We start from the raw sequence: 288,358 nt of genomic DNA on the forward strand, positions 1-288,358 counted from the left end.
GGAGTGGGCATTCATTGTTGCTTGACCCAACACCCTTTCTCCCTCCCAAATATCATTTTCCTTTGGTAAGAACACTTTTGAAAAACTCTCCTCCCCTACTCCAATCATGCAGTTTGGGTGAGAGGCTGTCAATCATAGGCTATGGGTGGGCACACGACCCAAGACAGATGGATCAGGGCATCTGATCCCTTGACCACAGTAATGACTGACCCTGCTTTGATCGTATGTCCATCTTTTGCAAGTGTCATTCCTTCTTGTTGTTGAACTGCATCTTGGTTAAGAAGAACTTTTTCCTGTCTAGTAGTGAAGTTGGCAAGAGGTGAGCATAAAGCAGTTAGGGTCCATGTCCTCCACCAGCCCAGCAGGAGAAAGTCAATCTTCCATAGGAGAGACTGAATTTGACACTTGAAGCAAGAGAGAAAATCAGCAAGAATGTTCCAAAGAAGCATGTAATCCCTGCTTCCAATCCTCCCCAGCTGCACCTGCACCCTTCCTGCAGTCAATAACATTTCCTTTAGGTCTAGGGTAGACTTAATTGGATTTCTGTCACAACAAGAGTCTTGATTGATTTAGTAGAGGATTGGTAGGGGAGAATGTGTGGGCATTTCTGTAGAGACTGGAGGAAAAGTAAGAAGATTGTGCAGCACGAGAATGTCTTACAAGCCATGCTATAGCATTGGAACTTTATCCCTCAGGCCATGGGGAGCTACAGAGTAGCTGCCATCCGAGACCCCGACCTTGCTATTCGAACCAAAGCAACTGATCTGCCTCAAGTGGGCACTTCTTGTTGTAGGTGGTGGATAAAGAGGGGAGATTAAATGTTAAAAAAGATCTTCGAGAGTTCTGGAAGCAGAACCTGAGATAATTGTTCCTAGATGTCCGAGGCAAGGAGAATGGGACAGTGCTAGTCATTGGTGGTGTTGAACCAAGTTGTCCTTCCTCCCTGGTCCTCCATCTCCCCATCTGTGAAATGACATTTCCCATTCAGCCCATGCTCTGGTCTCTGAGAACCGTTTGCAGATTCATGTGCTGAGTGACACCGCCATCTAGTGGGAACCCTTGGAAATCATCTCGTAGAATCACCCCCTGCTGCCTCGGAGCCCCATCAACCTAGGAGGCAGGGACACTCCATCCTCTCTGCCTGGTCCCTCAGTGATTGTCTCTTCTAAATTCGGTCTCGTTGCCCCTTCTCTTCTCATCGCCATGCATATGAACACGATTCCTTTCATGGGAGTAGGGCTCTGCAACCTGCAAGCTATGCTCACTTACCAGCCTCTGTGGCCCTCATTGGAAACAGCAGCCATAAACTTAGGATGGTAACACTATCAGAATATGGCATCTCCCTGGATCCCCTCATCATCTATTTTGAATGCCCTTCAGCACCCTCACATTTCTACTTAATGATTTTGAGAATTGTCAATGCCAATTGACAACTCCAGTCATCTTGATGACTGTAATATCTGCCATGTTTGTTTAAAAAAAAAAGCTATGCTAGTTCACTGGGCTGTTTTGTCGTTTTGCAGTTCAATCCTGAATTTCACAGCCCCACCCCCCCCCCCCCCCCCCCCCTGCTTGATGAGATACCAAAGCTCATGTGAGATATTAGGGGCACCGGTATCTATGCTGACTGGACCACCATCACCAGATGCCCTCTAATGTCTGAGCTACTGTTGCCATTGTCACGGATACTGGCTATGCCAGAGCTGCTATTCTCTTCACCACCAGCAGTTGTAATCAAGTTGTAATGAAGACATCAGAAGACAAGGATTCTGCTCGACCATCCAAATTTCAGCAGAATATTCCTAATGGAGGAAATTACCCCTACTTCCAATTCTACTTGTTTATCTCTATACCCCAACTTCTACTCACTTCTTTTCAACCCTGGGGCTAGAATAGCAATACCTCTAGAAACAACCCTGAGCCCAGTTCCACCAAAGCAAGCTGTGATTCTTCCGTTCCCCAAAGCATAAATCCAGAGCCTGGCCAGGTCGGAGGCTGGGGAGGAGAAGAGCACTGGAAGCCGTGCCTCAGCGGTCTGGTCCTCACTGGTCTGGACTCCTGGCATCACTCTTGATGGATTTCTAGAACCAGGAAATTCCTTGAACATCATCCACTTCAGCCTGGACCCCAAGTGAAGGAGGAGGGGAGAGAACAGTTGGCAGAAGGGAGAAAGAGATAAGGACAAAAAGGGTACAGACAAAATTCTGTGAAAAAAAAAAGTCCGCATTTTCAGGTCATTTGGTGGTCTCTTCTTTCACATCAGGTGGAATGGAAATCATTGAAATTGACTGACTTGGTGTCTTCAATTCTGCCCATGGTGAAACTGAGAGAAGGAATGTTTCTGTTTTGCTTTGTTTTGTGTATACTTTTGATCCTGCATTTTGCAAGGTTGCTGTTGTCAGCATAAATCCCAAGGATTATGTTTACTCTCTCCTGCCAGCTCAAGACTCCACCCTGCTCTTCTGAGAAGCTGGGCTCCCACCCACCACCTGGGAAAGAACACGGAGTGGGGAGGGTGGAAAGCCTTTCCAGAGATAGAACTTGAACTGGCCTGAAAGACAGCCAACCGCCCAGGTACACGAAGCAGAAGGCCTGGCTTTTAGCTTTTCTCTTGCATCACTGTGCCTGTGTTGAACACTATTCAATTCCATTCAGCGAGCTCTTGTTGCTTGGCTACTGTGTGCCAGGGCCTGTGTTGGGTGCAAGAAATCTACAACTTAGCAGAGTGTGTCATGGTTATGGGAAAATAACTAGAAGATTAATCTAGATGCCATATGCAAGGCCGTAGGGGCAATGAAGGAGGAAGCTTTTCAGTAGTTGAGGGGAGAGGCAGACTGGGACAGCAGAAATTGGAAGGACAAATTCAAACAGAGGAAGTCCTGCAGAGGCATTTAGAACTACTGTGAGTCTGAAATTTTACGGTGTCAGAAATTGAGAATTGGGGGAACATCTAGTGGAATCCAGTCATTGTGCCAATGAGGTGGTTGAGTTTTGATTCCGCCACCAATTTCTGGGCAACATCAGGCAAGTTTTTCTACCTCCAACTCCAGTGGCCAATTTCCATTTCCTCGAGTTCCCATAAGAAGAAGCAATGAATGGAAGGAATCATTGCTTATAAGAAATGAATTCAGCATAAGAATAATATATTCTTATTGTAGCATTTGGAAAATATAAGGAGCCAGAATAAAAGTGTGCACCTGAGGAGCCTGGAACTTGGGTCTCCTCATTCACCATTGGTTTGAATGGCTGCTATTTGCTAAACTCTATACTGAGCCCAGAAGATAAAGGTGGGTAAAATGGAGGACCTGTTCTAAGAAAATTCATAATTACGCAGTGTACACACAGTTCCTTTTCTGCTGAGTATCCAACTCCAGCATTCCTTTTGTGAGTAGAGCTCCTTTTGTGAGTAGAGCACTCTTCCTACTGCACCCACTTGCTGATCCCTCGACCATGCCCACCACCCATCTCTCAGTTGATCCAGCCTCCTGACTTCTCTCCTCCATATCTTCCTTGGAATCCATTCTCACCAACTCCCTCAAATCCCCAATGCCCTTAAACTTTGATCTCTCTGCCCTGCCAGTTTCTAGTTTTGACCCAAACCATGCTTTCTTCCATTCTTTGAATAAATATTCATTAAGTACCTATCTTGGACCAGACACTTTCCTAGATGCTGAGGATACATCAGTGAGGAACAGAATTCCTCCGTTCCTACTGGAGCTTATGTTCTAATGGTAGTAGACAATTTTCATATAAGGAATCAATGTATAGTAAAAAATAAACCTGTAATATGTCATGTAATGACAAGGTAATAATAAGGTAATAAGTGCTTAGGGAAAGGCTCTTCGATCTGAATGAAGAATGAGTGAGCCAGGAGAGCATTCCAGGAAGAAGCCCTGAGGTGGGAAACGCAGTTGGTTGTTCTAGGAGCAGCAGGACCAGTGTGGCTGGGTGAGCTAGTTGAGAGGAACAGAGATAAGGAATGGAAGCCATGGGCCAGCTCAGATAGGTCCTTCAAGGTGAGAAAAGTTGTCAATTTATGAGATGGGTAATTATGGGGGAAGGAGTAGGTTGGCAGAGGGTGAAGAGGGATCCAAAGTTGTTCCTCTTACGTGTTTGAGATGTCTGTTAGCTATCCACGTAGAGCTACTAAGTAGGCAGTTTGACAGACAACAAAAATATGAGATCATCAGATTACCAATGATGTTTAAAGCCAAGATGCTGGGTGAGATCATCTCCGGAGTGGGAGTAAATGAAGAAGAGGTCCAAGCACTGAGCCCTGGGGATACCCTGACATTTGGAGGACTAGAAGATGGAAGAACCAACTAAGGAGCTTGAGACCAGAGGGGCAGTCAGAGGGGTAGAAGGAAAACCAGATGAACATAATGTCCTAGAAGCGAAAGAGACATACGTCAGAAAGGAGGCCTGTGATTTTCTCCACACCCCCTGACAACAACTAAGATCGCAGGCCACCCACGGAGCCGGGGAGCTAGCTCATCCCAGATGTTCGTGTTTTCCTGCCCCAAGTGGGCTGTAAGCCTCCTGGGTTCTCCTCTCAGTCTTCACTGGGTAGTTTTCTTGTCCAGGTCCCATAGTATTTCTTCCATGTTCTCCATCCTTGATCCCTTTACACCCCACAAACAGCCTCCTTTTCATTAGAAAAGAGGAAGATAACCTACTTTCTTCCACTTCTTTCTCTCTCTGTCAGAGGAGCAGAGTGGTGGTTTCCTTCTCTGGGCCTCCCACATTTGCCACCTTGATTCTCAGTATCTCAGTCCTCCAGTTACTAAAATCCTGGACAGATCACCAACTGTTCACCCTGCCCTCAACCAGCTGCCCAGTCCCAGCCTTGGAAACAGAAATGCTGGCTTACCCCCAAGGTGGACAGGCTCCCATCTCCCTCATTCTAAATTTACCTTCCACCAGCAGCATCCTTATTAAACTCAGATCTGGCAGTCATAGTGTTCCTCTGGTCAAAAACTTTCAGAGGTGCCTTTAGAAGAAAGTCCACATTTAACACATGGCGTTCAAGTAAGGTCCCACTGCAATCTGACTCCCCAGTCCTCTCTCCCAGCCTCATCCCCTGCCGTACACGCATGCCCCATTACATAAGAACATAACCCTCCCCAAACTACCATGTACTTTCTTGACCACACGCCAAGTTAATCCTTATGCCTATATTTTACCATGAAGGTTTCAAGATGCCAGCTCACTTATCATCACCTTTGATGTTTTCTAGGCCACCTCCTCCCCCAAAAGCTCAGACTCACTAGGTCCTGCAAAGGGGTGGGTGTGGTAGCTTTCAAATACAGTGAATTTTCCCCATTACACAATTATATATTCTCATCTCTGAGAATTTAGAAAAGAAAGACAATTGGTACTGAAACAAATTACTCATAGCCACAAAGGATTTTAGCATGCTTTTCAGCTCACAGCCTTACCTGGTGAGAATCCAAAGCCACCCACACCTGGCCTGGTGTCTGCTTTCCTGCGGTTCTCTCAGGGCTTCTCCCCCAGGCAAATCCCATTCTGGTTCTACAACCTGCCCTGGACTTCTCATATTCCCACAACCAACCACCACAAAACTAAAACCCAGCTCTTTCCTCAAAACACACAGTTCTCAGGAGTTTAAAACTGAAGTGGGGGTTTTAATAGAAGTCTCAGAAGAAGGGAACGGAAAAACTAAGGGTGGGGTAAAAGGGAAGGAAATAATTACGAAAACAATAGCTAAGAATATGTCTTTAAATTGAAAGAGCCCATCAAGTAGTAAGCAGAAAAAATCCTAAAAATACACACACCTAGGAATATACTAGTGATGTTTCTGTATCTCAAGGATAAAGACGAAATTTCAAAAGTTTTCAGGAATGAAATATATATATACATGTATATATATTTTTACAAAGGAACGAGAATAAAAAGACATGAGACCTCGTCAGCAATTCTGGATGCTAAAGGACAATGGAGCAATGCCCTGAAAAATGGGAGAGAAAATGGCTGAGTATAGAATTCTAGGGGAAAAATACCAAAATGAATGTGAGGAAAAATAAAGATGTTGTGCAAGTCTAGGTCCCATGAGAAACATGCCAAGATGGGATTATGTGTGCCAGAAATGTATTAGGGCAAACATCTGTAAGAGACAAGGGAGCCCCAGGGGTTGGGTGAGCTCTCAGACCGCGATGCTTATCAGATTCTGGGCAAAGAAGAGAGGGAAGAAAGAAGGGGTGGGTGGAGTGTCTTAGACTGCAGTGCAATTTTAGGAGAGTTTTAATAGGCTTTCAGGAAGTCCTCAAGCAGAAGCAGAGTCCTGGTCTCCCTGCTCATCACCGGCTGGAGGAACCCTATGAAAAGACTCAGCATGAAATCGCCAATGCATCTCAGAGGCAGCAGCACAGGCTGTGGGTCAATTACACTCTGCAGTGGGAGATCGGAGGGGTGCATGCTCATGGCAGCCTCAGATGTGTTCTGATGTGCAAGGATTCAGAAAGTTTGCCACCCACTAATTCTGTGTTAAAAGTGAAGGATCTACTTTACAAAAAGGAGTCCAAAGAGAAGATGAAGGGAAACAAGAGAAATGGCAGGAGCTGAGTACATCCCAGAACCAGCAAAGAAAACGGAATAATCATGAAAAGAAAGCCCATGTAACCTCAGCACCTGGCACAGATGATAAAGCATTGCGCTCCCTTCTACTAAGGGTTCAATCATACTGCCTGGGATTCTGCCACAAATGAAAGCTAAAGAATTGTTATCTTATAAATAAATTGATTGGCTTTCAGTTTTCAGAATCAATCTGTACAAAGACCACAGAAGAAGTAATTTTAGTTAAAGGACAGAACAAAAATGTTGTAAACCTTGACAAAGTGAAAAGGATAATACAGTAAGTCAGAAGCGGGAAGGGAGGTGGGAAGAAAAGTGAGCTCCTTGATTTTTCCACCTTTCATAACATAGGTATGTCTAAGTGTGAGCAGTCAAGCACACTTTGTTCTTTAAAACGATGTGTAGATAACTACCAGAAGTAATGTCAGAAATGCAAGGTATTCTCCTTGGGAAATAAAGCTGGAGAGGGAGATTTTAATTTGTTTTAGGCTATTCTACCTTGCTTGGGCTATATAGATGGGTTAATTTTTATTATTTTAATATTTTAAGTATTTATAAGGCCCTATAGAGATTTTAAAAAACTATCTTGTTTTAGAAAGTGTAAAACTAGAATCCAGTTACTCAAACATGAAATAAGGACCCATCTATCATTCTTAGAAAAAAAATTTGAAGTCATTCAACCTGAGTACAGACATTTTAGGCTGAGTCAGACAGAGATGGTAAGCAGTCTTTTCGGTATTGCTAGTTGGGTTTAACTTTAACTAGTCTATGTCCTTAGTGCAATTTAAATAGATGCTTATGAATAAGTGTATCTGCCTCTGAATTGTTTGCTCTTGAAAGGCTTGCTTATGATATCCTGTGGGTAATTCCTGGAATATGCACACAGAAGACAGCACAAAGGATCAGAAGGCATATCTTTATCTATCGCAGGTAGCAAATCCTAAAATAAATCACAAGTGAAAGCCAAAGATTATCCCCAGACTGAGGCTCCAAGTCCAATGTTACTCCAGGAAAAAAAAAAAAGTTAGAGGAAGTTTCCAATATTTTAATGGCTTTGTCTGTGGGATAGGGACATGACCAAACCATGGAGTGGATATTGCTATCAGTTATCTAAGGGCATAAAAGATGGAGAGGAATAGAGAAAGGAAAGGCCCTCTTTCTGTTTACTATTGACACCTTTACTTCCAGTCCATGAACATGGTATATCTCTCCAATTTTTTTAGACCATCTTTGATTTCTTTCATCAGTGTTTTGTAGTTTTCAGCATACAAATCCTGTACATGGTTTGTTAGAATAATAGCTAACTATTTCACTTTTGGGGCCAATTGTAAATGGCACTATAATTTTTGTGTTCACATGTTCATTGCTGTTACATAGTAATATGATGCAATTTTGTATGTTTATCTTATATCCTAAGACATTGCTAAACTCACTTATTCTAGTTTTGTTTTAGATTCCTTGGAATTTTCTACATAGACCATCTTGTCATCTGCAAATAGGGACAGTTTTATTTCTTCCTTTTCTGTATGCGTTCTGTTTCCTTTTCTTGCTTTCTTGCAATGACTAGCACTTTCAGCACTTTGTTGAATAGGAGTGGTGAGAGAGGACTTTCTTGCCTTGGTTTTGGTCTCAAGGAGCAAGCGCTCAATTTTTCACCACTAAATATAATCTTAGCTTTGGGTTTTTGGTAGATAATCTTTGTCAAGTTTGGGAAGTTCTTTCAATTCCTACTTTTCTGAGAGATTTTGTCATGTAGTATAAAAATTTTAGCTTCCTTTGTGAAGTCAGAGAAGTTCTTTCAATTCCTATTTTTCTGAGAGATTTTGTCATGTAGTATAAAAATTTTAGCTTCCTTTATATTCCTTCACCTTCCCCATTTATAATAGTCTTAAATATTTCTTCTACATACATTTAGAACCCAATCAGACATTATTTTACTTCAAATAACTTAGAAAACTCAAGAGAAATGTATTATATTTACCCATATTTTTATTCTTACCGTTGTTCTTTCTTCCTTCCTGATGTTTCAAGATTCCTTCTTTCGTCATTTCTTTTCTGTTTTTAGGACTTCCTTTAGCCATTCTTTTAGGGTAGATCTGTTGATGACAAATTCTTAGTTTTCCTTCATCTAAGAATGTCTTGATTTCTCCTACATTCCTGAAGAATATTTTTACTGAATGTAGAATTGCTTGACAGTTCCCTTCTTTCATATTTGAAAAATATTTTGCCACTTCCTGCTGGCCGCCATGATTTCTGATGAGAAATCACTATCATTCAAATTGTTCTTCCCCCATAGGTAAGATATCATTTCTCTCTTGCTGCTTTCAAGGGTTTTTTCTTTGTCTTTGGTTTTCAAAAGCTTGACTATACATGGCTTGGTGTGGGTTTCTTTGGATTTATCCTCTTTATAGATTGCTTAGCTTCTTGAATCTTCAGTTTTATGTCTCGTGCCAAATTTGGGAAGTTTTTAGCCATTATTTTTTCAAATATATGTTCAGTCTCGCTCTCCTTCTCTTTAGGACATCAATGACATAAATGTTAGATCTTTTTTCATGGTCCCACAAGTCCCTGAGTCTCTGTTCCTTATTTTCAATATATTTTTGGCCTATTGTTCAGATTGCATAATTTCTAATATTCTATCTTAAAGTTCACTATTTTTTTCTTTGTCGCCTCTATTTTTCTATTGAGCCCATTCCTTTTTTTTATTCTAAAGTTTTCATTTGAGTTTTCTTTGCATCTTCTATTTCTTTGAGACTTTCTATTTGTTTCAGACATGTTCATAATTCTGCATCAGTTCTTTTTTTTTTTTTTGGCTTTTTGTATTTTATTGTGGTAATACACATAAAAGATAACATTTACTATCTCAAGCCTTTTTAAGTGTACAGTTCAGTAATATTAAGTACATTTATATTGTTGTGCAACCATCACTCCCATTCATCTTCACAATTCTTTTCATCTTACAAAATTGAAACTCCATACCCATTAAATAACAACTCCCCAGCCCTTGACAATCACCATTCTACTTTCTGTCTGTATGATTTTTGACAATTTTAGATATCACATATAAGTGGAATCATACAATATTTGTTTTGTTTTTATTTGTGACTGGCTTATTTCATATAGCATAATGTCCTTAAGGTTCATCCATGTTATAGCATGTCAGAATTGCTTTCCTTTTTAAGGCTGAATAATATTCCATTGTGTGTATATACCACATTTTGCTTACCCATTCATCTCTCAATAGACACTTGAGTTGCTTCCACTTCTTGGCTGTTGTGAATAACGCTGCTATGAACATTTGTATACAAATATCTCTTTGAGACCCTGCTTTCAATTCTTTGGGGTATATACCCAGAAGTGGAATTGCTGGATCATACAGTAATTCTTTAATCTTTTGAAGAACCACCATAATGTTTTCCACAGTCACTGTACAACTTTATGTTCCCACCAGTAGCGCGCAAGGATTCTAACTGTTCCACACTCTCACCAACATTTATCATTTTCTGGGGTTTTTGATAGTAGCCATCCTACTGGATGTGATGTGGTATCTCATTGAAGTTTTGATTTGTATTTACTTAATGATTAGTGATGTTGAGCATCTTTTCATTTGCTTATTGGCCATTCATGTATCTTCTTTGGAGAAATGTCTATTCAAGTCCTTTGCCCATTTTTGAATTGGGTCATGGTTTTTTTTTTATTCTGTTTTATGATACCTAATTTAAACTCGTTGTCAAATAATTCTAACATCTCTGTCATATTGGTATCATATCTATTGATTGCCTTTTCATTCAGTTTGAGATTTTCATGTGATTTTGATTGAAACTTGGACATTTTGGGTATTATGTCATGATAATCTGGATCTTATTTAAACTTTCTATTCTAGCTGGCTTCCTCTGACACTGCTCTGGAAGGGGAATGGGGAAGCCACCTTGTTACTGCCAGGTGGGGATAAAAGTCCAAGTTTCTCATTGGTCCTCCATTAATGCCTGAGAAGGAGGGCTCCTTGTTACTGCTGGGCAGGGGTGGGAGTTCTGGCTCCCCTCTAGACCTCCCTGGTTGGGAGGGGGTAGGAGTGCCTCATGAGTGTTCCCCAAGTGTTGTCCACTGACACTGTGGTAGTCAAAGTACCAACTAGGCTTCCTCTAACACCAGCATGGGAGAAGGGGAATTTTGGTGCCTCCTTATAGCCTGGCAATGCTGTCCACACAGCTTCTGCTGGCATGGGTGGAGTGGGGCTACAATTTTTTTCTGTGGTACTTGGCTGAGATATAGTAGTTATTGTCTAAAACTTTTCCTTCTTGCTAGGCTGCCCCTTTTCTGGTCCTGTGGCTAGAGAAGTCATGGTACTGTGGGACTTTTTTTTTTGTCTGTACCCATTGGCTGTTTGGTTTTTGGGATCTTAAGCTTCAAATCTGAGATCTATGAGGCAAAAAGAAAACCCAGGAAACACTACCTTGTCCTTCCTTGGGTCCTGTCGTCCCTAGCTGGTCTATCTTCTCTCCGCCTTTCATAGTCTTCTTATGTTTGTTTTCTATTTAATATTCAGGGTTTTCAGTTATACTTTGAGTAAGGAATAGGGAAAAGTATATTTACTCCCTCATCTACTCCATCTATTCCATCAAAAGTCTAAATTACTGATTCATTTGAAAAACAGTTATAAGCATATTCAGATTTTCTGTTTTTTCTTTCCATAAAATTGATTTCAATAAATTGTTTTTCTAGGACATTGTCTACTTTAAGTCATCAAATTTCTTGGCATAAAGTTGTTCACAACATTCTTTCATTTTAAAGTTCTCTGATATATTTATAGTTGAATTTCCTTCTCTATTCATCATTTTGGTCATTTGTTTCTCCCGTTCTTCTTCCCTCCCTTTCCCTCCCTCCCTCTTCCTCCCTCCCTCACTCTCCCCTCCCCTCTCTCTCCCCTCCCCTCCTTCACTCTCCCCTTACCTTCCACTCTCCCTCCCTCACCTCTTCCCCCACTCCCTCCTTCACCTCTTCCTCCCTCCCTCTCCTCCCAACCCTCCAATATGCTTGGCAAAGTTTTGTGATAGCTATCTTTTCAGAAAATCAGATATTAGGTTTGGTGACGCTCTCCTATATTTTTTCTGTTGCATGAATGTATTGGCTATTGCCATGATAGCAGTGCATAACAAACCAAAATTCAGCATTTAGACAAGCATTTATTTCTTACTAAAGTTGTGTGAGTCAACTGCACTTACCTGGGCTAGGCTGAAATCCAGGCTCCAGACTCCAATTTGCAGATTGTGTTCAGGTTTTATCCTCCTTGGACCAGCAGCTGTCTGAGGCATGTTCTCTCATGGTGAATGGCAGGCATGCAAGAAACCAAACTAAATTACACACCAAACGTATTTAAACCCTCTGCTTATATCAAATTTACTAACATTCTATTGGCTATATCAAGTTGATGGTGAAGCCCCTTTTCAATGGGTCAAGGAAGTATATTCTGCCTGATAACCTTGCGATATCCTCCTGTTGTGTGTCAAGGGTGTGAATGTATAATCCTATTATAAGAGAGTGAAGAACTGAGGCCAATAATCTGATCTACCACAATCAGTTACTGATCTTATCTTTACTATCCTCCATTTAGTTACTTTGGATTCTATTCTCTTTCTGATTTCTGGAGTTGGATGATTAACTCATAAATTTTCAGACTTCTTTGAGCATATGAGGCTGTAAATTTCTCTAAAGGTACTGTTTTAGCTGCACCCCATTAGTTTTGATATGTAGATTTTCATTATTGTTCAGTTGAAATATTTCCTAATGTCCCTTACAGTATCACCTTTAACCCAAAAACTACTCAAGTTTCCAAATATATTTTTGTATTATCTTTTTGTTAATGCTTTCTAACTTAATTGTACTGTAGTCAGACAATATATTCTATATATTCTGTTAATGTTTGTGGAGATTTGTGGCCCAATATGTAGCTAATTTTCATAAATGTTTCATTTATGTTTGAGTAAAATTTGTTTCTTAATTTGGGGTATAGGGTTCAATATATGCTCATTACATCACAATTGTTATGTTATTAACATCTTCTAAACATTCGTGTTTCATTTGCTTGATCTGTCAGAACAAAGATTTGTTAAAAAATTCCCCTTCTATTGTAGACTTGACATTTTTCCTTGTAGTTCTTTCCATTTTTTGCATTGTATATTTTGAGGCTAAATTTTAGGTGTATAATGTCTAGAAACATCATATCTTCTCTGTGAACTGAAGTTTTATCATTATGTAATGACCCCTCCTTAAAGCAAAAGCATTTTTGGAGATAGTCTTTGTCTCTCATTTTGAGATAGCTGTATCAGCTTTGTTTTGGTTTGTATTTGCCTGGTGTTTCCTTTTTCCATTCTTTTATGTGTGACTTTCCTATTCTTTTATGTTTGAAGTATGTTTCTTATGAACAGGCTACAGCTAATTTTTAAAATATAATCTAATTAGACAACTGATCTTTTAAATGATTTTACCCCCCTTATATTAACTGTTATTGAATAGTTTACTTCTGTTCTTACTTTGTGTCACCAAATTTCATCAATTATAAGGCATACATTTTTTTCTGCCCATGTTAACATCTTTGAAATTAGAATACTTCTTATGATTGTTGTAATTAGCAGCTTTTCTCTTTCTTAGTAACATGTAAAATTTAGGTGTATTTTACAAGGAACGTCACCTTAGTTTCCATGAAATATAATATTTACTCTTCTTTCTTAAGTTTCTCTCCCCTCCCATCCCTTTATCTTTATTGACTTAAGGTGTTAATTTTTTTATTTTCTTTTTTTGCCTGTACTTGTTTAGAAGTCACACATTCTATCTGTATCATTTTAGTGATTACTCCTAAAATTGTAACAAGCATACTTGAATTAAATTCTAAAACTAATCAGTGTGTTAGGTTGGATTCGTCCAAAAGGTGCCCTTGAAACCAGAACTTGGGTACAGGCATTTGGGAAGTGACATCAGGAAGCAGAAACGAAGGAATAGGAAAGTGAGATAGGAGAAGAGAAAGGCCAGTATAGGGAACACTCAAGAGCAGATTACTGTTGTATAGGTAACAGGGGCTCAAGCCCTCTGAACAACCAAGTGGAACTTGCCTCAGAATTGTCCCACCAGGTGACGAGGAGTTTGGAGCATTTATCTACTGACCCCCACATTGGTCAAAAGTGACCCCTGGAATTGTTAACTCACTTGCACTTCCAGATTACATCTGCTTAAGTCAGAAAGTTCTGTGGTGCAGGAGAAAGACAGGAGGTGCAGAAGAGAGACATATGTGCTTGAGCAGCAGCTGGCAGTCTGTTGGAAACCGTCTACCACAGCTGTAAGAGAACTTCAGTGGGCAGAGAGGATGTGGGTGGCATATCAGCACTGTCTACTATGATCAGTATTCCTAAACGCCTCCCGCTCTTTGCCAAAACCTTGAACTTTCATTCCATCACCTATCCTACTTTACATTCTATTAGTAGATATTTTATTCACATCTTTTTTTGTATACCTCCAAAAATAGTGATTATTTTTTATTACTTTAAACAGTCAATGATCACTTAGATTTACCAATATGTTTGTCAGTTTCCCTGCTCATCATTCCTTCTTGAGTCTCACTTCTTTCTTTGTGGATTAATTTCTTTCTTCCTTTAGTATAAGTTTTCTTCACCATCTGAATTTTTTGGTTCCTAGGTTCAGGTGATGAGTTTGGATATTGAGATTGAAAAGGACACCGGTATACAAATCTATTTCATTTCTGAGTTTCAGATAACAAATAGCAAGAGGTTTCACAGAGAAGGATCTATGCAGTTCAGCAGTTTTTTTCAGTAAGTGTCTGTTAGTGAATTTAGTCTTTGTCTTTCTGAAAATAACTTTTGTATGCTCGTTCTTGAATGATAGCTTGACAGGGTACAAAATTGTACGTTCACTTTTACTTTCAAAGATATTTTTCAAGTATTGTTGATTAGAAGTCTATCTGTCTATTTATCATTCTACCTTGGTAACATGTCATTTTCCTGTCTTTTTAAACATAACCTCAAGAATTTATTATCTTTGTAACAAAGCAAAAGATGAGCTTAGGACTGAATCCCCTGCCCCTTTTTCTTCTTAAATCCTCCCAGTTCAAAATGTTTGCATCTCTTCATAGCCTGAAGTCTCTTAGCTCTGCAGTTGGGCTCAATTCATTCAAATCTCAGTACAACCTTCTTTGTAGTTTTAGCTTTTCTCTGGAAATCAGCTTAGTCTGTCCACTGTAGCCAGCCTGCTTCCAGTCATAGCACCGCTTTCCCTGGGTGTACAGAGAATCCTTGCCCTTCTTGTACTGTGTCACTGTGTGGGGTTGCTGTTTGCCACACTTCTGACAGAAAGTCTGGTGAGTTTTAGGAACATTCACCACGTTTGCAGGAGTTCTGTTGGCACAGAAAGCTCTGGTTGTTTTAAGATGTTCTCTTTGTCTTTGTTTTTCTGCACTTCAATGAGTCTAAATGTGTATCTATTTTTACTTATGCCATTCTGGACTGTTGTGATCACAGAGCCAGTCAAAGAAAGTAGGTAAGCAGAGTCTGCCTGGATTCTGCCAAAACCTTGTGGCCCAAAGTCATAGGAAAAAAGTGAAAATACAAAGTTCAGTCAGGCAGTAATGAGATTAGTGAACAAAATCGGCTAAGGTCTTGTTGGAGGTTGTAGAATCCAGATGATAAAATCAGGTAAAAGAAAAAAGAAAGAAGTTACAAAAAGCACTGTAGCATGGTACAAGTGAAACAGGAGATATTAACCCCACCTGAAGGGTGTAGACTTGGGGTCTCCTCTAATGTTGAGACTCCTAAAACTGGACGCAGTATGTCAATCTGTGATGCGGGAAGAATTACACTGGACATAGGCAGCTCCAGGTCTGGCATCCTTGTACCAAATGTGTTTGTGCAATAAGCGACTCCAACTTGCCTCAGGTGACAATCATATTGTCATTATGAATTATTGGCTCAGTAATCTAAAGTCACAGTAATTCTAAGTGAGTTGTGTCTCTTTGCCCCAGAAACATAAAAATTATGAAATGTATCAAGCCTATGGCATTAATCATTTTGTTACATTCAAAATAATTTCTGCATGTTTGGCATTTAAAATAGTTCACTATGTCAAATTCAATTATAAATTACAAGTATATGACAAATTAGCCTTTGATTCCAAATTAAATGCTTGATTTGAGGAGAATGGTATAAGAGGAAGTGACTTAGTTTATAAACAGTGTCAGAGTGGTTAAGAGAAACTGTGTTAAAGAGTTGCTTAATGTGGAAAGGATTAGCTTATTGGGCCATAAGTTTGTTGAGTTTAGACATTTTAAATTCTTAAAGTAAATTGAATACATTCAATTTATAAACATTTAAAGTATTTAAAGGTAATTAGTCTGTTCAACTCAAGTTTACTTAACATTAATCAAAATCCAATTCCCTTATGTAAACAGTTCAATTTATATTAAAGATTCCCCCAAAATTATTTCTACTTTATATAGTATTCACTGGATTTAAAATAGTATAGTAAAATTTATAAAATTATTTTAGGGGTTTAAGAAAAACTAGGCTTTTAAGTTTATAATTTCAATAAGTAAAATTTTAAAAATCAAACCCAAATAAATGAAAATAAAAATAATCTGTGTGCACAAAAGCTGCCCTTGGACATCAAAAATCTCATGCAGATTCACAACTCAATCTAAGAATTCATGTCCTTTATCAAGGTAATCTCTTGCTCATTCTCTCTCATCTCACCTTCTGAAATTTCTATTGGGTGTCAATTGGACCTTGTCACTCTCTTTCATGACACTCATATATTTTTTTCCTTCAAGTTATCTCCTCCAATCCACAATTTTGTCTTCATCTGGATCTAACATGCTGTTGACTCTATCCACTGGAAGGCGTTTCCTCATTTCAATGACTCTATTTCTCATTTCACATCAGACACAAACCTGCTCGCTTCCTCAGAGTCAAACTGCCTCCCTCGTTCTCAAAATTCTTCCAGCTCCCAGTGACTCACTGAAGAGTGTGGACGCTCTGCTGCCTTTACTGAGCACCTGGGCTGGCTGGAGGTCTGGGATTGCCTGGCTTCACATCCCACATGCCAGAGCTGTCTGCACCATGTTGCTCCTCTACTTCTGGACACAGGATCTTGTTTCCTGAGTGGCATCAGAGGATGAATAAACCAGCACTTATGGGTTAGCTCTCCATGGAGTGGAATTTGAGCAATAAGAAACAGGAGGGAGGTGAGCTGATAAATTCTCCTTCTCTTCTCCCTTTCAATCGGGGGTCATGTTTCTTTTTGAAATCTTTCCTATATGCTAAGCAAAATGCCTGCTAAGTGACCAGTTATCTCTTCATGGCTTCTCAAGAAAGAATGACCAGAGCTGTAATGCATCATATCGCATTGCTTTACATCTCTCCTTGCCCTACTTCCCCTTTTCTCCCTTGCCTTCATCTCAATGGGCTTCATCTCCTGAATAAAGGATCAGTATCCTAATCCTTGCCTCAGGCTCTGCCTTCTAGAGAACCTCAGCTAAGAGACTCTTTAAAATTTTTGTTTGGTTCTTTTTGAGAATCTCAATCTTTCCTCCTGTTTTTAAAAATTCTATTCTTTGATGATATTAATGTATCTACCAGCCAGAGACTATAAAATATGTTTAAAATAGTACCTTCATTGTTGGAAATTTAATACTGCCCTTCATATTGTAACTCTCACTCATGGTGGATTATTTCCTTGTTCTGTGATTTTGGATTGTGAGTTCACCTTCAGCAGGTTATGTTGAAGTGAACCCTGAGAATCCTTAGCTGAGAGTTTGTCCTTCTAGAGAGGACTTGTATTGACTCTGTCACAGATATTATCAGTTTGGGAATTCTCGACCACAAGAGTGGTATAAATGCCAAACTCTGCCTTCATGGAGGACAAGTGTCTTGGGAGATCTTTTCCCTTTATCTAGATATAAGTGAAGATGGACAAGCTCCCTTGATATCCCTCTTTGCTGATGTTTGATTTTGCTTTTAGTTCTCGTCCTTTTCCTAAAGGTATAGGAGGGCCGGCCCCGTGGCCAAGTGGTTAAGTTCGCGCGCTCCACTGTGGCGGCCCAGGGTTCAGATCCTGAGCGCGGACATGGCACTGCTCTTCAGGCCACGTTGAGGCAGCGTCCCATATGCCACAGCTGGAAGGACCTGCAACTAAGATATACAACCATGTACCAGGGGGGATTTGGGGAGATAAAGCAGAAAAAAAAAATAGATTGGCCACAGTTGTTAGCTCAGGTGCCAATCTTTAAAAAGAAAAAAGAAAAAAATAAAGGTAAAGGAGCCTTTTGACAGTTCTTTGCTTTACGTGCAAAAGCTCCCTCAAGTTCCCTAGGAACAGCTGCAGTGTGAACTCAAGACTACTACTCTGGTTTGTAGGTCCCTCTCCATTTTTGCCCCTAGGGTTTGTATTATTTTCTTATAAGCTCAGCTATGCATTTCAAAGACAATTTTTTTTATATTTCATGATTCTTTTATGGTATTTTACAATGGAAGTTTTTTTGGATTATTTAATCTGCTATAGTGCTAGAAATGTAAGATGTAGCCTGTCTTTAATAACTAAAATGGATCGAATCATTACTAAGCACCATTGTAAGCACATTAAATGAATTAAGTCCTTTATCCTCTCAACAACTCTGTCAGTTAGGCACTATTATTACCCCCACTGTGTTAGTCTGGGTCCGCTGAGAAGCAGATTCCAAGAATAGAATAAATATGAAGGATTTTATGAAGGAAAATGCCTGTGAAAAAGGAAATGGCCGGTGGGGGAGTTGGTAAAGGCTGGGTGAATCATTAGACGATAACTCAGATGTAACCTTGAGTAAAGAAAAAAAGAAGGAAGATCGGGTTAAAGTATCTTACACTGCAGAGCCATCTCACTAAAGTTCAGTAAAGCTGTTGGGGGGTCTTTGAACAAAAGCTGGCTGACGGGAGTCCCATATCTCCCAGGAATGGGCCTGTCTTAGTCTCCCTGCCACATTCAGTCATCGGTGGGAGAAACCCATGAGCGATGGGGCCCTGTCACAAACGCCGTGTTGGATTTGAAAGTGCAGCAGCTGGGGCCTCAGCCAGTGGTGCTCCTGAACTAGAAGGTCTGCCAAGTGCGTCCTCACGGCCAACACATCCATTTTATGGAGGAGGAAACAGACACAAAGAGGCGAGCTAACTTGCTCAAGGACACGCAGCTGGTGCATAGCGGAACCAGGATTCAAACGTAGGGAGTTAAGCTCCAGTACACAACTTCTTAACGACTCTATGCTGCTTTTTTTTTAAATTAAGATTTTATTGGATCTTTGTGTAGAAAGAATATAAAGTTAAACAACTGTGATATAATTCATGTGTATTTTTCAGGTTGAAAGTTCTATTTTTACTCAGATTCTACAAGAGGCTCTCTAAGAAGGACAAACACATACATACACACACTTAAAAAGACCTTCATGGCTGGCCCCGTGGCCGAGTGGTTCAGTTTGCACGCTCCGCTCCACGGTTTCGCTGGTTCGGATCCTGGGCGCAGACATGGCACTGCTCATCAGGCCATGCTGGGGCGGCGTCCCACATGCCACAACTGGAAGGACCCACAACTAAAAATATACAACTATGTACCAGGGGGATTTGGGGAGAAAAAGGAAAAATAAAATATTTTTGAAAAAAAAGACCTTCAAAGTTGAGGACCTTTAAGGGCAGGGGCCCATGAAATTGACAGCAACCTTTAAAATGTGACTGTGTTACTGGAAATTCAGTGACTGTTGATGCATTGTGTCTCTCTCCTTACTCTGGTCAGTCACAAATTAATATTGCTTCTCATGGGACGTTTATTTTTCCTTCTATTCCTTCCTGTGATAGAGACACCTAGGTGCCTGCTTAGTATCCAATCTTCCTTCATTACTAATTACTAATCCCGAAAAAACCAACAACGATAAGCCATCTGTATATCTCTACCTCCCTTTGTCAGGAAGCCCATCTCATTTCTAGCTATAAGTAAAAATTGTTGGGTGAGCCTTTCGGGAAATCTTCATAAAAGAGGCTGACTTGGCTGGCCTGTAACTTCTATCATTCAGGGTCCCAGCAAGAAAACAGACGGCACACTGAAGTTAGAATAACTTGGGTAGGCTTTATACATAAAGGGCCTATAGATAAAGGTGTGGGCCAAATGTGTGGTAATCATGAAGAATAGCATAGGAGTGCAAGATTAGAATCAGCTGAGCTGTTACCGTCTCTATATCTGAACTGGAAAGAAAAGAGTCAGGTAGAGCGGACTGCCTGGAGGACAGTGACCTTCAAGGGGAGAGATGCAGCCAGCCAGATGTGACTTTGCAGGAAGGGAGTCAGGGGAAAAAAGATCCTGAGCTCATTCTCTTCTCACACTCTAATCTCTTGTTATGGATCCGTTTGGCTGAACCCATCAGAAAGCCCAGGGCAAGAAGGCCACTGATGTAGCCCACCCAGGCCAGCCTACCGAGACGAAGGAGAAGGAGAAGGGCAGAGAGTTGATATCAGGATATACTATACAGGATATAGTAAGTACATGCACTTTTGCCTTCCCTTCTGTCTTTTCCCTTCTCCTTTGGTACGTGGATGTGATGGCTGGAGCAGCACTGACCATTTTGCAACTTTGAGGCAACCTTGAAGATGAAAGCAAATTTCCAAGGATGATAGACTAAGAAGAGGAACAAGCATTACTGACATACTAGAACAACTACATCAGCCCTGAAATGCCCACCACAGACTTCTTTTAAATGAGAATAATATGAATCTTTGCCTTAAGTCGTTGTTTTCCAGATTGCTTATATTTGGAGCTAAATGCAATTCTCAATGATATATATCCCCAATCTCTGAATTTGTCTTCATTCTTCCTCCCCTGGACTATTGTCATTTCTTCTTAGCTGACAAATGACACTTTGTTCCTCCTGCTTCTTCAGTCTCTGCCTTGTTACCAGAATCTTCTTTCTCACATAGTTCTGACATAAGGGGCCCCCAACAGTGGTTCTCTCTCCAAGCAGGAACTTGGTGTCTGAGGGGCAGGGGTGGGAGTGAGATTTGCTTTTCACTGTATTCTGTTTCACATTTTAGATTTTGTACCATGTATACATATTACCTAAAATAACTGAAAATGTAGTTCTCTGAAAAAATTAAAAATATTCCATGTCACTTTCTTCCATAGGATTTTCAAAAGGGCATTTGGAGTCCAGCGTCTCCATGTGGACTTCACCCAGTAACAAAATATCTTATCAATTTGAAGATGAACGTTTTTCACGTTTTAACACCTCTGAAGTTGACAGAATCTTACGGTTGCTGTTCTCCAGGTGGCAGCCAGGACGTAGCTGCTGTTGCCTGCCCTTGCACAAACCTAGATGTTAGTCCTCATTCAGGTTGTCTTTAAATGATTCGTTGACTGTGTATGTAGAAGAGTTACAGTTGTCCGATATGCCTTTGGTGGACCTTTTGTGGACATCCTTCAGTAAGAACAATAAAGTGCCAGCATCAAAACTTATAGAATGAGCATCAGCACCTTGGAAGCAAATCCCAGAGACAATATTGCAGCAGTCTTAAGAATATTACCAAAGCTCCTGATAGCCCAGCTGACAAAGCGTGAAAAAAACTCTGATCTCAACTCTCCGTTGAAAGTGATTCAGAGGACCTGGGAATGTTTCTATGGGAAACATTTTAATGATACCTCAACCAATTTTTAAAAATTTAAGTCAGATTTATTGAGGTATAATTTACATATGGTAAAACTAACCCTTTTTAGATATACAGTTCTGTGAATTGGTAAAAATATATATAATGTTGTGTATCCACCACCGAAATCAAGAGAGTACATTTTGAGTTTCCTCATGCCTCTTTGTAGTTGATCCCCAACCCATACTCCCGGCCCTCAGGAACCACTGATCTTTCTTTCTCTGCTGTTTCGGCTTTCCTGTAATGTTGTGTAGCATTTTGATTCTGGTTTATTTCACTTAGCATAATGTTCTTGCATTTATCAGTAGTTCCTTCCTTTTTACTGTTGAGTAGTATTCCATGGTGTGATTATACCATAATGTTTATGCATTCACAATAGAACATCTGGATTGCTTCTAGTTTATGGCAATTACGGATAAAGCTATAAAAGTGCAGGGTTTTGTATGGATATACAGTTCCACTTCTCATGGGGAAACACTCAGGCGTAGGATTGCTGGGTCATATGGTAATTGTATATTTAACTTTATAACACACTGCTGAACTGCTTTTCACAGTGTCTGCAGGGTTTGACATTCCCACGCACCATGAAAACTTGGAGCTACTCTGCAACCTCACCAGCGCTTGGCATGATCAGCTTTTTAAAATTATAGTCATTGTATCCATTATTAGTCATAGCTCACCGTGGTGTCAATGTGCATTTCCTTAATGATGCGCATCTTCTCATGGGCTTATTTCCTATCTATATATCTCCTTTGATGAAATGTCTGTTCAAATCATTTGTAATTTGATTATGTTCTTCTTACGGAGCTATGAATCCTTTATGTATTCTAGGTGTCCTTTATCAGATATGTGTTTTGTAAATATTATCTCAGTCTATGGACTGTCTTTTCATTTTCTTGACAGTGTGTTTCAAAGAGCAGATATTTAATTTTAAGAAGTCCAATTTGTCAAATTTTTTTTCCTTTATGGCTCATGCTTTCTGTGTTCTAGCTAAGAAATCTTTGCCACATCCAAGTTCACAAAGATTTTCTCCTTTTTTCCTGTAGAAGTTTTATGGTTTTAGTTTTTTTTTTTTTTTGATTCATAGATTGTTATAGTTTTATTCCATAAAAATGGTCATGTGTTCATTTCACCAAAATTACTAATTTGTATTCTAGTAACAGGAGTGAGTAATCTAAAAAGACTCAAGAAATAAAATATGGTTTTCATCAAAAAGATAAACTATAGTAAATGTAAGCTTTTAAAAGTATTTTTCAGGGGCCCACCCAGTGGTGTAGTGGTTGAGTTCATGCTTTCCGCTTCAGCAGCCCGGGGTTCACAGATTGGGATCCTGGGCACAGACCTAGCCCCGCTTGTTAAGCCATGCTGTGGCAGCGTCCCACATAAAATAGAGGAAGATTGGCAACAGATGTTAGCTCAGGACCAATCATCCTCACAAAGGAAAAAAAATTTCAAAAAAGTATATTTCTAAAATATTCAAATTATTCTTTGAAATTAAAAGGCAAAATACAAATTATGACTAATAGAACATTTTAAATCAAATTTGAATTTATTAATTTTTTGAAATTTTTATTAAATGTTATTAAACATTTTTGAAAGAATAACACGATTAGCGATTCTAGTGTTCAATGCCCATCTAGCTGTAATGAGAAGGATCCATGTGTGTTATATCTAAACTTATATATACAAATTTAAGAGTAATATGAGTTGCTCATACAGTGCAAGATAAACGTTCCTCAGCTGCCGTGGGCATCACGTTGCAGATATTCCATTAATTCATGAGAACCACTAAAACCAAGAGTTAGTAAGTGGGAAAAAAAAAGTCCCAGAAAATGGACCCTTGACCCCTCATCTGAGGGTGGGACTGAGATAAATTGCAGACCTTCCCTGGGGCACCCATTCTCATGACTGTTTCCACGTGGCTGGTGCCCTCTTTGCACAGCTTTTTTTTGTTTTTTCACTTTTGTAGTTCAGTTTTATTTTAGTTGTAGCTTTTTACAGCTTAAGTTTTGCCTTTCTTGTAATTACCTTTTTTTAGTTTTTTTTTATTTGAGTTCATAATAGTTTACATCATTGTGGAATTTCAGTTGTACATTATTTCTTTTCTGTCACCACATAAGTGCTCCCTTCCACCCCCTGTGCCCCACCCCCCACACCCCTTCCCCTGGTAACCGCTGAACTGTTTTCTTTGTCCACGTGCTTGTTTATATTCCACAAATGAGTGACACCATCTTGTGTTTGTCTTTCTCAGTCTGGCTTATTTCACTAAGCATGAGTCCTTCCAGGTCTTTCTATGTTGTTGCAAATAGGATGAATTTGTCTTATTTTCTGGCTGAGTAGTATTCCATTGTATATATATATATATACACCACATCTTCTTTATCCAATCATCAGTCGATGGGCACTTGGATTGCCTCCACGTCTTGGCTATTGTGAATAGTGCTGCAATGAACATATGGGTGCATATGTTACTTTGGATTGTTGATTTCAAGTTTTTTGGGTAGATATCCAGCAGTGGGATAGCTGGGTCATATGGTATTTCTATTTTTAGTTTTTTGAGGAATTTCCATACCGTTTTCCATAGTGGCTGCACCAGTTTGCATTCCCACCAGCAGTGTGTGAGGGTTCCCTTTTCTCCACACCCTCTCCAACATTTGTTATTTTTAGTCTTAGTGATTATAGCCATTTTAACAGGCATAAGGTAGTATCTTAGTGTAGTTTTGATTTGCATTTCCCTGATGATTAGTGATGTTGAACATCTTTTCATACGTTCATTGGCCATCTTGTATATCTTCTTTGGAAAAATATCTGTTCATATCTTCTGCCCATTTTTAAATTGGGCTGTTTTTTTGTTGGTCATTTGTGTGAGTTCTGTATATATTATGGAGATTAACTCCTTGTCAGATATATGATTTGCAAAAAATTTCTCCCAACTGGTGGCTTGTCTTTTGGTTTTGATCCTAGTTTCCTTTGCCTTGTAGAAGCTCTTTAGTCTGATGAACTCCCACTTGTTTGGTTTTTTTTGTTTCCCTTGTCTGAGAAGACACGGTATTTGAAAAGAACCTTTTAGGTTCACTGTCAAAGGGTGTACTACCTATATTATCTTCCAGAAGTGTTATCATCTCAGGAGTTATCTTCAAGTCTTTGATTCATTTTGAATTTATTTTTGTGTATGGTGTGAGATAATGGTCGACTTTCATTCTTTAGCACGTGGCTGTCCAGTTTTCCCAACACTATTTATTGAAGAGACTGTCTTTTCTCCATTGTATGTTGTTGGCACCTTTGTCAAAGATTAGCTGTCCATAGATGTGCAGTTTTATTTCTGGGTTTTCACTTCCGTTCCATTGATCTGTGTATCTGTTTGTGTACCAGTACCATGCTGTTTTGATCACTATGGCTTTGTAGTACATTCTGAAGTCAGGGATTGTGATGCCTTCAGCTTTGTTCTTTTTTTCTCAGGATTGCTTTAGCAATTCGGGGTCTTTGGTTGCCCCATATGAATTTTAGGGTTCTTTACTCTATTTCCATGAAGAATGTCATTGGAATTCTGATTGGGATTGCACTGAGTCTGTAGACTGCTTTGGGTAGCATGGGCATTTTAACTATGTTTAATTCTTCTAATCCCTGTGCATGGAAACTCTTTCCATCTCTTTATGTCATTATCTATTTCTTTCAATAATGTCTTATAGTTTTCTTTGTATAAGTCCTTTGCCTCCTTAGTTAAAATTATTCCTGGGTATTTTATTCTTTTTTTTTGCAATTGTAAATGGAATTGTATTCTTGAGTTCTCTTTCTGTAAGTTCATTATTAGAGTACAGAAATGCAACTGATTTTTGTAAGTTGCTTTTGTACCCTGCAACTTTACTGTAGCTGTTAATTATTTCTAATAGTTTTCTTATGGATTCTTTAGAGTTTTCTATATTTAAGATCATGTTGTCTGCAAACAGTGAGAGTTTCACTTCTTCACTCCCTATTTGGATTCCTTTTATTTCTTTCTCTTATCTAATTGCTCTGGCCAAAACCTCCAGGACTATCTTGAATAAGAGTGGTGATAGTGGGCATCCTTGTCTTATGCCTGTTCTCAGAAGGATGGCATTCAGTTTTTCCCCACTGAGTATGATGTCAGCTGTGGGTTTGTCATATATGGCCTTTATTAATGTTGAAGTAGTTTCCTTCTATCCTCATTTTATTAAGAGTTTTTGTCATAAATGGCTGTTGGATCTTGTCAAATGCTTTTTCTGCATCTATTGAGATGATCATGTGGTTTTTATTCCTCATTTTGTTAATGTGATGTATCATTTGCGGATGTTGAACCATCCTTGTGTCCCTGGTATGAATGCCACTTGATCATGATGTATGATCTTTTTGATGTATTGCTGTATTTGGGTTGCCAATGTTTTGTTGAGGATTTTTGCATCTATGTTCATCAACAGTATTGGCCTGTAGTTTTCCTGTTTTGTATTGTCCTTATCAGGCTTTGATATCAGAGTGATGTTGGCCTCATAGAATGCATTAGGAAGTGTTCTATCTTCCCTGATTTTTTTGGAATAGCTTGAGAAGGATAGGTATTAGATCCTTTCTGAAAGTTTGGTAGAATTCCCCAGGGAAGCCATCTGGTCCTGGGGTTTTATTCTTTGGGATGATTTTGATTACTCTTTCAATCTCTTTACTTGTGATTGGTCTGTTCAGATTCTCTATTTCTTTTTGATTCAGCTTTGTGAGGCTGTAAGAGTCTAATAATTTATCCGTTTCCTCTAGATTGTCCATTTTGTTGGCATATTGTTTTTCATAGTATTCTCTTATAATCCGTTGTATTCCTGTGGTATCCATTATTATTTCTCCTCTTTCATTTCTAACTTTATTTATCTGAGCCTTCTCTCTTTTTTTCTTTGTAAGTCTGACCAGGGGTTTGTCAATTTTATCTTCTCAAAGAACCAGTTCTTTGATCCTTTCCACTGCCTTTTTTGTTTCAATACCATTAATTTCTGCTCTGATTTTTATTATTTTTGTCCTTCTGCTGACTTTGGGCTTTGCTTATTCTTCTTTTTCTAATTCAATTAGGTGTAGTTTGAGGTTGTTTATTTGGGTTTTTTCTTGTTTGTTAAGGTGAACGTGTATTGCAACAAATTTCCCTCTTAATACAGCTTTTGCTGCATCCCATATGAGTTGATATGGCATGTTTTCATTTTCATTTGTCTCCAGATCTTTTTTTGACTCCTGTTTTAATTTCTTCAGTGATCCATTGGTAATTCAATAGCATGTTGTTTAGTCTCCACATCTTTGTCCTTTTCTCAGTTTTTTTTATTGTAATTAATTTCTAGCTTTATAGCATTGTGATCGGAAAAGATGTTTGTTATTATTTCAATCTTCTTAAATTTGTTGAGGCTTGTGTTGTTTCCCATCATATGGTCTATTCTTAAGAATGTTCTGTGTGCACTTGAGAAGAATGTGTATTCTGTTTTTGGATGGAGTGTTCTGTATATGTCTATTAAGTTTGTCTGGTGTAGCTTTTCATTTAATTCCACTGTTTCCTTGTTGATATTCTGTCTGGATGATGTGTCGTCCATTGATGTGAATGGAATGTTGAGGTCCCCTACTATTATTGTGTTATCATTAATGTCATCTTTCAGGTTTGTTAATAGTTGCTTTATGTACTTTGGTGCTCCTGTGTTGGGTGCATAGATATTTATTTCTTCTTGATGGGATGTCCCTTTGATCATTATATACTGCCCCTCTTTGTCTTTCTTTATCTGTCTTATCAAGAAGTCTACTTTGTCTGATATAAGTATCGCAACACTTGCTTTCTTTTGTTTACCATTAGCTTGGAGTATTGTCTTCCATCCCTTCACTCTGACCCTGTGTTTGTCATTGGAGCTGAGATGTGTTTCCTGGAGGCAGCATATTGTTGGGTCTTGTTCTTTAATCCATCTCACCACTCTGTGTCTTTTTATTGGAGAATTCAATCCATTTATGTTTAGGGTGATTATTAGTATATGAACGATTAATGCTGCCATTTTATTACTTGTTTTCCAGTTCACCTTCATTTCTTTAGTTTCTCATCCTATGTATTTTGGTCTACCAATCGAGTTGTATAGATTTTTATGTTATGTTTCTCTGTTTTCTCCTTATTTATTATTTGTGTCTCTGTTCTGCTTTTTTGTTTAGTGGTTACCCTGAGGTATATATTCAAGATCTCATGGATAAGATAGTCCCTTTTCTGATGGCCTCTAATTTCCTTAGACTAAACCAATTCAGTCCCTTTTCTCTTCCTCCTAACTTGTTTTTCTCACATCTTATTCCATCTTGTCTTATGAGTTTGTGGTTAAAATGACAAGATTATCTTTGTTTTTGGTGTTTTCCTTCCCTTTGCCTTTAATGCTATACTTGAGTATTTGCTATCCTGCACTGATTCTGTCTACCTGTTTAACTCCTTACCCTACGCTTTGTAACCCCTTTCTTCCCCCCTTTTTCAGGTATGAGGGCTTTCTTGAGGACTTCTTGTAAGGGGGGTATTGTGGCTACAAACTCCCTTAGCTTATGTTTGTCTGGGAAACTTTTTATTTCTCCCTCATATCTGAAGGATATTTTCACTGGATAGAGTATTCTTAGCTGAAAGTTTTTGTCCTTCAATGATTTGAATATGTCATTCCAGTCTCTCCTAGCCTGTAAGGTTTCTGCAGAGAAATCTGCTGAAAGTCTGAGGGGGTTCCTTTGTAGGTTATTTTCTTCTGCCTTGCTGCCCTGAGTATTCTTTCTTTGTCATTCAGTTTTGCCAGTTTCACTACTATATGCCTTGCTGTAGGTCTTTTTATGTTGACATGTTTAGAGGATCTGGTAGCCTCTTCTACGTGGATTTCCATCTCCTTCTCTAGGTTTGGAGAGTTCTCTGCTATTATTTCTTTGAACACACTTTCTGCTCCATTCTTCTCTTCTCCTTCTTGAATACCTATAATTCTTATGTTGCATTTCCTAGTTGAGTCGGATATTTCTCAGAGACTTTCTTCATTTCTTTGTAGCCTTAGTTCTCTCTCCTCCTCTGTCTGGAGCATTTCAACATGTCTATCTTCAATTATGCTGATACACTCCCCTATGGTGTCTGCTCGAGCATTCAGGGAACTCATAGTTTGTTTTATTTCTTCCATCCGGTCTTTCATCTCTAATATTTCTGATTGATTCTTCTTTATAGTTTCAATCTCTTTTGTGAAGTAGCTCCTGAACTTGTTGAATTGTTTCTCTACATTCTCTTTTACCTCGTTGAGCTTTTTGCTGATAGCTGTTTTGAAGTCTTTGTCATTTAGACTACATACTTCTGTGTCCTCAGGACTGATTTCTGGGTACTTGTCTTTTCTCTCTGGTCTGAAGATCTAATATAGTGTTTGCTATTACTATAGGCGGTGGCTTGGTTCTTATGCATCCTGATTTACTTGGTTGCAGTTACTGCCTATTGCCATTGGGTAAGGGTCAAGAGCCACATATTTCTGAGCCCTCTGTCTTCAGCCAAAACCCCAGGAGCTGGAACCAGGATTGGGCAGGTGGGAGGAGGGGCGCTTTCTCCTCCATGCTCTCAGGGCTTTCTTGATCTGTTCTCCTGGCATGTTAGCTTGATAAGGTCACCACCCCCCGTAAAAGCTTTCACCCCAGTAGAGGGCTTCCCTCTAGGCTGCAAGGGACCTTGGGAGTCCTTGAAGTTCCCACAAATGAACGTCACCTCCCCCATTCCTTCCCTCTAGGAGACCTCTCACAGTCCCAATCTCAATCTTTAGGGTAGGGAGCAAAGGGTTCTCTTACCCTTTCCACCTCCCCTGAGGGGGTCTCCAGCCTCTCTGCCCTCTATCAGATGGCGGTGTTGGTCTCTTTGACGTTTTTTGTGTTGTGTTTGGATGTCGTCTGTCGTAGTATGGATTTTTTTTCATTGTATGTTGGAGGGGAAAGATTTCTGAGAGACCTCACTCCTCCATCATGCTGACGTCACTCCTCAGTTTTGTGTTTTTACAATTAGTTCTATAATCCATTTCAAGTTAACTTTTGTGTATGGTGCAAGGTATGGGTTAACATTCAATAGTTTTGTCGCCATTTGTTGAAAAACTCTCGTTTCTCCATTTAATTGCCTTTCAACCTTTATTGAAAATCTATTGAACATATAAGTGTGAGTCTCTTTTCTGTCCTGTTCTACTGATCTCTTTGTCTATGCTTTTGCTAATTCCACACTATCTTGCTTGCTGTAGCTTTATAGTAGATCTTAAAATCAAGTGCTGTTAAGTCCTCAAACTCTGTTCTTATTTTCAAAATTGTTTTGGTTATTCTTTAGTCACTTTGCTTTTCCTTATAAACTTTAGAACCAGCTTTTCCATTTCTATTAAAAATAAAACCCTAGAATTCTGGGATTTGAGGATTGTGTTGAACTTATAGGTCAATTTAGGGAGAAATGATAATTTAACAATATTGAGTCTTCCAATCCACGGATACTGTATCTCTCTCCATTTATTTAGGTCTTATCTTATTTCTCTCAGCAATGTTTTGTAGTTTTCAGCATAAACCTTGCATATGTTTGATTTATCTAAATATGTCATGGTCTATTTTGGTGCTATTGTGAATGGCATTTCTTTTTAAATTTATAATTGTTCATTGGTAATATAAAGAAATAAAATTGATTTTTGTATATTCACTTATCCCCCAACCAGGATAAACTCAGTAATAGATTTTATTTTAGAATTCTTGGGATTTTCTATGTAGACAATCATTGTCTACAAATAGAGACCGTTTTTATTTCTTTCTTTCCAATTTGTTTGACTTTTCTTTTTTCTTATTGCACTGCTAGACCCTCCAGTAGAAGGTTGAATAAGAATAGTTATTTTCCTCCTTGTGTATACACAAGGTTGATACACAATAAATCTGTCCCAATAAGTATAAAAGAGCTCTTTCAAGAAATATACAGTAAAAAATCAAGATAATAGAGTATTTTTAATGGTCATAGTTTAACTGGCAGCTTTTTTTTTTTCTTTAGCAGTGGCACCAGAAATAATGGTGTTTTACCCCAGATAGTGTTAGCTACAATGAAACATTGCAATAGTTAGAGTAGCCACCTTGCACATTCACAGATGGTGATGTAAATAGTGACCTCTACAATGTGGGGGTCCTGATATTAAGTTGCATGTGCCCAGGGCTTCAGGGTTTGTGCTGTTATCACTGATATTATTTCACTTAAGTGAAGCATGGGGGTTCAGCTTAAGTCTGAGCCAAGTCTGCTACTTGGGGTCTCATAAGGCTAGAGAGCGTTGAGGAGTCAGAGGCACCTACTAGATATTGATCATGATAAATTTGATCAGGTAACTCTCAATCTGAACAGTCTGAGATTTTACCTTATTTGAAAGCTAACAAGTTAGGCTGGTGCAAATTTTTGATGCTTTCAGAAGATATGGAATGCTGGGTAGAGACAAAGGACTTTATTACTCAAAGCACAGCAGGCAGCATGCACCTCAGGTTTGCGTCAGTTCTCCTTGCCCACCAAGTGCCACGGGGCAATGCAGGGCTGGGCCCTGGTGGATGCTGAGCCCATAACAGATTTGTATCACATCTGAGAAACCCCAAACTTAGGAAACCTCAATCTTTAAGGGGTTGCAAGCAAATCTGTCTACCTTTGCTCCACAGGGAGGCATTATTATCCTGGACATCAAATAAATGTGCCCTCTGCTCTAGAGAAAGACACTATTTCCATCTTCCAAGGATGTTTGTAGGACATCCATGAAAAGATATCCCAGAGTGCTGTCAGTGCCTCTGCCCAGAACATGAGACCCATAGAGAATTGTATCCCAATAGAAAAAGTCTCAACTGTCAACTGGGAAAACAAATTGAGTAGAGAGTAATGTCTGTCACTCAGTTTGTCCCCAGCTATCATAGTCTGCCTATTTGCACAATAAACGTTTCTTCTTTGTCTAGACCCATAGTTTGACTACACTTCCCAACCTCTTTTGCAGTTAAGTATGGCCATATGAAAGAGTTGGCCACTGAAACTAGATGGAAGTGATGTTGCCATCTCCAGGCATGGTCCATAAAATCTCCCCCCACAATTCTCTATGCTCCCTCTTTTCCCACCCTATTTTAACTCTGGGTGAATGCAGAGGAAGGCAAATTCCTAGAAGATGGTGAAGTTACGTATTGGAAGGTGACTGGATCCTTGAATGATTGCATGGAGCAGAAATTCTCTCCTTCCCGCCTCAGTCTGTGTCAAACTGTTATGCAAATTAAAAAATCCAATTTTTAGTGGCTTGATAATGTTTGTGTATTGCTAGTTACTATAATTGATACTCAATTACATCAGCCTTCCCCTTATGCCACCCCCAACTTAAACCTCTCTCCACATTACATCAGGCCTACATGGACACAAGTTTGTTTTTTAATAGCCCTCTATGAGATGTTAAAACATAAGAAAATAGAGAAGTTTTCAACTCTATTTGCTACAAACACAGTGTAATTTTTATAATTTTGGGCAGCACATGGTGCCACCATCCAGTGGTGCAGGGTTGTACTGGCTGGATGGGGGTGGGGAGCTGGGGGAAGACCATCTAAACTAGCTTTACAGGGCAAAAAGCAGAGCTGAGGGTCTTTCACGTGGCAGAGCAGGCTTTGGTTACTAACATCAAGTGAAGATGGGAGCTGGGGAGATGAACAGGGGAAAAATTGTCTTTTTCATTAGCATCTTTGAGACATCCACTGGGCCTCCCAGAAATATCTGAGAGGTTGGTTTAGCACACAAGGTGATAAGTCCCCATTAGTGGCCAAAGCTGGGTCAAAGGGACTCAAGGAACACAGGTAACACGCTCCTCCCCACCCTTTTAATGCCTCAGGGGGTCAAATTTTGCCTGCTTCCTCTTTTGTTCTATTAAGACTTTATTTTTTAGAATAGTTTTAGATTCACAGAAAAATTAAGGGGAAGGTAAAGAGATTTTCCATATACCCCCTGCTCCCACATATACACAGCCTCCCCTATTATCAACATCCCTCACCAGAGTGTACATTTCTTACAAGTGATGAACCTACCTTGACACATCATAGTCACCCAAACTCCATAGTTTACATTATGGTTAACTCTTGGTGTTGTACATTCTATGAATTTGGACAAATGTATAATGACATGTATCCATCTTTATGGTATCATACAAGGAATTTTCACTGCTCTAAAGGTCTTCCATGCTCTGCCTATTCCTCCCTCCCCGCACCCCCAACCCTCTGGCAACCACTGACTTTGTTTTTACTATCTCCATAATTTCTCCTTTTCCAGAATGTCATATAGTTGGACTCATACAGTATGTAGCTTCTTCAGATTGGCTTCATTCACTTAGTAATATGCATTTAAGTTTTCCCCATGTCTATTCATGGCCTGATAGCTCATTTCTTTTTAGTGCTGAATAATATTCCACCATATGAATATACTATAGTTTATTCATTCATTTACCTACTAAAAGACATTGATTGTTTCCAAGTTTTGGCAATTATGAATAAAACTGCTATAAACATTCATGTGCAGTTTTTGTGTGGACCTAAGTTTTCAACTCCTTTGGGTAAATATCAAGGAAAGTGATTGCTGGATCCTACAATAAGAGTATTTTTAGTTTTGTAAGAAACGGCCAAACTGTCTTCCAAACTGGCTGTACCATTTTGCATTCCCACCAGCAATGAATCAGACTTCCTGTTGCTCCACATCCTCGCCAGCTTCTGGTGTCGTCACTGTTTTGGATTTTAGCCACTCTGGTAGATGTGTAGTGGTATCTTACTATTTTTAATTCGCATTTCTCGGATGACATGTGACTTAGAGCTTCTTTCATATGCTCATTTGCCATCTGTGTATCTTCTTTGTGAAGTGTCTGTTAAGGTCTTTTGCTCATTTTTTACTCAGGTTATTTGATTGCTTATTTTGGGGGTTTTAAGGGTTCTTTGTATATTTTGGATAACAGTCCTTTATTAGATGTCTTTTGCAAATATTTTCTCCCAGTCCGTGGCTTGTCTTCTCACTCTCTTGACATTGTTTTTAACAGAGAAGTTTTTAATTTTAATGAAGTCCAGCTTATCAATTCCTTCTTTCACAGATCGTGGCTTTGGTGTTGTGTCTAAGAAGTCATTGCCATACCCAAAATCGAGGTTTTCTCCTATGCTATCTGCTAGAGTTCTGTAGTTTTGCATCTTACATTTAGGTCTGTGACTATCTTTTCTCGCCAATAACGATGTATTGGAACGCAGTCACACTCATTCTTTGGCATATGGTCTATGGCCTTCCTGCCACAGCAGCAGAGTTAGTAGTTGCAACAGAGATTGAGCCACCAAACCTAAAATATTTCCTCTCCGGCCCTTTACAGAAAAAGTTGGCTGATCCTTGGTATAAGGCCCATAATTACTCATTGTATACATGTAGAAACTGAGGATTTGTATTTAAATCACTGGATTTATTTCAAAGAGCATGTCAGTGGTCAAGTCAGTCAACTACGACTTTAGATTCCGTTTGTCTCCTTCTGCTTGCTCACGTTATAGAAATTCCATTGTGCACATCTCCTTAGCCCAGAGTGAGTTTGATCTTTTAAAAAAATTAGAACAGTGTATCCTATTCCTAGCATCCTTCCTTTCCATTCTTTTCTGTCCCAAGAACCAAGGTGGCCTGACCCATCCTTTGAAGAAAAAGACAAAATAACAATTTTCATTTCTCCTGGCTGAAGGAAAACTGTGAGGTGGTCTCAGAGTTATAGACTCACTTTTGAAGGCAAAGGGATGGCCAGAGGTCCCCAGTGGCCCTTCTGCCCGAAGAGCCCAGCTGGACTGACATTTGGGGGATATGACACCCAGGCAGATGAAACTCTGGGGACATGTCTCAGATTTCTGAAGCTGGTTTGGGCTTTTAGTTGTTTATTGTGTTGCTGTCAGGTCCACTATAACTTGTCACACATGTATCATGTCTTCATTTAGAAAATAGAACCCAGGAAGCCCCTTGCCCTCACTGTCTCCCTCTGAATGTTAAATACCAATATCTTACCCTCATCCTTTCTTGTTAGCTTTCTTTCTCTAGCTCACTAAACTCACTTGTTGTCTCCTGTGTGCACTCACACTGCCCTGCTCCCTCCAAGCCAACCTTCTCTGAGTTCAACTGAACATTCAGTCCCTGAACCGCTCCATTTTATCCCAATCTATCAGCTGCCTTCCAAATTCCCTTCTTCCTCCATCCATCACTTCAAGCACCCTATTACCCTCAACTGGAACCTTGCCTGGTTGTCCTTATATGTACCTGGCAAACTTCCAGCTTTGGATCAATCCCGTCATTCACTCTCTCCCCTCCACCACCAGCCTACTCTGGACTGCTGTGACAATCATAAAACCATGAGGCATGAAGCTGCTACACATTTCTCTGCTCCACACCCATGAGAACCCCGCCTCAGCACAAGCATACCTTAATCAATCTGTCAACAGTTGCTTCTCATGTATGGCTCAGAAACAAACTGTGGCGGACATTGTTGGTTGATGTCCCAGCATCCACGCCCCCTTTTCCTCCCAAAGGCACTCAGATTTCCCTTTGAGGAAGTGCCGCACCCACATGCTCATTGATGCTGTTTGGGTGAGTTTGACCTCATTCTCATCCCCAGGGGTGGGCCCGGATGGGCTTAAGGTAGGCAGCTCTTGGGGTTCTCTGGCCGCGGTGACTGGTTCCTCACAGATAAGCCAGTGGTAGGGGCTTCTGGGAAATAAGCTTCCTCTCCCTTCTCCCTCTGGGTGTTGCAGTGTGGATGTGGTGTCTGTAACTGCTGAAACACAAGGGGCAGGACAGGGATGAGAGAATTGCAGGAGCCAGATGGAATCCTAACCTTCTGGGTCACACTATGCCTGCATCCAGGTCCACCTTTAGACCATCAAGATACATCAGTCACTGAATCTCCTAGTTTTTCAAAACCCAGTTGGTGTTGAGCTTTCCACTGCTTGCATTCTAACTCATGCCCTATTCCCAAACTTTACGCCTGCCCTCCAATCCCCCATTTTACTCCACCTCCAGCAAATGATCTTGCCTCCTGGTTCAAGGAGGAAACAGAGGCCAGCCAGCAGGAACACCATCAACTCGTTTTCCTGGCAACCACGAGTTTTTATGACTCTGAACCTATCTTCCTCCTTCCTTCTAGTCTTTTCCCTCCATCTTCACAGAAACTCAACTTCTCATGTCTCTTTGCCTTCTTTCCATCCTCTAGTTTTTTCCATTCACAGTCCATTCTGGTTGGAGTGCTTCCCAATGTAAAACCACTCATAACCTTTCTCCACTTCACCTCCTCATGTTCCTGTCTCTCTCTTATCTTCCTCTATCAAATTTTTTTGGGGAAAAAATGTCCTGCCACAAATATGTCGGTTGGGGGCATGCTTAGATGAGGATTAATGGAACATTCAAGGGTTTCCACCCAGTATGCATGTTTGCATAAGAGAGGGATGCAGCACAGAGGCCTAGGTGGGAGACATTGCTTGGGACATCACTGGCATTTGTTATGATGGAAGCCACAGAGGCTGGTGGGACCTCCCAGTGAGTGAGTGTGAGCAGTGAGAATAGAAGAGGGCTAACGTGGAGCTTTGGGGGATGTAGATGCTTAAGAGAGAATTGCAAAAAAAAGGGCCACTTTGAATGAGTCCGTGACAGAAAGCTCAATGATAAGAGGAAAAGAGAAGAGAGAAGGCTGTTCCACAAGCCAAGAGAGGAGTGTGCTCCAAGGAGGAAAACATCAGTCAACTGCTCCCAAGAGGTCAAGTACGAGAGGACAGAATCACTGGATTTGGCAGTATCTGAAGTTTCAGAGTGGCAGGGCCAGAAGCCAGTTTTCAGTGGGGTGGGAGAATAACTGAGAGGTAAGAGGAGGAAAGAGCAACTAGAGATGATTTTTGTTCCCTTCCAGCTGTCTTAGTTTAGATTTCTACAAGAGCATACCCTGAACGAGTACTGGGTCCAGGCAGTCTATTTGGGGGGTGAACCCTGGAAGCACACGTGAAGGAGGGTGAGGGAGGCTGGGAAGGGAGCAAGGGCAGTGCAGGGAGCGCTAAGGGCAAGACTGCCATGCACACTGGGGCACTGTGAGAACCAGGCCTCAGAATGGCCCCCCTGGACATGTACCCACTGACTTCCATGCCCTGTTGGTTGAGGGTTGCCTCTGGAGGCATCCTGCCCACCAACACTCACCCCCTTGCACTTGCCAAGCAAGTTCCTGTGGCATCTGAGAAAACCCTCAGGCTCCATGTGGGAAGAACTCACTGTGCTGGAGCTGAAAACCACAGCTCCATGAATACTGGAGGGCCCAGGGAGTGTGGGGTGGGGCATCAGCCCGGCGTCTGCCACACCAACCGCACCCACAGCCCCTTCACTCCTTCACAAAGTCACATGGCTAAGGGAATCAAAGGAGGCCTTTTGAGATGTAACTCAAGGCAGACATGAGACAGAGACTTCTAGCATAATAGAGTAAATGAGAAATGCAGTGTGCCAGCAGGAGATTCATTCTTGCAGAGGTTGGAGAGGTCAGGTTGAATTGTAGATAAAATCTTTACTCATCCCCGCATTCTCTTCTTGAAATGGGGGCCAGAATTAAGGGCAGGAGTAGGGAGCGGTGCAGATGTTATCACAGGAGTCCATCCTTTGACCCTTTGCTGCAGAAGCTAGGGAGATGCATGGCCAACTCCTTGGTAGGTCATCTTACTACACTTTTCCTCTCTCTGACTGAACTCTATATACTCTATATTAAAATAGAGAGCACAAGGACTTGACCTTTCTTCTCTTGCATGCACCCGTAACACCACTGTTTTTCAACATTGATTGATCGTGCCCCATGTGCTAGGAGCTGGAGAAAAAGTTTGCCCTAAATGTGAGCAATGACCCTTAGACCCAGACAAGATGTGGCTGGCTATGAAACTGTGACAGCACTGTGCTGAAGTGAGCGTGGAAGGAAGATGGACCAGCAGCAATAACCACTCTTCCCTCCCTCCCCTCTCACCCCTTTCCCCAAAGGTCAATAGTGGAAGAAAAACAAGGTGTGACTAGGGAAAGAATAAAACAGAGGGCTGGAAGAGGCTGGCAGTGCTTAAAGCTGAGCTAAAGCTTGGTAGAGTTGTGAGTCCCATGCACAATCTCCAGTTGCACAGAGATAAGTCTTGCTTCTATTGTATTGGAGAGGCCGCATTGTGAGGGCTCACCATGCCTTCTGAATACACACTCTGGGGGAAGGGGAAACAACCAAAGAATGGCAGAGCCAGGCCACCTAGGGGTAGACTCTTGGGAAGAGTGATCCCTGTGGTGGTCACAGGAAGGGAGCTGAACAATTGGACGCCCATGATTTTGGGTCTGCCCTGGATGACCTCACCTTTGATGTCTTGATCACCAGCCCCCTCACACATTTCTGGGAGTGAGCCCTTCCTGTGTCTGAAAAGAAGCTCACATGGATAACAACACACAGGGAAGAAGCATGCATATTTGCAAAGTTTCAAATGCTGGAACATGGGAAAGGGGAGACATCCTTGTGGACTTGTTTTAGAAGTGGAGGGGAAGATTATGCCAGGCCCAAGGTCTGTGGTTACAATTGGAGATGAATATTTTTTTCTTTTTTTAAAAATTATTTTATTTCGGTCACATTGGCTTATAACATTGTGTAAATTTCAGGTGTACATTATTATATTTCAGCTTCTGTATAGACTGAGTGTTCACCACCCAAAGTCTAGTTTCCATCTGTCACCACACATATGTGCCCTTAACCCCTTTCACCCTTCCCTTACCCCCTTCGCCTCTGGTAACCACCAATCTGTTCTCCTTATCTATGTGTTTGTTTATCTTCAACATATAAGTGAAATCACGTGGTATTTGTCTTTCTCTGTCTGACTTATTTTGCTTAGCTTAATATCCTCAAGGTCTATCCATGCTGTCGCAAATGGCATGATTTTGTCTTTTTTTCTGGCCGAGTAGTATTCCACTGTGTATATAAACCACATCTTCTTTATCCATTCATCCATTGATGGGCACTTGGGTTGCCTCCAAGTCTCCCATTCTTATTGTCATGCTCTCACCCCACGACTAAGATGGTAGTGCTCACTGCTCAAGGGCACACGCCTCTCCTTCCTCACCCCTCCAGTGGAAGCCCCCTTCCTTTCTCCAAGGAGCAGCTCTGCCCCGTTTGCTCAGGTGTTGCCTTTGTAGCTCCTTCTAGGCTCACTCTCTGCTTACACTGTCTGCTCCTTCTAACTTTCCAAGCTCTGTGCTTGCCTTCGTGAAGAAACTCAAACCACAGCTCTATGAAGTTTGCCTTGATTAGCTAGCAAAATGAGACAGGGATGAGGAAAATGTGTGTTTGAAAAAGAGCAAACTGACTGTCACTTCTCCCCACTCATCGACCCCTCAGACTTACAGAACAGCGTTTACCCTCCCTATGGGTTCAATTGAGGCCTCTGTATTATTTTTTTGTATTCTCTCTGGTTTGTGCATCTCACATTTTTATAACTACAAGAGTGAAATTGCTGGGCTCTCCCCCTAGAAGCTGACTAGCCCTGCCCAGTTTCCAGCTGCATGTTGTGCAGATGTCATGGGGGCTCTGGTGGTTCGTGACAGGGATATGATGAAGCTCCAAAAGATAGACAGCAGATAGACAGATGGATGTCAGAGGCAGGTTGGAGTGGCTGAAAGGCCACACCTGGAGACACTTAGAGAATATAGATGTCAGCAACTGAGACACACCACAGAGTGGTCAGCAACCAACGCCATAAAGGTAGGTAACAGTCCTGTGTAGTCCAAAGTGCTAGGCACAGCTCTAAGTCCAAGCACTCTAGACTGACTCGTCTGACCTTCACACTCCCCTAAGAAGTCCATACTATTGTCCCCTTCTAATCATGAAGAAACGGAGGCATAGAGAGACTACTAACTTGCTCAAGGTCACACAGCTGGTCCATGATGGGAACAGGATCTGACCCTGGGCATCCCGGCTTCAGAGCCCATGCTCATAACCACTGTACTATTCTGCCTTTCCACCTTGGAAGGGTGTAAGCTTCCTGGCCTGCAAAACCTTGCCAGGAGTAAGGGCCCCTCAGATCTTCTGGAAGAATAACTTGTTCCCTTCCAAGGCCCAGCCTTATACACACCAGGCCAGCTTAGCCCTTACACACGTGTAACCTGTACATGTGCTGGAGACCTTCTCCACTGGGCCAAGTGTACCTTATCTTTTTGGGGTGATAAAGTGTACAATGTGATTGTTGAGGATGATGCACAGATGGGGCGCCATCCTCAGGCTCTGTGGGTTAGTACAGTCCTGTCCATGTACGACTTTCCTGCACCCAGAACTGTTGAAGCAGGACAAGGGTCAGTTTCCCGGATGCCTCCTGGGCCATCCCAACAAGCCCTTAGACCACCACAGGGCCTATCGCCCACCATGCCTGAGTCCTACCTTGTTCCGGAAAGGATTTGAAACAGACCACGCACAGAGTCAGTTTATTCTCACTGAGAAAGTTGTTTATAATGAATTTTCTATAAAATTATTATTCTTTAATAAATGTTTTTAAAATGGTACTAGTTCTATAATAGCTGTCTATTAAATTACCATTTGAAAGCAATATTTGAATAAATTTAACTCAGGTACAGATTGGTTGAATCGTTTTCACTTTTTAATTGATCTTGGCCTTTGTACCAGTCAACGTTCTGTCAAGACCCAGAGGATACACTCAAATTGGGAGGGTTTAATAAAGTGATGTGTATAAAGGTGTGGACTGGGTGTAGGGAAACCCCAAGGGAAATCCTGGAGCTAGTAACTGTGTGTGGGGTGGGGGAGTGCGTGGTAACCACTCCTAGGCCTGATTGAGCAGGAGCGGGGAACAGATAACAGACCTCAGGAAAGAGGGAGAGCCGCATGGGGAAGGACCATCTTGACAGAAGCTGTGACTGCAATTGAAGGACATGGCCATCCCAGGATGGCCCCTCAGGGAAGGAGCCAAGGGACTAGCACCCAGACATGGCTCTTCTGCCCCCTCTGATCTCCTACCAGGTCGCCCCACTGGACAAGCCCAGGAGGAGCCAGAGCACAAGGGTACCCCCTACAGATCAGCCCTCTGAGGCCCAGAGCAAGGTGGAGAAGTTGGAAAGGAAGTCTGGAGGTGCGAACAGAAGATATCCCCACCCCGAAGAGCAAAAACTCTGATTCCTTTCCTAGGGTCAGTGTTTCACAGCATCAGGACTGCCCCAGTCCACCAAACTTCAAGGCAAAAATAAGAATCTCCATGATCTTGACCTGGGGAGGGAACAGAGCTGAAGAACTCCATCCTCCTTTTTGAGGAGATAGCTAGAACTAGGAGGAGGAAGTGTGTACTCCTCTCTCTGCTGAAAGTTGATTAAGTTTCTCTTGATGACCCTTGGCCCAATTCTATATTACCTTATGTCCATGATCTTTTATTTCTAATTCCCAAAACCAAACTACTTCTGAAAACTGAAAGTTTTCCATACTTCATTTGTCAGCAAAACATGACTGACTGACATGAATTATTTATAACCATTATCTACCCCACTTAGTATGAATATGTCTGTTTTCTTACAAAAAAAAAAATTGATTTCTGAAGGCTTCCTTGGCCCCTGTGTTACGTAATATATTCATACACTTTTATATCTACGTACACGGTGTATAAGATACAGTACATGACTTTCCAAAACTCCAAAACATTTCCAAATTCCAAAATATATCTGGTCCCTAGGCTTTCAGATCAGAGATTTTGGACTTGTGTTCTCATTCACTTTAGCTCCATAATATTCTTTAGGAAAGAGAAAGGGAATGTTATGTTTTTCATTTATAATTGATAGATGTTTTTTTACATAGAATTTGACTTTGATATAAAATGTAAAGTTCTTTTAATTCTAACTTAGTTTTTTAAGTAGTTCTCTGCCTCTTTTGACTGTTATGTAAAATTATGAAAGGCAACAGACTCTCATACAGAATTACAGCAGGACAGAGAAGAGAGGTCTAGAGAGAGATTCAAAGAGAATTTACTGAAGGGACTATCTGAGGGGTGGGCTCAGAGTCAAGGGCCCCAACAAAGGACAGCGCTTAAGGGCTCGGATTCTAGACCCGGGGCTTCCTGGGCTCCAATCCCAGCTTCCCCACTTACTAGTTATGTGTTCTTGGGATAGTTACTTAACCTCTTTGTGCCTCATATTTGAAAAATATAGCAAAATCCTATTTAAATTTTTCACAACCACCATCCTGTGAAGTAGATGAGACGGGCAAGTTTCCCTCTGACATATGAGGAAACCGGAGAAGTTGAGTAATTTGCCCAAGGTTAGGCAGTGTGCTTGCGAGGACTGGCAGCCAGGTCTCCCCGCTGCCAAGCCGGGCCTCTTTCCAGTTCCTCACCCGCCTTATTGACAGAGGCTTGCCCCTTCTCGACTGCTCTAGGAGGGGAATGTCACATGATGTTCTTGGCCAAGACAAGCTGGGCCCTCTCCTAATCAAACAAGTGAGAAGAGCTTCTGAGGTGTTTCCAGAAATGTCAGCCTTCAATAGTCCTTGTTTCATATCTCCACCCCGATAATTATTCCAACTTGCTTTAAGAAACAGCAATCACTTAATCCACGCAGTGCAACTTGATTATGCTTGCAAAAGAATCAGGCCTGAGTAAGTGGATTTGATCGTCTAAGGAAGATTGGAGGCTATTTTCAAGTTCAGAGGAAGAACAAGATGAGTTGCTTCTCTTCTAAACGCATGGGCCTTAACGTGGTGAGCTCCAGCTCTGAGGGTGAGTAAAATAATGTCACATGTAATAGCATCTCTTGCCTCCCTAGGCCTGGTGAGAAGGAAAGCAGAGTCACAGGGTAGATGTCCAGACTTCTCTCTTGTCCTGCCTTCTGCTCCCCTGTCGGTGCTTTCCATGGATGGAAACCAAAAGGAAGCCTGAGGGCAAGGGAGTCTGTGGAATTGACCTCCAAGAGCAGGGCAAAGAGAGGTGTCAAATGGATTGCAGGTAAGGGTGGGGCAAGTGGAGAACAACAACCCAGAATTCCACCAATACAGACATCAAAGGGCATTCCTTTCCTGTAATGCGGACAGACAATCTCTCTAAAGAAATAGTAACTCACAGGACGAACTCACACACTGGATTAATTAATCATTGCTATGTAACAAGTTACCCCAAATGTAGTGGCTTAAAACAACAAACATTATCTTATACAGTTTCTGAATGTCAGGAATCTGGCAGTGGTCAGCTGGTATTTCTGGCTTGTGTATCCTGTGATATTGCAGTCAAGATATCCACAGGGGCTGCAGTCATTTGAAGTTTTGACTGGGATTGGAAGATGTGGATCCAAGATGACTCACTCCCGTGGCTGCCGGCTGGAGGCCTCAGTTCCTCACTGGCTGTCAGCAGGAGGTTTCAGTTCCTGGATTGTGGGCCTCCGAAGAGCTGCTCACAGCATGGCAACTGGCTTCTGCCAGAGTGAGTGATTCGAGAGAGAGAGCAGGGAGAAAACCATCGTGTGTTTCATTAACTACCCTCGGAAACCTAATACCATCACTTATGCCCTATTCTATTTGTTAGAGTTCCTTAGATCAGCCCACATTCAAGGGGAGGGGAACTAGGCTCTGCCTTTTGAAGCCAGGAGAACTTAAGAATTTATGGGCCTACTTAAAACCACCATATACTCAGAAGGAGATTAGGAGGAGAAATAGTTCAGGGTGATTTCATAATAGGGACAAAGAGCCAGTCTGCAAGAGGTCTAGCAAGGCCTCAGAAAAGGTTCTTAATGACTCCCCACGCCCTCCTCTTATCTCATGCACCAAGGGTCTCAGGACTCCCTCGTGTTTGGGACCCATCCTTCTTGGCAATCTCTGTTTCTTCTCAGTCTTCCCAACTCATTATTATACCTACCCCATTTCCCTTTATTGCTCTTGGCTACCTATTCTTGGAAAACAGTTAAACTAATTTGAACTAAGGTATTCAAGGGTTATGACGGACCCACAAATCCCTAATGGGGGTAGCCTAATTCTAATAAAGGCTCTCCTGGAGGCTTAATAGACCCAAAGGAATCCATCTGTATCATCTCTTTCATGTGGGAAAAGGATGGTTTCAGTGACACTAGTAAGGTGCTCCTTGCTCTGAAACAATATCATAAAAAAGAAACAGTACTTGCTTATGCATTATGTGTTTTAATTATCCCCAAAAAACTGAAGACAAGTTTATAATTTCTAAGTGATGAGGCATCTAAACCAGTAGAAAGAAAATGACTAAGTGATAGAGTTAGACATGAAGCACAGGCTTGATTCCCAGTGTGGGGCTCCTGCCTTGAACTAGGTCTGCTAGAGAGGACCCCTGAAGCCAGCAGCCCACCACAAGCCCCTTAGCAAAACAGGCAGCGCACTCCAGGAGTCCAGGGAAAGAAGGGAGTTGGCACGAGTTTATTTAATTTTCAATGGTTTGGGGAGGACGTTGTGCACACAGAGTACTTTTGAAGCACTGTAAGGATGCCTCTGGGTCTGCAGAAGATGAGGGAGTATATATTAAGGCAGCAAGTCACACTTTTTGTCAGGAACCCTTTCTACTCTTAAAAAGCATCAAAGACTCCAAACAATGTTTGCTTGTCTGTGTTATATCTATTCAATATCTATTTACTATATCAATTTATTTATATATGTCATATTAGACATTAAAACAGACGTTTTAAAAAATACTTAACTCATTTAAAAATTACAAAGTCAGAATATTGTTGATAGAGACAGTGTCAAGGCGGTGAGTAGGCAGACTCTGAACTTGCCTCCTCCTATGGACACAACAAATTTACAACCACTCTTGGAACAACTAACCCTGAGAGATAACTGAAAACTGGATAAAAAGAACCCCTGCAACAAGGGACAGTGCTGACTAAGGTGGAAGAGGCACAAATTCTGGACAGAAAAGTACCACCTTCTAGCCGTTGCACTTCACAGTTGGCTGGGACCAATGCTAAGGTGTGAAGGTATGCAGCCTTCCCTGGAGGAGCAGGAGATCTGAGCAGGAGAGCATTACTACAACAAGCAGCTTTTGGACTCAGCACCACTGAGACAAGTGTCATAATATCTACCTTTGCTGGCTATTAACAAAATTTGGGAATACCCCTAGAAAAGCTATCAGACATAAGGGGAAAAAAAGTCTGTTCTTAAAGGGCCCATGCAAAAATTCATCCATTTTGTAAAGCAACCTAAAATCGCCAGAAAGAAAAGCACGCAGTCCTTTGGTGAAAAGAGACTCACTTGATAGTCCCTGGGGTGGTCTCACCTCTCACTGAGATGAATGCAGAGCCTGAGACATTGGTGGCAGCCATTATTTTGACCTAGTACAGGCATGCTCACACAGGCACTGGAAGACATCATGGCCTGTTAGACCAGAGGTCTGCCCCACCAACTAGAGCACCGAATTAATCCAGCTCAGCCAGGGCAGGCAGCACACCCTAGGGACTGGCCCCACCCAACAGCAAGCCCTTGGGCAATTTGTGGGCCCAGGTAGGACAGGTGTGTGGGGCCTGTGCAGGGAGGCAAGTGTGTCTACTACCTCTTTGGGGCAGAGCATGCACGAGGAGTCAGGGGAGTATGCGGGGCATTGGTGGAGTGTGTGGGGCCTCTGCAGTGGGGTGACTGGGTTTGCTTCAGTGGGTTGTGTTGTATACATGGGGCAGGACTGTGTTGACGGGGTGTGTGGCCCTGTGGGCAGTGGGGCTTGTCAGCTACAGCAGACTCATGCTTCTCAAACAGCCACATAGGGAATCAGCTCCACCTTCCAAAGCCTGAAAAAATTGGGTGCTCCCATGTCTGGGGCTGGCCCCACTCAGCTACCATCCTGAGAGCTGAAAACAGCCTTGCAGGCCAGAGGCCTACAGCAATTGTAAGCCCTTTAGCCTAGCAACCAGCCACCATGGGAGCCTTCTTGCTTAACAGAAAAGCTACAACAGGAGTGTGCTATTAGACCATGCAGCCAACTGTCCCGAGGATCCCCATGCCCAGTAAAGTAACTGAAGCCACATGCAGCTCAGCATTACAACCAGCTGGCCAGGGGGACAGCTTAGCTTCCCTGAGCACCTACAGCAGAAGCAACCCTGCCCCAAGAGAAGGACACATGTACCCCACACAGGGATCACTCCCAGAACATTTGGAACTGGTGGTGAGAGGGAAGCATACTACTGGGCCTCATAAGGGGTCTCTTACACAAAGCCACCTCTCCAAGATCTGGAGACATGGCTGACCTACTGGATACATGGATATGAGCACAGAGAAAGAGGCAAAATGAGGAGACAAATGAATATGTTCCAAGTAAGGGAACAGGACAAAATCCCAGAAAAAGAACTAAACGAAACAGAGATAAACAACCTACCTGACAAAGAGTTCAAACTAAGAGTCATAAGTATGCTCACTGATCTTAGGAGAAGAATGGACGAACTCAGTGAGAACTTCAACAAAGAATTGTAAAATATAAAACACCAATCAGAAATGAAGAATACAATCCTGGAAAGGAAAAAATTCACTAGAGGAACTCAATAGCAGAGAAGATGATACAGTAGAATGGATCAGCGAGCTGGATGAAAAACTAGAGGAAATAACACAAGCTAAACAGATTTTAAAAAGAAGAACTAAAAAGAATGAGGACTGTCTAAGGGACTACCGAGACAACATCAAGCACACCAACATCTGTATCATAAGTGTCCCAGAAGGAGAATAGAAAGAAAAAGGGGCAGAGAATCTATTTGAAGAAATAATAGCTGAAAACTTTCATAACCTAAGGAAAGAAACAGACATCCAGGTACAGGAAGCACATAGAGCATCAAACAAGATAAACTCAAAGAGGCCCAAACCAAGACACATTATAATTAAAATGTCAAGAATTAAAGATAAAGAGAGAATCCTAGGGGCCGGCCCAATGGTGTAGTGATTAAGTTCATGCGTTCCGCTTCCATGGCTGGGGGGCGGTTCACAGGTTCAGATCCCGGGCACAGTCATATACACCGCTCATCAAGCCATGCTATGGTGCCATCGCACATACAAAACAGAGGAAGATTGGCAACGGATGTTAGCTCAGGGTCAATCTTCCTTCCAAAAAAAAAAAAAAGAATCCTGAAAACTTCAAGAAAGGCAACAAGTTTCACACAAAAGAAACTCCATAAGGCTATCAGCTGACTTCTCAGCAGAAAATTTACAGGCTAGAAGAGAGTGGCATGATATACTAAAAGTGCTGAAAGGAAAAAACCTACAGCCAAGAACACTTTACCTGGCAAGGTTATCAGTCAGAATGGATGGAGAGACAGTTTCCCAGAAAAAAATAAAGGAGTTTATGGGGCTGGCCCCGTGGCCGAGTGGTTAAGTTTGCGCGTTCCGCTGCAGGCGGCCCAGTGTTTCGTTGGTTCGAATCCTGGGCGTGGACATGGCACTGCTCATCAAACCACGCTGAGGGAGCGTCCCACATGCCACAACTAGAAGGACCCACAACAAAGAATATACAAGTATGTACTGGGGGGCTTTGGGGAGAAAAAGGAAAAATAAAATCTTTAAAAAAAAAAAAACTAAAGGAGTTTATCACCAAGAATCCAGCCTTACAAGAAATCCTAAAGGGACTTACTTAAGAGGAAAAGAGAAGACCACAAATAGGAATAAGAAAGTTATTTTTTAAAAAAGCAATAAAATCACTAGTAAAGGCAAGTGTACAGTAAAGGTAGCAGATCAACCACCTATGAAGCTAAGATGAAGCTCACAAGATAAAAGTACTAAAATTATCCATTTCCATGATAAGATGGTAACAGATACACATGCACAAAAAAAAGTTAGATATGATATCAAAAATATAAAATGTGGAGAGAAATAAGAACTTTTAGCAAGAAATCCAACTAAAGAGACCATCAACTTAATATAGATTGCTATATGTGTAGGTTATTATACATGAACTTCATGGTAATCACAAAACAGAAACCTGCAATACACAAAAAATTAAAAGAAAGGAACCCAAACATAATACTACGAAAAGCCATCAAAACACAAGGGAAGAGAGCAAGAGAAGACAAAAGGAACAGAGAAGAACTACTAAAACACCCAGAAAAAAAGAGTAACAAAATGGCAATAAGTACACACCTACTAATAGCTACTTTAAATGTCAATGGACTAAATGCTCCAATCAAAAGGCACAGGGTAGATAAGTGCATAAAAAAACAAATCCATATATATGCTGCATACAAGAGATGCACTTCAGACCTAAAGACATTCACAAACTGAAAAGTGAAGGGATGGAAAAAGATACTCCATGCAAAGGGGAATGAAAAGAAAGCTGGGGTAGCAATACATATCTTAGACAAAATAGACTTTAAAACCAAAACTGTAACAAGAGACAAAGAAAGACACTACATAGTGATAATGGGAACAACCAGTAAGAGAACATAACACTTGTAAATATCTATGCACCTAACATAGGAGCACCTAAATATATAAAACAATTGTTAACAGACATAAAAAAGGAGACATGAGAAAGGAGAAATAGACAGTAACACAATAACAGGAGGGGACTTGAACACTCCACTTACACCAATGGAGAGATCATCCAAACAGAAGACCAACAAGGAAACATTGGCCTAAAATGACACATTAGACCAGATGGACTTAGTAGATATATACACAACATTCCATCCAAACAAAAAAGAATACACATTCTTTTCAAATGCACGTGGAACAGTCTCCAGGATTGATCACATATTAGGCCACAAAACAAGTCTCATTAAATTTAAGAAGATTGAAATAATACCAAGCATCTTTTCTGATCACAACAGTATGGAACTAGAAATTAACTACAGGAAGAAAACCAGAAAAGCCACAAATATGTGGAGATTAAACAAAACGCTACTGAACAACAATTGGGTCAATGAAGAAATCAAAGGAGAAATCAAAAAATACCTGGAGACAAATGAAAATGAAAATACGACACACTGAAATTTATGGGATAAGGTAAAAGGGGCTCTAAGAGGGAAGTGTATAGCAATATAGGCCTACCTCAACAAACAAAAATCTCCAACAATCTTAACAGTGCACTTAAGGGAACGGGAAGAACAAACAAAGCCCAAAATCACTAAAGGAAGGAAATAACAAAAACCAGAGCATAAATAAATGAAATAGAACCTAAAAGAATATCAATGAAACTAAGAGCTGGTTCTTTGAAAAGATGATTAAAATTGACAAACCTTTAGCTAGACTCACCAAGAAAAAAAGAGAGAAGGCTTAAATAAATAAAATCAGAAATGAAAGAGGAGAAATTACAGGTGACACCTCAGAAATACAAAAGATGGGCTGGCCTAGTGGTGTCGCGGTTAAGTTCATGGGATTCACTTTGGCAGCCTGGGGTTCGCTGGTTTGGATGCCAGGAGTGGACCATCAGGGCATGCTGTGGCAGGCATCCCACATACGAATTAGAGGAAGATGGGCATAGATATTAGCTCAGGGCCAATCTTCCTCAACAAAAAGAGGAGGATTGGCAACAGATGTTAGCTGAGCGCTAATCTTCCTTACAAAAAAAAAAAAGAAGAGGAAAAAGCAAGAAATAGAAAAGATTATAAAAGAATACTGCAAAAAAACATACGTCAAGAATTGGATAATCTAGAAGAAATGGATAAATTCTTAGAATCATACAACCTTCCAAAACTGAATCAAGAAGAAATACAGAATTTGAATAGACCAAACACCAGTAAGGAGATCAAAACAGTAATCAAAAACTTCCCCCAAATTAAGAGTCCAGGACCAGACAGCTTCCCTGGAGAATTCTACCAAACATTCAAAGAAGACTTAATACTTATCCTTCTCAAATTCCCAAAAACTTGAAGAGAAGGGGAAGCTTCCTAACTCATTCTACGAAGCCAACATTATGCTGATACCAAAACCAGACAAGGACAACACAGAAAAGAAAATCACAGGCCAAACTGCTGATGAACATCGATGCAAAAATCCTCAACAAAATGCTAGCAAATCAACACAACAATACGTTAAAAAGATCATATGACATAATCAAGTGGGATTTATTCCGGGGATGTAGGGATGGTTCAACATCTGCAAATCAATCAATGTGATACACCACATTAGCAAAATGAAGAATAAAAATCACATCATCTCAATAGATGCAGAGAAAGCATTTGACAAGATACAGCATCCATTTATGATAAAAACTCTGAATAAAATGGGTATAGAAGGAATGCACCTCAATATAATAAAGGCCGTAAATGACAAACCCACAGGTAATATCATTCTCAATGGAGAAAAACTGAAAGCTATCCCTCTAAAAACAGGAACCAGACAAGGATGCCCAGTTTCACTACACTTATTTAACATAGTATTGGAAGTCCCAGCCAGAGCAATCAGGCAAGAAAAAGAAATAAAAGGGATCCAAATTGGAAAGGAAGATGTGAAACTCTTACTATTTGCAGATGACATGATTTTATATATAGAAAACCCTAAAGAAATCACCAAAAAACTTCTAGAAATAATAAATGAATCTGGTAAAGTTGCAGGATACAAAATCAACATATAAAAATAAGTTGCATTTCTATACACTAAAAACAAAGCAGCAGGAAGAGAAATTAAGAACACAATCCCATTTACAATTTCAACAAAAAGAATAAAATACCTAGGAATAAACTTAACCAAAGAGGTGAAATATCTGTACACTGAAAACTATAAAACATTGTTGAAAGAAATTGAAGAAGACACAAAAAAATGAAAAGATATTCTGCACTCCTGGATTGGAAGAATTAACATAGTTAAAATGTCTGTACTTCCTAAAGCAATCTATAGATTCAATGCAATCTGTATCAAAGTTCCAACAACATTTTTCACAGAACAAAGAATCCTAAAATTTTTATGGAACAACAAAAGACCCTGAATAGCCAAAGCAATTCTGAGAAAAAAGAACCAAGCTGGAGATATCACACTCCCTGATTCTAAAATATACCTACAAAGCTATGGTAACCAAAGCAGTATAGTACTGGCACAAAAACAGACACACAGATCAATGGAACAGAATCGAGAGCCCAGAAATAAACCCATACATCTATGGACATCTAGTTTTTGACAAGGGAGCCAAGAGCACACAATGGAGAAGAAAAATCTCTTCAATAAACAGTGTTGGGAAAACTGGGTAGCCACATGCAAAAGAACAGAATTAGACCATTATCTCACACCACACACAAAAATTAATTCAAAATGGATTAAAGAGTTGAACAGAAGACCTGAAACCATGAAACTCTAGAAGAAAAGATAGGCAGTATGCTCTTCAACATTGGTCTTAGCAGTGTATTTTCAAGTACCATGTATGACCAGGCAAGGGAAACAATAGGAAAAATAAAGAAATGGGACTACGTCAAATGAAAAAGCTTCTGTACAGCAAAGGAAACCATCAACAAAATGAAAAGATAACAATTGGGAGAAGCTATTTACAAACCATATACCTCATCAGGGATTAATACCAAAAATATGTAAAGAACTTATACATCTCAACAACAAAAAAACTAACAACCCAATTAAAAAATGGGCAAAAGATCTGAACAGACATTTCTCCAAAGATGATACACAGATGTCCAACAGCCACATGAAATGATGTTCAATATCATTAACTATCAGGGAAATGCAAATCAAAAGTACAATGAGATATCACCTCACTCCCATGAGAATGATTATAATTAACAAGACAGGAAGCAACAAGTGTTGGAGAGGATGTGGAGAAAAGGGAACTGTCATACACTGCTGGTGGGAGTGCAAACTGGTGCAGCCACTAAGGAAAACAGTATGGAGATCCCTCAAAAAATTAAGAATAGAACTACCATATGATCCAGCTATCCCACTGCTGGGTATTTATCCAAAGAACATGAAAACACGAATGTATAAAGACATGTACCCTTATGTTCACTTTTTTTTTTTTGCAGCATTATTCACTACAGTCAAGGCTTGGAAGCATTGTAGGTGCCCATCAAAGGACAAATGGATAAAGAATATGTGGTATATACTCAAGGGAATACTTCTCAGCCATAAAAAAGGATGAAATCTGGCCATTTGTGACAACGTGGACCTTGGATGGACCTTGAGGATATTATGCTAAGTGAAATAAGTCAGAGGGAGAAAGTCAAATACCATATGACCTCACGGATAAATAGAAGATAATAACAAAAACAAACAAACACATAGAGACAGAGATTGGATTGATGATTACCAGAGTGAAGGGGGGAGGGAGCAGGGTGAAAGGGGTGATTAGGCACTTGTGTGTGGTGATGGATTATAATTAGTCTTTGGGAGGTGAACATGATATAATCTACACAGAAATCGAAATATGATGATGTACACCGGAAATTTATATAATGTTATAAACCAATGTTACCACAATAAAAACAAATAACAGCAAAGTCAATAATAGCTATTACATATTAACATTTGTATTAAAATAACTATAATTTCAAAAACAATTAGGGAGAAAATTGTATTGTGTTGCATTTTTGCCACTCTCTTTAATGTTGGGCTTAGTAGAAGACAGCTGGATTCTCATTTTTACGTTTGCATTCAATCTGTTGTGAAGTCACAACCAGATAGCCAGTGGAAGATTCCTCTGTACAGTCACAGAGCATGCGAGTGGAAAAGACAGATAATCTCTTAGCAGTAGTATGACAACAGTTGACTGTGGAAACCCACACTCTGAGAACCACCGAATTAAAGAGGTATTACAAACTCTCTTCCTCTTCGTTTTGCTGATGACAGAGTCTAAACAAGAGAGTGCTGGAGTCAGTACTTCCTGGCTCTGGAACTATGGCTGACAGGTGCAGACACATAAGGCCACCATGGCTGTTTCAGTATGCAATGAAAGTGACAGGGACGAATAAAGGGAAGAGCTGTCCAAAGGAGTGGAAAAACCTGGTGATACATTAGAGTACAAGGGGAATTTTGTTCCTATGCTAAGACTTATTGTTTACCAATATCTGCTTCCCGTCTGAGGCAGGGCTAAGTTTCTCTTCCCTTTGAAATGAGATATGGCCACATGACTTGCTTGGAGCAGAGTGATGTGTGCATTTCCAGGAAGAAGCTCTAAGAGTCAGTTTGTTCTTCACACTCTCTCTGGGTAATCACCACTGTTCTATGTGGATATTAGCTACCCCATCAGCATAGGGCCAAGAGTGAGGACAAAATTGATGGGAAACAATCCCCAGCTAACTCTTGCTGGACATGTGGCACAAATGACAAAGAAACATTTGTGGTTTTCAGCCATTGAGATGTTGGGGTTGTTTGTTATGACAGAATGATCTAGCGCATCCTGATACGGTCACCTCACTGGAAAGGCAAGTTAGAGATACGGAATGCACCATTTAATGCACATTTATTGGGAGCTTACTGTACATTAAACGTCATGCTAGATGCCATGATTACAGATAATTTAGATTTGGCCCTAGCCCTCAAAGGGCTTATAGTGCAGAAGGCATGTAAATAAATAAACTATGTCACTCTGTTGTAATTGCCACTATTAACAAAGGTGCATCTGGGGCACTATTGGAGGGAGAAATCCTTGAATTCCGCATCTGTCATGGGACCAGCAAGAGACAGACAGCATACTTAGCTGGGACTTTTGAAGGAATGTTTTACTGAAGGGATCATTTTTGAGGTGCGGGCAGGGTTAAAGTAACCAACAGGGATGTTGAAGCATCTGTGACCATCAACGGAGAAACGCCAACCCCGCCCCAGCCTGAAGGGATAAGTGTTAGAAATGGTTTACTGGACCTGGTGAGAGCTGGACTCACGGCAGAAGGGCCACATAACATGAGCTATAGTTGTAGAAGGGCAGTCATTGCCAGAATCACAGCGAAACAGGGAGCAGGAAGAATAAATACTCTGACTTCTCTCTCTTCCTGCTATCTGATTGCCTGCCCATGCCTCCTACTGGCCAGATACATCTGGAAACCAGAGACAAGAGTACCTGGGTGATGCCATCAAAGTGGTTGGTAGAGGTCAACCTCCTAGTCCTCAGAACAGGGTGAGGAGAGTCAGGGACGGGGTCTGGAGAAGCAAACGGAGAACATTCTGAACAAGGTCCCAAAACGGAGAAATTATAGGAATTGAAACATTTTCTAAAACTTTTTATTTCATTGCTTGATTAAAATGCCTGAATTTTCAAAGAGAGTCCAGAACTACCAATGGAATAGGGGAGGGGTCCGAATGAGCATAGAAAGCTGGATAGTTGAGGTTCCTATTGCGAGAGAGAGAGGGGAAATGGGCATGTGGCTGGAAATCCCATCTGGGATTTCTTTTTCTTTTTAATTAAGACTTTACTTTTTTAGAGCAGTTTTAGGTTCACAGAAAAATTAAGGGGAAAATACAGAGATTTCCCATGCACTCTGCCTCCACTCATGCACAGCTGTCTCCACTATCAACATCCTCCACCAGAGTGATACATGTTTTACAACTGAACCTACATTGACACATCAATATCACCCACAGTCCATAGTTTACAATAGGGTTCATTCTGGGTGTTGTACATTCCATAGATTCGGATAAATATATAATAACATGTACCCATCACAATGGTATCATACAGAAAATTTCACTGCCCTAAAAAGCTCTATGCCCCACCTATTCTTCCCTCCCTCCTAAGCCCTGGCAATCACTGATCTTTGTACTGTCTCCATAGTCTTGCCTTTTCCAGAATGTCATGTAGTTGGAATCAACTATAGTACGTTGCCTTTTCAGGTTGGCTTCTTTCACTTAGTAATACGCATTTGAGATTCTGCCATGTCTTTTCATGGCTCAGTTAGCTCATTTCTTTTAAGCACTGAAATAATATTCCATTGTCTAGATGTACCACAGTTTATTAATCCATTTTCCTACTGAAGGACATCTTGGTTGCTTCCAAATTTTGTCCTGGATCTTTTTTGGGGGTTGGAGAATGGAAGACAGGTGGGGAGAGAAGGGGAGGGGGATAAGGATGGAAGTATCTTCCAGCCAGCCAGAGACCAGATCATGAGAGGTAAATTGTAAGGTTGGAAATTGCATCATATTCTTATCTAGCCTCAGACATCATGCAGCATCTCTTCTGCCATAGTCTATTAGTTACAAGCCAGTTATGAACCCACCTAGATGCAAGCAGAGGAGAATTAATTCCACTTCCTGATGGGGAAAACACGGTTCTAGAACAATGCTGAGCAATACCGTAGCCACTAGCCACACATGGCTGTTTACTCTTAAGTTAATTCAAATTTCATAAAATTAGAAATTCAGTTGCTCAGTCACACTAGCCACATTTCAAGTGCTCAATAGTCACATGAGGACTTAGAATATTTCCATCATTGCAGAAGGTTCTATTGGACAGCACTGCTCTAGAAGAACATGAGACAGGAGATATTGTTTCAGCCGTCTTTTAAAAATACAATCTTATTTGTGGGACTTATTGGGACTTAGACAAACCAAAGTGTATTTGGGAAGATAGACTAAAATGGCACAGTGACTCACGTGACATTGTATACGAGGGTTGACAATGATTGCTGCTGTTTACCTTGAAGAGGTGAGAACTTGTGTTAAGGTTCTCGAATGAATGGGAGGGCAGATGCAATAGCCCAGGGGCTGAAAATAGGCTCAGTAGGAGGATATCACAGAAGAGTGATTTCTAAGACCAGTATTCTCTTCCTTGGTCATGGCCTCTTTAAGCATGTGATAAAAGCCACCTCTCCCCCACAAAAATGCACATATTATACATCCACTTTCAGGGGTCTATGGGTCCCCCCAAATCCATCCATGGACTCTCCAGATCAGAGCCCTACTCTAGGCTGTGAGCTTCTGAAGGTATTTCCTTATTCACAGCCATTAGGAGAGTGTGAGGCCTGGATGACACTTAATCACCACATGTTGAAAGAAAGAGCCACATTTCTGCTCAATACAAGTAAGAATTTTAATAGGCAAAGAGGCATTTATGTGGAACAGTCAATGTCAGGAAATCAAAGTTGCCCGGCACTAGATGTGCCCATGTAGATGCACAATCACATAGAGATTTCAGCTTCCAAGCTAAACTGAATAAGCCGTAAGGTCTTGCTCAGCCCTGGAGTTCCAAGGTTCTATAAAAAGTGACAATGAGGCCCAAGCGCAGGAACGATCACATACAATTTTGATGAAAAGGGTGAAATCTAGAAAGGCTTCATGCATCTGGGGGCATTTTAGATGGGCTCAAAGAATGGGGCTACGAAGTGAGGATCCAAGATCGTCTTGAGGGGCTCATTGAAAAGATTTAATACCCTACAAGTTAATTCCCTCTAGTGATCCGGTTTCTGGCCAACTGGTAGATACTTCTCTCCCTATCCTACCACCCTCCTCTCTCCATCTGTCTTCTGTCCCTCACTCCACAAGAAGGATCCACATTGAAACACTCATCTGGATCATCCAAATGGTCCCTAAATGCAATGACAAGTTTTGTTAGAAGGAGGCAGAGGGAGATTTAAGACAGAAGAGAAGCAGGCCATGGGATGGAAGGAGAGTCACAGAAGATGCTACACTGATGGCAAGGAATGCAGCTGTGGATGCTGGAAAATGCAAAGGAAACAGATTCTCTGCTAGAGCCTCTGGAGAGAACATGCCTGTCAACATCTTGATTTTAGCTCCTTACAACTCATTTCAGACTTGGGCCTCTTGAACTGTAGGAGAACGAATTTTGTTTTAAGCCACCAAGTTTGTAGCAATTTGTTACAGCAGTCATAAGAAACTAATATAGCTGGGGACGGAGATGCCTAAGAACCAACACGCAGACTCAGAATCTCTGCTTCCCCCACATTCTAAGGACTTGCTACTGGATCGAGCTCTTTACGTCCAATGACTGCTTCCTCGAGTCTGAGTCCTCTCCTAGAAGCTCTTCAGGCCTCATGCCTGCAAAAAAAAATGCTTTTTGTTCTCTTCATCCCCATACCCTGTTCCCCTGACAAATCTAGACAACAAATTTAGCAGTGGAGAAAGCTTGAACAGTCCTCAGAAGGTCCTCAGGCCCTTTGCAAATAGATGTCCATCAGGCCTGTCTCACCAGTTTCAGGCATACCCAGACACACCCTCGCCCCCTGCAGTGTATTGTCTGAACTTTGAATAACATGATAGGAAACTCACCTTGCGTCTAAGGCTGAAATCATCCCAGCTTTTCTGACAGTCTTGCTGCATTTGTACAAATCAGCTATGTCAGTGATCATTTCCTCTCCTTTAGTCTGTCAATTCTTCAAGACGAGGACCTGTATCCCTGTTTCCTAACAGACGCTTGGCAGCTAGTATTTTCCGGTCAATGTTTGATTCTTGCAATCCCATGGCAATAGTTTTGGATACAACAGATAGGCCGGTTTGAGCATAATGATTCTTAGTACATAGGTTCATTACTGGGTGTGCATTAGCATCTGCAATCTTTGAAGGCTAGAGCTTTTTGTTTTTGAGAGAGGAACAGACCCCACTCCCCCATTCCTGATATGTACTTAACCTTGACTTTAGGAATCAGATTGTCCTGAGTTTAAAGCCCAGTTTTGCCACCTATCAACTGTGTGTCTTTGGGAAAATTACCTAACCTTTCTAAGCTTCAGTTTCCTCAGTTGCAAAACTAACATTTTATTAATTTCAACATTATCGTATTAAATGACACCTAGCATGGTACTTGGTGTGTAGGAAGCATTCCAGAAATGATATCCACTCATTCTATGACTTCTTCTCATATACTCCTTTTTTAAACAGAGAAGCCAAGATTGTTAATGTCCTTTTGGGGCACAGTTGGAGGAAAGAGGGAGCTGACCATCCTATAAGCAGGGCCTAGACTACCATGAACGACATGAAATGAGTCCTAAACACGCAGAGTCGGATCTTGTTTTTATGTAAAATGTTGACGTTTTGTTCATCATGGGATATTTTTTGCATTGATTCTTTTAAAAATACTGCTTTAAAATATTATTTATCTGGATAACCTACTTTTTTGGCACCCCCTTAAATTTTGCACCCAAGGCAATGTGCCATTCACCTGCCTACAGTACTTGGTGCCAGTCACACCACGACCTGAGTCTGGCATCAGAGCAGCCAGACAAGTCTGGAAGAAAAGACCTGGGCTCTCCTGGCGAGTTTTGGTTTCTGCTTTCCAAGCCCTACGGTTACCGGTCCAGGAAAGGAGCGGAGAGCGTGGACTACAGCCCCCAGAAGGCCGCGCGGCGCCCTCGCCGATTGGCTGCGTGGGTCCCGCCCCGGCCCCGCCCCTGCCGCGGTGACCCAGGGCAGCGAGTCCCGGCTAGCGCGTTTCAAGCCGGCTACCCCGTGGAGTCTCGCCGGGCAGGCAGGCTTCATGGCGGCGGCGGCGGCGCGGCCCGTGTCCCGGATGCTGCGGAGAGTCCTGAGGTCCAGTGTCCGGAGCTGCAGCTCGGGGGCTCCGGTGACACTGCCTCGCCCCGGAGAGCCCTCCCAGCCAGCCACAGAGGTGAGCCTGCCCGCGTCCCCACCTTCCCCAGGAGGGGGTGGCCTTGTAAACTGCCCCTTATTCCGGAAGCGCCCGGGCCCATCCGGTGCCTCTGGGACGGAGCTCTGGGTGCTTAATTGGGGGTGGCTAGAGGAGTGGAATGATGTGCTCTAGACAGACTGCCCTGTCTCACCAGATACCCCAACGCGGGGGTGGGGGGGAGCGCTCCTTGGGGTCTCGCTTAAAAACCTTCCTGCCCGCCCAGCCGTGACACCCCTTTCCAAGTCTGAGTGACCACCAGAGATGGGGGAGCAGGTGGGTAGGACTTTGGGGTCCAATAAAATACTAGTACCCCTCCCAGCCCTGCCTCCCACCCAGCCTCTTCCTTAAACATTTTGCTCCCCCATCCCCCGAGGGGAGGTTGTCTGTGTGTGATCAGGTGTTCTTGTGACGCCCTGCTTCATACAGTGACACCCGCCTAAAAATGTCACCTTAGTGCCACCAATAGTTGTCACTTCTGTAGTCACAGGGCTCTGTGACTTGTCCGTTGATTTTGTGTTTCCTCTTTATTTCCCTTAGGAGCGTTTAGCCTCATTTTAGAGCAGAACAGAGCAGGACCTGGACTTTTCCAGGTTAGGGATTCCACTATCTCTTTAGGGTTGGGGTAGCCCCTCAGTCCTTGACAACACCCCTCAGAGTGATTCCTATCATAACAAGTTTTAAGTTCTTTTGCCCATGTAGTCAGGGAATAATTTTGGGAGAAGCATCTCTCTTAATTTGGCGAAACCTCTTTTTTTTCTTTTTCTTTCTTTTTTTTTTTGTGAGGAAGATTGGCCCTGAGATAACATCTGTTGCCAATCTTCCTCTTTTTGCTTGAGGAAGATTGTTGCTGAGCTAACATCTGTGCCCATCTTCCTCTGTTTTATGTGGGACACTACCACAGCATGGCTTGACAAGTGGTTCTAGGTCTGCGCCCGGGATCCAAACCTGCAAACCCCCGTCCACCAAAGCTGAGTGCACTAGGCCACCACTGGGCAAGCCTCCAAAACCTCTTTTCTAGACCAATCTGCTCATTCTTTTCCCATCTCTTACCACAGGCTTCATGTCCTGGGATTCATCAGATCATGCTCCCTCCCCCACGTACCTCACCGTTGCTCAACGAGGGGGTGGGCCTCAGCCTAACTTGCTTGTCCCAAATCTGACCCCCTCTGGGATCCTCAGCTAAGCAGACCCCACTGCTAGAAAGTGGAGTAGTTTTCCAGTATCCTTGAACTCTGAACTTCGTAGAGGGAAGAATAGGAAAGCAAAGACTGCTGAGATCTTGAAAGCGTTCAGGAAGAGGGAAGTTTCTTCTCCCTCCCGCCCTAGTTTATTTTGTACCTTTCGAGTGTGGACCTGTGCTAAGTGCTTTAGTCCTGACAGGAAACCGTGTGCAGTCAGAGGAGTCTGTATTTCAGGGCGGGCGAGGGGTGGGGGGGGGGGGGGGGGGGGGGCGGCTCGTCGAAGTTAACCTCCCTGGAGTCCCAGAGCTGTAAAGAAAGGGAGCAGAAACTCTAGCACCTTCCCTCCTGCTGCTTCCCTGTGGGGAGATCAAGGGGAGGGGCCACCGCTCTCTCTCCTTTCTGTGGTGGTGCGGGGAGGGACAATTAGCAGCTGAGAACATGGACTCTGCAGCAGAAGGCCTGGATTTGAATGCACCCTGCCACTTCTTCGCTGTGTGAACTTCAAGTCCCTTCACCTCTCCGTGCCGCAGTCTTCTCATCTGTGAAATGGGAATAATAGTGTCTACTTCATAGGGGGCTTACAGGGATCAAGAGTTAACGTATGTTAATGTGTGTGCTTAGAACAAAGCCTGGCACACGTAAGTGCTGTGTTGTGTATACGTTTGTTGTAATTTGCATTATCCTTGCCACCATTGGCACATGCTGTGTCCCATTAGTCCCTTCTCACCTGGACGCTCAGGTTAGTCATTCTGTCATCTCTCTGGTCACAGACCTCCCATCCTGGATGTTCCCCACTAGGGTTATCCTCAGCAGACAGGTTGCTCCTTGAGTGTTGGGTGCTCCCCACCTTCTAGGTATTTCTCCCACGGTCCTTAACATGGTGCTCTGCAGGCAATGGAGTCAGCAGATATTTTTGACTGTTGAACCCCAGCTAGTGAGGGGGCATGTGGAATGGTAGAGCGCTGGCCTGGGAGCCCCAAGTTTCCACCCTTGCTCTGCCTCCGGTTTCACCTGGCTCCTGGGGCTGTTGCTTCCCCTCTCTTCATGTCATCGAAACCAGAGGGTGGACCAGCCCTTCTTTACGCTGTGGAGGAGGGCACAGCATGTCTTTAAGAGAATCTCAGAGGTGAAACAAGTGTGGACATATGTACGTTCAGCCTTCCACGGAGCTTGCAGTTGGCAGGAGCAGGGGTGGGGGCATGTGGAACCTCTGTCCCCCCTTCCCTTCCTGCAGGGTACCTATCCCCACACACCCCACAGGGCCCTGGGCGTCTGTTTTGGGATGGGAGGTGCTTGGAGAGACAGGGAAAAGCCACTGGGTGTTATCTGTGTATTAGGGTGTGGGTGTGAGAGAGACGTGAAGTGTGGAATGGGAGCTGGCTGTGAGGACCGCGGAAAAGGAGGCCTTGGGCTTCCCTGAAGGACAGGTCGAGCAGCTTCTAGAGGTGGAAAGGGGAGGCAGTGGTGTGTGGCTAAGTGGGGAGGTGGATAGGGGAGACCCAGCCACCTGCCTTGGGGCTGGGGGCGGCCTGGGCAGTCTTCTCTGCAGGGCTTACTCCAGTCCAGAAGCACAGCCTTCCTTCTTCCTCTCGGGCTCCATGCTTTGTCCGGGCAACAGGGGGGTTGGCCTCAGGTCCTGGGCGTGCTGCCTTGGGGAGAGGCAGGGGACAGGGTGACTCTGTAAGGCAAAGGCACCCAGCTGTTCAGGGGGCCTAGAAAGAACAAATGTTGGAGGGAGGGTCATGCAGGAAGGAACCTGGGGGTAGGAGGTGGTGGGAGGGGACAGCAGGGCCCAGCCTGGGGCAGTGACACACGGAGGGAATGAAGACCTTTCAGGAGGTTAGCTTGACTCCAGTCCTGCCAGCGCCTCAAAATCTGCTTCAGTGACGTGGCTGTCTGGGCCAGGAGCCAGAGGTGTGGAGACCTCACCCTTAAGGTGGGCGTGGAGGGAGAGGGGACAACTAGACCTGGGCTGGAGCTTCGCTAGGTCCTCTCACTTGATAGAGATTAATTTTGAGGCACCCTGCTTTACAGCTTCCCAAATAGCAGGTAAACCAGGACCACTGATACTTGACTTTGAAATGTGCTCTTTTTCTCCTGAATAATCCTGCCACTCTGTCTACACTCTAGAGTTATTTGGGGGCTGGCCCTTAGCATTCAAATCAAATGCCCAGGCTTAGAGACTAACTCAAGAAGGTTCTTTGAGGGCAGCATCCTTCCCTTAACTATCTCCTTTGTACCACCCCCCTCCACCCCAATGTGCGTGGGGTAGGTAGATAAGATGTAACCAGTTGGATATGGTAGGTTGCCTCGTGCCTGGTTACTAGCATTAGTATCTGTGGTCCTGGGGGAGCCCAGACCCCATTTGTCCTGCTTTGGATAATGTGACAGCAGGTCTGAAACCCCAGCCTTGGGCCATCTGCCATTACGTAGGGTTGGAAGGCCTTGCAGAAGTGGGGAAGCTGACAAGAGTGAGAAAACTAGTCCCAGCACACACAGCTGGTGCTCCTCCATGAAGATTTGTGTAATGAATGGATAGATGGAAGTAGGAAATATATTCAAACGGCAGCGGTCACTATTGAATATCTCCTAGGCACCAGGAACTCCTCCAGTTGATTTAGGTGGGATTATTATCCACATTTTATGGATGAGGAAACTAAGGTTTAAATAATTTAAGCAACTAACCCTACAGCTAGTTAGTAACACAGCCAGGCTTGTAATTCAAGTTTACCTACTCCCAAAGCTGGTGCTCAGAACCTCAACAAGTCTCCCTGGATTAAAATAGCTCCTGATCCTGGTATGGCTGGGTCAGTGGTTCTCAGCCTGGGCTGCGAGTAAAAAGCTGAGGCACTTAGAAAAAGCCAAAAACAAGGGCAGGGCCCCATCCCAGAGCAGTTGAGTCAGAATCTTCAGGGTGGGGCTCTGGCATCAGTGCCTCTTAGAAGCTCTCCGGATGATTGAAATGTGCAGCCGGAGTTGAGAACCCATGTAGCAGGCTAAGCCATTTTGACAGTAGAGACCAGCCTGGAGATGAACGATGACCCCAGAATAACTGGGCTTGGCACACACTGCTTTTCCCTTTGGACTAGGGACCAACCTATTTGTTTACTGACATGGTGGTTCTACACTTGCTAGGACATCCTGTGCAGACTCGGGTACTGAGTCAGGCAGGAGGGCTTCCCACAGAGGGGGAACAGCCTGGCCCAGGCCCAGGCCCTGGGAATGTGAGCAGCTAAGGCGTCCTACCATTTCTGACATGTCCCATCCCGGGATGAAGGGCATCGCTGTCTACCCTGCCTGGTAATTCCCTCTGGGTGCTGGGCTCCTTTGGCATGTGCTGTATTTGTTTCCTTCAAGGGGTTTAAAGGGAAGAGGAAAAAATTGATGAAAGAAAGCAGGACATGCAGTGTCAGAGGAGAGAAGAGGTAGGGCTGAGGCTTGTTAATATCAAGTTGAGGAGTCTGCAGGCCTGCCAGGGTGAGAGAGTGGGAGTGTGTGTGGGTGCAGGAGGCTGCGTCAGGTGCTGGTGGGCAGTACAGAGTCTAGATGAAGCTGGATAAGATCACGCAGTGTTTTAAAAGTATAATCTGGCCCACCTCTCCCCGCCCCCTGCCTCATTCCACTCTGGATTGCCCCATTCCACTGCCTGCTCTCCGGTTTCTGCTGAGTCATACTCCTTGCTCCTCTCAGTTGCTCCCAATTCCTAGATTTATTTTGGCTCCTTTCTCTCCCATCTCCCCAAGTATGTTATGATTAGGGTGAGGGGGGCATCTTGGCAAGTGGGGAGGTGGGATCTAGGGTGACTAACAAATTACCGAATTGTGAATAGCTGTTGATGGAGAAGAGCAACTCTGCTGTAAATCCGGATTCCCGGGTATCGGATCTCCTGGACTCTGGTGGTCGATGGGCCTCTTGACTCTGGAGTGTCCCCTGCCCCACCCCCAAGGTACCAGTGGAAAGGCAGTAGGCGAGCAGGGAGGGAGGAAGTGACTGTTATGATTATAGTCTGCCATAATCAGTCTAGAGAAGTGACTGCTGCTTACTTCTCCTGGGACTGTGAGCAGGGTTTCTCGGAGGACGTGGGAAACTGATCTTGAGGTCGGCAGTGAGGTCACTTTTATGGACCCAGGAGAATCATAGAAGCAGCCTGCATGTGCAGTCATATCCCTTCTGTCTCCTGAGTCCTTCAGTGGCCCTTGATGCTGGCTGTACATTAGAATCACCTGGAGAGATTAAAAATGTGCCCAGATAACTGAATTTGGTTGGTCTCCAATGGAATTTTTGTCTTAAGCTTCTCAAATGGCTCTAAGGCACTGCTAGGGCTGAGGAGCTCACTGAAGCAAATGTTTCTTCCTCCTGGGTGCAGGTGGACAGTTACCCTGGACCTCAGGAGGGCTTGAGGCCTTCTGCTTTTTTAGGTTACAAGATGATGATAATCCTGGATGTTTACCTACCAGCTTCTTGACTGCCCCCATCCCTTACCCATAGCACAAGAACCTTGTCCATAACTGTGCTGGAGGAGTTAGGCAACTTTCCCAGTATGTCAGGTCACACCTGGGCCAGAAACCTGGAGTTCTTTCCTCAAATCCAGAGCCCTGTCTGTAGACATGATTTTTTTTCTCTTTTTTTTTTTGTGAGGAAGATCGGTCCTGAGCTAACATCTGTTGCCAATCTTCCTCTTTTTGCTTGAGGAAGATGGTTGCTAAGCTAACATCTGTGCCAATCTTCCTCTATTTTGTATGTGGGATGCCTGCCACAGCATGGCCTGATGAGCAGTGTGTAGGACTGAACCCGTGAATCCCAGGCCTCTGAAGCTGAGCATGCGAACTTAACCACTATGCCACCGGGCCAGCCCCCATGATCGTGATTTCTTTGTTCTAAAGATTCTAGAGAAATGACTTCTCCTCACCCTCTGTGCTATCCTGTGTACCTTGTTGGGCTCACCCTGTGCAAATAGAGGAAAGAATTTAGAATTTAGAATCAGAAGACCTGAATTTGAATCCTGGTTCTGCCAAGGGTGTTCTTGGATCCCATCCGAGCCTTAGTTATAATAAGCCCTTACGGGTTAGGTGTGGGAATTAAACAGAGAACATTCTTTGGAAACTTTAAGATGCTTTGCAAGTGTTACTTCTATGGAGCAATCATCCCGTCAGCATCTGTGATGATCCAGGGTTGTGCTTTCAAGGGGGAGAGAGGTCAGACTTGGAAAGGGTGGGGCTGGCTGCCTCCTGTCTCTCCCCAGGATGAGTGGGGGCCTTGCAGGGAGCCTCCAGCAATCTCCTCTGCCTTTGGCCCCAGACAGTGGGTGCATAATGCTTCCTTCTGGCAATGGGTAGGGTGAAGGATGAAGACTGGAGTAATCTCTGCATGGGATTAGTGGGGTGGTCCTCCTGGCCCCTCCATTCTGCCTTCCTGGGGCTGGTGGTCTCATTCCTTCTGCAGGTCTCCCTAGTTGTGCTGTCCTTGCCCACAGGCCTTCTGCATGAGGTGGGACCTCCCCATGGATATACCTCCCCAGCCAGGTGTAGCCCTCAGCTGTTCCTGATGGCTTGGCCTGTTGGACCCTCCCAGGCAGTGGGGAGGCTCCAAGGAGCCCAGCCAACAGAGAAGTAGTTATGCGGGAGGCAGCTTGTTGACACCCAGGCCCCACAGTTAGTAATTTTGCTTTGAGCTTGTTCTATCTCCCATTGCAAAGGTAAGGAATGGGAGGCCTGGGTTGGAGAAGTGACTCACCATGTCCCAGCCAGTGCAGCTGCGGTGGCCCAGGCCCCCATCCATCTCAGTTACCTGCTGCCTCTGATATCCAACCTGAAGTGAGTTCGCTCACCTGTTGTGCAGCAAGCCAATCTCTGACACTGGACGTGGTGGAAGAAAGTAGCACTTAATTATTGTTGCACAGCACTGAGCAAGCAGAAGGGGCAGCTAATGCTGAAATCCCAAACTCCCTGAAAGGCTAAAAGTAAGTGTTTTTACTTGGGGTTTTAGGTAGCAGAGGGGGAGCATATGGCCTTGCTGGTCAGAGCTTTTCTACCAGCTTGTGTTTGTCCTTGAGACTTCTTGCAGAGAGGAGGAGGCGGAGATAACAAATGCAGATGGATGTCCTTGGCCATTTGTCTCCATGGAGGATAGTGGATTCTGGAGCCAGGAAGCCAGGGAGTAAGCAGGGAAAGAGTGCTTTGGTTTTAACCCAACATATGCTGGGTTTAATGTAGGGAAACTGATATCAGGGATAGTATCAATTCCCTCCTATCCTATGTTCATCCCTCAAGCTTGAGGGATTTGGGGCGGTGACTGATCTAGCTACTTCCTGCTGAATTGGGGCGTAGGTTGTTTCATCTCATTGAATTGGTTTTTTAATAAGGGAGTGATGCATGAAGCTCCCAAAGTTAGGCCTGTATTGTGAGTAACCAGGTATTTAATAAGAAGCTTTTCTAGAGAAACGAAGAGAAAAACAAGGTTAACATTTGGAGCAAATTATAAACCAGTTCCTAAGCCCAGGGAGCAGCCAATCAAGATTCCTAGAAGTCAAGGTAGAAGCATCTTTTGCAGTTTGAAATGTCTCTGATGGTGCCATTGGGCACTCAGGTAGCTTCTTGAGAGGCTTACACAGCAGCAGACATGAATTTTTATTAAGTTTATATTAAGTCCTCCAGCTTCACTTTGCAGGGATTCAGGGAAAAAAAAGGCAGATTTAGTTTTCAATGATTGTGAATGTAAATGATGGAAAAGAACTGCAAATGTTAGTTTGGAGGTTTCTAGCCAGAAAACTTTCAGGAGAGTAGAAGAATTCAGGATCCAGTCCAGTTAACAGATATAAAACAAAACTTCAGACAATTAACAGAACTAGAATCCAATGTCCATGAATGTGTACTATAGTTTTTATTGAAACATATTTTTTCTTTCTCTAAATTACCTTCAATTTTATTAAACGTAGCCAAATTAAGACTAACTAGTTTGCAAAATAAGTCATTTTAATAAATTTGGCATAATTATTTACGTAAGTACAGCAAGAGTAGTAATCGATTATATAGGCTCTTTTAAATCTTCTTTGCTGGAACTCTCTATGGGGAATCTCAGGTTGAACTTCAGAGGCCTCTCAAGGTCAAGAAAGCCAAGCCAAGGACTTGTCATCAGATTCTGCCTACAGTACCTGCAGATTTGAGTGACTTCCTCTCTTTGTGAGCTTCCCCAAAATATTGAGCTTCCTTACACCTGCCAAAGGGAGTGACATTCTTTACTCAACCTTACCAGGTTACTGGGAACCATAAGGAAGGTACCAGGCCCATATTTTCAAGTCGCTTTATTCCAGGAAGTCAACCTTCATTCCTCAAAAGCTGTCTGATCATATCCGAGCCTGTATGTTTTTCTCAAATATGATGTTCCAGTCAAAGCCTTGGTGTTATAACCAGTGTTGCCCATTGTGTCCTGTTATAAGAAGAAAAGATTCTTATGGGACTTATGCAAATAACCACATTACCATGAGAATAAGAATACTCATCAGGAGTTTTTAGATTTTGGAGGGCTTAGATAGGCAGGAAAAAAAATGCTTCAATTTTGTTTACAAATTGCTGTAAATCATAGTTCCTTGAGAGAATAAAGAAAAAGGTTTTCTTAAATCTGGAAAGAAACAAAACATCAAAAGTCAGCAATATCTTAAGTAAAAATCCATAAAAAATTATAATTAGGGGCCAGCCCCATGGCCCAGTGGTTAAGTTTGTGTGCTCTGCTTTGGCGGCCCAGGGTTTCGCCGGTTCGAATCCTGGGCATGGACGTGGCACCGCTCATCAAGCCACGCTGAGGCAGCATTCCCCATGCCACAACTAGAAGGATCCATGTCAAAAATACACAACTGTGTACCCCGGGGCTTTGGGGAGAAAAAGGAAAAATAAAATCTTAAAAAAAAGAATACAGCCTTCATTGAGAGCTGCCTTTTAAAAATTATAATCATCCTTATCAGTTTATTCAGTCCTGTGTAATTAGTTCTTGATCTTAATTTTCTGTCAGCAGTTTTATGAAGTCATTAGTTTTTCTGTTAGAGTTCTAAAATTTTTTATCCAGCTCAGTTTTATAATCTGAAAGTTTATCAGAAACCTGTACTCTAGAGTAGGGACCAGAGTCCTTTCCATGAATTTCTCTGAAGCTGAAACATATTTGCAAAAACATCAGAGTAAAACAACTATTTGTAAATAACAAAACATTCAAAAATGGTAATTGACAAACACACTTGACTGTTCTTGTGACATATAATATTTTGAGATAATAACCAGACTCATGGCTGACAATCAGAACAGATTAGAATTTTAGATAATTTTTTAAATACTTATATCAATAACACTCATTAACATAATACCATTTAAGAAAGTTTGATGGTCTTTTTTTTGAGCAAGATTAGCCCTGAGCTAACATATGCTGCCAATCCTCCTCTTTTTGCTGAGGAAGACTGGCCCTGAGCTAACATCCGTGCCTATCTTCCTCTACTTTATATGTGGGATGCCTGCCACAGCATGGCGTCCCAAACAGTGCCTTGTCCGCACCCGGGATCCGAACAGGCAAACCCTGGGCCACTGAAGTGGAACGTGTGCACTTAACGGCTGCACCACCGGGCCAGCCCTGAGAAAGTTGATTATTACTTATTTGACAATGCTTCTCATATTTAGCATACCAAATAAGCCTAATTAGTTTAATATTTTTTTCTTAGAAGAAGAGAGCAAATCTCTCTGAGAAGTCTCAGTGGCCCTCTGAAAATCCCCAGGGATACTCTTCCAGGTCAAAATAAAGCTTTTATTCAGGACTTGAATATTTGTGTGTCGGGGAGCTCGTGAAAAATATTTAAAGGCAAAGAAAATAATTTTTTAACCTCTTTATTAAGAACAGACTAAAAGTTTAAGAAGAGTATCTTTTTAAGAGAGAGGCGGCTAGATTTTACTTTTGCATCAGTTTACTCTTGATATTGAAACTTATTTACTTAATAAATTTATTTCAGTCTCAGCCAATTTGACCAGACATAAAACTCTTCAGGGCTTTTCTTTCAGAAACCTTTGGTTACCTATCTTTTACACTCAAAATTTGTCCCAGTACTTTAGGACAAATTATCTTTCTTAACTCAAGAAACAAAAATATTTCCATTCTTTATATCTTTTTTTTACTGAAAACATACATTTTACTTTTTTTGTACACAGACCTTTTAGAAATGTGTGTTTTCTCATAGAAAGTTCCTCAGAATACATAAAACATGTTTATCAATAAACCTAAGCACTTTTCAGTTTCTTTGACAAAGGAAACCAAAGGCAGACAAATCTATGCTTAGTAGTTAACCTTTAATATTTTATCTTATGTGGAAGTGACCTAGATACCCAATAAACTGTTATTATTTAACTTAGTAAAGCTATAAAGTTTGTTTCCAAAAAGATTTTGGAAGCTGTTTTTTTAAGTATGCAGACTATAAAACATAATTATTGTACTTAAAAACTCTTACCCAGTTTTAACAATTATGTTTAAATTATTCTTAAAGACTTCATTGACATTAAAGCAGTTAACTGTCATTTTAAATTGTTTTAAATACATACACCATAATACATAGAATTATTTTTAAAAAGTTTTTCCAAAAACTTTTATCCTTTTACATTTATTTAGTTTACCTGTCTTTAGCAATTATATTTAGATCATCTACAAAAATCTCATGAAACATCAAACAAAATTAGCTATTATACTGAGTTATTAGTTTTGCTGATAAATTTTGTAACAGAGATAGCATGAGCTCCTTTGACCAGTAAACCCAGGCTGTACGTCTCCATCATATCCAGTGCTGATAACTCTGAGGACATGTCTATTTTAAAACCAGCAAACTTAAACAGGATCTCATGTACCAAAGATCAATTTATATCATGTTAAATAACTGTCTTTGAGAAGTTTTGACATATTAATCAAAGACTGCATTTTATTATGAGAGATTTTGAATCCTCTCTTTTCTGAAACAGAGGTTTCCCAGAACGGCCATTGCAATTTTAAGGTATCTCAAAAGTTTACTTATTTTTATTTGCTTAATTTTAGATCAGGAATTTTGGAGGAGGTGAAGTGAAGCTCAGCAAGAGAGGAGAGAGAAGCAGCAGATTTGGCTTCAGCTGCTGGCATGTTTAATTATTATTACTATTTTTTTAAGAGGCAGTAAAGTATTCCTGATTTTATTTAGAAGGCTCAAAAGATTAAAGTAGGCTTCCCGTTGTTGTAGCTGGCTTTTTCCAATTGTATGTGTAAATACACCAGTTTAGGTAAACTGAAACTGCCCCATTTAAGTATATCAATTTTTACAAAACTTTTATCTTAATTTTTCTACTCTTATACCCCTAATTATAACTTATATTAGAATTCTATTAACAAGTGTTGGTGTTACAATACTGTGTAGGGGAAGCATTCCCAGTTAGACATAACGTCTATTCCAAAAAAATCATCCAGGGAAAGTTGACATAACCTCTTCATATAATATTAGCTTAAACACTTTAATTTTTATAGTCTTGTTAACCTGAGCAGCCTAACTGTTGCCCCAAACAATTGTTGGTCAGGTTTTTTTTTTTTGTGATTTCTGCTTTCTGACCTTTTAAAATTTTTCAAACTGGGGTGAATAGAACAGGTTTGTCTGATGTCCTTTAATGTTGGGGGGCTAATAAGGGGGTCCCTTTAGCCCATCCAACCTTAGGCAGTGTTTTATTAAAACCTTTGTTTTATTTTCTTTATATTTGTTCTATTTATCCCATTTTTCTTTCTAATAACTAGCTAAAGATTTTCATCCTGTTGAGATGAGTCCCGTGACTCTTCCTTTTCTAGTTTCTCTTTGTTAACTTAATGTTTTCATTAGCATCTGTAAGACCATGAGAAGAAGCTGAGACCCCCAAGTTTAAGTTCTTAAGACTTCTTATTGTATTTTCCTTTTAATTTAGTTTTTTTTATAGATACCAATAAAACAGCTGTTTATCATGAGAGCTCTCTAAAAAGTTTCCCAACTTAAGGATCTGTTGTTTGGCCCTTTTTTCCTCCCGAGACTAAAGAATATTGTGGCCACGTGGTGTTACAAAAGAAAATCATCCCCATTTAGACATTGGCTTATAACTGTAGGTCAACCAGTCAGTCAAAGTTTGTTCCAAGGGACTCTCAGGTGGAATAGATGTGGCACCTCCCATGTTAATACTTTTAAAAGGAAAGACAGACAAACAGCAACAAATACCAAACAAGTACACTTTCCCCAAAACCCTCAGGCACAAATGGAAGCCAAAACGAAGACCAAAACCAAAACCAAAACCCAAAGTGCTTCCAGTCCCTGCTTAGTCCGTGTCCTACCCTCAGGAGGCGCCCAACAAATGAAGATCCGCTATGCAGATCTTCCCAAATGGGCGAGGACAAGGGACCTTGGGGTGCACACTGGGGGACTTACCAAAATCTGGCCAGGGCGTTGTGACTTCAAAACACGTGGAGCCCAGAGGACTGCTACGTACCCATTATTTTCAGCTGGTCCTGTTGGAAAAGGTTAACACAAAGACAAAACCAAAAACTGCCAGCTACTTACAAGAGACATCTTCCTAAGTCCTGAGCCTAGTTTCCTCCACCACCAAAGCAAAAGTGCTGTGGGCCAATGACGTCTGGTTAGCAGCCAGTCACTTGGGGCTGTCCCTGAGACAAGGGGCTCGGGGCTGCAGGACAGCTTCCAAGAGAGGCCTTTAGCCAGAGGCCAGTATGCCACAGGCGAGACGTCCACTTGGGACATTGTCCCATCTGGATGGCCAAATTGATATGGAAACTGAAGTGAGTTCACTCACTCGTTGTGCAGCAAGCCAATCTCTGACACTGGGTGTAGTGGAAGAAAGTAGGAATTTTATTTTTGCACAGCGCTGAGCAAGGAGAAAGGGCAGCTAACGCTGAAATCCCAAACTCCCTGAAAAGCTTAAAGGAAGGGTTTTTATTTGGGGTTTTAGGTAGGGGAGAGGGAGCATATGGCCTTGCTGGTCAGAGCTTTTCCACCAGCCTGTTTGGCCTTGAGACTACTTGCAGAGAGGAGGAGGAGGAGACAACGAATCCAGGTGGTTATCCTTGGCCATTTGTCTCCATGGTGGATAGTGGATTCTGGAGCCAGGGAGTAAGCAGGGAAAGAGTGCTTTGGTTTTAACCCCGCATATGCTGGGTTTAATGTGGGGGAACCGATATCAGGGCCGGTATCACTTCCCTCCTCCTTTCTGGACATGATTGCCAATTGGCATGGTTGCCAGATGCAGAGTGGCATGTTCACTCACAGTGGCCTGTATAAGAGATATTGGAGATGTTTATCCCTGGACAGGCTCCCTTGGGGGGAGGGAGAACAGTAGGATGGTGACAGGGGAAGAGGTGGGGCTGGAGCGGGGTGTTACTGCCCTTTCCTCTGCCTTGCTGCCTAGCAGGCAGCTATGTCCCTACAGAGGTCCTGAGCCCTGGGGCTGAGTGTTGGGGGTTTTGAGGGCAGGTCCTTCCCTCCAGGCCTGTTTCCCAGTCTGTAAATGAGAGGGAGAATCCCAGCTCCCCCTGGACGTGGAGCCTACATGGATGGAAAGGTTGGAAGTGCTGTACTGATGTCAGAGATGGGGGAGGGGCATTTGACAGGAGGAGGACTGTGTCCCCAGGTGGACTCTCCTTGCTCCTCTCCCCCAGCCTGGGAGCAGAGGCCCACATTTCCTCCCTGTCCCTGGCCCTGCAGGAGCTGTCCAGGCGGAGGCAGTTCCTGAGGGAGCATGTGGCCCCCTTCTCCGCCTTCCTCACCGACAGCTTCGGCCGGCGACACAGCTACCTGCGGATCTCCCTCACCGAGAAGTGCAACCTGCGATGTGAGTTGGCTTCCTGGGCCCTGTCTGGGCTCCTGTCCCTGTCCCTCTGCTGAAGCGGCATCTGAAATCTCCCCACACCCAGGCATTCTTCGTAACCCTCCCAATTCCTCTTTCTCGAAAGTCTCCACCCGCCCTTCTTCCTTGCTTGCCAGACGGGGTTCAGGGGCAAGACAGGGTAAAGGTTGAGCTTTCTGATCCTGAAAGCTGGGTTCCACTTGGAATTGGATTTAAAAACAGAACTGCTGTTGGATTTGGGATTAAGATTAGCCCTGGATTCCTCACTCTTCAGGGCTCTCTCTCCCTCCTGTTTCCCTGCAGTTCCCACAGTTCAGGACGTGGCCCGGGTGGGCGTGGGGTGCTGGACACTCTCAACATGTGAGGTACACAGCAGTGCCGTGGCCAGCACCCCAGACTCATGACAGAAGTTGTCTGGGGCCAGGCTGACAGAACGCTCGTTTCGTAATCCCATGTGGAGGGCTGTGGGGCGTATCCACTGCTGGGGGACTTCCAAAATTTATTTGCTCCTACCCCCTCCTTCCTTCCTCCCTTCCTTCCTTCTGCTGTAGCTCACAATAAGAAATATATTTACTTTGAGGCCCACTAAATACATGTGTTTGTGTATAGTAAATGTTTAACAAACAATACTTACTACCTGCAGTACTATGATGTTCTGATATTTTGACCTACTCTGGTCTGTCTTAAAAGACCAATTCTGGACCATTCACTAATTTGACTAAGTGGCCCTCTAACAGATCTTGGCCTACTCCTTTGTGACATTGTACCACAGGAAGTGATGGTAGGGGCTGGTGCCCCCTCCGCTGCCAGGGCTCGTCTCATTTACCCCGTTCTGCCACCTCACCCAGAGCAAGTAGTCCCTCAGTTTTTGCTGACCTGAAATAGACAGGCTGGATATGAGAACACTTGTAGCTACAGAGGAGGGCAGCTTTACCAGGCCAAAGAGTACTTCCCAGCCTCGTTCGCCTCATGACACACACGCAGAGGGGTAACTGTTGGCCAAAACCAGGTGAAATAAAGGAGGATCAGCGATGCCAGAAGGAATGGGCCCGTTTAGCCAGCCCTCGCTCTGAGGAAGTCAGCGACCTAGCATGCCCCTACCTCAAGCCGGGCTCTGCTTTCAGCCTAGTTCGTCATCTTTAACCCATGCCCTCAGCTTCCCCACAGAGGCATATTAAGGCCAGATGGGGAGAGGCTGTTAACATTTTGTAGATGAGAAAGGTGAGGCCCAGGGAGAATCTGGCTCAGGGTTTGTTCCACCTCAGATTTGGCGAGGTCTCTCTCCACTGTCCAAATGGGGTTCAGGAGAAACTTCTAGCCTGGGGGGGAGTGTTGGGGACTGGAAACATCACAGGCCTGACTGCTGTAGTCATTTCCTGCCTTCACATCCTCTCCCTTCCGGTCAGGTCAGTACTGCATGCCCGAGGAAGGTGTCCCACTGACCCCCAAGGCTAAGCTGCTGACCACAGAGGAGATTCTGACCCTTGCACGGCTCTTTGTGAAGGAAGGCGTAGACAAGATCCGGCTCACGGGTGGAGAGCCACTCATCCGGCCGGACGTGGTGGACATTGTGGGTGAGTTTGACGGAAGTTGTCACCACTTCTCCCAGCTCCTGCCTCATCCCGCTGGACTCCAGTATTAACATCACAGCTAACATTCATCTAGAGCCTTATGCTCACTCGGTCCTACCACCTCCTGAGACAGGTGCCATTATTATTCCTGTTTTGTTAAGAAATGAGGCACAGAGAAGTTCAATAACTTGCCCAAGGTCACAAAGCCAGTAAGTGCCAGAGCCCAGTGGCTTGGCATCACATTTAGACCAAAGTCCTCACCAGGGCCTGGAGGTCCACGTGGTCTGGCTCCTCCTGACCTCCTCAACCTCCCGCCTGTCCCCCTACCTCCCATCCTCCCTCTCTCCCTCCCCACTCTCCAATCACACTGCCTACTGGGCCCTTCACTGGGAGCACGGGGCCCACTGCCTGCCTCATTCAGGTCTCTGCTCCATGTCTTCTCCTTGGGGAGGCCTCCTTGACCACTCCATTTAAGGTACGTCCCCACATACACACTCCAGCCACTCTCTGTCCCAGGATTTGGCAGCCTACAGCCCACAGGCCTAGTCTGGGCCATCACCTGTTTTTGTGTGGCCTGCAAGCTAAGCATAGGTTTATATTTCTAAACAGTTGGAAAAAAATGGGAAGAATAACATTTTGTGACACATGAAAATTAAATGAAATCCTAAATTCGCTGTCCATTAATAAAGTTTTATTGGCACATAGCCACACCCACTCATTTACATATTGCCCTTGGCTGCTTTTGCGGGGTTGAATAGTTGCAACAAAGACCATATGGTCACCAGCAAAACCAAAAATATTTACCGTCTGGGCTTTTGCAGAAAAAGTATGGTGACTCCTACTCTATTCCCTTTTCCTACCATGTTTTTCTTCATAGCCTGTGTCTCATCCTGACGTCATGTTGTTTGGTCGTGTTGATTTTTGCTTTGTATTGTCTGTCTCCTCCATTAACTAGTGTGAAAGCTCACAGGGAGCCGGCCAGGTTTTGTTCACAGCTGTGTTCCCAGCACCTGAGAACATGCCTAACACATAGTTGTTGCTCACTGATATTTGTGGGATGAATGAAGAGTGGTCCAAAGTACCATCTCTGAAGTACGACACCTGCCTGTAAGTCTCAGCTGGGCCACTTACTAGTAGCATACTTTTGGGCAACTTTTAAATCCATCCCAAGCCTCCAGGCAAACAGAGTACTTACTTTATAGGGTTGACCTGGCGAGGTGATGAGAAGGGAATACCCAGCACGTGGCAAGTACTCCATGAGAGGCGGCCCCTCAAGCCTCTTGCCGTGTACTGATTCTAAGCCCCAAGGTCAGGCAGAGAGAGACCTTTGCTTGTGTAATTATAAATGATGAAATCAGAGGAAAATGAGACTCCATGTTCTGGATTGCTTAGCTCCAGCCCCATCCCTGCTGCTCTGGGTGGGATCTCCCAACCCTTAGCTCTTGGCCTCATTTGCTGGTTCAGTGAACGTTCTCTGGAGTGCCACGTTATGTGCCTGCATTGTGCTGGGGACATGAAGGTGACTGAGCTGCAAGCCCTGCGGTCAAGCACCCACAGCCTATTGGCAGAAGCAGCCACTGGAGCTAGCCATCTAAGGAGCCAGGTGCTGTGGGAGCTGTAAGGAGGGGCTCAGGGACCCCTGACAGGCCTCTCCTTCCTCCTTCCCCGTGGCCAGCTCTCTCTAGCCCCGACTAGTCACTTCACCTGGGATCCTGCCATCATTCCTGGGCTGGACAGGCTGGCCCAGGGGAGCTGACAGGCAGGCTAGATTCCAGGAAGGGGCTGAACCTGCTGAACTCAGCTGGCTGCCAGGCCCAGCCCCCTTGTTCAGGCCACTTCCTCTGCCCCCTGGCACGTGTTCCACCTTAAGTCTCTATGCTCCTTGCCAGAGCCTGTGGGAAAGCAGAAGGGGTGGGGATCACTGCCGGTCAGAGAGGGATGACTGAGCACAGACCTGAGGACACAGAGCTCTCCACTGAAGCCGCCAACATGCGTAACGGGAAGAATGTGAGCCAGGAGTGTTGGCAGCCCTGTTCCTGCTCTGCCACTGCCTGGCCTTGTGAACTTGTGCAGGTGCCTTCCCCACCCTGGGCCTCAGTTTCCTCATCTGTACGTCAGCCACTTCAGGGGCCTTTCGTGCTGTGATGGTCCATGGTGATTGGTCCTGGCTGATAGCATGGGGTGGGCAAAGGTTGGTCAGTACACAGATGCTAGCTAAGACAAGGCCCTGGCTGCAGTAACCTGCTTCAGAGGATTTACCTCCTGCCTCCAAGGATGTGGGTAAAAGACTGCCCTCTCCCTCTCCCCCCGTCCCAAGTGCTCCCAAACAAATGGCGTCTGCACTGCCTTGCATTCCTGTGGTGCTGTGCTTGCTAACGCTGATGTCTCAGGCTAGCTCCGTTGATTTCCCCGGAGGTACTTCTTAGAGCAAAACCACCCTGAAGGGCAGGGCAGGGGGTGCTAGTGGGGAAGAGGGGAAGGAACAGCAGTCAGAGCTGGGATGCTCACAAACACTTGTCCCCACCCTCCCAGGGAGAGTTTCGAGAGACCCCACCCACGGGCAGAGTGAAAGGGTTGCAGGTTTCTCTGAGCCTGCTGTCCTGATCTCTTTGGCCCCTGCCTGAAGCCTGTCAGCCTTGGGCCTGGTGCTGCAGACCCCCGTGGGAGGGATTCAGCCATCAGCTCTCTGTCTGCACTCACCTGTGATCCCCTCTGCCAACCCCTGGGCTCTCCAGCACTCCTCCAACCCAGCCTGTGTGCACAAGTTCCTCTGCCCCTCCTTTTCAGCTGAGATGAGGTTAGGGCAGCGCTGTCGGAGAGAACTTCCCCAGATGGTGGAAGTGTTCTCTATCTGTGTTGTCTGATACAGTAGCCATGTGTAGCCTTGAGCATTTCTTGACATGCGGCTAGTGTGACCCAGGAACTGAATTTGTAACTTTATTACATTTTAATTAATTTAAATAGCCACACACGGCTAGCAGCTGCCATGTTAGGTAGTGAAAGTTTGAGATTTTTCCATAAGAAATATGAATAAAAGGGAACTAAACTCACAAGCCATAGGATAGCGTCGGAGGAGTTTGCAGAGCGCTTGTTTTGGATCCTGACTTCAAGAGTGACCTGCCGCCGTCAGGCAGGCTCCCTGAGCGTCAGAATCACGCAGTCCTGTGGCCTTTTCCTTTGTTGTTGTCCCCGTTCCTCTCTTCCTTCCCTTATGTTGAAGAAATAGGGAGCATCTAGATCTCACAGCTTAAAACCCACGAGAGGCTTGATGCAATGGGGAGCCATTGAGTATTTTTGAAAAGGGCTGAAGTTTTCTGTTTTATTTTTGGTGGACTCTAGTTACCTAGAATTAGATTAAGTCGTAATCCTCGGTTCATGAGATTGTCTCATCATTGGTCTATGCATGGCCTGTTTTACTTTATTCATACCAATTTATTTATATGTTTTAATAATATGATTTCCTAAGGCAACCCTCTACCTCATCGATTTTGTTTTTGGAAGAATAAAAACACGGGCAATAACTTTTAACCACCTCTGTGGACTTCCCTCCCTGTGTGGACTTCCCTCTCTGTGTACCTCCGCCTCTGAGGGAAACCCTCCTAAATTTTGCATTTATCACTCCCTTGCTTTTTAAAGCTGAGATAGCATGTTTGTGCACTTTATAAGAGTCGTGCTGTGTGTATTCGTTCAGGGCTCACTCATTTGATGCAAGTGAAATTCATACATGTCATCTTGAGTCATAATTCATTCCTTTTCTCTGCAATCTACTGTGCCATTATATGAATATACCACACTTTCTTCTATTAGTGAGCATTTGGGTTGTTTTTAGTGTTTTGATAATCAGAAAGAGTGCTGCTTTAAACATGTGTATCCTCGTTCACGTATCCTGGAGTACAGTTTCTCTGGGAGTGGAATTGCTGAGTTGTAGGACAAGTGAATGTTTAACTTGGGAAAACAATTTAGCGTTATCTTTCTGTGGTTGTGCCGATTTACACCCTCACCGGCTGCACATAAGAGAGCCTTTGAACCACATCCTCCCCAACGCTCGGCAGTCTCATTCTGGATTTCTGCCAGCGGGACGGGTGTAAAACGGTGTTTTATTGTGGCCTTGATTTGAGATCAGGCATCTTGTCACAGGTTTATTAACCATATATATTTCTTTTTCTGTGTAGTACTGGATCGTGTCGTTTGCCCGTTTTTCTATTTGGTTATTTGTCCTTTCATATTGGTTTGGTAAAAGTTCTTTATGCATGTTGCAAATGTCTTCTGCCAGTTTGAAAACACAAGCCACACTTTGCATAACAATTCTTTTGACCGGTAGTAGTTCTTAAATTTGTCAATTTTGTCTTTTTATGGTTAGTGCTTTTTATAGCTTGTTAATGAAACGTCTCACCCAAGGGCAGAACAACTACCTATGTTTCTACTAAAAAAAATTAAAGTTTTGCTTTTTGCATTTAAATCCTAGTTAATCTGTGGGTGATTTTTGGGAATCCCATTTCATTTTTTCTATATGGAAAGTCATTTTTTTCTAGTTCATTTTATTGAATAGTCCCGACTTGCTCCACAAGCCTAGCACGTGTGCATTAGTCTGTTTTGGGTTCCGTTCTGTTTTGCTGGTCAGTTTGTTGATCTTTATGCCAATGTCATACAGTCTTACTCACTGTCTCTTCATAGTAAGTCCCTTATCTGGTAGGGCAAGTCCTTTTTTCCTGTGTCTTTGGTGTCATATCCAAGAAATCACTGCTAAATGCAATGTTGTGAAGTTTTTGTCCTATAATTTCTTCCAAGGCTTTAATTGTTTTAGGACTTACGGTTAGGTCCTTGAACCATTTTGCGTTAATTTTTGTGTATGATGTTACGTAAGGGTCCAACCTCATTCTTTCGCATGTGGATATCCAGTTTCCCCAGCACCATTTGTTGAAAAGACCATCCTTTCCCGCATCGAATGGTCTTGGCACCCTTGTCAAAAGGCATTTGACCAAATACATGAAGGTTTGTTTCTGGGTTCTCTATTCTGTTCCATCGGTCTATATGTCTGTCTTTATGCCAGTACTTCTGGGTTATTGTGAATAGTCTTCCCCTCTCTGTTTCTTGTAAGTACACTCTCTGTCTTTTCAGATAATAACAAACTTTACCAAGGTATTCAATCACCCATAATTCCCATAATTCTTATAGCATCTCCTGAAATTATTTCTTATTTGAGTATTTCCTCTAAAAGTTTTTCCAATGTGGGTCTAATAGTTAGTCTGATTTCAATGTTGAATCTAATTAAATCTGGCATGCCAGGTAGTTTTTATAATGTTTTAAAGTAGTGGTTTTATAATGTTACTTGAATGCGTACAAAACTGGAGGTTCCAGGTTCGTTCCTTGCTTGAGATGAGACGATCACTGTGTGGTCTTCTTGGAGCCAGTATGGCTGCCGGGAGAGCCTAACGTTAGTCTGGGTCTTGCTGTCAGTAGTTCCTTTTCTCTGGAAGTTATTACAATGTTTTCTTTGTATCTAATTTTCTTAAATTTTACTATAATATGTCTAGAATAGGCTTTTCCTCATCTGTCCTGTTGAGATTCAGTAAAGTTTTCCTTTCAGTACTAAGCCATTTGTTTTAAATTTGGGGAAAATTTTCTCCATTATTTCTTCAGATATTTCCTTCTCTCCATTTCACTTTTTTCCTGGGACTCTATTCTCTGAATGTTGGCCCTTCTACTTATAGCCTCCACGGGTCTTAAATTATATTTTGATTTCTTACTGTCCTCCTCTTTTTCCTGGGGGAGCCCTTTAATCTTTCCTCCTAACCCACCAATTTCTCCTTCTGTGTCCATATTACTGTTTATCTTATTTCTTGTGTTCTTTATTTTGCAATTGTTTTTATCTACTATTTCTCCTTGTTCTTTTTTATGTGAAAATTTTTGTTTTATATTGTTAATATCCTTCTTTATTTCTTTTACTGTATTTATCATATTTATCTTACATTCTTGATCTGTCTGTTTTAATTTTTCTTCTGTTGGTATATATTTCACAGTTTTTTTTTTTTTGAGAGGGGTGATGGACGTTAGTTGTACTTCTCAAGTGTCTCCTTAGTTTTTAGCTGGTAAGTTTGTTCCTCTGAGGATGTTAGCTTTTTCTGTTTGGCATTGTTTAATGGCAAAAGGTTGAAGGCCAGATCTTAGTCTTTGATAGGCCAAAGGAGCTTGAGATTCCAGAATATGAGTTATTCACTCATGTTTGTAATCTCCCCATGAAATGACCAGCCTTGCTGTGTAAGACTGTACAGGTTGTGCACTGCACAACTCCAGGAGACACTCTTCATTGAGATTGTGAGGAGAACGGTACCTCTTGGAGTTATATACTGTGACTGCTGCAGGTTCCCACCTTCAAACCCTCAGGGAGAAGGCAGTCACCCTTGATTTTAACCCACAGTCCTGGGGCTTTGGAGGGGGAGAGACAAGGGAGGAGTGCCTGGGGCTGGTCAGTCCCCCCCCCCCCCCCCCCCCCCCCCGTTCTCCTCAACTCCTCTTCTGGCAGGGCTTTCACAGCTTCCCTGAGTTTTCCTCCAGTGGATTCCTGAGCTAGTTCTCTGGGGCTGATGCCACCGATTTCTTCGGTGAGGGGACAAGTAATGACTGTTCTGAGGGTGGCAGTGGGTGACAGCAAGAATAGAGCTTGAACTGCCTTGCCTTCCTTGAACTGCTCCATCCTCTGCCAGTTGCCTTCACCCCCAGGCTGCAAACCCCTCCCCCAAGCGATTTCAGAGTCCATCTGCCCATGAGTTTCTCAAGATTTTCTTTTTTTAAGGTTCCTGGATTCTGTGTTTCTCCAGGGTTGGTTTGGCACAGGGAGCCAACAACTACTGGTAATTTTCCATGTTAAGAAATCCCCAGAGTAAAGCTCTTGTCTTTCCTTTTAAAACAACAACTTTTGCTTATAAACTTTCATCTACTTATTACAAAAGTAATACATGTTTATTTCAGATAAGCAGAAAGAATATCACTACTGCCCAATAGTAACCGCTGTCAACATTTTGGCTTGGTGACCCACTGTCTTTTTTTCTTTGCATCTAGTTTTTAACTACTGTTTTTAACTGCCCTTCCAACTTAATATAGCATGTGCATTTCCCAACATCCTACCACATTTACAGAGTCACTTTCTGTTGTGTAATATTCTATCATCCAGAGAAAGCATAATTTAGCCAGATTTTAATTGTTGGCTATCTGGATGATTTCCCTCTTCCTTTTTTTATGTGTTGCTCTCTAACAAACATCTTGTCGATAAATATTGTTCACATCCATGATTATTTCCTTAGGTTAAATTATTAGAAGTCAAATTTCAGGTCAAAGGCTTTATAAAGTTCCACATACAGTCAGCCCTCCATTTCCACAGATTCCACATGAATGAATTCCACCAGCCACAGATTGAAAAGCCTATCATGGTTGCATCTGTACTCAACCTGTACAGACTTTTTTCTCTTGTCATTATTTCCTAAAAAATACAGTATAACAACTGTTTACTGTTTATATTTACCTTGTATTAGGTATTATAAGTAATCTAGAGATGATTTAAAGTATGTGGGAGGATGTGCATAGGTTATGTGCAAATACTACGCCTTTTTTATAAGGGACTTGAGCATCCACAAATTTTAGCATCCACAGGGGATCCTAGAGCCAGTCCCCCATGGTGATTGAGGGACGACCGTATAACCCTCTCAAGGTCCAGAACTTAGCTCCGGAAACGTTATATGATGGTAGTTTACACCACGAGCATGTGCCTTTGCGCACACCCCTACCTAAACTGGGTGTTAATTTTGTGATCTTCGGCCTTTCTCTCAGTCCAGCTTCGCTGAGGCACTTGACTGATTTCTGCTCTCATGCGGAGCTGAGCTGATTCTTGGCCAAGATTCAGGCATTCAAGTAGTTTGAAATAAATTTTATCTCTGGATAAGTAAATATAAAAATCACCTATAATTCTACTGATCAAAGTAACCACTGTGGACATTCTGCCACAATATCTTTTCTCTAGATTTTATTGGATTTAAATGTGACTTGGTGGGTTTCTTTCAGTCTCATTCCTTTGTTCTTTTGTATGCAGTTCTGCGAGAATGCCTGTGCTCAGTATTCAGCTTGCTCGTTTACTCTTGATATGTGTCCCTTCTGCTTTTCCATCGAGTTTTTTCTTTCTACAACTATATATATATTTTATTCTCGTGAGTTGTAGTTAGTTCATTTTCTCATTTTCAGGATGTCATGTTTATCCCCCTGAGGATAACTCTGACTTTTTTTATTGAGATATAATTGACATATAACATTAGTTTCAGGTGTACAACATAATGATTCGAATGATCGCCACAATAGGTCTAGTTAACATACATCCTCACACATAGTTATAATAGTTTTTCTTGTGATGAGAACTTTTAAAGTCTACTCTTTTAGAAACTTGCAACTATACAATACAGCATCATTAACTGTAGTCACCATGCTGTCCATACGTCCCCATGCCTTACTTATTTTATAACTGGACATTTGTACCTTTTGATCCCCTTCAAACACATTTGGCCCACCCCATACACTCCACCTCTGGCAACCACCAATCTGTTCTCTGTATCTATGAATTCAGTTTTGTTTTGTTTTTCTGGATTTTTTTTCTTTAGATTCCACATATAAGTGAGATCATATATTTCTCTGTCTGACTCACTTTACTTAGTATAATGCCCTCAAAGTCCATTCATACTGTCTCAAATGGCAAGATTTCATTCTTCTTTATGGCTGAATAATATTCCATTGTGTATGCATATCGCGTTTTCTTTATCCATTCGTCCATAGATGGACATTTAGATCACTCTAGGTCTTGGCCACTGTAAATAGTGCTGCAGTGAACATGGAGGTGCACAGGGCTTTTTTGAGTTAGTGTTTTGGTTTTCTTCTAATAAATACTTAGAAGTGGAAATGCTGGATCTCATGATAGTTCTATTTTTAATTTTTTGAGGAACCTTCAGACTGTTTTCCATAGTGGCTACACCAATTTGCATTCCCACTATCAGTGTACAAGAGTTCCCTTTTCTCCACATCCTCACCAACAGTTGTTATATCTTCTCTTTTTGATGATAACCATTCTAACAGGCGTGAGGTGATACCTCACTGTGATTTTGATTTGCATTTCCCTGATGATTAGTGATGTTGAGCATCATTTTATGTACCTGTGGGCTATCTGTGTGTCTTCTTTAGAAAAATGTCTATTCAGATCCTCCACCGATTTTTTAATTGGATTGTTAACTTTTTTGCGATTGTATGAGTTCTTTATATATTTTGTGTATTAACCCCTTATGAGATACATGATTTGCAAATATTTTATCCCATTTGCTAGGTTGTCTTTTTCTTGATGATTTCCTTTGATGTGCAGAAGTTTTATGGTTTGATGTAGTCACATTTGTCTATTTTTGCTTTTGGTGCCTTTGCCTTTCATGTCAAATCCAAAAAATCATCGCCAAGACAAATGTCATGGAGCTACCATCTAGGTTTTCTTCTAGGAGTTTTATGGTTTCGGATCAAGTCTGTAATCCATTTTGAGTTAATTTTTGTTTATGGTTAATAGAGCAGTCCAGTTTCATTCTTTTGCATGTGGCTGTCCAGTTTTCCTAACACCATTTATTGAAAAGACTTTCCTTTCCCCATTGTATATTATTGGCTCCTTTGTTGTAAATTAATTGACCATATAGACATGGGTTTATTTCTGGGCTTTCTATTCTGTTCTGTTGATCTATGTGCCTGTTTTTATTACAGTACCATACTGTTTTGATTACTATAGTTTTATAATATAATTTGAAATCTGGGAGCATACCTTCAGCTTTGTTCCTCTTTCACGAGATTGTCCTGGCTATTTGGGATCTTTTGTGGTCCCATACGAATTTTAGGATTATTCTACTTTCGTGAAAAATGCCGCTGGAATTTTGATAGAGATTGCACTGATTCTGTGGCTTCTTCAATTTCTTTCATCAGTGTCTGATAGTTTACAGTGTACAAGTCGTTCACCTGCCTGGCTAAATTGATTCCTGGTATTTTATTCTTTTTGACATAATTGTAAATGGGATTGTTTTCTTAATTTCTCTTTCTGACAGTTTGTTATTAGTGTATGTAAATGCAACAGATTTTTTTATATTGATTTTGTATCCTACAACTTTACTGAATTTGTTTATCAGTTCTAACAGTTTTTTGGAGTCTTTAGGATTTTCTATATATAATATGTCATCTGCAAATAGTGACAGTTTTACTTCTTCCTTTCTGATTTGGATGACTTTTATTTCTTTTTCTTGTGTAACTGCTCTGGCAAAAATTTCCAATACTATGTTGAATAAAAGTGGGGAGAGTGGGCAATCTTGTCTTGTTCCTGATCTTACAGGAAAAAGTCAGCTTTTCACCACTGGGTATGATGTTAGCTGTGGGCTTGTCATATATGGCGTTTATTATGTCGAGGAGCATTCCTTCTATGCCCACTTCGTTGAGAGTTTTTATCATGAATCGATGTTGAATTTTGTCAAACCTTTTCCTACCTCTATTGAGATGATTGTATGACTTAAAAGCCTTTATTTTGTTAATGTGGTGTCACATTGATCTTGTAGATGGTGAACCATCCTTGCATCCCTGGAATAAATCTCACTTGATCAGAGTGTATGATCTCCTTTTAATGAGTTGGTGAATTGGCCTTGCTAATATTTTGTTGAGGATTTTTTCATCTAACTCTGATTTTTAAAAGAATTGTCTTCTCTTATCTCTGTCATTTCTCCTTCCTCTTTCATTTTTCTACTTGTGGAATGTATCTTTCTTTCTCAGCCTTCTCCTTAAATGTTTGCTGATGCTTGGCTATATACTTATCTGAGTGCCCAAGGCTTCTGTTGGCCTGTTTGTCAACGCTGTTTCTCTTTATGCTGTTGTCCCTGAGGTCGTGGAGAAGGCATATGAGGTCCTGCTGGGCTTCAGGGCTCCCATATCTCCTGAGTGTCAGCAGGTGCTCTGGGCTGCCCCATCGCCTTCAGTGAGCTTAAGTGCCCTGGCCTTGGGGTAAAAGCTGCTGCCTTCTCCCTGCTCATAGGGATGGGAGGGAAACCGACTTACCCAGCACGTCCAAATACAGTTCCTCAGACAGGCAACCTCCTTGACGTAACCAAGGACCCTCCTACTCCTTGGCTATGTGACTGCTAAGCTTGGTGCGTTTGCTTACCCTCCCACTTTGTACAGAACCTCCTCCTGCGTGTGCTTTGGGCTGTGGTCTCCTCAGGCTATCTGATCCTCATCTGCTTTCTCTCTTTCAGTATTTCTCCACCTTTCTGGGCCGTTGAAGACATTCTTTCTTGTCTTCTAATGCTATTAAGGATTCTTTTTTAATCCTTCTGTTATTTCTGGGGATTTTTGGTGGAATAGAGAAGTCTGTTTAGCATGTCATTCAAACACTTTTTGTTTCTATTATTCAGACTATCAGGACCCGTGAGTTGTTATTAAGAGCACAGTCCTGGAGTGAGGTACACATGGATTTGAATCTCAGCTGTTCTTCTTACTAGCCCTGTGACTTTAAGTGCTTTTCTTAATCTCTCTGCGCCTCCCTTTCCTTGTCTGTTAAATGAGGATGGTCACTGTTGAGGCCTCAGTGGCTCAGGCACACAGAGCCCTCAGCAGGGCCTCTAGCAGAGTGACCACGCAGGGTTTAATCTTTTGGTTATTTTTATCGTTGTTTTTATTCTTAGGTTTCTTGTTAAGCTAAGCCTGATTAATAGAGGTCCGCAGAGAGCCCCTTTTGTGTCCATCTCTTTGGGACTCAGAATCTCCTTCCAGCTCTTCTCCCAGCGTCACCAAGAACAAGCAGCCTGACGCCCCCTCCTGTTCTCTCTCCAGCCCAGCTCCACCGGCTGGAAGGGCTGAGGACCATCGGTGTCACCACCAACGGCATCAACCTAGCCCGGCTGCTGCCTTCGCTTCAGAAAGCTGGTCTCAGTGCCATCAACATCAGCCTGGACACGCTGGTGCCGGCCAAGTTTGAGTTCATCGTCCGCAGGAAAGGTGATCAGATGTGGCACACAGTGGAGGGTGTCCCTCCCAGGGCCCATGTAGCTGGGGGGCGTGTGACTGGTGACTGTGCTAGGCTAGGGGCCTGGTCCCTCCCTCTGTGTGTCTGGGCTATAAATAAACCTAGGCCTTTATTTCTCCCGCTTCCCCCTCACCAAATGGCCCTCGTCACTGTAGCCATACCCTTGGGGACATTTTGGAATCAGATGTTAAGAACTAGAGTGCCCAACCTCTCTCTACCTGCGCCCAGTTTGCCCAGGGCTGAGAGGATTTCCAGAACACAGGCCTTTCAGTTTTAAAACCAAGATGGTCCCTGGCAAACTGGGATGCGTTGGTCACCCCATAATGAGCTCTGAGGAAATGTGGGGAGCCCAGGGTGGAAGCAACTGCCCTGAGATGCCAGAGTCAGGGCGAGCACTGGCAGGTGGGGCCCCCGTGCCCCCAGTGATGCTCCATGTCCATCCTGGATATAAGCCTCTTCTTTCACCCGCTGCAGCAAGCACACCTGCTGAGCTTCAGCACGGAGGCTGGAGGTGGGGAGAGAGAGCAGCCCCGAGCCCCAGGTCTCGTTAGACCAACCTTCCCCCAGTGTCTCTTGGGCCGTGGGCCTCATGTTGGGGCAGAGATTCTCGCACCAGGGTGTGACTCCCTGTTTACACCCATCTGTGTGCTGAGGAAGCACCCATGGAGTCCTTGCCTGTAAAGGGCTGCTCCAGGTGCTGTGGCGAGGACAGAGAGACACAGGACATTGCCCTGCCTTACAGACTTCTAAGGGTCAAAAGGTGTGATGTCGCTGGCCAGCTTTGCTTGTGGTGTCAATGAAAGTGCTGCAGAGAGGGAGAGAGAACTCCTAGCAGGGGAGGACTAGGAGGGCTTCAAGGAGGAGGCGTGGACACTGGCCCTTGAGGAACTGGGTTGAGGAGGGGATTTGGATCAAGGAAACTCACTCTGAGAGGGAACGTCAGTCAAGGCCCGGTGAGGGCTCTGAGGTGGGAAAGTGGAGGGTGTGTTTGCGGGCATCACACACACACACACTCCGTACCTCCTTGTCTCCCTTCCTGGATTGAGGATTGGAGACAGTTTATCCTAACGTCAGATCTGCCTTTCCACTCATACTCCTGTGTCCACCACCTCCTTTTGGAGGAAGAGTGCTTTACAGAAGAGAAACTTCTAGATCATTTGATGGAAAAGCTGCACTTCCCTCGCTTTGCCCTCCCTCGCTCGGCCATCCAAAAATGCCACCAGGAAACCACAGAGGCCATCACTGGGCCACCCTCTCTCAGGTGCCGTCCCAGCTGTGAACCACACATGATCACCAGGCTGTGCAGTCCTGGGGGAGATGGGTGGGGCCGGCATGCAGTAGGCGCTGAAATGTTTGGATGCATGAGTGAGCTGGGGGTGAGGAGAAGCCAGCGTGGGATCACGTTTGCTGTGGGTTAACCACAGAGATAGGTGAGAACCACACCCTTAGTAATCGCTCGCCAGCCCTGGCCCAGCAGCTGCGCCGAGTAGGTGCCTGGTGAGCATATGTAGAGTGAATGAACGGACGGACTGTCGAGGAGCAAGCCCTGACAGGGTCAGGAAACCTGCCTTCTGAAACACAGGGTGTGAGGGTTCTAGCAGGGTACTGCCTCTCTCTGGGCCTCAGTTTCCCCTCTAGACTCTGAGAGGGTTCACAGGGTTGGCACATTACAGCCCACCAGCCAAATCCAGCCCGGTGCCTTGTTTTTCCCACAGCCTGCAAGCCAAGAATGGATTTTGCAGAGAACATTTGCAATCAGTTCAATGATAGGGAACATTAATTATGTTAATGTGTTAACAAATTAAGCAAAGTGTTATCCCTGCAAAAAGAATTCCATTCTTCCATTCTCCTTGTAGCGCTATGTCACAAAAAATTATGCTCAGTTATTATCATATTCCAAACTTAGTCCATGAAATCTTTATGACACGTACCTCCATAATATCCTCAATTAGGCCTGCAAAGCCTAAAATGTTTACTACCTGGTCCTGGACCCCGTGGTCTCCCAGGCTCCTCCTAGCTCTGGTGCTCCCCTGTGGGTGTGAGGGGGCAGGGGGAGGGGGTACGCGCCTGGACCCTTCCTTCTCTCCCTCCCCACAGGTTTCCACAAGGTCATGGAGGGCATCCACAAGGCCATTGAGCTGGGCTACAACCCTGTGAAGGTGAGGGCATGCCGCTCGGCTGACCCCCGACTTCCTGCCCCCTCCACCCTGGCTGGGCCTTCTACTGCCAGCTCCTGGTGCCATGACAGCTCCCAGCCCTGGCCACTGCAGCTACAGCGTGCCCCTCACCCCTTCCTTGCCTGCTGCATCCAACCCTGCCCCCACCCCCACAAGAGAGGGGAGAAAACCAGTGACTGCATGGAATGCCCCAACCAAAGGAGAATTAGGGGGAGAGGCAAGGAATGGGACCTCCAGTGGAGAGTCTGTGCAGGTGTCAGCCCCCCAAAGGTCATCCCTACAAAAGAACGGGAGGGGGACAGCCCTTATGGCCCTTTGTTCCCCGGCCAGGTGAACTGTGTGGTGATGCGAGGCCTGAACGAGGACGAGCTCCTGAACTTTGTGGCCTTAACCAAGGGACTCCCCCTGGACGTGCGCTTCATAGAGTACATGCCTTTTGATGGTCAGTGATGGGGTCAGGGGACGGAAGGGGAGGGAGGGGCCTGTCGACAGAGCCAGGCCAGGGCCACGCTGAGAGCATGGCCGGGGGCTGCTGAGGACCCTGGGAAGGGTTGAATGGGGCGGGCAAGGTCTGGCTCACCCTGTGGGTGCTGCTGACCCTGGAGCTCTGCCATGTGTGTAGGAATTTCTCCAGGGATGGTGGGGAGGGGCCTGGGCAGGCACCAGGCTAGGCCTGTGATGCAGCCTCGGAGGCTTCTCAGGATCCAGCATGGGTGTGATGTGATCCCCCGTTTAGGCAGGGCATCCTGACCTCTCGCCCAAGAGGCAGGAGAACTGATTCCTGGGCCATGTGGGAGAATGGACTTGAAGACCCTGGGCCCCTGCAGCTCTGTGACTCAGTAGCTCCCAACCCAACACAGGCAACAAGTGGAACTTCAGGAAGATGGTCAGCTACAAGGAGATGCTGGACACTCTCCGGCAGCAGTGGCCGGAGCTGGAGAAGCTGCCCAAGGAGGAATCCAGCACAGCCAAGGTTGGGGACAGGAGGGTGGGGCTGGGAGGCAGGTGGTGTCTCCACCCTAGGACTGGAGAGCTGGCAGTGGTTGCACTGAGATGAGAATGCAGCGATGCAGGGCCATACCATTTAGCGGGAAGCATTACGGCACCATCACAACAGCCTCCCTGCCTTGTGGAGGAAGAAGCAGGTTCAGTGTGGGGCGGGGGTTAAGAAATTAACTTGTTGTAGGACACACTCCAGTAAGTGCCGGAGGGGCACTTGTCCTGCTCTCCCATGTGGCCTTTTCTGGACGTGGTGCCCTCAGGTTCCTGTATTCTTAGCAGGTGTCCTTTCGGGTAGGCCAGGTGCAGGCAGAAAGCTCAGGTCATCCCTCCTACTGGAGTCTTCTGTTGTCTGAGGGCCTTGGGTACTGCCTTCCACGGGGATCCTCGGGAAGAGGGCTGTGGGGTGAGAGCTGGGGCTCAGCCACCCATCCCATCCCCTCCACTGTCCTTCCCCCAACCCTCAGGCCTTTAAAATCCCTGGCTTCCGAGGCCAGGTCAGCTTCATCACGTCCATGTCAGAGCATTTCTGTGGGACCTGCAACCGGCTACGAATCACAGCTGATGGCAACCTCAAGGTGAGTGGCCCTGTCCCCCTGAGGCCCCCTTGCCACCTCTGTGTTCTGAATCTCTCTTTCCACCTGCACCCCTTGATTGGAGGGGAGACCAGCAGGGCACCCAGGGTGGTATGTGAAATAGTGTCAGGTTTAGGGGATCATGGGAGCAGTAGGTAAAGGTGAATTCTTGGTCCCTGTGGAAATGTCACTGATTCCTTCCTTCCTTGGGTCCCTGAAGAAGCGTCCAGTTGATTGGGAGCCTGGGAGCTACTTTCCGGCCCTCGGTGCTACCAGAGGGGAGGGGGCGGGGGGAAAAGGGAGGATCACTGTGCACTTTCCCTACCCCCACCCTGGTTGGCCCCATCCACCAGGCCAGGGTCTCCGCTCTGAAACCAGCATCGGTTACTCATATCTAATCAGCACGCACTGTGTGTTCAGTGCTGTGGGGGATGTGAAGGAGGCCCAGAGGTGCTGTTTCCTGTGGGGGCCTGAAGGCTCATGGTAAGACCAAACAAAGAGCTGATGCTTGGCAGCCCCTGATTCTTTGTCAGATGAGTGGCTGGATGGGCCGTAGAGTGGCGGGCCTTGAGGGAGTACATTGCGGACCTTGGTAAGCCTTGAGAATGGGTGGAGGAGGAGAAGTGGGGGAGGGCTGCTTATCTGGGGTTCGTGCTATTTGGCCAAGGCAGATTAAAGTCAGATATGGGAGACCCCGTTGTAGAGGGCTTGAGTGCCCTGATAAAGGGTACAGGGTGTGTTCTGTGCACAGTGGGGCACTGTGCAGTTTCCGGACAAGGGGGAGACAGGATCCCCGATTCATGTTTTAGGAGAATAACCCACAGGCTGAATTTGGAAACAGGAGGACCTATTAGATGGCCATTTAGAGATGTTCTAAATATGTGAGAGTGTCAGGTAAGCGTAGGAAGGAGGGATGAAAGCACGTGGTAATGCAGGTGTGGGGAGAGAAAGCATCCAGGTGGCCAGTCACTTTGGGGCTGTTTAGGACTGGGGAGTGGGGAGGGTGGGGATGGTGCATTGTGTTTAGATACATCAAGTCTGACATCCAAAAGGGACCATTCAGTAGTTTTAAAAGCTGGGGTGGGGCCCGCTCCGTGCCTGAATGGTTAAGTTCTGGCGCTGCACTTTGGCGGCCCAGGGTTTAACTGGTTCGGATCCTGGGTGCAGACATGGCACCGCTCATCAAGCCATACTGAGGTGGCGTCCCACATGCCACAACTAGAGGGACCTGAAACTAGAATATACAACTATGTACTGGGGGGCTTTGAAGAGAAGAAGGAAAAAAAAAAGCTAGGGGATTTTTCTTGTTTTCTTGGCTGGTTGTAGAATTGACCTAGACTGTGGGTGGTATCTGCATCAGTCAGGGCCCCTGTGGGAAACGGCAGGTGGGATTCTAAAGAGAATGTAATGACAAGGCTATGTATAGTGCACAGTTAACGGGACCTATAAGGGGTGTTGAAGCACTTGATGAGCAGCAGCCAACAGCTGTCCCCACCCCTGGGGAGGAGGGGTGTCACTGGGCCCCATGAGAGCTGGAGCCTGGCGGAGTGGTCACCTGGTTGGTGCTGGAGTTGAGGGAAGCAGCCATTGTGGGAGACATCAGAGCAGGGAGGAAGCAGGGGGAAACGCCCGACCTTCCTTTCCTCTCATTCTCTGATCTGCTGTCAGCCAAACCCAGGCAGAAGCCAGCTGGAGGGGAGCCCAGAAGGTGGCATCCATAGGGGGCCCTCCTGGGGCAGAGAGTGGACCTGGGGCCTCGTGGGGGAACAAGGAATGGGCACTAACCAGCACCATGAAATAGGTCGACCTTCTGCTTAGGTTTCTTCTCTGGTAGTCTCTGCCATCAGTGGCTTCTCGAATGTTCTTCTGTCTCTGTGTCCATGGCGCCTTGTACACAGCTGGCACATAGTAGGTACTTTATAAGGTTTTGTGGGAGGATGGTAGGTACCTGCTTTCTGGGACTGCCTCACCCATCCCTGAGCCCGCCCAGAGCACCCAGCCTCTCACAGAAGCTAGGGAGCGTTGAGTCAAGTTTGAGTGACCTCAGGATGCCATGCCCACCAGCCCTCTGCTGTTCCACCACCTGTCAGGGCTCACAAACCGGAGTAGGTGCAGGGACAGGCAGGTGATGTCCATGAGTGAAGGGACCAGGAGGGGACTGAGGTGAAATGGGATGTGCATGCCATGTCTGGAGGGGACTGCCAGGGCTAGTTCCAACTGATTGGGGTCCATTCTCAAGGCGACAGAGGCCGTTCCATGGAATGTCTCAGGAGAAGGTGTGGATCTGGATTTTTGTGTGCTGTTTCTATTGGTAACTATTAAACTTTTAAAGCACACTCTACGAGCTGAAGGAAACGTGACCATGAGTCACAGAGAGGCCTCAGGATGTCTGATTTTGCTTCCTGCCCTTCCAGCCTGTCTGACTCCTCCATCCGGCGCCTTCTGCCTCTCATTGCTGGAAGCCCTGCCTTCAGTGTGACCCACCCGTGGGAGGCCTGGGCACTGGCGCTCAGCCCATGGAGGACTGTAGGGATGGGGCTGGCTGCTCAGAGTTGGGGGGCCAAGGCCCAGGGACCCAGGAGGCATGTTGTCCTTACCCCCACGGTGACCCCCTGCAGGTCTGCCTCTTTGGGAACTCAGAAGTCTCTCTACGGGATCACCTGCGGGCCGGGGCCTCCGAGGAGGAGCTGCTGAGAATCATCGGGGCTGCCGTGGGCAGGAAGAAGCAGCAGCATGCAGGTAAGGGGCAGGGGTGGAGCAGGCCAGGCTGGATAGTGGGGTGGGCCATTGTCAGGAGGGAGGGCCGTAGTTATGAGGTGAGAGGACAAAGGAAGGCCTGGCCTGGAGCCAGTGGGACTCAGTGTTGTCCTCACTCCCAGTCCCTCCGGTTGGACCTCTAGACCGGGATGCAGTGATGGTTCGCCTTCCCAGGGGAAGTTGGCATAGCACAGACTGCACAGGAGAGGGGACCCCGAATTCTCTTGGGCTGTTCTATTGGGTGGGGGGAAGGGGGTGCCATTGCCTCTCTCTCATCCCGCACATTGTCTTCTATCAGGGAGGGTGGGGTCCTGGGTGTCCACAGACTGTTCTGTCATGGGCCCAGGACCTTGCGGGTACAGGGGGCTCTGTGTGGGTGCACGGAGGTGAGTGCATGTCCCTGGGTTGTCATACCACCTTGTCCATTGCTGGTTTCAGTGAACTCCCCTTTCCCTGCCCTCTTTCTCTCCTCTCCCTCCCCGTCTTTCCCTTACCCCAGGCATGTTCAATATTTCCCAGATGAAGAACCGGCCCATGATCCTCATCGGTGGGTGATCCATCAGTACGTAACCACTCACCCTTGTCGTTGGAGGTTCCCATGGGGTGGGGCCCTTGCCATACGGCACCCCCAGATCCTGCATTTCATCCTGATGTTCTCATCCTTATTTTTCTTATAAACCTCCTTCATCTTTTCTAACCCTTTCAAGCCTTGACTGCTACTTCTCTTCCCCATCCACGGCTCCCCCACTGTCCATGCCACAGAAATCATCATTCTGTCTCACCAGAAATCGGGGCAGGAAGTCCTCCAGATTTATGATCACTAAGTTAGTTGTTCCCAGAGAATGGAGCTCCTGGTTAAGACTGAGAGCTTGTCCTCAGCTCTAGAACCTCCCAGGTTAGAAACGATCACAGGCGTCCCTTTCCCTCTGTCGTGTGGGCTAGTCCATGCATGTCTCTGGACCATTAGCACCTGTAAGGTGTTGTTCTGCTTCTGTGCCAGGCAGAGCCAGAGGCAGCAAGCTAAGAATCTTACTCATTTTTCCAGGGAGGAAGCAGCCAGGGTCTCAGCTTGCTAATTCTTTAACTCCTGGGAGCTTATATGCACAGGGCATCTTTCATGTGCATTGGATGTTTCAAACAAAACACGTTTTTAATAAAGCCATATGTGGGCTTGACCCTGGAGAACTGAGCTAGTCCACGAGCTTTAGGGATGCTGTTACCCCTCTGGCACGATACGCAGACTAGAGCAGGTGACGCCTCACTCGCCCTGGCCACAGCTAGATCTGGGCCTCTGAACTGTACCACTGGACGAGAGAAAGCAGTGAGAAAAACTAAGGGAAGGAATTCTTTCCTCCAGAGGTTGGAGCTGAGTGAGTGCAGTGGCCCAGAGGGAAGCAGGCTGGAGTGGGCCACAGACAGCCCGAGGACCACCCTTGCACCCCAGCCACCCACAGATGGAAAGGCTGCTCCCCAAAGCACTCCATTGGGAAGAAAACCATCATCTCTCTTCTCCTCCCACCTCCAGCATCATAGTCCTCTTGTTGGACCTTGATCCACACTGACACACTTTGATGGCCAGGGAGTGAGGATGCCTTGATGGTCCCCCTAGAAGGGAGGTTGTACCTCTGACATTAATGAAGTAGGGGGCCCAGAGCATGATGGAAAGCTGCAAGTTGGGAGACTTCTTTGCTTCGTAAGGAATATTATTACTTTCGAAGATACAGAGTAACTAAACTAGTCTGGTTTCTATGAAACCAAGAGTTGCCTGCGATAGGGCTCTCAGACTTCCATGTACCTATGAATCACATGGGGGTCTTATTATTTCAGATTCAGATTTGGGGTGGATTCTGCATCTCCAACAGTTCTCAGACGTACTAGTGCTGCTGGTCCCTGGACCACTGTTTGAGTAACAAGAGCCCGCAAGGTTCTCAAGGCCCTTGGGACCATTTGCATCCACTTGTCACTTTGTGTGCATTCTCCTGTGCTTGAGGGGACTTAAAAGACCATGTTTCAATAGATTAAATAGCCCCCTTAGTATATTGTGTATAAACTATATCCTTAACTGTAAACTCTTCATAGAGGACGTGAAGATGAAAGTAACTGATTGATAACTCAGGCTGAACCTCACTGTAGTTTTAGGAAATGAAGGGCCGTGGAGAGGTCATCATATCCAGGCTTCAGTCTTTAGAGCTTAGGTTTTCTTAAGAGAATTTTGGCAACAAGAGAGTTTTTGTGAGGAGGGGAGCCAAGGAGTACCCCCACACCACCACTGCAGGACAGTTGGAAACTGGTGGGGCCATTGCCCTGTGTCACACCTGGTCAGAAGGGCTGCAAACCTGTATTCTGGGGACTTTCTATCTGTATAGCTTCTATTTCCTCTCTTCTCGCTATGCTTTTTGCTCTTCATTCCTCTTTCCCCAGTCTGAGAGAGAGAGCTCGAGGTGGGGTAGGGAAAAGGTTGGGGGAAGAGGTGGGAGAAAGACTTACCGTTTGGACTTAGTCTTTTTTCTCTGTCCTTCCAGAGTTATTTTTGATGCTCCAAGATTCCCCACCAGCCATTCTGAGCCTTTCCTCCTGGGACCCCCTCCGTGTTCAGGATCTGAGACACAGAATGAGTTTCTCCAACCAGGTGGCAACATTGTGGAAAGGATGCCGGGTCCCCCAGATCCCTCCCCTCGCCCAGTGGTGGCTGGGGTCTGGCTCCCTTCAGAGACACTACAGTTCCCACCGAGACTCAGCTACCAATCCAAAGTGCCTTAGCCCAGTGTCCCCCGCTCCTGCCACACACTCAGGACCCCTGCCAACCTCGGACCAGCTAACCCATGTGAACACCGAAGGACGGGCAGCTATGGTAGATGTGGGCCAGAAGCCAGACACAGAGCGGGTGGCTGTGGCCTCAGCCATGGTCCTCCTGGGGCCTGTGGCCTTCAAGCTCGTCCAAGAGAACCAGCTAAAGAAGGGAGACGCCTTGGTGGTAGCCCAGCTGGCTGGCATCCAGGCAGCCAAGCTGACCAGTCAGCTGATTCCTCTGTGCCACCATGTGGCCCTGAGCCACGTCCAGGTGCAGCTGGAGCTGGACAGCACACGCCATGCCGTGGTGATCCAGGCATCTTGCCGGGCTCGGGGCCCCACTGGGGTGGAGATGGAGGCCCTGACCTCAGCTGCTGTGGCCGCCCTCACCCTGTATGATATGTGCAAGGCTGTCAGCAGGGACATCATGTTGGGGGAGATCAAGCTCATCAGCAAGACTGGGGGTCAGCGGGGGAACTTCCATCGGGCTTAGAGCTCCTGCCCCCTCACCCATGGCGCAGCCAGATCATGCGATGGGATGCAATTTGGGTCAAGAGACAGATGTCAAGTTCCTTTCGGCCTGTTACTGTTTGCCTTCACAGTAGGAACCGAAGGTCAGCCAGTTCCTCCTGCTGGATGATTTACAGTGCCCTGTGGGGTTCTCTTTATTCAGAGAGGAAACCAGCAGGCCCTCAGCCTTCCTGGACACTCAGGTCATGGGAGGGCATTGCAGCAAGCAATGCTAGATAACCAAAAAGACACATTGGGTTATCTGTGCACTATTTCAGACAACCAGTTGCAGATGTGCAGCCTATAACTTCCACTTCTCATTGTGAGTTTTCTCTTCTCCTACTTCCCTGGGGAAGAGAATAAGGGCTCATTAAGCAGAGGAACCCACTTTGAGGAGGGAAAAAAGCTTGCATTAGAATGTGTCACAACTTCTCAGCAGCTTCCCTTCCCGAGTCTGTGGAGCCACAGCCTGCCCATCCCATCCCTCCTGTCCCTCCTTTGAAAGAGCCAGTTAGTCCCTCCTTTGCCTGAGCCTGTCCCCCACCAGACTTGCAGGCTTTCACTTAACAATTGCACCATCCTGCTGGCTCCCTCCTGCTAAACAGGACATACACGTGGGCCGCAGCCCTGAGGACTCCTGACCAACCACACATCCCACCTGCACACTGCCGTCCCACCCACTACCCACACCCCTTTATTCCGGAACATATCAGGGAAAAAAAAAGTCGAAGATTGCCTTCACCCTCACAGCACACAAATAAAGCCACGATGCCAACTTTGGAGATGCAAGAGTGAGGACTGTCTGTGCAGAGGGCACCGAGCTGCTCCAATTTCATGCCCACCCCTCAACCCCATCCCAAAGCCCACTGCCCTGGGGGAGGAGGAGAGGAGAGACACATATTCTCCGTCCTCCCTGTGGGAGAAGGTAGTGTGGGGGGGGGGGGGCACCATCTACAGTAAAACTGTCCAGTGGGGGTGTCCGAAGCTCACTGCCTGTATCAGATTGGGACGGTGCAATCAGAGGCTCCCATATGCACACCCTCAAACACTGGACTCGTTTGCTGGGTTCTCTAATATGGCTAGGCTTCTTTAGGGCCATCCTCAGTGGCACCCCTGCTTGCCTCCCCTCTGCCCTACACCCAGGTTTGCTGGCAAATGGCTTTGTCTTCTCCCCAGAGCAGGTGGTTAAACAAACTCTGGCCGATTTCAAGCTACCATACGACATGAACTGGCTTGCAAAATTCCTGAAAATCTAACAGTTGGCACGCTCAGAGCTGGTACAAGCTGGCTGCAACACACCAGATGTGCCTGCTCCCCAGCACACCTCAAGTCCCCTCAAGGGAAGAAGGCACACGTTTCAAGGCAGGCTGGATGGGGATGGTATGGATTTAATATTTTTTAGTATTACAATATATTCTTATAAAAAAGGTGCAGGTAAAAAGGACGCTGCAGATTTTGTACATTAGCCTCATCTGTGGTCTGAGACAGCTGGTGAGAGCAGCCTTGGTATGAAGATGGCCCTGGGTGGAGGTGAGGGGAGATGGTCACTGCTCCCCACTTGGTGGAAATGGGGTGGGGATGGGGAGAGCCTGGACCAGACCCTTCCCCATCTACCTGGAGAATTTTCTCCCGCTGCCTTAAACATGCCTTCCTTCCATCACGGGGGAGGAGGAGTGGGCGCTGCAGCTGAGAAGGGGACAGGTTACAATAGTTAACTGAATTCTACATTGGACACAAAGTTAGACAGCTGGAGGAATTCACCTGAAGGTGGCAGGAGGGGTGAGAAGGGTACTGGGGAAAGACCAAGGAACAGATACAACAGGCGTAAACAGGTAGCACGTCAAGGACCAACTCAGCCATTGCGGAGTCAGCCTTGATGGTCCATGGTGCAAGGCACTGTTGGAGATCTGGCTACAAGGTGTCTGGTGCCAGAGCCACCAGCCAGATCTAGAAAATAATAAATAGAAAAGGAAAACTCTTTGAGGGTGAGAAGCCTGAGCCCAGGAACAATATATGTGTCCTCTGTAAACAGTTAAACCAAACTGCTTTTCTGCGGATCCAATGCATCTTGAACAGCTTCCGTATTCTGTCTTTCCTGGTGCGCATCCAGTCATGCATGGTGGGTGGGAATGCCAGGATTTGGACGTGCCTGTTGGGTAGAAGTGGAGCCCTCCCCTGTGGATTAAGGTTGACCTCAGTCCGGCCAGCCTTCAGAGACCCCACCCACAACCTTTCCATCATCCCAATGCCAGCGTCCTGTGGCGAGGGCTCTTGGGTGTTCAGATGGGTGTAACACAGCTCTCTGCAGTTGCTCTTCCTGGAAGCCTTCATCTTGCCCTCACCTGGACTCCAGGATGGCCTCTTCACACCTGTCTTGGCCAGGCTTGCATTTGCTCAGATCCCTCCCCCTCAAACCAACACACGTGCTGGGCTCACAAACCCTGTGTTTCTTCCCCTGCAGCTACTATGGTCCCACCCCTAGGAATCTGATGCAGGAAAAAGACAGGCAGCTGAAGAGTTGGCCCAGCCCACCAGTCTCTCCACTGGCAAAAACCCTGAGCTGGAGAAGTAGCTTGGAAGGTGAGAAGCATAAAGGAAAGGGTAGGAGGATGGAAGGGCAAGGAGCAAGGTTGAGGCTGGTCTCACAGACACAGAGGATGGAAGGTCAATTCTAGTGGGAGGAAATGTTTTGAAAATAAGACTTGATGGAGTTGACCTCACCTCCCTTCTTTTAGAAGACAGAAAACTTTTAGACACAGCCATTACCGGCCCCATTGCTCTCCCTACCCCCACCCCCCCAGGACAGCTCAAGACGGACAGAATGGAAGGTGGGAATGGACAGGAGGACCAGAATGGGCCCCTTGGAAGTCAGGCTGAAGAACGAAATTGGGTACCAGAGATGGGGGGCTGAAGCCCCCTTTCAACCTTCCCCCCTTGGCTCCTTCAGGAGTGCATTCCCAGCCTCCCCTGCCTGCACTGGCCCTAGTCTGAATGCCTCAGAGGAGGAGACACCCTCAGAGATGGCATTTAAATGCAGAGGGCAGCTCTGTCCCTTAGGACCCTCTCAGGACCTGATGCCCCAGGGCCAGCCTCAGCCAGACACACATAGTTTGATGTGGTCTCCTGCAGCCTGGACAGAACGGGAGGTCACTGTGGCTTCTACTCTTGAGGCAGATATCAGAGAAAGAGTTTGGGGTCTGAGTAACATTAAGTGTTGGACCAGGAAGCCCTAGTGTGCACCTGGGCGTTCCAGTGCTGCCCTCTGGTGAGGGGCTGTGGGGAACCCCTAGCCAACATGTGAGGTCACTGTCTCACTTCAAGACAGTGGTCTGGCTGTACTGGGGAGGTGAGAGAGTTTTGTTCCAGGGTCCCTATGCCCAAGGCGTGAGGTGTGTTGAGTGGGGTCTCTTTTGAACCCCTTCCCTTACCAGATTCATCAAGTACCTGATAGTAAGCCATGCTCATGTGAACCCAAAGGTGAGTTTTCTGGGCTTCTGGATTAGTAGATGGATGGCGGTGGCACAGGAAAGGGAGGGAGGGAGGCTTAGGACATGCAAGAGGTGGGGCCAACGGACTTGTGATGAAGGAAACGGGCACTGCCACTCTGTCCTGATGACTTGGTCCCTGCATCATCCTCCCAGTGTGTTTTAGTTTTTCTGGGACATTCCTAGCTAGAATACATAATGCCTCTTCCTTTTCCATCCAAGAGGAAAGTTTGCCCCCAGATCAATGTTCCATTAAGCCACCTCTTGAGGGATGGGAGCCTGGATTCTCAACCTGGCTCTCAGGGGGCTCACCCCACTGTTACTCCCACTGCACATGAAATCCGGACAAGGTCCGTGGACCACTCTAGTCTAGCTCTGGAACAGTTCTGTGCCAGCGTGGGTGCCCATGCTTGGGGACGGGGAGCAGGGCCCCTTCAGGCAGGCTGGCCAGGGATGTCCAAGGCAGCCTCAGAGTGACCCCTGAAGGCCCCGATGCAGAAAGAACAATGGGAAGAAGAGAGCAGGGGAGCCCTTTCAGGTAAGTGTGGGGAGACCTGGTCCTGCCACACAGCCTGCCCCTGGGACCCAGCCCAGGGCCAGGAACCGAGCACCAAGTTGTTTAGCATCATGGCCTCCTCCCCTCAGCCCCTCTCGGTCCATCCCTGTCTCCCCGCCTCCCACGGTGGCCAGGCCCCAGGTCAATGATTCAGCCTGTTGATTGCCCTCTCCCGGGTGACCTCCAATGCCTGGCTCCCCGATCGCTTGCGGCTGCGCTTCAGCTTGCATAAGTCCTTGTCAAAAACCTCCCCTGAGCGCAGGGCCGACACCAGGTCGTCGAACTCGCCTCCCTCCTCCAGCGTGCTGCCGGCGTGGACCTTCCGCTGCCGCTGCCACCGTTCCCGCTCCCTCTGCTCCTTCAGCTGGAGGGTGAAAAGGGAGGGAGAGAGGCTGGCACCCAGGGATGGGCTGAGGCCAGAGCAGCCACTCACTGTCCAATTTACAAACACACGCCCTCCCCAGCAGGGGCTGACTGCTCCACTGTGCACCTCGATGCTCAAGACTCTTGTTTACTAACTGGCCTTGCCTTCGTTCTTCCCCGGGAGCCCGTGCCTCCCCATCACACTGCTCTCTCCCTGTGGGGCTGAGGTCAGCCCCTACAGCCCCTCGCACACTCCAACCCTTCCCCGCCACCCCTGCCGCTAGTAGCATCCCACTTGCACCGGGCTCTCCCTCACGCCCTGCCCCCTCACCATGGCTTCCATGCGCGCCCGCCGCTCCTCCTCTTCCTTTTTCCTCCGCATGGCCTCCAGGTCCTGCCGGGCCTCCGAGAAGGCCTGCAGGAAGGTGTCAAAGATGCCAAAGAACTCATCTGGCTGCATCTTGCTGTCGTGCTCCCCAAAGTGCATCAGGGCCTTGGAGAACTGTTCGGGGGAGAAGGGGTGGAGGAGAGTCACCGCCAAGCATGGTGGGCTCTGCCCATGGGATTGGCTGGGTTCCAGCCAGAGCAGAGCCCAGTCTAAGGCTGGAACCTTTGGTATGAGGGGCAGGGCTAGAGGGGGAGACCCCATTGTCAGCAGCATAGGGAGGCTGAAGGAAAGGCTTGAGGCTGACACCCTGCGGAGGGGAGGGTTCCAAGCCAGCTGACAGAGGCTGCCCAGAGTCACCTCAGTCTGTTAGGGTATGGGGATGGGATCAGGAGCTACAGCCCTTGAGAAGCACTTCTTAAGGTCAGGAACTGCCCGGTGAGAACTCAAAAGGACCTCAGAAGTCATATAGTTATTGGGCTAGTTATTTAACCCCTCTGTGCCTCAGTTTCCTCATCTGTAAAATGGGGATAATATAGAACTTCTGACTTTTATTGAGAGCTGCCAGCCCTAATTCAACACACTCAGAATCCTCTAAAACAGACCTCACTACTCAAACTGTGCTCCATGGACCAGGAGCATGGCATCTCCTGGGAGCTTGTGAGAAATGCTGACTCTCAGGCCCCAGCCCAAACCTCCTGAATGACAACCTACTTTTTTTTTCTTGGTGGGGAAGATTGGCCCTGAGCTAACGTCCATTGCCAATCTTCCTCTTTTTGCATGAGGAAGATTTTCCCTGAGGTAACATCTGTGCCAATCTTCCTCTATTTTGTATGTGGGACACTGCCACAGCATGGCTTGATGAGCAGTGTGTAGGTCTGCACCCAGGATCCAAATCCACAAACCCTGGGCTGCCTAAGTGGAGTATGTGAACTTAACCACTATGCCACCAGGCTGGCCACAATGACCCACTTCTTAATAAGACCCCCACAGATGAAGTCCATGTGCGTGTTAGTGTGAGAAACAGGAAGAAGCGTAGCAACTGAGACCAAAGCTGAGCTCCAGAGTCAGGATACTAACCCAGCTCTATCTATCACAGCTGGGCAACCTCAGGCAAGTTACTTAACCTCTCTGGATCCCAGTGTACATAGCTGTCGAATGGGCTAATAACCTTCCCACAAACCCATAAGGTAGGTAATGAGATAAATCCTGTAAAACATGTAATGTGGTGCCTGGTACCTGAGGAATGGATAAGATCTTTGCAACAGAGTGGCTATTGCTTTTCTTTTAGGAGGGAGGAAGTGGCTTTTCCTCAAAGATCTGCGACTCTGGGTTTGTCCCTTCTGGGCCATATGTGGTAGGGATGGGTGAAGGGGCTGAGTTAGAGAGGAGTGGGGGCAGGGTTGACACCCTACCTTGTCCCTGGCCTCACTGAGCTGGTCCTCCAGCTCTGAGAAGCTAAAGCTGGAGACTGTGATGAAGTCACTCATGACGGGGACAAACTTGTCATTCGGATCCCGCATCTGGCGTTTCTGATATTCCAGCTCCTGAGGAGGGAGAGTGAAGTGCTGGTGAGACGGGTGCCAGGATAAAAGTCAGGAATCCTGCGGGTCACCCCGTCTCCCACCCTTCTTGCCAGTCCCACAAGATCGAGCCTTCCTTCAGCAGAGGGAATGCCCCAAGTCTCAAAATTCTAAGGGTGGCAAAGATGTGAGAGTTGTCAGCCAGTCCACCCTGCCTCTATGCTTCCCTCACCCCCACAGCCATCTTTCTTTCCCTGGATCCTTGCTACCAAAAATGTGGTCTGGGACGAGCAGCATCCTCATCATCTGGGAAATCTGAAGACACAGACTCTCAGGCCCCACTCCAGACCTGCAGAATCAGGATCTGCATTTTAACAAGACCCTCGGGGGAGTTGTGTGCAGATTCAAGTGTGAGATGCATTTCTAAATCTCCTAGCTGATGTAGATGCTGCTGGTCCATGGACCATGTTTTTGGTGGCACTTCAAAGGGCTATAAATTGAAACCCCTGCTGCCCCTAACAGTGGCAATGAAACATTCTCTCTCATCCTTCATTCTCTAAGCCCGTTCTCCCCTTACCCACCTAACCCCCGACCCCCTTGAAGATGGGAAGGGTCTTTAGTTCCTGGGTGTGGGGGACAAATGGTCGGGGAGATCCCCATACTGGGCCAGCCTAGCCCAGGGCCAGAGATGGCTTCTGAGATGATACTATCAGAACAGGACTGGTGCTGGCCAGAGACCTGGGTCCAGCAAAGAATGCAGCCCCTGGGTCCTCTACTGACCCAGGGAGGAGGTGAAGAGTCTCCAGTGTCACACTATGTGCTGTCTGTCCCTAGCCAGCTTCTGGTGGATTCTCTTTCCCGTCCACTTGGATCAAACTTAAGCATGCAGCTGACTTATGGTCCATTCCACTCCAGTTCCCAACAGACATGTCAGACGGTGACCTGGCTAGTCTCAGATGTGCCTTCTTCGAGAGTCTAAAGTTAAGCCCTAGATGACGGAGTCACCCTTTCCTGAGGGCTGACTCTGTGCCAGAGGCTGTACCCACCGTGCCAGTTGTTCTCCCACCCCAGCCGGGAGCTTCGGCTCACAGGAATGCCTCAGACAGGGTCTGCGTCTGGGGGTCCACCACTGGGCCCAGTGACAGGCAGCAGCAAACACAGGCCGCGTGGACAGCATCCCCTCAAACCCAGGCAGGTGTTGAGGATGTACTCACCACCTCGACTGCTCTGAGGCCCCTCCTGAGGTTGCCCACCTCCTTCTCCAGCTCCGCCAGGCTGTGGGGGGACATGGAGGGAGAGAGAGGAGCTGAGGGTGGTTTCGGGGAGAGGGCAGTGCAAAGCACAAGGGCCTGGGGGTCACCGGACCTGTGCTCCAGCCCTGCTTTGCCCACTGACACGTGGCCCTGGCAAATCACCTCCCGTCGGTGCCCTGTCTGTGTTTCTATAAAATAACAGGGGCGAAACTTACATTCTATAGATCTCCGGAGATTGGAAACGTCACCCTGTGTCTAAGAAGGCTTCCAACATATGGCCTCTGGCTTGGGTTTATCTATTTTTATTACTACCAGGTAATGTTTATAAGCTCTTAACATGGCACCCTGCATGCAGTAAGCATTTGACTCATATTGGCCGTTCACCACCCCATTTCTACTTCTATTGGAGATGCTTCTATCAGCCTATATCTGTTCAGGTCTGACTTCCTGCCTGTAGCAGATACTGTTGGTGCCCCACACATAGCTCCTAGGACAGTACGTTGTAGTGCACAGCCCTGACTTCCAGCTGTGTGAGCTCTTTTTCTGGGGGTCAAAGCCTGTACCCATGGCCAGAGAGTTATGGCCCCTCACTACCCCTCAGCCAGTGACTGACAGGAGACGGTGTACAATGTCCCAGCCTCCTTGCCCACTGGGTGGGATAAGCAGAGGGAATGTCCTACACTATCTCCCAGACTCCCTGGGAGGGATTCAGTTCCGATTGCCCACAGTGGTCACTGGCTTAATAATATTCTGTTATTGGCATTCTTTCCTGGGAGCATCTCTGAAATAAGGATTTGAAAGCAAATATGTCTCTGTCTGCTCCTCGCAGAGCTGACACTGAGACACTCACTGCCCATTCCTAGTTGGCCCAGGGTAGTCTCAAAGGAGGAAAGTTAGACAAGAGTATGCATAATCATAGGGAGAAGGAAGCCTCAGAGGGACCCCTCACTTGACTTTGGCGGCTTCTGGAAGGTGCTGAAGCTCGGAGGGCATGTTCAGGATATCAGGGAAATGCTTCTCCAGGATCATGATCAGATAATGGAGCAGAGAGATGTTTCTGTTGATGAAATTTCAGGGGTAAGAGATCAAGGTATTTGGCGACAAGGGTCAAGAGGAAACTAGGGTGAGGTATTAGGAGAAAGAGGAGATGAATTTGGGTTGGAAATGGAAGAAGGGTCCAACAGGGAGGAGGGGAGAGGCCAGAATGGGGTGAGATGGAGGCTAAGGAAGCAGGCGGGGTCCCACCTGTCAATGCTGGACTTGGTGTCGGCGATCTTGTTGAGGCTGGCTACCCGGAACCCGTAGGCGCCCCCACGCTGCCCTTTGTTCATGAAGTTGCCAATGGCCAGGACAACCTCTAGCATCTGCGTTAGACGCTTGCTGCGGACCAGCTCCCGGGAGGCCAGCAGGATGGCTGGGAAAGGAGGGACAGGTCAGAGCCCTACATGGACTGGGCCAGGGCAGCTGGTCCCCCTGCACTCCAGAATGATGCCACCACAAGGTCCAGAACAGGGTCTGTGAAGTGCCTTCAGCTCTCAGGGGCAGAGACAGTACTCGCAACTCCACGTCTGCTCCACACCCGCCATCCTCCAAGGGAAGCAGAAAAACTCACCAAAAACCAATTTGCCAAATAACCCATTCTCAGAATTGCCACCTCTTCCTAAGAATATCTTTTCTCACATATATTTAAAGATTTTAGTGAATATATACAAGAATATAATACTTTTACTTTTCTAAACCTAGTGATCAAAAATTTAAATTTTAGCATTTTACAGATTATGGGACTGTTTCTGACTCTTTTGAAATGCTGAATTATATTGATTTTTTGGAAAGAAAAAAGTCCATCAATAAAATCATAACATGTCATCAATTGGAATATTCCTATATTTTTGTTCTATAAGATAACGACGTGCTTGACAGTTGATGATGTCTTGGATTTGACTAAATAGGTTACTTGACATACAATTTTTAAATCATTTAAAAATTTTCCTAAGCTTTAGGCATTTTAACCATTTCCCCCTAATGCCTTAACTGTTACCTTTGTTAGCTTTAGTTTGTATTTCTAACAGGAACCAAAACTTCAGAATCTCATTCTGACGTGGATGCCCCAGCCCTTCCTCAGCTATTACGTATTTATGGTGATGTGCAGAATTGGAATACAAATCCTACACTGAAATGTTGTCTATTTTGTCTAGTTATAGAATATAATTTTTGATGATTAAATGTGGTGATAAGAAGACCAAACCATTCTATCATCTTCAGCTGATGCCAAACTGAACATTCCTTAAGATGCTGCTATGAAGACACAATGACAACCATTTACTAAAAGTTTGCAAAAATCCCCCAAAGTAATTAAAAAGGCTGTAAAAAATGAGTAGTAAGTAAGGTTTGTCAGTAGCTTCTCAAGTTGAACACGCACACAGTCTATGACCTCACAGCAGCGTCACTCTTGACAGGTATATGAGGGGTTTCCAGTTTGCTTTCTCTTAAAAATTACAAATAGATTGGTTAAATAAGTTACAGCATATTCATATGATGGAATAAAATATAGCACTGAAAATGAAGAACCACTGCTGTGTGTAACAATAGGGATAACTCACAACCACAATGCTGAGCCAGAGAATCCAGGGTACAATTATTTGTACTATGCTATCCTTTTATATAAAGTTCAAGAGACAACCTTGAAGGAAGGGGTAATGGTTGGAGGGGGACATGGCAAAGGGCTCTGGGGGCTGGGGACACTCCATGGCTTGACCTGGGCATAGATTACACAGGTGAATTCACATTAGGATGGTTCATCAGTAGGACTCCTGTGATGTGTGAGCTTTTCTACATGTGTATTTCAATAGGAAGTTTACTTTTAAAAAACTACTTATAAAAGTTTCCGGCAATGTATGTTGGTTGGGATAATTTTTCTCAGGTTGATAAGCTGCTTGAAAAATTTGTAAAGGAGTCCTCCAAAAAATGCTAAAATGTTGGCAAAACAGAAAATGACAAGAGCTCAAAGGAAATCAGTGTAAATTGGAAAACTTCCATATGCAAGGCAGACATTTTAGATATATTCATAAGAATAATATATTCATGAATGTATTCATAAGAATATGTTTATTTACATTTGAAACCATATTCATCTTGACTACTTCAATGAATGCATTCATAATGAGAATTGGTAATTTTGGTATATTCATAAGAAGAATGTGTTCAAAAAGAATGTGTTCATGAATATATTCAGAGAAGAATTGGTAAATTTGTCAAATTTGATGAATTGGCTTTTGGCAAATTGACCCAGAGGCCCTGCTAGGGGGTGGATGTCAACAGCTCACCAACCAGCTGGGATGGGCCAAACCAGCTCTTGCAGGAAGATTTCCTGGAGAACTGGAAGGAGGACCATGCACCCCAACTCCTGCACAATCCTTCTGTCTCCACACCCAGTCAAGCCCATGGACCTGATTCTGTGAGGTACAATTTCAGCCACCTCTTCCCAACTCTTAGAGGTAAGAGACCTCCAGACCATTCTAGAACAGGAAACATGAACTTGCTGAGCTTGATATTAAAGGGAGACTCTCTCCTGAGCATCCACTGACTAATTCTCAGGGACAGTTTGGGAGTGGTCTCCTGGGAGCAGGAAATTATCTGAGATTAAACCTACCCGGTGGCTAAACTACTCTGGTTCCATAGCTCCAACTGGCAATTGCTCACATTTGCTCCACTGACCCAAGACCCATATAGTTGAGCACATGTCTTGGGCTGAACCCCTTATCTGTGCCTCATGCCCCAAAGGCAGTCAGCAGCAGGACAAAGAAAGTTGTGTGAAGGTGAGGACTCACCCATCGCCAGGGCAGGAGGTGCCGCCAGACCTTAGACTTGCAGAGTCACTGCTGATCTCTTTCCTTCTCTCTCAGACCAGCTATCTATGACCACAGCCAGCTTGCAGTCTGCAGTTCCCTTGCTATATGTGTCAGGATCCAGATTACAGAAAACATCTGCCTCTAGTTCTGTCACACCCCTCCCTATCCTCAGAATGCTCCCCAAAGCAGCCTGTCAAACTCCAGGAAGGGCCATTCTCTGGAGTGGGCATTCCAGGGAGTGCTGGCCAGCCCCAGTGTCCAGCAGAGGGGGCCCATGCTCTGCTCTGCCCCCAGCCTGCCTCCCCCACAGCACCCATCCCCTGCCCAGCATCCTGGACACAGGCTGTTTTGTTCCAATCTGCTGATCCTTCCCTCACTGCAACTGAACCTCACAGCCTCTCCTCCTTCTCCCCTCCTGGGTCTGCATGCCTGCTCACCATCCTGACCACCTGCCTTTTCCCCCAGCTCCCTGCCCCTCCATCCTCTGCCATCCCCACAGGCAGATCCAGGGAGATGCTCTCTGGGAAGTGCTACAGGACAAGAGAGAAGGGATGGATTCTGAAGAATGACATCTGCATTCCAATCCTGGCTCCACCACCCACCAGTAACAATGGCCTCAACATCCCCATTGAAAGATGAGAGAATGGCACACCCATAGGGTTGTGAGGACCAAATAAGACCAACCCTGTGGAGCGCTCCACACAGTTCTTGGCAAATGGTTCTCATTTAATTACAAAGTTCTCATCTGGAAAAGCCCTGTATAGGAGGGGTTCCCCTACCCAGAAAATCAGATGCTCAATTTCCTACTTTCTGAATAGCTCACACTTATTGTCCAGAGGTCCTCTATGAGTTTAGTATCTGTCGAGCAAGTTAAAGATGGATGAGCTCAATGTGTGTCAGGCACTGTTCTGGGTATTTGCTATTGTCATCATTTTTTTTAGCATTTCTGTCCCATGCTGGGGCAGATGTCAACAGAGCTCCTGCCTTGGGGAGTTGGCGTGCTGAGGCATAGGGAAGGAGTTGCAAGGCTGGCACATGTGCTGACATAAACAAGTGCATATATCTACAAAAATCATAGTTTTAAACTTTGTCCTTGACTTTGGGTTTTTTGGGGGATCAAGAATAAGGAAGGAGTTTTCCTCTGGCCCTGTTCATTGACTCCCACCCCGGGGCCTCCCCAGATGTCTCTCCACTCCAGGCCTCCTCCACACCCTCAGCCATACCTTCCACTTTGGGCTTGGCCTCAGCCAGCCGCTCCTGGAACTTCTTCTTGAAGAAGAGGGCCTGCAGTCGCTGCTGGTAGTGGTCGATCCTGTGGACAGGGAGAGTTACCTCATAAGATGGCTCCCCCAGCCCCAGCGGCCAGCTCCAGCCCCCTCCTTAGCCTGCCTCCCCTGCCAGCCAGCCCCTCCTGCCATGCCTGCTGCCCCGACCTGCTCATGTCATAGAGGAAGCGGTCAGCGCGGGCCATCCGCTCAATCTCATGCTTGTGCTCCTCGAGGAGGTCAATGTCACTCTTTTCCGGGATGAACTTGAGGAGCTGCAAAGAACGGGTGAAGATCGGAAGGGAAACTGTTGAGAAGCTGATATGGCGGGGCGGTGCATGGAAGCCCGTACACTGACCAGGTTCAAGATGGGGAGGGGGCCCCTTAGAAGAGAGGCATCCTCATGTGGATGGTTTACACGTCATCCACCCCAAGGAGGTGGCAGGACACCCAGCTCTTTAGACTTCTTCTTTTCAAAAAAAAAAAAATCGAGATATAACTTACATACAATAAAGCACACTATTCTTAAGTGTACAGGTCAACACTTTTTTAAACCAACTTTATTGAGGTACAATCTACATAAGTGTGCAGTTCAATGAGTTTTGACAAAACTATGCACCCATTGAAGCACCATCCAGATTAAGATCCAGAAGATTTCCATCCCCTCAGAAAGTTCTCTTGCACCACTTCAATAAGCCAACCCACCCCTTCCCCCATATACAGCCTCTCAACTGAATTCTACCACCTTAGATTTGCCTATTCTTGAACCTCATGTCAATGAACTCATGCTGTGTGTTCTCTTGGTGCCTGGTTCTTTCACTCAATGTCACATCTGAGATTCATTCCTCTTGTAAGTACTGGTAGTTTGCTTTTATTCATTGCTGAGTAGTAGCTTACTGTAGGCACAAACCAGTCTGTTCACTTTCCTATTGATGGGCAGTTGGGTGGTTCACAGTTTGGGGGTTTTATAAATACAATCGTTATAAATACTTTCATGCATGTCTTTTAGTCAACATGTGTACTCATTTCTCCTGAGTGAATACCTAGCACTGGGATTGCTGGCCAATAGGAAAGTCTTTTTAGCCTTGGTGTGCACTGCCTGCCAAGTCATTTTCCAAAACGATTGTACCAAATGAGAATTCCAATTGCTTCACATCCTCGCCAGCACTTGGCGTTGTTAGTCTTCTTAATTTTGGCCATTCCGGTAGGTGGGTGGTGCTACCTCACTGTAATTTACTGTATTTCTCTGAGGACTAATAACATGGAGTCATTTGGAAATTCTCTTTCATGAACCATTTGTTCAACTCTTTTGCTCATTTCTAAGTTGAGCTGTTTGTCATTTCCTCACTGATTTGTAGAGTTCTTTACTCTGAATATGAGATCTTTGCTAGATACACATAAGGCAAAGAGCTTCTAAGGCTTGTCTTGTCTTTTCGGTCTAGGAATAGTGCCTTTTGATGAACAGAGTTCTTAATTTTAATGAAGTCCAATTGATGGTGGCTTTGTTTGGTGTTATCTAGGTTCCTCTTGAAGGACACAACAAATGTGGTGGAAGAGATTTGGGGAAGAAAAGACTATAGGTCACTCTGACTTTGCCTCAAGACCTGTGGGGTATCATACCTCATCTCTCCTTTTGGGGGGCCTCAATCCCCCGGGAAAGATGCCTTTTCTGGCCTCCCGTCAGAAAGGCTGGCCCAGGAGAGTTTCTATAACCCTTCCCCTTCACTCCTCCACCCTATAGCCTGATTTCTCCTTGACCTAAGAGTCTCTGCCTCTCTGGGGACTGTCAGAAAGGAATATGGCTGCCCCCTAGTTTCAGCTCCCCTCCCTGCTAGGGGCCTCACCTGCTCCAGCATGTCCTTGGCGAGGTCCTCCTGCTCATCCATCTTCAAGATGGCCTGCCGGATCTCCTCGTTAGAAAGCTTCAACCTACGGCAAACCCCACCCCCTGAGCAGCCTGGCCTGGCCCCTCTGCTCAGGACAGACCCCAGATCCTCTCCTCCAGAATCCAGAGCCCCGGCCTCCTCTCTCCCTTACGCGAACGTGGGAGTATATTTGATAGCACTGCCTCCTCAGCTCCTCTGCAGAGTCTCCTCAGACCACACTGACGTGGCGTGCTCCATAAACCCCGTAACGAGCTATTTTAGTGTCTAAATAGAGAGCTGAGTCTGGAGTCCCTGGTCTCTTGCTTGAGTCTCCGTCACAGCTGATAGGGACAGTTAGGAGTAAAACGGCTATCTTCAGTGTAGACTGAGAGAGAGGGTGACAGGTTTCTGATCCTCCTCCTTCTCCTCATGCCTGACATTATCTACGGCATCTCCATGGGAGCATGGGAATATGGGCAGGCCACTCGGGGGCAGCTTCCTGCTTCCTTCATTCTTAGAAGACAGAATGGCTCTCAGTCATCTGACAGCGCCTCAGCTCCCACACAGCTGTTCCAATCCGTCCTGTTCTCTGGGAGAGGGAGAAGCCACCCCCCCACACACACACACACACATATGCGCACATGCACGTGTGTGCACACACACACAGCCCTTCCACATCCCCTCCAGATGCACACCCATTGGGAGCCCTGGGGATGCAGAACTCTCCCCCACCATCAAGGGGGAGAAACTGAGGCCTGGGGCCCTGTGGGAGGAAAGGGGGGTAAGATGTCCCAGAGGTGGCCAGGGCAGCACTAAGAATAGCAGGGGAGGCGGTGCCCTCTGACCTGGCTCACGCAGGAGGAACCACACAGAAGCTGTGCTGTTAGCACAGATACTGCGCTGTTTGTTCTGCAGCCGCGGGAAATGCTTGGGGGCTGAGATCATGCTGCTCTGTGGCCTGAGCCAAGCGGGCCCTCCATGGGCTTAGAGCAATGCCACTGCTAGACGCTGACCAGGCTGGTCGGGGCCTGGGGTCGGGGCATTTCCTGTCTGCAGAGCCCTGCACTGATGCCCAGCATGGGCTCTCAGGAGAGGGTCCTAGATCAGTCTCCCCCCATTTCCAGGGGAGAGCAGAGAGGGGGACACCAGAGACTGCTATGCCCCCATTCCTCTGCCACCTCTCTCTCCCAAGCATTCAGGTAAACCACCGTCTTTGCTCTCGCTCCAGCTCGGGTCCCTGCTCCCTGGGGGGCCCATCACTCCCGCCAGGACCCTTTCCCAGAGCAGGGGCCGAGGAGGCAGGGCGAGCACGTACTTGGAGAGAAGGATGATACAGTTCTGGGCCCTCCGGCCGTCAATGACCGACAGCTCTTTGACTTTGCGGGAGGCCAGGTAGATGTCCTCGGTGGAGCCCAATTCCTTCTGAAACCGACAGGCCAAGTGGAAGGGGTGAGGTGTGTGTTGTCCCCAATCTTCTTCTTGCCCACCCACCCAGGAGCCACCCCCCTACCAACCAGGGAATGCTCCTGGTGTGAGAGGAAGAAAGGAAGGAAAAGAAAAAGGAGAGAGAGAGGAGGGCAGTTAATAACCGACTCTAATGGCAGGCATCTGGGACCTTACCATGGGCTAGAAGGGGTTAGGGGGGCAATAAGGAGCCCCCAGTTTTTTGTTTTAGAGATTGCTCTCTCTTGGCAAACTAGAGAAGGAGCTATTCCGATGGAGGGAGTGGCCGATCCCTGTGGCTTCGGGGAATGTGATATGATCTCCCACATCCCCAGAGAATCAACCTCCACTCCCACAACTCCCCCCAGACAGCCTCCCCAAGCTTATAATGGGAAGCTGGTTCTAAGTCCCCGCAAGGCCACAGTTCCTGGACTCCTGGACCTTCAGACATAGCCCACTGGGCCCAGGGTACAGGGCATCCTCAAGGTCAGAGGTGGGGAAACTGAGGCAGAATTCCATGTAGAATTCTCTCCTCTGGGGTTCCAGCAGGCAGCTTCCCAAGAAATGATGGCTTCCCCTTGCTTCTCTTGGGCCCCTGGTGAGGTAGACAGGAGGCTAGTTCTCACTCTGGGAGGTCCCACCAAACACATGTTCCATGTTACACCACTCCAGAGGCTGTCACTCACATTGTTATCTTTGTGAATTGTGCCCTGGAATTGTGCAGTGTCCAGCCTGTGCAGTCTTACAGGACGGGCTTGCCTTGGGCTCAGTGGGTAAGACAATAGATCTAGACTAGCTCTTCCTCCTCACTCCAGTATTCACCCCCATTGCTGGCAGGGCTCTGCTTACATTATCTCCCTTTCCTACATTTCTTCTTTCTCTGTGGGGTCCCAGCCCTGTGCCTCCCTGTATGGATGGGTAATAAGGTAGAAGAAAGAATGGACAAGCCCTCTTTTTTGGGCCCAGGACAGGGCAGCAGCCCAGGACAGTAGTTAAATATTAGAGTGTCCAGAGTCCCAGGAGTGACTCACCTGCTGAGAAGGATTAGTTATCAGCTCCTAGGCAGGTAGCAGCCACAGCCAACAGAGAAACATGCACAACGTTAGCCAAGAGTTTTGGGGACCCAGGAACAGTAGGCAAGACATGGGGACCCTCAGCTCTGTCCGCCCCATCCCAATGAGACCCCCATCGCTGGAGATGGACACCTGCAGGTAGCCCTGGCCAGGAGCTGCTTCTCGCAGACATGCACTCACAGAGAAGCCAAGCAAAGCGGAGAACAGGCAGGTCTCCCGCCTGTCCTGGGCCCAGCGGCACCACTGCTCCCCAGCTAGGGCTGACCAGGCCCCTGAGCACCCCACCCCAGGCCTTGGCTGTGTTCTTCCCTCTCCTCTGCTGAGAATCTGCCCCAGGATGAGTTCGTCTCTCTAACAGGGGAGCAGACACAAATGAACGTAAGCTAGAAGCATGTCAAAGTCACATTCACTGTGGCCAACGAGGGCAAGTGTCCCTGAATTTTGCCCCTCACCCCTTGTCTGTCCTTTGATCTCTAAGGGAGCCGAGGGGGAAGAGCCCACATCTAGTTCTCTCTTCCTGACCCTGACGGAGTTGAAGTCACTAACTCAGGACCTGCATGGGGCACAGACGGAAGATCACAGTTCACAGGACTTCCCCTGCCCCATGCACCCAGGGCCCCAAGACAGGGAGCGGAGGGGACCAAGGCGACATGGCCTCTAGGATGTCTCCATCTCTGCTGTGAATTTAGCCCAGAGTCTGGATGACAGCTGAGTCACAGCAGTGAGCCCCATCTGCAAACAGGGGGCTGGACTGAGTGGGCTCAGAGAGGTAAGAGAAGACAGAACAGTTTCTGTCTTAACTCCTCTCTACTTATCAGGTCCAGCTTGTCCCAAACTCCATAGGCCCTCTTTCCCCAGTGACCCCATCCCAGCCCTACCTCAGGGCCCTGGAGACTGAGTGGGCTGGGCTGGAACCCTGGCCAGAGGAAGACTCTCAAACCAGGGGGAGACATGTGATGGGCCGCGCGTGATCCACCCCTTGCACGCACTCCCTGCATCCCCAGCACCCAGCCCCCAGCACTGACACTCAGGAGCCCCAAGAGCTCAGGACTTCCAGCTGCAGCCAGGCCACAGCTGCTCCCGTGGCCATGCCAGCCTGATATGCGCCTGGGGCTAAAAGCATTTCCTAGAATTAGGGGTAGAGATTCAGATGCCTTGAGAAACTCCATTTAAATAAATAACCATCTGGTTTTTTTAGAACTCCAAAACAGGGTGAGAGCCACCCCACCTTTGGTTAGCCCCCTAGGAGCAGTCACATGGCCCTCAGTCCTGTATGCCGTCGGGAAGGGCCATCCGCAAGCCCGGACTTGGCAGAAAGCAGCAAGGAGCCTGGCCATAACATCCAGCCATTGCCCAGAGCCCGGGAGGGCACAGACCCTGTTCACTGGCTCCTGGGAAAGTTCTCCGGGCTAGGACCCTGGGCTCAGCAGAGAACACAGAAGAAAATGGCACAACCCAGAGAGGAGACAACCCCTCGGAGGCAGGCCAGAGAGAAAGCAAATGCTCTAAGGCCTCTATGCTGGTAACGCCCAAATTGGACTTGGGGGGAAGGCCCCCAGATGTGTGAGCTACATGCAGATTCCCTGGGCCCAACTCATCTCCTGACTCACATTCATTTGAGGACAAGGTCTGAGAATCAGTGTTTTCGGCAATCCCCATGGTACTGCCTTGGGAATGCCCTGTGTTCTTCCATCAACCCCACTCCCCCTCCTGCCCCTGGAAGATCATTACTGGTCAGCCATCTGTACAAAGTGTCTGTGGAGCAAAGTCCAGGGCCTCTCCCAACCTGCCCAGGCTGAGCCCCAGCCTCAACCCCCTAATGTGATGCGGGGAAGCTCCATCTTCCTTGAAACATTAACATCCTCTGTTCAACTGACTTGTGGGGGTGTTGGGAGATGAAAGTTGGGAGAGAGTCGTTTAGTCCCTAAATCCCGGGGCAAAAGAAAGATCAGAGTCAACAGGGGCCAGGCCCTGCAATTCCACATCCAGTGCTCCAGGACAAAAGAGAGAAATGGACAAAATAATATTTCTTTGCTTGATGTGTGAATACAAACTGTAATCTAGTGGGATGTTTCCCCCAGTGCACCACACACTTCTAATTCCTATCTGTGTCTCCAGCAAGCACGTGGTACCTGATAAGGAATGAAACCATTCAGTATACATCTGAGGGAGCAAGGGCGGTGCTGAGGGTTTCGTTCAAGGGATTATATGTGAAGTCAAGACTAGAAGTCAAGACCCAAGACGCTAGAGGGGGCAGGGTCTTACCTGGTGCCTCTGATAGGCTGAGAACATTTTTTCAAAGTCCTCTAGGTCCAGAATCCGAAATACCTGCATGTCATCAATCTCATTCCAGACGGTGCCAGGGACACGTTCCTAAGTCGAGGGCAGGGAGAAGACCCCACGGTTGACTCAACTCCATTATGGAGACGTCTGGTGCCTCCCTAACCCCGCCTGTCCCTCAACTGCACACATAACGACAGCCAGGCTTTCAGGCCTTCAGAAGGGGCTCAATTCCTCCCCTCAACTCCCACCCCTCTCCAACACTCTGCTCCAGGGTGGAGGCCAGAGACGACCCTCTTCTCCTCCCTTTCATGTGGGGCCATATGGAAGTATGTTCCAGAAATCACCAGGAGGGCAGGAGTGATGGGTGGGCAAGTATGAAAGGGGGTGCAGTGTACTCCTTCCAGAGAAACAAAAACAAAACCAACACTCTCAGGGCACTCGCCCGAAAGTCAGGCTTGGCTGGAATCATTAGAAGGAAAAGTGTCCACACATACTTGGGATCCTCAAAGCCTCAGGGCTGACTCCATTTCCCGTATCTGACAGGGTCATTTTCTCTCCCAGGGGTCTTCCTCCCACTTTCCCAGATTCCCAGAAAGTGGACAGATGCCAAAGTCTGGAACATCCTGCCCCCTATAGTGACTGCTGAGGCCAGCAAGATTCTGCCACAATTTCCTGTTGGTCAGACCCAGAGAAGGTGTCCCAACCCTTATGATTTGGTTGGGCCCAGGATTTATATTCCAAGGTCCATCAACTTAGGCATTGCCCCACCTCTGGGTAGGACCCTTGCATTGAACCCCTACCCCAGAGATTGGGGAGGAGCTGTTAGCCAAGCCCAGAACCCTCCAGTTGTCTTGTAACATCCTGATAATGGCTTAGAGGACAGAGAGCAGGGCTCCCCTCCCAGACGCTCCACCCCTCTCCTCTTAGGACTCCTCACCTCATCCAGAGCTTTTCTGTCCCCTAAAACAGAATCTCCCCACCTTCCTCTGCCTGGAGGGCAGCCAGGGAGCCTTCCTAAGGCTGCCTCCTCCTCCCTTCATCTCCCCCTCAGCAAGGCTTGCAGAGAGAAACATACCTTTCACTCACTTTTATTTTCTTAAACTCTGGAAAGGGGAGGCTAGGCCAGAGCAGGGGGTGGGGACATTCCTGTGGCCTTCCTAAGGCCAGGGACCCTCTTGTGGAATGCCGGGCTGGGAAGCTCGGAGCAGCAAGGGATACAGGCAATTGGCCAAACCTAACATAGACGCATTCTTTTCATGGCAGAAATAACCACTGTGTGTGTGTGTGTGTGCGTGTGTGTGTGTACACAGGAGCACGTGTGAGACAGGCGAAGGAGAGGGGAGAGGAGCTAAGCTCCTGGATGGGGTACATGGGAAGCAGAGAGAAGATGGGAAGGGGAATTGAATTGAAAAGGGGAAAAGGGAGGTGAAATTTCTTATTCGCTCCCCATCTACAGTTAGGCCTGGCGTGGAGGTGGGTGCAGTGGGAAGGCCCACAGAGGTAGAACGTCGCACTGCTCTTCATTCCTGGGCAGGCCAGATGAGAAGGAAAGGGCTGGAGTGAGAGAGCTGGATATCAACCCCAGGAAGAATTTCCCACAAGACGAGAGATGAGCATCCGGGCTCTCCCCCACTTCTTCCCACTCTCCCTTCCCCGTATTTGCCAGAAGGACTTGGGGCTCTTAGTGGAAGTGTAGCTGAGGTCTGCAGCCAGAGAGAGGTACATCATTCCTAGTACTCTCCACATCCTAAATGTCACCACGTCACCCTGATGTGCCCGCCTTGTATAATCATTCTCAACTTTGTTATACCTCTCTGGCCAAGATCTCATCTCCTCCAGTCTAGATTCCTGGGGCTTCCTGCTTCAAGAGACAACCCTTACACGCCAGGAAAATCTCTCTCAGAAACACAGTTCATTATGTTTCCTTCAGAGGGCATTTGGGATCAGACAGACCTAGCCAGCTGCTCTCCCAGCTTCATCACGATTGGGACTGTTGGCCAAGGGAGGGGCGCTGCTCTTTTCCCACGTCGCATAAAAGGAAACTGAGTCTCAGTGATGCTCATCTGAGCTGAGGTGGGGATTAGGTGAGATGACGTACTTAAAGCACACATGACAGTGCCACCAATAATTAATCTAAGATTATTAAGCCTTTCTATGTGTCAGTCACTGTTCCAAGTACTTTATATGTATTGTCAATTAATCCTTTCAACAATCCCTTGATACAGATATCATAACTACCCCCATTTTACAGATCAGGAACCTAAGGCCCAAATGATGAAATAACCAGCCCCTAGCCACAAAGTAAAAGCTTGGGTCCGGGTAACAGGTTCTCAAATACTCCTTGATGCCCATCCACTCCACCCTGCTGAGAAACATCTGCAACTCCTACGAATGCGCCCCACTGCATATCCACCAAATCTATATTTTCCCGTCTAGGAATGAAACTCTGCCCTGCTCGGGGTCCCAGAGGAATTTGTACAGACTTTATTCTTATTGGACCCTAGAGAAAATGCTAAGCACAAAGCTCTGTATGATGAAAATGTTGCAAAGATATTAGTTGCCATTCTGTCTTCCTTAATTGTCGAGGTGCCTAATTAACTTTTCATTACATTTTTAAAACCTTAAAGGTAAGTTATAAGTACAGGAGGCAAAAAAGATTTCTTTTTAATTAAGATAAAAACTACGATTTCTGATGATGAACAATGAATGTTTCCACACAGCCGGTGGCCTTCGGCTCTGCAGAGCTGTTTCCCTGCTCGTGTGCAGTTGGCCTTTCTGGCTCGCCTCGTGACCTGGAGAAGCATCCACAAGGCACACCTGTGCAGTTGTCACAAACTGTAACAATGTTGCTTCAAAATGCTATTAACAGGTGGCTCTAAAATTTTAATAACTCAAATTAGAGATGTTATCAGAGGCCCAGGAGACTATGAATGGGCTGTATTCAAGCTTCGTCTTCCTACCTACATCATGAAACCAGAAGTAGAAGGAATCTTAGAGATCATCTCACAGATGAGCAAACTGAGACAAAATGAGCGATTTCCACAGGTCACACAGTTAGTTCGGTCACACGGTTCGAGCCAAATCTCCTTTAATCCATCCCCAGGATCTCTAGATGTTTCCTTGAACACGCTTCCTGATTTGTCATCTCCAAAGCTCTTACAGGGTAATGTTATATCTCACTTTTTATTATCATCGGTCACAGCCCCAGCAAAAAGCTTTACACAAGCGTACCTCAGACTGAGGGGCTAGCTGGTTGACCATGAGGGGAAGGCACCTGACAAACAGCTGACCACCTCCTTAGCAATCCTGCGTCTCTCCCTACTTAAGCCTCTACGAGCGAATTCAAGCTCATAGAATAGTACAGTTACAAATTCCCCAAGAGTGAGTCTGCAGGCCCAGTCGACAAGGTCAGAGGGGTCCCTTAGTCTCAGCTCCAAACTGTTGTTGAAATGTGAGTATGGGCCAGGCTAACTGAACTCAGTGAACCTGCATGTGTTTACCTTAAGAGCAAAGCCACTGGTCCTCTTAACAGGACACAGTGCAGAACCAGAGGCAGGGCCTGACCCAGGCTGGGCCTGACCTTCAGTTACTAGGGGTCCAATGTGACCCAGAGCATCTCTACTCTATGCTCATGAGCGTTCAACAGAGGGATCGACTCCTACACGTGGGCCAGGATTGGTGATTATCAGCGGATAACATTATGAGGGCCTTTCACTGCTGAGCAGTCTAGAAAAGTAGTCAATGTGTGCACCTTCCCCTGGGAGGATGCCAAAAGGGCTACATCTAGACCTCAAACTCTTCATTGTAAGGGCACCTCTACACCCTCCCCTTGTGAACCCTGTTGTGGCCTCTTCATTTCAGTCCTTTGTACACATTGCCCCGATCTTTACTGTCTCTAGACCTTAGCCCAAGCTCTTTACCTACATCTTCCACCTTTGTCCTCAAATTGACACTATCCTTAAAATTCTAGCCAAGCCCTTGTCTTATCTAGAAAGCACTCCTGCTGGGCCCATGCCCTGATATCTAGATTACTCCATTAACCCTCAGCCCACACATATCCATTTGTAGGTGGCTTTGTCAACATGAGCATTACCACATGCCAAGCCATCTCCTCTCAGTATAGATGCTCTTCCCAGTTGACAGTGAGCTGCCTGGTGTCAGCAACCCCATCTTCTGCATCTACTCTGTCTACCCTACCCCTAACAAGAAGGAAACCCAGGTGGACATCTGCAGACAATGAGCAGGCAATCCATGGGGCTGGCTGCCACTGGCTGTAGGAGATCCACTGACCTCCCTCCTTGTTACTCACCTCATTCAGCTTGACCCAGTTGAAGGACTTCAGTGGGTGGGAAGGCTGGGGGACACACTTCTTCCTGAGTGGGGTTTCACTGCTGGGGAAGGGGTCTGGAGGGAGAGGGAGGCCCATGCTGAAGCAAGGTGGGGCACCAGGGGGAGTGGGAGGCCCCCCGGGTGGAAGGGGTGGTGGTGGCGGTGGGGGGCAGCAGACAAATGGTAGAGGGGGCGGGGGTGGAGGCAGGTCGTTGGTTGTCATCGAGGAAGACAAGGTAAGTGGGCCCCCAGGAGGAGGTGGGGAAGATACAGGTCCTGTCTGTGGGGAGATGGAAAAATAAAAAAACAGAGCCATCAGCAATGATGCTTTTCAGGTCTCCCCTCTGCGCCTCACTCTCAGTCTCCACTACATTAGACCCAAAATCCTGCTCTCACCTCCCATACACTGTTAGCCTCTCATTTTCTCTGTGTTATAGACATCCAACACACATACAGACACAACCACAGACAGACACACACACATAAGTCAAACACCCATATGTAGACACTGGACAAAGTCATCGTCATCACAGGGCCAAGAGCAGGATTGGTACACACAGTTGTGTAGGCTGCTACTTGCACAAGGGCATCCAGCTGAGAGGGGCAAGGGAGCCAAAATCCCACCTGCGCTCTGCTTCCAAGGTGTGCTTCCCAGGATGGTGTCACCCAGAGGAGGGAGCATTACTGTTTCTAACATAAACAGCCTCAGGGGTCCCCCTTATTCTGGCTTGAGATCCCCTCTCTCTCCTCCCTCATGTGGGGGCTTTGGCCCCTCTCTTTCCATCCTATCTTGAAGGTCTCAGACCAACTATGTGAAAGGAGAGGAGGATGCCCACGTACCGAGATTTCACTGAGTTGGGCTACCAGCTCTGCTACTTGTCCCCGAGCCTGGCGCAGCTCCTGGGACTCTCGGGCCAACTTGTCCTTCATCTTATTCAGCGTCCGCATCATCTCTTCCTTCTCCAACGTCTTGGTCTCACATTCTCGCTCTTTCCTCTCCAGCCTGCTCACCAGCTCTGTGTGTTCTGGAATGGGGGTGGGACAGGTGAGGGAATGAGAAAAGAGAATGTGAATGTGTGTGTCCCCCTCCAAAGGAGGGGATGGACCCTGGCTGGGCAGGGGAGGGGGTGTGTGGAGCGTGCAGCAGGTTCAGGCAGAGCCCCTCACCTCTCCGGAACTTCTCTGCCTGGTCTCGCCACTGTTTCACTTCATTCTCATTGATGAGCCTGGTGGGGAGCAGAGGGAAGGGGCAATGTGACTGTTGACCACTGGCTCACAGCCTCCCAGAAGACATGTCATCTTCCTACTCCCCACATTGGTGCTCATATCTCCAATCCATCCAGCCACATCAAGGAGGCTGGGATTTTGACTCTCCAGATGTCTCTCCAGGTCCCCATCCCTGCCCAGTTCTCGTTATGCATCCCTCATGGACTGTGAGAGGTGAAAGGACCCTTGGGCACCTTATAGTCCAACTCCTTGTGATACAGTTGAAGCTCCTGAGACCAGAGATGGCGAAGACAGCTAACTACTGGTAGAAGTAGGACTAAATCTCAGGCTTCCCTTCATTGTATAATGACTTAGAACCCATTGTGAAAAAAGATCTTTGCTTCCGAGAGAGATCAAAATATTGGCCCTGCCATGGTCCAGTCTTCCAAAGACCAATGCCTAAGAGCAAGAGAAATCGCCCACGCCAACAACAGAATAAGTGTGTTGAGGGTGAAGAGGGGTATGTCTGAACTATAGGAAGCCCTCATTCATGTCAAACAAAATTAAGCTTTTACCTGGACATCAAGGTACAAGAGAGATGAAATCCCAAAGTAAAATCCCAATAATCATTTCTTTTGCAAATCTGAAAATGTGCAAGGCTTAGATCCAGGACTGCTGGTCTCTTCAACCAGATCAAGGATACAAAGAGGACAGAGTATGGAGGGGAAATATTTTGTGAAGAGATTTCTTTGCAGAGAGCCACTGCTGTCCTCTCCAAGTGTGCTACCCTCTCCACCATCCAGTGAAGTGGCTTCTTTGGGCCCACTCACAGAGCTTTGACCGATGTTCTCTGTCACTGGGAGGGAGGCAGGATGAACTGGGGCCAGGCAGGTCCAGACAGTGAAGAAGCCTTAACGAAGACAGCAGTGCTGTGCTGGACCTGCTGGCACTCCTAGGGTTTGTTGGTACAGAGATTGCATGAGGGTTTCTCATGGGCCAGATGTAAGCATCTTGGAGGAACTGGGCTGAAGCCATGTTAAGTCCTGTCCAAGAAGTCCACGTGGGAGAAAACCGGACACTTCAACAGTGTTTAATTCTGTGTGTGGATTGCCAGTTCATCAGGAGCTGATGGAAAATATGGTACCAGCCAGCCCCATAAAAAAAAAAAAAAACCTTACATGGCCAGGGACCATGTAAAACAGGGTTTTATACCGAGAGGCACTCAGCAAGGAAGGTCTGAAGATCCTAGGAAGACATTTCATGACTTGTATGCCAAGCCTAGAAAGCAGGGGCCTGTTTACTAAGTTATCTATCAAGTAAGACCTTTTCCCTTTCTCCTTCCTGCCCCCACATTGTCTCTGGTGGGGTCAGAAACTGGTTACTACTGTAAAGGTGGGTAGAAAGAGTTAGAAGAGAAACAGAGCTGAGAAAAGATGCCAACCATCTCACACACACACACACATACACACCCTTCCCACTCCAGCCTGGGATGGAGCAAGATCTAGGTTAAATCAAATCCAGACTGATCATTCACACCTGGGACTAGAGCATCTAGCAGCAGATCTGAGACTGCGCTGGCGGCTGAAAGCGATCTTAGGGCTTCCATTGCCCAAGAAGCAGCAAACTTCATTGCCCCTGAGGAGTTTCCATCCTCTGGCAGAGGAAAAGCTTCCCCACTAAACAGTGTAAATAATTAGCAGAAAATAAAATTAAAAATAAAAATACAGCTGCTTTTTGATTACTTTACTAGTTGCACATGTCCAACATACCAGTTAGGACTTTAACTACATCAATACCCAACTACTTGAGCGAATGAAAACAGTAGCATGAATAGTTCAAAAAACATTTTCTGCTTGGCTTTGGGATGCAAAACAATGAATCACTGAGAGCCAATGTACCTCTTTAAGGGCAGCTGGCTCAGACTCATTCTGAAAGTGAAGTAAAAGTTTAAATTTAAAAATCAGCGTGTTAATGTAAGGTCTGATGACTAATTGACTTGAAATTTGGTTCTCTGTGTTTCTCTCTACCCACGGTCAGTCAAAGACGACAAGCCAGAAAACCTTAGGCTCTGACATTCTGTCCAAAAGCCTCATGGTTAAATGGCCATGCTCTGTATTATGGTCGGCAAACTTTCTGTAAAGGGACACAGTAAACATTTTAGGTTTTATATACTATGCACAGTCTCTGTCACATATTCTTGTGTTTGTTTATTTTTAACAAATTTTGTAAAATGCGAAAACTGTTCTTATGTCATGGTCTTTACAAAAATGAGCAGGAGGACTGGAGTTAGCCCACAGGCCACAGCTCGCTGACCCCTCCTCTACGGGGTTTTATGTGTTTAAATTCCTTCTCTATCCACTTTGTGCAGTGAATCCTTGAGAATTTCGTACATATGTCATGTGGCTAGTTGAATTTAATTAAACTGAAATAAAATTTAAAATTCAGTTCCTCAGTCACACTAGCCAACATCCAGTACTCGGTAGCCACATTTGGACAGTGCAGTTACGGAACATTTCCAGGATCTCGGAGAGTTCTATTGGACATTGCTGCTCAAGACCCATATGGAGCTATCTGGTTTGAGAGAGGGAGCTGAGGTTTCACCAGTAAGACTGCAAGTAGGAGAGAGATGGAGCAGGAGGAAGAAGACAGGTGAGGGCTGGCCACTGCTCACATGTTGACAATGTTCTTGACATTGAAGTTCTCCAAGGGAGCAAGGTCAGGGTCCACGCCCCTCTCATCCTGGAGGACAATCTGCTGGAGGATGCGGTCCAGGAGCTGCCACTGCTGGAAGTAGCCACCATTCCGCTTGTCTGAGGGACAACAGGTATCACATTGTTACTGGGCCCTGGAGTCCCTGGGGCCCTGTCCTAGAGCCACTGTCTGGACTCAGGCTGATGAGGCATGCCCTTCCTCCCCCTGGCAAGCTCCCAGTCTGCTGGGAGAAGCAATGCAGTTGCTGATGACAGAGAATCACAAATCCAGTCATTTCTTGATTATCTGCAACTGACCCTCTATGAATGTGTCAACCCTCTCAATGTACTTCTCCACTCTCTGAAATGCTTCCTGGCTGCCTTCTTCCCTGTCGGTACCCTGAGCATCCTATGCCTTGGGAATGCACATAGCTTTTCACATTGTCTAAAAAAAGCACCTTTAAGAAAGTAAATCTGCTCTAAAATATTACACGCTGAATAATGAAATCTTCAGGGGAAATTTTAAAAAAAAGAAAAGGTTTAGGATTATCTATGCTATTGTTCTACAGGGAAAGATGAATGGAAACTAATTACAGGTATGCCCTGAGAGGGAATTGAATGGGCCGGGGAAGTGTAATAGAATCCAGGCAGGTTTCTTAGTGAAGGTGACCCTGAACTATGAAGGCAAAGGCATTGTTGTGTTGTGCCTGGTCTCACAGGGCCCCTCTCTCATGCCCTTTAACCATAGTCTGGCTGAACATGGACTTTCCTTTCCTGTAATAACCACAAGCTCTTCTTCCTTAGTTCTTAATCCCAAGCACTTCTCTCTACTGACCACCAAGAGAGGTCAACTAGTAGGATCGATCCTGACCTCAAAGTCAAACCATCATGCCTCCAAGGTGGAAGGTCGTATCTGCAAAATCCATCTGCAAACAGCAGGGGCCCAAGTGTGTGGCCTGGCCCCCAGGGGGCGTGTACAGGGGAAGACTTGGTCAGACTCACCAACCCAGGGAGGTCCTGACGCCTTGTCTCAACCTGCCCCGGACCAGGGCTCAGACTGGCTGAGGGAAGCGGCAAGTGTGGGCTACTCACAGGGCATCTGCAGGCAGTGGTGCAGGACAGACAGCAGGCAGGGGTAGGCCTCTGTGTGCTTCAGCTTCTTGTGGATCAGCTCGAACATCTGGGAAGCACTCTTGGTGTCGATGTGGACCTGGGGGAGCGGAGGGTGCAGTGAATGGGGAGGGAGAAGGCAGTGGAGGAAGAGAACAGGTGAGAGAAGACCACTTCCATCCACTGAGCCCTGTCCCATAGGAGGGCGTTCCTCCCCCTGCCTCTGGCCCAGGCTTAAAAAGACAGAGACAGAGAAAAGGAGGAGAGAGATGTGCTAATTATCTAAGTGAGAGTTTCCTATATTTGGCACTACTGGCATCTCGGACTGGGTAATTCTTTGTTGTGGGGGACTGTCGTGTTCACTAGAGGGTGTTTAAGCAGCATCCCTGGCTGGCCTTTATCTATCAGATGCCAGTGGCATCCTCCTTACTCCTGTTGTGACAACTGAAAATGTCTCCAGACATTGCAAATGTCCCCGGGGGTGGAGGGGTGTGTACAAAATCACTCCTGGTTGAGAAGTACTGATCCGAACCAAGGGAAGGAAGTAGGGGAACAGATGATTCAAGGAGCATGTGGCAGAGGCCCACAACCTGGGTTCAAATCCCAGATCCACAACTAGTTGTGTGACAACAGGCAACTCCTTATCCTTGCTAGCCTCAGCTTCCTTATGGATAAACCCAGGGCTTTTGTGAGAATGTAACGGGATGGGGCTTGGTGACTGAAGCACTGCCCCAAAGTAGGTTTCGATTTGTTGTAGGGATTCTCTAATGCAATATTTAAGCAACAGAGTTGTGTATTTTCAGGGTTACTAAGGCTAAAATAAAACTATGATTTTTTTTTGCTAAGCATGATCTAGTTAGTGATGGAGAGAGGTAACTCAGGAATTTGCTAGAAGGCGGGGGAAAGTAGCACAGGAGAGGCAGTTGAGACTAATGATATATAAGAACTGGGGGTTCTCTTTTATTTGGGGGTTTCAGCCTCCTAGTGGGTAGATGCCCTACCAGGTGAGGCCCGCCAGGTGAGGTCCACCAGGTAAGGTCTGCCAGGTGAGGCCCACCAAGCGAGGCCCATCAGAACCAACATACTACCAGGGCTCCAAAGCAGGACCTGGCCAAGGGGGCACCCACCAGGGAACCCAGCCAACACTGGACCTACCACAGCACAGGATTGGCAGAAGTGACTGTGGGACCACCTGGGACCCCAATGCAGTCAGGCCAACCCTGCAGGCTCCTCACCATGTCAAATCTCCTGGCTAGCTCCAGGTCATCCTCATTCCGGACCATCTCGAAGAAGTCTAAATGCCTAGATAGGATGGGGGTATAGAGACGGTAGACATTATAGCCAGGACATCCCTGGTTGAGGGTTACAGCCCCTTCCAGCCCCCCCACCGACTAAATCTGAAAGCTGCCTTCAGCATTCCTGGCTCCCAACAATTAATACCAGTAGTGGCCCCCATCAGCCAGTGTGAAAACCAAAGAATACTCCACATGCTTCCAAATGCCCCCTAGGGGGCAGTACTGCCATGGTTGAGGACTACTAGGCCCACCTGTCTATAACATCAGAGATGAGATGGCAGGTCAGCAAAGAGGACAAGCAGGGGTATAGGTAAGACGTGGGACAAGTGGGTGGGAGAGCTGTCCACCGCCCCCCACAGCTGATCCTGAATCGATGCTAGGTATGGCAGGTGGTCTCCAGTGGAAAGCACAGCCTCCATGAAGATCCTGACAATCCTCAACCGAGGCAGAGGTTTGCAGTGGGGACAGGTGGCTTGGGCCTTACTTGTCCAGGATGGCATTCTCGTGCTGCCGCAGTTTGTCAATCACAGGCTGTATCCCCAGCATCAAGAACTCGTACCGTAGATGTAGGCGGAACTCCAGATTATCCTGGGGGTCACCAAGGGAGGACCAGACTCATTGGCTGGTCTCAATTTCCACAAGAGTCCCCAGTGGACCCCTCATTGCCACTCCAGTCATTGTCTCACCACATCTCCTGCAGCAAACTCATCTGGAGCTGCTTCAAGTCCCACAGTTCCAAGAAAGGGAGAGATGAAACATCCTTTGACCTTGTTATTTACTACTTTGGGTCTCCTGCCTCACTTCCTTTAAGTCCCTTACTGATTTTCTCTTAGCTTTTGGCATCAAAGAGTTTGGCATCCAAACAAGCTTTGGAATCAGACAGATCTTGGCTCAAATCCCTGCTCTGCCACTTATTAGTTTTGTGACTTTGGGAAAGCCTTAGTTTTCTCATCTGTAAAATGGGCATGATCTGACTTACCTACAGGAGTGATATTCATAAAAATTACCTAATGAGGTGTGGCTACCAACCAATCGGAACGGAGATCAGCCATAAATAGCTAGTACTGACAAAGGTGTTGTCAGCATCATAGGGACAGATTATTCCCACAATGCACCTCACCTAACTCAAGGTCATCAGGACCAGGTACAAAAGAAAACGGATGCTGGCAGAAAAGAGGGAAAAGTAGAGATCATCAGATTGCCCCTTTTGTCCTTCAACCAGCTGACCATGACCGGGCCATCTGATTACCTTAGAATTTGGGGAATTTACCAGCTCTTGGAGTTCTTCTTCAATCATTGCTATTTTTATGACCTGAGAATCTCACTTTCACCCCAAAGGAATGGAAATCAGAAGGCACACCTCCTAACAGAAGGAGCTAGAAGAGCATGACAAGCCAACCCAGAAACCAGTCCAGAAGCAGGTCTTTAGAAAGCTCTAGAAAGAAGGGCTAACACTTGACCTCTTCCCACATATGACCCTGCTCTACCCTGAGCCATCTAGCCAGCAAGCTTGGGGTTTGTCCATGACACACATAATGCATGATACTACTTACGTAGGAAACTCCCTAGGAGATCTTCCAGATTTAGATAAAATCCAGAAGAATTTTGTGTAGAAGCAAAGCCAGCATTAGTCCTCACCACAAATTGTTAGAGTCACAGATAAGACAGATGTGGGTTACATGCAACACTGCTCTGGCTGATGTCGTCTAGCCCTCATGACAGTGAAGTTCATGACGAGTTAGTCTTTCTTGGCCCCAAGTAAAGGAGGCAAGAGGTGATAAGGATTATCTGAAGACAATGATGATGGTGGCAGCCACACCAACCAGATGCCCTGGCCCCTTCCCTCTGCTGCTTCCCCAGGATGCACTCATACACTCTACCCCAGGTCCAGAAAGTCAGTGCATAGCAAGGGCAAGTGCTGGCACCTCACCTCTCCAGCTCCAGCATTGAGGACAGCATTGATAAAGGACATGATGGCTGTTTTCAGATTCACTTCATCCCGGTATCGGCCCAGACTTCGGTCTAGCTCATTCAGCAGTGTCTGGAAGGAAAGGCGGGACAGATAAAGAGAGGAGGGCTCAGGGTGCTACAAGTCCAGCCTCTGTCCCTCTGTTCCTGCCATTCCAACCACTCAGAATGCCCCATCCATTCTCTCTACCCAATCTATCCAGCTGATCGTGGACCTCCCCTAGAGCTCACTGTTTCCAGTCTCAGTCCTGCCTATTTCCTCCCCACTCAGGCTTCGGGGCTTGGTATACATTGTTGGGCAGTGCTGAAGTGCTGGTCAGCCTTTCACGGCTGTTTAAGGCTCATCCATCACCCATATCCCTGCCTAGCTCCTTGACAGCACAGACACTGCCTGATATCCCTTTGCATCTTCTGCAAAGGGTCAGGGGCCACTTTCTGCAGAGTAGATGCTTAAAAGTGTTTGATGACAGAATAAACAGCCTATACTGGTGGATCAACCCCAAAGTTGGCAATGACAGTCCACATCTATTGAGACTTATTCTGTACCAAAACACTTCATACTTATTGTCTATCTCATTACTTTTCTGGGGCAGGTCAGGGAGAAGAAAAGAGAGTAGCATGGCCTGAGCTCCCAGGACTTGTTCCAGTGTCCACACAGTAGGCACTGAACCAGGCATAGAGTCTAAAACTTTGGCCCCAGCAACTGCATTTAATTCAAGGATTCTCGACTGAGCCCCTATAATGAGCCAGGCACTGGGCTCAGAGATGCAGAGCCACGAAAATGAAGCAGACTGATATTCCAGCCTCAAGGAATCCATGGTGTAGTGAGGAATCCATTTTCCAAGCTATACTTATATATCTTGAGGCATCCCCTCCACCATGTCCTTTTATATAAACCCTCTGGGTCCCAGTATTCTCTGCCTATTATCTTCCATGAGAGGGCATGCGATCTGAATTACTTCCTCCTTCTCCCCAGTTTCTGCTACAAAGAATCTTCAGTCCCTCACCCCCAGTATGTGAGGCTCCTGCCCCATCCCTGGCTGGCGCCCCACCCTCTGCCAGACCCCTCACCTGGAAGCGCGTCCTCTCGGCTGCATACACCTGGTAGTGTAGCATGGCCTGTAGCACCTTCTTGTGGCCACCGGGCACAAGGCACACAGCACCCAGGATCTCCAGCACAGCTACCTTGGTCTTGCTGTTTTCGGTTCTCAGGCTCTGCGCAATGGTGCTGATGGCCTCAGGCTGTGCCAGCACATGCGCCCGCCCTTGGGAGTTGTTCATCAGAGCCTTGATGCAGCCGATGAGGGAAGTGTGGATGCGGCTCTCACAGGTGGCATGGTCCATGCTCCGGAGGAAATTGAGCAGACAGGTCAAGCCCTCCAGCTCGATGAAGCGAGTCACAAACCTACCCAGACCAGAGCCATTAGCAAAACAGGTATCCTGCATTTGTGTGTTACACATTTTGCAAAGAGTTACCCATTATCTGTGTAGAACCTTGTCGCATCTACAGTAGCCCCTAAGTTCATTTATAAAGTTTACCTAAAGCACTGAAACCCTATAACCTCACAGAAGACTTATATCTTATTTGCATCTTATTTATTTATTATTATTTTTTGTTTGAGGAAGATTAGCCCTGAGCTAATATCTGTATCAATCTTCCTCCACTTTATATGTGGGTCACCGCCACAGCAAGGCCAACAAATAGTGTAGGTTGGTGCCCAGGATCTGAACCTGGGAATTTGGGCCACCAAAGCAGAGTGCAGGGAACTTAACCACTACACCACAGGCAGGCCCTTTATTTGCATTTTAAATACAATCATTTGCATGTTATTGATTGTCATTTGCATAGCTACAATGGTACCTCTGTGAAGGGGATGATCATCATAATGATTAGGGCTGTTAAACCTGAAGATTCATCCCCAGTGAGGATAAAATTAAGAGAATCACAGTCAGAAGACAAGGAGGACTTCTAGACAGGTGGGCCGTCAGATCACTTAGCCAAGGGACCAGGGCTGGGAATGGTACTCTTTAAGAGATCCTTAAGAAGACAATGGAGTTATCTTGAACGTTAACAGAAAACATTAAAAGCCATTTAATTCATGGGTTCTTAAGCTGGAGTCTGTGTTCCCCTAAAGATCTATGGCTAACATTTACAGATCCATGAAAAGAAAATGACACTTGTATTTTTGGTAATCTCTAACTGAAATTTAGCATTTCCTTTGATGATGAATGTAGGTAATAAGTGACAGTGATAGGAGCAGAATCTGTGACTTTGTCACCCAAAGAAATCCCAGCTATTTTCACATGAAATCAGTTATTGCAGGTATCTCAAAATATCATTTACACTTATCAGCACATCAAAATGATGGCAGTTGCTAGTTCTTGATGTTTAAGGCATAAATAAGCACATTTATTGCTACCTCACAAATTTTTAATATTTGTTGATTGCATTTCCATTTAATTGGCTTATTTTTAATCTTACCTATTTTTATCTATTTTATTTTATTATTTAAAAACATCATTCTGATAAGCAGTCAATAGGTTTGTTCTGGGAGCCAAAGTCATCCGTGGCACCCGTGCATACGCACAGTCTTAGAATCATCCACGATCTGAGGAAATGGCATAAATGGAACTTAAAGAATCACTACATATAATTACTACATTTGATTCAAGTGTATTTGTGTGTATTTCTATAGCATTATACAAATATGACTAGAAAAATAGAATACACTCTCAGATTGCTAAAAGTAGGTATTATTTACTTTTTTCTATTATCTGCTTTTCTGTATTCTACAAAATTTCCACCATGACCATTTTGTCATGTGTAACTTTTGTAATCAGAATTTTATTAAGGGAATGAGAAATAAATTGAGGTGAGAGACAAACTTCCCCTCAGCCACTCTGCTTCCCCATCCTTCCTGCACCCCCTTCCTATACCAGACCTCCACCCCCACCCTGAGCGACAGGGTGCTCTCATTCTCCTTGATGCTCTGTTTTCAGGCTCCTGGTGCAGAGAGCTCAGTCCAGACAACACACACACACACACACATGCACGCAGGCAGACCACTGTGTGCTGGTAAATGTTTAACAACTGGCTCTCTGGAGAAAGAAAAAACAGCCTGATTGTATTGTTTGCCAATTTCCATGGTATAAATACTCCAGCACAGCACATTTCAAGCTATCAATGTGACATCATTGAACGCAGAGTTGGGAAGGGCTGTGCTATTTATAGCATTTCCACCATGCGTTACACAACAGGTGTAAACTCAAGAGCACACATAACAGTAAGATGCAGTAAAATCATTAGGTAATTAGGGAGTGATAAGTTTCAAGTATTTATTACCTTTGTTTTTGATATCATTTATTTAATCATGTTTATATAATTTACATTTTAATCATAGCTATGTTTAACAACCAACTAGCAAAACTGCTAAAAATATGACAGTGGCTCTTACAAGCTGGTTCCCAGACACAAGAAGAGACTGTGGCTCTTGCCTCCTCTTTGGACCCTTGCACAGTTTGGCCTGGTAAGGGGCAGGGGTTCTTCTCCGGCCTTTGAGACATCCTCCCCTTCTCCCTGGCTGCACTGATCCCACTGTAGATGGGGAAATCTCATCCACAGACACCACATCTCCCCATAGTGGCTGGAGTATTTCTCACCCACACTCCCCTCCTCCAGGCTGGGGCACCCACCTGCCCCTCATTCTTAGAAAGGTCTTCTTATACACCTTGTCTGTTTGGCCACCCTCCCTCCTGTTCTATTCTCCCATGAAAAACAAGTACCTGCCCTCAATTTCTCTTCAGATAGCTCTTCAGGACCTGTGGTTTATTCCATTTTCCTACATTCCGCTCTCCTGCTCCCCTACATGCCCACCCCTGGCAGCCTCCCAGCTCCTCAGAGAGACGGGGAGCGGGAGCCGGGAAGTGAAGTGAACTCCAGGGAAGGCTGGGCAGTGGAGCTGGCCAAGGGGACAGGATGGGAGCAGAGCACTGTGTGAAGCTTCAGGAAGTCAAGGGGAACCACCTGAGTGAAGGGACATAGAAGGAAGTGAGGGAAAGGGTAGCAGTGAGTCACCTCATGGGCTGCGTCCGAAGAGCTGTCTTCAGGTCTTCTACGATTTGGTTCCTCATCTCTGTCTCCTCCTCGTCAAATGCGTACAGACTCTGCATCTGAGGTAGGTAGAGGGGGTGAAGGTCATGCTGGATGGCCCAGCCCCCTGCGCCTCCAGCCCAGGTATGACCCAGGGGCCACCCTTGCCATAGGAGGGACGAGCCCTCAGGGGATGATTTACGGAGACAGAGTGTCAGACTCTGAGAAGACCCAGGTTCTGGTCCTGGACTGCACTTTCCTCATCTGTAAAATGGGAGAATTATTGACCTAGCCTATTTCCCAAGCCTGTGGGACATACAAATGGTTAATAAATATTTATACAGTGGGGGGATTCTAAAGCCGCACAGAGGAGGGAGGGATTATGATAAACTCTCAGGAGTAAGTGGAAAGCTGCTGAGCCCCAGTGAGTGGGATGTGCTGTGCAGGGGAAGATGAGGGGCGACCACTCTCCCCATAGCCCTTGCAGGTGGGGGAAGGGCAGGAGCGGAGCGCCACTCACCGCAGCCATGGAGTTGATGCGGTCAATGTAATAGTCAGGCCAGCTCGTCGCCAGCTTGTTGGGGTCCTCCTGCTCCTGGAACAAGAAGAAAGACTGTATGGACCCACTGACAAGGCAGGCCATGGCCTGAGATCCTGAGCTTCCTTCCTTGGCAGCAGAGAGATTCACTTCCCAGCCCCACCTGGAGGGGTGACTTCGAGGAAGTCACAAACTCTCCCCAGGCTTCCATTTCCTCCTTGGTAAAATGCGGACAACGAACATTGACTCCCATGACCAGCCAATCACGTGGGCAGAAACCACACAGGTATGTGCACTTTCAATGAGCAATATGCATGATTAAAAAAGATATTTTTCCCTGTTATATTTGTTCTGGCTTTATTTAATAAAGTTAAGTTTTATGTCTGTTGAATCTAATAAAAATTTTTGCTTATACTTTTGCACATCTGTTTTTTCAAATTTTCTGATAATATCATTCTCATTGTATTTTACAAAAATATTGGCCTGTGATGGTTTGGAAATTTAAAAACTTGGTCTTTCTCTCAGAGTTTGAGAAGCAGTGATGTAAATCATTTGATGCAGTGCCTGGCACACAGTAGGTGCTCAATAAATAGTAACTTTACAAAAAGAGGGAAATTGAAACTCCCAAGACCCTGGGTTTTGGAAAGACTCAGGGGTCCCTCATAAGGGTCTATCATAGCTCGGTGGCCCGGCCCTCAGGTCCCAAGAGAAAGCCTCAACTCCTCCCCAAGTGTGGACAAGAATGATGGGAAATGGATAAATATTAATGCTGATGGTAAACCCAGCCCTCTCCTCCAGCCAATGGATCTGCCTGGTCCTGTCCCCACTCATCGGCATGTTCCCCTTCATCCGCTTTCTGCCAAGCTTCCAGCTTCCAAATCAGCGTGAAAACTTACCTCCTCCAGAATCTCCCTAACAAACTGCCTGTCTGCTGGCCGGCCTGGATTCTGCCCTGCCTCCCTCAGCTCTGTCCACTGGGGTTCACAAATGTGTTTCGTAAAATTTAAATTTGAGACCAGTGGGAAGGCTGCCTTGATTTGGTCTTCATGACTGCACGTGGCTGCATGTGTTACATCTCCACGACTGAAGCCCCCAAATTCTACCTTCTACCTTGGGTGGGGAGGGCTGATCACAGAACCAAAGACAAATGCATCAGCCAACACATCCTTTCCCGCCTTCACTGGCCCGTCACTTATCCAGGCCACATGCATTTAATGAGCACCTACTTAATGCCAGTCACTGTCCTGAGCCCTAAAAATACGGGGAGCACAGAGTCAGCCTCTGCCTCCCATAAACAGCCCAGTGCCAGAGGCAGGGCGATAAATGCTCTGTGGCAGAACTAGTCATAGTGGACCACGGAAACCCGGAAGGTGGGGATCTAACACAGAAAGCTTGTGAGGAGAGTGGGGTGGGCATCAGAAAGGACTGGGCTGAGTTATTAAAGATTAGTAAAGCCAAGACAGGTGGGAGGGTGTCACAGACAGAGAAGTACCATGTGGGAAGAGGGGGCGTGAAAGCGTATGGGAAACTTACACATCATTTGTTTTGGAAATTAGATAGAGACATCCTTGCATTCTAACAACTTTTATTTTAGCTGTATAAGAGATCGACTTAAGGGAACACCATAGTAAATCAATTTGGAAAGTGGAGAATCATGAGAAATGATTAATTACTCCTGAAATTTATTTTCTCCTCCCTCCCCTCCTCTCTCCCAAGACTTGAACTTTTTTTAAGACCTGCTTTTCTCACAGTGAGATTCCTGGACACCGAGCAGAGTATTCTGTGGGTGCTTAATAAAGGTACATTGAGTATACTGGACAATAGCTTGTAGTGTGTGCAGCCCAGGCATCTCGTCACAGGTTCTCGGACTCCAGCAGCCCCGGGTTCTAGCGACGGTGCAGCCACTCGCCATAACTGGCGGTGACTTTGGGTGAGTCCATTGCCTCTCTAGGCTTTCCTTGCCTCGTATGTAGAATAAAGGACTACATTGGATTGTTTCTCGGCTCCTTCCAAATCTAGAGTATGTAGGATTCGAATCCTCTAATTTTATAAGGTCAGTCTGGCTCAGTACGGAGCCCTGGATGGGAAAAATATCCTGAGAGAGAAGAGTAAGGAAAGAGCCATGACTGGGCTTCAGGGAGCATGAAGGAGAACCAGCTCAGAACCGCCCCAGACCTGCCTGTCTTCTCCCAGGAGGGAGACGGTCTGACCCAGGCGCAGGAATAACCAGGTCCCACCTCCCAAACACCTGTCTCTGAGGTCCACGGAACCTCAGGGTGCAAGTCTGAAAAAATGCAAGGGGGGAGGGGAGAGGAGGAAGGTGGGCTGAGAAAAGAAAAACAGAATGAAAGAAACAGGCTTAAATAGAAAGAGGGCAAGAGAGACACAGAAAGCGAGGAGCAAAAGAGACACAGAGACAGAGAAAGATGGAGGAAGAGAGAAGAAAGCACAGCCGCAGGGAAAGCAGAGGGGAGGAGAGAAAATCCAATTAAGCCCTGAGTGGAGCCCGGTACACCCCTCTCTAGGGAGGACCACAGTCTTTAATGAAGGAGAGGAGAGGGAGGAAAGCGGGGGGGAGAATGGGGACTGATGTGTGACCCTGATGTGCATGCTGCCCTGTGAGGCTGAGCCTGGCACATGCTGGAGGCTAAAGAATCAGAAGAGACCCCCCCCCTCAAACTGAGTCCTTACAACAAAGCTGCCCCAGGAATGGCCCAGGGCAGCACGCCCTCCAGGCACGGGCACAGGCACCAGAAGAGAGTCTAGACTCGTCATCTGCGTATCTCTCTGACCCAGCACCACTCCTGGAATCTAGCAGGTACCTGCCTAAAGGCTTTTTGCAAAACACAATCCTATTTCCCTGAGTGTAAGCTCCATGAGAGCAGGCATTTTTCCCCCTGTTGCTCCTCCAAACCTAGGACAGTGCATAATAAATATCTGTTGAATGAATGAGCGAGCTTGGAGGCATGAGCTGCCCCATGCCGTGGACCCTGAGGTGGCAGTGCAAGGGGTCAGAGAGCGCACCTTCTTCTTGCTGCAATAGATCTGCCATTTCTTCTCGGGGGGCAGCGCAAACACAGCCTCCCGGTTTTTGTCGGTGAGATCCAACTCATCCTGCAAAGATAAGAAATGTGTCTGAAACCCAGGATGGTTGACTTTAGGATATTCAGCCCTACAGGAAATTATACTTTTCCCAAAACTATCTCTCAGCCTATCTTCCTCCAAACAGCACCAAAGATATCACAGGGCAATTCTTTTTCTGCTGGAAATACACCCTCAGCCCCTGCTTCAACCCAAGCCTGTGCTGCTTCTATGCTGCTGCCCTTGCTTCCTGTCCACCCCACCTTGTCCCTACAAGTTCCCCCGCCTCTTCCAGGCCCCCGTTCCCTGCCCATCTCCTGCATTGCTCTGCTAGCCCCTAATCCTCTTGCCTGGGATTTCTCGTCTTCCTTCCCTTGTCCTTCTCAAGCTTGTCGACACCATAAGTCAAGGCCTGACAAAGAAAGGAGTCAGTCTACAGATCTAGCCCTTGCCTCCATCCTTCAAGTCTCCTTGCCCTTTGAGTCTTTCCCCTAGAAATTCTCTAGCTCCCCCAACCTTAGCATGGGGCCCGGCACAAGCTGAGGGGAGCTGGTGAGGATGAGGAGCAGAGCAACTCTCCAGGCAAGAAGGGTATGCCATACCAAAAGAGGTACTGATCTCCTTCCCATGGAGGTGTGCCTGCATGCACAAGGCTCAGGGCTCTACCAGGCTAGCCCACACTTCCCAAGGAGTAGAACTGGGAAGTTTCTAAAGTCATCAAATTCAGGGTATCTCTACAGGTAGTTTGGGGTGACTTCATAGCTTTAGCTGTGCTGGATGGCCCCTAAAAAGCTCTCTTCTTGAAGGTTCTTCTCCTATGATTCATGAATGATGCTCAGACTCAAGAAGGAAATAGTTAATGAGCCATGGGGAACATCATGTGCTTTCAACTCAATTATTCTGAGGGTTTCTTTTAATCAAAAGCAGAACTCACATTAAGACAATAAAGCATATTACTTACTTTTTACTTTTAAAAATGATAAACAGTGAAAGTAATATCTAAGAAGGAATAAGCGTCTTAGATATCCATATTTATACTCTTGTCTCTATACTTTTATTCAAGGGAAAATGTTGAAGACTTTCGTTCACCTAGATCAGAACTGTCCAATAGAAATATAATGTGAGCCACATGTGTTTTAAGAATTTTCCAGTCATATTAAAAAATTAAGAAATAGGTGAAGTTAATTTTAACACTATATTTTATATAACCCGAAAAATCGAAAATATGATCATTTCAACATGCAATCCATGTAAAAAATTATGAGATATTTTCACCAAATCTGGTGTGCATTTTACCCTTACATCGCCTCCACTCAGACCAGCCACACTTCAAGCGTCTAGCATCCCCAAGTGACTAATGGCTACCATCTTGGACCGCACACACAAAGATGATTAGAAACAATGTCCATCAGATCATCTGCTTTCAGAAATAAAGACTTCTGCAGATCTAATGCTAATGAAAGGTTCTTACCCAGAACCACTCTCTACATGGCCCAGGAATGTCCTTAGTCAAAATTCCCAGAGCCCTGCTCGAGGTTCCTGCAGTATTTCCTTTTCTATGCTCAGATTCAGAAATAAAAGAAAAAGTAGAGTTACGTGCATCTTACATTTGCCAGCAGAAACTCTGCATCTCTTCTGCTTTGCTTACAGTCAGTTCCACCTGGACTGCCCTCCCACCTGGCCTGTGGACCCTGGTCTAATTCCCACGCTCAAAGCTGGCCTCTTCCAGCAAGCCTTCCATAGACTTTCCATGTAGGAACACCTCTCTCTTCCCAAAGTCCAGAGCAGTTACCTTCAACCTTGTGTTCTGCTTATTTATGCACTGTCTTTTATTACCAGTGGCCTCTGTCACTAAATCAATGGACATTTCTTCTTGATTTTACTCAGCCCAGTTTGCCTACGACTCTGCCGGCCATTCACTCCTTACTGAACCTCTGTTCCCTGGTTTGACAACCACACTCTCGGGCAGTCCCTCCTGCTCACTCTATGCTCTTCCTGAACTCCGCTGATGACTTCTCTTCTCTCCCACCGTCAAATGTTGAAGTCCCTCAGGGCACCATCCTGGGTCCTCTTCTCTCTTCCCTATGCTTTCCACAATGAAGCCTTCTCAGTCATTCCCAAGGACTCAGTTATTATCTCAAACTCTCGCAAACCTGTACCCCCAGGCCACCAGTTTTCTGAGCTCCAGACCCCGGGACCCAACTCCTCCTGTACCTGCCTACTTTGATGTCCCTCTGGTACCTCATACACTTATGTGGTGTTACTATGTGCCAGGCACTGTTCTAAGTGCTTAACGTTTACTCACTTATTTAAAACTTGCAACAACCCATTTTACAGATGAGGAAACTGATGCACAGAGAGAATGTGCAAATTGAGTTCATTATCCAAGCCCCCTTAACCTGAGTCTCCTCTGGCCTGTACAGGGGCCCAACATCCACCCAATTCCTCATGTCAGAAACCTGGGTGTTCCTTGATTCCTACGCATCAACCCCACCAAGGCCTACTATTTTTCCTCCTCAGTAGCTCTTGAATCTGTCCACTCTCTCCATCCTCACTGCTAACACTTCAGTCCAACCCACCACTCTCCCTAGCTTGCATTGCACCAACAGCCTCCTAATGGTCTACCCAGAATCCTTCTTCAACAGAGTACCCTGAATGGTCTTTCAGAAAAGCAGACTGGATCACCCCAAACCCCTGCATAAAGCTTTCAGTGGCTTTCTATCTCCCTGAGGATTGACTCAAAAATCCTTAGTTATTCTTGTCTTCCTGGTGTCCTCCAAAATGAGCTGGCTCTTTTCTGACTTGAAACTCTCACATATGCGTCTGCATGGGACCCTCTGTCATTGTTCTGCACCCCCATTCACTTACCTAACCATCACTCTACTTTCAGATCTCTGTGGCAATGTCACCTGTTCAGGGAGGCCATCATGACCCCCAGTCTAGAATAAAGCTCCCTGCTAGACACCGCCACAGTGCCCTGAACGCTCCCTTTCCCAACACTCCCCACGCTTGTCATTACTGTTCAAGATCAGTCTCCCTATTAGACTTCACATTCTTGGAGGCAAGGACCATGCCTGGTGGCTCCTCACTCAATGCCTGGGACCCCCGTAGGGCCCAGCACATAGCAACCTCCCAAGAAATATTTTTCACTTGTTTGATCAATACCTGATGTTAGTCTCCTTGCAGACAAGACTTGTCTGACTCATTCTTGCTTTTGCCAAAGTACCTTGCAAGGATCCCTGCCTACTAAAGATGCTGGATAAATACTTATTGAATAAAAGGGCCAAAGAAAGAACACCTCTCGCCATCTCCTTCTCTCAAAACTCATGCACTCTGTTCAAGAAAATATCCCTGACTGTGATAATGTCAGAAACATACTTTCGATCTTTCAGTTCCTATCATGGATCTTTCAGCTCCCAGTTTCTGGCATAGAGCTCCTAAATCCCTTGGAATTTCCTGGGTGATAGAAGCCTCTTTATTCTTGTGAGGCAACTCTTGGTGGGACCCTCGGTGGCTTCCAGATGCATTCTAGTCACCAGAAAGATCAAGCCCTGATTAGAAGCCTAGAACTTTTAGCCCCACTTCCCAAACTCCAGGGAGAGAAGAGGAGCTGGAGATTGAGTTAAAAATCTATGCTGCCTACATGATGGAACCTCCGTAATTGCCCCTAAATGGCAAGGCTCAGAGAGCTTCTGGGTTGGTGAGCGCATTGATGTGCTGAGAGGGTGGTGCACCCCAAACTCCTCAGGGACAGAAGCTCCTGCACTCAGACCCTCCGGGCCTGACCCTATGTATCCCCTCATCTGGCTGTTCATTTGTGTTCTTTATAATAACCTTTATAATAAACTGGTAATAGTAAGTAGAGTGTTTCCCTAAGTTCTGTGAGCCGTTCTAGCAAATTATTGAACCTGAAGAGAGGATCGTGAGAACCCCTGATTTGTAACCAAGTTGGACAGGAATGTGGGTAACCCAGGGACCCACTACTTGTGACTGGTTTTTGAAGTGGGGGGCAGTCTTGTGGGTCTGAGCCTTAACCCGTATGGTCTGCACTAACTCTGGGTAGTTAGTGTCAGAATTGAGTTAAATTTTAGGACATCCAGTTGGTGCCCTCAGAGAACTGGAGAATTGCTTGGGGTAAAAACCCACACATTTGGTGTCAGCAGTATTCTGAGTATAAAATGGGTCTCAGTAGTACTAACACCAATCAGGCTCCAAACGTTATTCTACACTAGTAAATACTTTGTTCTCTCCCACCCATGCCCCATCCTGAGGAAAGGTATCCAGCAGAACAACAGTGAGTTTTCCTGAACCTAATGTGATGAGGAAGGTGGACAACTTTCTCCCATAACCTGCATGGTCTCATCTTCAAGTGCTCTTGTTATTTGAAGGGCTACATTGCCTTCATCATGTACATCCACTACTGACTTCAAGCATGACACCCCATTTCAAATCACATAGCATTGTTTCTCACTGGCTTGACTACTGGCCAAGTACAAGAATGAGTGACCAAGAGCTAACGGTAGATGGACTTGTGTTCATTGCTCCAGGCCAGGGTACAGGCCTGAGTCCTGGGCATGGGTCCTGCATCCCTGATCTGAACTTTTCTTGCTCTGTCTCACCATCAGATCTCCAAAGAGAGGAATCCTGCTTCTTTCCTGTCCTGTCTCTTTGTGGTACAGGAGTTCACCAAAGACATGGTGCTGCTCTGGTCTGGATGGGCATTGCAAAGAGTCAGGAAGAGCTGCTACCAGTGTGAACAACCGAGCTTCCACCTGCCCCAGGCTAGACATGGGATATAGTTATCCCGGACCTGAGCCAGGTTCCAGGTGTGATACAGGCATCTCTACCTCCATATTTCTAGCCAATCATCCCCTGTTCTGGGACCTGGTGTCTGCCTAAAGAACTCCATTCTGTCCCTTCTTCCTGTGTCTGAGATAAAGGGATCCCAGAGAAATTCCAGTGAGCAGAAGAGAGAAAGGTATCAAGTGTTCTGATGCTCTTTGAGGCTCTTCATTGCCTTATTTCACAAAAGTCGGGTCCCATTCCTTTCTTGGTGACCTAACTGCTGCCCGATGAGGTCTAGAATCCAATGGAGATATGAGGTAGGCCCCTTCTTCTGGGGACAGATGTCATGGTGTCCACTCCAGTGAGTGACTCTTTCTCCTACACAGCCGATGCATCCCAGGGGGCCCACCTCAGCCCCAAGCAGAGTGTCAAGAGGTAGAGATTCTAGCACCCGGGCCCCTGTCCTCTGTCCTGCTCTGCCTGCTCCAGCCATGCGCCTCACAATTGTCAACCCCTTTCCTTCCCTGCCCCCTCACTCACCACCAGCTCTGCGAAGCGGACGTTGAGCTCCTCCGGGTTCGGGATAGGACTGGAGAACTCCATGTACTGCAGAGGGTGGTTGTCCCGCAGGTTGATCTCAGGGAGGTCGCTGCCCCCGAAGCAGCACAGGAAGCCCAGGCCATGGCGGCTCCTCTTGCGGGGGGCCATGGTCACTGCAGGCCAGGGGGACAGTCAGCGGGCAGATGCCCTAGGTCCTCATCATGAACTGGGCAAGAAAACAGAGAGCACAGAGTGGTCAGGAATGGTAGCCAAGTAGGTAGGGGCAGTGGTCACTCTGCCAGCATAACTTCTTTGCCCAACTGCCAGGAGCCCTCAACACAATAACCAAGGCCCCCTCCATTCACCCATGACTTCTCTCTGTTCCCTCCAGCACTTTCCACCTAGAGGCATTTACCCATCCTCCACACCATGCTCTCCCAGTGTTTCCTGCCACAAACACTTTCAGATTCTCCCTCCATGCCCTGAGAAGAGAGGAAGTCTGCAGTCACAGAATATGACTTCCAGGAGGTCAGAGCTGGCACTCCTCTTCCCCTCTCCATGACTGTGCAGGTGGGAATCCTATTACCTGTCCTCTGGCAGACCCGTTTCCAGCAGCACTCAGTCACTCACTTGATTCTTTTTGGGGTATGGGGTTACCTAGCTTAAAGGTTTCATCCAAAGAGGAGGGAAGGGTTGAAATAGGCCAGTAGGAGAGACACTGAGATAATTACAAGGCATGGCTCCTGAAGCAAGGGCCTCCAGGGGAGTAGAGGATGGAAGGCTTGCACAGCTTTCTGCCCAGTCTGTTGTGCCCAGGCATGTTTGGATAGATGGGAGATATCAACAGGGCACAGGTTTACCCATCCATCTTGAAGGAGGGACGACCTGGAGAAGTCATTAGAGTGAACCCTGGGTAAGGAAATGAGGCTGATCATTGGAACGGTGTTCAGCCAATATTGAAGGAAATCTGGCCAACTCTCCTTTCCATACCAACCAACAACTGAGGATACCACTCTGGCCAGAGACAAGAAATAATGGACACCCAACACTTGGGTGCTCGGTGGAGCAGAAAGGGTTAAGTCTTTGGCTTACCACTGGGAGAGCCTCGTTCAATGGTGCTCAGCTTGAGAAGGAACACTGGCCCTAGTTATTGATGCCACATAGCTTCTAGATAGACTAAGCCCAACTCTCTGCACATAGGCTTCCTGAAAAGGTAAAACCATCCTTGACCACTGGTTCCTAAACAGGCTTTCAGATACTCTGGATGGGTTCAATAGAGAGACCATAGCTTACTCACCATACTGCTGCCCAGCCATATTCTCCTCACACTTATATATCTTAAACTTTTAGACATAAATAAGATTCTGCCTTTATCTCTATTGAATATTATATCACAGGTCTGGGGTCAAGATTTTTTTTTTAAAGATTGACCCTGAGCTAATATCGGTTGCCAATCTTCCTTTTTCATTCCCCTTCTCCCCAAAGCCCCCAGTACACAGTTGTATAGTCTAGTTGTAGGTCCTTCTAGTTCTGCTATGTGGGATGCTGCCTCACCATGGCTTGATGAGTCATGCTAGGTCTGAGCCCAGGATCTGAACCGGCAAAACCCTGGGCCACTGAAGTAGAGCGTGCGAACTTAACCACTCGGCCATGGGGCCGGCCCCAAGATTTTTTTAAATTGTGGTAAAATATACGTGACATAAAATTTATCACTTTTAGCCATTTTTACGTGTACAGTTCAGTGCATTAAATACATTCACATTGTTTTGCAACCATCACTACCATCCATCTCCAGAACTTTATTCATCTTGCAAAACAGAAACTCTGTACTCATTAGACAATAATTCCCCACATCCTCCTCCCCCCAGCCCCTGGCAACCACCATTCTACTCTCTCTCTGTGAATTTACTATTCTAACTATTTCATAAGAATGGAATCATACAGTATTTCTCCTTTTGTGACTGGCTTATTTTACTTGGCATAATGTACTTAAGATTCAAACATGACATAGCATGTGTCAGAATTTCCTTTCTTTTTAAGGCTGAAAAATATTCCATTGCATGTATATACCACATTTGGTTTATCCATTCATCTGTTGATGAACACTTGGGTTGTGTCCTCCTTTTGGCTATTATGAATAATGGTATTACAAACGTAGGTATACAAATATCTGTTTATAACCCTGCTTTCAATTTTCTTGTGTAGATACCCACAGGAGGTCAAGATATTTTTGAGTCTTGATTCTTGCTGTTTCTCCTAGATTTGAGTCATTAACAGAATGATCAGAATGTCTCCATGGTCTTTACCGACACCATTGCTAAAAATGTTGACCACAACAAAGATGTAGACAGACCAGATGACACAGCTACCTCTTCTGGGAATGCCAAAGAACTAGTCATCAACCCTCTCAGGCGACACTCCTTCAACCAGCTCTGACTCCACAAACCCACGCTCTTATCTTGCCCTCTTTTCTCTAAAGACACCACAGGAGACTTTCCCTAAAGCCTTATGGAACTCAAGATATGCCAAATCTACAGCATTTCCTTGAACCAAGCTCTAGCACTTTATCAAAAAAGATAACTGTTGCATAACCTATTCCTAGTGAACCCAGTGTAACTTCTGGAGAACACTGCTTTATTTCCTAAGCCCTAATAATCTAGCTAATAGTCTAATCTGATCTGGCCTCTCATATAAGTCATGATACATTTTAATTGTCATTCTAGGGCTTTTACTGGCTCCATTTTATCTTTCTTCATAAACTTTGTGACAGATTTTCTAATAGACCCAGGAGAGCCTCAAATAACACACTATCCGAGGTTGCCTCGTGTTATGGGTTATCTTTTCTGTGTTTACATCTTAGCTCTCCACAGCAATACTGAAGGCTCCTTGAAGGCAGGGACATGTCTCCTGTTCCTTTGACGCCCTCTTCCCCATTTCTACAGCTAATAAAATGCCTTGTGCTTAGTGGGTGCTCAATAAATATTTCTTCGTCAATTGGGAAATGACCTGTGTTCACAGAAAAGGAGGAAAGAAATAATGATTGAAATCTCTGACTCCTAGCAGTTGGCAAGCAATCAGAAACCTTTGTAGGGAACAACAAGGGGACAGTCCTGAGGCTGGGGGCAGGAGAAGTGGCCAGTGGGCTAATGCATGGTGGTGAAGACCTGAAATAGGCTGGTGGCTGAGGAAAACGAGAGGAAGAGAGGCTTTGGGTCTTCCACGGGACTCGACAACCAGTGGCCAACAGCATGAGGCCTGATCATGAGGCTTAGTAAGGCACTAATTCTGCAGGCAGATAGGGGTGGACTCCCCTGGGGGGTCCCCTACCCATTTTCAAGTTTGGGATGATGATGTAAAATACAGACCAAGTCCCCTTTGTTTCATCAGCCTCTGAAATGCAGCTACCGCTGGTGGGCAAGACCGCCTTGTTCAGGGCATAAAGCATGGCAAGAAGACTTCCAGAGGCCATGGTGAGGCTGGTTGACTGCATGATGGGGTTCGAGGGAGGGATGGTCAACGTCTGAGGAACTGTGAACTCTCTTCCTGCCTTCATCTACCCAACTTCTTCTTGCTCCCCAGTCTCCCTCCTTGTCATCTTTGCCCTGCAGCTCCTGAGCCAGCCTTTGCCAGGGGGAAGCAGGTGTAAGGACAGGGCTGGCCTACAGCTGGCACCCCCTGTTAGTCTTACACCAGCTGTGTGACCCCCTGACTGCTCTGATGGGTCGGTGCCATGCCATACGTGTCATTAAATATTTTTAATGTCTCTCCCCTGAGTATGAGGAGTGAGATGCAGTGGCCTCAGCAAGAGGGAAGAAGGAGACACAGGCCTTCCAAACAGGAAGTACCGTCCCCACAGAGAAGGGCCTGGGCCCCGGGGGAACGCTGCATATTTGCCCTTTTAAGGGGAGGTCTGTTTGACAGCTCCTCAGTGTGTTTACGTTTCTGAGGACACCCTCCTCCCCATGATCCCCTGTTAGGGCCCCATCTGAACATCCAAGACTAAAACCACAGGCTCTCAGCTAGGAATCTTCTAGCTTCACGGTAGAGACCAGAAAACTGAGGTGCAAAGCGGAAAGGTCTTATCTGAGACCACACAGCTAGGGATAGAGCTGGGATTAAAAGCCAGGACTGCAGCGTCACTACCCCACCGAGCTGGTCTTCCCACTTCAATGGCCCTTTCACCCCTCTTGCTTCAGCCCCGCCAAGAGCCTCCCTCCATTAGAGAAGGCCAATCTCTACAGCTTAGTTTAGAAACAGCTCCAGTCTCAGAGGTCCCCTCTAGACCAGGAGAGGGTTACAGAGATCCCAAAGGCCCCCTCCTTCTCCTCCATCAGAGAGATGCTTCCACCTCCCACCATCCCAATTTCTCACCCACCCCTGTTCTAACCCCCTTCACCCCAGCAGAATCTTCCAAGTCAGACGGACTGGGATTTGACTCCAGCTTTGCCTTCCCAGCTGGGTGATCCTGAACGTGTTGTACGAGGTCTTAACCTCTCAGAGCCCCAGGTTCCTCATCTGTGACACCAAGATAATGACAGCATCTTCTTCAGCGGTTTTTGGTGAAGAGGGAATGAAATAATATAAGATGCCTGGAGCACACTGGGCACTCACTAAAGGCAGCCAGCACTGCTGCTGGGCCTTCATCGTCATTATCACCAGCAAGGTGAGACCTGCCTGTCCAGAACCTGCAACCACGAGCCCTGCTCCAGGCACGGATGGGGCCACAAAGCTTGGCATGGTAGAGATTTGCCCAGCCAGACTGAAGAAGCTGCCCAGCTTTGCCTTCAGTCATTGGGAAGTCTGGATCAGAGGAGCTGGGCTTTTCCTTGGACTCCGAGCCATCTCTAGTTGGGAGGGTGAACCCTCATCTCTGACCCTGGGCCGGGAGTGGGAAAGATGGAGGTGGCGAGAGCAATTCATTTCTGCAAAATGCCTTTGGAAAGAAGAGCAATGGAGCTTCCCACCTCAGAGTAGAATTGAGAAGCAACACAGAAAAATGGGAAGGATTGGCAGAGCCAAACCCAGCGGACTTGAACTTAGGTCAGAGGAATATAACCTGCCCCCCCCACACACACCTTTCTATGGAAACTTCCCAACACCAACAGCTCCATGCCTTCCACATCCTGTCTCCTTGCCCCCGCCCCTTCTCCCTGTGGGGACAAGGGCCAAGGACTGTCAGTCCCTAAACACAGAGTGACTGGCCCAGGACACCAAACCATCAGGTCACCACCAATTAGCCCTCTTGTGCCAATAAAGCTCCCCAAAGGGGTCTCCTCCAGTCCTCCACCTCCTGCCAGACCTCACTTTCTTAATGTCACATCCTTTCACATGTCAAGAAAACAGATTTCCTTAGCTCAGGAGACCAAGGCCAGTCCCAGCTCCATCACTAGCCAGCTGTGGGCCAGGTGGCCACAGTGTAGCCTCTCTGGGCCTGATTACCTCTCTGCGCAATGGCAGAAGACCTCCTAGGTCTGAAGCCCTCCAAGGGCCCCAGCAGTCCTGACCTTCCATGCTGTCTGCTCAATCCCGTGCCCAAAGATTTCCCGGGGGGCTGTCCTCTGCCTGCACTGAGCACTGCTCCCACATTCCCCTCCAAGCCAAGAAGCGCTTCCTAGTACTTGAGTTCAATATCCCATTTGGTCTATAAACATGAAAATCCTAACACTTACCCCCAAACCCTGGCCCCTAGCCCCTCTACACATCAGTTTTTGCATTAATTAGGACTTCAAAAGCCCCATATCATTAGCGCTTATTCCTAAGTCTTAAGTAAAGGCAGAATATTATTAATACTTGAAACTCTATGTGCCAGACACTGGGCTATATCTACATTTCATCTCCATAACAACTCTCTGAGACAGGTCGCATCCTTTTAAAGAAGTTATTAAAAAAAAATAAACTGTGATTCAGAGAGGTTAAACAACTTCCTAAGGACACACAACTAGTTAGTGGCATAGCTAGGATTCAAACCCATGCCTGTCTGGCTCTAAAGCTGTAAACCACTAAGCCAGAGGGCTCATGTCCAAGGAGTACCCTAAGCTATGCCCTGCTCAGAGCTTTCTCAAGTGTTCTATAGATTCAGACTCAATAATTCATGACTGAGCATTTCCTGTGAGCTGGGCCAAGTGTTTTCACAGCTCTGCAGTCTCATTTCAGCTTCACAACGACCTTGTGAGGTGATTACTACTATCAACCCCCCCCTTACAGATTTTGATGTTGAGGCTTCAGTGGCTGTCCCATGGCTTGTGAGTGACACCCCACTGCTAGGAGACAGAGCTGGAACTCACAGCCAGATGTTCTGACCCCAGGTCTAGTGCTCTTGTCACAGAAACAAAGCTCATTGATAAACACGTCCTTTAGCTCTTGGGGCCAGTGCTGTGGCTTTGGGGTATTCAGATTGCCTGGTCCCATCTTCCATCCCCACCTCCAGACATGAGGTCACAGGGCAAGGATGTGCTATTATGTCTCTCCTTGGCCGCTCCCATAGTGCATCCTGGGAGCCAGGCCGTGTGCTGACAGCCTTCTGTTTACTTCGTTTACTGCCCCCCACCGTCCAATAGCATCACTATCCCAACTTGTTGATGATGACCTTAAGACTCTCGAGGGTCAGGCAACTAGCTCAAGGACCACATCCTATAGGCGACAGGGCTGGATTTTGAAGACAAGTCATGTTGCACTCAAACATGCATGCTTTTAACCAGCTTCTAGCCCATGGGCCAGACACTGGCCTAGGTGATGAGGACACAGGAGCAAACAAGGCATGGTCCCTTTCCTTGCGGAGGTCCCCGTCTAGCCGGGGAGCCAGGGGAGTCGAGACAGTGGCAACACAGAAGGGTTAGAGAGACAGGTACTTTGGCAGCCCTGAGAAGGGGGACCTGGTCAAGCCTGGTGAGGGTAGAGAAAGTCAGGGAAGGCTTCCAGGAGAAGGTGACATTGAGCCAGTCTTGAAAGAGAGGGAATTAAGGAAGGAGGCAAGAGGTAGGAAAAGGCTTTCCAAGCAAAGGGGAACAGCATCAGCAAAGGCGTGGAGAGAGAAACAGCATGGTGTGCGTGAGGCCAGAGGCCCCACCAGTGACCTATTAATTTGTGGCTAAATTAACAGGCAAAGGGAATGGACAGGGTATACAAGTACCTTGGTTTGACGGCAGAGCTCAGGCATCCTGGGGAGCCTGCTCCTTTGCTCTCCTCTCCCCCCAGGTCCCCTGAGGCCTGGGTCTGGGAATGAGGCCTGGAACAGAAGGAATGTAAACAATTTCCTGCTCCACAGGCTGGAGATTTCTCCCTATACACTGACCCTTCATGCGCCACTGGGGGTCACCTAGGAAGTGGCCCCAGGCCCAGCTTCCCCACGGAGGAGGAATCTATGCTTTTCCATCCCAGGCTGACCTACCCAGGAATCTGCTCGCCCACCTCCCCTCTGCCCATCGACACCACGCCTGCTCCCACTTCGAGCCTCTGAAGACCATCCCCTCATGCTCTGTGGGCAGCAGACAGGCCTGGGGTCCCTCATAATCCTATCTACACCCGCTTCTACCCTGAAGCTGCCTGAATTACCAACCCTACCCCACAAACTCAGTTGGGTTCTGTTCAACTGCCATCAACTCTATGTGACTACAGACAAGTGACTTGGCCTGAGTCTCGGTTTCCTCATCTGTAAAATGAGGAAATAATAGTACATACTTCATACGATTGTCACAAGGATTGAATTAGTTAATATTGGTAAAGCACTCAGAACAGTGCCTAGTAAGAGCAAACACCATGCAGAGCCATATAGATAAGCTACTGTTATAATGATGAAGATACACGAATGTTGACTGTATGTATTACAGAAAGTTCTCTCTACACATGAATGAATCTGACATATTATTACAGCGGTTGGCAAATATCACAGGGGCCAAATCCAGCCCACAGCCTGTTTCTGTAAATGCAGTCTTATTGGAACACAGCAGTACCCGCTTCTTCGAGTATTGTCTATGGCTGCTTTCATATAACAGAGTCCGCACGGCCCACAAAGCCAGAAATATTTGCTACCTGGCCCTTTCCAGAAAGCTTGCCTATCACTGTGTTACTAGGTTGAATCATATGTAAATGACAGTATTCAATTATGTTTAATCCACAAAATCATCAATTTCATATGGTTCAACTTAGTAGAGCATACCGGCTCATCGCGTGTCCTGTCTTACTCATTAAAATGGGAGGGCTGTGCTCCAAATTCAGCTTTTCTAATCACAATAAAGTTATAATTATCATTTTTTGAGCACCTATCATGTTCAAGGTTTATCTCAAATTTCCCCACACCCCTCCTAGGTAAATACGATTCCCACCGCCCCCTTGCACAGACGAGGAAATCTGAGGCTCAGAAGGATGCGACGTGTGAGCCTAGGATTCAAATCAGGTCTCCAGACCCCACATCTGCCATGCTGTCCCCACTCACTGCTGGTCTACGAGGTTGCTGGGCGTGAGCTCCATCTCTGATCAGGACGAGACATGGAGAGCACGGAGACCTCCCACCTCCCCACTTCTCTGCGGGTTTATCTCCCAGAGAGCACCCAGGCCACGTGGTTGACGGGACCCAGCGCTGTGACTTCCCTGTCAGCCTCAGGACAGGGCTCCGAACAATCTGTCATGTAGTGTGAGCCTCAGGCGGGCCGGGGAGGGGGCGGGAGCACGTTCAGAAATAAGCAAGTTCTCTTTCCAGGACTGGGGAAGCTATTTTTAGCAGCCACCTAAATTATGGTTTCCCCCTCTGCTCTGGGAAAGATGGAGAAAGCAAAAGTAAATGTTCTCAGTCCCAGAGTCCCCTCAGTGCAGGCTGGGGGGTGGGCAGAAGGGGAAGGAAAGAAAGGGGCGTCTTGCTGGGAAAGTGAAACTGAAAGTTCCCCAAAGTGACATTTCTCTGACTTGGGGGTGAATGTGGAAGTTGTGGATTTTCCAATTGGTTTTCTCATTTTGGGAAATGATAAAAAGAATATAGGCTTCTTTGTCTCACTAGGGCAGAAAACAAGCAGATAATAGCTCTCCAAGGCCAGGGTCAAGCATTCATTCATTCGTTCATCCATCTGTCCATCCCCTGAGTAGCTGCCATGTACAAAGCAATTTTCTGGGTGTTTGAGATGAACCGAACATCAAATCCTGTCCTCCCCAGGTTTACAGACTTCCTGGGGAGGCATGTGCCTCAACACACACAGCCAACCAGGGGACAGGGAGGGGAGGAGGTGTGGCTCCAGGCCCTGGGACTGCAGGAAGGGAAGAGCACCTTCTGGCTGGGGTGATCTGGAACGTTTACCAGAGGAAGCAACCTTGAAGCTGTGTCTCAGAGGAAGCAAGGATGTTGGCACATGCCAGCGTCGGTCCAAGAAAGCACTGACAACCAAGATGTGCCAGACTGAAGACCTGGTGTCAAGAAAAGCCCGACGTGAGTGAGAGGCAAAGGGAAGTAGTTTTACCAGGCTGGAGTGTAAGGCTCAAAGAGGTACAATGGGAAACAAGATTGGGGTCAGATAAAGGAAGGCCTTGAATCCCAGGCAAGGAGGAGGAAGCCACTGAAGGATGGACGGTTGGTTGGCTTTTGGCTAATTAGCTGGTTGGAGAGTTTGTGAGATCTGATCAGAGCTGGAATTTGGAGGGACAATTCTGGTGGCACCGTATGGGGTGGATTACAGGAGAGAGAGAGAAGAGGGAAGAGTGAGGAGGCAGCTCTGTCTGTCTGAGCAAGAGTTAATGAGGCCCTGAATTGCCAAGGATGCAGAGAGAGAAAGGGATGGATGCCAGAGATGTCCCAGAGGGGTGTGCGTGCCAGCACATGTGTGAGCGGATGAGGAAGCTTTGGCAAGACGTGTCCCGGGCACAGAAAACAAGGACTCGGGCTGAGAATGAGAGGGAGTGGTGGGGAGTTCTTTGGGCAACAGCTGTGAAGTAAAAGAGGAGAAGGAGTTTCAACACCCAAGTCTCTGCTCCCCATCAGAGCCAGAGCTCTGGGGCTCCTGGCCAAGGGGAAATCACCCTACTGTGACAGTGGGGTGCCTCACCCCCTCCTGCTGCCGGGAAGCCAAGCCCTTCCCCCAGTTCACACAGATGGGGCTGGGGATGGGGGGGTGCAGCCTACAGCTTCCTCCTGTGCACTCCTGCCGGGTCTCCCACCAGAGCACCCCAGCATACTGAGAACTCAACCATTCTAGGCACCCCTAGGCTGGGAGCAGCTCCCTACTGACCACTCCTCCTGGTCCTCTTCTCCTGGGGTCCCAGGACAACAGCATTCTGTCACTTATGAGGGCAGGACCCCAAGGCCCTGTTAGGGCAAGCTGGCCCTGGAACCTCAGCTGGGCCTACGCACATGGTCATTCTCTGGACCCTGAGCAGAGTCTTCCCCAGACATGGGCCCTCCCTACAGTCCTGCTAGGTCCTCTCAGTGTCCTGCATTCACACCAGAAAAGGCCCTGCATGTGCCTCAGGGCCTGGCTGGACATAAATCCTGGACAGCAGGCACATTCCATCTCTCCAGGGCGGAGAATGGGGGGGGCAGAGGCTGGGGGCGGAGGGAAGGGAGCTGAGCTGACTCCTGGGAGGCAAATGTGATTGAAAACGCAGACCCAGGGTGACCTCTCACTCTTGTTCATATAATTCCACCCATTCGCTCATTTATTCTAACAAATATTTGTTGAGCACCTAAGTACTGTGCTGAGAGCTGGAAAAATGCAGTGGTAAACAAGAGTTCAGTTCGGTAGGGAAGGAGGACAATTAAGCAAATAAACATAAGAAAGTGTAGATATGGTCATGATTGGGGAAGTATGATATTTGAGTCCGAGGAATATTTGTGGAACTCCCTACCAATGGGGGTTCCATTCTACCCTGAATACTCTGCTCATACACAAGGTTTAGACGGGGCATGCCATAGTGGGATGAACGCTGGGAGATAATCAGAGATGCTATCAAAGATTCAGGGCCAGATGTCTATCCCAGTAAATGCTGTAAATATAAAATGCTGAAAACACCCAAAATACTAAAACATATGGATTGCTTAATAGGGATTAGACAGACAGACAGACATATTTGCTCACACACACATACAACAGCCTGAAGTAATTATCTGCGGGTTGCTGGAGTTTAGGGTTTTTTTTCTGGATTTTTCCAAATTTCCTACTATAAGCATTTATTATTTCATCAGAAAAGATAATGTTATTTTTAAAAGAAGAAGATAAACCCTAGCCTAAAAATGGGGAGACGTAGGATAGAGCCCCATCTCTGCCCTAGCAGGCTACCTGGACGAGAGAGGAATGACTTTGGACAAGAGAGCTTAATTTCTTCTAGCCTTGTCTGTAAATGAGCAGGTCAAACCACACGCTCACCAGAGTTTCTTCCACCCCTGACACTAGGCTCTGTGCCACAGAATACACGAGGTGCTGAATGATGCCGGTTGAATGGAATCATATCCCCTGAGCTCCCATTAGTTCCTCATCCATTCATTTGCTCATTCATTCAGCCAGCATGGTCCTAGCACTCTCTCCATGCCTGGCGCTGCTCCTGGTGCTGCCATACAGGGGCAAACTAAACAGACATATCTCCTGCCCTCAGAGAGCAACAGTCTCCCAACTCGGGGGTCCCCGTCCCCTGCTCCTTTGCTTTGATCCCCAAGGGCCCATCCTGTTAATGATTTTTGCCACCTTTTTTCCAAAATGCCTTGGGTACATTTGTCTCATTTCCAAAGCTCCAGACCTGGGCCAGCCCCAGAGGATCTCGTGCTGAGACCAGTACTGACCTCTCATTTCTCCCCTTCTCCAGCATCCTGCAAGCAGCTCTTAGAATAATGTTTCTAGGAGCACTGGACTCTGCATGCCTCAGTTCAGCATCCCTCAGGGTTTCTGGTCCAAACTGAAAGCCTCTTGCTTCACTTTTTAGGTTTGGCCAGTTGGTGAGGCTCACAAACTCCATACAAAGCAAGCCTTGACGTCAGATCTACATGCTACGGGCCGCTGAGGACGTGGAAGAACTGGAGCTCTCCTCACTGCTGGCGGGAGTGTGAAATGGCACAGCCATTACGGAAAACAGTGTGGCTATTTCTTAAAAAGTTAAACACGGGGCCCGCCCGGTGGCGTAGCAGTTAAGTTCACACCTTCTGCTTCGGCAGCCCGGGGTTCCCCAGTTCAGATGCTGGGCATGGACATAGGCACCACTTGTCAAGCGACACTATGGCAGGCATCCCACATATAAAGTGGAGGAAGATGGGCACAGATGTTAGCTCAGGGCCAGGCTTCTTTAGCAAAAAGGGGAGGATGGGCAATGGATGTTAGCTCAGGGCTAATCTTCCTCAAAAAAAAAAAGGTTAAACATACACCTCTGTATGATCCAGTGGTTCCACTCCTAGGTATTTACCCAAGAGAAGTGAAAGCATATGTCCAAACAAAGTCTTATCCACGAATGTCCATAGCAACTTTATTTGTAAGAGCTCCAAACTGGAAGCAACCCAATGCCCATCAACAGGTGAATCAATAAACAACTTGTAGAGTGTATCCACACGATAGAATACTACTCAGTGATAAAAAGGAAAGAACTATTGATACATGCCACACGTGGCTGGAGCTCAAAATAATTATGCAAAGTGAAAGAAACCAGAGGGAAGAAGGGTACATACATATTGTATGATTCCACTGATCCAAAATTTGAGAAAATGCAAACTAATCAATAGTGACTGAAACCAGGTGGGCAGTTGCCTAGGGAGGGGTGCAGGGTGGGCAGGGAGGGGGTGGATTATGAAAGGCACAAGGGGACTTTGGGGAATGACGGGCATATTCATGATCTTGATTGTGGTGATGGTTTCAGAGGTGCATACAGATGTTAAACTGTATCAAATTATGTACTTTAATTATGTAAAGTTTACTGTATGTCAATGATACCTCAATAAAGGTGTTAAAAACAAACAAAACAGGTCTCTTCATAGCCTCACAAGATGAAACCACCAAGGGCTCTGGCCACCCTCTAGAACATTACTAATAGTATAAACCACGTGACGGATTCTAGGGAAGACCCCAAAGTCCAGAGGTGGGGGGATGGGGAACGGGCAGGCCCCAGGCCCAAGCCTCAGTTGGTCTGGTCTCATCTTCCAGGAAGTGGAATGGGACACTGTAGAGAGCATACGCTTTCATATTAAACCTGTGGCTAAGTGGCTTAGTACCTGGGAGCCTTATTTTCCTCATGGGCACAGGCATGACAAAGCCCACCTCCCAGGCCTACTGTGAACACCCAAGGAAGAGCAGTCCTAAGCAGCCAGCACAGTACCAGGCACATCACAGGCCCTCAGGCTGAGTTTCCTCCCCTCTCCCAGCCCCAGGCTCCTCAGAGTGGTGGCTAAGGTTTCGGGGCTCAGCCCACAAAAGCATGAGAGAAGCTGAGGGTCCCCAGGAGCCAAGTGAGGAGCGGGTGAGAACCAGTGAAGCAAAAACCTGGTCCCATGTGGGTCTCTGGGAGTAGGACTGAATTGACAGCAGCCCAGGGCCTCTGGGTGGGTAAAAATAGGGCTCTCACAGCATGGGTTACAGTCCTGGAATTTGTTAGAGGCAGACGAGATGGCAAAGGGGATTGAGAATGGTGGCCATGACGTGGAGTTTTCAGGACAAGGCATCAAGAGGGATGTGATTGAGTGGCGTGGGGTGGGGGAGGCACCTGACACTTGTACACTGGACAAGCAAGTGTAGGAGATGCTCAGAAACGACCAAAGAAGACAGAGGAGGAGGGAAGGAATTAACATATGTTAGCCTGTGAGAGGGTTTGGTGCAGGGGAGTATGTGTGGGGTGGTGTGTATGTATTTGTTTATAGCGTGTTGTGTGCAGTGTGTGTTTTTATGTGTGTATGTGGCATCGTATGTATGTGCAGGTGGTGTGTATACAGATGGTGTGTGTATGTGTGTGTTCATCTCCAGGAAATAAATACACAGGATTCTACTGACTTTCAAGTCTCAGTAAAAAGAAGACCCAGCTAGCTACCCAAAGTATATGAGCAGAAGAAACAGTAATATCACTGAAAACCAGCCCCTATGCCAATTTCAAATGAGCCCACCCTTAGTTTATAAGGAGCTGCCCAAGCCCAATATTTAGGAAAGGTTACTGTGGGGAATGTAATGTCTTGTCTTCAGTTGTCCATGAACCACACTGTGGCCTGGGAGCAGAGACCTTTTCCAAAGATGCTTGCACCTGCCATGGACCAGAGACTGAGTACTCACATCATCATCTCAATGAATCTCAGAATGACCTAGTGAGGTCAGGATTTTCGACTGATGAGGACGTTGAGGTTCAAAACCAAGAAATGATACCACCTAGGGCTCTTTCCTGTAACACACCACCTCATTCCAACCCAATTTTGATTCAGCTCTGGGGTGCGTGTGTTCATGGGCATGTGTGCCTGTGCGTGTGTGTCCAGCAGGTGTAACTGGGCTTCCCTCAGGTGTATATTATAATGGGCACACACTCCTGCTGCCTCTGCTATTTGAAATTGTGGTGGTGTATTTTAGCTGCTTCCCCAACAAGCCTGAGATGGAGAAAAACAAAATGCTGATAATAACATATCCCCAAACTATTCCATGCTCCACACTTTACAAGAAAGATATTCAATATGTTTCTAGAAAGAAGAATATTAACATTTACTAAGAGCTAGGCTGGGCTCAAATCTTCACATTTGTAATTTCACTTATCCCAACATCCTCAGAAGATGGTATTATGACCTGCATTTTTACATGTAGGGAAATTAAGACTTAGAGAAGGAGAGTAACTTGCCCAAGGTGGTCAAGTTAACAAAACATATGAACTTCAGTCTGACTGATTCCAAAGCTCAGACCTAAACTTCCCACTGCATAGAGATGGCAGCATCATAGCAAACAGTCAGCACCCCGCAGCCATGGCAGCCTCCTGTGGTGCCCCATCCCTTCCCCATCACCCCATCCCAACTCTCAGGGAAGAACTCAGCACTAGTACGGAGAAAGCCTGTCCCCCAGCCAGAGACGACAACTCAGTCCCATCATCTTACCGCACACAATGAGTCACAGAAAAGTCCAGGCTGTCCCATTTTCTGAGCCAGCCCCTTGGGCATGCGAGCTAGGCACGCTCAGAAGAGACCCCTGCTTGGTTTAAGGCTCGCTGTCGCCATTCTGAAAGCTTTATGACTTTTGAACAAGGAGCCCTGCATTTCCATTTTGCACTGGGCCCCACACACCATGCAGCTGGTCCTGCCCATCTTCTACGGCAGCCAGCACAGGCCGTCTTTCCCAGGAAGAACGGCCCAGCCAGCCTCTCCCTGGGTGTTTCCAAAAATGTTACCCACAGTCCCTGAATGGGCAGGATGGAACAGAGACAAGTTACTTCAATCTGGGGTGGCTTCCTGCCTGAATGGCCTTGATAGGCAACTCAGTAACTGCTGGGCTGCCCCCCATCCTGGTCTCTCCTCCTTACCTCACCTCACCCCTCCACTCCAGGCTCCCTGGTTTCCCACCACGTGGTCCTACTCTCACCTCCCTAAACGCGCCATTGCTCAAGGAACTGAAATTCCTCGAGGGCATGGACACTTCGGATTTTATCTCCAAGGCCCCACAGGGCTCTTTCTGCAACCGCAGCAGGAACTCGGTAAGAGCGGATGGATTAAATAAATTGCAGTATTTCCTGAATTCTTGACCCTCTCAGCTACAAGACATATCATCACTGTGATGATATTACATTACTCATACACAAAGACTGTACGTCCTTCTGCAATTGGATAAATATTAAAGGCAGGAGAACGTGTCAGCTTTGCAATACAGTAAAGAATGCTCAGAATGCTTTGCTCATTCCACATTTGGGTTCACCAACGGTATCCCGCACTCTATCCCCACGCCCGCCGCTGCGTCCTCCTCCTCTCCACCCTCTGTGCAGATCAGACCTTTTCCAAGCTGCCTTCCTGACCACGCCCACCTGCCTGAATTCTTCCAGATAAACCCAGAGCACTTTTGTCTGCTCTGTTTATGGACACTTCATTATATATTACTTCGTGGCACTTCGTGTTATTTGATTTCTTGTTTAATTTATATTTTGTATACCAGTGAGCTCTTCCACCATCTAGACTCTGAGCCCCATGGGAACAGCTCCAACACCCTGCCCTCTAGGCGGCAGTCCTCCGCTGAATGAAGAGCTCTGAGGGTGATGGGTGCAGGTAGAAAGAGAGGGGAGAGTCATTAACTCCTCAGAGATAAATCTTCATGCAAACCCAGGGAACTCAGGTCCTTCAACCTTTTCTCTTCTTCAGAGTCCACTAGAGGTCAAGGCATCCAGACCTTGGCCAGACACCCTTAAGGGAGGGTCTCAAGTGACCCTAGCAAGAGGCGAAGGCATGGTCCTTTTTAAACCTGCTCTCTTAAACCAGATCTTGGCGTTCCCAGATAAAAGGCAGGGCCTTTTCATTTCTGTTTGTTTCTACTCTTGCCCCTCGTCCCCACGAACAAAAGGCATCTTCCAAGCAAAAAGCCTAAGAGACATTTTTCCTCTCTGTGCTTTGAGGGTTGGGACATTTCCTCTGAAGGAAATGAGACCCTGCTTCCAGAACTTCAGGCTGCAGGAACTGGGTCTCCTCTCAGAACCCGCGTGGTCCCTCCCGACAGTTCCAAGCCCTGGGAGCAGCCCTTGCAGGGACTTCCCTCATTCTAAATCACCTTTCTTTGACCTTCGCATCCTGCAAGTCCACCTGAGTCTCTCCACTGAAGGGGTTTCATCTACCCAGCGGGGCAATTCATTTTCTCCCCCTCATCTGTCTCCTTGGTGCCCAGACATTGAGGCCCAAGACCCACCTCAGTCCGGAAACTGCACTGCTAGGCATCACCTCTTTCCATCCTGTCACCCCTCAGAGGCCCGTTGCTCACGCTCCTCAGGTGAAATTTGACAGCCTGTCCCAGGGCTCCAGCACACGCACGCACGCTGTCCTCTCCTGTGTAAGTTATCCCAGCAGTCTCCACGCCCAGTCGACTCTGCTCAGAAATGCTTCCAGTACGAGCCCTTTGCTCTCCTATCTGGATGCTCAGGCCCCCCTCAGACACGCAGGGCATGACTGTGTGTGCACAGAGTCAGGGGGCTGGACGTGAGTCGTGCAGGTCAGGCTGGCAGCGTTGACCTCACCTCACGCTCACTCAGTGAGCTGGTACCTGCTCTAAGCTTGGAACTGTTTCTTCAAGGCACCATCCTTTCTCACCGATTTGGCTGACCCTTGTCTTCTGGGTTCCATCTGCCCCTCTCTCATTTCTCCTCTTGGCCTCAGGCCAAAACCCCTCAGCGAGGTACCTGCCCGGACCATATCCTGGGTTCCCAGCCCTCTTCCCTCAGTTTGGCTCTTGGTTTTCCCACTTTGAGCAGTTCGCCAATGACAGTGCACCCTAAGGGGCTCATCGACAGCACAGATGCCAGGGCCCTGCTCTCAGAGTTTCTGGGTTAGCAGATCTCGGGTAAGGACCCAGGAATCTACCTTTTAACCAGTTCCCCAAGCGACTGGGATGCAGGTAGTTTAATTCACCCTCGGGTCTCTTCCCTCCTCTTTCACCAGCATCTGTGCCAATCTTTGTCACAATGCGCCCCTTCTTTCCCGAGTTGTGATCAAATCCCCCAGGTTCTAACGCATGGCTGCAGAGTAAAATCACGTGGCATTTTTCAAAATAGCGATGACTGGACCCCAACCAGAGCTAATTAAAAGAGAATCTCTGGGTGGGTGTGGGGGAGCTGCTAGGGTGCGCATCTCATCCTGGTTTGCTCAGGATTGACCTAGTTTGAGTACTGAAAGTCCCACATCCCAGGGAACCTCTCAGTCCTGGGAAAACAGAAACAGTTCACCCTACTGCCCTCTGGCGTCTATAAATCGCTCCAGGTGATTCTAATTTGCAGCCAAGCTTGCAAAACACTGGTCAAGAAATGCCTCTTGCTATCAGCCACTCCCCCAGCATGCCCTAAGGCCAGAGCTCACCTGCCTTTTGTTTTCATTTAGCTCAAAGGATCTCAAAATTTGTTCCTCCACCAGCAGCATCAGCATCACCTGAGAACGGGTTAAAAAAAGGTGGAGCCAATTCTAAAACTTTCCTCTTCTCTCAGCTACAGACAGATCCTTTAAAAATCCCAAGAACCACAGACATTTACTGACTTGAGTGAAGTGGGGATTAAGGAGTTAACTGTCAGGCAGGAGCTTGGTGGTGGAGGTGGTTTGAGGCTGGAAGGTCAGTCCCCAGGGAGGTGTGGAGGTGATCAGAGGGGGCTTGGTTTTGATTCGGATGCAACAAATGTTTACTGATCATTAACTAACTAGCTGGCTTATTTATGCTGTCTCATTAAATCCAACGCTAACTCGTCAAGTGCTGGGGTTTTGTGGCATCCAGACATGAAACTTCCCTCTTCTTGCTCGAGTTCAGGACCAGTTGAGAAACAGATACAAGAAACAGACAGATGGAGGTCACAGTATCAGCCATGTTCCGGATAAAGCTGTGGGAGTATGTGGCTTTATATCTCTGGTCAAATGGACATCCCGATATTGTACTTATGAGTGAGGCCAGCTCACATGTCCAGTTGTTGACATAGGAGGGTGACCGTGGACCTCCCCATAGGAGCAGGCTCCTGATCTTACTACCCAGAGCTGGCCAGATGCATCTACCCTGTAGGTGGCAGATCCCGGAGAGGGGAGGGAGTGTAGGCAGACCCAGCTCACAACTTCTCCCAGAGTCATTGGTTAGAGATGCCTCGCCTCTTCCCTTGAGGAAATAATGGGGAGGAAGAGTCATGAGAGTAGGCAGCCAGGGTTCTCCACCCCGGTGCATATTAGAGCCTGTCATGCCCTGGTCCCACCCCTTCAGAGATGCTGACCTGGTCTGGGGAGGGAGCTGGGTATTGATTCTGTACAAAAGTTCCCCAAGTGATGCCAAAATGCCATCAGCATTGAGTAACCACTCTTGGGAGATCCTCTTCTGGAAGTGAGAAGCCAGGACGTTCCTCACTAAGGGTTGTAGTTGTGCCTATTTCACAACCAGGGAAAGGAGAGCTCAGCAACCTTGAGCATCCTGCCCTGTGCCCAAAGCTAGGAAACAGAATGGCAAGGATGAGGAATGGCAGTGAATGGATCAGCTTACTACAAATCTCGGTGGGGGCGTGGAGGTTTTTTTCAGTTGGGTTGGAGTCAAATCAGCTAAATCAGCAGTTCTAGAATCTCCTGGAAGGCTTGTTAAAATGCAGCTCCCTGGGTCCACCTCCAGAGTTTCTGATTCAGAGACAGGGCTGTGTGGCTGTGAGAAGAGCACGGGCTTTTGACTTAGGCACGTCTGGGTTCCAGTCATGGCTCTGCCACTGCCTGGTTTACTCACCCTCTCTAAGGCTCAGTTTCTCCATTTGTCAAATAGAGATCTCAGGAATAATGATTTCATGTGTGAGTTGAATGAGGTCACGTGAAACGCCCTGTATGTGCCTGGCCCATAGTAGGAATGGGGAAAAATGGGAGATGTGATTACTATGTGTAGGTGTTATTGTTATTTAGGGATGACATCTCTGAAAAGAGCGAGAGAAGGTTTGGATGCAGGCAAGGCCACGGAGAAAATGAGCCAAGACTTAAAGGATGCAGGGAGGGGAGGCAGAAACGGGGCAGAAGCCAGGGCACAGAAGTGGGGACAAGCGATTCGTGTGCAGAGGGCAGGGATCTGCCGAGATCTGGATGGGAGAGGGGCTGGGATTCAGTCACCCAAAATAGAACTTCCTTCTCTCCAAGCTCACAATTTACTCCCCGCCTCCCGTCTCTCTGGGCCACACTCCACATGCCTCTGTCCAGACTCATATGTTAGAACGCCCCCCCCCCATTGCACCCCCACCCCTGCCCTAGGGACTCAAGGAATCTCAGCAATGCGTCCAATTCTAAGCACCAGAGGAAAAGAAGCAAAATAAAAGGGGGAATACGCTCTCTAGGCCTGGGTCTGATATGACTTCCCAAAGCCCCCAGCCTTCCTCTCCCCAAGAAATGGCCATTCTGAGTCAGCATCTGGTTAGACATACCCACATCAACAGGTTAGGGCACCAACAACCTGCCTCCCTCACCCAGCCACGAAGTGTTCTCTGCCATCTCTGCAGCCCACGCCCCTTCCTTCCTCATAGGCAGACTCAACGCTCATCTCCCTGAGGTCCTCCCCGATGAACTTCACTTGATTGCAGAGTCTCTTCCTCCCTATGTGCCTTTATCCATCCACCCATTCATTCCACAAACGTCCACTGAGCATCTACTCTGTGACCAGGCAGCAGCAATTCCAGTACGACAAAGACACAGTCCCCACACCCCTGCAGGCTAAGGAAGGGAACACTAGATTTGGAGCTCACGCAGTCCAAAGGAGAAAATGGGGCTGCCCTGTCATGCTCTTCAAGTTCATGCTCATGTGCTTCAAACCTCTTTTCTAACATGAGAAGAGACCTCCCAGCCACCGGTTGGTTGTGCCTAACCCTCCTCCTGTCTCTCCTGCACACAAAAAACACACCAAAGAAAACACACCCGTATCAGACACGGATAACACACTTCATGGTTCCACGTTGCTTTCCATCCTGTAGACTTTAGAAATTTGTCTAAGCATATCATCTTCTGCCTTGACCTCTATATCTGGCATCTTAATGACCATCTCAACCAAGATTTATTGACATGTTTGGAAGTACCAGACACTGGAGATACAGAGATGATTGAGATATATTCCTGAGCACCTAGAGGTCACAGTCTAGTGGGAGAGCCATGTACATAAACAGACAGTCGTAATACAATATGAGGCATTGTGATGTGAGGGGAGAAAGGCATCTAATACAGCCTGGTTCTTGACCGGGGGACACCCAGAGAGGCTTCCTGGAGGAGGCAATGAAGCGAAGCAGTAAGTCTGAAATTGAGCCTGCATATCAACTTGGCTCCTGCCATTTCAGGTCATCTTCACCACTTCTCACTGACTTCACTCCCTTCCCCTCCTTGCCCCTCCATCTCAGAAGGCCCAGGGCTCTGGGGCTTTTGGAAAAATGAATCCATGTGCACATGGTGTGATGGTGGGTGGATTTTTTCCCTCCTTTTATTTAGAGTTAATGTTAGAACACCAATAACTAATTATGTAATATAAGCTAAATACATAAAGCAAGAGGTTCTTTCCCTGGCTATTTTTAGGTGGGGCCCAGATATCCACCCGTGCCTTTCAACTCCAGGGCAACCAAAGGCCAGAGTTGAGTTTTCAAATGTCGCACCCCAGACCTTCCTAGCTGGAAGACAGCTACTGGCAGACAGAATAGGGCAGGACTTTGGCCAACTCAAGGGCTGAGAGGCAGGGCTGTACCAGGCTCTGCGAAGAAGGAGCCCCAGCTGCGAGTCAAAGGCCTCTTTAACGAGGGAAGCAGCGTGGGGAGGAGGGTGTCACAGCACTCTTTTGTCAAGCACCGTCATCCAAACAGGTAGTGAAAATCATTGTTCGTGTCAAGACTGAAGGAGAACAGAAAGATGGAAGTTTTCACACACATACGAATGGGAGAGAACGTGAAAATCCACGCCTTCACTAACATGGAAAGAGATTTCCTGTGACAGGAGCGGAACGCCTGGATTTTACCCCCGGGGGAAGACAATCCCCCTTTCTCTGGGGATTTTGTACATTATTCTAGGGGCTACATTTTACGTCACTGAGTGCCAGCTAAAGAACCTTGGCTCCAAGACTCCTTTCTGCCAAGCAGCAAAGGCCTGGGGAATAGGATGGAGCCGAGAATCTAGAATTTTAGCTTCTAAACTTGGCTCTGCCACTAACGAGCTGTCAGACTTTGGGAAAGCTGACTTCTTGAAGTCTTCCCTTCTTCATCCGTCAAAAGAGAACATGACAGGACACACCTCATAATGTAGCCATGAGGAGTGAGTGACAATTCAGGAATAATATGACATATGATACAGAGTATTTGACAAGAAAAATATTTAAAATATTTCTGAATATATTTTGCTGCTGGGAAATCCAGGTATTTAACTTTTTCTCCTTTTCTTTCCCTTGTACCCTTCTAATATCAGAGCTAAGCTATGACCTTATTTCCCCCAGGGCAAAGAAGACCTATAGGCTCCAGAACAGAAAAGGTCCATAGAGTGGGGGACAGTTGCTAAGAGGTAATGTTGTTTTCTCCACACAGGAAGAGGGAATAAAACAGCTTTCTAGGACTAGGAGGGAAAGGAAATAAATGGCCAGCGTTTCACACCCTTCTCCACTTGGGGTCGGGGAGAGACATCATTAGAATGACCCAATGACTTGGAAAGTCCCAGAACAGGGATGTGCACCTGGGGAAATGCCAAGCCCGTTGGAGAAGCTCTGCCTTCAGAGCTTCAGTGCGCGAGGACTGGGGGCTGCCCTGGGGCCCACCCATCTAGAGCCCTTTCACCCAGGCAACAGCTGGACCCTCAGGCCGTGCAGGTGCACGTAGGTCTTGGGAGAGCCACGGGGCCTGAGGAAGCCACAAGCTTCAGCAGCATGTGCCAGGTCCCCCTTCAAAAGCTTCAGGGACAGGACCAGACCTGGCCCCTTCTGTGGATTTCAGCACAGGGACCCAAGAAGCAGAGAGAACACAGAACAAGTCAGGGGAGATCAGCAGGAGCCCTGTGGCCCCAAGGCCCTCCCAGCAGCCTTGAGAATACAGGAGCTTCCTTGCCACCAGACCATCTGGGGAAGAGGCCCAGAGGAGACACCCCCCACCCCCAGGGAGTGTGAATTCTGACTTCACTGGACCGTGATCCACTGTGAGCCGGGTCTCACATCAGAAGAGACTAAAGAACCCTCGTCTATCAAGCTAAGGTTTTTATTGCAAGTCATCAATTTTAGGAAATAATTACTTTTTCCTGCACTTGTGAGTTGTAATGTATACATTTTCACTACCCATTTCAGTTAAGTCTTCAATAAATATTAGCAGCTATCATCATCATCATCATCATCGCTAAACAGGTTATTCTCAGATTGACATGAAGGGAGGGATGAGGACAAGAGCAAGAGAGAGTGCTCCTTGCTTCAGATCTGAGTCGTGGGGGGCTGAGGGAGGCTGGGGGGTCATGGGACACGCAGCCTTTGGGAGTCACCCCCTCACTGGAGTCTCTACCCTCTCCTGTTCTTATTCTCCGCAAACCTAGTCAAGCCCTCCCTTCCACCCAGGTTTCACTCGAACTAGTCTGTGGATTCCTCTGCCCTTTCCTCACCGAGGGGGCTGCAGAGAGGGAGCGCCAGGCCACCTGCCCCTCAGCACCTGCCTGGCCTGCTCCGTAGGGTCCCGAGGGCTCCTCACCACCCCTGCACACACACACTGCTGTCTTTGTGGCTTGGCAGCGTGGCACAGTGGTTAAGGGCCAGAACTCCAGAGTCAGACGCCTGAGCGCAGAGGCCAGAACCACTTTTTTCATCTGCTGTGTCATCTCTGGCAAGTTACTCTCCCTCCCTGTGCCTCAGTTTCCTTATTTGAAAATGAGAATAACAGTAGTCTGCCCCATAAGGTAATGTGGGCAATAAATGAGTGGGCTCCTATACAGTGATGCGTGTCGTGCCTGGCCCCTAATAGCACTGTGCATCAATAACTGCACACTTCTCAACGAGGTTTTCCACTACTATTTAAACTAGCCCGTCTCCCAGCACTGGCCGCCTCCCTTCTCCCTCCCCATTTTCCACATAGACTTCTCACCATTTGAGATGCTCTATACTTTACTTATTTATTATCTCTCTCCCTGAGACAGTTTGTCGATCATTCATTGCTATATCCACAGTGCCTAGAATTACTGTCTAGTACATAGCAGGCCCTTGTAATAAAGAACAAATCTAGGAAACTTTACTTACTAACTGTACAACCTTAGGCAGATGATGTAACTCCACATGCCTCAGTTTACTCATCTGGAAAATGGGGTTGTGCCTATAGCCTCAAATTAATGTGAGGATTAAGTGAGATAACATTGGTGAATGTGCCCACTCCAGCCCTTCATACACGGTGAATGGATGCTGGCTGATCTGGGAGGACCAGTCTCGGCCTGACTCAGCAGGCCCTGCAATGGTTAATCCCGGAATCTCCTCCCCCAGGCACAGTAAGGCTGGACTTCAGGGCCACTGGCAGCTGTCCAGGTGAAGGATAAATGTCAGAGGTGGGTGCCTGCAGAGGTGCCCTGGTCCTGATGCAGAGCCTTGACCCCGGCAGCTGGAGTCTCTCCCCACCCCCGCCTGCTGAGAGACGCTGCTGCCTGGGCCTAAAGCATTTGGGAGCGAGTGCAGAAGCTGAGCGGTGGGAACCTCCGCCCGCCTGGGTCCCACGCCACATCCTGGCCTTGGGGGAGGTGGGCCCAAGGCCTGGACTTGCTTCCCAGCCATTCCCAGGCGGCCTGCTCTCCTGGTGGCCAGCTGAGCTGACTGAGCCTGAGGGCTGTGGGGGCAGGTCTGTCCCTCAGCATCGTCCTGTCCCCACCCAAGAGGAGGAGGACACAGGCCTCAGCACCAGGAGGGTCTGGATTCAGAGCTCAGCCTCAACAGCCCTGAGGCCCACCCGCCTCCCCAGCCTGGGGGAGGGAGTGTGTTCAAAGGCAAATGAGCTGCATGTGGCCAAGTCAGAGAGAACACACTGAAGAGCTGACTCCAGCCAAGTTCTTCTCCCATTTCTCCCAATTCTCCAGCTTTCCAGCAATTTACCCAAGGGTCCATCCCTCTCCATGACTGGTGACCCAGAAGGAGATGAAAACAGATAGACACACAAGCTTAGCGTGGATGGTGAAGCTCAGTAAATGAAACCCAGCATTTATCCCATGGCTTCATTCATTCCACAGTCATATATGGAACCCCCACTCTGTGCCGGGCACTGCACACGGTAGGGATGTGGCAGGAAATCAGACAGACCTGGTCATCAAAAACACTCTCTGACAGGCAACAGATACTACTGGCGACCAGGTCGGGGAGGGGCAGCCATGCAGGGTAGAGCTGCACAGGGTAAGATGGGAGCATAAGTGAAGGGTCTCTAACAGCCCGGGGAAAGAGAGGGAGCCAGGAATCCAGGAAGGCTGAGACAGGATGCTTCTGCAGGCACGGCCTGGGGGAGAACACGAGAGCTCGCGAACGGGGGAATGACACCCCTTACCAAGAGGCGGGCGCAGGATCGCTCTAGGGGGATGCTGGCCCAGCTCCCATCCTCTCAGTCTTCAGGGACTCTCACTGGTAAGTAAGCCCTCTGACGGCAGGGATATGGTCAGTCTGCACCCTCAGTGCCTAGACCAGTGACAGTCACACACAGAGGAGGCACTCAGCCAAAGGTGCCTGAATACACAGGTGAATAAATAAACTCCCTCTAAAGGTGAGATCATTACTGACCCTGGGGAGCCCTTGCTCCCCTCTGACCCCACTGGCATTCATGAACATTTCTATTGCCCTATTTCCTCTTGGTTAAGCGCAGAAAGTGTTACATGTTGAAAGTCTCTAACTGGTGCCAAATAAGGTATCTCCTCAGCCTCCAACAGGAGCGTCCTTCACAGACACAAACAGTGGGGTTCTGTCCATCTCTCAAAGTGCCACCAGCATCCCCACACAGTCACACTCCTGCTGTAAGCCCTGGGTACAGCTGCGAGAATCACATACCACTGTGGACAAAGGCCAGAGAGAGCAGGAAGTTGGTGCCAAAGTCCGTACCTCGGTCTCTACAGAACACAGCACAGTGCTGACGTCAACAACCAGTCTGGGGTCACTGGGGTCCGTCCGCACACCACTCCCTGGGCTCTGCCATGGAAGGTATACACGAAGGATGCGCCGATCAGAGCTCTCTGTTTGGACGCCACCATGAAGCTGGCCCCAAACACCAGCCACTCTTGCTTCCTTCCCAGGGGAAAACTGCAAAGAGCACGGGTTTGCCTCACGTTGTATTCAGCCAATATTTAATAAGGACCTACCATATGCTAAACCTGGCACTGGGACTAGGAATGCACAAGGGAGCCTCAGAAGTCTTGTGTTCTGGAAGCTCACAGTCTAGTGAGAGCCAGGCAGAATAGCGGTTTTCACACACTGTGCTAAGGGCAACATCAAGGGTAGGTTTCGGGGACAGAGATGAGGGAGAAGCTCACCTCCCTGAAACTGGGGGATGGAGGAGTTGGAGAAACCTTCCAGGAGTGGTGGTGTTTGAACTGAGTCTCGAAAGATGGCTGGGTATTCACCAGGTACCACTCTTCAGGCAGAGGGAAGGGCAAGGGTTAAGACAGACTGTGAGAGGCTGGGCTTGGCCAGTGCAGGAGGTCAGACCCGAGAAGCAGTCTAGGGCTTGATCATGAAGGGAAGCACCCTCCTTGGATCCCGAAACTGGGTTTGGGATTTTCCAAATTCCCCTTTGGTCCATTCAGAGAATCCATCCTCAGACCAAGGATGTCAAGGGGAAGCACACTTCAAACAGAGACAGAGGCCCTAAACAGCAGGCCAGGCCCAACGCCCACATCCCACCCTGCACAGGGACGCCTCAAAGGACCCCCCACACAGCGAGCCAGGGCACAACAACGCTTTCTCTGGAGCAACTGAGCACTACCACACAAGCTCACACGCAAACCGCTGCCTCTGCTCCCGGATGGCTCCTCTCTCGGAATGTCACTCCCCCTGCCTGCGCGTGAATGAACTCAACCCCTCTCCCAGACTGCCCTGCAAGGCGGCTCGGCCACAGCTGTTTGGAAGCACAGGCTGTTGAGAACAGAGGTGACTGTCGTTATCAAGATCATTTTACAGGGGAGAAAACTGAGGACCAAGAAGCAAGGCCACTTGCCCCAGGACCCACGGCAAACTCATGACAGACCATGTCTAGTACCACATCCTCAAATTCTCAGTGCACAACTCTTCTTTCCCCCTAGAACAGTGGCATACAAACCCTGGTTTGGCTCTTGGTTTCTAAATGGTTTCTACTAAAGATAGTGTATATAGAAAAAACAAAACCTACAAAAATGTAACACACATACACACACACACACACACACAAACCTCCAAAAGTCTTAGCCAAGATTCATTAGTGAATATTTCCCTAAAGATTATGGGTCCTGCCAGGGCCCAGGGCTCTCTCTTTGGATGATGTTCCCTACAAGTCCAGGAACAAATTCACCATTTCTCCTGGTTTTTATCTCAAATTTTCTCTTTGAATACTGGAGAATGCTTAGAAATCCTTTTTTTAAAATGGGAAAGTGCTCCCAAGAGTCAGTCCAAAAAGTTCTGATGTGCCAAGTAGAAGTTATAGAAACCCGTGACTGTGCATACGGTTATCATTCCTTGTCTACCACTAGTATGCTTTTTCATACTCCACACCTGATTTTTATGTATATTTTCCTTAATTTTGGGGTGCAAATGGTCCTAAGATGAAGTGAGAGAAACCAGCAGCAGAAGCAGAAAGCAAAAAATTCAGCCTGGTGTCCAGGGATCTGGACATTTTAGAAGGATCAGGTGGCCTTGTGGACGTGTTTTCCAGGAAATAAGAGCTATTGGTCATTCCAGCTACACAACTTGAGGATTCTGTCAGAAATGCAAAAGAAAAAGAAAGATTTGAGACTCCCAAAAAATCCCAAATGGCTTCTCTCCAGCTGTAGAGCCTCAGAGAGATGCCCACCTTTTGAGAGACTTGCTTTCCCAAAGTGGCCCCAAATGCTTGCTGAATGTGGCCTCGTCCTGTGAGTGATAAAGCAATGACTTACAGAATGCAGGGAGCCCTGAGATTCCCAGGGGGACAAGACAAAGCCTCTCAAAAGTCAAAAATATCTGCCAGTAACTGTCAGTTATTTGGACTAGTTACACCGGATGCTGAGAACTGGCCCTACAACCACTTCCGGCCCAGGCCTCTCCTCCTTCAGCTGAGCAGACACTAATCACTTTTCTGTTATTTCTCCCCAATATCTTTTAAGGCAGCCAGATATCAAGCCAGCAGGCAGAAGCTGGATCAAGATAGATGTCCAATGGGGAAGGAAACCAGGTTCATTGAGCCAGGCGTGGTATACACCTTATCCAATATTTACCAACACGCCTGCCCCTTTAGGTAACACACAAAAAGTGAGGTTCATCCCCGTTTCCCATGAGAAACTGGAGATGCACAAAGGCCAAATTAGCCCTGGGCCATTGAATAGTGTTAGAGCCGGACTGGGTCTCTCTCCTACCACATTCTGCCCAAGAGGCTCCAGGACCACTGCAAGAGAATCCCACTTGCAGGGGGACGCGTGAACCCACCCTGGCGGCAGGGCACGCAGACCTGGGAGAGAACTCACAGGCCAGACACTCAACACCGACACCTGTGTGCAGCAGGGCTGGTCCCACTTGTGCTTCTACACCTCCCAGAGGCCCCATGCCAAACGACATTCATGTCAGGGAGTCATGCTAGCGGAGGCCCAGCATCTTCTCCCGGGCAGCACAGAGAGTGTGTGGGAGGGGAGAGGATGGGCTGGGCTGCTTCTATAGCAATATCGTTATCTATTTTTCCCTTAAGGAATAACATCATTTTAAAATTCCCACCAAGGTTGTGCATGGGTGAGCAGTGTCCCTGACCAGGGCTCCCCCTTGGCAGATCAGCCCCGCATCCCCCCCTGAAACCATCCCCAGGTCGCCTCCCACCTCTGTCCTCCAGTATCCAGGCAGTTGGAATGACCTGGTTCTGAAGCAGAAGACTGGCAAACCCCAGTCTCCTGTATCCTACTCTCACCCAGCTGGACTTGCTCCACGTTCCACCCATTCAGAAAACGCCCTGGAAGGAGAAGGAAGAGCAGAAATTCATACTCTGGGGCCTGCCTGGAGCTGGCTCCCCATGATCCAACATCCACAGTACCTTCTCTTGCTGATGGTGGGTCCTCTCTGGCTCACACCATCCCCTCTTCCAGCTCACCCTGCCTGCTCCTGCATGCTGACGCGAATCCTCTGTCCTGAGCCTGCAGAACCATCTCTGTCAGGGATTTCGGGCTTGTTTTCTTAATTAACTGAAAATGCTAACATGGGAGCCCGAGAGCTGGCAGGGGCCTGGCCTTCCACGGCTGCTAGAGAAAATTCTTGCTTTGAAATCTGGATCTCTCATGCCCTCCTCATGCCCCGCACGGGATGTCAAAATAAACAGGGACACCCGATCAGGGGGCCCAGAGAACGGGCAGGCTCAGGTTACAGGGCCAGCGATGGATTTAGCTACAGGACGCTTCAGTGCCCAACACACGATGAGATCTTGATTTCCCAAAATGGCTCAGCTAGACCCCAAAGAGCCATCTGCTGTGGCAGGGACTCTAGGGGGAAAAGGGAGAGATCATGGGTGTTTATGCCAGCACTATTTCTTGAGTGCCTACTGCCTGGCAGGCACAGAGTTGGGAATGGGGGAGGCGGGAGGGATAGCCGAGTCCTACTGATTCCTGTCCTTGAGGAGATAAAGTTAGGGAAAATTACTAAAGTGTAGCATATGAAGGGTCACATCCAAGACATGTACAAAGTGACGGGGTCACAGAGGAGAGGAAGAACTCACTGTGTTGGAGAGAGTTGAGGGGTGCAGGGCCACGGCAGGACACAAAGTGAAGCAACGGACCGGACCGGAACAAGGAGGCAAAGTCTTATGAATAGATAGGCTACGTGGGGGGTGGGGAAGGGAGCATTCCAGGCGGAGGGGACCACATCCGCAAAGGCTAGGAGGCACGGAGAAGAGCACGTTCAAGGAAGGGCAGGCAGGGCAGTATGCCTGGAGAGGGACTTATGGGGCATGAGAAGGATTTAGTGCAGAAGATGCACCTTGAGATGCGGAAGGGGGTCAGGCTCATCATGTCAAGGAGTCGAGCCGGCCATGGGGAACTAGCAAATGCTCTTTAGCAGAGGCTAACTCCATCCATCTGGGTCAGGGACTGCCAAATATGGCCCACTGCCAGTTTTTGTAAATATGGCGTCATTGGAACAAGCCACGCCCATTCATTTACATACTGTCTTGGGTTCCTTTGGTGCTTGAGTGGAGTGCAACAGAGACCCTGTGACCCACAAAGCCAAATATTTACTCTCAGGACCTTTACAGAAAACATTTGCTGACTCTTAATGCAGAAGATAGATAAGAGTAGAGAGGAGGGGCTGGCCCGGTGGTGCAGCAGTTAAGTGCGCACATTCTGCTTCTCATCGGCCTTGGGTTCACAGGTTCGGATCCGGGTGCGGACATGGCACCGCTTGGCATGCCATGCTGTGGTAGGCGTCCCACATATAAAGTAGAGGAAGATGGGCACAGATGTTAGCTCAGGGCCAGGCTTCCTCAGCAAAAAGAGGAGGACTGGCAGTAGTTAGCTCAGGGCTAATCTTCCTCAAAAAAAAAAAAAAAAAGAGTAGAGAGGAGTGTGAAGAAAGGAAGACCAGGCTGATTGCCCAGAATCCAGGGAAGGGATGGTAAGCAGAAAGTGAAGATACACTGGAGCATTACTTGAAAGCAGGTATGACCACAAGCTGCTTCCTGGGAAGACCCAAAATCCCAGCAGGAGGAGGAGGAGAAGGAAATGGAAGAGGAAGGAAAGGAGGTCTGGGTCCTAGGTCTCTGGTCTCCCACTGCCTGCACTGGGGGGATACCTGAGCCACGCACGGTGCTAGTCACCCAGCCGCGTCAAAGGGCAGAGGCTCCAGGCCAGCATGATGTGCCTGCAAGCTCTCGGGGTGGCAAGGCCTGAGTCATTCCATAGTTTCCTACATCAGGGATCCCGAGACAGCCTTCTCACGGAATAGCTGGATCCCAGGAGAGATCAGAAGTTCTGGAATGACCAGAGAACACCCCTCTTTGAGAGGAAGTCACACAGTACTCCTGGGAGGCCCCTCACCCCTCTCCCCAGCCTCATTACAAGTCGTCCCATCTGCAAAGGCCCAGAGAGGAGCGTCCATTTGTTGGGGGTCAGAGATGCTGTGTAGGAAGTGGGGCTCCCAGGTCCTAATCTGGGGGCTTTCCCCTTTCCTGACTTGCACGTTCCTCTCTGAGTCTCTGGACTGGGTCCACCCTGATCCTGGAGACCCGGAGGCTGGAAGCTCAGAACCCCCACGCTGCTTTGCCCCAGCTGAGTCCAGGTCACCCTGCCCCGAGGAGAGGGGGATGTGGAACCATCTCCTCTTGCGACTCCCTTCCTGCAGTAGAATCTGTGTAGCCTTTCTTAATCTTTGGTACTTTGGGCCTTCCAAGCATACAATGTAGAACCCAGTTTAAGAAACAAAGCATTAAAAGTTAAACACTGTCATTTTAGGAAACCACTTGGTGCCAACTTGCACAGAAACATAAACTCGGGGACTGAAATCTCATGCCAGTAGTGAGTTATATAATGGCCTTACACATGATTCAGAATGAATGCATTCAATTTTCAGATTATTATTAAAATGAAAATGAAACGAAACATTTCTTCAGGCAAAGAACATTCTCCAGCAGAGTTCTCAACACACACAGACACGAGGGTCTCTGGGCCCGTCTGAAAGACTCTACACAGGGTTGAGGACCCAGGCTGCAGAGTTAGATTGGCTGAGGTCTTCTCTAGTCTTATGCCCAGCCCTGTCTTCAGTGCCCACTAGAATGGCTGGCATCTAGCAGGCCATTAGCCCAACTTTGTTAAATGCATGCATGAATGAATGATTGAATGAATGATGACGTTCCAGTCCTGGTTCCACAATTTACCAGCTCTGTGTCCTCAGGCAAGGCCCTTTACCTCTCTGAGCTTCAGTTTCTTCATCCATAAAATCTCCAAAATTATTCGTGACTCCAAGAGTGACTGCGAGAATTAAATGAGATGGTGCCCAGCTAGCCCTCGGCACAGTGATTGGCACATCCAAGGTACAGAATAAACGGTAACTATTCCTGCTGCTTTTCAAAGATGGCTTTAATCCCATATCCAAAACATCTCTCCAGATCTTCACACCCTCCCAATTCCACCATGGCATTTTTGTTTCCATAAACCAAGCCAGAGCCTGGCACAAGTGGGCACTCAGGAAAGAGCTGTCAGAGCAGAATTTAGTAGAGAGCTTCTCTGATCCAAAACTCACGGCCTTGGGTAAGAGCAGCAGCCGAGGCTGCCACTCTACCCCACCTCCTTCCACGCGAGGCTACTCCTTGGGCACTGACCCCAGCCCTGCAAACCACACCTGGGCATTCAAGGCCAGGGAGCTCACCTGTGCCCATGCCACTGGAAAGAGAGGGGAGTGGCAGTTCAGCCCCCTTCTGCCTGCTGCACAGACCTCTCCCCTATCCCTTCTCGCACTGAGCTCCAGCAGCGTGGGCCTCCCCCAAGGCAGCATTCCCAGGCTTCAGAACAACAGGCCCTCCATTCTTCCCTGCCCTTGGCAGCACTGCTTCCTCCCACTACAGCGCGGCCCGCTGCTGCTCAGGGGCAGCTGTCCCAGTCCAAGGGGCCAACGCAGACCTCTCTGGGGCCTGAAGGACAAACCCAGGGCCTGGTCTGTCCCCTCACCCAGGAGGAAGAGCAATTGGCCCCAGTCACCCACTGAGACAGAATCAGAGGGCCACTCACTTCACCCTCAGGCTGCAAATGTCATTTGGCCTCGAGCATCTTCATAAACAGACCTCACTGGCCACACTTAGTTTTCCCTGAATGAGAGAGAAATCTGACACCTGCCCCTCCTTCCTCTTTGCCCCTTGGGCCAGGCTCCAGATATTTCCAGATGTCAACCCTCAGCTCCCTGCCTCAAGGATGACAACCACTGGGAGGAGGGGGCGGGGGGCCATCCCCAAGTCCAAGACTTGCTACCCACTGGGAATCCCAGCCCCACCTCTGTCTCCTCCTTCCCAAGTCTGCCCATCAGATTCCATCAGGCAAGAATCACCAAACTCAACCCCAAATCTGCAATCCACGATCCAAGGAGGAGGACGTAACGTGGGTTTCTTTCACTTACCAAGTTTATCCAGCTATTTTCCAGCTTTCTTTTTAGGGATCCTGAGCTCAGTCCTGAAGAATGATCCTAGTATGTCACAGAGCCAGGGCTGGGGGGCTGGGAGCCCGGGGCTGCCGTGGGGGCCTGTGGACAGAGAGTCCTGTCTGGGGCCTGGATTCCTGGAGGATGTGCACTTGATTCAAAGCAGACTCCCTCCTCGGAGGGTGCAGCACTCAAATCCAGCCCAGGAGGGTCCCAGCTGCAGCCCAGCAGGGGAGGCAGGGCCCCCAGTGGAGTAGCACAATGTGCGGCTGCCTTTCTTAAAGGGACAGCCTGCTGGGAGAGCCCGTGGGGAAAAGCTGGACAGGAAGGAGCTAGCGAAGATGAGGCAGCTTTCTTCAGGGAAAAGTTGTGAACCAGCCCCAGGACTCTGGCAGGGGACTTGCCTAATCCTGAGGACTGGACAGGCCGGTCCCCTCTCCTGATGTGTGGGACAGTGAGGCAGAAAGACCTTCTCCAGAGGCAGTTTCTCCACCTGCAGCCTCTCCCTCAGGGCTGGACTTACCCAGAGGGCGGTATGATAACCAACCACAAATATTAATCACTTACTACGTGCAAGGCCCTTTCTTAAGTCCTTTGTACAGAGGAACTTATTTGGTCCCCACGCTTTGGGATGTAGGTACTATTATTGTTCCCATTTTACAGATGAGGAAATTGAGGCCTAGAGAGAGAAAACTGCCGTCTCATAGGTAATGAATAGAAAGGTTAGGATTTGAACATAAGTGGTTCTACTGGAGCTCAACCACTAAGCTTTCTCTGGAAGGTTCTAGAGGAGCCTCACTATGTCAATCAACAATTGCAGGTGGAGCCCTTCCCAGGGTCAGGTTCCAGCGAGCAACACGCAGGACAAGGTGTCTGCCCTCAAAACGCTCGCTGGAAAGAATTACCCAAATGTTAACACCAAACTCATCTGGAGGGTGGAATTGCTTGCACTTTTTTTTCATTTTTACAGTTTTCTTTATTTCCCACACTTTCTACAATAAGCAGTTATTCCTTTTATAAGAGAAAAAATTTAACATTCCACCTCCTATCTCCCACTCAAATATTTCACACGGCCAAGACTAGAGCAGGAAGATGTATGTATTCCACATGGAACTTTCTAAGAGGAAGGAGAGAAGCAAAACTCATAGGACAGTGCAGCAATACTGTGGTTAAAGCTATGTGAGTCAGGGTTTGCCCATTAAAAATCTATAGGCAGGTTTCCAACAAAATTAAAGCAATAGCTTCTTCTTTCGGCCAAAACTGAAATAAAAAAATTTTCTAACCTGTTAATTTAAAAAACTCAGCTAAGACCCACCTCATCAAATGTTACTCCAGACCCTCCATAATTTGATCACCACCCCGCTCTGCTGCTTCCCCTCACTTTGTCCCACCCCACCCCGCAGCCAGGTCAAACTTCCAGAGGTTTCCCTAAGCCTACCCAGCCCTCCAGCCTTTGCTCATCCTTCTGCCTAGGATGCCCTTTTCTTCTTCCTGTAAAGTCCTTGACATCCTTCAAGACCAGCTTAAGTGTCACTGCGCTCGTGGAGCCTTCCACCCTCACAGGCAGCACTGATTGCTCCCATCTCTGAGCTCCCACAGGCTTTACCCTCCAGAACATGCCATACAGCTAGCATCACTGTGCTCTAATTAGGTCAGTGTCTTTGCTTACTTTTCTATCCCTAACACCTAGCACCAAACTATCTGTGGAATAAGGCAGCAGATAAGAATAATTACTATTGTTTGAAGAGCATAACCAGTTTTCCAGCTACTTCCTCCATCATTATCTCATTTGAGCTTCAAAACAGCTGGTTGGGGCGGGTATTAGAAGTGTCAAAGGTGGATACTGGAGAAAGCAATAGTACTTGAGGTCATTGAAACTCTGCCCTTTGGAGGTTAGGTTTTCCCCCGACGGCCTTGAAGGGCTGGCCTGGCTCCCCGACCCGACTTTCAGCTAGGCTAGACTGTCCCCAACTCCTGCCCCTGCCCTCTACATGCTTCCCAGCTCTCTGTCCCAACACATCCTTGCCCTAGGCTTCCCCGCCAGGCTGGGGGACATCAGAGGGCCAGGGGGCACAAAGATGACGCTTTCCAGCTGGTGTATAGCACACACTCCCTCTGGGATAGCGAACACAGCAGGCCAGGGCACTAATGAGGTCATAGCATCAAGTGAGAACCCAGAATGACCCTGCCAGTTTCATGGAGAAAAACTCTGTCACGCAGCCCTGGCTGTAGCCAAGCCTGGCAGCCAGTCCCTGAGTGCAGGCATCGGGGGCCACTAGGAGAGGGCGTGGACCGAAGGTGGACAGAGTGTTAGAGCCAGAAGGAAACTTGGAGATTCCATCGCTTAACCCTACTCCAGACAGCCAGGAAAATCGGGCCCAGACTGGGGACAGACGTGTCAGAAGCACAGATGAGATGGTGGCAAAGTGAGGCGACACCTGAGCTCCTTCTGATCCAAGCAAGAAAAACGCAACTTGAGGGGTTTTTACCAACAGGAAGGCACAAAGTCCGAATTATTTCAGGGCATTCCTCAAGTACACAACATACAAATGATTCTTGAATGCAACACCACACACAGAAAACACTCAATAAACAGTAAAGAAAAAACAGAGAAAGGTGTTCAGCAACAGTCTTAAAATTTAGTACCCCTGTAGGCCAAGCCATGTCATAACCCACCCCCCACTGTCCCCCCCAACCCACCCCCCAACCCAGATCCTCTCCTATGAGCAAAGGGGGCCCGTGGGTCTAAGTCTGAAACTATTTCTGCATTGACTTAGCAGAACACATTGAAATGGGGCTACAACAGACTGATACTTTCTTTCATCCTTTTGTAACATTATTGACAGTTGTGACAGTGATTGGTGCTTAGTCAAATATCACTGGTCCCCACCTCTCACTCTAGACACACAGCAGATTGTACTTCCTTGCCATTTGTGTTGGAGTGGAGCCATGTGACTAATTCTGGCCCATGAAGAAGCTGCATGTTGCGATGGTTAATTTTGTATGTCAACTTGGTTAAGCCATACTTGGTCAAACTCGATGTTACTGTGAAGGTATTTTTTAGATGAGATAAACATTTAAATCAGTAGACTTCAAGCAAAGCAGATTATCCTCCCTAACATGGGTGGGCCTCATCTCATCACTTGAAGGTCTTAAAGAAAAGATCGATGTCCCCTGAGGAAAAAGGACTTCTGCCTCCACACTGCCTTTGGACTTGAGATGCAACATCAACTCTTCCCTAGGTCTCCGGCCCACAGGGCTGCCCTGAAGATTTTGGATTTGCCAGCCTCCACAATCAAGTGAGCCAGTTCATTAAAATAAATCCAGATAGAGATAGATACATACATAGACAGATAGAAAGAAATAGATAGAGATACACCCTATTGGTTCTGTTTCTCTGGAGAACCCTGACTAATACAAGTGTAATTAGTGGTCTAGAGCATTTAATTGGCAGGACCAGACCCTCTTTCCTTGGCACAGCAATTTATCTTCACATAACAAGGTGCCTGTTCTGCCAGCCTAGGTTCCTGAGTGACCATAATGAGCAGAGGTCCTGGCTGACCACCACGAACAGGCAGCATGAGTAAGAAATAAACCTCTGTTGTTATAAGTCATTGAAATTTGGGGATTGTGTGTTACCACAGCATAATCTAGCTTATACTGACTGAAGCACTGGCTGCTCCCCTTCGATTTGAGACGCTAAAGAGTGAGGAAAGAAATCCATAAAGTCATGGAACCATAAAAGAATTTTGATCCTGGCTGACCACTGAGTCCCAGACACACAGCTCTTCCTCCAGCCGCACAGCCTCCCTTCTTGTCCATCTTGGGATCCTGGGACATCTTCACACAGGATTTGACCACAGGCGTGTAAATGCATCAAAGGTACAAACTGACTGGCGAAAGAAACATCCCTAGATGATGCTCAGAGTTCCACTGAGGAATCTGACCCTGGGCTGGAATGGGGAACTCTCCAGAGAACAAAATTTTCCACTACGGCAACAAGAATGTTAAACACGATAAAAAAAAAAAGTTTTCTCAGGAAGAAAAATGAGACCATGAGTATTCATAAGCCAAAACCCAAAGGCCATTCTCTGGGTCCTGCAAGGTTTCCTGCTGTAAGGGAGAATCAAGCAGACTAGAGAGGGTACTGGAAAGGGAGCAGGATGTCCTTGGCTCAAACGCAGATGGGTTCAGCGTGGAGCCTTTGAGGAAATGCCATTACAAAGTGTTGATGCTTCTCCTTAGGAATCAACAGTGACCCAGAGGATGCTGGGACTCCGCATCTTTCTTCTCAATGGATAAATCCAATCCCTTGACCTTAAATACACTGCATAAATAAACTCCGGGACAGACTAAAATGTAATGGATTGAAACTATTATCACAGGAAGAATTTAGCTTAGAATGCTCCCAGGACATTTGGCCATGTCTGGAGACATTTTTGGTTGTCACAACTAGGAGATGGTACTGGCATCTAACAGGTAGAGGCCAGGGAGGCTGCTAAACATCCTATAATACACAGGACAGCACCCTCACTCCCCAACAAAGAATTATCCAGGCTAATACTAAGGTTGAGAAACCCCAGTTGAGACTAAATCCTTAGTTACGAGGCTGTGAAGATTTAGAACAAAGAGCAGGAAGAACATTTATGGAGCAACATGCTCCAATGGGAAAAAGATGCAGACGTGCAGATCCAGATAAATATCCACATATGCATACAGATAAACCCAAACTGACTGTACCACTAAAGCACTCTGGGAGGGAACACAGTTCACATCAGTAGGGAAACAAGTTTCATTGCTCTTCTCTCCTCCCCGATGAGGGAGCAAGCCAGCATGAGAATCTGAGAAGTAGGTCCATTGTTTAGAAGTTGTCTTTAGATTTGCAACGTGAGGCAAGAAGCAAAGTTTAGGAGCAGGGCTGGAGAATTAGGACAGCTGAAGTGCTCAGCATAATAAAGACGGGAATTGCTTATTGGAGGTGCTGGTAAGCACTAAGGAGGAAGAGAGAGGAAGGCCAAACATGTCTCTGAGCCAGGCAATCACTCTCTTTTAGGACAAGGTTGTCCAACTCTCAATTTCAAATCGTCTACATTGTTGAGATGTAAACACCATTGGTCTCCCTGAATCTCCTAAAAGTTTACCACGTTAACAAAGCCCTTGTGTCGATGTTGCGCGCGCGCGCATGTGTGTGTGTGTGTGTGTGTGTGTGTGTGTGTGTGTGTAAATCAGGGTTTGGGGACTAAATTCCACATCTGGGTCAACAAAGTGCAAAAGAGAGTCTGCTTGCCTGAACCCAGTAACAACAGTTAACATCTACTGCAGGCCTACTATGTGCCAGGCACTGTTCAAGTACTTGACATGCAGTCTCACTGAATGCTCACAGCTGCCCTATGGGGGATGCCATTGTCATCCCATATTAGGGATAAGAGGTTTGAGGAAGAGGAAGTTTAAGCCACTCACTCAGGGACACACAGTGAGTGAATGGGAGAGGCAGAATTCACATCCAAGTCGTCTAGCTCCAGAGTCCACGTTCTTAACTTCTGAGCCACTCTGATTGTGACCAGCAGTAATTAACAATCTTGACTAATTGGATGGAAACAGGAACTCAGAGCTGGAGGTGACGGGAAAACCAGAAGCCAAGACCTCTTCAGAATCTCTAGACGAGTGGTTCTCAGCCTTTAGTGTGACCAGGATCACCTGGCGGGCTTGACAAAACACAAACGGCTGGGCTGTACACAGCCCCCGCCCCCAAGTTTGATTTATTGAGTCTGGGGCAGGCCCAAGGATTTGCATTTTTAACAAGTTCCAGGTGATGCTGATTCTGCTGGTCTGAAGACCACTCCTGGAGAACCGCTGCTCCTTTGGACGGATGTGGGGCTTCCTCTGTTTGTAGGGGCTGAATTCAGCTACTTTGTTCTGAATCTCAAAGACAGGGCTCCTCGGGTGACATCTGGGCACAAGAACAGCTACTGTGTAACTGGGACTTGGAGAAGGCTAATATTGAAGAGAATGGAGCAGGGGAGGGAATAGCGTCAAGTGGAATTCAACCTGGAAGACTTCCTGGAGGAAGAGCCAAGTGGCGAGAAGAAGCGCCGCTGGGACTGCGGATTTGATGCACACTCCAGGTAGCTGGCCTCAGGCATTAGAGCTCCTTCCCTAGGGGAAGCGCAATTAATTCAGATTACCGGTCCTCCGTGGAATCGCTGGGAGGGTGCCCCCTATTCTTTGAAAAGCCTATCCAGAAAGTCTGAGCAAGAAGTGTGTACCCAGGAGACACCCGCTTTCATGGAACGGGAAGCTATGCAGGACAGCGGTTAGAGGAAAGATGGACGAACTGAAATCACAGCTCTACTGCTGTGGAGTGTGGACCTTGCTCAAGGCTCTTAACTACTCTATGCCTTAGTTTCCAAATCTGTAAAATGGAGTTACTAACAATGTAAATCTCAGAGCTGTAAAAACCAATGGTACGTGACGTGCTCGTGACATTGTCCACTGTATACCAAGCCTCCATCATGGCACTGGAGAGAGAGCTGCCACCAGGGAAAGTCAAGGACTCACTTTGTTGCTGCTCACAGCCCATACAGGAACTTCAGAGCAACCTCCCCCTCCATCATTTAAAAGATCTTCCCTCCCAGTGGCACCCTCCTGTGCTTTAGAGCCCTCCCCTAGTCTGAGCTTGCTCTCCAACAAACCACGCCCTATGACCCCTTTCCACACCTCACTCGAAACTTCTCTCATTTACAAAGTTGACAATACTAAAGGGAGGGAGGAGAACATCAGAATACAAAACTGTCTAACATCTGCACGTGCAATGTCCTCGAACTTGCTTTAAAAATGTATGCAGACAGGGGCTGGCCCCGTGGCCTAGTGGTTGAGTTCGCGCGCTCCACTGCAGGCGACCCAGTGTTTCGTTGGTTCGGATCCTGGGCGCGGACATGGCACCGCTCATCGGGCCACGCTGGGGCAGCATCCCACATGCCACAACTAGAGGGACCCACAGCAAAGAATATACAACTATGTACCAGGGGGCTTTGGGGAGAAAAAGGAAAAAAAAAAAATGTACGCAGACAGAAAAGACTGGAATGGGAATTACCAAATGTTAACTGAACTGGGAAGTCAGGTTCCCCACGTGTGGTTTGTGGCCAGGTGGGAAGCTGGGGGCAGGGGTGGAGGGCCAGAAAGACCTAAGGCCCTTTCAGTCCCCCAGTGATGGGCTTATAGGCGAAGAGTATGTTTGTCTTTCTGCTTCTGTGTATTTTCTACATTTTCTATAATAAACCTGCAGTTCTTTTGTAATCAAGGAAGGAAAGTTGGTTTGTTTGTTTTTACACCTTCATATCCTTCCAAAGCTTTTCTTGATTATAGCCCACTCCACACCGACTCTTCCCACACACTGCCTCTTGGATCTCATCTTCTATTTCTAGCCCGTGAATTTGCGTATGTGGCCATGACAGGCTGCTTTCTCAATATCCTTGAGCAGATGTCCTGTGCATGTCCCTGAGACCCTCTGGTGAGCGGAGCTGGCCCAAAGTGCAAGGAGTTGTTTATTCCCACAGAAGAGTGACCAGGCTCACTGCCTACCATTCCCTGTCCTGGGATCCACTCCACCCCCAAAAAACTCACTAGAAGGTTCTTCACAAAATGAGTGGTTCATGCCAAGAGGAACTGCACAGAAAGAGACCACAGGTGAAGAGAGTTGTACACACACACACACTCATGCACCCCCATCTGCCTCTTCATTCCGTCTGTATCAGAGGAAAATGTCATCCGGTTAGCGCCCTCAGATGAACTGGGGAGGCAAATTCCCCAGTTGTGGTTTGTGAGGGGGTGAGTAGCTGGAGAGTGGGGGGGCGGTGTCAGGGACAGCCAATCCACTTCCGTCTGGCTCTGAAATCCACACTTATTTTCCTGGCCGGGACCAGATCCCATTTCCCAATGTGAGGTATCTCGCTCTCTCTTGGTGACACACACTCTCCCCAAGAATGCTTGACTTTTCAGGGAGGAATTCTTGTGTATTTGGGATTCTTGGAAACAGGACAAAGACTAACGAATTGCTGGCTCTACCCTGGGTTTCGAAACCCACTAGAACTCACAGGAGTGGGGGATAGGGGGAGCCGGAAAAGAGGGTGTGGGTGTGTTCGCGGCACAGAGGAGGGTGCGGGATCGAGATGCAGGATCATGGTGTTCAAGCTACAGGCACTCCAGAAGCTACCCACGGACCCCAGATCAGAAGTCACCTTCCACTCTGTGACTAGAAAGCTGACACAGGCGGTGGGGGTGGGGCAGCGAGGGGATACTGATTACTGCTTGTTGAGACTAGAGAGTTATAACACAGCAGAAGTCAGGAAATGAGTTGGTGAGCTTATTGCAAAGGGAGACAGTTGTGACGTCTGAGGGTGCAGAACAGAGAGCACGGGTCTTGGAGTCAGGCACACCTCCTTGGAAAGCCCTCTGTGCCTCGGACTAGCTATGAGACTTCAGGCAAGGAACCTAAATACTCAGAACCTCAGTTTCCTCTTCTATAAGATGGGATAACACTCCCTTTGCAGGTCTATTGTGAAAATGAGATGGGCTGAACTGAGCAGGTGCTTGGCCCAGCTCTGGCACATAGTAGGTCTTCAAGAGATGGCAGGGATTATCTGGCAAGTTTGAAGAGTAAGAGTTTATAAAGCCTTTGTGTGGTGGGCCAGCGGGAGAAGGTCAGAGAGCCCTGGGGACAGCCAGGCAGTGAGGGGACATAGCTCCCTGGGGTGATGGCAGCTAAGCTTAAACTCTCACCTCTGTACGCTCCTCAGGGACCTGCGTGTGTCCTGGCAGGTATGGGCTATGTCACCTTGCCCTGTGGTCCAGCTGCATAAATCCAAAGTAAGAATGTGTGAGTTCCAGATGACCAGAATCAAATGGTAGAGAGTCTACCGGGGTCCTGGGTCCCTCCACCTCATCAGCCTAAAATGGTCAGGAAGCCTACTGGCCTCTCATAAAGGTCAGGCAAACCACCCAACCTTGCTGTCTAGAGAAGACCACGAGTTCCGAAGCCATCCTTGGAGAAAGCAGGGGCCTGAGTGTCTGGCCCCCCAACCCTGCCTCGCTCCCAGGCCCCGCCCAGAGCTGTGGTAACCTGGGCAAGCAGACCAGGCCCCCAGGGTGTTCTTAGTCTAACCAGGAAGGCAAAACACAAGCACAAAAGACTTAGGAATACAGAAAAACACTGGGGGAAGAAAATCATTTTCTTTCAAAGGAGCTCATATATGCAGAGGGATCACGAGGTGATCTGAGGAATCCACATTCCACAGGGTTAATCCGGGGAGACTTTCTAGAGAGTGGTGATGGGTGGGGTTGCCACTTCGTGTCACCCACAAGCTCTCCCCCAAAGTCCCCTCTTAGACCCTGTGGCCTGATTGAAGGAGAATAGGCACTTTTGCCTGAAATAGTAAATTTACATAACCTCGCAATCTTCGCGATGCCCCGCGCGGCTCTAGTTACAACAACAAGGGTTTTAGAACCGGAGAGTTTGCAATGGCAAAGGCAGAGGGAAAACCAAACAGAGCCCACATGAGGTTTTCATTTTCTTTAGCCACGTGAGAATGGCCCTGTAGATCCAGCTATAAATACCCAGCTGCCATTGCCACAAGCTGGAAAATACACACACACACACACACACACACACACACACACACACACACACGGCAAGTCCCTTCAAACAGTTTGTGGGCTTAAGAATGCAAATCAAGTTTCTAAGAATATCTGTCTGCCCGGAGAAGATGCAGTGCTACTCTCCCCTCGCTAAGTGTCTTGTGCTGAGGCCACCTCCAACATTCTGATAGGTCTTGGGAAGATGTTGCCCCACAGCCATCACCAGGGTGCATGCAGAGCTGTCCCCACACACCCAGGCCAAGCTGAAGCCCACCAGGGGCTGCAAGCAGGACTGAGGGGAAGGGTTTTAGACCAACTCCCTTAGACAGAGGGAAAGAGCAGCCTGCTTGACCCGGGACACCTTAGACTGGGCTCCCTACAACAGAGCCTGAGACAGAGCTTGCGTATATGTCGTTTATTGAGGCTGTGCTCCCAGGAGAACCCAGAGAGGGCAGGGGAAGGACCTGGGAAGAATGTGGTTTGAGGGGAGGTCTAGCTTCAGCCTGATCCTGGGGCAGCTCTGGGGGAAGTGCACGCCACACTGGCCCTCCGTGGGGCAGGGGACAGCGGCTTCCATAGCTTTTTCCCATTAGTCATTGGCTGCCCAACGCAAGGGAAGGGCAGGGCAAGATGACATAACTCCAGGTACCTCGGGGAAGGGGTTTCAATAACCAAGGGCAGTGCACACAGGGGCCAGCCTGCAGCTGGAGCCTCCCCAGCAGCCAGGACCTGCGCATGCTCCAACGGCCACTTCTACACTGGCCCCGCAGTCCCAGTGCCTTGTCTCTTAGAATTCATATTTTCTACTGATAGCAAACGTCAGTCTGTGGGTTTCTTTGCTTTGTTCATTTTCATTTTCTTTTGCATGGAACGTTTTTATAATTGACTTGCTGAAGAAAGAAGCAAAGGTTTGATCCATGGGGATCAGTGTGAATTACCCCCCGAATATCTCTCTCTCCTTCTTCCACACTAATAGGTCCCTGCTTTTGTTTGAGGCACCAACACGCCCATTTAAAAAGTTTTCAGCATCTCCCTAGACTCTGCTGCAGTTTGAGGTCTCTCTCTCCTTAACACAATGTTGGCCAGCTTCTGGAGAGGGCTTTCAGAAAAGCTCGTTAAGGTGACAGTTAGCTGGCATGCACTCTCTGTGCTCTGTCCTTCTCTTTCTTCCTGCCTGGATTGCAGATGTGAAGCTAGAGGTGACGCAGTCACCTTGTAACCAAGAGGCAATGAGCACAAAGACAAAAGTTTCATCAAAAGTGGGTCCCTGATGGCACTGTGGTGCCACTCTGCCAATTCAGGACTGCATCTGCTGCACGTGCTGTATAAGAAAAAGAAAGAACCCACTCTACAGAGCCACGCCAGGCGGGTTTCCAACTATGCCACTGAACACAAATTGTAACTGATACACTCTAGTTCCGTGGGGTGTCCCATGGAAAAAGTCCTCTTTAGATAAATAAATTGAGAGAATACTAGTTTAAACAATGGGAAACCAGTCTCGTCCTGCATGCTTCTCTGCGCATCGTGGCTCCGTGAGGGTGAGTACAGGGGAGGCGGAACTATTGCTTAAATTTCTTGAACCACAGAACTTTTCTTCCTAAGGTCAGTGTGAGAACCTGGTGTTTTCTCAAACGCAGTTTGGGAAACACTAGACCAGATGACCTCTTCTTGCACATTTCATGACTCCCCACCTAGAGGGGCCCAAGCAGGTGGCCAGATCCACCAGCAGCCTCGGCATTCACCCTTCATGGGATACGAGTCTGAGTCAAAGAATCGAGGCCTGTGAGGCTGGTTGGAAAAGGGCAATGAACTAGATAAATTAAAAGACTCAAAGGAGTGCCAAGTCTTCTGGAATTTTTGGGTGCTCAATCCTCTTTCCCAGCAGTGACTGGCTTTCACCCCAGGAATGATGATGGTGTTGACAACAGCCCACACTTATCAAGCATCTATGATGTGTGAGGCACTGTGCTTCACAGGGACAATCCCTTGCAATCCTTGCAACTGCCTAGGACAAAATACACCTTTAGTTTGCCCACTTTACAGATGAGGAACCTGAGGTCTATTGACAGACGTCAAACATTTATCCAAGGTCACATGGCTACTTCGTGATAGAACATGGACTCTACCCACAAAGCCCACCAACTTGAATGGCTCCATTTCCCCACCTTCCTTCACCAAGTACACATTTTGTTTGTATATTGTGAACTTTCTCTTGATATGTTATTTTCCAGGTGTCCTTATCTTTGGCATGTGCATCCCAATTTATATACTGCATTGGGAATTCTCAGGGGCAGGCCCTGTACCCCTATGAGTTTGGATACGTGATTTTCTCCTTTCTCTGTACCTTACCACAGTGTTTAGAGACCACGTCTCCACATCCTAGGGCCGCTCAGTCAAGGCTGCCTCTCTGACACATATCACAGCCTTCACAGGAGGGGAGGTGCGCTCAGGCAAGCCTTAGGGTGAGGGTAAGGAGTGATGCAGATGAAGGCAGAGTCATGAGGAAAACTCTGGAAAGATTAGCTCCCACTAAGGGCATCCTCAGCTTCACACGCTTATCCATCAGGGCGCTCAAGACCAATGTCACATGCATCACTTGGATCGGGCTTGGACCAGGTCTCAAGTCCTCATCCTACAACTGAGAACTCCAAGCTCAATCACTTTAAGGTAGAAACATCCATTCTCTGGAGTGCAAAGTTTTTAGGGCATGACAAATAGCCAATCCCTAAGTCACACTCAAAACATCTTCCTTTTCAAAGCATAAAACAATGTACCTGGCCCATAACCATAACCGTCAGTCCCTTTCCCTCCCAGACCCTCTTCCTGGCTTACCCATCTAAGCCTTCTGGAGTCAACCAGTCCAAAAACACAGCCCAAATTGCCCAAAAGCTATTACAGGTTGAATTATCCGAGTCTCCTCACTATGCCAGGTCTTTCTAGTTCCACGATGAATGCGTGTAGAAACAGCCCAGGTGCTGACTATTCTCTGTTGCTGCTCTACATTCACGCCCTCCCCTCCCCTGCCACCCTCCTGCCTAGGGGGCTGGCCTCTCTGGAATGCATCACCCAGATTCTGGGGTTTCCAGTGCCCGGTGGGTGGGATTTGACCAGTGACTGGAGGATGGAAGGAGAGAGACCTCAGAGTGTTTACTCTCCCACTGTCTCTCTGCTAAGCCAAGGGTCTGGCAGTGACTGCTTCTCTAGGGCCACAGCTCCTGCTGGCAAAGGGCTGTGACCGCACCATTCTTCCCCCTCACCCTCCAGGTGTAGCAGTGCTAACAGCTTCCTGCTGTCGCTCGACCCTGGGTGCCTCAACATCTTCTCTAGTCCCATATCTCTCCACAAACAGTCCTCCCATGACATTCTTATCAGTTAAACCCTTTTGGGAGTGTCAACAGTTTTCTGCCCAGAGCCTGACTGATACAGACTACAATGCAGACTTTCAGAGCAACCACACACCGGGATTTGCTCCCCAAAGTCCCAATTTCATGTGATTTTCTTCTTTTTAATGAAGATGAATTATACGATGTATAAACGAGCGGGAGGCAAAGAGGAAAGCCAGTCCAGTGCTAGCGCCCGGTGCCAGCACCACACCAGCCAGAGGAGGAGCTCCCTGCCGCAGAACTCAGCACGGGGGTTCACCGGCTCAGTCAAGGACAGAGGCTGCATAATAGAGGACGGGGCACTCAAGGCCAACACAGTGTGTGTCACTCGGATTGGGCTCCAACCAGATTCCAAGGGAGAGGGGTCTGTAACAAACAGTAAGACACATGAAAGAGCTGAATCAACTGCATTTGAGTAAGACACCCCGGGAAGAAGTCAGCGTGGCTTCACCGTCAAGTACAAGAAAGTGAAGCAATTCCCAGTGGTGGGTACTTTCCCACTTCAGGGCAAGATGTTGCAAGAGGAACAGAGCAGTGGCTGTGTTAATGGAAGACAGAAGGGAGGGAGAACTTCACCGAAACCAGGCGGTCATGGTGGGAAGAGGGAGGTGCCTTCACCCTTGGGCAATGAGAAATACTTGAGACGTCGGTCCCCTGTCCTCGTCAAAGGATGATGGCTGTGGTCACTTGTCAGCACTAGCAAGAGATCCCAGTAACTCCCAAGGGATGAGCTGAGACAAGGTTCTAGCAAAATGCTGTACAGAGAATGAGCCAGAGAGTTGCTGTGTGGTTTCTATTACTTTGACTCTAGTTTGCATCTCCACCAATATATCAAATATGATCCCAACAAATCCACAAGTCAGAAACAAACATCAAGATTTTTAGTTCAAAAACAGTGATTGCCATGTGCACAAAGGGTCCAGTGTAGGTGTCTGGAGAACAGCCCACTTGAAGATGGTCACATCTACCTAAAATTTCCCATATGGACCTGGAGCAAATGGGGAGCAGCTTTGTATCCACTCTCTTCGGCATGTCTATTTGCCAACGGGCAGAGGAAATGAGTTAGGAGCTTGTGCCCATTTTTGAAGCCAACCTTTTTTTAAACTAAAAACTATTTTAGCTATCTACAAAAGGTAGATAATAGTAAAATAAACATATGTCTACCCATCACTCCATATAAGAAATAAAGCATCACAGATATAAATGGAGCCCCTTCGTACCCTCCCTGGTCTTCCTTTCTGCCTTCCTAGAGAGAACCACTTCTCTGAATTTAGCAGTTATCTCAAACTTGTTTTTATACTTTAATTATACACATATTTGTAAATAAAGAGAGTGTTATTTTGTATGCTTTTAAACTTTATAGCAATAGCATCCTACCACAACTTGCTTTTTCCACTTAATATTGTTTCTGAGATTATACCTTGCAATTGCAGTCTACCTAGCGCCTTCATTTTCCCCCCACTGCGTTCCATAGTATTCCGTTGCATGTATATATCAAATTACGGAACCAATCTTCTGGTTGATGATAGACATTTGGGTTGCTTTCTAACTCTTAAAATCCATGCTACAGTGAATTTCCTGAACATACCTCCTTTTCACATGCATTAGAGTTTCTCCAGACTCACCTAGGACATAGGGTAAGTGCATCTTCAGCTTTACCAGACAGCACCAATTTGCTCTCCAGTGTTCATACCAAATTAATTCCCACCATTAGTGAATGAGATTTATCCTCGGCTCTACATCCAATCTGATGAGTATAAATTTTTTTTTGCCAATCTGACAAGTGTGAAATGATATTTCCTTGTGATTTCAATTTATGTATTTCCCTGATTCCAAGTAAGGGTGAACATCTTTTCATGTTTATTATTCTATAGCACCATTTTAGTATTAGAATTACATTTGCGTGCTTTGAAAAACCAGAAGAATTTTTCTTTTAATTTATAAAAATTTGAACAAGTTGAGCGTTTCATCAGGCCTTCACTGGAAAACTTGGAAAGGGAAGAAGAGCTGTGGATGGAGGCAAAAGGAAGATTTCCTTTTGCATACTGGCTTTGAGATAGGGATTTTTAAAACAAGCCACAGCATTAGAGATGAAGCATGTGAAGCAAAAATTCCAACAATCCTTGGGCAACGTGGGGAATACATTTTTTAAGACCTTGTCAACATTGTCTAGGAACAATCCAGAAAGTTTTCATTGTGCCTTTTGCCTGTAAGACACGCAACTATATGGACAGCACAAATGGGCTGAAGGAACCATAGGAACCAGTTGTCCGTCTTCCTGCTGCAGGAAACACCATGTATTTACCATCCCAACAGATGAAATCACTCCTCTAATAACAGAAACCTGGAAGGAGATTCCATAACTTCCTTACATTCCCAAACAGTCTTACATGGAATCTAAATTTCTCAACTTTGAGCATCTCCTTCTCATAGCATTGATGACATGGAATAGTATCCTTGACTTGTAGGTCCTTCCCCAACGACACTGTGAGTTCTTAGAGGACTCATCTTAATACCCCCTCTCCCTGGCACAAGGAAGGATAAACTAGTTTGGAAATGCATGAGGGCAGGGACCACATCTCATTCAGCTTCAAACTTCCAGGAGGCATTCGACTTATGTTTCTTAAGGGAAGGAATTTCTTCCATACGAAACATTCAGAGCTTTAAGAACAGAGCAATCGTGGAAATAAGCAAATCCTCTTGCTGAGAGTATAAAAGAAGTCTTAAAAAATACCTCTGAATGCTTCTTTTCCACGAAGCCTTCCCCGACTCCCCTGTCTCAAAACGATCTTTCCTCCTCTAACTACACATGGCATCAGCACTACATAGGACCTAGTATTCCAATGGAAAGCAAATTATTTGGCAAATAAGAATAATAAAGACCTACAAGCACACGCCATGCTCCAGGCGCTGGTCTAAGTACCGTACATGCATTAATTTTGTCTTCTTTTGGGGGTAGGTACGATCGCTGTCACCACTTTACAGAAAAGGAAACTGAGTCTCAGGCAGATAAATACTTGCCCAAGGCAATTCTTGTAAGTGGTGGAATTTGAATTTGGACCCCAGCATCTGCACTAGAAGCCACTATGTTATATCAAAGCTACTGCTGGACATACATAAGCCCTTAAGTGTTTCCTGCTGTTATTTTAGTGAAAATGCAGCTGTGGGCTTAATGAGAAATTCATTATCCTCTGCATCCTTATCTTTGACACCCACATCCAATCCCTAAGGCCTTGGAAGAATTTGCTGATTCTTCCTTATTTATTAATAAAAGCTCCCAGTCACATGGGCTCGCCACACAGGCACTGTCGGCCTCAATTTAAGAGACTAGAGGCCCCCGAGGGGAGTGAATTTTGCTCACCAGGACTCATTCCACACGACCTGCCTCTGCACACAATGCCTTACTCACGGGGTTTCTCAAATAGTTGTCGGACCACCACAACCACCAACTCAGAAGGATACAGCACTTCGCAGTGAACTGAGCACTTTTCACAGACCCTACCTAACAGCCCCCAAGCAGTCCTATGCCACAAGTATTACCATCATTTCCGTTATACACAGGACTAAAACTAAGGCTCAGAAATGCTGAATCGCTTATTGAAGGCAGTTCAACTAGTTGGTGGATGGCTGAAATTCAAACCTAAGTCCTGCCACCAAATCCCACGATACGTCTTCTGCTTTTCGTGAAGTTGATCCCTTTTATCCTTGTCCTTTGCATGTACACACACATGCACACATACACAACTGACTTCTCTTTCTGGACCAGTGGAACAGGAATCAGATCAAAAGAAGAGGAAAGAATCTACACGGAGCTCTTGTTCTATGAACTATGAATGAATAGTGAATGGGCACATGGATAAGGGATATGTATAGTCAACAAATATTCCCTGAGTGCTAACCCTGTGCCTGTCACCAGGCTAGGGGCTGTAAATACCACAGTGACTAAGGCACGGCCCTAGCCTTCTAGGAACTTCTAGGCCATTGGCACATGCATCTCAATGGTAACTGGACCTGTCACTGGAAGCTCACCTTGTAAGAGCCCCACGTGGGTAGGGAATGGTGTGGAGAGGGGAAGAAGCAAGCCAGACCCTGTTTTAGCATAGACAGAGGAGGCTAGATGTACATCGCATCAGGGCAAACTCCAGACAGCGTTCTGAAAGAGTTAAAAGGAAGCTGGACAGCCCCACTGACCAGGAGAGTGAGGCCCCATTCAGACTCCCAGAGGGTGAGCACATGTTCAATTTCCCCAGGGACAGTCCCAATTGACGCCTGGTTCCCCACTGTCCCTTCTGGTTAGTGCCCCTTTCACTCTTGAAAGAGTCTTGGTTTAGACAGTAAATTACATGCTCGCCCTTGCCTTCCAGGAAATTTATGACTTTCTCCAACTGCCCCTGGGCAGGAAAACAATCTGGCTTCCCAAGGTCGTTGAGATGCCTTATTTCTACTCCTTTTTACAGAGCTTCTCACAGCCACCACCCCACTGCTGGCACAGGTTCTAGGGGGGCAGCTCCCACGTCTGTGTCTGTTTCTCTCCTGTGTTAGCACTGAAGCCAAAACTATTCACCATCGGATCTCAAAGTGCACAGGCTCTGGATCCAGGCATACCTGTTTATATTCTGACTCTGACAGTTTCTGTCTTTATGACCTTAGGCAAGTCACCCAACCCCTCTGAGCCTCAGTTTCCTCACGTGTAAAAGGGGGTGAGAATGCCAATCTCACCTCATGGGATTGCTGTGAGGACTTGGTGGGGTAGTATAAGGGAAAACACCTGGCACAGGGCTTGGTATAGAGGACCCACCTCCCCCCCCCCACCCCCTACCCCCTCAGGCTTTCTAGAACATGTGAGCTCTCAGATAGATATAAAGCATGTAGAGGATACGAATGTCTCAGGAAACCCAGTATATTTTTAAGTTTCAAGCGCCTGCACTACCGAGTTGGAACTGCTTCCTCATCTTTACAGAAAATGGGAAACATGGAAAAACCACTTTGTAAGACTGGTTGCCAACATCTCCTAAGCTGGACACATGCATTCCCTATGACCCAGCAGTTCCGCTCCCAGGAACACACCAAAAGAAATGCAGTCATATGCTCACCCAAGGACAAGCGCACAAGTGTTCATAGCAAAACTACTCACAACAGCCTTGAACTTGGATCCTACCCAAATGCCCATCCACAGAAGAGTGGATAAATAACGTGTGTGCAGTTACATAACGGAATACTACACAACGATGAGAAAGACTGATTTACACAACATCACGCCGAGCAAAAGCAGCCAGACACAAATGAGTACACACTGTATGATCCCATTTATATGAAGTTCAAGAGCAGACAAAACTAATGCACAGTGTTAGAAGTCAGGACCATGGAAGGGTTGTAGCCAGAAAGGGGCATGAGGGGCTTCGGGGGTGGGGGCAGCGGGGAGCTTCGGAATGTTCTATTTCTTGATCTGGACGCTAGTTACATAGATGTGTTCAGTTTGTGAAAATCCATTGAGCTATATACTCATAAACTGTGTGTTTTTCTGAATCATGTTGAACTTCAATAAAAAGTCAAAATAAAATTTTTAAATGTAAAACATTTCTAATTTTGGTAGAAAGTTGAACAGACGAAGTAGGCAGTAGACACTTTGCAAAAGGCAGTGGGATAGTTTATTTAATAAATGCTTGCTGAGCCCCAGTCCTGTGCCAGGCGCTGTGCAGGATGCTGGGCCAAAAGAGCGAACGAGATTTGGTCCCTGTTCTTCATCATCATCTCCATCATCATTATCATCGTTCCTAAGACTTCCTAGTGTTTACCATGTGCCAGCCATGCTTTCAAGTACTTATTTTTTCTTCTTACCAAATCATGCATTAACTTCATCTTCATAACAACCCATTTTATGGATGAGGAAACCAAGGCACAGAGAGATGAAGTAACTTGTGCAAGGCCACAAAGCTAGTGCGAAGTGGAGCCAGAATCTGAACCCAGGGCCTGTCCTCTGAACCAAAGCTTTATACTCAGAAATCTAGCGTGTTTATCAGCTCTGGGAGCCCCAGCTTCCATATAGGAAGCCACAGACCTCAATAACCTTACCTCTGTTCAGGGCTGCCATGATGGTAAATTATCAACCATCTTGCAAAGGCAGAGGCAGTTCCTAACTCTACATCTGGGCAGCTGCCAGCCCAACGCCAAATGATAGGGAACAGACTGATAAATATATTGACAGAGATTAAAAAAGAAGAGTTAAAATGGCTTGGCCCTTCTACTGCCCAAAGTCCACAGGAACTCTGAACTGCCTTCAAACTAACTTCAAAGCTGCCTCTGGTCCTGTGGAAATACTGACTGACCTGGAACCACTCCCTCCCCTCGCTGCCCGGTCAGGGCATCTTGAGGCCGGGGGCTGAGAAGGCTGGGAGGCAGTGAGGGAAGGAGTGTTGACACTGACCCCCAGGAATGTGGTCAGATGTGGAGCTGTGCGTCTGGGTCCCCAAATCTGGCACATCGAGCATCCATCACACAGGCAAACTTTGCTTTGGCAGGAGGGCGGGTGACCAGTGTACATAACCTGAAAAGCGGAACGTTTAACACACGCTGCCAAAGATCGCCCAGGCTCAGGACAAAGCAGGAAGAAACAACACCCATCAGAACCACTCAGATCCGGCAGAGACCCATGCGGGCAGGAAGGCGGCTCCCAGCAGGCCAGCAGGGTCCTCTGAGATCGATCCCTTTATATTACAGAAGCACCCAGAAGATGAACAGGAATTCCCAAAGGACAACTTGTCCATCCCCCGTCTCTAGGCAGGACGGCAACAAAGCCACCTGGTCATGCTTTCACCCAGATACACCCACACCCCTCAGCCTAGCATTGGGGTTGGGGGCGGGGCAAATGCAAATTTGGCAATAAAATCAAAACATTTGCTCAGTCTTCCCAGTTATGACAAACTCTATTTGTAATCAGTTGGATCTCACCTAGAAAACACACAAAACAGAGCACAAGCAAAAAGTATACTTTGTCATACTCCAACATGGCCACCAACAATTACCTAGAAAATGATGGACGCCTCCCAAACAATTTCATCTAAAGTAGTCAAAATTTCTGGCGCAGGCAGAGGGTTATTCGGAAGGGCTCTTGGAATCAACCGCTCGTGGGAGGGAAGGACAGATAAGAGGTGGCACAGGAAGGGAGAAGTGGAACAGCCAGGCAGCCCCAGTGAAGGCCTCAGCCAACACCATGGGGAGCCCTGAAGCTGGGATGGGCTTTAGAATTTCCCCACACTGGTACAGAGAACCCAGGCCTTCACCACTCCCACCAGTCACTGGAGGCAGGCAACCCAGGAGGGGAGCATGGGCAGAAGTGACTGTAGGAGGCCAGCCCGGTGGCGCAGATGTTGAGTTCGCATGTTCCGCTTCGATGACCAGAGTTCGCTGGTTCAGATCCCGGGTGCAGACATGGCACCCCTTGGCAAGCCATGCTGTGGCAGGCGTTCCACATATAAAGTAGAGGAAGATGGGCATGGATGTTAGCTCAGGGCCAGTCTTCCTCAGCAAAAAGAGGAAGACTGGCAGCAGATGATAGCTCAGGGCTAACCTTCCTCAAAAAAAAAAAAAAAGAAGTGACTGGGCAGGGCAACTCTCTTCAGCTGAGGCAGTTCCAAGAAGGGCTGACCGCTGCCAGCACTGCCTGCCGCTGGGAGTCAGTCCAGAATGGGAACCTGGGCGGCACAGACCAGTGTCCACTCCGTGGGGATTTGGACCCAGTCAGGAAAATTGAGTGTAGAGTCCACAGAGCTGACCATTATACTACACTGCCTGATTTGCTCCATCAGGACTGTCCTCCAACCTATCAGTCTTTGATATTTCCTGCTGCGTTTCTGGCATAAATTCCGTGAATGAGGAGACCCAAGGAGGGAAGGCTAAATTTGATGAAAAGGGGGTGGGGACAGCCACAGGGCCTGATGTTCCATAGTTTCCCCAGGTGCACACATAACATGTAGTCATACCCAGGATGGTCACCAGGCTAGTGCCAAAGCAAAGCTTTCCTGGGTGACGGATGGTTGGCGTGTCAGATCAGGGATGCAAATTGGTGAGCATCCAGAATGAAACCACATTTAATAACTGACTGACGGAAAAATAAACATCCCTTCAAGGGTGGCATGATCTCAAATATACAGAGCTGTGTGTGTCTAGGCATAAAGAAATCAGAAAAAATAAAAAAGAGCTTGATCCATTGCAGGGATGACCTTGATACATGGACCAGGAGAAGAAAAGTATGCTTCAGAGTAATGTGCACAGATTCCATTTCAGGGAAAAAAAACACTCAGACAACAAGACCTCATTATACCTGTACACACACCTATAATATTTGTAGGAACAAAAGAAAAGATAAGGGAAGGGTATGATTCAAGGCTATTAATATTAATTGCCAGGGTGTGGAGGGAGGTAGAGATGCTATTCATTTTCCATTTGTCTTTTCGTATTTCTGCATGATATTGATTCACTTGTTTAAGCAAAGAAGAATTATTTTCATAATTGGGAAAAATCAAATAAAGAAGACATTTTAAAAACTTATCAGTGTTGCACCATGGGCACCGTGAGGCCCGATATGGAAACACAACTTCATTCCCTCTCCCTCCTCCTCCTCTTAGGAGGCGGTTCCTAATTGTCCATTTGGGGGTGATCAAAAGGAATATTTAATTCAAGGCCAAGATTTTTCTGTGCCCTCTCCTTAACCATTAGAAGAGAACTTTATCTTAATATTATTCCACACACAATATATATCTGCCGCCAAAATAAATCTGCCACTAAAATCTATAAAAATTATGCAACACATTCTGTAGTCCAGTGGCAAATGCTGTGAATTACCTGCTGTTTGCCATTGTCCACGACCACGCTTCTTTCCAGTACCGTGCTAATGAAAGCTGACCACCCCGAGCCAACTCCCAATTATCTTGGCACGTCGACATGAAAAGCCCAGAGAAGCCAAAACCCAACTTTTCACCACATCTGCTGACAAGGAGTCAAAGAGGTGGTTTTATGTTTCTTCCATCTTTCCCTGTCCCCGGGTACCCCTTAGGAGAGGTGTTCCAGAGGGCAGGAGCCACCACAGAGCAGAGGGAAGAGGACACAAAGGGTCCACACAGCCTATAAATGGGGTGGCTCTTCTCTGTCTGGTGAGCTACGGGGACCTGCTCACGCGATGCCATCAGCACCTGGGCGAGGCCAGCTCATTCCTCTGAGTTAACTCAGATATCCTCGAATTCAATCAAGGCTCTAACTGACTGTTTGTTTGCCTAACAGGTGCGGATCCTACTTTTACGAGCTCCAAACATGTAGAAGGCATGGAGGGGACTCAGTCCTTCCTTGACTGAAGTGCAGTGTGTTAAAGGTTGTGACAGAGCCGTGTGCCAAGTTCACGGGCGTGCGGAGGAGGGCGTGATTAGGAAGAGCCTTGCAAAGGGAGTTTGAGAGAGACCGAGACACTCAGCCAGCCTGGCAGGACAAGTAGGAGATAAGGACTGGGGAAGCGGCTTTCAGGTAGAAAGAACTACAAACAAGGGTATAGAGGGGGGACATGCTTGAGGCCAGATTCAGTGCAATAAAACCTAAGTGAAGGCTTGAGGAACGCCGGGGACTGCTGGTCAACAGGGCAGCCAGCCACACAGGAGCACCTCACTCACACATCCCGACCTGACCTGTGTTGTCTTAAAAGGATCCCCGGCCCCCCAAAACCACACATCAGTTTTTCTTCATCACACCAGCTTACCAACTGATTATTTTTTCCTCCCACATCTCTTATTCTGTCCATGATACTGGATTTAGATTTTGACTTTAGTTAGTTCTCCTCCTGTCTGGTTAATTGCCAGTAACTACAACAACCACGATCATAGCGATAGCTCACATTTGTTGAGTGCTTACTCTAGGCCAGGGGCTGACAGTCCTTGTAACCACACTTCAAGGGAGGTGTTATCATTCCCATTTTTCAGAGGAGAAAACTGAGGCTCAGAGAGGTGAAATAATGTACAAGGTCTTACAACAGGGAAGTGGGGGGGGGGGGGCCCAGAATTCAAACACAGGTTTGTCTGATTCTAGAATCTATATTCTCGGCCACAGGCTGTAATAACCCTCCCTAAGCTATGCTTGCTCTGATCTTGTCTGATATGCAGAGCCAGAGTCATCAAACTTTTTCTGTTAAAGGGCCAGATAATAAATATTTTCAGCTCTGTGAGCCACACAGCCTCTACTGAAAAACTCAACTCTGCCCCTTTAGTGTGAAGGCAGCCATAGACAAACAGGAAACAATGGCATGAGTGTGAATAAAACTTCACTTATAAAACAAGGTGACAAGCTGGATTTGGCTCTTGAAATGGCCAGCTCCTAATCTAGAGTAGCCTGTTCATTCATTCATTTAGCCAACGTTTATGGAGGGTCTACCTGGGGCCCCGGCACGGCTCTAGGTGCTGAGGATACAGGGAGAACCACACAAGTCCCTGTCCTCACGCAGCTTAAATCCTAGCAATGCCGCCTGTTTTACCCAGGCCTGATACCCTGGGCCCTAACCTTGGTACTCTTCACTCTGCCCTTCTACTCTCAACTTAGACTTCAGATCACCCTGGAGCTTGTAGAAGCGTCAATGCCTGGGCCCCACTACCCAGAGGCTCTAATTTGATTGGCTGGGGTGGGCCCAGTATTGATCATTTTGCAAGCTCCCCAGATGATCTGACTGTGCAGCCAGGGTTGCCACCCACGGCATGGATAGCTGTTCGCCTCTCATTTCTTCCGCTTGCCCACTGTGTGAAATAGGGTAAGTCCCTTCCACCCTCAGAGTTCGAGCTTATACAAATGTAAGGTACCGTTGTCATTCTGCCATTATTATTAGATGTTAATGTTGGGTACTGCCTCATTGATTTCTCTCCCCAGTTTTGACTTTGATTCTTTGGATCAAGACAGTGTTTAACATTTCTAAAATAAGCTCTATGGAAAGTTCACTAATATCCCAGGTTCATGGCTGAGTGAGCTGGTGGCCTTTCCTTTATTGGAGGATGGGCTCCTATGGGGCTGCCATTTGTTTGGCACGGGGAGCGCTGATCTGTGCCTCCCTTTCATACGAAAGGTCTCCATCTCCAGGCCGACATAGCCGACCTCAGGGCACTAGTGTTAACCCTAGAATAAGTGGCTTATTTACTTTGACTCCTGGACAAATATTCAAACCCATGTACTTCCATGAGCTTAGACCTAGAGAGAGGAAAGGCATTCACATTTTGCTGAGCACGGAGCAGTTGGCTAGGTCCTTCCCATCTATTATTTCATCTTCAGAACCCTGGGAAGTAAGAATCTTATAGTTCTCATTGAACAGATGGAGAAGGCCCAGAGAGGGGGGACAGCTGGTGATCTGGTGGTGCTAGAACTCACACCTGGATCTACTTGATTCTGAAGCTCTCTGCACAGAATTGTGGGGCACCCACAAATCATTCAGCTCCTCCTCAGCCAGGATTCAAAGAGATACCAAGCTGCCTAAAGTTTATTTTTCCCAGGTTTTGTTTTTTTCTTATATTTATTTTTTGGAGGGGCAGACCCAGAAAGAACCCCACAACACCTGCTAATGCCCCTAGTCTGATAAGCCTTGCACAGCACTAGCAGAATGATACACACGTCCAAAGAAAAGGCATTTCCCCCTGCACAGCATCTTGGCCGCACAGTTTTATAACCTCATAAGGAAACAAAAAAAAAACAAACAAACCAAAAAATGTGAGGAGAGCGTTGGAGAAATAGATACTGGCAGGAATGAGGAATTCACTGACCCCTAGTCTGGGCCATCTCAGAGAAGCTGGCCACTGGCTGAGCCTCTTAAAAGCTGAAAAGTCATCCCAGGCCACCGTTAGAGAGCTTGAACAAAACAGAAACAAATGTGATCTTCAAAGTCTTAAATGTCAACTTGAAGGATAACTTAGAAGCTCTGAGATGGGCCAAGGGAACCTGCAGCTGCTCTCTCCAGTGTCAGATGGAATAGCCACTCCCCCGGACAGCGCATTAATCAGGGGCCAGCCTCTCTGCCCCACCCCCGGCCCCACCCCCACCATACACAGACAACCTGTCCCGCTGTCTTTCTCCCTTCTGAGAGCCCAAACACAGGCCACAGATGCAGGATGCCTGTGCCTCCTCCCACCCTTCAGGGTAATGGACCAGCTGCACTCATGGATGATCGCCACTGGCAACCTTTTCTAGAGGGAGGAAGTAAGGGTGACCTGAGTCCGGGAGACTCCACCCACTGGCCATCAATAGCGGAAAACGTAGCCAGATTTGGGAAGAGGTCCCTTCCAAGTCATGGGCTCTTGATGGCTGAAAACTGAAGAATAAAATTATGATACTCCCTTTATTAAGGGTCTACAACACCCCCAGCTTTGTTTCAGTCCATCTGCATAAATATCATTTTCGTGATAAGCTCGGGAGGTGAGCATTATCCTCAATTTACAGGTGAGGAAGCCGAAGCTCAGAAGGAATCAGCAGTGTATCCCAGGTTAGGATTTCTCCCCCAGGGCAGTCTGCTCTGAAGTCTGCACTCTCCGCGGGGCCAGGCTGCCTCTGAGTCCAGAGCTGAAGGACACAGGATCCCCGAGCACAGAGCTGCTGGCTGTGGAGATGTACAGGGTCATCTGCTATCAAAGCCAAGGACACCCTCCTTGTTGTTCTTTCTGACAAGTGTATTTGCCCTTTGGACCCTCGGGAGAGCCTGAGAACGCCTCCTCTCTAAGTATTCTGATCTCAGAGACAACCGAAGGGCTGGCCAGAAGCCCGAGCTGATAGAAGGGGCCATGAGAAGGCTTCAGTATCACCCCAAGCGCCAGCGGCCTGGGAACTCGTCCCGGGTCTGAAGTTGGTGAAACATCTCCCAGCGCAAACCCAGAGGGGTCAGGACTGCTCCGACCCTCCGGAGAAACCCCATAGGCTGAAAGAGCTGAAAACCCGGTCCTTGTCCTCAGCTCTCCCTGAGGAGTCTTGTGCCGAGACAAGAGTATTTCTGGATTCTACCTCTGATGGGTTCCCTCGGTCCCCGGGTGTTTAGCCTTCTATTCATAAATTGTGGGAAAAAGCGAAAACATTTAAAATTGCTACTTCCCTTGGCTCCACTGGAATCAAAGAAGCAAGCCCTGGCCTCGGGGATCTCTACACCCTCCTGACCACCTGCACTTAGACTTCCCCTTTCTCTACCCCTGGAGCCAAGGCTCTTCAGCAAGGAGGAGAGTTTAACCTGTTTTGTGTCCAAAACTTTGGGGTCAAGGGTTGGGAAAGAAGACTGGAGAGAGAAGATGTCTTTCAGAGTCTTCCCCCCGACTCACCAAGAAAAAAACAGTCGCAGGCCTTCCTACTGGTCCTGCCCCCACAGCCTCCCCTTTCCCAAACTCCTGACTTTCTTCTAACACCCAGGAGAATTTTCTCTCCTCTTTTTGTCCTGATGGGGGCACGAGTATTCCCTAGGCATCCCAGCCTCTGGAGGGGAAGCTCTGAAAACCCGGCTAGGAGTTGCGAGCCACAGCCTGCAACTACCAGGCATCAAGACAATAACAGCACAGTTGTTTTTTTGAAAAGGAAGAAATGAGGGTCGGAGGCAGCTCCCAGTACAGATGAGAAATGGGCCATGGATGCTTCCATGCCTGAGGCCACCACCGTCACCACACGGTCACGAGGGCATAAACACGCGCCTGCACGCGCATCTCACGGTTTGCAGCCACCCCTGTTTACACGCACTTTTGTTTACACTGCCCTGAGGGTGATTTTTCCTTCATCTTTCTCATACTCAAGTTGAAGACAGAGATTCCTGAAGTGCAACAAGTCTGTTTCTGACATTGCCGTCTGCTCCATCTTTTACAGCGCTTCCCTAGGGGTCAATCTGTATAATTTCTAAAATCTTTCCCAAATCTCGAACTTCCTGTGGGTCTGTTTTTATATCCACATTTCCTCCCTGTCCCTTCGTTTGCTCATTTTTCTAGGACACAGGAAGAGTCCAGTAATCTTCCTCCCACCCAAACATTGTAGGTTGACTCTATTGCAAAATGCAGAACCAGAGACCCAGCGAGGGCAAGCCCAAAAGGACTCTCGCTGTGGTCACCCGTTTGTTGACCCCAGCTACTGACATCCAGCGCCAGGCATTGGGCAATCCAGGCTGATGGGAGAATGGAGCCCCGCACCCTCTTTCCTCCCACACTCCGTGAGCACAAATCCCCCCACGTCCTAGGGAAAATCCATTCCCTCCGTCAGCCAACTTTTCAGGGAAATCCAAGAAACTGACACCGAACTCAGAAGAGGCGACACACAAAACTTTAAACTATTTGAAGATGGGAAGTCGCTTTCATTTGCATGTAGAACTCATGTAGTCCCTCCAGGGACTTTTTCCTAGAGAGGTGTCATTTTCCTTCCCACCTTCCCAGGAACTTTGCAAATCCACCCCAGAACTGTGGAAAAGTGGCCAAGGCAGAGAGAGAAGAGTTAAATCAAGCCCAGACCTCAGCAATCTGTGTTCAATTTTGATAAAAATCTCTCTCCCTCTCCCCCACCGCCCCCCTGCCTTCCTCCACCCCACAGCTCAGACATGTCTCTTTATGTTAGGAGCTTGCATCTTGTTTGGGGCACCGTGGTGCGCCCAGAAAACCCAGCACGTCCCCCACCGTGGGCGCATGTGACAGACATCCATCCAGCTCCCGGGACAAGGCTGGACACAGAGCTGCAGCACCCTGGCCACCACCGCCTCCTCCTCTTCATCCTCCTTACAATTACCTGCCTCCAGACCAGGTTCCTTCCTTCCTGGGTTAAGTCAAAGTCCCATCGCCTGGCGATGTCAGGGCCACTGCAGGAGCGTGGGCAGCACCCGCAGGTGCTGAGGTCCCCAGAGTCAGGACCCCTTTGCTGGGATGCTCCTTCTGTCGCCCAAGGTCCCAGTGCCGCTGAGAGCAAGAACGTCCCACTCCCTTCCCTGCCTGCTGGCCCGAGGCCAGGCTTGCGAGTGGGAGCTGGGGGCCTGTGAAGAGTTAAATCCGCGAAGAAAGACAAGCTGAACCGGGAAAAGCCACCACCACAAAGTTGTCCATTTGGGGGGTACCAGCTATGTTTGTCCACTTGTGACAACAAGGAATCAGATTTCAAAGCCACACAAAAACATTTTTTTAAAGTTTTCCAAAGACATTTCCTGTGTCCAGATGGGCCAAAACAGACACACACACACACACGCAAATCACACCCATGCACACAGACACGCACACAGGCCCTGGGAGCCCGCTCAAGCATCCGCGACTCCTGCAAACACTTTGGAGAAACAAAACAGCCAGCCCGCGGAGCGGCTGCCTTTCCAATCGCCTTGAGCGTTGTAAAGAGAGCAGAGGGAGAGAAAAGTGTGGAAGCGCCGGCAGAGAGCGTCCCGCGGCCGGCGCCCACTCCGCGGCCCGAGGCAGAGAGGAGCCCGGGCCGCCGCACTTACTCCGAGGCCCCCATGGCGCGTCGCAGTCCCCGCAGCCCCGACCCCCGCTGCGCCGCGCCGGCCGCTCCCGCTCCGCGCTGCGTCCTCCGCCGGGCTCCCGAGGTCCCGCGCCTCCCCGCCCGGCCTGCGCCCGTCCGCCCTCCCCGCTCTGACGTCAGGCGCCTTGGAGCGGCATATTTATGGCAAGGATCCTCTGCGTTCTCCCTAGGTAGAGTTCTGATTGCAGCTCCTTGGGATTTGTAATTTTCACACTTTCAGACGAAAGGAGGGGAGGGAGGAAGGGAGCGCGCAGGCGGCAGGGCGAGGCAGACAATGAGGGTAGCTGTTTCCAGCTTTGGCAAGGAGCCTTCTCAGGGCTCCCTCTGTTTTGGAAACATGTCAGGGTCAAGGAGGCAAAAGCAGCGACCTGGGCAGTGGGTTTCTCCTCGCTCCTCCCCTGGGCAAGCAGCAAAAAGACCTGGTCTGAGGCAGCTGGGGGTCAGGTGCTGGGGATTGCCGCTCCTCCCCCAGAGAGTCCCTTCGTGAGACAATAAGCACCAGGAGGATGCTAGGGCGAGAAAGAGACAAATCAGGCAGACCAGAACAGCTCATTAGAAGCCCTGGTCCACACCCTGACAACTTTTCCATTTCTTCTTTGGGAGTGTGTATGCAAAAAAAAAAAAAAGTTTATTTTTATTAAATTATGTTCCACACTCCCTGCCTCTGTATAGCTTTTCCAACTCAGTGCCAGTCCATTCATCTTACTTCATTGCTTATACACAGAGTCTGAGCCGTTTGCAATAGCTCTTATTCATACTTTTAAAAACTGCTTTTAATTTTTTTTTCTTAAATGTGACTGTGATCCATCTCCTGGACTGAACTGGAAACTGCCTTTGTCAAGAGCGACTGTCTCCTCCATAATTGGTGCCATCCTCACGGTGAGTATTTGATCTCTGCTTCCCAACCACCCACCCCACCCCACCCCACCCCCGCAGGAGCATGCAAGCAGACAGTGCCTGCACTGGGTGAGGATCCATGTAGAGTTTTCTAGGTGTTCAGGTCTGGATTCTCCTGGTGGTCTCTTTCTCCACCTAGCTGCAGGGGCTTCGGGAAAAGGCTTGGTTTAAGGGCCATCCTCCCAGAGTAGGAAAAAAGAGTGTAATTCTTCATGGTTCCCAGGGATTAGAGAACGAACTTAAAAATAATATACATGAGATGCAAATTGCGTGTACAGTTAGATAACATTCATGTGTAGGTATTCAACTCCCCGTCAATGACAAGGAGCACGGATAACCACAAATCATCACTAAAACAACACAACTCTAGTGAACTTTCCATGAGCCCAGATTGGGGCGGGGGGGTGCCTGAACCACAGTTACAGTCAGCAGGGACTCAAGGACTTGGAATGTGTTTACCCCTTTGGCAGCAGCTGGTTAGGGCTGATTTCAGAGGAGCCAAGTCTTGGGGCTGGGCTCCTTGGCTGGGACCAGACAAGATGTTTAGGTCCAAGCCATACAGGGCCCAGAGCCCTGCTGTTTGCTCCCTGTTAGGTTTCCCTCCTGAGCGTCATATCCCACTGCCACATCCCTCCATCCCCTTCCTCACATCAAGGCTCCATTGGCAAGGTGAGCCCTGCTCTGTAGTAAACACTGAAAATTGGCTTCCAAAAGCCATTGACACACCCCTCCTCCCTTGCCTTCCTCAACTAAAGAAGCTGGAAGTCTACAACATTCACCATCCCAGACTCCCTTGTAACTAGGAGCAGCTATGAAAGCCAGTTCTGGCTGGTGAGGTTGGCATGCACGGATCAGCTTCCGCAAAAACTTTTTGAGAAAAGGTGGGATTCAGATGGCATGCCCCTTCAACCCTGTGACATTCTCTATTCCTTCTTTCCCCATTTCTTCTCTCTTGGAACATGGGTGTGATGCCTGGAGATACAGGAGCCCTCTTGCAACCTTGAGAAAAAAAACCAATCAGTTAAAGATGGTGGAGCAGTATGGTAGAGGAAGCGAAGGCCCTAGATGACATCTGTATGTGGCTGCACCTTCCTCTGACTTCTTATTAGGTGAGAGAAATAAATTCCTATGGATTTAAATTATTATAGTTGTCTTCTGTTGTATTTAGCCAAGTATAATCTTACCTGATACACTCTCATTGATCCGCCAAGAAATAATACTGGGACAATTCCTGAACATTAGCTTACAGGTATGACAACGGTTTTTAACACGATACCTTGCACTGGCATAATTCTTTATAGTTTTCAAAGCCTGTTCACATATATCTCCTCTGGACCTCATGATTTTGGGAGGCATCACCATAACCTCCATTTTTTTGTGTAACAAAAGAAGCCACATCTGATAAATGTCCTGCCCTAGATCACACAGTCAGCAAATAAGGGACCTTGGACTCTAACCTACTTCCTCTGATTCCAATTCTTTGGATTTTCTGCAGCATCTTTAATAACAAAACAAAAAAGTCCAATAAAGAATTCTTATTCCTACTAAGTCAGCGTGAATTCTATTTAATTCAACCAAGAGGAAGCAGTTTCCACGTCAACTGAGGAACTGGAAAGTGCCGCAGTCTGTTTGGGACTTAAGGTAGCCCACTGTCTCCCCAAACCTCCCTCGCCCTCCGGCCGCCCTGGGGCATCCTGCCCTGAATGCCTGCAGCTGCTCTTTCTAGGGTCCCATGGCTTTTGAGATGAATCCAGTCTTGTCACCCTTCATTCTCACGTCCTTTGAAATGCTTAGACCCTCCTTTCTTGAAACACTCCCCTCCCTCAGGGCTGCCTTACCATCGCTGTGACTTCCCTTGTTCAGTTAATCTTCCTGGGCGCTCCTCTTCCACCAGGATGTTGAGGATCCCCAGGATCTGTGAGCGGCCGTTCTTCTCCTGAACATCACAGACTTTCCTCCTGTGATTTCATCCTTTCTCGTGAATCCCACCACAGGCTCAGTAATTGTCTGGGAAAGTCAACCATTGTCTCTATGCCCAAATCTATATTCCAACCACCATTTTCTTCTCAATATTCATCCTGCTTTTCTAACGGTTTATTGTCTGTGTTGCCCAGCACATAGCAAGTAGTAAATAAATCATATCTATTTTTAATTATTTTTAATTATTATTGTAAAAAAAAAAAAAGGATACAGGAAAGTTCCTAAAGCAAGAGAGGATTTTATGACTAACGTTTCTAGTATCAGGAGCACTGGTGTGGCCATCCTCCCTTAGCATCATGCCACAGGCCAATCTAATGGTCCACACTCATAAGAAGAGGTAGCGGAATTAATAGAAATTAGCAACAACAGAGCAAATAGAAATGAAGTGGCAGACCTAACGAGAAACAGAATATCCTCATTAACTCTTCTTTACACGCAGTGTCTGTGAGAACCTGCCTACAAGCCTGAAACTGAGTGGCTTCATTCCAGGCAAAGTGAGAGAAAGGGAGGAATTAAAGATGTGGTGACACAGGGCCAGAGACTTAGAGCCCGTGGGCGGGGAGCTTGAGGAGGACAGGAACAGGGGCAGTGGGGCTGTGCACAGAATATTCCAGGTCTGGGAGAGGGGAGTCTCCATCCCTGGTCAGGTGAGATGACTCAGACGCTGTTGGGAAGAGGAGCAGGTGAAGCTCATAAAACATGTGGCTCTCAGTGCTAGGGCCATTTTTGATGCTGTTGAGCTCTGAAGAGTCCATGAAATGGGAGGGCCTTTTCCAAGGTCATCTGATGGAACCCCTACCCACCAACCGTATATCATACAGAGCCCTCATGTGGGAGCCGGGGTAATCTCCTATTCTCAAGACAGCCAGGAAGCGGGCTCCATCTTCCTTCACCTGTCAGTCCCCTGCACATTCCAGGAAGGTTCCACACTGCTCATCTGGAAAATTCTACCGGCTCGCTGAGGGATCTTCAAGTAACTCACCAAGCTTGTCCCGGCTTCCAAAGCTGACTGTGTACTTCCAGGCCCAGCCTTTTCATGGGGAGAAGTGGGCTTCACAAGGTCCCTGCTTGTTCACTTCCCAGGGGCAGAACTCCTGGTCTATACTGCATGGACCTTGGGAGCACTTGGTAAAGACCTTTGGAAGAATGAATGAGAGTCCCATGAGTATGCCATCTACTCATTGTGAGGCACTCCATGAATAACATACCCCTTTCCTTGATTTACTGACGTGGGCTATAAAAGATTATGAAGAGAACTCAGTTGTTAGAATCAGAGACCTTGGTTGAATCCCCAGCCTTTCCTCTCACTGCTGTGTGACCTCAGCGTGGCAGGTAACTTTCTGAAGCTTTGTGTTTTTGTGATGGTTACTTTTATGTGTCAACATGGCTGGGCCATGGTGCCCAGCTATTTGGTCAAATATTATTCTGGATGTTTCTATGAGGGTATTTTTTGGATAAGATTGATATTTAAATTGGTGAACCTCCATAACGTGGTTGGGCCTCATCCAATGAGTTGAAGGCCTTAATAGAACAAAGACTGACTTCCAGGATTCTGCCAGCAGATGGCCTTCAGACTCGAACTACAGCTCTTCCTTGGGTTTCCAGCCTGCCAGCCTACCCCATCAGATTTTGGAGTCACCAAACCTCCACAATTGCATGAGCCAATTCCTTAAAATAAATCTATCTGTCTACACACACACACACACACACACATCCTCTTGGTTCTATTTCTCTGGAGAATCCTGACTAATACAGTGTTCCTCATCAATAATGTGGGATGAAGATCATTCCATCCAACAGGATTGTTGAAAAGGTCACGTGAGGCAAAGCAGATTGAAAGTCCCTACCTCAGTGAGTTCTTCTGAGACTGGAGAGGGAGAGGAACGCTCAGAATCGTGAGGTCTCTGTCACCCCACCTCAGAAGCCGTCAGAATCAATTTGCTGGCCCCCAGGCTGTGCCTGGGGAAGTGCCGAGTTCTGTATCAAGGGTGCTGTTAATGACTAGAAGGCAGAAGCAGCTTGTTCTAAATCGGACCCAGTTCAGCACAGACACGTCACACATCAAGTGCTTGGATCATGGGCCCCATCCTGCTTCTCTCACTTAGAATAAAGGATGTCATCTCCATGTTTAGAGCAGGCCTCCTGGACTTCCCTTATGGGACAGTAAGTTCCAAGGATCTGACTCAAGAGCAAAGTCCAGAGCTATCACAGTTTCTTCCTGGAAAGGACATGTCACTAAGGCGTGAACTGCTTGAAGATGTTTTATGCCCTTGTTGTGGTGTGATATAGTAGGAGGGCCTTGTGATATGGCATTGGAAAATCCTGGTTTCTGATCCCTACTCTGGCTCTTGCAGTTGAGTAAGAGCATCATTTAGCTTCCCTGAAAAATACAGATTAACAGGAGTATCAACCCCAGGGTGCAAGAGTGAGGCGTCAATTACGGAATGTTTGTACCTTCCAGATGGCCATGATTCTTATATGCCTTTTCCTCTCTTTGCCTTTTCCCATCTCCACCCCTCGCCCAAAACCCGGCTCCTCTAATACAGAGAATGCACTTAACATTAATGTACAATTCACCAGGCTCCTGGCATCCGGCTCCCTGCAAACATCTTTGCCCGGAGCTCAGAAACCTCCCCTGGCTCAGACATGACCACACCAAATAGGCAGCGATTGGAAAATTGCCCCCCTGAAGGCCGTCTCCTTCCGAGGCGCAGGGCTGCATTTTTGAGAAGCCTCTCAGGTTGTTTGCAGCGGTTTTAAGGGTCGGCTCTGCTGCCTTGTCTACGTCAAAACCCTAAGTGTTTAACCACAAGACACACAATCCTGGGACATCGTGGCGGCGGCCCTCCACCCACACAGCGAGGCAGGCCACGCGTGTGTCTAATCCGGTATGTGGCCCCCCGGCAGAGGCTAGGGAGGCACCACACCTGGCCAGATGTGGGATGGAATATCACACAGTGCGCAGCGTGCTCGAGTGGGCGGGAAAGGGGATGGAATTCCTTCCTGAGCCCCCTAGAAAAATGTGTGATCAGAGCCCAGGGTCTCCAGGCTGGGGAAGGCTGTGCCTACTAGTAGCCACAGCTGCTCATGTTATTTCTGGAGCCAGCGTACTTACACAGTCCTGAGTACATACAAACTCCCATGACAGTCCCATTTTTGGTAGCTCAAAACCCTTCGAAAAGTATGCTCAGGGCCAAGTGCTCCAGTCAGCTTTGGGGTAAAATTATATTTTGAAATGAGAGAAAGAAGTCTTCCCACTGATCTCTATTGGGGGTGAGAATGGGTAAAATACACACACACACACACACACACACACACAAACACAAACACACTTTTCTCCTTTGAAAAATAATTCGAGACTGCTTACAATCTTCCGGTGTGTGACTTTGGGCTGGCGTATATGGTGTGTGTGCAACTGAGCTGGGACTTGGGTAAGGCGAAGGGACTTCAGGAGAAGCACGACATCTTTCATCATTTGGTGGTTTTGTCTTTTAAAGGAAAATATCTTAAAAATGGTAAAGTGATGATGTTAGGAATCTGTTCTTAATTACCACTCAGTAACTTGGCAATCTGGTTTATCCCATTCATTTCTTTTGGAAAGTTCTCAGTGACTCGTCTCTTCAGCTGTGTGTACACAATCACACACACAGATATAAAGAGAAAATCCACCCTGGTTGGCCTTGGAAATGGCACAGGACATTTGCACAATTAAGGAATCTTCCTGTAGGTATTTGTAAGGAGAGATTTCACACACTGGGGAGTTTTGTAAACACCCAGTCGGCTTGTGGGGTTGCTGCGTATATGGGACTCTAACGTAGAGACTTTTTCTTACTTTATTAAAAAGGAGCAGCAAAGAAACCCTCCTCTAAAGCTATTTGTTCATTCATTCCTGCTTAGTCCTAGGCACTGTGGTAAGACCTGGAGATGCAAAGACGAATAAGAAGGGGTTCCTATCCATAAGGAATTCAGTCTAGTGGAAGCACCATGCAATCAAGCTCTACTGCATTCACATTAAAAAAATAAAAGCACGTGAAACTTTCACAATCGCCATGGTTCGGAGGAGCTGGAGGGCAATAACATATTGCCTGCCTTGGGGGAGCTCTCTGGATGAGGAAGAAAATACCTTCTCTTTCCACTGGTACCTTCCAAGTGACTATTTCCAAAATGTGTTCTATAGAATGCAGATCTCTTTAAATGACCTGTCAAAAAGGTAGGGGGTGGGTTACTCATGCTCAAATCAGTTTGATGAAAACTATATAGGTTATGCCTCTCCCCTTGGAATTTCACAGTGCAATATTAGCATATTGAAAGTTCTGAGTAGGATCTGCCTAACTTTGCTTAGCACAGTATTCCCCAAAGTTATTTCCTCACAGGACCCGTTTTTCACAGAGCATCTGTGAACATCCCATAGCTTTAAGAAACGTTGTTTAGTCTAAAGGGGACCAGAAGAAGTCTCCGAAAATAAACACAAGTGTAATGGGATGCTGAATTGGAATTTTTAATGAGGCAGTAAGATAAAATAGATAAGAAATTCTAAAATGTTTGAGAAGCAAATTTTCAAAAGGAAATATCTGGGAACTGGCTCCGTGCCTCTAAAAGTCCCTTCCTGTGAAAAGAACAGGAAGTGTGGAAGTTGAGGAAGAATGTTCTGAGGAGGGTTTCTTTGGGAGACTTGCACTAGAATTCCTTCTCTTCACCCCTACAGTAAGAGCAGCTCGAAGGCGATGAATCAAGGACCTCAGTAAGTGCTTCCTAAAGTTGGGAATTGTGGCCAGGTTGGACTCCAGCCTGGAAATCTAGAGGGCAAGAGACAGATGGTGGATTGATTTGGCAGTGGATCAAAGGAAGCAAATAAAGGAAAGGAGTTGCGTTATTGGGAAGGCTGGCACTCCCTGAGCTTGCTGGACAAGGATTAATACATGTTTCCTGAGGACCTTGTGTGGGCCACATGGGAGAGAAAGTGAGCCAGGAGCCATTTTTAGATCTTATTGAAGAGGACTATCTGGAAGAATTATGGGACCACAATCTTGAGAGGTGGTGTGGAGTGGGCCACTGGAAAACCAAATGAAGTGGGGGAGAGGCAGCTGAAGGAAGAGGATGAACGGCCCATGTCATAGGAGTTGCAGCTGGAGGGGCCCAAATGATTCTTCTCTGAAGAACCCACCAAAGGGTTCACAGGAGAAAGAGTCTGGTATATGCAAAGGCGTTTTACAGCTATACCAGTCAAGTACAAAGTTCTCTGTGTTAGGAGGGACTTCCAATTATGGCTGGGTAAGGAGATCAGTGAACCTTATCCTGCCAAAGCAACTATGAGTCTGGATTAAATTGGCAAAAACAAGCATTTTAGCACTCTGGAAATCGACCAAGGCATATGACAATTTGAGGAGTGTTTATACCTTAAAAACTGATGAACTTTGGATAAGAATAATGGGAATCTTTGGTGTTGTCACTTGAGGCCATATAAAATCATTGACTGACCACTATACTAGGAGGAATGCAAGGGTGACCTTTAGGAAGCCAAGCTTTAGATAAAAGTAAGAATATTCAAAACAAAACTGAGTTGAGACATCAGTAGCCATACAATGCAGGTTTCACAGATTTAGCCAAGGCAAGATACAGAACAAACAAGCAAATGAAACAGCAACCACAGGGGCCGGCCCAGTGGCCTAGTGGTCTTGTTCCGCATGCTCCGTTTCAGCAGTCGAGGTTCGCAGGTTCAGATCCCAGACACAGGCCTACACCACCCATCAGCCATGCTGTGGTGGCATCCCACATACAAAATAGAGGAAAATGGGCACAGATGTTAGTTCAGGGCCAATCTTCCTCAAGCAAAAGAAGAGAGAGATTGGCAACAGATATTAACTCAAGGCCGATCTTCCTCACCAAAAAAAAAGAAAGAAAGAAAAAGAAACAACAACAACAACAACTTTCAGAGGAGGAAATCAGAATCCAAAGTTGCTGCAAAAGATTGTCTAAAATGTCCAGTTTTCAACAAAAAACTACAAGACACACAAAGAAGCAGCATAACTGTAACCCATATGTAAGAAAAAAGCAGTCGATAGAAACTGTTTGAGTGTCCTCAAATGATGGATTTAGCAAACAAAGACTTAAAAACAGCTGCTGTAAATATGTGTAAAGAACTAAAGGAAGCAATGTTTAAAGGATTAAAGGAAAGAGTGACAGGCACGAATGAACAAATGGAGATTCTCAATTAGGACACAGATATGATATTTTGATAAAGAACAAAATGAAAATTCTGAAATTGAAAAATACAGTTCAAAAGAAAAATTCATTATAGCACTCAGTTGCAGCTTTAAGATGGCAGGAGAAGTTGAGAAGAGATCAACTGAAGTTACCAATCTGAAGAACAGAGAGAAAAAAATGAAAAAAAATGAATGGAACCTTAGAGGCCCGTGGAACAACATTAACTGTGCCAATATTCATATAGTTGGAGTCCCAGGAGAGAAGAGACAGAAATGGACAGAAAATAACGTTTAAAGATATAGTGGCATAAAATGTCCAAAATTTGATAAAAATCCGCCAATCTACTGATCCAAAAAGCTCAAAAACTCTAAGTGAAATAAACACAGAGAAATTCATACCTAGACATGCTGTTGTCAAACTCTTAAAAACCAAGTCAAAGAGAAAATTTGAAAGAAGGAAAAAAAAAGACGTTATATACAGAGAGTGTCAATATGACAATAGCTGACTTCTCACCTGAAACAGTGGAGGCCAGAAGACAGTGGAATGACGTATGCAAAGTGCTGGAAGAAAAATGTTCTTAACCAATAAATTCTAAACCTAGCAAAACTATTCTTCAAAGATTCAAGCAAAATAACCCAAAAACCTAGTTAAAATAAACAGAAATTAAATGGTACTCCTTAAACACCTACTTAACACACAAAAAAGAAGTCAAGGAGGAACAGGAAACAGAGGAAAAAGACAGCAAAATGGTAAATGTAAATTGAATCATAAAAATAAGTACATTAAATGTGAACAGACGTATAAAATCAACTATATGCTGTCTGCAAGGAAAATATCTTGGATTCAAAGATACAAGCAGGTTGAAAGTAAGAGGTTGGAAAAACAATATACTGTGCAAACAGCATCCACAGAAGATCTGGAGTGGCTGCATTCATATCAGACAATGTAGACTTCAAAACCAGAAACAGTATTAGAGGCAAAGAAAGATGTTTCATAATGATAAAATGGTCAGTACATCAAGATGTAACAAATAACAACAGAACTTCCGAATTCACAAAGTAAAAAGTGACAGAATTGAAAGGAGAAATGGAAACTCCAATAATAATAGAGATTGCAATATTCCACTCTCAAGAACTGATCAAATCACTAGACAGTAAATCATCAAGGATATAGAAGACGTGCACAACTCCGTCAACCAGCATGACATGACTAACACTGCGTGTGTGTGTGTGTGTGTGTCTTACAGTTTATTTTCTCTGATACTATAATTTACTTTCTTTGTAGTCAAATACCATACTTCGTATGATTTCAGTCTTTAAATTTATTGAGACTTGTTTTATGGCCTAGTGTATGGTCTTTCCTGGAGAATGTTTCAAGTGTGCTACGTACTCTGCAGCCTTTGGGTGACCACTTTATCATTAGCAAATATCTTCTTTGCCTCTAATACTATTTCTAGTCTAGCATACCTGGAACATTCTCCAGAAAAGACCATGTACTGGGCAATAAAACAACTTTCAATAAATTTAAAAGGATTGAATTCATACAAAGTATGGCGGTCGACAAGGAAATTAAATTACAAAACAACAACAAAAAGAAATCTTGGAAATCTCCAGATATTTGGAAAGTAAACAACATACTTCTAAATGTTCATGGATTGGAAGACTCAATATTGTTAAGATGGTGCTTCTCCCCAAATTAATGTATAGATTCAATGCTCGCCTATCAAAATCTCAGCAGAGTTTGTTTGTTTGTATTTGGCAAAGCAAGAAATTGGCAAGCTTATCTTAAAATTTATATAGAAATGCAAAGGAACTAGAATAACCAAAACAAATTTGAAAATGAAGAACAAAGTCGGAGGATTTATACCACCCGATTTCAAAACTTACTATGAATCTACAATAATCAAGACAGTGTGGTGTTGACATGAGGATGGGCGCATAGACTCTAAATGTAATCTGTATGATAGATCAGTGGGAGAGAACTGAAAGTCCAGATATAAAATCTTACATTTATGTACAATTGATTTTCAACAATTCAGTTGGAAAGGATAATTTTTTCAACAAACAGTGCTGAACAGTTGGAAAGCCGCATGGAAAAAATTAACTGAAATCATAAATAGACAAATAAAACAACTAAAACTGTAAAACATCTTAGAATAAAAATAGGAGAAAACCTTTGTGACATTGTATTTAGCAAAAAGTCCCTAAATATGACACTAAAAGCATAATCCAGAAAAGAAAAAAGTGATAAACAAGACATCATCAAAATTTAAAAGTTTTGCATTTCAAAAAGCACTATGGAAATGAAAAGATAAGCCATACATGGAGAAAATACTTGCAAATCATATATCTGATAAAGAACTTATATCCAAACATAGAAAGAACTCTTACAACTCAATAAGAAGACAAACAATCCAATTTAAAAATGGGCAAAATATTTGAATAGAGATTGTCCTAGAAGAGATACACAGATGGCTAATAAGTACATGAAGAGATACTCAACGTCATTAGTAATTAGGGAAATGAGAATTAAAACCACAATGAGATACCTCTATACATCTACTAGAGGGGCTAGGATCAAAAAGACAGACAACAATAAGTGATGGAGAGGTTGTGCAGACACCGCAGTCTTCATACGTTGCTGATGGGGACGTAAACTGGTACAGCCCCTTTGGAAAATAGTTTGGAAGTTTCTTAAAAACTTAAATATGAACTTACCATTAGACTCAGAACAAACCCAAGAGAGAGAAAAACATATATTCACACAAAGACGTGTATGTGAATGTTCATAACAGCATTGTTCATAATAGCCAAAACCTGGAAACAATCCAAATGTCCATTACCTGGTGAATGGATAAACAAGGCTTGATATATCCATACAGTAGAATGCTATTCAGCAATAAAAAGGGACAGGTTTCTGACACATGGCACAATATGGATGAACATCAAAAACTTTATGCTAAGTGAAAGAATCCAGTCACAAAATAGTACATAGTGTATGATTCCATTTATAGAAGATGTCCAGAAAAGGCCAATTTATAAAGACAGAAAGCAGACAGTGGTTGCCTTGGGCTGGGGTAAGGAATGGACGTTAACTGCAAATGGCTCAAGAGAACTTTTTGGGTAATGGAAATGTAATAACAGAGTTAAAATTAAGATAGTTGCACAACCCTATAAATATACTAAAAATCATTGAATTATACACTCACAATGGATGAATTTTATGGTATATAAATTATGGTATGCAAACTGTTTGAAAGAACAAAATAACTCCTGCCTCTCCTCCTTCCTCCCAACTCCAGTCCTTGGGGGAGGCTGAGTGAAGGAAGAGGCAGGCCAGAAAGAGAGAAGGATGCTAACCACATCCTTTTTCCAAAGGTAGGCAGTTAGACTGCAGCCAATTTTAGCTGGGAGGAGGTGAGTGTAGGGGAGTCGGAGAAGAAGGGAGTCTTACTCAAAATATAAATTGAAGTGCTAATTAATATACGGGATTGGGTATTTTAAACCAAGTCTGTGTTTTATCCCCTAACATGTTTGTAGAACTTTCTATTGTCTACTAATGAGCAGAAAAGTCATTGGGCCTCAGATTTTACCTAGTAGCAGGAGAAAGACACCCCCCATGCTGCAGGTGTGGGAGGGTAGCAGGAGATAAAGGTAAAGTTGAGTTCATGATTACCCCCATGAAAACTAATTTTTAGCCTCTGGTGACACAGGATCAGAAACAGAGCAACAAAGACACAAATTCAGCCATATAACAAAGTGTAGATTTAAAGTGTTTAGGAAACAGGAATTTTGAACTCAGAATCTTTTATTTTTTTTATTATGTTTTTTAAATAGGAAAGCTTAACTTTTTTTGTTATTGTTGTTCCTTTTTCTCCCCAAAGCACCCCACTACATAGTTGTGTATTCTTAGTTGTGGGTCCTTCTAGTTGTGGCAAGTGGGATGCCACCTCAGCGTGGCCTGACAAGCGGTGCCATGTCTGCGCCCAGGATTTGAACCGGCGAAACCCTGGGCCGCTGCAGTGGAGCGCACGAACTTAACCACTCAGCCATGGGGCCGGCCTTGTGAACTCAGAATCTCTTAGACTTGGCTTTGAGTCCTGGCTGGGCTATTTAATAGCTATGTGACTTTGGGAATGTCACTTAACTTCTCTGATTTCAAATACCTTATCTTCAAAATGACAATAGTAATATCTACCTCAAGGGGTTACTATAAGGATTAAGTGGGATGATGACCATGAAGAGTTTTGAGAGAGGACTTATCAGTCTAGGTGTATGAGTCAGAGTCTGCTCAGGGAAGATGAACCACTATGAGTGATACAGAATAAGGGATTTATTATAGGGATGAGACCTAGCATGGGGGGTGGTAATGCAGTCTATTTAAGACTGTCATTTCTGTGTCTTGGTTGGGCCCAAAGTCAGCAGAGCTGGAGGCTGTGAAGGGCAGGTGGATGTGAAGTGGGAGACTAAGGTTCAGCTGGAACGTGGAAGGGTAGACTGGGACCATGTCTGTATTTCACCACCTCTGCTCTCGATGACCCAAATGGCCTGCAGGATAAGCTGGCACCTTTACTGCACAGCTTCCCATGTACCTGGCCCAGGATTCAGAGAAGGAAGGAGGATATCAGGTGGGAGCCAATAGAGCTATGTGCCCATCTTCTACCCCTACCAACAAAGTGAACCAGCAGATCCTCAGTGTACATGAGGTGCAGCAGCACCTGCCCTGCAACGACCTTGAGAGCACAACAAAATGACTGTAGCTTTGCTCCTGCCTTTCAAAGCTTATGCAAATTTCTCTTGTTGCCCACCTTAACCTGGAACGATGCAGAGAAGAGAATTCTGGGAAACGTAGTCTCAGCTTAGCTAAGTTGACATAATATAATGCTACCACAGTCCACCCTATGACAATGGCATCCATACATATTTCTTTTAATCATATTAAGTGTCCAAATAAAGACAATAGCAAGATCACACCTTGCCTCACACAATGCAACTATCTCATAAACGACCAAAAACACAGTAACTTTCTCTGTAAAAGAGGATACAAAGTTCTTTATCCATCGTTGGGAGATGTTCATTCCTCTTCCAACTGAGTCATACTCATCTGGTGCTATTTTGTAACTTAAATACTAAGATATCTCGTTAACTGCCGTTAACTCATCTTATGTTAGATGGTAAAGAAATGAGAGAGGGGAAGAAAAGGAGAAAATAATAGTCATAGCAAAATAAGGAAGAAGTACTCGTTACTATAATCATCCTCATTTCTGCAACTAGTCATATGGTCGTAGCTGGTATTTATAACTACCTTCTTCTTCTACCCATTCAATATTCCCTTTGCCCACAATAAGCATTTTCAGGTGGTCAAGGTTCCTTGATGAGGGTGACCCAACCTTTATCCTTAAAGTGTCTGGACCAGCAGTCCAGCCTGGACTAGGTCGCTATAGTTTACCATTGATTTTTATCACAGGACACTGGAGAACCAAGAGATGCCCCAGGGGATCTCCTGCATTCCAGACATACTAGCATACTCCTCCTTACCCCCATTGTATAGTAGCAACCAGTTTCCCCTTGATGAGATCAATAACCTATGCTGCGATTGATCATAGTAGTCCTTCTTTGCCTGTTGATTACCTAGCCCAAACAGCCCAAACTGGTCAGGAGGCAGTCCCAACTTCCAGTTTAATGGAATCATTGCTGGGGTAGATGTATTTCTCTTTTGCAAACTAGACAAGAAGAGCCCAAAGATGCAGGCACAAAAAGTGAATGCTCCACTAGTGGTATCACTGATGGTTATAGTGAGAGAACCCACTCCCATTTCTACCCCTTGTTTCAAGAAGCCACAAATCCTGTCTATGGGAGAAGAGTACTATATAATTGTCACTGATTCAGAGCATATGCCTCATCCTGTAGGATACTGCCTGAGCTCTGCAAAGTATTGCTGCCCAGCAGGTGCCACAACTATGTCTCCAAAAGGCCATTCCACCATACTATCAGGTCAGCTGCTTCCGGGTCATGGAGAACATTCTAAGATCAGGGAATTCCATGAGCATGAACCCATCACTATACTTCATTGGCTGTAAGATTTTTGTTCCTTGGTCAGAAGCAAGTATTGAATACCATGACAGTGGATAAGGCATTCTGCAAGTCCACGTATAGCGGTTTTGGCAGAAGCATTGTGAGCAGAAAAAGCAAATCCATATCTAAAGAACATATCTACCTCTAGTAAGAACAGGGTGTTGCCCCTTCCATGATGGACACCAGTCCACCATAATTGACCTGCCTCCAGGAGGCTGGTTGATTTCCCCCCAAGAGATGGTATACTGTCAAGGGCTCATTATTGGTCCCTGTTATTGACATATTGGGCACTCAGTAGTGGCTATAGTCAGATCAGCCTTGGTGAGTGGAAGTCCATGTTGCTGAGCCCGTGCATAACCTCCAATCCTGTCATCATGGCCACTTTGTTCACAAGCCAATTGGTCAAGGAAAGGGAGGCGGGGAAAGAGGTTATCTGATCTCCAGAATCAGTCATGTTGTCTACCAGATTATTAAGGTCCTCCTCTGCTGGGGTCGTTCTTTGGTGAGTAAAGATACAAATATCTTATATTTTATACCCATTCAGAGAAGTCTATCCATATACCTCTTCCCCAAGCCTTCTTGTCACCAATTTTCCAAGTCTCTGACCATCCAGCCAGACCATTATGCACTATGCGTGGATCAGCGTAGAGCCAAACCTTTGGCTATCCCTTCTTCTAAGCAAGATGAACAACTCTGTCCACTGGAAGGATATTCATTCACTATTGTCCTTCAGGGACACCCTGGAGAGGGGCTATGTTTTGTAGCCATCCATCTTCAGGCAATGTCAGCATCTTGAAGAGAACCATGTATAAACCAAGCCCCAATTTTTTCTTCTTCAGTCAACTGGTCATAGAAAACTCCCTATGCAGCCATAGATGCAGGTTAAGAGGGAGGAGACAATATGGCAGGAAAAGGATTGGCTACATAATTAGTGGAACCCAGAGCAAAATGGAAATAAAAGGCTCCTGTTCAAAAATTATTAAAATTTCAAGACAGTGAGAGCAGGGCATTAAAATAGATATTGGGCCCTTCTAAATGTGGGCCCTGTGAGAATGCCCAGGTCATACTCCCATGAAGCTTACCCTCAGCAGGAGTATAGGCCATGGCATCTGTGCTCCTTGTTCATGCAACTTGCAACTTGCTTTTGCTTTGGGCCCTATTTGAGCCCGCTTTCATGTATACCACTTCCATATGATGATAGAGTGATGCATACATAACCAACTTTATGGTTTAATGTGTCAAACACCTCACATCCAGTTCATGAAGGACCGCTCAAGTCACATGGTAACTTGGTGGCCCATAGTCAAATGTGTTCAGCCTCTATAAGGGCTCATGAGCAAGGCAAAGCTGTTGCTCAAAGGAGAATAGTTATCCATATAGGGATGGCATATCTGCTCAAAATGCTGATGCACTTTGCTGTGATTTACCTATTAAGGCCCAACAAAGGCTTCACATAAACATTCCCGTCTTCTACAGACTCTTCAAGCACCATTGGATGTGTTGGGTCCTACAGCCCAAGTGGCATACCAACTTGCACGGCAGCCTGGATTTGTTGAGGTGCCCTCTCTCATTCTGAGTCCCATTCAAAACTATGCAAGCATGAGTTCAGAAATGACACAAGCTACATCCATTAAACATGGACCACAAAGCAGAACAGACCAGAAACTGTGAATGGATCCATATGGCTCCATCATCACCAAAGAAAAATCACTCCAGGGACATAGTCTGTTGATGTTTAGTGAGTACTACTAGATTCCTTGAATAGAAAAGTTAAGACGTTAGAAGTGTAGAAGGCCATACAGTATAGTGGTTAAGACTGGGGTCTCTAGAGTCGGGCTGCAAGGAGACCTGGGCCCAAATCTAACCCCATCAATTTCAAGCTGTTTGAGTTTGGACAAGTCACTTACAACTGAACCTCTCCAAGCCTCAGAGGGGATAATAATAGTTATCTATTAGTTACAACTATTAATAGTTATCTAATAGTTATCACAACTTTATAAGTTTGTTATAAGGATCACATGAGCTACATGTGTGGAGCACAGGGCCAAGACACAGAGTGAGGACTCAAATGGTTCACTTTTCTTACAGAGGAACCGAATTTAGAAGTCCCTGGATTTGGGTAAGAAGAGATTGTGGGTGAGGCTCCTGGGAGGACTGCCAGTTACATATAGAGGTTGGACACCATATGCCTCTGACTTGAGGTTTAAAGGGAGGAAAATGAACGTAGGACATGTTCAACTTACCACTCTGCCATTCCAAGCTGTGAGACCTCGGGCAAGTCATTCTCCATCTCTGGGCCTCTATTATCTCAGGTGTAAAAAACGGTAGGGCTGACATCTCCACGACTTCCTGGTGTCTCCCACCTCTGCCAGTCTATGGCTGTGTGGTGACTCTTTACTGCTGTGACACACGTGTCCCTCCATCCTTGCAGCCATGACAGCCCACCCACAATCCCAGCAGAGACAGCGTCAGCCAGGTCCCTGCAGCTTTTTGCCCTAGAAGCAGGTCCGGCAAAGACCAAAAAGAGATTTTCAACATTTATGAAAGCTCCGGCAATGTCTCCCACATATACAACCGAACTATTTTAAGCCCCAGCTATTTTCTTTTTCTTTTGAAGAGTGGGTGGATTTTAAGACAAACAGACTAATTAGGTATATGTTAGCATTGCCGCAAAAGCAAAACAGTCAGATTTCCCAGCACGACACAAAGTGAGGACTGGAATTTGCAGGATTTGAAGGGAAGCCCTGGAATTGTTCTGTTTCTCACACCCAGGGGTGTTGGCTCTCTGACCACTGTCCTCTCACTGGGCCTCTTAAGGGGAGCTTCCAGGAGGGTCTCCATCCTGGGGGTAAAAGGGCGGGGACAGAGAGATTCCCCCCTTCCTCTCTCCAGGCCCCCAAGTTAAAAGCAAAGACACCACAAACACTTAAGCAATTAGAGAATAATTTAAAACAAATGTGGACTGGAGTCCACACGGAGCAAAGGAGGCTTGGCTTCATGTGCAGTGCAGCAAGAGTTTTCTTAGTGCTTTATCTTTCGCTGAGGAAAAGAGACTCCTTCCTGCCCCAAACACACCCAGGATTCTGAGGAAAGCTTCCCTCCCACACACAAACACGCACAGGCCCCTCGCTACTTTCTTTGCTGTTCCAAAGCAGCCTGTAGCCCGGTGCAGCTGCCCTTGAACATAAATTCCTCAGCATAGCAGCTATGGAAGTCTCAGCTGCATATAGCAGAAAATCCAAAGTAACAGTAGCATACATGAAATAGAAGTTTATTTCTTATTCATGTAAAAGAAGTCCGGAGGTAGAGAGGCCCAGACTGTGTGTGGTACAGAGGATGTGAGGAAGTACCCAGGGGTAAGCAGGAGTGAAGCTGCCCTCTGGGACCTTCCAAGGACATGACTGTGACCTTGAGTGTTTTATCAGGCCAGCAAGGAGGAGGGCATCTGCTCCAACCTGCCTATGGTCTGCCTGTTGGATATGTACTATTTTTCATTCATTCCTCCTACGGAATATTTACTGAGCAGTCATGAGATGCCAGGTCCTAATGCTGGGTGCTGGGGCATAGAACGATGAAAGCAACTCTGTCCACACTCTCATGGAGCTCACATCAAGGGAGGAAGATAGAGAAAAAGGAATGAGATAAAATGAAAACTGTGGCTAAGGGGTATGTAGCAAACAGCCAGGATAGTGCGATGGAGAATATCAGGGGAGACCTACTCAATACAGAGTGGGATGGGGCATGGCTAGAATTCTATAGAAGTGGTGGGGAGAGACATCCGTGGAGAGGTCTTCAGGCCAGCCAGGACTCTCAAGAAGCAGGTGGAAATGTTCGCAGATCTTGTGAACATGGCTGCTACCGAGCAAATAGCAACCGGCCACACTGCTCAGGGACAGAGATGGAGATAGTGGAACGCACACAGCGCTCTACAACAAGCCAGCCCTGCGCTATTCTGTTAAACCCGCGTGGCAGAGATGAGGCCCACTTAATGCAGCTGAGGCTCACTCAGGGCAGCTGTGACTGGCCCGACTTCAGATGAAACAGCGACAAAGAAGCAAAGCTGGAATTTGAACTCAGGTCCTCAAGTTCCAAGGCCAGGCCCTTTGCACACACCGCTACTCAACTCCTGAGAGGAAATGGATCTATTTCCGAGCATCCGTTTGAGTTAGAGAGAGCAGGATACTGGCCCCAAAAGCTCAGTGCTGGTGCCCACGGAGAACTGACAGACCGACAAGGGCCACAGAGGCCAACCAGCCTAAAGCATCACATTACACTCTCCAGACCTAATTGCTTTACAGACTGAACAGCACAATTTACAGTCAGCTCTGGGATAAGGATGTCTCCCCTTCCAGTGTCTGCTCTCTTCCAGGAGATTCCAGCATTTTCCTCAGAGACGTTAGACAGAGGCCCGCAAGGCTGAGGCTCTCTGGACTCAAAGGCAACCATTGTGAAAGCCCCGAGGAGGGGCCTGTCGGGAGGAAGAGGAACTAAGTGCAATTGCAGGCTCGAGCACAACCGAGGGGCCACCCCAGATAAATCTCGCCAGAACTCATCTGGAGACGACATGATGACACAGAGGTCAACCCGAAAGCCGACAAATTAACTGCCTTATGCTCATTCAAGTTTTTAAGTAATCAAATAACTCAAACCCAGGTAGACAGTCTTAATCCCCCAGAAATAGCTTGCTTTATAAATCACCCACAGAAAACTATTTCTATTTCCCCCAAATCCCCCTTTTTAGTAGAAAGTAGTTATTTTTAGATTAAAAATAAGCCTTTTCAAACGAGTCAGATTATCTTTCTGTGTCATCGCTTTAGAAAATAAAACCTGAACTTCATAAAGTGGTCTTCCCTTTTTCTTCAGAGTATCATCTTCATCCATTTCTAAGCCATGCCCTTTTATTTATAACCAGAAGGCCACATTTCATGAAAGCGGTGACCTTATGTGTAGGGATGTCACTGTGAGAATTCTTATCATTCTTATGTAAGTGTGCACTCAGAGTGGGTGAGAAAGCAAAGTCATTGTCTGCAAGCTTCCCAGATCTCTTTGTTCCTCCCATTTTTTTCCCAACTTCCCTTTGAAGCCAAGGAAAAATGCGTAGCTATCGGATAAAATTGGGGGAGAGTAAATAAGAATGTGGGTTGAAGCTAAGCTAGGACCATATTTATCTACTCTGGGAGTTTTCATCCGTCGGTCAGTGGTCTGTTCTTCTGTTAAGGTTGGGCACACGGTTATCATCAGCCTTATAAGGAGGCCAGATCGTGGTCACTCAGAGGGCCAGAGCTCTGTCCACTTTATTGTTATTCTTAAGTGTCCCTTGGGCACCTTCCCACTTTGTTCCTGAAGTGATGAGTCCATGATTCTGCTGGTTTTGTTTTATCAAACTTCTCGACACTTCCACGTGTCTGCAACAAAAACCAACATCAGAAGGCAATGTTAATGAGCAGAAGGTGAACTCAGGAGGTTGCCAGGCCTGGGTTTGAATCCATTCACTGTGCCTTAGTAACTGTGTGGTTATGATCAAGTTAACTCGTCTCTCTGTGCTTTGATTTTCTCCTCTGCAAAATGGGAATGATAGATATAATGAAAACATGATACGTGTGAGGCACAGTGCATGGCACACACAACACTGACTACTGTTGTTATAGTAATAATCATTATCATTATCATTATTATTGTTATTACAACATGAACAGCCCAAGAATGGATAGCACTGATGTATGCTCTTTAAGGAAAATGAATGTCTTCACTTGACAAAGTCACACACAAATAAATCGTGGATATATTTATTCTACCTTTTCACCTCATAAATCTAGATAATAAATAAACTCATGTACATAGATGGAAAACCCTGTAAACAGGACAATGGAAAGGAACAGTGGCGTGAACAATGCTAACTGGCAGATAATCAGTACTCACTTGTTCTGCATGTGTGAGACCTGCTGTGTGGACAGACCTGGGCATTCCTTGCCGGTCTCTACAGTAGGGTTAAGGGTTTGGATACAAATGGTGGGGCAATCAGGAATATGGGCTGGGCTCCACGCCAGTCTCTTGCCTTCTGCCTCAGGGAGAGTGCTCCTTCTAGGACAGACCATTGGCCTTCAGGCCCCTGACTGGGAGGGTGGAAGGATGGAATCTTCAAGTCAGAGTCTGAGTAGCTTGTTCCAAACCAGAGTCTCAGGACTGACCGGGGCAGAGAAGCCAGGTCAGAGAGAAGATTCCATGAAGGGAAGCTGGGTTGTGGCAGATAATGTCGATGCTTGCAGATGGTCCCCTGGGAGATCTTTCTCCTGTTTCTCTGCTCACCCTCTACTTTGTTTTGGTGTGATTTCAATCACTTGCACCTGCAATTCATCTTTGGCGGCCTGTCTTCTGGCTGCGGGAGTCTCTTTGCCCCTCACAAGAAAGCCGGGAGGGTTGCTTATGACCCTGTCCTTTAACCCATGTCTATAGGGTGGGGATCATAAGAGTCCAGGCCATTAGCCTCGGGTACTGGCCACTCCAAGGCATAACTTCCAGCCTAGAGGCTCCCTGCAGAGTCAGGCTGAACACTTCCCCCAGTAGACTTTGCCCGAGACAGTTCCTTGCTAGTCTTCCTCTCCTTCCCTGTCCAGCCTCCCTACTCCCTAGAGGCATTAATAAAATGCTCATATATGAGTCCCTGTCTCAGGTCCACTCCTGGGGTAGCCCACCTTAGCCATGCATCAAGGGAAGAGCCTAGAGCCTGGGAAGCCGATGTGTTCTCCCCTAAGATTTCCTTCCTGCCAGCCAGATACAGAACCTCCATTTCACTCTCTGCTTTGTCTTTTGGGATTTGATCCCCTTCAGCAGCATTCTAATCCTTGGCTCTGGTTCTTGACCATCTTCAAACCCCAACACATAACAGTAACACACGAAGTCTTAGAGCTGAGAGAGCCACCTCCCAAGGGGTCAGACAAACTTCCCAATTCCCAGACAGTGGGTGGAGCCTTTGCAGAATGAGACAGTGGTTTCCAACCTCACCAAGTCCCCTTTTAGCACTATTTCTGTGATGAGGAGTTCAACCTTGGCTGTCATTCTGCATCCATATGTTAGCCTGATCCAATCACGGATGAGATCCCTTTGGGCGCTGGGGTTCCTGATTGACCCCACAACTCAGTCCTCACTCTAAACGCCTCAGAAAGGAGATTCAGTCTGTATCCGGGACCCTCACTGAGGTCCCTGGAGGATAAAGCCCTGGTGAGTTCCCCACCAAACCCCCTTACTGATGAGACCTCTGGAGAAGACAAGTGAGACCAGGAACATTCTTATCCTGCGTTCTCTCTAGGTGATAAACTGGGAACCCAAGCTTGGAAAAGATAACACAATTCAGGAGCTCTGAATCCAGGAGCAAAGCAGGTATTGTACCTCTCGGAAACCTACACAAGCAGGGAGGAATTGGGTAGGATGCACAGAGGAAAGAAGAGGAAAACTTAGCATGTGGATCTGTCAACCAGATCTGATGCCCTAAAAAAGTCCCAGCGGGTCTTAGGTGCCACCAACATCCAATTAACACTTGTAAGCAGGATGTAATAGCATGGTGGCATTCTGAGTTAAGATAATTCTAGCCATAAGCAAAGAAACCTATTCTTTAGCCAACATATGCAGTCTTATTACCTAAGAAACAGGCTTTTTTTTTTAAGCTTCCTCGAAATACTGAAAACAACTCATCACTTTTGATGGACCCCCAGAGACTGGAAGCCCAAGAAAAGGAAGCACTGGGGCTCACCCTTTCAAGATTGTTGCCATCATTGGTAACGTCCTCAGTGGAGGGCTTAGGAGCAGGTCAAAATGGATAGAGGCGGTTGCACTGATTTCCCCTGAATCTCCCCTGCCAAAATACGGGCGACTGTGAGGGTGATGGGAATACTCACAGGTAGTCTCTGGGGATCAGGATCAGACAACCCTTTCAAGGTGGCTAAAGCCTCTCAGTGGTTTCCAGTGATTCAGAAGGGCAGAAGAGTGGATAGAAATAACTCACTCTCCCCTGTGACTCTGGTCTCACCCAGTGGGACCAATCCACTCCCCTACTGCCCAATTGCTTGTCTGCTTTGGCACTTTTCTCTGCAAAAAGGAGACAAATATAGGCAAACCTACCTTATAGGCAGGCTAAGAAGCTCACTCCAACAAAAGTCACAGGGAAGCAACAGGTCGGGGTCCTCTTCTCGTGTGTCCCAGCATCCATCCATGGCACTTGCGTAGACATCGAGTTTGCAGCATTCCAGGCATCTGGAATCCCCAGACAGCACACTCTGGCTGGGTAATTTGGGGCAAGGATATGCAGCTTCCCTCCACCATGCACTACTTGTTTCTTTTTATCTTGCCCCTAACTTTTTATGGGATTCTGCATGTAAGGCCAGAGTTCGAGTGCCAGCAAGCACACAATGTCTCCATGGGGAAATCATTATTCTTGTGTGTTTGAAGCGCTTGCTTGAACCGTCTCTAAATTATTTCTCTGGAAATCGGTCTGGCTTAAATGTGTTTATCCCTCTGCCTTTGTTAGTCCTCGTTTGCCTTCGCTGGGCATTAGTAACAGATGAGCACAGTCAGAGTAAAGTATTTAGCTCTTTGAGGGAATGTAGTTGCTTCCACATTTCTAGCCTGATAGAATCAACAAGAACTGGGGAAGGATGCTCTATGGTTCGGAGCCCAGGGAGAAGAAAGTAGAGTTTGACAGGGGATAAAGAACTCGCCGTGGAGAAGCTTAGGAGATGTCTTCATTTATGTAATTGAGTGTGTGTGTATACACACACGCACATTTTTTCCCTTTCTTTCTGAAATACAGCAGATCTTGCAGGAATTCCAAATCAGAAGTGCAATAACAAGAGGCTAATGAGTGGGAAATTTTGTCCAGAAATGGAAAACAAAAGCAGTGTGGAATTCTCTGTAGGGCCTTGCCCAGTCTCCTGTGTGATTCTGCATAAGTCACTTTCCTTCTCTGAACGGTGGAAAACGTGGTCCAGAGCCGAGAGCCCTCCCAATTTTGATTTTCCAGGGTTCCAAAATACAGAAGGGTCAGTAGTGAAAAAGACCCCCAGGTAGACCAGGCAGAGGGGCTCTCCCGGACTCAGAAGGCATATTGTGGGGGAGTGATGCAGTGACAGGTAGCATGGCATCGAAGTTAATGGTGTCTTCCGGAGTTCCACAGCAGAGGATGAAATCCAGGCTCTGCTACTTCCTAGCTATGCAACCTTGAACCAGTTCTTAAATTCTCTGTGCCTCTCTTTCCTCATCTGTAAACTGGGGCTAATAATAATTGCTACCTCAGAGGGCTTGAGGGAGGAATAAATAATGTGCATCAGGTATTTAGAACTGTACCTACCCACGCACGAAGTGCTCAGCAGATACTTTTTGTAAAAGTCTATATCTATATGCACGTTTCTATGTGTATGTATGCACGTATGCATATATCACTCCCGTGGGGTCGGAAGGTCTGTCAGCGAGGGTGGCAGAGACTGCCAGATGCCTCCCAATAGCCTTCCACCCTTAGGAAAAAATAAAAACAAAACCCTTTCCCAAGATGCCAGTATTCAAAGCTCAGCAAGCTTATTTCAGAGCCCAGACTTCAGGGACACAAGGAAGGTTGATGGAGTAGGAGATTAGGAAGGTTAGCTGTAGGTTGAAGTGAGAAGGACCAACAAGTCTTATCTGTGTCTTTCAGACAGCAAGGAAGCCTCTAGATCTGTAGAGCAGGGGTGTAGCTGGATCTAGAGGGTGTAGAAAGGCACTCTGGGATAGGATGGAGGATGGATTTGATGGTGGGCAAAGTCTGTGTGGGGAAGCCGATGGCGAGATGTTATAATCCTCCACTGAGATGGGGGAGACCCGAGCTAAGACAGCAACAGAGAGGACGTGGATGAGGGCGGGGTCTAGAAATCCTCCATCAGAGGATTTTGGAATTCAGGATCAGAGGATCGTCATTCAGAGGATCCTGACTGCTGCTTGGGAGAATCAGTAGGAGTCATGCCAATGACAAACATGGGAAACAAAAAGGAGCATTTCTGAAGAGGGGAAAAAGGTAAGCTCAGTTTGGGATATTAGATTAATGGCGCCTGAGGGGCCCCCAGGGAGATCCATTCAGGGTTGTTAAAATAGGAGTCTGCGGCTTAGGAAAGCATTCCAGGCTGACCTAGAAATCAGGGCAGATGCAGGGCAATCTGATCAAGGTAGAGACTGAAGCCCTGGGAGGGGATGAAACAGCTCGAGGAGATCCCAGAGAGCAGAAGAGATCATGGCGAGAACCCAGCTTACATGGGGCTCTGCTCTTCTCCTAGCACAGCCAAAGCATCAGATGCCAATGCTGGGAAGCAAATCAGCTCCCAGATCTTCACTGTGTCCTGGTACCCTCTGTGGCATCCTCTGAACCAAGCCTGGGGCTGCCATCTAGTGCCTTGGTCCCCTTTCAAACCTTGCTAGTCGTGAACTTGGAATACTATTACCAGCCACTGACCACACTGCGCAGCCCTCCCTCTGGTCTCCATCCGTGGCAGGCAGCGTCCCTTGGCTGGGTTCTCATTCCCACATGAGCCTGAGGCTCCTTCAGAAGAGGATAGACTGTGAGGGGACACCTTTCTTTGATCTTCCAACCACACAAGGGACTTCATGGAGCGGCTCACATACTCAGCCAGGTGTGTCAAATGGCATCTGAAGTGCCAGGCAGGAGAGGCGGCCTCCTTAGCTCTCCCGGCCTTCTGTGTCCCTATCAGCTTGATCTCCACAAGGGCATTTTTCAGTAAAGAAGTTTAATACAACAATTGATGTTTATATCCAGCCCAATTCCCCTCATTTCCAATTTCTGTCTCTTTATCTTTTAACTCAAGAATGGTGGAGAATAAGCTGGAAGTGAGTGAGGGACAAGTAGAGTGTGGAGAGGATTGTTAAGAATACTGAAGATTTATTCCAAGTTGAACTGTAGTTGGGAGAGGCCAAGAAAGGTTAAAACCTATACCAAGTCCAACAGATGAGATTGATTTTCTCCTCAGTTGTCTGGTCTGAGAGGATGAGTTCCCCTCCACAAAGGAGAGGGGCCCGGGAGCAGCTGCTTCAGCATCCACAGTTCTGTGAGGTGGTTTTATGTTAAGCTGCCCTCCCTCTATAGTAAGGGCATAGCAAGAAAGAAGTCTTCAAGATACAGCATGGAATATTTGGGTCAGGCATAAGAAAGAACTTCTAGGCAGTGAGAACCCTTAGGAGAAAGTTCTAGAAATATTATTTATTTGGATGTAGTTTTATTGGAAAGCAAAAGAATGGATGAGGCAAAAGTTTCCTTCCAGCTCCAGTAATGCCTACCCGAGAAGAAAGTTAAATACCTCTAAATTCTGGGGAAAAATTAGTTGGCGTGGCCATGTGGTGAAATGGCTGACGCCTGGGCTTTGGAGCCAGAAGGACGCAATGTTTCATCCCAATTTCAACACTTGTTAAGTGGGTGGCTTTGCCCAAGTGAAAATAACCACACTGAGCCTGTCTTCTCATCTATAAACTGGGCATAATAGGGATCCTAGTGAACTAGCCAGGGTATTTTACCTACTGGAGAAAACATACGTAAAGCAATCCACACATAGTGGGTACTCAATTTTTTAGAAGTTAGACTAGGTTTTCCGTTTACTTCTGTTTTTCTGTTCACATAATAAAGCCTCAAAGCACTTAGCTCTGGTTTCTATTACAGTTGAAAATGCATTCAGATCTGACTGGGAGCCAGTGCAGATTCTCAGGGCAAAAAACAAACTCCATTGTCTGCTTATTTATGATTAGTGACATATTACCCATTACGTCTAGGACTGGCTGTGACTGGCGAGAGAAACAAAGGCCCTGTGAAGTGTCTAGTTTGTGTTCTGGTTTAAACTGCAGAGTTTTTATGACACTGACATCCAAGGCTTATTGTAATGGAAGTGTGGTCCAGGTCCCGGGGAAAATGCCCAACACCCGAATGACCCCTGGGGAATGGAAATGAGGGGGAATTTCACTTCAAAGTAAACTTAAAGCCAATCCTTTGTCTTTTCCTCATGTCTCCAATGCTTACCATGTTGCTTTCCTAAAGCACAGCCTCAATTCCCTCTCTTGGACCAGAGGCAGATTGTTAAAACTCTCTCTGTTGAGAGCCTCTCAAAAGCCAAGGCACTGAATTTGTGACCTCAGAAGCAAGGAGAGCAGGACAGTGTCCCTTGATTAAGTGTATTTGGCAAATGAAAGAGACCCACCACCTGCAGGCCTTTCACAGGAAGCATGAATCCATCTACAGCATCTCCTCTGGACCGAGGATCCCTCTGGATCGAGGGAACTCTGTGTGTGAGATCACTAGCAGGGCTGGTGTCCTTCGTGCACATGAGCAAATAGGAATGAGCAGTCTGCACTGGGTCCAGGTCCTTCGGTCTTATCCTTGGCACAGCGACCTGCCTAGCTGACCTTGGTACGTAGGTCTCTGAGTAGCTGAGTTCTTGGGTACACTTTGAGGCACTAAATGTCATGTCTTTCTGGTTTTCGTTCTCATCCTATTTCAGAAGGACCTCAGGAATCCTGGAGATAAGGGTAGCAAAATTCTCTTAGATCACAGACGCTGCCCATAAAATCTCCAATTGGTGTTAAAATTCCCCCATCAGTTAATATGTCCTGGGCTATATGAGACACAGGACTTATATATGCTGATGAAACCTATTACATTTTGTATTTCAAGAACATGTCATGGACACTTAGCTAATAGCTGGATTAGTATCTTTAGGGCTTTTCAATAGAGCAGGGTATATGGGTCAGGGTCCCAGCAGGAAAGAAGCAGCTGTTCAAAGGAGAAATTGAAAAGAGCGTAATGAAGGGACCATTGACACGGTGTGGGTTGAGTTAGGGGATCAACAGGGGTGGTGCAGCACCCGGAGACAAGCAACAATGGAAAGCCATTACCACCTGTAGTCGTTTCCTGTTGCTGCTGTAACAAATTACCGCAAATTTAGCGGCGTAAAATGACACCTGTTTATTATCGCACAGTTGTGTAAGTCAGAAGTCTGGTTGCAGTGTGGTTCAGCTGGGTCCTCTGCTTGGTCTCACAGGGCTGAAATCAAGGTGTTGGCAGGCTGTGTTCCTTTCTGGCAGCTCTGAGGACGAATCTGCTTCCAAGTTCATGCAGGTTGTTGGCAGAATCCAGTTCCTGGCAGATGTAGGACTGAGACCTGTTTCCTTACTGACTGTCAGCTGGGGGCTGCCCTGAGCTCCTAGGGCCTCCTCTGTGGCCCCCACCTCTCAGAACCGGCACTGAATCCTTCTCACACTTGGAATCTCTCTGATTTATTCTACGGCATCTATCTTACTCCAGCCAGAGAAAGTTCTCTGCTCTTAAAGGCTCGTGTGATCAGATTGGGCCCACCTGGATAATCCAGGATACTCTCCCTATTGTAAAAAGGCCATAACCTTAGTCACATCCTTTGCCATGTAATGTAACATACACACAGGTTCCAGGGGTTTGGGTGTGGTCGTCTTGGGAAGACCATTCTGCCTACCACACGGCTCCTACAACTAAAAAGACTAAGGGAGAGCCCTCTTACCAGAATACAGCAAAAGCCGTAGCCCTAGGACAGGGTGACTGGGAGGGTCTGTGGCCATATGTAAACAACTACTGCACCTTGGCAAGGAGGGGGAGGGGAGTAAACACTGAGATCTCTCTCTGCTCACCCTCTGACGTCCTGCCACTGCCTTCCATTGGCTGATCCCAACTGGCCTTGAGTGGGCAAGGAAGCCCAGGTGATGGAGTTCACAGAGTTCAGCCTTCCTGGGCACAGATTGGCACAGATAAGGGTAGAGAGTGAGTCTCTAGGGGAAAAAGTAGAATAGCCAGCCTATGAGGGTATCAAGTGACTCTAAGCTGTAATCCCCTTAGGATCTGACATTTTTAACCAGGCCTGGAAGAATAAACGACAGGGCAGCCCAATGGGGCACTGTTTACTTGAGTAACTTGACTCCTGCGAAAGATGCTTCCCAAGGGAAGGATACATGGAGGTGGGGAAGTTGGTTTAAGGACAAGGGGCTAGTAAACCGAAGGGAGGCCTGATTCTAAGATCAGTGCACTGTCACTCAGATTAACATTGACCCTTTCCACCGGCCTCATGCCCAAGTCTTGGCCAAGGGGGCCCTGATAAAGAGCAAGCAAAGACGAAGGAAAGGTCTCCAGGCAACACTGAGAGTGTGAGGAGCAGAGCATGGCAGCATGGCAGCCGGGATTGGTGATGGCAGCTGTGGTTTGGAAGCCACAGCATTAACTGTAGATGTGCTTTTGGTGTCCACACCAGGGATCTTGGCCCAGACACTGCAGCCGCTGAGCTAGGGAAGCCATCTGGGCAGAGCTGGCACCACTGCCTTTTGAGATGGCTGAGTTGTCAGCATTCTGAGCTGGAGCAGGAAGGGCTGTGCATCCAAAGGGTCGCATCAAGAAGACTTGTTACAGCACCAAGGAACTGAAACTTCTTCAGGAAGCATGGGGCAGGGGACCAGAGAAATACTCTTTTGTGTCTGTTATTATCCCATTCTCACCTGCGGGCTGGGAAACGTGGAGTTACATGTAAAGAGGAGTGGGGCTAAGTGTACGTGTTCATCAGGGTTCCAGCAGGAAACAGGCCATCACACTCAAACTGGGTTGTTTAAGGCCAGCTCAATGAAGGGGCTACTTCCAAAGGCGTGGGCAGGAGAGAGAATCCACAAACAGTAGTGCTAGAACCTGGGACCAGCCACAGCAGGGAGCTATTGCAATTCCTAGGCCTGAGGGATGAAGGGAGAGAGTGGTTAGCAGAACCCAGAGGCGGAGCGGGCTGCCCCACAGGAGCTGCAGGCTTCAGTAGAGGGGCTTGCCCACCAGATAGGTTAAGAACTGGGGATGGGAATGGGTGAATCTCCTATACCCCTTTTTATGAGTCTCCCAGCACTGGTGCTCCACTCCCACCCCGCATTGAGCAAATCCAAGGCAGTCCATAGAAGTCAGCTTCCCTGGGCACAGAGAAGGATGGAAAGGGCTGGGGACTGAATCCGGAGGGGCAAGTCGAAGATATCCAGAGCAGTCACTGCACACAAATATATTCTACCACCAGCTGCCTGCTGCTCTGTAGCCTGTCTATCTGAAGCATGAGATAAACTCATGCATGTTACACAGCTCACTCCAGTGGTCTTAGGAAATGGGTCAGAAATAAGCCCATCTGCTCTGATATAATTAGCATTACCACCATGGAGTTTTCTTGGGTTTTGGTGAACTTTTTAAAATGACCCAATTTAGATATCTGGTTACTAGAGTTCAAGCCAAGCGATAGTATTAAAAGGTGGTGTCAGGTCAATGCATTCAGCGTAAAGGGTCATGGTGGTTCCAGAGCTGCATTTGAATTTGCCACAGAAAGATCAGGTCTGATGTTCCATGTGCAGTAGGAGGTCCATGGGACCCGAATCAGTGCAATGAAGTAAAAAGCCACTAAACAGTTCCCTGGTGACCTGAGTTAATCAGATTTCACCAAATGCTTAACCACGATGTGGAAAAGAGTTTACATATGGGAGAAGCTGGCTTGTTCCATCTACATTTGATCTCTTTCTCCTTTGAAGCAAAATATTTCCCACAGGGTGACTTTTTAAAACTCTGACCATTTAATTTGGGGGAACAAAATTTTTTTTTATGTAGGAAAAACTCAACTTTGTGTGTTCTCCTTCAGATCCCGACTTTCTGAGATTATGTATTTTGCTGTTGGGGAGCTTTTTCCTCCTCAGTTATACAATAAACTCTTTGTTATTAAACATTCTATTAACCACAACCCTCTAGTAACCAGCACATCTGTAAATCTCCAGCACAATAATTGTTGTTCATAATCATGACCCCGGGGCTCTGCGTGGTCTCAAATGCCTTCCGAGCCATCAAAGAGAATGCACTAAAATGAGTTTGCATTCCCAGAGCACACATCAACCAACCACAGAGGGCAGTAGTCCAGATAAGTGCTAGGTAGAAGAAGAAATAAACTGGGGATTTCAAATTTGCCACAGGTAATTCACTGAGTGGATAATAAAAATCTACACTACATCTGTTAGAGCTTCTCCCGCCAGTGACTCTTCACGGTCAACGTGGACTCCACCAAAATATTTGTGTGTGACTTTCAAAAGTACACGGCTGTAAAAGCAGACGTCAGTGTGCCCAATGAAATCACCGCCGCTTGTACCTACTTTGTATTGTCCATTGGCAAAGTAGAAGTAGTTAAAAAGCTTTTAAAACCTGAAACTTTCTGAGCTTTGGACCGGGTGAGATGTACTCTCTCCCTTAGGCTGCTACTACGTTCTGATTCCCATCTGCTGACCACACAGTAGCAAACTCGTAGGCCATTTCCAGGCTTTGGGATGGACAAAACCAAGCTTCACATGGAATGCTCCTTTCCCTCTGAGAGAATCTCTGTATTAGTCACAGCCACGTAAAAGAATAAAAGCATAAAAAGAAACAAAGAAGAAGGAGGAGGAGGAGGAGGAGAAAGAGATTGAAGTTGGGAGGGGAAATTTTTAGGACTAGACTGATCAGGACTCCTAAGCTCCAGCTCGGTTCTTAAATGGAGCAACGCAGGAGAAAGGTTGAAGAGTATGTTTCTGCAACACAAGGCAATTTTCATTCTGGGGGAAAACCAACTCATTAGACCCCATGTAAGGTTTAGCTATAAGTCAGGTTCAATTATCATCAAGGACTGGATTTCACAGATAATGTATAACTTTTATGTTGATTGGCATATGGGGAAAAACCAGCTGGATTAGGGAAGAATGAAATATGACTGTACCTAGTTAGTAGCAACATCTCTTCATAGCAAAACTGAACATATTTGATTTTAAAGAAGAACAGCAAAAACAGGATGCCATGATTTCCACAGACGGAGATAAGCCAATCCCTAGAAGGAAGCTTTCAAAAAGTTATGGTACAGTTGCCCTCCCACTCACCAACCTCCTCTCCCCCCACTTCCAGTCCTATTTCTATAAAAAATTATAACCTTTGTTGATTCTCCATTTCACATTTCAGAAAGGCTGAGATAAATGATAAAATGCATATTTCCAGTGGTGGTCTTTTTTGGCGTGTCATCTAGAGTATATTTTCTATAGGCACCATACCACCTACAGTTTAACATCATACCCGACTCAGCTCTTACCAAAAGACAATAACCTATCATGCAATCTTATAGTCCTTATATCTTCCAAATTTCATGTTTTCCACCCAAATACCCTACATCATCCCCAATTGTCTACTTTAGTGTTTCTCAACTGGGCTACTGCTGGCACATGGGCTGGAAAAATTCTCCCCAAGTGTGTGGGGCATTTGAATATTGTGCATCTCTGGTCCCTATCCACTAAATGCCAGTAGTTCTGCCAACACCACCACCAAAAGTCTTTAGGATGACCACATTTACAAGCACTTTCTAGGAGGGCACTATCTTCCCCGTGAGAACCACTGGCTACTTTGTGTGAAGGCTCCAAAGCAGTGATGGAGAAGCCAGGTGCAACCAGGACAGGGCCGGCCAACTGACTGTGCTTTCCTAGCCCCATCTTTTCTGGGCCACTTGTCTCCTTGCTCTGTACCTAAAGCCACAAGCTTACAGGGTCATCAGTAATACAAATATGACGCAAAAAGGCCTCGGTTTTGTATAGACATTTAACTTTTTTAAAAAATCCATGGTATCATGGGAAGTCTGATTCATGTTAGTATAATTTTCCCAGCTCCCTTTTCTCCCATCCCCTGGGATTCCTCAGGATCAACTTCCTGTTGCACTATCTCTGAACTATCTGAAGTTCAGTGCCAAATTGCCTAAACTTTAACAAGCTTCACATAGCAGCTTTGCTTGCAGATAGGGCTCTCCCCTGCTTAGCCTGATTTCACTCTCTTTCCCAAAGCCATCCACTGGCAGCCCCACCTTCTCAGGCTGTGGTAGAAACTCTCCAAAGAGGGCTCCCATCAATTCTCTTCCTCTTTGTATGTACATGCTACTCCATCAAGATGAGGGATCTGTTTCTCTTTCCTCTGAATCTGGGCTGGCCTTATGTTTTGCTTTGACCAATAGAATGCAACCAAAGTGATGAGTGGTAACTTCAGAGCCCTGGCAAAACCAGCTGCCATGTAAGAAGCCAGACTGCCCTGCAACCACCATGCTGTAAGGAAGCCCAAGCTAACCACGTGGAGAGGCAACGTGAAGGATCATCAAGTTGACAGACCTGTAAGCATAGCCTTCCTGAACCTGCCAGCCAAGCCACCAGCTGAATGCTGTGGAGTGTCCCCAGCTGACACCACATGGAGGAGAAAACTGCTCAAATGAGGCCAAAATTATGAAAAATAATAAATTGTCGTTGTTTGAAGCCAGTAAGTTTTGGGATAATCTGTTATACAGCAATAAATGACTAAAACACAGGCCAAGGGCTATTGTTAAGAAATCTCTTTCTCCCAGGCTGCATTTGAGGCTGTGCTTTAAATCTCTTAATTTGGGCAGGACTCTCTTAAACATCCTGCCAACTCCCAGCAGGAAAGGAGGAGAGGCCTTGCCGGCTGCCACGCTAGCTGTGGCACTAGGCTTCGTCCACTGGCATTTCTGAAAGCTGTTTTTGGTAGGATTCCCCCTACTTGCTGCACTTTGTCAAAGAAAGGAGGTTCTTCCTGCCACCTCAGGTATAACCTCTTTTTTTCAGACAAAGGACACAGGAGCAGCAGTGGCTAAGCTTCCTAGGAATTGGCATTCCACTCTTGTGGGTGTTACTCCACCCTAGTTTTATCTAGTGGATGCAATTTTTCTTCAAGGGATGTCTTGGCAACCACATCCAGAATTCCATTCTATTCCTCCAGAAATTATTTTTCCCTGGAGTATAGACTCATGTTTAAATAAATCAATCACATAATTTGTATGATTTATTTCACCTTTGAACACGAGTTGCTTATCTAGCAAATTTTTGGAATATCCCAGCCTTTTCATTCTCAGCGCCAAAAGGTTTTGTTACATCTCTATTTCTATGTTTTATTAACTTGCAGGAGTGCACCATCACACTTGACAAATAGCAAGAAGGTTATGAACTGCCTGCTACTATCTTTGCATAATCCTGCCCTTCACCTCACAAAGCTTTCAAGTCCTTTCCAATCCATTTTCGGGGACTAACTTTCCCTTTAAGCTTAGAAATCTGTAAGAAGTAAATTTTGATTTGCAATCTCTGTTACATAACCTTACCCCAGAGCAAATCCCTTGCAAACTGGGATGAAGAGAACAATTCTAAATTAGGCACCATTTTGGCAACTGCTTTAAGAAATGTTCTAATTTTTTAAAAAATAAAATTTATACCAACTAGTTTTTACATTCCTCTGAAATTTGGACACATCAAAGTCCAAAACATTAGCCTGATTAAAAAGATTAGTTGACCAATGAATGCTCCTTTGGTAATATTACTTACTGTCCTGTTCCAAAGTTCACTTTGAAAACACTTTGAAGATGTGTTTATAGAGGCTGTATGGGCTCAGCGTTGAGGCAGAGGCAAGAATTTGAAATGAAGTTGGGGAAACCAAAGCCCAAGTTTGAGGAAAGACTTGGGTTTGTTGAGCTGAGATGTGTTTCTATCAGTAGTTTTAAATGACCAGGGAACTGTAATACCACTCCCAGCCTGTAGGAGCAAATGAAGAGGCATGCAAGAGGTAGGAGGGAAAAGTCCCAGGTGCCCCAGAGTCATCCAAAGTGAAGATGGGCTGTTTGACTTCTAGGTCTGGCAGTTTGGGGAGCATTTGGGGTCATGCAACTCTACCCTCACAGGGATCCAGCTAGGCTTATCCAGGCTCTGTGGATGGGTTAGGTTAGTGAGCTAAAACAGTACCAATGAAACAAGGTGGGACACCCATGTCTTCAGCCCCTACCACATTCCAGGGTGTATATATAGATAGATCATCTCAGTTAAGCCTCGCCATAGCCCAGAGAAGTTGAAAACATTCAGAAATTAAGGAAACAAAAGCTCAGAGAGCTTAAATCATTTGCACAAGGTTGTTCTCTGCTCTAACGAGATACTCTGGGTTTTGAACTCTGATCTGATGACTCAGAGACTCTTTCCTGTACACATCAGAGCCTCTCTGAAGCTAAGATCAAAGACTATTCACTCATCTCTACACCAACCACAGACTCCACTCCTAATCCTGGCAGATAGCTGCCAAATGTGTGCCCTGAGTGATGGAGATGAGATAGGACAATGCGGACGGGTAAGGAAAAACCTAACTATGAGCAGATGGTAGGTCTTGCTCACTTCTCTATCCTGATCCGCCCCATCAAAAACGCACTCTCTCCACAGTGGACCCTGGCATCACACCTGGAACGTGCTCATGACCTTTGTTGAATTCAGTCTGTGACTAGAAAAAGTGATGGTAATCATGATGATGATAACAATAACAATGACAATCAAAAACAGTTAAAACAGGTTTTTTAAAAAGTTAAAATTTAATGAGCAATTTACTACATGATAGACACTGTTCTCCACACTCTATAACCATTAATTCTTTGGGTGCCCATAGCAACCTAGGGCGGAGTTACTATTCATCATAGCATTTTACAGATGAGAAAACCAAGGGACAGAAACATTAAGGAATTTGCCCAAGGTTACATAGCTAACTGGGTCAGAAGCAAAAATCAAACTGAATCAAGCTAGCTTTAGTATCCGTGTTCTTAACCACTCTACCAGCATTTCTCAAACACCCTAAGAATTAGTTGTGGCCCTTGTTAAAAATACTCTTCTTTCTCTGAAGAGTCTATTCTAGAAGGTTTGGTTTGGAACACAGAGCCCTCTAACTTTTTTTAAGAGCCCCATGAGATTCTTATGAAGATAAACACTTCACTTCCTTCTACATCTCTCACTATGAAGAAACCCCTCCAACAGCACATCTGAGCTCTGTCAGAAGCATCATTTTCGCAACAGAAGAGTGAATTTATTAATGAGTACAGGGGGAATAACTCCCCATGGATAAAAGGTCATTTTTTTGTTCTTTTTCCCTCCACACTCACAGCTCAAAAAAAGGTGTTAGGGGTGTAGATGGGAGTAATAGCTGAGTTTTCCTTGGAGTTGCTGTTCTTCCTACTGATACAAGGCCTTCTTAGCACATTGCTATAGCCTTTCTAATGCTGCAGATTGATTTTCCTTCTGCTCCTTCAGGAGCTTGAGCAAAAGGGAGGAGTCTTGGATGAGGCAGAGGAAGCCCTTATTCTCTCCGTAGATATAGAATTTGGAAAGGGAAGACACAGGCTCACTGGCAACTGAAGAGTCAGCAAGATTCTAGTGGGGGCTGGATCAAGAATGGTCTTATCTGTTGTGTCAGTTCAGGTCCTCTGAGAAGCAAATGCCAAAATAAGATTATATGTGCAAGAGATTTATTGAGTAACACCTGTAAGGATAAAGGGAGAGGACACAGCAGAGGGTTAGGAGAGCCTTCAGATTGTGATGTAGGTTTGACACCTGTGAAAGGAAAGAGAGAAGGAGGGACTGGATTGGAAAAGCTTCAGTCTGCAGCCAAGTTCTGAGAAAGCCTTGGCAAGTCTAATCAGGAGTTCCCAAGCAAAGGGTGCTTGTTAGGAGAGTCTTGCACTGTGCAGGATGGCTCAGCTCCAGTACCACCACCATGCCCACTCATTGCCTAGGTGCAGTCTGGAGCAAGAGTGGCCTTGAAGCGAGTGCTGTGGTGTCTCCACAGCTGTAGTAGCTGCAGGCTCTCCGTCATCTAAGCTCTCTGCAGCCATTTCTTCTGGGAGAGATCTGAGGGGCGCCCCGCCGTAGCTGTCAAATGCTTGGCTAAGAAATTTGTGTTTAATCCTGAAAGCAAAAGGCATTTTAAAAAAATGAATGTGGAGATAAAGAGAGTAGTCAGTAGCCTACTGCAAAAGATTTGGCCAAGAAGGGAAAAGAACTGAACTTAAGGAAGCGAGAAGGGAGGCATGAGTCATATTTAAAAAAGCTAAGAAGTTAAAACTGTTGGCTCTTCAAAAGACACCATTAAGAAAATGAAAAGGCAAGTCACAGACTGTGAAAATATTGGCAAAACATATACCTGATAAAGGGCTGGTATCTGTAAAATATAAAGATCTTTTAGAACTCTGTAATGAGACAACAACTCAATAAAACAAAAAAGCAAAAGGTATTAATAGATATCTCCCCAAAGAAGATAAATGGATGGGACATTTCATGAAAAGATGCTCAACATCATTAGTCATTAGGAAAATACAAGTTAAATGATAATGAAATGCCCTGTAACTCCTGTTGGAATGGTTACTATTCAAAGATAGGCAATACCAAATGTTGATGAGGCTGTGGAAAAACTGGAACCTAAACACGCTGCTGGTGGGAATGTAAAATAGAACCTCCAGTTTGTAAAACAATTTGGCAGTTTCTTAACAAGTTAAACATATACTTACCACATAAACAAGCAATTCCAGTCCTAGGTATCTACCCAAGAGAAATGAAAACCTGTATCTGCACTAAGACTTGTATGAGAATGTTCACAGCACTATTAGTCATAATAGCCAAAAACTGGAAAGGAAAATGTCCACAGATAAGCAAAATGTGGTATACCCATACAATGGAATACTATCAACTATAAAAAAGACCAAACTATTGATACATGCAACAACATGGATGAATATCAAAAACATCGTGGTAAGTGAAAGAAGCCAGACACAAAAGACTACAGATTGTGTGATTCCATTTATATGAAATTTTTCTAGAAATAAGGAGTTGTTTGAGACAAAATGGGAGTGCAAAGAGGCACAGGGAATTTTTTGGTGTAATGGGAGTGTTTTAAAACTGGATTATGATGATGGTTGTGCAACTATATATGTACATAAAGGGAGTGAATTTTATGAAATGGAAATAAAAACTGTTAAAAATCAAAAAAGCAAAGAAAGCAAACAAGATGGGATATGGCAACTCATAGTATCTCTGCAGAGTGAAGTTGAAGGAAATGTCAAGAATGATGTCAAGATGTCTGGCTGGGGTCCAGGAGGGAGGATAATGTTATATAATAATATTTGGAATATGAGGAAGAGCAGATTTGGAGTTTAGCTTTAGACATATTAATTTTGAGCTGGCTATGGAACACTCAAGTGGAGGCACCCAATAAAGAGTTGGAATGAGTGGTCCAGAGGTCATGAGAGGGAAAGGAGTTGGAAAGTGATTTGAGAATCATCCACTTTTAGGACGTAGCTGAAGCTGTAAAAATGGCTGAGGTCATCCAGGGAGAATGTTCAGTGCGAGGGATCCTAGTTCAGCTGAAATACATTTTCAACTAATGATGAGTAGCCTGACGAAGATCAGTTTCCCCAGAGACTATTTCACTATTTGGGCGGAGATGGGTGGGAATTTGCCTGTATTTCATATATTTTTCCAGTAACTCAAAAGCTTAGAAATTCTGCTTCTGAACGTCAGCCCTATTATGTGGAGGTAATTTAATCCAGCCAGTATTGTCAAATATTTATCTTCTGTCACATAATTGGAAGCTGAACTATACCCAAACTAACAATATCTGAGGACCTACTATATGCATGACAATGTGCTAAACACTCTTAAGATTGCAAGGGGATATAAGTCTCAGACGCTGCTTTCAAGTTTACACTCTGGTCCTGTAGCTTCTATACTTGTCCAGCATATGGATTCTGGGGTGGGCAGGGAAAGGTGGAAAAGGGAATAGAGAATCCATTGCCCTACTAGGATAAGGAAAAGTCTACAAGGATCTGTTGGGTTGTGTGTGTCTCTATAATAAGCCTTGACTGGAAGTAAATTTGAGGAAGTTGCTCAGGCCAAATGGGCTTCTGTTTTGTTTCAAAAAAGTGAGTTCTTGTGGGTTTCTTTTTTAAGCTCACACTGGTCATTTTATTTGAAGTGAATTTTATCCTGATTTTCCAAAAGGCATGGTAAGCATTACTTTCAGAGGTCATTAATATGTTGTGTAATTCCTTGCAAAGAAGGGTGTGTTCCAGACAACAGAGAAATGAGGCAGACCCCTTGGCCCTTTCATAAACAACCTCCCTGCGTGGAAATAATAGATGCAGGAGCTTGAGCTGGGTCTGACAACTGAGTTGAGTTATGAAAGAGAGAGAAAGGCAGCTCTATAAAACTCTATGGCCGGAGAAAAAGAGCTTATTGGCTGAGATTAGCAAATGGATAATGAGGCCTTTGAAAGCTACTGAGGAGGAGAAAGAGAAGCAGCCATTAAGAAGTGGAAACATATTGAGACAACATGTTCTGATGATATTGAGCAGTGGGTGGCATCCCCCTGTAGTGTGTTAAAGAGCCGTGATCCAAATGACCCAATACGGCGAGGGGAGAGAGGGCTGGAGTGGGTCGTTTGTTCCACTGTTAGACGAGGGAAAGAACCCACATGTGTTAGGTCTGTGTTGACTACAGCTATGCTTGAAATAAAAAGTCACTCTTCAAGTTTGCTCCCCAAAGAATGGCAAGCTCCTGCTGTCCTCCACTAGAGTGTCAGCCAAGAGCTCCAGAAGGACCTGGAGGAAGGAGGATGCCACCACATCAGCATCCAAAGCTTGCACTGCAGCAGGATCCAGACCCGATGCCCCACTAAGACAGATATGTCTCCAAAGACATGCTTTCCGAACTGTCTCTGAAAACGGAGTATCACTACAAAACAGCAAAATGTATAAGTATCATTTCGAAATTTCTTTTTCCTTTTGCGTGCAAAATGGGTTTTCCCAAAATCTAAGTTTTTCAGCTCAAGAGTATATTTTTAAATTATTTAACAATCACTCAGTTCAAGAGGAAGAATTTTGTGTAGTTACTTCCTGTAGTTTTTTTTATTCACATGTTAATTTGGGTTTACTTCTGATTTACACAAACTCTATTAAGTTGTATTTGTAGTATTTCTTTACTGCTTACAAATCTTCAATGGATTCCTGCCACCATAGAAGAAGACCTTCATGACTTCAAAAAATAGGCAGATAGGGACCAGCCCTGTGGCATAATGGTTAAGTTTGCCCATTCTGCTTTGGCAGCCTGGGGTTTGTGGATTTGGATCCCAGGTGCAGACCTACATGCCTCTCATCAAGCCATGCTGTGGTAGCATTCCACATGCAAAATAGAGGAGGATTGGCACAGATGTTAGCTCAGCGACAATCTTCCTCAAGCAAAAAGAGGAAGATGGTAACAGATGTTAGCTGAAGGCCAATCTTCCTCACCAAAAAAAAATGGGGTTTAACTTTGCCAAATGCCAATCATTAGGATAAATAATAGGCACGCAAAGAGATTCCCACGTAGTTATTATAACTGCCACATCTTGCTTCAGAATTGTCTTTTTTGTTGTTGTTCTTAAAGGTATTGCTACCAGGAGACAAGGAGCCAAAAAACTTGGCATGAGGTGAAGGACCTCACACATTCCCAAAGGCTTGAGAGGGCATGAGAAATGGTTCAGCAAGAGGTCCCAATTCTTCCTGGTCCTCCCTCCGAATGTTTGAGTCAAACCCACGCCATCTACTGATGCTCCCGTAAAGCATTTGGCCCAACCCACATATTCATCTGACCTAGATAGGACTGTGCGTTCTCGTGCCTATGTCTGTCTTTGATGTCTCTGAATTCTGTAGTTACAATCATTTTCTTTAAGAAAAATCTTGCTAGTTACTCAAAAGCGTTTTTGCACATGTTGAGGACTTGGGTTTAAAGGACAATTAAAATACATATTGATTTCCTTCCTGAATAGGATTTTATTGAGCCTGTTTGGTTTGAACTTTGTCCCACCTCATCTGATGAATACTGGGATAAGGATGATCTAAAATGGCGTCATCACCTTCTGAGATGCAGTGGAGAGTCACAGCTGGCTTCTTCTAACCATTCAGGCTTTACGTTTGACCTTAAAACTGGAGTCTTAGGAAAAGCCAGTGAACACAGAACATTCTTTGATATTTCAGCCTTTTTAGATGCCACATCAAAAAGGCATAGTATGTTATAATCTGTTGGTTAGTTATAGGTGTTAATTTCATCTCATAAATAAAATGCCCAATCTGATCTCATTGACTACTTTTGTTGAAAGGTCATATTCATTTCTCTTAAAATTTGTCTTTTGTTGTCATTCTTTTTCAGTGACACTAAAGACCTTTTTATGTTCTCTGAACATAAAATTTACACTTGTGTAAATTTGCAAGTGTTCATAATTATGAAATGTCATAATTTACACTTCAGAATCAAATTGCCACCCCAGATATGCCCTTGCTATTGAAGAATCTGTCTGCTTGATGGAAAGCATTGTCCCACTCTCAGTTTGGTCCTTGGATGTAAAGATCAGTCATTGTATGTAAAATCAGATTTTTTTATCCTTCAAATTGTGTGTCCTACTGTAAAATATTGGATGCAGTTTATAAATTATTCGTGGCAGATTTATAAATTGTAAGTTTAAAGTCATTTGCATTTATATAAATAATATATATGTTAGTTTTCTATTACTCTAGGTGAAGATGCATCTTTTTCTGTTAACTGTATTTTTAACTTCAAAAAGACTGTTGTTCACATTTTATAGAATGTCTAAATCAGCACTTTTTTCTCTATTGGTCTCACTGCAACACAAGAGTGAACTTTTGTATATTCCTTCTGAGGCATATTTTCCAATATATATCGTATGTCATATTGTTTACTATTCCTCTCTTGAGCCTGGGTAGAGGCTTATGACTGCTTCAACCAACAGAGTACAATGGAAAAGATGCTTTGTGACTTGCCAGTTAGGTCATAAGAGTTTCAGCCTTATTCTCTCACGCTCTTTTTTTCTTTCTCTCTCTAAAAGTGCTAACTCTAGAGGAAGCCATTCCTAGGCTATAAGGAGGCTCAAACTAGCCTATGAAGAAACTCACCGTGGCGAGTTGCTGAGACTCTCAGCTAATGGGCATCAGCAAGAGCCAGACATGTAAGTAAAGGAGGCTTCAGATGATTACATGATTCCTTTCCCCAGCTTCAAGTCTCCAAACATTGTGAAACAGAGACAAGACTTGCCTACTGGACCCTTTCTGAATTCCTGCCCACAGACTCCATGAGCAAAATAAATGGTTGTTGTATGTCACTAAGTCTTAGGGTAATTTGTTACACATCCATAGTACCTAGAACACCTTCCTTTTCTCCTCCCATCTTTCCTTTCCTAGTCGTCTAAGGTTAGTATAGAATGGTGCTGTGGATGTCAAAGAAAATGTGATGATAAGGCTGGTGGAGGGGTACTTATTGATACTCTTGTTTTGTTTTTTTGCCTTGCTTCCTTTTTTTCATAAAGCGATAGTTAAGAAAAATGGATTCTGGAGCCAGACTGCCTGTGTTAAGATCACGGCTTACCCTTACTAATTGTGTGGCTATAAGACAAATTATTTAACACTGTTGTGCCTCAACTTTCTCATTTGTAAAATAGGCATAATAATAGAATCTATCAAAGTTGGTTGTTGGGATGACTAAATGAGCTAATACATGTGAAAGGCTTAGAATATGGCCTGATTATGGTGCATAGTAGGTGCTCATTAGAATATTAGCCATTATCATTTTAGCTATAAGGAACTTCATTTTATTTTTTAAAATTTGTGTTTACTGTACAAACATATTTCAATATAAATAATAGAAACTTAAGCACACACAGTCTCAATACCCTACCAAATTATTTCATTTTTCCATGTTTTCTTCAAGACCCCATCTACACACAAACATGATTTTTAAAGTCATAATCATTACAAAGATATAGAAGCACAGAAATAATTACTTAGGGTCCACTCTGTGAGAAGATTAATCATTATGAGTTATGTAGCTACCCCAAGAGGTAAGAATATCCTCATCTTATAGATGAGAAAAATATCATTACCTTCAACATGATATTATACAGATATCAAATAAGCAGATATAAATAAGCAGATTAAGTAACATTATGTATATAATATAATATGAAGTGAAAAGAGTAGGATGCAGGACTGAAGATATTAGAATTATTAGAGACGGACAACAAAAAAACTATATTTAATATATCTAATGAGCTAAAAAGACAATCTGAAAATCACAGCCTGGAACTGAAAACCATAAAAAGTGACTTGGCATCTTTGAAAAGAAGCAGAATAAAAATTTTAGAATTGAAAGATATAATAATCAAATTCAGAACACAATGGATAGGTTTAGCAGCATCTGAAGAGAGACTTAGAGAATTGGAAGATGGATCAAAAATATTAAAAATGAAGCATGGAGAAACAAACAAGCAAACAAATAAAAACTTTAGAAAATGCAGAAGTGAAGATAAGGGGCATAGAGTATATAATGAGGAATTCTAGGATGTTTAATTGGATTCAAGAAGAAAAAGTGAAAGAGAAAGAATAAGAAGCAATATTTGAAGGTTAATGGGTGAGAATTTTCCAGAACTGATGAAAACCATCAATCCAAGGTTCATGCTCCAATTCAAGGAGCGTAATGAACCAAAAACAAGATAAATAAAGGAAATTCACATCTGAATGCATTGGGGAAGCCAAATACAAAGAGAAAATCTTAAAACTAGCCAGAGAAAACAGAGACTACCTTCAAATGAGCCACAATTAGACTGACAGCTGACTTCTCAATGGCAGCAATGGAAGTCAGAAGCCAGTGGACTGATGTCTTTGGTGTGCTGGGAAAAAAATAAATAATAACTGCTAACCTAGAATTCTTCACCAGGAAAGACATTTACTTTCAAACACTGTGATAATTCCCTTCTAATTGACCATGGTGAAGGACTTTCTAAAGGCTATCTGTAGGTAGAAGAAAATAATCCCAAATCTCAAACTAAATCATCTGGATTGTCAAGTAAGTGTTAAATATATATTGTTTTAAATCTGGCCTTTGGTTTTTTTTAAGAAGGGAAGAAGGTAAAATTTTCACAATATACTATTTTGGGTCCTTCTGAATCGTATTCCTGATTTAATAAGCCTACATTACATGCTAGCTATTTCTCTTAGTATACTCTATGTGTTAATATAACTAGATTAAAAGAAGCTTAACCCAAAAGTTGTTGTGATCATAAAGTAGAAAACAGAGTCATAAGCTCCTTTCAGGACCACTATGGGGGGGGTAGTAAGTTAGCATTATCTCAGTCTTAAATATATACACACATTTATGTTTCTAGACAGTTGAGATCAGGCTATGGGTGTAATGAAAAACTAACCAGCACATTGCAAAGAAATGGAATGCCTTCTGTCTTATATATTATCTTTTAATTTAGATTCCACAGAAGCCAGGAATATTCAGATGGACATACTGAATTTAAGACTATAAATTCTGCTTGTTGTTTCCATTTAATCATAGAATCATAAAAATGTTGTGGCCCATGTTATCACACACTGCACAAACGCTCATACTGATAAGCTATAGAGAATCCAACAGAGCAAATCATAGTATTTTAGAGTCAGAAGGTACTCAGAGACATAGGAATCATGTCTCTATTATGCCAGAGAAACTTGAACACATCCACTGACAAGGAGCTCACTGCTTTCTCTTCTATTACTGGACATTACCAGTTGTTTGAAAGATTTTTAACTGAGCCCAAATTTCCTTCCTATGACTTGTTCTTGTCTAGCTCTGTTCTTTCCATGGTAACACAGGACAAGCATACTCCTTCTTCTACAAGACAGACCACCAAACACTAAAAGACAACTATAATGTCCCCCTCTACTGTCTGCTCTTGTGGGATAAACATCTCTCATGCAATTAGGAGTTGTCCTTTCTGCCTGTGTTTGGGTAGTTAGAGGAGAAACAATCTGATTCAAGGAAGAAGGCAATGGTGAAAAAGTAAAAAGAAAAAGTCAAGGCAGAGATGGGGAAGTGAACTTTGAGAAACTGAACTGAGACAACACATTTTATAAGGTTAAGTATGACTTTCAGGTACTTGGTGATTATTTTTAAAAATTCAGGACTCATATGATGCATGAAAAGTAGAAACCTATTTGACCATGTTGTAAAGACACAAATCTGGGGCTCAAAGTGGCCTAGGAACTTTCTGCTGGTGAGATGATGACTTCCTATTCTGAGATATGCTTGGTAAAGGGAATATCAATCTATATTCTTAGAGTTTGAAATAGTACACTGTAATAAAAGATTCCAATTAAAATTATCCAGCTAAAGATCTAAATGTAAGGAAATATACCTGTGAGATCTGGCCAACTCTAGTAATGCAACTGCAAAATGCACCTATATTCATGGAGCAAGGAATGCCAGAAAACGTGTTCACTTGGGCATATAGGTAAAACAAGGGACAACATGTCATTTCATGCTGATACTCAATAGGCATTGCAATGGATACTTTAACAACTGCTAATGATCAGAGTTTGTTAATGTTCTTGTGAAAAGGCAGAATTTTAATGGCTCTTCCTACTGCCAGGAAATTTGGCTCCTACAGCTTAGAACCTGTGCTATTAGTCTATATAAATCATAGCATAACTTGATAGAGGCTTCAGTTGTTGGGATCTCGCACCAGTGAGGACACTAAGAAATGATAACCTTTAAATTCTATAATTCTATACAGACTGATGCTACTAAATGGCTACACAGAAAATCTACAGAGAAGATTCTTGAAGAATGAGCCAGGCTGGAGAAAAGTCCATGAGAAGATGGTAGCCTGTCTGATTCATGGCTGCAAATATTCACCTATTTGTTCATTCTAGCAAATAACAATTTGTGCTGGGTTTCATATTGACTTTATTGTCCATGGGAAACATGACTGGGAGTCGCATGAGTATATCAGTCAGCTATTTCTGTAATAATGCTATGTAGCAAACTTCAATGGCTTATAAACAACAAGCATTTTATTTTTCTTACTCACGGGTCTTTGGATTGGCCGGGGCAGCTCTGCTTAGGCTACAGATTGGCTAGTTTAGGTCCAGGTAGCAGATCAGATCTGGGTTAGCATCGTGAATTTTATTCTGGGAACAAACTGAAGGGATAGAAGCTAGCTAGGCCATGCTCTTCTTGTGGTGACCACAGGAGTGCAAAAGGGCAAGCCAAAACATGTCAGTGTACACTCAGCCTATGTCCTTGTCATTTCCACTACATTCCATTGGCCAAACCAATTGCTGATAAAGTGAAGTTTAGGGGCAAGTAAGCTCCTCCCACCATCCTGTCGGAGCACAGTGCCAAGCTGCAAGGGAAAGCGGGGTAGATGTATAATCTTACTGCAGGAGAGTGAAGCATTGAAATGAATAATTCAGTTTTCCAGAGTAAGTATTCTGTTGGGTTTTTTTGGTAAGGTCTAGCCCAGATAACTGCTTTTTTTTTTTTTTTCACCTTTATTCAAAGATACTTTAGGCTAATACCCGACAGCCTTATATTAAAGTGAACTCATAAACACTAAAGAATTGACAACAGTGAGAAAGTCAATAATCGTAAATCCAAGAAATTTAAAATGCTCCCAGCTCAGTGTGAAGGTCTCGTGGTGTACAGTGGCAATGGGGATGCCTCAGGCTTCAAACTCAGTGGACTTGGCAGAGAAGCCACATTGCTGTTCTGGCTGATTCAGAGCAAGGCAAATGCACTCAAGCTTCTTGACATTGCCAGCAGCACCAAAAGGGATGTGCTGGTTGCCAGCAAATGTGCCATTAAAAAATGGAAATGAAATACAAAAAAAGTAAAGTTGGGATAAAATGTCTAAGAGTGTTTATGGAAAGACCTATCCATTGCTAAGTGACGTAATGGAAAATCCATCTTTGGTCTGCCCAAGTCAAGGACATTTTATAAACTGAATAATGTGACAGTTTGTGACAAACTGTAAAGCCACTAACCAAATTCTCTTGCCTCTGGGAAAGGGTAGCTGGAATTTCTGAATAAGTAAAATTATGGCTTAATGCTCTATGGAGAGGCTATAACTCAGAAATATTTGAGTCTATAGATGTGTGTGTGTGTATAAGTGAATGGATACATGCGTATAGATAAACACACATACTGTATGTTGATTTTGCCAACCAATACTTGTCAAAGCAAGGACTAGATAGCTCACTATCTGTGCTCTTTACTCTTTATTAACGTTCGTTATAGTCAGCTTGTCTAATTAAAAGTAAGCCTTTCTTCAGTTCAAATTTGGCCAACCTCAGAAATTCTCACTAGAGTTATAACTTTGATGTAAGACAATGGAGCATCTTAAGGCTTGCAACAGTTGAATTGGAAGCAGGGTGCTCTAAGATAAAGGCAAAATATCTCCAGAGACATTCAATTCAATTCAATGTACCTCACATCTTATACAAAAATTAATTAAAAATGTACCAGAAGGCATCATAAGCCTAAATGTAAGACTACTGATGTAAAACTATAAAACTTTTGGAAAATAAATAGGAGAAAAATCTTCACGACCATGAATTAGACAGAGTTCTTAGATATAACACTAAAAGCATGAGCTATAAAAGAAAAAAATAAATGAGGCTTCATCAACATTTTAAAAACTTTTGCTGTATGAAAGACACTGTTCATAAAATAGAAAGATAAGCTACAGACTTGGAGACAATGTTTGTAAATCATATATCATATATATGTCTGTCTATCTGTCTGTGTTTATGTATGTGTAGACTCAATAAAAAGCAAATAAACAACCAATTAAAAAGTGGCCAAAAGATTTGTGTTTCACCAGAGAAGATATCCAGATGGCAACTAAGCCCATGAAGAGAGGCTCAACATCATTTGTCACTAGGAGAACGAAAATTATAATCACATGAAATATCAGTACTTAGTAAATGTCTAATTTTTTAAAAAGTGTTGATACCAAGTGTTGATGAGGTTTCAGAGCAGCTGAAATTCTCAAATATTGCTGGTTGGAATGCAAAATAGTATAGTTACTCTGGAAGACAGTTTTGGGGGAGATGTTGTAAATTTATTCTTACACTAACTGCATGACCCAGCAATTCTACTACTAACACTAACCCTAGAGAAATGAAGACTTCAGTCCACCAGTGGGTGAGTGAGTGAACAAACTGTGGGACATCCAATCCATGGACTGCTACTCAGCAATATGAAAGAACAAACTTGATACACGCAACAAGATAGATGAATCTCAAATGCATTACACTGAGTGAAGGAAGTCAGAATCAAAGGCTACATACTGTATGATTCCATTCAGAACATTCTGGAAAAGGCAAAACTATAGGGATGGAAAATAGATCAGTGACTGTCAGGGCAAAGTGAGGAGAGGGTTTGAGGACAAATGGACAGCATGAGGGAATTTTTGGAAGGTGATAGAATTGTTCTACATCCCAACTGTGGTGACAGTTACATCATTTTAGGCATTTGTCAAAACTCACACTGTACATTTAAAAAAAGCAAATTTGTATGTAAATTTAAAATAAATTTTAAAAATTCAATTCAACAAACATTTAGCGTTTGAGTATTATGTGCCAGGCACTCTGCTAAGGTAGTATAGGATGCAAAAACGAAAAAGTTAGAGTTCCTGTTCTCAGAAAACTTAAATATCTGATAGAAAGACTTTAGACTAGGGTGGAGAATAACACATTTCCACTGAATATTGTACTAGAGAGCAGTCTATATGAACAGCTTCAAGAGAAGTACACATAGGAGCCAGGGGTTTAAAGGCAGGGGAGTGGAGATATCACTTTGTAAATGTGTTGAGAAATGAAAACTTAGGGATTTTAAGATGGACCTTAAAAGATAAGCACGATTTAGTAGTCAGGGATTGGAGATGAGAGAGAAGAGAGGTCAGGTCAGAAGGAAGCTCAGAGAGCATGTGTGCAGGTGTGTAAGCAGGCTGGGTAGAGGGAGAGGCAAGAGACTCAGTTTGGAGAAAAAGTGGGAAGTGTTGGAGCTAATTTGTGGAGTGTCTTGAATGGCTTGGTAAGATGTTCTTAATTCAATAGACAGTGGGAAGCCTTCACAACCTTTGCGGTAGGGCTTGACTTTAGGACAGAATTTTCAAAACTCATTTAACTATGGGGCACTTAAAAAAGCATAATGTATAGATGAAATACCAACATGGTGCCTGGGAGAGTTAACTCCAGCTTTTTGTGTGAGGAAGATTGTTGCTGAGCTAACATCTGTGCCAGTCCTCCTCTATTTTGTATGTGGGATGCTACCACAGCATGGCTTGATGAGAAGTATGCAGATCCACGCCTGGGATCTGAACCCACAAACCCCAGACCACCAAAGGGCAGCACGTGAACTTAACCACTATGCCCGCTGGGCTGGGCTGGCCTTCTAATTCTAGCTTTTTGTTAAAACATCCTTGATTTAGCAACAGATTCATAGAAAAAAATGTATAGAGGTTTAGTATATAAAAAACATTGAATATTGTTAAAACTACACATTGACATTATAAAACACAATGCGGACATAGACTAGGGATCAAGTAGATGAGTAATAGTGAGGGGAGGGTTGGTTGGTAGAAGTGGCCTAAGCACCTGTTTGAAGATTGGATGTCATATGTTCCTATATCAGATGAATCTCATGTGGTTTCCTGCGACTGTAGGAGATACTATACTATTATTTAGAGATAGATCCTGTTACTTAGAGGTAGATAATTACGTAAGACTTAGAAATGTGTATTCGAAATTTGTATTAGAATATAAATATATTTGGTAATTTTCTAACACATTTTTTAAAATATGAAATTTAGGAGAAAAACATGAATAGTGCTTGATGTAGAAGACATCGCGGGTGACCCATCCACACCTCCCCAGTCCACTCCAGACGTCACTGCAACTCTGATGGGCAAACCTATGCATTGCTAACAGCATCCTGCCTCAGGCACCTGAGCCTCTCTCTCCCCAAGGCCTTTCTCTGAAGGTCAGGGCATTGGTGTACTAGCTACGCTGGAAGTGCTGGCGAGGGGGACATTTATGCCCCCAGAAGTAGCCCCCAGAAAATGAAGAGCAAGAGCTGTTGGATAAATACTCCCGCTTCCTTACTCTTCAAGGGAACAAGGCTGAGTTGTGTTATTCACAGTCTTTCAGAAGCTTCTCTGCAGGATTGCTTTAGTTTCCCACCATGATAATCCATCCCCAGATGCACCCACCATTGATTTTCCTCTCTGCTTTGTCTTCTTGGGATCAGCTCCCAAATAAACTCCTTACACTCAAATCTTTGTCTCAGCATCTGTTTTGGGGGGAATGCAATCTAAGACAATGTCGATTCCTCTCCCCACAGGCATCTTTTCATCACTTCAACGAATATATCACTTTTCATTAATACATACTTATTAAGCACTTACTATGTACAGAGACTGAGAATCTGATGGTGAGCAAGTAGAGTCTGTTATAAGCAATAATGACAAAGTGGGGTAAGTACACAATCGGAGTGTGCAGGGTGCTAGGGCGCACGGAAGGAGAGCTCTCTATATATCTGAGAGGATCAGGCAAGGCTTCTCAGAGAAAGCGATATTTCACCTGGGGCCTGAACAATGAGCAAAGGCTGGGAAAAGAGGAAAGAGGGAAGTGCAACCAGCTGTGTAATTTAGGAAACATCCCTTTAGTGTTTGGGGGAATAAAAATCATGGAAGAGGAGGAAGAGCAGTTGATTAAGTGCCAAAGACTGCCTTTGTCAACTTCTAAACAGACTCTTTTTAACTTGAAACAAAAGAAGGTGAATAACCATTTAATTTGTAAACGGTGCATTCTTTTTAAATTAAAAACAAATTCATTCCTAGATTCATTAAATGCTTCCCAGACATCCTGGATAAAATCACTAATGTAACAATGCGCTACTTTGCTTCTATGCTTGTCAGTCTGTTTCTGTTATCTTCCATTGACACAAATGTTAATGCGTTCCTTTTATCACCCTGGGAAATTTGTAGCCATCTTCTGGTGCTTGAAGAAAAGGAGTTCAGAAATTGAAATGGTGCTACAGTATTTGTTTCTAACTCTTTCTCTTGTTCAGTGTCTGCTAGGTCTGTAAGTTATCTTTGTTCTCTTGGGTGAGCGAGGAGGAGATAGTAATTTTCACCATGGAAATACAAACCTCAGATAAAAATTTTAAATTGTAGGCGTTTTATTTTATTGATTCCTTGCAAAGAGTTATGCATTCATCAGGCACATAGAAATTTCTGGTATATGCCCAAAATCTTGTTAGTCATTGGGAATACAGAGAGATAAACAGGAAATAGTTGAAGCCCTTAAATAATACCAGGCATGATGAGCGGACAGATAATACAGGCATTGACAGCACAATATGTGCTATTACAAAGGGATATATAAGATATAGCTGCACAGGGGAGGGTCACTAAGTTTGCCAAGAGGAGTTGGGGGTGATGGTCTTTACAGAGCAGGTGGCATTTGGGCTGGATCTTGAAAGGTGGGTTGGGTTTTCCTGATGAGCAAGGTGGGAAACAGAAGGAACAGCACAGACAAAGGCATGGAGACACAAAAAGTGGTGCATGTTTGGGAACTGCAGGAAATCCGTGGCTGGAGTACAGAGGCAGGGAAGAAGGGGTGGAGGACATGACACGGGCTAGGAAATTGATGTAAAGACAGGTTGGGACCAGGTCATGAAGGCCCTTTGGACTCCACTCTGTAACAGGGAAGGATTGGAAGTTTTCAAACAAGGAGTGGCATGAACTGATTTCCATTGTACAAAGATAATCTGGCAGCAAGTGTAGAAGAAGGAACAAAGCGGGGACAAGTTTAGAGGCAAGAAAAGCAGTTGAGAGCTCTTTGCTAGTTCTGGTAAAGAGACTAAGAGTCTTGCTAAGGCACTAAGTAGGGAGAATGGAGTTGATGGAATAGAAACTAAAGATATTTAGGAGGCAGGATCATCCGGACTTGGAGACTGTTTGGGTATAGCTATCCAAGGGCGAGGAAGCAGCATGGGATAACTCTGAGGTCAAGCCCGGGTAAGTGGGTCTATCATGATGTTATTCCAGGATACATAGACCAAAGGTATCACTCCAGAGGTGCAAAGTTTAAACAGGTTCCGTGCAGTGTGGGAGACAAAAGTCATAGTGCAGGGAGCTGAGAAGTGAATGGGAGATGAGGAAGTAGAGATCTGGATAGATTAGATTGCTAAATAGCTAGATTGGGGATGGCTAAAATGTGGCTGGATTTTGCGGCAATAAGAATGCATTAGATAAGGGCACTACTTTGTGAGCCATTTCTTTTATGTCTTAAATTATGCCGTTTGCTGGTAAGCATTTCTTGTAATTCTGAAATATGCAGGGAAACACATTAAAGTAAACACCCAGAGTCGATAGGACAATGTGGGTAATTTACTTAGAAGAAAGGCATTCTGGAGCTATTTTTAACTCAGCCCATCCCTTGCTTCATTGGGATGTTGGTGAAACATTCAGGTTGTTTATGAGGAGCCTGTGTATAAATACACAAACAGTCATATTTTCCATTCAAAACTGGAGGCTTTACCAGCCTTTCCTCTGTGCCATGGCACTGTCATTTGGTTCATATGCTACACTCTGTAATCCGGCGAGAGCCTGGGCTGTAATTCCATATGGCTGGCCACCAGCTTTCAGCCATAAATGACTTTGATGTTGCTGTTCAGGGGGAGCCCCAGGAGGGCTGCAGGAAGAGGATCAGACAGAGCAGGAGGAAAGGGGCCTCTGCCTCTCAGCCAGAAAGGGGACGTACCTTTAAGGAGAGAGCATCCCGTATGGTGTCAAAAATCTGCATCCACCCTCTAACAGGAAAAGGGAAGCAGTGCAAGTTTATCAAACCCAACAATTCCCACTGTGATCCCATAAACCCAAGTGCTGGGAAAGTTTTATAAATTCCACTCTGTTGTATGTGCAAAGATGGTTATGTTAATGAAATTTGCTTTAAATTAGCCGAATTCTCAAAAGAAAATTCTTTGCTGAAATTATATATTGCAGATTTTGTGGTACCCTTTCTCTGCAATTTAGTAGCATGTTGTTATTATTTAGCGTTTAATGAGTACCAGAAAATGCTGTGTGTATTCTCCCCTCGATTCAGAAACAATGGAATGAGTGGCTTTTGTATCCTGTCAGGTATAAGGGGATCCTTCTGGTACTGACCACTTGCAAGATGGATGAACAGGAGCTCAGCTGAGAAGGGGATTTCTGAGGCAATTATCTTCAACAGAAAATCTGCTCTTTCTTCCTCAGCTTTCAATTCCTTTCCATGAAATCCTCAATCCAGGATGCTCAGGAATCACAAAGAAATCATGCCTAATGTCCTATCCATTATCCCCAAGTATTTTCTTGAGTTCTTACTATGGATGGGCGCAGCTTTGCTGAGAGTACAGGGATGGTTCACATCAGTTGATTCTCTTCCATGAATAGTGCTATCTATAAGTTAATAGTAGAAGACCCCCATCAAATGCTTTCTGTACTGTTCGTGAAGGACCCACCACTTCTGTCTGAACAGGCTTGCTCCTCTGATAATAGGGGGGAGTGTCACCCTGTGGTGATGAAAGATTTTAGAACAAACAATCATAAATCCCCCAACGCCACGGATAAAAAGAAGGGGAAGTTTATTGCAATTAGGTAATTTTATGTACATCTTCTATAATATCAAACTTACCAGCCCATAAAATTTTAACTGGTCCCTCTTCAAACTTACAAAGAAAAGTGATGCATTTTATAGTTGCAGCACCAAGAGGTAAAGAGGTGGTTGAAAAACTGGTCCTGGAGCACAGCTTCAATTTCTCTTAAAAAACATACAAACAAAACCCACCTAGCTTGCCTGTAGACTAATTCGTTTCAGGCCCGGCTTAATTTCTTTCAGATTTGAGGCCTACAAGGCTTGGCTAATTTGCCTGGTGCAATTGCATGTTATTTTGGCAAATGCAGAGCTCAAGAATCTTCTAAACAATTTAAACACATCTTAATCCCCACATTTAAGCAAGTAGATAAGGTGCAAATAATAATACCGAAGATAAATCCAGTTGTGGGAAAGATACTATATCTTGGAGATTTAATCTCAAAACTTGTTTAATACCCATTAGCACCATCTGTTTGAGATTTAGGTAAACCTGTCAGAGGCATTGGGCCTGAGGGTTACTGAAATCGGCTATACCAGGAACAGAAATAGAGGTTGTAAACTGGGGGCCCACAAATGTGCTTTATTTAGGCAGCCTTGTGCTTTGACCATTTTGAATGTGCATGTTTTTTTTTGTTTTTTTTTTTTAAGATTTTATTTTTTCCTTTTTCTCCCCAAAGCCCCCCGGTACATAGTTGTGTATTCTTCGTTGTGGGTTCTTCTAGTTGTGGCATGTGGGACGCTGCCTCAGCGTGGTCTGATGAGCAGTGCCATGTCCGCGCCCAGGATTCGAACTAACGAAACACTGGGCCGCCTGCAGCGGAGCGCGCAAACTTAACCACTCGGCCACGGGGCCAGCCCCTGTGCATGTTTTTAGTTGGGGGCGCGTAGTCTCCAGTCCACCATGACCACTCCCTATTGCCATATACCTGTCTGCTTGACATATTTACACCATCGGTCTGGCCCCCAGGATATCTGAATTTGCGATCCCCAGTATGTCATATATATACATATATATACACACACATATATATATATATGTATATGTATACGTACACACACACACACACACACACATATCCTAGTTTCTGCTCTTTAGGAGGGGTTTATAATCAATTGGATCCAGTCCAGAGGTCAGAACCTTTGGGATACTGAGCATTTTCTATCCACTGACCACCACAGGAACATTTTTACATGCTTGTCCACATGTAATATCCATGACAATTCCATGAAGTAGCTGTTATCATCCGTCATTATTTATTGGATGAGACAACTGAGACTTAAGAACATAAATTATTTGCCCAATGTTACATCCTTAGGCATGATAGAAGCAGGATTTGAAACCGCATTTCCTCCTCCTCAATGCATTTGATCTTATGACCTGGAGATCAAGACAGAAAGTGTAAAGTACCCACATCCTGGACCCATAGATTTCCCTCCTAACCTCACAGCACTCCTCCATATCAAAGGCCAGTAGCATCTTTAAGCACCTTGACCTCATTCAGCATTTAAAATGATGTTTTGAAAATACCCAGGGCTCCCTTGCCTCTTCCATTGCACCCTCTTGGTATAATGTCAATTATTCATTGGGGGCAAACATATATTATCTCCTTTCTTTCCTGTACCCTCCGCCTCCCCCTTTTTAATGGCTTTACTCCCTTAGATATGAACAGAAGACCCTTCCTTACCCCAGGTTCCTCAAGCTTTCACCGTGTGTTTTGTTTCTTCACAATCCTTCACGACCAAGCTTCTGGAAAAGCAGCCTCCCTTGGTTGCCTCCACTTCCTAACCTCCTGTTTACTCCTTGGCCTCCCGAAATCTGACTTCTGATCCCATCATTCCTCTGAAACCATGGTCTAGGTTACTAATGACTTTCAAGTCATTAAATTGGATGGACATCTTTCAGTGTATCCTCTTTCATCTCCAACGTGTTATACACTTTATTTTTCTCAAAATGTTCTCTTCCCTTAGCTTCCATGATACAACATCCCTTTTCTCCCTCAGACCTCTCCAGCTGCCATCTTCAGTCTCCTTGGCAGCCCCTCTTCCACGTCCAACCATCAGTGCTGGGATTGCAGCCTCAGTCCTCGTGATTGCTTTCTGGAAGAACTCTGTGATACCTCCCAAATCCATATTTTCAGCCATAGCTTTCTCCCAAGTGTTACCCAACTATCTATTGAAGTCCTGCAGCACTTGAAAGTTAACATGTCCCCAACTCCGTATTTTCCCCCTTTCCCTCTCTAATCAATTTGACCAGACATGGAAGCAACCTAAGTGTCCATCGATGGATGAATGGGTAAAGAAAGTGGTATATATATACAATGGAACATTATTCATCCATAAAAAAAGAAAGAAATCTTGACATTTGCAACACCATGGGTGGACCTTGAAGGCATCACGCCAAGTGAAATAAGTTAGACAGAGAAAGACAAATACTGTATGACCTGGCTTATACGTAGAATCTAAAAACAAACAAAAAAATGGAATTCATGGATACAGAGAACAGACTGATGGTTACCAGAGGTGGGGAGTAGGGAGGTGAGACAAATGGGTGAAGGTGATCAAAAGGTACAAACTTCTAGTTACAAAATAAATAATTCCTGGTGTGTAATATACAGCATGGTGATTATAGTTAACAATACTGTATTGTATATTTGAAAGTTGCTAACAGAGTAGATCTTAAAAATTCTCATCACAAGAAAACAAATTGTAACTATGTGCACTGATGGGTGTTAACTAGACTTATCGCGATCATTTCACAATATATACAAATATCAAATCATTATTGTACACCTGAAAGTAACATAACGTTATATGTCTATTAATCTCAATAAGTAAATAAATAAAATGTTTACCTGTCCAAGTGGATACCTGTACCATACATCCAATTGCCCAGTCTTTTTTTTCAGCTTTATTTTATTGACGATTTATTTATTTGAAGTGTAATTGACAAATAAAATTGTATATATTTAAAGTGTATAATGTGATGATTTAATATAAATATACATCGTGAAATATTTTTCACAATCAAGTCAGTTAACACATCCTTCACCTCACATAGTTACCTTTTTCAGGGGAGTGGGTGAGAACACTTAAGATCTACTTTCTTAGCAAATCTCAAGTATACAATACAGTATTATTAACTATAGTTATCATGCTGTACACTAAACCCCAAGATCTTATTCATCTTACAATTGAAAGTTTGTACCCTTTCACCAACATCTCCCCATTTTCCCCATCCCCAGTCCTTGGTAACCAACATTCTACTCTCTGTTTCTATGAGTTTGACTTCTTTTTGTTTCGACTTTACATATAATTGATACCATACAGTATTTGTCTTTTTATGTCTGGCTTATTTTACTTAGTATAATGCCCTTCAGGTTCATCTATCTTGTCCCAAATTGCAGGATTTCCTTTTTTGATGGCTTAATAATATTCCATTGTGTGTGTGTGTGTGTGTGTGTGTGTGTGTGTGTATATATATATATCAGTTTTTTATCCATTCATCCATAGATAATGGATACAACTTAGGTTGTCCCACTTATGAGTACATATCTGAAGGAAATGAGACCAGTGTCTTGAAGCCATATCTGCACTCCCATGTTCATTGCAGCATTATTCACAACAGCCAAGACATGGAAACACCTAATTGCCCAACCTTGAGTCATCTCTTCCTTACCACCCAGCACCAGGTGAAAAAGCCCTTAAAATCAATTTCATAAGTACCTAGTTCTTTCCTCTTTTCTATCCCTGCTACTGATGCACCTGTTCATACCCCATCTTCTATTTTTTCTTTGCTTTTCTTATAATAGTATAATGTATGTTTAGTATAATCCACTTTTTTTTTTAATGCTTTTTGGTGAGGAAGGTTGGCCCTGAGCTAACATCTGTTGCCAAGATGCCTCTTTTTTCTCTCTTTTTTTTTTTTCTCTCCAAAGCCCCAGTACATAGTTGCATCTTCTAGTTGTAGGTCCTTCTTTTCTTCTATGTGGGATGCCCCCTCAGCATGGCTTGACAAGCAGTGCTAGGTCTGTGCCCAGGATCTGAATCAGTGAACTCCTGCCCACTGAAGCTGAGTATGGTAACTTAACCACTACACCGCTTGGCTGGTCCCCAAACTCTTAAGTATATAGACAGTTCTATGAGTTTTGAGAAATGTACATAGTCATGTAACCACAACTACAACCGAGATATGAAACAGTTTCATCACCCCACAAAAAACTCTCTCAAGCCCATTTGTAGTCAGCCTCTTTTCCTAACCCCAGCCCCTGGCAACCATTGATCTGTTCTTTATCCTTGTAGTCTTGCCTTTTCTAGAACGTCATATAAGTGGAATTATAAAGTGTGTGACTTTGAGTCTAGCATCTTTCACTCAGCATAATAAATTTGAGATTCAACTATGTTGTTGCAGGCATCGGTAGTCCATTCCTTTTATTGTGTAGACGTACCTGTTTATCTATCCACCAGTTGAAGAACATTTACTTTGTTTCCAGTTTTTCGCAATTGTGAATAAAGCCACAATAATCATTCATGCGTATGTTTCTGCATGAACACCAGCTTTTATTTCATTTGGGTAAACACCTAGGAGTGGGAATGCTGGGTCCTATGGTAAGTATGTGTATAACTTTAGATATAAGAAACTAGGAAACTGTTTTTCAAAATGACCGGTCCATCTTGCATTCTTTCCAGATGTGTCTGAGAGTTCCAGATGCTTTACATCCATGCCAGCTTTTGGTAATGCCCATTTTATTTTCTTATTTTTAGCCATTCTAAGAGGTGTCTAGTGGTATCTCATTGTGGTTTGAATTTGTATTTTCATTAATGATTAATTATGTTGAACATCTTTTCATGTGCATACTTGCCATCCACATAGTGGGAAGTGTCTGATCAAATCTTTGACCTTCCTCTTTAAAAAAAAATAAGTTGGGTTGTTTGCTTTCCTGTTTATTATTGCGTTTTAACAGTTTTTAGATATTCTGGATGCAAATCCTCTATCAGATATGTGTTTCACAAAAATGTTCTCCCAGTTTGTGGCTTGTCTTTTTATTCTCTAACAATTTCTTTTCAAAATGTTTTATTTGGAGATAATTGTAGATTCACATGCAGTTTTAGAAATAACACAGAGAGATCTTGCTACCCTTCCCCCAGTGGCAACATCTTGCACAACTATAGTACAATATCACAACCAGGGAATGGACATTGATATGATCCACCCATCTTATTCAATATTATTCACCTTTCACTGGTTTTATGTGCACTCATTTATGTGTGTGTATGTGTGTGTGTTTTGTTCTGTGCAATTCCATTACATAGGTAGATTGCTGTGACTACCACCAGAGTCAAGATGCAGAACAGTCCATCACAAGGATCCCTTTACAGCCATAGTGAGCTCACCCTCTCCCTGCCTCCCTAACCCCTGGCAACCACTAATCTGCTCTCCATCTCTATAATTTTGTCATTTCAAGAATGTTATATAAACGGAATCATACAACATTTAACTTTTGAGTCTGACTTCTTTCATTCAGCCTAATTCCCTGGAAATTCATCCAAGTTGTTATACGTGTCAGTAGTTCGCTCACTTTTATTGCTGAATAGTATTCCACAGCTTGTTTAACCATTAATTGGTTAAAGGACATCTGGGTCTTTTTCCAGTTTGGAGCTATTACAAATAAAGCTTCTATGAACACTCGTGCAAAGGTTTTTGTGTGAACACGTTTTCATTTCTCTGAGATAAATGGCCATGAGCATAATTGCTGAATCTTATAGTAGTGGCATCTTTAGTTTTATAAGAAACTGCCAAATTGTTTTCTAGATTGCCTATATCATTATCCACGATACATTTTATATTATACATTCCTATCAGTAATGTAAAGTGATTCAGTTTCTCTGTATCTTTGTCAGCATCTGGTTTTGTCACTATTTTTTATTTTAGCCATTCTGATAGGTGTGTATTGATATCTCATTGTGATTTTAATGGGTATTTCTCTGGTGGATAATGATGCTGAACATCTTTTTATGTGCTAGAGGTGTCTTTTGAGGAGTACATCCTTTATTTGTTTACTTAGCTTTCCAGCTGTATTGAGATATAATTGACATACTGTATAAGTTTAAGGTGGTACTTTGATACATGTATATATTGTAAAATGATTATCACAATAAGATTAGTTAACACCTCCATCACCTTGCATAAGTACTCTTTTTGTGTGTGATGAGAACATTTAAGACTTAATCTCTTAGCAACTTTCAAGTATACAATATTGTTAACAATAGTCACCATGCTGTACATTAGACCCCAGAACTTATTCCTCTTATAACTGGAATTTTATACCCTTTGACCTCCCCATTTCCACCACTCCCCAGGCCCTGGCAACCACTATTCTACTCTGTTTCTATGAGTTTGACTTTTAAAAATTCTACATATAAGTGAGATCATGCAGTATTCGTCTTTCTCTGTCTAACCTCTTTCACTTAGCATAATGCCCTCCTGTTTCAGCTATGTTGCTGCAAATGGCAGGACTTCCTTCTTTTTATGGCAAGATAACATTCCACTTTATATTTATATACTTAAAACTCCATTATAGATATAAAAGATATATACAGTATGTAAAAAATTATGTTCCATTATATATACTTATATCACATATTCTTTATCCATTCATCCATCAGTGGACACTTAGATTGGTTCCATATCTTGGCCAATGCTGCAGTGAATATGGGAGTGCAAATATCTCTTTGGCATCCTGATTTCAATTCTTTTGGATATAAACCCAGGAGTGGGATTGTTGGATCATATGGCAGCTCTATTTTTAATTTTTGAGGAACCTCCATACTGTTTTCCATAGTGGTTGCACCAACTTACACTCCCACCAACAGAGCAAGAGGGAGCCCATCCTTTCTTGACATGACCATTGCATGGGAAACAGTCCCCCTTACTCCATTGTTGGTCTCTTCCAAAACAGAGCTAGATGAGGTGCCCTTCCACAGAATCCCGTGCCTACCCGGTGGGGATTGCAATTTCCTATTGGAAATCTGTCTTCTTCATCAGACCCTGATCTCCAAGTGGGCAGAGGCAGTTCTGCTAACCCAGGATCCCCACCCAGCATATTGCTGTCACAGACTGTGCCATTTCTTCAATGAATGAGCAATAAAAAACACAATGACTTCAGTGCTAAAACGAGGTGTTGGCCCAGAGAAAGAATGGATTAAGGAACAGGGCAAGACACGGTGATTGTCGCCCCATTGATCACTCTCCAGCCCAGCTCTGGAGCTAACTAAGCCCAGAGCCCGGACCTTAATCGAGCGCATGCGCAGCACTCTCCCCTCGGTCCCGTCCCCACCCCGCCCCCAGTCCTTCCCCTAGGGCCGCCCCACCCATCAGCAACCAATTAGGGAGGAGAGGCGGTCCTGGTTGGCGCGGTGCTCCTTGGGTAGTGTCCGTAGTTACTGTTGCTAAGGCTGCGGCTCGCCGGAGGTGGTGGGAGTCAGAAGTTTTGGGAGACAGGGCCTGAGAGAGGTCAAGGGTCAGTGCAGAGTCAGGGAAGAGATGGTGAAGCAGACGATCCAGATTTTCGCCAGGGTGAAGCCCACTGTCCGGAAGCAGCCGCAAGGGGTACGGGTCTGAGCAGCGCGGGCGCAGGCGCGGCGGGGCCTCCCAGGCCGGGGAAGGGGCGGCACGCGAGGGGCCTGGGCCGGGCCAAGGGGTGAGGGGTGCCGCCGGTGTCCAGCACGCTGGGTCCAGCACGCTGGGTCCGAGGCGCCCCGACAGCCATGCAGACACCGGCACGCCGCTGTCAGGGACGCGGACAGACGGACACCCAGGCCACTCCCACCGAGCACAGCCCTGCGGGCACAGACGTAGCCTGCACAGAGCCACAGACATGCGCCCGGGCACACGTGTCTGTACACTCAACGTAGACTGCGCCTCAACTGCGCACATTTATTGCTCCTTTCTGAGAAACGGACACGCAGCTCGGATACATTCAAGCTTATGTTCGAACTCGGGCAAAACGTGCGAGCAAGAGATGCGTGTCCACACATGTCTAAGGTGATGCAGATAATAGATACAGATAAAGATACACAGAGCGTACACGCGGCTCTGCTCATAGGGCCCTTCGAATCTGTTGACTAACTATATTGTCATTCTGCAACAGAAGCATGAACGTTGACAGGTACTCATTGCAGATATAGATAGGTATGTATGCAGCCTCACACAAAGAATACACATATACTCTTTATTCAGAAAACATTAACTGAGCATTTACAAGGTGCTTCCTCTAGTAAGCGAAATTCAGCGGGACAAAGAAGGTTGAGACCGCCTTTGCTCTGACCAGAGAGAGTTGGAATGCTTCATAAATGTTTCGAAATGTTGTTTCCTCTCCCTGGAAAGGAGCTAGTCATTCTTACCAAGTGGGTGCTTTGTCTACATTATCCGTGATTCTCATGGGAACCCTGCAAGGCTGATGTCATTTTCCTCATTTTATAGATAAGGAAACTGAGTGTCAACTAGATTAAATAATGTGGCCAAACCGCCCACCTAATGAGCGGCAGAACCCTGCTTTTGATTAAGGATTTTTTATTCCAAAGCTCGTGGCTCTTCAGACAAAACCATTTTGCTCCACAAAATGAGGACTTAGGCAAGGGCAATGTGGGTCATATTCATGGGTGCCTGGAATGGATGTGTTATTGATAATATTTTATCCCCTTCCCATATCTATACTGTGTATATGTATATGTGTGGCATCATAGCATGTCATAATTTAGCATTTGCCTCATGTAATTTATGTTATTTTAAAAAAGGAGAATGTAGTGTCTTTGTCATTATCGTGATCATCAATCTTTTTACTCATGGAGTACCTTTAGGAGAAGACTCCAAAGAAAATATTGTTTTGTTTGTTTTTTTAAGGAATAAAGCAATGTAGAAAGGAACTGTGAGTATCTTCCTATTTTCTGTCCTCTTACATTCACTTACAAGAAAGTTTTTAAAGGTACATCATATGTAAAAAATATACTATATGCAACATGTATCCCCCCCAGACTCTAAGCCAAAATTGTTGAATTTATATACATAAACTCAGCAGTCAGATATGATAGTCAGAAGCAAGTCCTCGGATATGGTGATGTGAGACGATGAGTAGAATGGGCGTGGGGGCTGTTGGTTGTTGGAGAATCTTGGATTTTGTATTGAACTGTCTCTTTTCTTAAAATGCAATGTTTGGATATTTTAACGTGCATTTCTCTCCTTTTGCATTTCTTTGGTGAGGTTCTGTGAAGTGGATTATTTGATACTCTAGGAAGTATTTTTAGGTGTCATACTTTATTTAAAAATGTCATAGTCTGGGTTTTTTGTGGGTTTTTTTGGTGAGGAAGATTGGCCCCGAGCTAGTATCCCTTGCCAATCGTCTTCTTTTTGCTTGAGGAAGATTGTCGCTGAGCTAACATTTATGCCAGTCTTCCTCTATTTTATATGTGGCCTGGCAAGCCAGAGTATGGCTTGACAAGCAGTGTGTACGTCCGTGCCTGGGATCTACACCTGCGAACCCTGGCCACTGAAGCAGAGCTTGTGAGCTTAACCACTATGCCACTGAGCCAGCCCCCAAATGCCAGATTCTTATGGAGAGGCAACGTTATGCCACATACACAACAATAAGAGAACACAGATGAACAGTTTTTGAGTTAGTGTAGCCTTGCTCTCCCTTAGGAATCCCACTTTTAGCACCCTATCTTTTTGCCCCCCAAAGATTGTATGGTTGTTTCTCTGACTGAAAATGCTGCTTGTAGCATTAAACCAAGAGTGATTCAAAGGTATTTTTCTTTCTTTCCTCTTCATTTTGTGGTTCCATTGTTCCATTAGTCTTATTTCTTGAGGCACTATAAGTTATAATAATTTATAGATTAATAAATTAGAAGGTACATAGGATGAACCTCTGTGCCAATTTTAACAATGGCCATGCTTTTCATTTGTATGGTGCTTTGCATATTTCAGAACATTTTCATATTCCTCCTTGCATTTGATCTAATTGTCTTCTGAAAAAACCTACTCTATCTCAAATATTTTTAAGACTAAGGGTAGAATGCCAATCTATTAGACTAAAACAAGCTTTCTGATTATTAAGGGACTTTTTTTAATGCCTCAGAGAGTGGCTTAATGAGAGTGGTGGAGGGTCATTATTCCTACTCTAGTCGATGGTCCTTTTTGTCTTCTGAGCACTGAGTGTGGCAGATTTTTTTTTAACATATGGCACCCTCATTCTTGCATGTTTCACATCTTACACACCCCTTTCACTCACCCGTCTAGCTGTTAACCTTTTTTTTTTTTTTTTAATGTAGTGCCCTACAGGATATACTTTTTAAATGTCTGTTGAGCAAACCTAGCCAGAAAGCCTTGGTCCTGATACCATTACTTACACAAATAATTTTAGTTTACAGAATGACTTTTCTACAGGAATTCTTCACATTTTAAATGAGAGGATTCAATAAAAATCTGCTTAGGAAAATTATTCAGACTTTCTGGAGATTTAGGTAGGCTTTTACTTTTTTAAGAATATGACTTTCCCCCCATAATCAAGCATCTAAATGAGTCTTAAACAGGAAGTGTTGCCTGTTAGAAAGAATTTTATTTCCTGGTGGAAGACAAGAAGTCTTTTTAAAAAAACTTCTAAATCTAGTGACTAACATTTTTTATGGTGCATTACAAAATGCTTCCATTTCCATGACATCATTTGATCCCCACAGCAATCTCATATGGGAGGCAATTCTGTTTTCTTCATTATATGTAGAAGGAACCAAGATTCTGAAAGTGGTGGCTGGTCACACAGCTGGTAAATTGAGATCAGCATTTGCCCCAGGTCTTTGGACACCAAATCTTATGCTTTTCTTTATTCCTCATGACCTCTTTATATATAGGCTTGACTCTTGATTTTCCTGGCCAATAAATAAAGGAGTAGGTGACCAAGAAGAGAATCAGAGAATATCACAGTTGCAAGGGGTTGGTTAAGACCCTTCGTTTCCGTTTCAGCTTACACAGGTTAAGTGATTTCTCCTAGGTCATTTGCTAATTAGTGGCTGAGCTTCCAGGAGAACCTTGAAAATGACATCAAAGGCGTGAATTACATGTGTCCTTTGAAGCCACATGTCTTTTATCAAATGCCTGAATATGTCTCATGGAAACTTGGGCTTCTTTGAACGTAACTTGAATTAGAGCATTCTTGTGGACTCTCTGAGAAGTCTCAGACCTAATCCTTTTATCTCTGTGTCTAGCATTTTGTAAATGCTCAGAAATCCTTGTTGGTTGTAGTAAAATGTTAATTTCTGGTACGTAATTCTAAAGCAACACTTAGATGATATGTGGCTTTTAGGCCTGTTAGTTTCTCAACAACAGAGACACTCAAATGCTCAAATTTGAACATTAGATCATTTAAAGAGGATCTGAGCTTTGATAGAGCATTGATTTAGGTTTTATACCTCTTGTTTAGTTCCATATATTTGTTTGAGTCTGCACACAGTTCAAAGAGGAAAATTATCCAAAATATACTATATTATGACTTTTTGCCTTAAAAATACAATTTTTATACCATTACGATGCGTGTCATAATAACATGGTCATAGCTGAAGCTGCGATTTTACCATTGTATATTGATTTGTTGTCTTCATATTTGCAGATTTATTCCATAGATGAAGATGAAAAATTAACACCTAGCTTGGAAATTATCTTACCTCGTGATTTGGCAGATGGGTTTGTGAATAATAAACGAGAAAACTACAGATTTAAGTAAGTTTTTCTTTCTCCTTCTTTGTTCCTGTTTTCCTTTTGAACCGCCTCTTGGACTGCGTTCATGTCCACTGTGAAGTCGTTGGCACCATTTCTTGGGGAGAATGTAAAGCAGTTCCCGATCTCACATAGTAGATGGAATTCATGTTGTCTTTTCTCTGCTGCTCCCAAAGTTGAAAAGATGGTGTGTTTCTGTCTCTGAAGTGATATGCCAAGATCGTTCCTGTAGGAAATTCAGTGCAGGACTAAACTTTATTAAAGATACAAACTGAAGGTACAATTTGTGTGCTGTACAGGTGATCATTCTTTATCACATAAATGACATACAGATCTCATAAGCACATAGGTACACAGTATATCTGTACTGTCCAATATAACAGCCACTAGCCACATGTAACTCTTAAGTGCTTGAAACGTAGCTGGTCCAAATTGAGATGTGCTGTAAGTATAAAATATATTGAGGATTTTTGAAGGCTTAGTATGAAAAAAATAGAATGTAAAGTGTGTGAAGAATTTTTTCATATTGATCACACATTAAAATGATAAAACTTTGGATATATTGGGTTAAAAATATGTTATCAAAATTAATTTCACCTGTGTCTTTTAGCTTTTTTAAAAAAAATGTGGCTACTACATATATACTTAGGTTTATGGATTGCATTGTATTTCTCTGGGACGGTGCTGGACTGCGTGGTTCAGGTGAAAAGTACCAAACAGCCACCCCTGGGTTGTCATCAGTGCCTTCGATCCAAATACTCTTCTAGTAGCCAGGCTTCAAAATTTGGAATTACAACTGTTTCATACTGTCTTTATTCTCCAATTTACAATTATTCCATTTCTTTTAATCCCCACTTTTGATTTTTGGAGAAGTTTGAGCCCAAGTTAAATCCATACTTGATTTCTGGCCCAAACTTAGGTGGTGGATTTCTGGGTCCTGCTGAAGAAGTCCTCATCACTTTCTTGCGTTTCTCTCTAGGCTGTTTACATAGGCCTTATTCTGAGACCATTCCTGCCCCTGCCCTTTGGATAAAACCATCCCAGATATTTTTTATGGTTTTCTCTGTCTCTCTATCTGTCTAATTGTTATTTTCTTATTTTTTGTGTCATAAAGATTCTCTTTGGTCTTCACAACTCTGCCCTTTGTCTCTCATGTATATATTTCTCCCTCCACCTCCACCCCATTTCCTCTTTGTGTCTCCTTTTACTATAAGTACAAGCAGGATTGCTAGCACGTGATTGCATAGTGGGGTGATACTCACCTCATCTTTGTGACTCCTCATTGCCTTTCCTTCTATCCGTTAAGCAGTAGCCTTACTACATGACTTCCTTTTCTGAAGGGGGCATCCTCCCACTGAGGTAAGCATGCTACACACCTTAGTAGCTATGACATCGTGACACCTGGCCTCGGCCAGTCTCTGTAGAGCCACAATTTGCTAAAACATTTTATTCAGCATGATTCTGTTTGATTGTTAAAAAACAATAGACCATGTCTCTAGCTGCTGGTCCTCTCCAAAGTATTTATATTATGTAGATACAAATAGAGTGCATTTAAACATGTGCTTATTGAAAACGTGCTATTTGCTTGTCTTTAAATCTCTTAATCATTCTTTCTAAATCTCTGAATTAAAAATGTTCGTTTTAGTATTTTAAATAAAGAAATTAAATAGTTAACTTATACATATCTTCAGAGATAAATATTTAAGCATTTTAAAGGTTGTTTTCCCCCAAGAAAATTCGTTCAATTGGTAAATATTTGTTGACCATCCAGTGTGTGCTGTTTGAATGGCTAGGATTATAGCAGGGAACCCAACAAAGCTCCTGCTCTTATGGTACTTACATTTTAGTGGGAGGAGACGGACAAGCAGATCAGTAAGTAAAATGTGTGTCCGAAAGTGTTAAGTGCCATGGAGAAACCAAGGTAGGGAGGGGGAACAGGAAGTGCTGAGATGAGGGGCAGCAAGGGGAGGGATGGTTGCGATATTTCATAGGACAGTCAGGGGAGGTATACAGGAAGGTGATATTTGAACAGAGACTTGAAGGAGGTAAGGAAGCCAGATGGTCCAATATCTGAGGGATGGGAATTCCAGGCTGAGGATATAGCAGGAGTGAAGTCCCTGAGATGGGAGAGTGCCTGGCATGTTTGAAGAAAAGTAAAGGGATCTGTGTAGCAGGAGAAGGGTAAGCCAGGGGGAGTGGGGAGGAAGAAGGTTACAGGGACAACAGAGTGGCCAGATCATATGGAGCTTTTCCCAATGTGCCATGGGAAGATCATGGAGGGTTTTGAGCAGAAGAATGAAATAATCTTACTTACGTTTTAGCAGAATCATTGTTGCTAACGTGTGGAAAATAGGCTGTAAGGGGGCAAGGGAGACCAATGAGGCTATTGCAAGGAAGACTGGGCAAGAAATTCTGGGAGCATGGGCCAGGTTAGTAGCAAGTAGAAATGTTGAGAAAAAGTTGGATACTGCATTTATTTTGAAGGTCAAAGTTGACAGAGTTTGCTGATGGATTGGATATAGAGTGTAATGGAAGAGAGGAGTCAAGGAAGCCCTAAGAGTTTTAGACTGAACTTTTAGAAGGATGGAGTTGTCCTTTACTGGGCTGAGGAAGACCAGGAAGAACAGGTTTGGGGTGTGAAGAGATCAGCATATGCCAGGTTCAAAATAGAGTGTAGGAAGAGCCTACACAACTTCCTAATAAATGAAAGGACCGCCTAGGAATCAGGAATCTCAAGGTGCTTTAATGGTTAGTTCCAGGGCCATGAGTAAATTGCTTTATCTCCTTAGGCCTCAACTTCTTCCTCCATGGAGGATTAGACTGAACTTGTTGAATCTATGATTCTATTTTGTTCTTCAGTGATTTTCAGAAGCTAGCTGATTATAATGTCTTTTCAGTTTACTATGCAACTACATTATGTAAAATAAAATATTTGGGGATGATGATATTTGATGTTTAATGAAGCTCATATGATTTATTGACACTCCTGCCGTCTCTTTGGTTTATATGGTGGTAGATGTATTTCCTGTTACTTAAGGGAGTAGAGTTGGGGATTGATAATTGATTCCCTCAGTCATCATTGACCCGGTAAAAGAAGCAAATCAGCCTTATCATCATCATCCTCAAAAGCCCCGCTGCGTCTGTGCTCAGACGTCACAGTAGGCAGTGCCGTGATGAGCACTTGAGCAGCCACGTCCCTGGTGTTATGTCTGAAGCTCTGATATACCTATAGGGTTTCGAGAAGTGTTCTGGGCACACTCAGCAAATATTGCTATCTAAGATATAATCTTCCCTGCTAAATGACGTCGTAGCCAGAGTGCCTGACAATGTCTCTTTGTATACATTTCATCACTTGCTTCTTCAAAAGGGAGGTTAATAAGCTATAGGGGTCTTTTGAAGTTAATGTTGATTAAAGACAATGAATTCCATTCCATTTTGTATTTCCAGCCCAGCTCCAGACATCCCTCCGAACTCCTCCATAGTGACAGCAGTCCTGCACTTCATGCCATCTCTGCTTTAATTGAACATGTGCCCAATTCACTTGCATAGGCAGACACATAGACCAAAGGTTCTTAAACTACTCTGAAAGCTTCTTCGGATGGCCTCAAAGTGTTTGTTTTAGAGTTTTTGCTTTAAAGTGCCCCCCTCCTTTATTTTAAAAAGTTTTGAATGTACAAAAAAGGTGGAAGAATAATGTAATCAACTCTCCCATCCCCTTTGTGGGAGATTCACAATTGTTAATATTTTGCCCTGTATGCTTATGCTCGCTCGCTCTCTCTTTTCCTCCCCCTTCTCCTCACCCTCTTCCTCTCTCCTCCTTTCCTTCTTCCCGTCCCTTTCTCTCTCTGTCTCTTTCTTCATGATGTTTTAATGGGGCCATAATCGCTGGTAGCAACTTACCACACTGTAGAGCGTAGGTTGTGTTGTGTGTCTCCTGTCCCAAGTATTCCATTGTGCTTGTGATCCTGTACGAAGTGAAGTCTGAGTGCCATTGCAAGAAGGGTGAAATTGACACCATTCCACCCCACCACGTTCCTAGCCCTGCCAATCTGATGAAGACTTCTCTTTGCAGAACAGGTCTATCTTAATTTACCTTTTGACTTTTGACTCATGATCAACAAAATGAAACAAAACCATCTTGAGAATTAAGTGGCTGATACAAGGATGCAGTCCCCTAATGAATGGAAAATAAACTTCTGTTCAAAATTTTAAACTGAAAATTTAAATGAAGTTCAATCATCGTACATTTCACAGCTGTGTTCTTTTCTTATAGGTCAGACCTCAGAAGTTCTTTGGCTGTTTACATCCTGTTCTCGGGTTTCCATTTCATGCACTTATCTAGATTTGAATTTGATGCCAATTGCGGACACTGTTCCTCTTGAGAGCTGAAAAACACACAGTTTATTATTTGGTTCAAAGCTGCTGCAGCTCTTCAGAGGGATTATTGTACAGATCTTGTCAAAGCAATACTGTTTACCCACCATTTGTATACAGGGGTACAACAGCGCAGTGTGGTTGGGACTACAGGGCGGACATTGTGTTAGCTTAGGTAGGCCCAGTGATGTAAAGATGGGGTAATTTACAAAGCTTTCAGGAAAATAAAATGATTAATCCGATAGTGTTTGAAGGCTCAGCTTTTAAATAATTACTGTTTTCACATTTGCAGATTCCAAAGGATTTTTGATCAGGATGCAAACCAAGAGACCATTTTTGAAAGCATTGCCAAACCAGTTGCTGAGAGGTAGGATTTCCTATATTTTGTTCAGTGGGTTAGTGGTTTTTCGTCTTGTCTTCAATTCGCAGATAATTGTGGTAGTGTGCTTCAGTATATCAAGAATATACTCAGGCTACAGGGCATGTAGCGATGAGAACATTAATACCTTCTCTTCAGACAGCTGTTTGTTTTAGATTTAGATTCTGAGCCTCGAAACTAACCAATGAGATAGACGGAATAGCTGTTATTACTCCCATTTTAAAAGACATGTAAATCTCTGAGGGTGGGAGAGATTAAGTGACACTGCTCAGAGTTGTGTGGCTAGTAGAGTCCTGGATGATTGCTAAGTCCAGTACTCTTTCCTCAGTACAGTATGTCAAACATATGGTTAGATGGATGAAAGAGGAGGAATGAGTGATACCTGGGAGGCCTAATAATGGTTGGCCCCGCCCGACCTCAGGGTGATAACTACCTTTCAAAGCTTGGCCCTTCACTTCCAGGTCCCTTTTGTTTCGGTATATCCAGATAGGTCCAGGCTGCTGACGACTAGACCCAAACTCACATGAGAATATGAATAAATCAGAATAAATTATTAATATGTATTGGCAAAGTCTCCTCGGGACTAGACACTCAAGCTCTTTGATAAGCACCCTCTCCTCTTATAGGAAATCCATATGGGAAACTAATATTAATAAAGTTGCTTTCTGATCCTGAAGTCATTTGGAGGATTTTAATAACCTAATAGTCCCCAGATATATCTACCTTTATGATTAAAATGAGAAATCTATCTACTATCCAGCCCCATTTTTCAAGTCTAGTAATCAATATACCATTTCCCACAGACATTGCTGGAAAGGCATTGCCACATTTTGTCTCTCAGACTCCTGTCTTATGAATCCTGCTCAAACCAGCCCTGCTCTTATAAGGCAGTCTTCCTTCACGGTGGGTGCAGTGGGGACAATACAGTCAATAGGTTTAAGCGATTTTAGTCATAGTCACAATCCAGTAACATCTCTTTAGATTGAATTCACGTCTCCTTGAATGGATTTCACACATTTCTGAAGTTCTCTTCCGTTTAGTAACCTTTTGGGTTATGTCGATTTTCAGATAGCTGATCTCATGTGTTTTATTTTGAAACTTTCTGAAATCCTTCAGGGAGGGGAGCTTAGTTTCTGTTTCGCAGATGTCTGGTTTTTCCTCCCTTTGCTGCCTCCCTCTCCCATCTTGAGCCCACTTCTCCCTCCAGCTCTTGCGCCTCTGCCTGGAATTCTCTTCCTTCAGAAATCTGCATCGTTGTTTCCTCAGTTCTTTGAATTCTTGGCTCCTATGTCACGCTCTCATAAGGCCTTCTTTTACTGCCTCATTTGAAATTGCGTTCCCTGTCACCCTTCTCTGTTTATCTATTATTTTTTAGCACTTAGCCCCGTCTGACATACTATCTAGTCTGATTATTTCTTAGTGTTTTTTTGTCTGTCTGCCTTCCACTAGAACAAGACTCCATGAAGGCTTGGGATTTGTTTTCTTCACTGACTTAACAAAGACACCCAGCCCAGTGATGACAAGATTTCACAAATGACGGGCACGAGCATTTTATCCAGGCTGCTCACACTGCTCCTAGTGGATCTTATCTCCATCAAACATTCCTCTTTGTCCTTTCCAATACTTTTCTCCTTACATCTCATTTTTCCTGAAACTGTTTTTACTAATTTTATTTTTCTGTTAGCTGTATCGGGTTTATCTTTCTCAATCTCTTAATTCAACCGCCCTGTGTCAGTTTTTTTTTAAATATGTATCTGATAAATAAAACATAGCTGCCTTTTGCCTTTTTGGCCAAACTCAGAGTCCTTGATCTTTAATTGGTTACTTTAACCTGTTTATATTTATTATGACTACTGTAATAGTGTTTGGAGCTATTCCTCCTATCTTACTTTTTCCATTTATAATACTTTGTGTTTTTTTCCTCTCTTGCTGTTTGTTGGTGTGACTGTGCTCTTCGTTGTTGTTGCTGCTGCTTTCCATTTTCTCTCTCAAGGTGTACATTGTACTTCAACACCTCTAGTGTAGTTTAAATTGAGGTATTATATGTATTTTTCTCAGTACCTAAACTTCTCTGTCTGTCTCTGTCTGTCTGTCTCTCCTCTCCCCCTTCTCCCCCAGCAGAGACCCTCGCATGCTCCGACTGTACCTTTCCCGCCCTTCTACCACTGCAAGTGTTGGGAGTAGCTGGTAATTTCATTCTGGATTGCTGTGAATCATTTTATTATCAGCATTTATTTAAATTTATCTCCAAGTCACGTTTGTTTCCTTGCTCATCACTGTTTGTTATACTCACTTCTGTTTTTTGGTTTCCTTTTTAGTTTTGCTGGTAATCATCTTCCTGTAATTTTCTGGAGAGAGTTCGAGATGGGAACTTTCTGAAGCCTGTCATTTACCTTCACACTTAAGTGGCAATCTGACTGGGTATAGAGTTCTAGGTTAAGAATTCTTTTCTCTCATAACTGTGGAGATATTGCTCTAGTCTTTTTGCATTCCCCACATAAATCCAGTCGCTCTGCGCCGGCCCCACAAAGCTGTTGCTGAATAGATGTCAGTGTCCATCTGGATCTTATTTCTTCCTAGGAAATACCTTTTTTTTCCTTTCTAAATGTTTTTAGGATTTTTTTCTTTTTCCTTTTTTTTTGTTTTGTTTTGGTTTGGTTTGGTTTGGTTTTCTGGTGAGGAAGATTAGCCCTGAGCTAACATTTACCATCAGTCCTCCTCTTTTTGCCAAGGAAGATTGGCCCTGAGCTAACATCTGTGGCAATCTTTCTCTCCTTTATGTGGGATGCTCGCCACAGCGTGGCTTGATGAGCAGTGCATAGGTCCACACCCGGGATGTGAACCTGGGAACCCCGGGCTGCTGAAGTAGAGTGTGCGAACTTAGCCACTATGCTGCCAGGCCGGCCCCTTTTTTTCTTTGCTTTTATGAAATTTCATATCACCAAGTGTATTGATAGTCTAGGTTTGCCTGTTTTTTCATATGTTTGTGTATTCTTGTCTCTTTTTCAACCATTTCAATCTGCAGACCCTAGTATTCAAGCTCAAAAGTCGTCCCATTGATAATTTCTTTGATAATTAAAAAAATAAATTCCTTTCCTCCAACGTATCTATTCTTTCTTTCTGGAACTTCTAGTTCCAGAACTACTAGTTCTATCCTTCAAATATTATAACTGTCTATTCACAGTTCCCGTATCGTTTTCTTTTGGTTGTGAGTTCTGGCAGAATTTGTTAGCTCAATCTGCCAGCATGGTAATTTGCTTTTCAGGCTGTATGCATTCTCTGTCATCTACCTCTTAAATTTTTAATTTTTACGATTTTATTTTTCATTTCTAGGAAGTGAAAGAAGTCTATTCTTATTTATTCCCATGATATTCTCCCTTTTCCCTCTGAAGATAGTTGTTATTTTGAAACCTTGGCTTTTTCTCTGTCCACTTTCTCTTTGCACGTATGTTCTACTGTTGAGTTTGGTGCCTTGCTCTTGTAGAGATTTTCCTCAGACAGTTGGTTGTTCTTAGTGGTGGGCTCATCTACGTCATCTCAGAGTTCTGTTGTTGGTTTGAGAATGCTGTTTCTGTTCACTGTTGCCCATCCTGGGGTCTGTGGGGAAGGAATGGCTTGTGCTGTGGGCGGGGTAGGCCCTGAGCTTCTCTGCTGGGCATGAGGACGCTCTTTCCTCCTGGGCGTTGCTTACCACCTCAGGCTCTGGTCACTGTCACTATCCAGGCTCCTCCTCTGCAGAAGCATGTGCTGCAATAGACAATGGACAGACAGAGGGAGGCAGACCCACAGTTTCCTCTGACCCATCTCTGAAGGAGAGGGTTATGAAGCAAATTCACTTACTACATGAAGACCCTGGGGGATCACTATTTCTATTGCCTTTAAATATGTCCTATAAAGTATGTTCACACTTTATGCGAACTTGAATTGTGTGACTCTGAAATGGTAAAACATAAAATATCAATAAAGTCTCATTTATACACAATATTTGAAGTAATGTTTATCCCTGTAAATTGAAAGCTATTTTTTTCAGAATTATACAATTTGGCAGGCCTGGCGAATGAAAACTGTGCCACTTTCGATGTTAAACAGAAGTGCCTGCTATCCCCAGTGAGATTAGCCTTCAGCAACACATTCCTCACATAAATACAGCCGCTCTGCACAGGCCCCACAAAGCTGTTCTATTGTGTTAACACATTGTAGCTTAATTGTGGTTTCTGTGTACAATTAAAGCTAAATAAAATTAATCATATTTCTTTCCAAAATTCTGTAATTCAGGAATCTTACTAATTTAGACTCATCTTTTCCTACTTAATTCCAATCTGTGATATGACTGCAGAGCTGCATGACTAGTGGCGAGAATTTGTAAAGCCTTAAATTTGCATTATTGGAAATTACGTAAAAGGATCTTTGTGGTTATTTATCATTTAGAACATCTCCACTAGGAAGTGCTTCATCCTTCTGCCTCTTCTGAACTTGGATGTTTCTGAAATATATCCTATGTGGTTTAATAATACCTTTTATCATACTAATTTTGCTCATTGATTTTGGACTAATTTTGTATAAAGGTAAAATTTAGTCGGTCCACAGATGTGCATTGTGCATGGTATCGCATTGTATAAAAGAGTCCGTGGTTTTGTTTGATATCTTACACAGTGTCCTCCTTCTTAAGCAGGAATGCGTCGATCCTGGGAGGATGTGGCGGTCTCTCAGGGGATACGTGAAGCCACAAGTTAAACATGGCACATGATCCTTAAAGATTTAGGGAGAAAACTGAAGCCTAGACTTACCTGAGGTCCTATCTCATGCACTTGTAAATCTGCAGAATCCTAGTTTTCCAGCCAATCTTATGTTTTACCTAAAATCTTGGGATGTAGGAAATTTATTTTGTGTGCATTGAGGGATTTTGGAAAAATTTGGAAATTTAGTGTTTTAGAGGAACGTGGTTTGACTAAAATGAATAGGGTGCCTACTGCCAGGAGGACTGGTTGTGCCAAAGATAGAGGACCCCATAGCTGGCACTGGACAGCAGAGGCATCTGCGTTGCAGCAAGGCCACCAGGTTGGTTTTTGAAAGGCTGGGAGTCACCTTGTGAACCGCTGCTAAAAGCCTCTGATTTCACCGATGATGAACAACATCAAGTGCAGCCTTTCACTGTGTGCTAAGACGAATACGAAGGGAAAAGGAAAGCTCCCAGGGCTACCACCTCAGACTTGGAGAGGGATGTGTTAGAATGCTGGTACTCCTGTGCTCTGGCTGGGTGGGAGCCCAGGGCTTGGTAGAGGGGGTTTCTCATGGGAGGGGCCAGGGCCAAGGCCCAGCAGGGCTGTCACCTGTGGTTCTAGGAAACAGGCTTTGCTGATGATGCTGTGAGTTGCATAGCCTACCAAGACCTGCTGCACAAATGGAGAAGAGATCCTGGACCTTCAAGATGAGGAGACCAGAATGCGGGAGAAGAAGGGCCAAAAAAGAGTATCACAAAAAATATAATCACATCTTACCAGTCAGTTATTCACCTCCGTGTACTCATGCTTCTACCTGATCTGGCTCAAAAAATTTGACATCAAGTGGAATAATCTGATCCCAGCCCCAGGCCTGTGACTGACTCACTGTGTGACTCTGGGTAACAACACCTGTCACTTCTGAATCAGTTATCCCCTCCGAGAAAGGGAGATACTAATAATACCAAGTTCACAAGGTTTTTTGGAGGATGAAAAGAAGCAGTGCCTATGAATGTGCTTTGTGACCTTCAATGCCCTGTTCAATCTAAGAGTTGAAAAATTAGAAATCTTTATTCTTTTTGCCACTTTTAAAATATGCCCAGTGACTTCTGGCTCCAGACCAAGATGAAGTAGACACACTTCTCTCTATTCCTTTTAGTAAATACAGTTAAAAACTCTGGACATTATATATAAAAGAAACATAAGAATACTCTGAAAGGTGGAGAAAAGAAGGTAGAATGGCCAGGAGACCCCAGGACCTGAGGATGACGCGGTGGTGAGTTCCCTGGGTTTTTTTGCCTCGTGTATCCCAGACTGGATGCTGGAGAAACTGGCAACCCAGAAACACCAATAGGCTCAGACAAAATCACCAAAAAAAGACTGCTCTCTAGAGCCAGAGGACCAGGAAAGGGGCAGCCTAGTGAGCAGAAACTGTTAGATCCTAGTTGCCCTGTTTCTCCCAGCCACCATGGAAAAGCCCACGGCCCCAGCCCCACCCTGACAGCAAAGGCCTGGCTGTAACAGGGCACCCCCATCCCCCACTGCCAGGTGGGATCAGAGGAGTGGGAGGACTTTCATCCCTACTTGGAGGGACCAGCTCCCTCTTCCCCACCACCAAGTTCTCAGTGGAAGTCACGTGGAGATCCTGGAGTTCACCACCATCCAGCAGTCACAAGGCCTCCCCTACCCTGCTGTGGTGTCAGTGAACAGCAGCAAGGCGCCCCTCCCTCTCCTCTCCAGGGAGGTGTCAGCTGAGGCCTAAAGGGAGCCTGAAATCTCCCCTCCATCCATAGGAATGAGGCCCCTCTACAGGTGTCAAGAGAGGCAGGGTCGGGAACCTGGACCTTCACCCCCACCTGGCAGTGGTGAGGTGGCCGCTCCCTTTCCCCACTAGCATGGTGTCATAGGAGGCCTGCTAAAACAGAAGGTAAAAGTATGACCTAGAATCTCATAACATAATACCTACAACTAGCTGGGCTACAATTGAAAATCATGCATCAAGTGTGAAATATCAAGAACCAAGAAAATGTCAACTTGCATGAGAAGAAACAATTGACAGATGGCAGTGTGTAGGTAACACAGGTCCTGGAATGGTCGGACAAAGATTTTAAAACAGCCATCATAAAAATGCTTCAACAAGCAATTATGAACATGCTTGAAACAAATGAAAGATAAAGTCTTGGCAAAAAAATAGAAGCTATAAAAAAGAACCAAATGGGAATTTTAGAACTGAAAAGTACAGTAACTGAAATAAAGTTGGTGGATGGGTTCAACAGCAGCATGGAGAGATCTGAGGAAAGAATCAATGAATTTGAAGATGTAACAACAGAAGTTATTCAATATGGATGACAGAAAGAAAACAGACTGAAAAAAAAAAAAACCCAAGCAAACAGACCCTCAGGGAACTGTGAGAACTATGGCCAAAGGTCTGACATTCATGTCGTCAGAGTCCCAGGAGAGAGGAGAAAGAAAGTAGGGTTGAAAAATATTCAAAGAAATCATAGCTGAAAATTCTCCAAATTTGGCAAAAGGCATAAACCTAGAGCTTCAAGAAGCTGAGCAAACCCCAAACAAGGTAAACTCAAAGAAGTCAAACCCAAGACAAATCATAGTCAAATTTCAGAAAACTAAAGGAAAAAAAACCCTGAAAGTAATGAGGGAGAAATGATACCTATAGGGATAAAAAAAATTGAATTAGTTGCTTTCTCATCAGAAATCATAGAGTCTAGAAGAAAGAAGCAGAATGTTCTCCAGCACTGAAAGAAAAGAACAGTCTGTGTAACGTAATTATCCTTCAGGAATAAAGAGGAAATAAAGACGTTTTCAGACAAAGGAAAACAAGGAGAAGAGTTGCCAGCATGCCTACCCTAAAAGGAGGGATAAAGGAAGTTCCTGAAAAAAGGGAAATGAAAAAAGGAATGAATCTTGAAATACTAGAAAGGAAGAAAGAACAACAGAAAGAGTAAAAATATGCATTAATGAGCTTTCTTTCTGTTGAGTAGAAAAAGTTATGTCTGATGAAGCAAAAAATAAAGCATTGTCTGATGATGATGATATTATGAAGAGGGGAGGGGAGAGGAGCTTAAAGGTAAGGAAGGTCTCTACACCTCATTCAAACTGGTAACAGTCGGCGTCAGTAGCTCTGTGTGGTGATGGAATAGTTCTGTATCTTGACTCTAGTGATGTCTACTCAGATCTACACGTGACAAAATGGCATAGAACAACACACACATATTGTACCAATGTCGGTGTCCTGATTTTGATAATATGCTATAGTTATGCAAGATGCAACCATTGAGGGAAACTGGGTCAGAGTACACAGAACCACTCTGTACTCTCTTTGCAACTTCCTTTAAATTTATAATTATTTCCAAAGAAAGCATTAATATTCCCAGATATGAAAATTTTAATGTCATTTGTTCTGTGATGTTCTATACATTAAATACAGTAATCTAAATTATTAGACTAGAACTTCTCCTCCATGGGACTCAATAAGGCTAATTCCATTTGACATTCTCCAAACACGCCTGCTGGTAAACACTCTATTTTTCTCAAAATTGACTTTCAAGCAGAAAACACTGGTCACCATTGATTTATACAAAACCCCATTGGCTCCCCCAGATCTGTTCAACTTCCGGCTACAATTTCACTTCAGATGCGTTGTTTAAACGTGCATCTGTGCGTGGCTCTGCTTCCTGCTACAGTGAAGTTCCTGATAACGTTACATCTCTGGCTTTTGTGATATTACTGTTATTCTTAAATTTAAACTTTTTTAAGTATGTTTTCAACTGAATACATGATTTTGTGGTTAAAAACAGGAACACATTATCATCTTAAAACCATGAAATTATACAAGATAATGACTTTGAGGTGCTCCATCAAGATCTTAACAAGGAAGAGATAATGTTGCCGTCCAACTTACAGCTAGGGAACTTGGAGAAGCATCAGGAGCCCATCTAATGAGCATAGATTGTACTCAGGATGCACGTTTAAAATGTGGATTTTATTGTAGTAAGTAAACAAATGAGTCTAAATCTGGATGTCTCTTCTTAAGAATGGCTGATCAAGAAATTGCATGATATCATCATTTTTGTAATAACTACAAGTTAAAGCTATTTGTAATTCATTTGATAAAAATACCTCCATAAAAATGGCCTGAGAATCGTATGAAGCGATTTAATTGAGGGGACTTTGAGCTCCGACAGAGCGTATACGTGTGATGAAAATCACTGAATCGGTAGTAAGGTAAAAAGCATTGCTTGAAGACAGTAGAAGGGATTGACCAGTGGGTTAGAGGTGCTCTCACAGTATGTGACTCCTTAGCTAGAAGATACTTGTCTTAAGCTTGTGCCCCCCACAAACAGATCCTGAGTTTAGGATTCGAGTGAAAGCAGTTTACTTGGGAGGCGATCCCAGGAAGCACCAGTAGGGGAGTAAGGAATTGAGAAAGGGAGGGAAAGGAAGCTACTATTAGGTCCATTAAAGAGCAGGTTATCACTGGAGGCAACTGGGACTCAATCCCACAGGTATTCTCTGGGGAACTGCAAGGAACTCGCCTCAGAGTTGTCCCACCCAGGGGCAAAGAGGCTCATTTGTATGTAACCACTCCTGTCCGTCACTGCTTGGGGGCTGCTTCTGGGGTGTTAACACCTTGGTACTTGCAGCCTCACCTGTCTGTGAATTAAATAAGCACCTTAGGCAGGGTGAGCATGTGGGCAGAGAGCCACAGGCCCCTGCAGGAAGAAGCCCTCAGCATGAATGGGAACAGGGAGCTTGTGTAGACGGGGTGGGAACACCGCTCACTTTTGGTGCAATATACCCATGTTCCTCCCACTTGTAGCCTGAAAACTTCTGGGCTTCTCTCCTTAGCAATTACCCTGACAGACAAACAGATTAGAACAAAATCCAAAAGAAAAAGAAAACCACTGTTGGTTGTATTTCCATTTTATGTGAGGTTGGGTTCTTAAAACATTGTGATAGCAGAATGGATAGGAGAAATTATCTGCATGCTGAGTACAGGCAAGAGCTTTCCTCATTTCTTCCCAATATTCTGAAATTCACATACTCAGTATCATTTTGCCCATTAATCCTTGAGGATAATAGGAAACTCCCCTTATTCATAAATAATGAAAAACATTGTTTTTATGTTGCTCTTCCTCAAACACACCAAGTATGTTGCCAACTCAGAGCTTCTGCACTTGCTGTTCCCTCTGCCTAGAGCTCTCGTCTCCCAGGTTTGCTCCTGGCTTATCATGTGTCTGTCCAGACGTCCTAGTGAGACCTTCTGTGACCATGCTGTGTAACATAACAGTGCTCCCCCCACACTCCCCTCTTCTAGTGCTCTGTTTTTCTTTATAGTCTGTATCACACCTAACATACAGTATGAGCGTGTACTTGTTATATTTGTGTATGGTCTGCCTCCACCCACTCGGATGTCAGCCTCGTGGAGGTGAGGACTCCTTCTGTTCCCTGCTGCATCCCCAGGTCCTGGAACACTGTCAGGTGTATACTGGACACTCAGTGAACATTTGCTGAGTGAGAGAATTAGTGGGAAGAGGATTATCCTTGAGGAGCCATAGCCTTCCCTTTGTTGCTGAATGCATCAGGATGGGCATTGTTGCTTATAAAAGGGATTTTACTCTTGGTTCCTTGCTGAAGTATTTTTTGGACAGAGGCCTTTTCAGTGAATCTAAAATAACACTATAGGTAGCTGCTCTTTCGTCTGGTCTAGTGATTCCCAAAGTGTGGTCCCTGGACCAGCAGCATCGACAACACTTGGGGTCTTTGTAGAAATGCGTATTCACAGGCCTCACCCAGCCCCACTGAATCAGAGCGATCTTTGTTTTAACAAGCCCTCCAAGTGAGACTGATGCACACTGAAGTTTGAGATTCACTGACCTAGGCTTAAAGCTTAAGCCACCCTGGGAGGGGCGTGGGGCCGGGGACAGAGGGCACTCACGGTGTTTGTCTTTAGTGATATCTTTCCCAGAGATCTGAGGTCTGCTCTAAACAAGTTTACAATTCTGAAATTGGTGTTTGTTTGTAATTTACATCCCACTTATTTCTAAAGTAAATTCTAGCACCTTATCCTAAAGCCTGGGCAGGCTTCCCAGGCATGAAGTAGGGGCATGGGTCCCCAGGCTCAGAAGGATACCCCTCTTGGTTTAATACTCTGTCATTAATATTTATAGGACAGTTAAAGAGTAGCAGAGAAATCAGAAACTATTTGGACTAACTTAGGTACTTAACTGATTACGATTATCTTTTAGGAATTGAAACATTTTCTCTAAGGAAATAATTGTGGGAGACCATGTAACATATTGATTAAGACTGTGGATTTTGGAATACAAGCATGCTTCAGCTCCCAACTTTAATAGTTAATAGCTGTGTGGCTTTGAGCAAGTTACCTAATGTCTCTATAACTCAGTTTTTTATCTGTAATAGGGAAATTGATACCATAATATAATTCATTTGTCATGGTGATCAGATGAACTATACATGAAAAACACATGCCCCAGTACCTAGTAGATGCTCAATAAGTATTAGCGATCATCTGTTTTTTGTCTCCCCACGAACATTTTTACAGAAAAAGATTTTTCATTCCCATTCAGGATTTTACCAAATTATGAATGTTTTTCTTTATGGATTTTTTTCCTTGACTGTTTTTAGATTTGGTTTCTCCTGAGGCACAAGTTTGCAATTTTATCATAGATCTTTATTTCAGGACTTGAGGATGCATTCACAGATAATCCAAAGATATTTCTAGTTACCATTATTCACTTTAATATCTTCCGAAAGAATGATACACAAAGAAAGCAAATGGAATGCAAAGCCTTCTGGGAAGTCCTTCCTACACAAATGTGTTATGATTGATTAAAACTGGTGATATTTTTACTATAGTTATTTGAATTTATAATTGACTGTGGCAAAAAGCATAACTATACTTAAAATATGTTGTTTAAGTTGTTGGGGAAAATATAGCAGTAAATTTATCTAGTGCGTTGTCACTTGTCAATCTAGATGTCTTCCTCATTTGAAAATTGCTTTACTTGGAACAGAGCTCTTTTAGCAGAATTTCTGTCATTCTCGGTGAATTTTGCCTTTCTTTTTATGCTTGGCCATGTGTTTTTGGTCGAATTTTTGCTGTACTTCTTGCTAAATAACATGAATAAATTTACTTATTATTTGATAACAGTGACAGTATATCTCCTTTTCTGTTGAGCTTGGCCAATCTTATAGCACTTTCACATGTACTGTCTCAATTTTTACAGTAACCCAATGAGTACATAGGTATTATTATCCCCATTTTAGATGAGAAAACCAGGGTAGTAAGCATTGAATCGACTTCTGCAGGGTCACACAGTAGTTCGGCTGTGGAGCTAAGACTAGGGTAGATCTTCCTTTCATAGTCCTTGGATCCTTACATTGCTGTATCACACAGCTACGTTTATGCATTTCATTCATTTCACTGAAATCACCCTTGCTAAATTCACCGTGAAATCCGTGTCAACAAATCAGTGGACATCTTTCAGTCCTCATCCTATTTGACCTTTCAGCATTATTTGACAGTATTAACTCTTTGCTCCCAACCATTATAAATAGTCAAAGTTGAGATGTTTGTTTTGTCTTGGTCGGTCTTTGGGGTGGGGGGTGGCTGAGAGGTCAGAGGCAACTTCTCTTTTACTTCCCACCTCCTGGATTTTTCCTCCTTGTGCTCCAGATGTCCATGATCTCTGTATGGTCCTTTAAGTACCACACCCTTTACCCATACTCTGTCCAGTTTTCCTGTGCTCCAAATGACATTTCTTCCTTTCGTCCATAAAATGCCTTCATTCAGTGTAGCTATTCTCAGAAGAAAACAGCTAGATTAGATAAACTGAACTTTATTCATCACTCATTCAGCTAACATTTATTGAGTGCTAGCTATATATCAGGCATTGCAAGTAAGTCTTAACTTTCTTAGAGGACTTTTTGTTATGAAGAAAGATCTTTTTTCTACCAAAATTAGGCCAAGACTGATGGAATTTCAGGCACAATACACTGAAGTGAAAGATATTAAGCTGTATGTCAGAAGACATTTTGAACAAGGGTTCAGTTATGTCATATCCATGCCCGTCATCCTCAACAGATTCTAATAAGGGAATACTGTCCCACCCAGAGTTTCCAGTGGGGGTGAGAGTGACCCTAGGGAGGTCTGTTGTAACCCTGTGACATTGTCCGCAGCAGCCAGGGCCGATGGGGTCAGAAGAAGGACTCTAAGTCAAGGACAGCCATGCAAAGGCTGCGCATGTCTTAGGAGGTGGACCTGGGGCTAAAAGTGTTGCCCAAATAGAAATAAGCTGGGGCCATTGGAGTGTCACTCTTGGCAGTGTGAACTGGAAAGTTCTGTACACGGTAGAGTGCTGGCAGCAAGAGCAGCAGCTGAAAGCCCGTCAGGTGGAGAGTGAGAACTGGAGAGGTCACTGGGGGCTACAAGGGAGGACAGTTAGGAATCAGCAGAGTCTCTGACCTACACAGAGGTACCAAAGGAGAAGGTCCTCAGAGATCTAGAGGCTTGGTGGAAATCCCTGTTTCCACGTGCACTTATAGTCTTAGAGTTACCCTCCTTCCCTCTGTTTTATTCTTGCAGCCGATCCATCTAATTAAATCAGCATCGCATTCTATATGTAGACTGGATGTACTTTGTTTATGCTTAATTTATGCCTGAATAAAGATATAGACATTACTTTTTCCCCCAATTTTGTTGAGGTATGACTGACAAAATAAAAAGTGTATGTATTTAGGTTGTACAACATGATGTTTTGTAAAAAATTACTTTTGAGGATTTTGAATGTCCAAAAGCAAAACAGTAGTTGTGAAAATCAAGTTTAATGCTTGACTCAGAGGAATTTATTAAGTTTACTTCTCTAATGTGAAATGCAAAAATCTATATTCTTCACTAGTGACTGCAGGTGACACATACTGTGTCACTTCTCTGCTCAAAACCCTTCAATGGCTCCCTACTTCATTCAGAGAAAAAGCCCAGCTCTTTGTGATGGCCTAGAAGCATCTCCAGCTTCATGGGCCTGGGCTGTGCAGTTGCTTGGGACCCTGCGCTGAAAACGGCCCCATGCGTGATTTGATCTTCTGTTGTTGCTGTCTTGAGCTTCTTCATAATTTTCTCTTTGAACTTGCATTTCGTAAGTGAAGTCCAATGGGACAAAGGAGCATATTCCCGGAGAGAGGAGGTCCCTGGAGCAGCTGCGTGCGCACGTGGTTGTGGTCCAGCAGCAGCTTGCACACATGTGGGCTCGGGCATGGCAGGCAGCGCTCATGCCATAGGGTTTGGTCAGCTGTGCACTGCACATCTGGGAACAGTCCAGGGCGCCATGGGACCCTGAGGGGCAGGCACTCTGGGACCTGGACCCAGTTAGGTGGTAGCGACCATGGCAGCATCAGCAGAAGGGCAGCATGGCCACGCAAGAGGGTAGGGGCTTCCCAAGAGAGCAGCCCCAGGACAGCCGTGGGAGGCTGGCTGTCCTGTGGGTCCCCAGAGTAGATCCCGGCAGCGGCTGATATTAACTCTCTGGCCTCAGCACCTGGACAGAAACTGCTGGTGTTCAGGCAGCAAGCTTTATCAGCAAGTTATTACAGAATAAAAGTGGACATAAGGACATTGCAATAAAGCACATCAGAAAGTTGTTAGAATTCTTCAAAGAGATTAGAATTTTCAGTTTCGAAAACTGCTGTGACATTGTAAAGCAAATATCTCCAGGCTTAGAAATAGAAATTAAATTTAAAGATCATCACATTCAACGGAAAAGGACACTATTTACATATAAAGCTTCAGATGAACCATTAATGAAGAAGACAATTTAGAAATTAAGTTTTCTTTGTAGTCATAGATACAGTGGTAGAATACATAAACAGGTGCTTTGAATTATGTACAAATTGTAAAGTTACTTTCACTTACTCGTTCAGCCTCTGCAAGTTACAGGAGATGTCAGAGGAGACATTAAAATGAATTACATATATTTGCATTTAAAATTAAATTCAAGCTTTCATGAAGCTGATTTGTATGAGGAGTTAAATTTTTTTAGAGAAATTCTTTTCTATGATTCATCAGTTTAGATATACTAAAATTTGTATTTTGAAATAATTTATAAGAAATTTATCTCAATGTTGTCATAGCCTATAAAATACTAACAGCTCCAGTAACAGTGGCATCAGCAAAAAGATCTTTCTCAAGATTAAAAATTATCAAAAATTATTTGTACAGTACATCCCTATGATTGACTTATTTTATAACTGGAAGTTTGTACATTTTGACCACCTCTGCCCACCATGGTGACCATAGTTAATAATACTGTGTTGTATATTTGAAAGTGGCCAAGAGAGTAGATGCTAAAAGTTCTCATCATAAGAAAAAAAAATTTGAAAAAGAATCGTTTGTGATCTTGCGTTTGCTAAGAGCTTTCAGTTATATCAAATGAAAATGAAGTTGCTAAAAATATAAATGTGGTGATCTAATAGATGAATATGTAGGCAAGCAAGCCAGGAAAAATTGTATGATCAAACAAGATATCCTATTAATAAAGTATTATTGTTTTTTGTGTTATATAAAATTATAACTCCAACATATTACAACTCCCACATTTATGTTTTAGGACATACATATATCTGTATGTACCTCTACCAGAAACATACAGACATGTTTCAATAACAATTTCAGTAACTTCCAGTAACACTTTCTCCTGTTAAAGAAGTAACTCCATTTTCTAAAGTGCCATGCAGCACAAGTTTGTTATTTAAAAAAAAAGGATACTTCCTAGTTGTAACAATAATGTTGATTTTGTCTCAATGAGAAGAAAATTTCATGTTCTTATGATAAATTAACCCAAATGAAATCAGAAGTAAAAGGAATATTGATTTCCCAAGATCCTAGTGCTTGAGAGTGACCACAGTTAGTAAATATACATTTGAATTTCTACAGAGCTATGGATGAAGAATATTTTATCTATGAATAAGAATAATTCTTAACACAATTGCTATGCACCTAAATTAAGAGTGAAAATACACACTTCTAAGTAAAAACACACTGTACTTCTATTCACATTTAGACTGAGGCAAAACAGGGCCTCACAGGAGATAAATATTCTTAACAAGCAACTAAAGAATTCAGCCACTGGGGTTTTCTTTTTATTTCAACTGTTTAAGCTTTTATAACAAAGTTTTTAGTGTTCAGAAAGCCTTTTATGGCTACAGTTATAAGAACAACACGATTTAATTAGCATGCATTGAGGGTATGGCTCTATCATGGGAATTTTCATTAATTAAAATAGATGGAAATACAAAAGCATTAGCTGTAAACAATTTGAGGAATGAAGAATCTAATTTGCCTATTGCACAACAAAGAAAAACGCATTGCAGTGATGTGAATAATTCTGGCTTGCATAGGAACTGCATATTTATCTAATAGCTTCAGACTTCATTCATTCCACAAATATCCACTGGGTCTCTACTATGGGCTGGCACTGTTATAGGCGCTTAAGAGTCATCAGTGAATGGAACAGAAAAAGATCCCTGTCCTTGTGAAGCTGCCATTCTTGCAGAAGAGACAGATAATGTACAAAAGACATAGTACATAGGTAAATTATGTGTGTCAGGACGATACAATTTGGATTTCCAAGGAAGCCACCAAAATAATGAACCTTTAAGCAGCATACCAAAACTATTTTCTAAATGTTGACCTGACGTGAAAACTTAGTTAGCTTCTTTACATATAATTATAAGGATGAAAATCATGGCAATCGTTTCTTATCTATATTAGATGAAGGCATGACTCCAAAGATTTCCCAATTTCTATGTGATATTAATAATCTTATATGACTAATATTATGAGGAATATGAATCAAAATTTTACATGCTAAGTAGATCCTAAGACAGATACTAAAAAGTTGTTGATTTTGTAGTTTCCCAATCTA

At 45.3% G+C, this 288,358-nt stretch overlaps 3 protein-coding genes across 12 annotated transcripts in view; 2 read left to right on the top strand and 1 right to left on the bottom strand.

Moving 5' to 3' along the window:
* The first annotated feature begins 57,533 nt into the window (after nt 1-57,533).
* Nucleotides 57,534-96,046, top strand: MOCS1 (molybdenum cofactor synthesis 1). 3 transcript variants are annotated; one of them, XM_046640218.1, is made up of 11 exons: nt 57,534-57,752; nt 71,670-71,796; nt 73,218-73,385; nt 85,257-85,421; nt 87,547-87,608; nt 87,957-88,068; nt 88,487-88,599; nt 89,093-89,203; nt 91,819-91,939; nt 92,457-92,504; nt 94,480-96,046. In XM_046640218.1, the coding sequence occupies exons 1-11, from the start codon at nt 57,621-57,623 to the stop codon at nt 95,238-95,240; spliced, it is 1,920 nt and encodes a 639-aa protein (XP_046496174.1). In that variant the 5' UTR covers nt 57,534-57,620; the 3' UTR covers nt 95,241-96,046. The 3 variants fall into 3 exon arrangements, with proteins under 3 accessions (XP_046496174.1, XP_046496175.1, XP_046496176.1); XM_046640220.1 differs by having other exon boundaries at nt 57,537-57,752; nt 92,457-92,519; nt 94,480-94,618; XM_046640219.1 differs by lacking the exon at nt 92,457-92,504.
* A 579-nt stretch (nt 96,047-96,625) lies between these two features.
* DAAM2 (dishevelled associated activator of morphogenesis 2) lies at nt 96,626-201,638 on the bottom strand. 6 transcript variants are annotated; one of them, XM_046640213.1, is made up of 26 exons: nt 201,557-201,638; nt 140,232-140,457; nt 134,850-134,939; nt 131,808-131,882; nt 131,273-131,367; nt 128,269-128,602; nt 127,160-127,270; nt 125,714-125,817; nt 125,170-125,236; nt 123,917-124,034; nt 122,806-122,944; nt 120,096-120,154; nt 119,769-119,953; nt 118,909-119,208; nt 114,582-114,689; nt 112,275-112,301; nt 111,116-111,222; nt 109,780-109,864; nt 108,104-108,210; nt 107,894-107,982; nt 104,068-104,236; nt 103,772-103,879; nt 102,784-102,844; nt 101,462-101,593; nt 99,993-100,163; nt 96,626-99,662 (listed from the first exon to the last, which is right to left on the bottom strand). In XM_046640213.1, exons 2-26 carry the CDS (start codon nt 140,397-140,399, stop codon nt 99,441-99,443), a joined length of 3,231 nt encoding a protein of 1,076 aa, XP_046496169.1. In that variant the 5' UTR covers nt 140,400-140,457; nt 201,557-201,638; the 3' UTR covers nt 96,626-99,440. The 6 variants fall into 6 exon arrangements, with proteins under 6 accessions (XP_046496169.1, XP_046496170.1, XP_046496172.1 ...); XM_046640214.1 differs by lacking the exon at nt 201,557-201,638 and adding an exon at nt 200,860-201,150; XM_046640216.1 differs by lacking the exon at nt 201,557-201,638 and adding an exon at nt 181,874-181,892.
* A 61,002-nt stretch (nt 201,639-262,640) lies between these two features.
* Nucleotides 262,641-288,358, top strand: part of KIF6 (kinesin family member 6) — a 375,031-nt gene continuing 349,313 nt past the window's right edge. For 2 of the 3 annotated variants that reach the window (XM_046641148.1, XM_046641149.1), the window contains exons 1-3: nt 262,641-262,769; nt 266,818-266,927; nt 271,591-271,665. In XM_046641148.1, coding sequence (XP_046497104.1) covers nt 262,704-262,769; nt 266,818-266,927; nt 271,591-271,665 — 251 coding nt within the window. In that variant the 5' untranslated portion in view covers nt 262,641-262,703. Of the gene's footprint in view, nt 262,770-266,817; nt 266,928-271,590; nt 271,666-272,529; nt 272,581-288,358 lie in introns of those variants that run through there. The other variant, XM_046641150.1, reaches the window with a different exon arrangement.

Source organism: Equus quagga, chromosome 15 (genome assembly GCF_021613505.1).
Source record: "Equus quagga isolate Etosha38 chromosome 15, UCLA_HA_Equagga_1.0, whole genome shotgun sequence".
Taxonomy (NCBI): Eukaryota; Metazoa; Chordata; class Mammalia; order Perissodactyla; family Equidae; genus Equus; species Equus quagga.

What these genes read in the sequence shown, in the direction of transcription:
- MOCS1 (XM_046640218.1), top strand. Translation starts at nt 57,621, where the DNA reads ATGGCGGCGGCGGCGGCGCGGCCCGTGTCCCGGATGCTGCGGAGAGTC. An exon ending in GTTCATCGTCCGCAGGAAAG is followed by an intron (nt 85,422 to 87,546) that starts GTGATCAGATGT and finishes CCCTCCCCACAG; the next exon opens with GTTTCCACAAGGTCATGGAG. An exon ending in AGGAATCCAGCACAGCCAAG is followed by an intron (nt 88,600 to 89,092) that starts GTTGGGGACAGG and finishes CCCAACCCTCAG; the next exon opens with GCCTTTAAAATCCCTGGCTT.
- DAAM2 (XM_046640213.1), bottom strand. Translation starts at nt 140,399, where the DNA reads ATGGCCCCCCGCAAGAGGAGCCGCCATGGCCTGGGCTTCCTGTGCTGC. An exon ending in GCATCAACTCCATGGCTGCG is followed by an intron (nt 131,368 to 131,807) that starts GTGAGTGGCGCT and finishes TACCTACCTCAG; the next exon opens with ATGCAGAGTCTGTACGCATT. An exon ending in TTCCTCTATGACATGAGCAG is followed by an intron (nt 107,983 to 108,103) that starts GTCGGGGCAGCA and finishes CCCTGTCCACAG; the next exon opens with GATCGACCACTACCAGCAGC.